Source organism: Serinus canaria, chromosome 9, assembly GCF_022539315.1.
Source record: "Serinus canaria isolate serCan28SL12 chromosome 9, serCan2020, whole genome shotgun sequence".
NCBI lineage: Eukaryota > Metazoa > Chordata > Aves > Passeriformes > Fringillidae > Serinus > Serinus canaria.
The window spans coordinates 10,303,659-10,557,323 of record NC_066323.1 but is presented as its reverse complement, the minus strand read 5'-3'; the positions used below and the strand labels follow the sequence as shown (position 1 = coordinate 10,557,323).

The 253,665-nt window shown below is 45.4% G+C and overlaps 2 protein-coding genes and 2 long non-coding RNA genes across 12 annotated transcripts; all 4 read right to left on the bottom strand.

Moving 5' to 3' along the window:
* Positions 1 to 13,511: 13,511 nt before the first annotated feature.
* On the bottom strand, positions 13,512 to 80,664 carry LOC103815382 (tumor protein 63). Of its 6 annotated transcripts, none has more exons than XM_018912945.2 (12): positions 80,464 to 80,663; positions 62,063 to 62,317; positions 34,715 to 34,901; positions 32,933 to 33,048; positions 32,528 to 32,637; positions 32,146 to 32,282; positions 31,042 to 31,124; positions 29,977 to 30,113; positions 19,699 to 19,856; positions 18,660 to 18,804; positions 17,782 to 17,875; positions 13,512 to 16,547 (listed from the first exon to the last, which is right to left on the bottom strand). In XM_018912945.2, the coding sequence occupies exons 1-12, from the start codon at positions 80,503 to 80,505 to the stop codon at positions 16,251 to 16,253; spliced, it is 1,761 nt and encodes a 586-aa protein (XP_018768490.1). In that variant the 5' UTR covers positions 80,506 to 80,663; the 3' UTR covers positions 13,512 to 16,250. The 6 variants fall into 6 exon arrangements, with proteins under 6 accessions (XP_018768490.1, XP_009087388.1, XP_018768492.1 ...); XM_009089140.3 differs by having other exon boundaries at positions 32,158 to 32,282; XM_018912946.2 differs by lacking the exon at positions 17,782 to 17,875 and having other exon boundaries at positions 16,408 to 16,547; positions 80,464 to 80,662.
* Positions 80,665 to 81,588: 924 nt separating this feature from the next.
* On the bottom strand, positions 81,589 to 114,015 carry LOC108961900 (tumor protein 63-like). Its single transcript, XM_018913325.3, has 4 exons — positions 113,919 to 114,015; positions 95,504 to 95,632; positions 94,512 to 94,644; positions 81,589 to 81,717 (listed from the first exon to the last, which is right to left on the bottom strand). Exons 1-4 carry the CDS (start codon positions 113,978 to 113,980, stop codon positions 81,589 to 81,591), a joined length of 453 nt encoding a protein of 150 aa, XP_018768870.3. The 5' UTR covers positions 113,981 to 114,015.
* Positions 114,016 to 116,245: 2,230 nt separating this feature from the next.
* On the bottom strand, positions 116,246 to 181,033 carry LOC127059935 (uncharacterized). 2 transcript variants are annotated; one of them, XR_007778291.1, is made up of 3 exons: positions 177,080 to 181,033; positions 173,287 to 173,517; positions 116,246 to 116,368 (listed from the first exon to the last, which is right to left on the bottom strand). It is a non-coding gene; the product is annotated as an uncharacterized LOC127059935 (long non-coding RNA). The 2 variants fall into 2 exon arrangements; XR_007778290.1 differs by lacking the exon at positions 116,246 to 116,368 and adding an exon at positions 166,885 to 167,608.
* Positions 181,034 to 181,201: 168 nt separating this feature from the next.
* Positions 181,202 to 253,369, bottom strand: LOC108961911 (uncharacterized). 3 transcript variants are annotated; one of them, XR_007778292.1, is made up of 11 exons: positions 238,575 to 238,757; positions 238,327 to 238,485; positions 233,683 to 233,900; positions 222,953 to 223,127; positions 222,735 to 222,790; positions 212,197 to 212,295; positions 205,623 to 205,816; positions 205,389 to 205,511; positions 203,511 to 203,658; positions 187,088 to 187,174; positions 181,202 to 181,252 (listed from the first exon to the last, which is right to left on the bottom strand). It is a non-coding gene; the product is annotated as an uncharacterized LOC108961911 (long non-coding RNA). The 3 variants fall into 3 exon arrangements; XR_001990323.3 differs by lacking the exons at positions 238,327 to 238,485; positions 238,575 to 238,757 and adding an exon at positions 253,241 to 253,369; XR_007778293.1 differs by lacking the exon at positions 187,088 to 187,174 and having other exon boundaries at positions 181,233 to 181,252.
* Between the last annotated feature and the right edge of the window lie 296 nt (positions 253,370 to 253,665).

Below are 253,665 nucleotides of genomic sequence, written 5' to 3'. Positions count from 1 at the left end.
GCTGGGCGTTCAGGGCCACGGCCACCTCGGTGAAACAGCTCTGCTGCAGGGCCAGGGAGCAGCCCCGGGGGGATGCAGCATTGCAGGACTCACTGCAAACATGCCCCAGGAAGGGAGAAGACTCTGGGCTGCCTGGGCCATGCCTTTCACCACACTGCTCTGCCAGTGAGACCTGCTGGCAGCCTGGGCCATGCTGAAGCCAGGAAACGGGAATGCAGTGAGTCAAAGGCACTTCTCCTGTTGGTTTGTTTTTCCAGCTCTCTGCTCTGGCAAAGTCTAGCTCAGAAGTGGATTTGTATTTCTGCTGCAACAGCAGAGGTGGGTGCCAAGTTCATTGGCACTCTGCAGCCTCATAGGAGCAAGTTGAAAGCTCTTTAGGATATTTACCAAAATACAGGGTAAGTTTTTGCATCTGTGGTATCCAAGTGGGATGGGTTGCCACCAAGATGGCTTGGACTGAGAAGTGATTTTAACTTTTGGATTTGAGGTAGGGGCCTGGCATCTGCCAGAGCTGTCAGGGTCACATCCAGAGTGCCTGCATCCCTGCTAAAAGAAAGCTGACAACAATACTGAATGTATACACTCATCCTTGGTCAAATATGCCCCAGGGACATATTTGTTTCCTCCTACTTGGGTTCATGCTGTTACTCCTCTCCTGACCTGCCAGTCTGGTAATTGCTGCTTCCTAGAGCCCCATCATGAAGCAGCTCCCTAGGGAGGCAGTGCCTGCAGTCACAGCACTGAGCTCAAAGCTGATGTGCATTTCAGAGAACACCTCATGGCTCTCAGGCCAGCTCCAAGGCTTGCCCACCAAAGGGAAGCACAACCCATTTAGGTGTTGGCCATGTGTTGTATATTCCCCAGTTCTACCACCAGCAACAGGAGCCTTTGGGAGATGGAGGTGGTTGAACCATGCCTTAGGTCCTTGTTCACTCAGCTATGCCCATAATAATAATAATAATAATAATAACAATAATAATAATAATAATAACAATAATAATAAATTAATAATAATAATAATAATAATAATAATAATAATAATAATAATAATAATAATAATAATAATAATAATAATAATAATAAATGTAGAGTGGGATTAGCAGGGTTGATTTATGACAGTCATTGAGATAAAAAACAACCTACCCATAAAGGAAACATAATGGAATTTAAAAGTATTTAAAACAACAACTGAGGTGGTTCTCTGTGTGTGTGTGTGTGTGTTTGGGTGTGGATGTGGTTTTGAAAGTGAAGCCTGCATGCTGGTAATCCATGCCAGGGGACCTTTACTCCCAAGGAGATTTGTTTTGCTTTCATGCCCAAGTGGGCCCAAGCAAAGTTCACTCAGCCCTTGCACAAAGCTGCTGCAGGTTGTGGGGGCACTGGGGGAGCCTGCTCTGTGCCACAGGCACGTCCCAGCAAAGGGAAGTCCGTCATATTTCAGGACAAGACAGATGGAATGATGCCTTCATTAGGGAGCAATGGCTAACAGGAGTCATGACAGCTCAGCCAGGCACCTGATGGCTCATGCAGAGGGTAGGAGCATGGCAAACACCTTGTGTAAGTAAAGAACCTCCAAGAAAGGCCTGCAGAAAGCCTAAGGCTGAGCCCCCTTGGGCTGTAAATGCCTTATTCCAAGTGGCTGCTGAAAGCTCTCCGGCCAAAAGCTCACCCCTGAAACCTCACCTGGAAATAAAACTTGTGGCTACTTAGAAATTTCTGAATCTATAATCAAGGCTGAAATACCTAAAGCTCTTTATGTCTAGTGGCTACAGTCTTAAAGGAACCTGGACATTCCTTAGGCATTAGCCTGAGACACTTTCTGAGGCATTAATTTAAAGCAGCTGAAGCTTGCCAGTGTTCTTGTGGAGGCTTAGAGACGTGTGGACAGTCAGTCTCCAACAACTCCACTAGATGATGAGTAATCCCCATTATTTCCAAGCTAGGCTATGGTAAACTTATAAAACATGGTGTATTCAGTCTTTTTGTATGAACTCTTTATTTCCCAGGCTCTAGACTGATACCCCCACAATACATCAGCTCTGATCACCCTGTGAGCCCCTCTGACAAGCTCTGCTAGCAGCCAGCCTGGCTGAAAACCTCTGCTGCTGCCACTCCATCCCACCCCAGCGCTGCATCCCTCCTGCTGTGTCCCCACCCTGCTGCTGGCTCTCTCAGCTGGTGATGGACAATTTGGGGGGCACCATCCCCACCGTGGGGTTGGCAGTGCCTCTGCAAGGGTGTCCCCACCTCAGAGGTGCTGTGGCCGTGGGTGGGAGCAGAGCCTGCCCTGGTTTGTCAGCTTTGCATTGCAGCTCCTGAGTGCCTGAGAGCTGCAGCAGCTCAGCCACAGAAAAGAGTGGGCAAAGCAAGGAGATGGAGTTTAAATGCACTGAGCCCTGCTCATCCTTCCTGCTTACACCTGGGCAGAGCCTGGGCACTCACAGGCAGCTGAACATCTTCCCATGAAAAACTGTCATTAAAAAAAAAAAAAAAAGGTTGTTTCCTCCTGTCCACGCCCTTGCCCAGCCTGGGGGAAAAAAGAACAAAACAGCTGGCAGTGAGATAAAAATGGGCTAGTCCTGCTTTGGGAAGAATTATATGAAAAGAGGAAAGAAGTATGTATGTCTTTTGTTTCCACAACTGCTCCTTATGTCTACGCCCCTCTGTAAGAGCCACTTTTTCCTGGGAGAGGTGTTCCTGCTTGTCTGTGCATTGGGGATGACCCAGGCCAGGCTCCAAGACACTGTGCTCTTCCCCACGTGTGGATGGCCCCACATATGTGTGCTTCCCCTCCCACCATTCCATTTCCAAACCAGCACCCAGATGGATGAGATGCCTTGGTGTCATTGAGAGGACCAGAACCAACGGAGTGCAGCCTTGCACAGTGAGATCCTGCTCTGGTGTTTGCCCCAAGCACAGCCCTGCCTTCCCTTGGGGCCTGGGGCTCCACGTGGGCAGGTCCTACAGATGTCACTGAGAGCAACAGAGCTCCCCAGTACCCTCTGGGAGCCCAGCATGTGTGGGCCACCTGACCATGCCCCAGTGGAAACTGCTGCCTCCACAGCTCTAGAGGATACCATGGCCAGCCCAGAGTTGCTTTTATCTTGTTTTAAACACATGGTGAAAGCTGGGACTGAGTTTGTGTTTCCTTCTCATTTAGCAAAACTTTTGTTATACAGAAAAAGAAAAATCATAAATGTCAGCACATCCCAACCACCTGGCCAGCATCCAACCCCACCAAAAATAACTGCAGCACACTAGAGGAACTTGAGAAAGCTAAACAGGTGACTCAGAGAGCTGCCTGGCCACCCTCACTTTGTTTCTGGTTGAAAGCACCCCTGAATTTCAGGGGACAGGGTCCAGCTGAGGTCTGGCCGGGCACCGTGCGGGGCTGTGGTGGCACAGTCAAGTGGAGGAGCCTGCAGTGTGTGCCCTGGTGGGAGCCACACTGGGAGCAGGCACTCTGGGGGCCCTGTGGGCAAACAGAGCAGCCTGGTGAGCAGGCACACTTGGCAAAGGGACAAGTCAGCTAATGATTGTTTCCAGGGATGGTTTGGATAATGAGAATGGCAATTCTAGTAGCTATTTCCTGAAGCTGAGCAGGGCAGGGCAGGGGGAATTTATATGGGCTCAATTTAGCTTCTACTCCTCCTTTATTTGTAATGAGATTAGCAGCAGAGATGGCAGGGCACCCTTGCCTGCTGCCCTGATGGGGTGAGCTGATAAGTACCTCCTGCCTGGCCTTGCATGCCAGCCCAGCAGCTGAGCCATGGGGGAAAAACACCAGGGAAAAGCACCCTTCCATCACACAGGGCCTTTTTGCAACCGTCCTAAACTCAGGAGTAAAATTCTGCATGGGACTGTCCAGCCTGATCCTGACAGTGCCAGGAGTGGTGCTGGTATCCCAGGGCAGGATATCCCAGTGTCACATCCCCTCCTTGCAGTGCCTCTGCACCCAATGTCAGCTGGCGGCATCAGGTTAAACACTTGTCCCACCTTCCTGCAGAGATATGAAGCCACCACCTGGCCACCGCTATGCCTTGGCAGCCCCAGTGCAAGAAATGAGTGTTTGGTTTGACTGCATTGTGGCAAAGCTGTGAAGAAGTGTGACTGCCCTGCAGAGCATCTCCCAGCTGCTCACAGTGCTGTAACTGGACTGTGGCAAAGGTGGAGAAGAAGCTGTCTTATCATTCCCACCCCCAGAGAGGAGAATGTGGATCCCTGACCAATTTTGAAAATATCCTCATAGTGACCATGACAAGGTCTGTTCATGGCAAACCCAGAGCCACCTCTGAGTGTACATAGCCCTAAACAGGCGAATTTTGTCTTCAAAACCACTGAAACCCCCCCACCTGTCTCATATTAGTTACAGTAACCAAACACACGTGGGCCAAGTGTATCCATCCAGGGCAGAAGTTCCAGCTCCTGTGGGGCACCTTGGCACCCAGCTTACCCTTGCAGGGCTCCCTGCCACCACTGGGCAGATCTGAGGTGATGGCTGAGCCTGATGCCCCCTTCACCATGGCACTGGCTGCATTGTCCCAAGCCAGGACGTCCACAGAAGCCATCTGTGGTGACACGAATTTCTCACTCAGCCCTTTTCATTGAGCCAAATCAACGTGTGCCCACAGCCCAGGGGTGACCAAGTTGCTACAGGGGGCAGTTTCCCAGTCATGTGGCGATTGTGGGGAGCTGCTCCCACCACCACACAGGAAAAAACAACCCACCAGCATCTTAAAACCAGTTTGCAGCCCCCAGGCATTTGGGGGTTGTTTGTTCATCTCCTTTCATTTCAACACCTCATGTGAGAGGCTGGGAGCTGGCATTCACTGCTCCTGTGGTGCCAACTTTGAGATTGTTTTATTTGATTTGCCAACCAAAATGGGTGGAAGGGTGGAGACAGTATTTTCCCCTTTATTTTTGTTTTCAAAAAACCCTTCTGGCCCTGGGTGAGGCAGAAGAAGCTGAGTAGTTTCACGTCTATCCACTCTGTGACAGTTACCTGCCTACAGCACAGCCTGGCTCCTCCAAGCAGAAGAACTGGGTGTGGGTGGATGGCCTCCCTGTCTAGGTGGGGAGAGCTCTCAGCCACCTCCCACAGCATTTTTCTCCCCACCAAGCATACTGGAAAAGGCTGTCCTGTGAGCCCCTCCTTCCTTCCTCTGGCCAGCCGATCAAAGGAAAAATGAAGTCAGTCCATGGCCCTGGGAGAGGATGGGGCAGGCTGTGAACTCCTCAGCAGCAGTGGGGTGATCAGTGCTCTCATTTTGCACAGCTGCAGGGAAGGGGTTTGTCACTCAAGTGCCCAGGGAAAGCCCTGGGCCATGTGTGGTTGACACCCTGAGGTGCTGTGAGCAAACACAGAACACCCACTCCCACACCACACTGTGTCCCAGACAGTGACTCTCAGGGATGGGATGAAGTGCATCTGGACTTTCTCTGGAGCCTGGCTGCACCCTGGGCTTCCCCAAGTGACTCACAGAGCCTTCACAGCATCTCTGCAAGCAGAGCAACCCAGGAGGGTTTTTCCATCTCGCTCATGGCTATGAAGACACAGATCTTCATGTGCATCTTCCAAAAGTTCAGCCACGAGCAAATGATGTGCTGTGCTCTTCTGTGCCCAGCAACCTGCCAGGTCCACCCTGCCAGACACAAGCCCACAAGATGCTGCCACAAGGCTTTCCACAAGGCATCTCGGGCTTGCCCACCCTTCTGGAGCCTCCTGAGAGGCTGCGGGGAAAGTAAACGTTCCTGCGCCAAAGCCAGGCGCTGCAGGGAGTGAGAAATCCTGGCTGATGAGCACACACCCTGCCCTGCTCAGCTGGCACCGTGCACGTCCCTCCCTGTTTGCCGCGGTGCTGCCCCTGGAGCCACGACCTGCACCCTGCTAATGAGTCTTTAGTTCCCCTAGAGGTGGGAGATGCCGCATCCTTTCTCCCTTTTCACACTAATTACACTGAAACAAAAGGGGAGATGCACCACACCGGGAATGGTACCGAGCCCGTGAGTCCCCCACCCAGCGGGATGAGGTGGGAGCTCTGATGGCACGGATACAGAACCAGCAGCCAGCCTCCCACTCCTCTTGCTCAACTGCTGGCGCCACCAGGCAAAAGATAACAAACACCTCTCCTGCTCTTGTGATGGGCCCAGCAGCAAGAGGAAATTTCCAGGTCAGAAGCTCCTGCTGGGTAGCCCATGCTCCAGACTATGGGGAAGAGCTGCAATCCCATTTTGCTCCCACTGTAAGCGCTGCATAGGACTGGGGAGATCCAATGCTGCACAGCCCAGGCACTGCCTTGGGTTCTCCTCTGCTGCCTTCAAACTTCATCTCACTTCCAGCACTTCCACCCTTCCCAAGAAATGACATGGCTGCTGCTAATTCCTTCTAAATACCTGCAGCTTCTGGAGAAAACCCAACAGGACTTTTTGTTTTCTCCTCCTTCAGTAGCTCCACAAGCCAATAGTCACTGTGTACCAGGCCATGGAAGTCTGAAGGCAGTTCTACCTTGCAGGCACACTTGGTATGAACAGGGATAAATGCAGAGGGACCATCCTGTTCTACCCTAGAAGGGGGAAAAGGGCAGAGTGCAGCCTGGGAACACAGGCCAGCTCTGGGAGCATCACCTTGACCTTTTCTCTCCCTGTCATGCCTGGCCCCCCCAGCCAGTATTGCTCTTCTCTCACTTGCCATGGAGATGCTCACAGCCAGCTACAGCAGCATGAATGGGAAGAAAATCAGGCTCAGAAAATTTGCCTGTGTTAGTACAGATGTCTGTCTTGGGCATCCTTTTCTGCAGCCTCACTGGTTTGATTTGCCTGTTTCAACTGTCAAAGCCATTCCAGATGCCCTGGCCTACCCAGGCATGTAAGGATTAATCTGTGTGCTCCTTGGGCCCAGCACCACCTCACTTCACATGGAGATGTGAGACTCAAGAGATACAGTTTCTTTCCAGCTAGATTCTCTGGATGGGCTTCATCTCCTGTGAAACACCTTAGCATCTCTGTTCTGCTTCCTGGCCATGGGGGCACTACTGCAAAAACGACAGCAAACAAACAAACAAACAAACAAACAAACAAACAAACAAACAAACAAACAAACTCCAATTTCATTCAGCTCTCTGCTTCCTGGGGCCTCTTCAGACAGCAGCTGGTCACTGCCTGTGTAGGATCCAGGGTGCCTTCACCTCCTCACCTGCCCATCTTCATGTGGCTGCTGGCACCCCTGGCAGGGCTTTCAGCCATGTCCAATTTCCTCACCTCCGAGGCAAGGCTGAAACCATCTGAGACAGCTGCTGCCCATGGCCTGGCTAACGTACTTGGCTTAATGGTTCCTCGCTCATATTTTACCCCTGGGTGAAATGATAAGGTTCTGGGCCAGGTGGAACACGTTCAGACATCTCTTCTTTGGGGCAAGCTGAGTCTCTGCTGTTAGAGTTGTGCATAATGAAGTTTGTGTGTGGTTCTGGTGCATGTCTTTTTACTGTGAGCCCTAAACCTTCGATGCACAGCACAATCCTGCCCACTGATAGCTCCTAAATAACTGACTTCCTCCTGTTCAATCACTAATTAAGCAGCAGGAAAACTAGAATATAAACCAAAATAGAGGCAACTGTATTGCTACCCAGTCACTTAAAGCTGGAATAAAACTTTTCTCTAAGGAGAGCAAATCACCCTCAGCAGCAGGCAGAAACCACCACAGGCTGCTCCTCCAGCTAAGGGAAGCCCTGATCAGGATTTTCAAAGGATGTTGTGGGTTTGAGGCTCCCCAGAGAGGGAAGACTGGTCTCCATCAGTGATTTGCTCAGCATCAGCCTTGAGAGGGCAAATACTGCCCTCAGGGAGGGCACTGGGCTCTGCTCAGGGGCCAGGCTCCTTACACACTGGCAGTGCCGCACTTTCTAGGCACAGCATGGTGGAGGGGATCCCTTACCTCCTGCTTCTGTGGAAAACATCTCCATGGAAATACTCTTGTTCACCTTCAGGCCAGCAGCTCTCTGCAGGCTTGGCAAGGGCTGCTTGACCGTGTCCTTGGGATAAGAAATCAATGCCTCCGTCTCACATTCTGCCACGGCGCGTGGATAATTTGATGCAATTGTGTAGCCACCCACGCCTTTAATTAATCGAAGAGTTTTTCATGCAGCACTGTGCAATATTGTATTTCCTAACACCCCTGCTCCGGTGTACTAGGGTCTGTTGTAACATTTCTTACCCAATTCCAGCACTGAGGGCTATGCAGCCAAGAGGAAGATGGATCACACGTGTGGAAATCTTCAGTGTTGTCTCCAGAGGCGACTGCCAAGGAACCAGAAGCTGAATTAATCAGAGGTTCACAAAGAGATTTGGGAAAACAAAACAAAAACAAAAAAGAACCAGCCAACAAATGAAAACAACCTCAGGAAGAAAACAGGAAGAAGTCAGCAGATTTCCTGGGGTTTCACTTAGGAAGCTCTGGAAAAACTGGAGGACATCAGAGAATCTCCTAAAAAACTGGGAAACACCTTGCTAGAGTCCATTGCTCTAGAACAGAGCTGAAAATCCCTTCCAAGGGGCCACCATAACATCTTCCCCTTGAAACCTTCTTCTGCTCAGCTTCATGTTAGTGCTGCTGGTGGGGAAAAGGGAAGTGCAGGTAAAGCCTGGAGATAGCTGGGCCAAATGCTGAACATCTGAACAGAAGTGCCTAAAAAATGCCTGTCCACACCTGAGAGCTGAGTGGCCTTCCCACACCTTGAGTGCAAATTGGTACATCTTTCCAGGCTCTCTGAACATTGTGGCAACCCCAGCCAGGAAAACTGGGACCTGGAGACCACGGCAGGGGTGAGCAGTGGGTGGGAGTGCCTTGCTGCCGAGCAGAGATGTGGCTCACAGAAGCACTGCCCATGACTGCCAGCACAGCACCGTTCTCCACCTGCCAGCCAAGGTGGGTGCCATCCTCTCCAGCTACCCAGCTTCTCCCTGGGAGCAGCACACAATCTCCACAGCACAGTCCCGAGCTGCAGCAGGTGCCTGCCCAGCGCTGGGGGCTCTTCTCAAATTTGGCCTCCCCAGAGCAAGACCCACATACATGTGCCACGGCGACCTTTGAAAGACGCACCATCCAACGGCGGCGCAGCCAGCTCGCAGCCCCCGGGCCAGCAGCCCCCGGGCGAGCCGCCGGCAGCAGCAGCGCGGAGCCGCACAGGTGCGCCTGGGGTGCGGGGAGCCGGGCCGGGCCGGGCCGGGCCTGGCGGGGTGCCGGGCTCCCCACCCAGCCCGGCTGTGCCGTGGGAGCTGCAGCCAGGTGCTGCTGTGGGAGTTCCTGGCTGCGGCGTGTGCTCTCGGCAATTGCCCGCTGGTGTTTTCTCAGCTGGAAGAAGCGATGTGTATCGCTCTGGCAGGAGCGCTCCTGAAGCCGAGGCTGTGTGTGTGTGCGCGAAGGGAAGGGGGAGCCCCCCTGCTGCCCCGGGCACGGCACGCACGGTGCTGCGGGCCCAGGGCACCCGTGCAAGGCTGCTGCCTCCCATGTACCTCGTGAGGTCGGTGGGCTCTGGCTCTGAAGGCATCTCTGGGCAGAGGCTCACCAGCTAAGGGCACAGCTTCAGGCTTCTTGCACCTAAGGGCTGCCTGGGGTGAGAGGAGTCATCTCTCCTGCTTTGGCAGGTGATGGGTTTTGGTCTCCATCTTCTGAATTTCCCATTTGTGCTGGGGTGGGTTGGGATGGGCACAAGACTGGGGGATCCCCTGTGTGCACGGCAAAGGGCAGGAGAGCAGCAGCTTTCCCAAGAGGGGGCCGCAGGAAGATTTGCTTTGCAACACCAACAAGTCACCTGCTTATTCCGCCCATGTAGAATAAACAAACAAGAGTTGCTGTTGCTGCCCTTGCACGTGGGGTGCAGGGGGTGAGAAGAGGAGGGTTTATAAACTCGTGCCCACGCTGTGAGTGCCGGAGGTGGCCGGGGGCGACGCGCGGCTCCCGCGGGGCTGGAGCGGAGCCCGCCCCCCGGGCTGAGGCTGCGGGGCCGCGCGGGGCCGCCAGGGGGCAGTGCCTGCCCGGCAGCGCTCTGGGCTCTGCCCTCTTTTTCCTGATTTTTGTGATTTTTTTTGCCCCGCAAATCCCCTCGACAGGGAACTAACGCGGCGGGAGACAATGGACACGGGAGAGTCCTGGCTTCTGTGCAGCCGGCTCTCACTTTGTCTCAATTCAATTTTTTTTTCTTTTTTTTTTAATACAAGTTTGGATCTTCTCTTCTCTCTTGATTTCTCTCTCTCTTTTTTTTTTTTTTTTTTTTTTTTTTGTTTGTTTTTTTTTTTTTTTTTTTTTTTTTTGTTTTTTTTTTTTTTGTTTTAGCCTGCTTCAAGACGCTCATTTTGAGACTGCTGGCAGCTGAATAGAAGAGGAAAAGCACCATCTCTTCCCCAGGCCTGCTGATTTGTTTCATTGTTCCCCTTAGCCCTACACTAGTTTCTTTGCTGCACATGGCTGTGCCATGACGGTGTTTCTCGAGGTTTTGGAACTCAGCAAAGCTGATTGTATGGACAGAGCCACCCTGCTAAATATTAACTAACAAGCTTAGTCTTCCCTTGGCCTTGATGCAGGCAATAATGAGACTGCATCTCCCAGGGCATGATTCAGAGTGGGAATCTAATATGCCCTGAATGGCTCTCCTGGGACTTTCTTGCCACTGCTGATGCAGAGAGCCTAATCTCCTACCCTAGGCTGTTGGGAGAGACAATGCAAGCATCTCCCTTGCATGCTGTAATGGTTGGTATCAGCCCAGCTGCTGGTGAGTAATTGCTGAGCATGCCAGCAGGCACACATCTCCTGTTGCAGCACGTATCCCCATCAGCCGGGGAAGTGGCACAGCCAAAAAGCCACTGGCTGTTGTGCCCACATTACCACAAAGGCAAAGGGCAGGGCACTGCAACACTGGTGAGACAATCAGCTGAAAGGTCCATGGAGACCCTCCTCAAACAATCTTACAGCACTCAAATTGAAATCCAGTGGTCCGTGAGCCTCTTACGGATATTACTGTGGGAGCAGGGTGGGGCACGGCACTGCTGTGACTGCAGTCACCATGGCAGAAGCACACTGGGCACAATCAATGTCCTCGGGTGTAGCAAGGACCCTTCAAGCCTTGGCTTCAATGCTACAGGTACACAGCCACTGTGTACCACCCTCAGTGATACCTCTCAGTGCTCAATCATGCCCTGGACCTGTAGCTGCAGATGCCTTGTCCTGCCCAAATCCTGCATCTCCTGCCCCCTAATCCCACAAAGTCTTTGCTTCACTCACCAGGTGGCCCCAGGCACCTGGCTTATTTCATGGAGGGAGAGCTGATGTTCCTAAGAATAAAACACGTGACACTAGGAGCGTTTGCAAAGAAGTCAAAACATTTTAACAAAACCAGTTAATCCTCCAAACCCTCTCCCAAAAAACAACTTTGACCAGTTTGAGCCAAGGAAGTCCATAGCAACGCTCACCCAGCAGCAGGGCAAAACTATCACATACCTCTGAAAAAAATTTTGGCTCCTTCATCTTAGGGAAGCAAGCTGGGAGAAAGCCACAGCCAGTCCTCGCCAACAGAGCATAAAGATTAGCTTCCTTCCTGTTTATTTGACCTTCATGGCCAGTGTATCCAAATATCAATAATAAGGCTCCAAAATTCCAGCCTCCACCTTCTGCTATGTGCTCAGGTAGACAATTCTGCCATGGGTCACAGAGAGGCAAAACAACTCAGGACCCAGAAACCACCAGCTGGAGCCTGGCAGGCAGAGAGAGCTGTTTGCCAAACCTCTGTGGCACAGGCTCAGCACAGGCACAGCCCACAGGGGCCAGGCAGGGCAGCCCTGCAGGGCCTGCCACGGCTCCCCACCAACCCCCACCCAGCAAATGACACGAGGTACACATTCCATAGCTCAGTAAATCAGAAGGGCAAACAGCCCAAGCTCTGACTCGGTGCAGGGCTGGGCTGCCCACATGGCTTTCCCATGCAGAAACAACTTGGGAAGAGGCAGAGTGGGAGGCCAGGTCCTGCAAGGACCTTTCCCCACGGCACAGGCAGCTGCTGTGCCATCAGGAAGGGGGTTTGCTAAGGCACACAGGACAGGAAGAACATGATGAGCAAGACACCCTCCACAGGCTCCACTCAGACACTTGCCAAGTTTTGTTGTGTCCGGGTAAGCTTCATTCCAAGGGACTGCTATCTTCAGCACACTTAGGACTAACAGCAGAGTAGGGCATGCACGTCTTCAGAGGTCCACCCAAGCTTGCAAAACACAGCTGGAAGCTGTAGATCCCTGCCCTGAAAACTTTGTGCTTGCCTGTGAAGCATCCCAATATCCAAAGACAAAATTCCAGCAGGTATGGGTGGAGGGCAAAAGGGAGAGCAGCAGCTTGGGATTCCTCAGCACTGAAAGCCTTGCTATAACCTAAGCAATGTAGAAGTTCCCCACTTCAGCAGTGGATCACAGCAGTCAGAAGTGACAACCATATTTGAACCTGTTCAGTGGAAACAAATCTTGTTTTACACGATCCAATTCACTCATCTAGAGGCAGAATCCATCAGCTGAAACAGCAAATTCTCACAGCTGTTCTAGTAGCACTTCTCTCTTTTGAGACCAACATACTAATTTTTAATACCACATTCTTTCATTCTGCCAGAGTACAACATGGGTGCTGTTACCTCTGGATATTGATATCTGGAGTCAACTACTTCTCTAATAATTCAGGAAACACAACAGCAATCAGAAGCAAAGAAATCAGGCAGGCATTCCCTACCCCAATTAAATCAGCTCCCAAGGGAGGTCAGGGCATCCTCTTCTTTTAAGACCTTTGAGGGGTTTTCTTTTCATTCTCCCCATTCCTAAGCATCATCCCCCAACCGTAACCCATAAAAACTGTAAGACAGCCGTGGGGTCCCTGTCAGAAACCACTGATAAAGCTGAGACGTTAATGTGGTCCATGGACAGAATGAAGCCCCCAGCTGATGGAGGGAACTCCACTCCCATCCCCTTCAGGACAACCACCCCACCAGCTCTGACCTGTTTCTACAAATCCTTGGAAGAAAAACTGAGATGCAAAGGAGAAGAAGGGCTTTGCTAGGATGCATAGGGTGATGCACAAAGCCTTTGGTGTAAGGCTATTTCCCATCAAAGGTCAGCACTGACCCTGCCTGTTCCAAGCACACACTCCCTCCCTCCAGCAGGACATGGAATGTGGAGCACTAACTGGTGCCCTGCTGAGAAAAAAAATACATAAATATGATGAAAGGCCAAAAAAGAGCCATGGCAAAGGCTGAAGACCTCACAGTTCAGCAAGAGCCTTACGGAGCTGACCTGCAGCATCTGTCAGAAAGGCAGCAGATGAATCTGTGATGGCACTTTGGACCACACACAGTCTTGGTTCAAGACACAGATTCTGAGGAGACAGAAAACTGCATCCACAGGCAAAGGCGACACTAAGTCCCAGCTGCTCAGAGGACATTTCCAAGAAGGCAAACAGGAAGGAAAAGAAGTTGCTTGGGAATTCAGTGTCATTTTCAGTTCTGGCTTTTATTTTCATTCACTTCAACAACAAGGTGTTCAAAAACACAGAGGCGCCTTGGTGCAGGTGACATGGTCATTGCTACAAGCATTGTCAGATTCTCAGCTCCATTAAGCCATAACACTTTGGTGCATCAAAACAAAACAAAATCACAGCTCTACAGGGGATGGCAAAAGCTACAGCAGTTCAAACTCACTTAAAGATTCCAGTTATACAGGAGTTGCCTCCATGGTGGCATACAGTAGAACGGTTTTCACAGCATATATTTTAATCATTAGTGATACAGCAGAAAAGCTCCATCTTGCTGCTGAGGTGAAAAGCAGATACTGATGTTCTTGTACCAATTCTGGGCACAGCATTAATTGCATTAACCTTTATAGTCAGAAGCTCCCTAGATCCTAAAATGACAGTGTCTTTTGCATCAATGTATGTACAATACTGAAGCAGCTCAGAAGGACTACACAACGGAGATGCAAAACCTTGGAGGTGAGAAGAGCACAGCCTAATTCACCTCCAGGGATTTGTAAAGTATCTGCTCTAACTCTTCCCCCACACTAACGCTGCCCTGCTAAATTAATCATTGCATCAGTCAAGAGCAGAACAACTCTCATGTTTTGTACCATATAGAAAAAAATAAGGAGCTATAGTAAGTTCTCACACTGAGCATGTTAAATACTTTGAAATCTAGGACACTGCTCTTTGAAGTGTTACAAAATAAAATGATACCACAACAGGCTTTCAGTAGGTGCTTGCTCCCCCCTCAACTGCAAAGTAACACAGTAATCTCAGTATGAAAAATACAAATATATTCACGCAGTGACTGGCTGTTTGTTACATGATTTGTAACTGTACCCCTTCCGCATAAAAATAATAATTAAAAAACAGAAAAACAAACAACATTTAATTGTGGTTCCATCAGACCCAGTCGCCCAAGAAGAAATAAAACTGATCAGGAGGCACTGTAGGAAAACAAAAAATTACACATACAAAAAATATTTATATACAAACTTGACAGTGTAACCATCTGGCATTACCATTTATAGCTAACTGAAACGGGCTTGCAGAGCCACCAAAAGGCAGTCTTTGAATGCAACACAGATCTGGGACAACAGACAGATGGAGGACACTAACCATATTGAACTCAAATGAAATATGTGGCACAGAGCAGGGCCCACAAACAGCCACTGCATTGAAACAGGAATATTCAGCAGTAGTAAGGTAGGATAACAAGTCATTTAAGCTGCTTTTTTCATCTTTCCCCAGCAAAAAAAAGTCAGGCTTACTGTGAAAAAGAACAAGCCAACTTGAAAGCAGCTGTGCAGAGCTTTGCTCCTCAGCTTAGGTTGTGTACCTTTGAGTATCAGTACTTTGGCTAATAAAAATGTGAAAAGACATTATTCAGTTACTCATTCACAGGACCACTGGCAGTCAGAGGAAATGCCTCAGAACACAACTGTGGTAGAACCAGTAAAGAAAAAAACAGAGAAAAATCAATTTCTCAAGTAAACATGGCTTATTGCAATCACAACAATCATATTTCCCAGAAATTATGTTTGTTTTAAGACATCTTATGGCTATTCTTCTAGCTGCTTGTCACTTAACCTATAGCAACAAACACAATCCATCCCATTTACAGATATATCTAAAGACAAGTACTTACTTCCTCCCAAGTAATCTAGCATGGTCCAAACAAAAGGTAGTCTTAGTTTAGGGTAGCTGAAGTCCTACAAACTGGTGTGCAGCTCTCACTCCTCCATTTAACTGGAGGCTAGGTGGGCAAATCCTTATGCTAAACTAGGCAGGCTGCATATGTGGCAAAGCCTAATTCTATAGCTTAAATGTCACTAGTATCACGGCATATGGTTATATGTACAGGATTACAGTATATGGTTAAAGGTCAGGTGGGGACAATTCAAGAGTGACCAGCAGTTTTATTTACACTTCCAAGCCTGAAAGAGGCAAACCAGGACATACATGTGAATGCATACCCAAAAATGAGGAGACACAGCCAGCTTGGTTTTTCCAGAGAAGTTGAGGGACAAGGCAAAAGTAGGATGCAGGTGCTGTCAGTGCTGGCCTGCCCAGCAAAGTGCATGTGCTGTCTCCGCTGGAGAATATTACACATGAACAGAGCACTCAGCTCCACGGGAAGAGGCTGTTTAAGTGCAGTGTTCAGCAGACTGATTCCCATTTATTTTTCAGATGACCTGTCAGTTCAGAGTTGGGTTGCTTTGGGTTTTTTGCATTTGGTTTCATTGCTGCAGTGCGCTTGGGTTTTTTTTTTTTTCCAGGGTTTTGGGGTGTTTTTTTGGGATTTTTAGAATTTTATTTCAACCTTCCTGCTTTACAAAGTGGGATAACTGGGTGAGAGAAACATATTTCAGATCAGGCCACCCACAAGGTTTGTGTGAGGATTCAAAAGTCAAGAAAAGAAGCCCTCTCCCCAAAGGAAAACACAAAACACGTTGGCCTTCTCAAGAAGGTCAATGGTAGTCAAGGAAATAACACCCACCTTCCCCCTTTGTTCAGCTCTTCCCCTTGCAAGAGCTGGGGTGGAGGTTGGAGTCCAGGAGCACGACCTAGACAGCACCCAGGGCATGACCTAGCAGGAGTGAGCAAGAAGGTTCCCTCTGCCCTCCGTCCGAGGGTGCAGTACCAAGCAGAAGGAAAACAAATGCAGGGCTGAGCAGTTCGTGGCCGGGGCGGGGTGGAGGGGGGCCCGCGGGTCTCACTCCCCCTCCTCTTTGATGCGTTGCTGTTTGTTGCGCCGGGCGTCCATGTCGAAGTTGAAGTCGTTCCACTCGTCGCGGGGCGGGAAGGAGATGGTCTGGCGCAGCGTGAAGCGCACGGCGTCGATGACACGCTCCCCGCGCGTCTCGCTCGAGCCCACGCTCACCGTGGAGGCGCCGCTGGGGGTGCGCAGCAGGTGGGGAGGGGAGGAGAAGTCATGGAGCTGCCGGTGGTCCAGGATGCCCTTCCAGATGGCATGGCGGAACTGCTCCGGGATCTTGAGGCTCACCAGATCCTGCAAGGCAAAGTGCAGGGCTTAGCAGTGGAGTCCCAGGGCAAGCTGGGCTCCAGGAGCAAACACAGCCTCTGGGCCACCAAGAGCTACCACAGCTGCTAAAACCCAGGTGGGCACAATGCGCAGCAGAAGACAAACCACTGCTCCTGGAAGTGGTGGTTCACTCTGGAACAGGCACGTGTGGCAACGAGGCAGCAATGGCCTGTTTTGAAGGCACAAAGTCTATTTTTAAGTTGCACAAAACACTTGTTCATGCATAAGACACGGTGACCTACAGCTAGAAGCTTAACTGGACTGCAAGGCCTCCAAGACAACCTCAGGTAGATCTGCTGGCTGTCAGTGGTGGGGGATGCTGGGCTGCTGAAGGTCAATGGCCTTAAAAATGTCCATGTTAATTACAACGCCTGCCAAAGGGTTTTAGAATCCAAGCCTGAGCTCCAGTATCCAGAGCTCTGGGTGTGACTCTATAGGAACTGTCTTAATTACCTTAACATAACCAAATTTAGTAACAGACACATAGCCTTAGAAAACCTGTACTTTGAGGCCCCATAATTTCTGGTGCAAAACATGAGGGTTGCATTACCTAAATTCTGGGATACACAGTATTAGCTTCTGAAAAAACTAGCCACCAACTTCAGTTAATTTGGGTCAGCTTTTCTAATTAAGCAGCAGCAAGGAAGGCAGCCCATGCTAGGGAGCAAAAGCACCACCACAGTCTTGGGTTAAAAAATGGGACAGCCAGCTCAGAAGAGAGCAATGGCCTTGGAGAGGAAGCAGCAACCCTGCAGCAAAAGCCATGCAAGAGTAAAAAAGTGAAAACAACAAACAGGGATGAGATGCCAGTGGCAAGGGAAGATGATTAAGGTAAGGCCAGAAAACAGAAGCAGGGAGGGAAAATTGCAGACCACTTCTCGAGAACCTACTTGTCTGCAGGCGAGTGAGGTGTAAACTGAAACCAAGCCTTGCAGAATTAACAGGCGCGTGGGCTGGGGCCACTTCAGGGGCTCAGACAGACAGAGCTGGGGAAGGGGAGACACTCTTTCTCTGTGCCAGGCAAGGCAGTTACAGTGCTGGCCCCAAGTCCAGTCTCTCTTCACCTCACAACATCTCTATGTGCAACAGCCTTAACTTAAACTAATCATGTAAAAATAAAAGTATACTCAGTCTGGATTTCTGACCTGTTCTAAAGCAGGGCCAAGAGCGCAAACAAAGGAAACAGTGAGGAGTTACTTACATCCATGGAGTAATGCTCAATCTGATAGATGGTGGTCAGCCCCTGGGTCGTGAAATAATCCACACAGGATGAGCAGCCCAACCTCGCTAAGAAGCTGCAGAGGAGGAAGGAAGGAAGGAGAGAGAAAATAGGATCACCCTGGCTGCAACAGCCCAAACCACAGAAAAACCAAACACTCAGCCAATCTGCAGCAACAGGAAACAAAGCTTTCACCCTTGGCTTGACCTCCTCCAAGACATCCCCGGCTAGCAAGCCACATCGCTGCCACATCAAACAAATGAGGGAGTCCTTCAGCTCAGCACCCAGCAGACAGCCCTCATGGCAGCATCTTGCCTAAGTCAAGAGCTGGTGCTGCACAGCCTGGGTCCTGAGGCAGGAGGGCTCACACAGACCCAAAGGTGGCTGAGCCCACCACAGCAGCCTGTGTATGCATAGAGGGCTTCAGCAAGGCACGGGGTCTAGGGCTCAGACACATCATGCACTGCCAATCAGCACATTCTTCCCTAACATAAAGGATTCCTCATTTACGGGCAGCATCTTTCAACTGGTTTGACCTCACAAAGGGCAGAGGGGCTTCTGACCCCAGCCACGGCTTGTCAAGGGGCCAGAGGGGGAAAAAAGAAAAACAAGAGATGTTTGCAAGACAGCCTGGCACCCTCAAACTCCACCAGTCCAACAGATGCTGCATCCCTCAGCTTTCTCGCAGTCCTAACATCCCTGTTTCTCTCAGCTGCTCAGAGGTGGGGATTTGAGGCTCGGTGCCCAGAGGGTGCCAAGAGCCCAGAGGGATCCAGTGCTTCAGGATCATTCAGGCTCCAGACCCAAGGGCTCTGCTCCCTTGGTGTGGGCAGTGTGCCGGGCAGCCTGCTCCCGCTCACCTGACGATGCTGCAGTCTGAGGGGTATGGAGGAGGGGGGGTGCAGTGGGACGTTGAAGGCATGGAGAGGGGAGGTGGCAGCGCCTGCGTGGGGCTGAGGCCATTCATGTCACCGGTCATGGCCATGTGGGTGCCCATCATGGGAACTGGAGGAGACAAGAAGGAGGAGCACATTGTTACCCAGGCATGCCCAGACCCTGGCTTTGCCCCCAGCACAGCACCCAAGGACAGAACCCACAGCTGAAGCAGCCTGAAATTCCCTGTAAAACCCTGCACAGGGCAAGCTCAAAAGAAGTTTCAGGCAGGGCCAAGGGCCAGATGACAGACAGTCCTTCTGAAGCTCTCCCCTCACAGGAGAAAGTGCCACTGTCCCATCACCTTCCCTCCCAGACAGGCTGAATAGAAACCCTGGCTTGGCCTGCCACAGGAGAGGAGCAGGACAGAGCCAGCAGAGTAACCTAATACAGCAGCCAAACAGCTTTGTTTTCAGAGACAGCAAGAGCACCAGAAGGGGCTCAGCAACAGGTGTGGGCAAGAGTCCAGCTGTTTTGAAATAAATTAAAAAACAAAACACCAACCAAAAAAGCCCCAACAAAACTCAGCCCTAGAACCATGTCCGTCATCCTGGATTTACAGGGCTGCTGAGCACACAGCAGCAGCCAGGAGAAACAGAACTGCGAGATGTTTCCTTTAAAATTAAGAACTGTCTTAACTGAACCGAGGGAAAAAATGCTGCCAACATTTGCATCTCCTCTGCTGGGAAAGGAAGAAGAAACAAGTCTCAAAAGTCAGAGGACACTGCAGCCAGCTAAATCTGCAGCAAGAAGCAGCTCTGATCACCCTGTGAGGCTCTGAGCAGGAAGCTGAAGCCTTGCCCTGTGGCACACCAGCGAGCAATATTTATTTGGCTCTGCAGGTTTACAGCAAATGACTCCAGGCTCTCCAGCTTAACACTAGCCATGTGCAGATGCCAAGTATCCTTGTCCAGACTAGCAGGGAGCACACAGGCAACAGGAGAAGAAGGAATAAGAGTTTCTTACTGTTGGTTCCCATGCTGTCGGGGATGGTGGTTGGGGTCAGGGCGTTGCGCTGCTGGGGGTTGATGAGCTGGCTGACCGAGGGCAGCTTGTTCATGCTGTTCATTTTGCTGAGAGGTGGAGAGTTGGAGCCATAGGAGGACTGCGACTGCATGGAGGTCCTGCAAACCAAGCAGATGTTAGGACAGGGATCACAGCAGCTGGTTGTTGAGAGTGTGCGCCTGGCTACATGGCCAGGGAAATCACTGATACCATATCATCATCACAAAGATCCTTGGAGAATAAGTCAACAGGAAATAAGAGGTTTCCCAGATATTCTCAGCACTTTAAAAAAGTGAAATACCAAAAAAAAGGACAGCTTAATTTTTGGTTGAAACCTTTTATTTAAGGAGAAGTGTCTATGCAAGTTTTTCAGTTGAAAAGAATATATGGAATGCCAGCAAACGTGAGCCAAGATTTGAAGAGTGTTTTTAAGTTAAACTCTCCTTGTAGTAAAAAACTTTTTCATAGGAACAAGAACTGAGGAAACCATCTCAAACCATCCTAAATGCCTCAGAAACCTGACTGCAGAAACAGTTTTCAGATTGGGTTATGCTTATCACCTTGTTTTTCCCAAGATTCCTAGTTATAACAGCCAGAGGCTCCTTGCTGAAGGCAGATTCCATGCACTTCAGGGACCACTACTGAGATGGTCAGAGCTGCCTGGGATGCCAACAGACAGCTTTTGCTGGTGTTAATGCAAACCTGGTATCCAAACCCTGCAGGCTGCTTGCAAAGAGGATTGAGTTCCTTCTACCACCTGACAACAGCACTAGCCTCCCTCAAGTCCACCCAGCAGACTGATGGAATGGGCCAGAGAGGCTTGCCAGACTCTCTGCTGCCCAGCCTGAGGGTCCCAGCTGCAGTCCTGCCATGTAAGTGACCCAGACTGCCAAGACTGGGCTGCTTCTGAACGGCAGCCCAGCTCCCAGCTCAAGTTACAGCTGTGGCATCCCATCTGGAGTGGGGTCCTATGTGGGACATGCAGAAAATTATCATTAAAGCTGCTCCAACAGCACCATTGGCATAGCACTGCCATGCCACAAGGGAGCAGGTTTTTCTCTCTCTGACACCTGGGGCATTTGTAGGACTGGGCAAAGGTTTGGGAAATGTGCCTGCTCCCCAGGCACATTTCCTGAAGCTGTGGTCACCCTGCAGAGCAGAAGCCACCCAGCTCGCCACAGAGCCCACCACTCCTATCACACTGACCCCATGGTGAGCGTCCAAAGGCACATTCCCATCTCATTTCCCATTAGGAAACTTGTTCCCATCTAGGTATAACTGGTTACACCAATTTCTGGGAACTGGCTTTTCTTCTATGCAAATAAAATAATTATTACTCCAAATAAGCAAAGTGTAAAAGGAAAGAAAAGGCTTATTCCTAGACAATTTATTAAAACCTTCAGCATTCAAGGTCAAGTTCCACACAATTACATAGTCTCCAGCTTCCTGCACTTTCAAGACTTGCAGTGTTGGGTGGAGAAAACATCTATCCTAACAGGCTAGAGTATCTAAGGCCCTGAAGAAATGTTACCTAATTACACAATTACAGGAGGTACAGAAGGGTGTGAACTGTCCTTTGGCAGTGAAGATGCAGGACAAGATCCAGCAAACTTCACAGACTCAAGGAAGTGGAAAGCACAAGAAGCTTCACAAATTAATATTAACAATGGCAGCAGCTCCCAAGGGGAAGTGAAACTGAGCCATGAAGTTCAGACCTGACTTTTCAGAGTGAAGGGAAAGATTCAGATCTGACATTTCGATTCCCCAATTATGAAAGTTGAGGCCAGCCATGAAATTCAAGTCAAGTTGACACCGCCCTTAGCCTAAAAGTCTTCTGGAATTAGGACCAATGAGTATTTCTACTTCATGGGTTCAGGCACTTATCTTAAGCTTCAGCTGAAATTAACACACACCTGAAGAGTCTCTTAAGGCAAAATCTGCATGATCTACAAGTGAGGAGGTCAACGAACACAGCAAAATTCCAAATTAAATCAACAAAGGCTTCCCAAAGGACCCTGAGTTGTACTGTTTGAGGTCAGCAGTAGGCCTATGTTTGCCCTCTCCACCACCACCAGTGATCTCAGCAGAGCTAATTAGGAGACTACAAAACACTTGAAGGTAAAAGAAAAACCAAAAGCAATCAAACACAAGCCAGCCCAAAACTTTAGAAAACACTTTAGAAAACAAAGGCATACTTTAACATATAGCTTAGGGACTCCATGCTTATCTCATTCATACTCATAGAGTCAAGATTAACATCATCAAGTTCAAGGGAGTAAAACAGAAAACAAAAGCACTTTTCTTTGTACCCACACTAGTTTCAACTAAGCTATTCCATCACATGAGCAGATGTTTACAAGGCCATCTACCCAAAGAGAAATTGCAAGATAAACCAAGACGCAGAATTTTATTGAAAATTCATGTCACACATCAATATAGCAAGAGCCTTAGAAACACAAGAAAATGTTTTTGGTATTAAGCACAAGGACTACACGGTGTTTGAGGACCCATTTAAAATATATTGCTTTTTTTCCTGCATTTTTAAAAACAGATATAAGAATGTCATGCACAGTGATTTTCATTAAAATTTTACTTACTAGGTCTCAAGAAAGATTAGAAGTCAGAGCATTAACATTTCTTTGATATCAATGCCAATGAAATGCATTTTAATATCAAGGTATAAGGGCTTCAATTAAGAGACTATTATACTTCTTGGAACAGTCTGATACAAAAGGCACTGAGTCACATTCTGCAACTGAGTTTTCTCTCTTCAAGAGGCTATGTAATTATTTAGCAAATAACATCTGTAGTTATGCAAGCTCATATGAGGGCAATCAGTCTCTCATGCTTCAAGGCATATACTGATCATCTCAAGAGGTCAGGAAGGAACTTTCTTGTCCCATATATTAACAAAGTTCAGTTCACAGCCTCGTATAACTCTACATTTTCCCAGCTCACTGGATACCAGCCCTTCAGCAGAGGCAGCAAACTGCTGGCACACACCAACTACTGAGCAGACCAGAGTCTGAACAGCCTTACATGACATCAAAGCTTCATTAAATGCAATTGGGCAGATCAGGCTCAGAGTTTACTATTTCACCCAAGCCCCTGTGCCTGCAGTTTGCTGTTCCTGCAGACCCAGAGCCAGTCAGTGCAGAGACACACAAGCAGAATCAGAGCTGTCCAGTTCTGTGTCTGCCCTCTCTTTCAGCAGCCACACCAAGGATCACATCCCAGGTTCACACAAGGCCACAGTGCTCATGGACAATGGTTTTTAAAGCAAGGCTTCCCACAGGGCTGTGTAACACTGGGGTGTCACTGATGTAGTCTAATAAGGGCACACAAGCGACACAGATGCTTCTCAGTTCCATTCATCTGTTTCAAAGGCCCATGAAGCAGCAGGACACTGAGAAGCAGAGAGATGCCCTTACTCCCCCCATTCCAAAATGTTTCTATTCCAAAGAAAATAACAGTGCATCTTTTCAATCACTCCAGTGGTTTGAAGGCTTGGTACCTCACTGGGAGCAGGGAAAGGAGGAGCTCCAGCAGTTACTGGGCAGACAGGAACCACAGCACAGGGCCAGAGTGGCAGTAATGACTCCCCTTAGATTTCAGGTGTGGGAATTTCTCAAGGCAGGCCATGGATGCAATCTGCTCTCCAGGGAATGGCTGTAATACAGGGAGTGGATATATATCAAGTAGTTGACACAGACTGATATAACCTTGAGTACCTGATAAGGCCCAATTAGTCCTCTTGGTTATTCCTTGAAAGGAAAAGGCTCATTTTCCTGAAGACACAGAGATGGCAAAGAAGCAATGAAAAGACAGCTGGGATAAAGTTTTCATTTTATCTGCAGAGGACAGACTACAGAGCAACTCAAATTGCTTTCAGCTCCAGGTATTTGATAAAAGAAAAAAAAGAATAGCACCTCCTAATACAACCACCTGGTAGTTGGAAAGCAAATCAAGTCACCACTAAGATCAACATCACAATCATCATCTATTTACAGCCAAGTGGGACAAATCAGAAAGGCTTTCCAGAAAACAATAGGATCCAAATAATTTACATTCTTGTTCAGTGGAAGTCTGGGATGTTGTAATGCTCATTACAGTACAAAGCATTTCCTAGAGGCCACATCAAATGATGAACTGGAATCTTCCAGTGCAGGCTGTGGATGCCTCCTCAAACTTGCTGGTGAACACGTCCAGGAGCTGTGCTCTAAATACAGATCAGTATTTCCCTGTCACAGTACTTCCATATTGCCATCCAGAAGCAGAAAATGCAAAAATCCAGGAATAAACCCTCACTGGAAGAACAGAAAACAGTGCCAAACATAATCCTATGTCTGGGCTGCATTTACAGTTCAGGTTCCCACCTCTCACAGGGAAAGGAATCACAGTGCCTTTCTTTTCCCAAATAAAAAGGCAGAGAACAATGGTGACCTGCTTTGTGATCTCAAAGAACTTCCTGGAATTTCCAGGCAAGGTAACAACGCGCTTGATTTTAATTAGCTTTACACAAGGAGCAATAGTAGAGCTGCAACTATATGAAATAGGCACTGCTAGTCCTTAATTAGTTGTTATTTATAGACTTAACCCCAGTTTTGGGGGCTCTTTTCCATCAGCCCTCTTCCACACTGCTATGGAAGAGCAAGTCTTGCTAAGACATTAGAGATAGCCATTAGATGGCTCCCAAAGGAGAGGTTGGTACGAGTCATCACCTGCTCGGATCCCTGCTCTGCTGCCTGGAAGCACATGTGATGGTCAGAGATAAGAATCTTCTCCAATTGTATCAGGCTTTTTTTCCAGAGATAGTTTGATAAAAGCAGTGTGAGAATTTACAAGTCCTTGCTGAGAAAAAGTCTTTTGTGCAGGAACTGCTAAACCCAGAAGCACTTCAGACACAATTAGCAAGACCCTCTGGTCGCAGGAATAATGGGCACAGTGGACATGGCCTGAGGCCACTTGGCTGAGTCAAGTGCAACATGTGATGACACAGCTTTCCTTTGAACTATGAGGCTTGGTGAGATGGGGCAAAAGATACGAGGGTTGATGAAAATGTTAAGGCAACATCTAAACTTCTGAACATCAGTAAGGAGAGGAGCTAGCTCCAACCCCTTTTCACAGCTGGGGCACTAGGGAGTTTTGGACACTCTACCCTTTACACCCTGGGCTGCAAAGGGATGCTGGGCACACATGGATATCAGTACAACTCTACCACACATTTAACTTGTGCAGTTCAGCCCACCACTTGGATAGAGCCCACAGAGTCAGGAGGAACTCCAAAGTTCAATAAATCTGGATCAAAGTCAGCAGAGCTGCTGCAAAGTCAAAGTCACATGGCCTTCCTTACAATTCTGATGTACTTTTACATCAGACCCTTTAGGTTGGAAATAAGTGGAAACAGCTCATGATGCCAAAGTCGAGGGCTTTGCTGCAGAAAAAAAAAGAGATTTCTTAGCAGTGCCAATTCATATAATAATTACCTCACCCTGTCCAGCAGTACAAAATACATCAGCTACTTATACTAGTGCATGACCAGCACTGAAACAGGCCAAATTGACTATCACAGACCATTTAAACACATATCCTCTGCTTCCATCTCCCCAATCCATGGACACATTTTTTAACTTAAACAAGACAAAAGGCATTTTAAAATTGAGACCTGCTCAGAGAAACCCTGCAGAGTTTCACAAATACAGAAGTAAGAAGGAAGAGTATTAACACGTTACAAAAATGTTACACCAAGGGGAGAAAAGTTACACCAAGACAGACGACATCGTGGTTCCCGGCCTTGCAAGGCTATGGCTAAGAGGTCTGTACAAGTGTCTGCTGTTTTTGCAAGGTTTGAGTCCCTTCAGAAGTTTACTCTCACTATTCACTCTGCTGCTATCAGGCTGTGTATTTGCCCCACTGTTCCTAGTCCTGCCAGCTGGGCAAACTGACCCTGCCAGCTTGGTTTATGGATATACAGATGGGTTTGGGGGGCTGGAATGTTTTAGGATGGCATCGGTCTGTTTGGGAGGGTCTCTCCTTGAGTCCATGAGTTCACTCCTGAAGCAGGCCGAAAGGAGACTGTAAAGAAGGAACCAGAGAAAAGAAAAAGATGAATGTACAGGACCCTTTGCCAGCCACTAAGCGAGAAACAGTTACTTTCCACCTTCATGATCACAGTATGGGCTTTCAAAGAGGGAAAAAGCAGATGTCTTAGCACCTACAGTGAGGGTATGTAACAGGGAGATATAGGAAGCTGGAAAGCCCCAGGCACAAGCAAGTGCTTGGCAAGGAAAGGAAAACAACCAGCTGATAGAGAAACCTGATGCTATCCTAGTCTCATGGGTACAAATAAGGCCCTGATAATGTTTCCAGTGACAAACCTAGGAGGAATAAAAGCACTCAACAAAGAGGAAAAGGAGTAGCAGCTTCCACTGAGTCCATTTCTAACTACAATCACTTCAAAACCAGAAACCGGTGCTAGAGAAGGAGAACAGTGCCTATAAGACATAGTGATTACAGCTCAACTACTCTCCTTTGAAAAGCTGAGGAGTCCCTGGGGCCACCAGGTGATGCAGAGGACACTGTATCCTCAGAGCCCATAAAGCACTTCTACCTGGCTCCTCTCATCTTGGCCATTCTGTAGTGAGAACACTATCCAGGTGCCTGGAGTTCACATGCAAGCACAGCACTACAAAACCAAACCAAATCATGCAAAATCCATTGTTAGCTTTCACACCAAAAGTGAGATTAATGTGGTGAAGGTACAAAGAATGCCTTCCCCAGCAGTCAGCCCCCCTCCCACAACAGCAAACACCAGGAGGATCCTTGCAGCTCAGCTGGAGCACTCCAGGCATTGGATAGCTCAGTTCTGTCACAGCTCACTAATGAGGTTGATTCCTTCTTATCTAGATAATGAGTTGTGCTGCTAACTAGACTGAAAGGCAACCAGTGGGCTCCTAGCTGCAGCCCTGCTGATAGGAAAGAAATCTTTGCTGGGGTACAAGATCCCACTCGGATGTAAGAGCCTCCTTCTTGGTAGCCATTGGAAGACTTTGTGAAAATCCTTCAATCAGAGGAGTTGGGCTGGGTGTTCCTTATGAACTTTACGGGTCTCTTCCAACTTGAAATATTCTGTGATTCTCTGCTGTAGGAAACTGAAATAAAGATAGTTTTGAAAAGAGTGCTCAGCAGAGTGAAACCCACTACATGAAAAAGTGTTTTCTAATGAAACCCTTAAAGACTGTGCAGGTTGCTCTGTGGGAATATTGATGGTAAACACATTTCACAGCAAGGCAATAAGGAAACATCCCCTTCTCAAAGCATGAGCCACCTCTGATCTTTCTTGCAGCAGTAATCATCTGGCAAATCTATGTTTTACACAAATGGTAGCAGACTCTGAACTCTTCTAAATAAATGTGTGTGCTGCAGTTCAAGTAAGGGCCCCAGGATTTGACAGTGAAAAACAAAGAATAGAAACTGAAAGGAAAAAATCCAAAAACTTCCCACCTATGATCATGAAGGTATTTGGCATAACAGTAAATAGGAGAAAACCATGCACAAAGGAGCAAGCAGAGAGAGGAGATGAGACAGAGAAATACTGTGGTCTGGCACAATGTGGAGCATTGCAGTATTTTGGTAATCTAGGGGGACACAAGAATGCTGATTGACACCAGATTTGTCCTTCCCATTCCAGAACAGTCAGACAGCTGCATCTGCTGGCCTGTCAAATGCAATGCTGGTCTGTATGTGCACGAGAGCCATTATACAGTTGCTTTCCAAAATGACAGATTTTTAAAACTATCTTTCACCACGATCACCTCAACCTTACTTTACTACTCTTCAAAAGAAGCTTTCCATGTTGCAGGAGTGACAGGGAAAACTCCTTCCACACACCTAGATAGCTTCTCTATGTTAACCACTGCTCCAAAAAGTAAACTGAAAAATCCAGCAGTTCCTCCTGCAAGGTGGGACTTGGATGCTGCTCCACTTGAGAAGGAAGAACCAAAGGCAACTTTCAAAGATTCCATTCCCACCAAGCCCTGCTAGGACCCACAGCTTCCAGCACATTCCACCTTGGTCACAGCACACACACCTTTCCAGCTCCCACTTTTTACATGTGCATTAAACTAAAGGTGCTCTGGGACCAAAACTTGAAAGTGCATCCCTGCATACAAAGTGAAAGGCCAGACTTGAAAAGGAGTTCCTGTGCTCCTGAGTTTGGCCACTCTGACAAGGAAGCAGTGGCAAGACATCTTCCAGCAACCTGCTCTCATGCAAGGCTGCTCTTTTCCAAACCATTCCCTACAAAGCAGCTGCTCTCCCCAGTCTGACATTGAGACCTGAAGCTCCTCCTTTAGGGTGCAATTGCATCTTAGAGTCTTTCCAGCCTAAACAACCCTTTGCCCTGAACACATTCCTTCAGATATTGTCATACCATGGACTATTGAGGAAAAAGCACCAAAACCCAAAGCGCACCCAAGAAACTGTTGCCTGAATATTCATTTCAGCACAGAGCACACTGCTCGATGGCAGCAGTTCTGCAGCAGCTCTGGACAAATACTAAAAGTTATTTTTCTCCATGCTCCTGACACCCTTTAAAGCTCTTAATCTTTCTCCCCTGCATGAGCACCCTCAGCAACTGAGAAAAATGAGTATATAACTGGAAAAGTGCCAGGAGACATGCCAAAAGAAGTTTCATTAAATTAAATGGCTGAACTTCTTCAGGCTGGTCTTAAAGGTAACACAAATACAAACCTCATTTGCCAGGAACCTATTCTACTGATACAGAAAGAATGAAAAAAGTAATTATGGCAAAGCCAACTGTCAGCACCAAGGGAAAGCTGTCATCTGCTGCTGTCCATTTCTGCTTACAAAACCATTTCTCAGATGAAATGGCTGTGGTTCAGGTGAAGCTTTGAAGACAAGCAGTAGAGCACACAAATGCCACAATGCCCAGGAGCTAGTAAATACAAGCTATAGTATACACAAACAGTGCAGATGACTGATAAAAGTAAATAACAATAATGAGATTTTTAAGTGCCCCAAAAAAAGAGTCCAGAGCCCCTGGATGCTCCAGACGTTTTGGCAGGAGCCTTTTCTCACACCTCCACAAGACTCCAGCTGACACTAAAAACACACAGGCCGAAATGCGAACACATGCAGAGATCTGGCAGAAAGCTGTGGTATTGCAGAAGTCCTGAGACAAGGCCAAGGCACTGAAATAAATCCCTACAGGCTCAAGTGGGACTTATGTGGTGCCTTGGCCCCACGCTAACCTCTGCAGAGGAATGAGTTATACCCACAGCCTCCTGACACGAGATCCCGAGCACTGCCGCTGGCAGCCACCTACAGCCCGAGGCCACTTGCTGTCACCTGAGACAGCAGGTGAAGCAATGCCCATCAATGACACTGCTTACTGCAGTCTGGGATGTCATTCTCTGCCCAAGCCTCTGACTGCAAAGCTTTGGGAACCCAGACACCTATCTGGCCTTTCTTTTCCCCATCCTCCTCACACTCACAGCACCCAGAGCAATCCCTGCCAGCTGAGTTCAGAAAGGATGGAAAATTTCTTATGAGCAATGTGAAGAGTCATCTGGCAAAGTGCAGTTTGTGACAACACTTCAGAAGCATGTATAGAATCTTCTTCTTAAGTGTCCACTAGCTGCAAAGGAAATCTTTTGTGTTTCAGCTTTGCTCTCGACTTTCAGCTGCCTGTTTTACAGCTGAACAACCTGAAGTGTCATTGTACCACTGAAACACCAGCCCTCCAATGCACTGCAGTGGGGTACAAGCACTCAGTTGAGCTCGTGCTCACAGTCCCAGCTCTAGTCACCCTTAGCAAGGTTGTCAGATGGATGCCCTGGAGATGGTTCATGTTTGCTGCCATTCCCACAGAGCAATGGGACAGGAGTGCACCCACTCCCAGCTGGGATGGGCACACGCAGCAGGTTTCTGACCACAGGCTGTCAATGGCTCTGCCTTGGGCTCTGGCTGGAAGCCAAATGAGGCATTGAGCCCATCCTCATTCACCCTCCAAGGCCAGAAGTTGAAATATGTGGGATGAAAGACTAGAGAGGGACCTTGCCAGCAGTCAGGACGTGCACTGGGGGAAGCAGGACTGCTTTGTCCCATTGCTCAGCCCTCAACTGAGCACCATGTCCCTGTGAACACTAGTGCAGAAGCCTTCTGTGTCTCTCTCCTCTCTCCCCACTGCACTGACACTGCAAGCACACTGGTACTCACTGCTTCTGGAGCAAGTGCTGGTGCTGCTGCTGCTGCTGCTGCCTGTAGGTCTCAATCGTGTGCTGGGGAAGGAACTGCATCAGCTCCAGGGACTCTTTGATCTTCAGCAGCATTTCGTATGTCTCCCGTCCCCTCACCTGGGTCACAGGAAAAGGACAAGGATTGGGGGGAAAGAAAAGCTTTAAAGGACTGCATTTACAGACCTTATTGACAGTCACCTTAGAAAGCCTTCAAAATGTCAAGTAAACAACCAAATCAGGATGCAAATAATCTGTTTATACAGCATGCTCACACAATAAAAATGCTAGCTTTGTTCTAGAGGTGCAACAAAAAATGCTGAAGAGTGATAATCTCACACTGCAGGCTGATGAACATCTTGGGGTTGTCATATGGCTCAGTGTGAATCTATGCCAGCCAAAAGAAACATTCTGATCCAACCTATTTAGACAGAAAATGTCTTTACTTGCCTCAGATGCAAGCAGATCTGGTGCTGAATCCTATATGCTCTCAGAAAAGACAGCACATAAATTTGGGAGCTGGGTTTGGCTTTCCCTTCTTCTCCAATCACACCACGACTTGTGATTTAAGCAACTAAACATGGCTCATGGGAAGGAGCTAAATGGCCAATTAGAGATATTTCTTGCCCTTTCCAAGTCTGCACTTAATACAGCATATTTCACTTCTGTCACTGCATTACAATTGCAATACACATAAAAAGCCACAGAAGCATCCACCTATCAGTTTTCTAGAGAAAGGCCATGTGCCACAGACCCAGAAATGACAGAGGAGGAAACCTAACTATATTTTGAAGACAGTGCTTCCACCAGGACAGAGAGATCCCTTGGGATAGTCTCATATGCCTTGCATAAGCCATTCTTAGCACCTAGTGGGATTTTAAATATTTTTTGAATATGTATTTAAAATTAGAAGTTCGTGGAATTAAAGAAAATAAAAATTATTCCTTCACACCCCAAACCCATTCTCAGTTCTTTCTGAAGTCTAGGTAACCTCAAGTCACCGTTAAAGATGCTAAACACAGGGTAAATAAAAAGAGAGAGAACTCACTGGCAAGTACAAAAGCTCATCATCTGGGGAACGTCTTTTTTTGATAGATGTCATCTGTATGCCATGAGTTCCTTGTCGAAAAGCTGGAAGAGAAACCCCAAAGGCATCCCATTAAAAAAAAAAGAAAGGGGGAGAAAGGAAGGGGAGGAACATACAAAGAAGAAAAAGGCAAAAAGAGATACAAGAGATATGAAGTGCATGACTAGCTCAGATCTGTAGTGCTCTGAAGGGATCTCTGCCTGAGCCATTCCAGAACTGTCCTTGCAGCTCCTGGCTCTTTAAAGCAGACACAATTGCAGATGCTGGCTGGCCATGTCACTTGGGGAAACACATCAGCCAAGGAGTGTTGGATATATGACAAAACCCTGGCAAGCTACACTTTGAACAAGCACTGGCTCTTTACAGGAAAATTACAGAAAGTTTTGGTATTACAAGACTCACAAGCTGTTGGTGAATCAGTGATCCATAAAGGTGAGACCATTGGCAGGGAGCAGAACTCACTGAGAAAACAAAGCTCCTCTCTAGTCTGCCTCCAGTCATAACCTGTGCCTGCTGTTCAGCCTGCTGCCTTCACCGAGTACAGGGGGAACCAAAGGTGGAATTCCACATCCTGCATGTCCAGTGAGGACTTTGCTCCCTTCAGAGCACAGAGAGGCTGCTTGCCAGGGGATCTGCACTGCACAGCAGGGTTTGTGTGTGGCCTCAGTCTAGATCCCTGTGGCTGGAAGCATTCTGTGCCCTGCCGCAGCACAGAACACTGGCTAGATAAAGCATAGAATAACAGCACGACCCCAGGCAAGCAGTAAAGGTTCAAAAGGTTAGAGTTCCAGACATACAGTTGGAAGGTGGCAAATCAACACCCCCTCCACTCACCACTGGCAGGGCTCATCTAACACCGGCAATGCTGCAAGGGAGCCCACACACCCAGATTGTCAAACACTGCTTTGTGAACGCCAGCTCAGTTTTTAGGCCGATTCACCCTGGGAGAACAGACGCCTAATGCCCTCCTGCCTGCAAGCCCATGCACAGCACCACTCCGTCCCTGTGGCACAAGCACCCAGAGACAGCCCCCTCTGCCATCTGCCCAGCTGTGCAGCTACTTACGGCGCTTCGTACCATCACCATTCTTTGTGCTGTCAGACACTTGCTGCTTGCGGATGCTGTCCTCGTCTGCCTTGCGGTCTCGGCCTGGGCAAGCACAGATACGGGCTTCGAAACACCGGCGGCCCAAGACCTGCCCACTGGGAACAGAGGTGAGGAGAAACATCAGCTGGCACCTCAGACACAGGCCAGCAGCTCTCAGCTTCACACCACACTCTGCACCTTCCATTTCCCAGTCTAGATTTCCCAGGTGCTGGGCAACTCCCAACTGCAAAGATCTAAAAAATATCCTATAGCCCCATGAATTAAGCTGTTCCTAAGGATATGGAATGCTGTCCTAAGTGGAAGAGGAGCCAGAAGGGTTACACTCATGATGCAAACTCACTCTCTGGTTTCCAGGGTCACAATGATAAGGATTGGGCGTCGGTTCATCCCTCCAACGCAGCTGCTGTTGCACATGAAGTTGTACAAGACTGTGGTGAACTCAGTACCGACCTGGTGAGACAAAGGTGCAGAGGAAGAGATGGTGGATGGAAAGCTCTGCTTTTTCCAAGCCCTCCTCTTGCATTTCCCAAGCTGGACTGCAAGTCGACCAGCATGAGATACGCCCCCAATACAAAGCTTCCTTAAAAGGGTTAAGGAGGGTGTTTCACAGCTTCTTTCTGACAGAAAGGAAGAAGGGATTCATTGTGATGAGGACAGGGAAACCCAGGATCCCAACTCCTTTGACCAGGGTTACAACCCCAACCCTTGCATGCTAGGATGGCAGCAGCTCAAGCTCACAACATACCTGGGGCGGCTCATAGGGGACCAGCACACTCTGCCTCCCAGTGATGGGGTCTTCTACATACTGGGCATGGCTGTTCCCTTCCACTCTGATCAGGTGGCTGGGAGGTGCAATCTGCCCTGCAAAGAGGAAAAAAACAAGAGACTGTTCAGTGAGGTCATGCACAGAGTGGCAAGATCTGCCATCAAGGGAGATGCATGTACCCCCAGAGGTGCATCAGAGCACACACAGGTGCCTCTCAGCCCTTGAAGCATCCCTTCCCAAGATCCCTGCTGCCAGATGCAGGCTTTTCTCAAGCTCACTCTGAACATCTGTGGCTAAACTTGAACAAGGGCTTCCCAAGATCCCAGAAGTGATCCAAAATGTGAACTGAGTGGCAGCTCACAGCAGTTCTTCCAGCAGATAACTCCTACTGGATTTTTACACCAGCTGAAAGCCTTTATTTTCCTCCCTCTAATGCATATACAAAGCAAATTCCTTCAAGTCTCAATTCCTACTCTTTTTCCTATAAATTGCTAGCCCTCTTCTGCTCCCTTCCATCAGTCTTGATCCTTAAAAAAAAAAACCAAGAAGCAAAAGAAATATGCATTTAATTAATGGTCAGCTTGAAAAATCATGCTTGCTTACAGCAGCAGCAGAAAGGAACATGATCTTCTTGGTTCCTAGGCCACTACCCAATAATTAAAAGCTTCCTTCCTACAAATTGTTTAGTGTTTCTACAACATACAACTAAATTCTGAGGAGAGGAGCCTGCTATAGGTTCATCTCAAGAATATGTTTTGGGTATTAACAGTTCATTTCCTACTCAAAATACAGTCTATTTCTACAGAAATAATTGTTTCAGAATAAGAATTTATAGTGGTTTTTTCCCTTCTTAAAACTTCATTATTGAAACCTCAATAAATCCAGTCCTGTCAGAAAAACACTTTTTAATATAAAAAACTGTTTTGAAGAAATGTCTCGCTCCACTCTGATTTTACACTTCCAAGTCCTTGCTTATTTCTGTGGCTTGTCTAGCTGGGTGCACTGTAACCAGCAATGGGATCCAGACTCCTAAGACATCCTGCTAACTGACACCAACCGGGTTTTTTTACAGTAGGAGATAAATAATGTATGTAGAATAAAACAGATGCTCATCTGAACTTACATGAACTTAAATGACCTAGGCAAAATGGAAACCAGCTTGTGAGCTTGCAGAAAACCAAAAGGCATTTTAAAAACAGCTGCTACTTCACCAACATGAGAAGCAAGCAAAGATTAAAACATTTATACTGAACTGGGAGTGTTACATGTAGAAGAACATTGCCTACAGTTGATGCTGGCACTTAGCATTACCCTGCCAGAGATAAACAACCCCTGTCTCTGAGGTGTGGATTAAGGACTGGAGATGATATTGCATCCTGTTACTAGATCCCTGTCCCAGCCACATGGAAGCTCATTCCTCAGCACAAGAACAGCTGCTTCTCATTGCAGGAGCAAAATCAGAGCAGAGAAGGGCTGCCAGAGGGGCAGTGCCTGCCATGGTGACAGACATCCATCTGACCTGGGCAGGCACGAGATTTATTTCAGTGCTTTCCTCCCAAGGACGAGCGCGCACAGAGACAACTAAAGCATTGATTGCATGATCCTTCCTGCCAAGCACAGGAAATAAAAACTGCACAAGGTGTCACAGGGAGGTCTGTTTCCAGAAGGTTTGCTCTGAAGCTGCTGTCACATCCCTCAAGGGCCGCTCATCAGCCAAGCAGCTCTGCAGAGGGACTGCCAGCACAGCATTGCCCTCCTTACCCTCGTTGAACTCCCGGCTCAGCTCGTGGTTTGGGCAGCGTTTGACCACTTCAGTGACGTGTTCAGCTTTCTTGTAGACCGGCATAGCCCTGATGACAGCTCCCTGAGGCGGTGGGGTCATCACTTTGATCTGGATGGGACACGTCTTGGCGATCTGGCAGTACAGCTTTTTCAGTTCGGTGGAATACTGAATGGGAAACAGAGCAAAAGAGTGTCAGAAATGCAGCTAGGGATAAAGGCACACCAGGAACATGGAGATCACATTGTACATGTAACTGAAAGCACCAGCCACTGGTGCTCAGGCACTGCATTTGTTTGTACAACAACCATGCTTCCAGAGAAGTGACAAAACCCCTAGACCTTTACCTGCTGTAAAACAGCAGAGCATAAATCTACATCCTAGCTTCCCCAAAGGCAGAAATCTTCAGATAAAGAGCACTTCATTTACTCGAACAAATAAAGCCTTTATTTCTCTTGGGCACACACTCCCTCTTGCAAAGGACACCCAACACCCACCTAACAAAACAGATGCTATTCTTTTCACAGCATCCTGTAATCCTGGAAGCACTCAAAACCACAGACATAAAAGTGTTTCATCCTGTTTTCTAAGAAGCCCTCCAACTCTTGCAGAGGGATTAAATAAACACATCAACCTTGGAACTGAACAGTACTTGAAAACAAGACCCTGATCAATTTGAGAGTTATACCAAATCTGACATTTCAGCCATCTTTCAAAATCATCTCCTATACCTACTGAACATATCTGTAGTAATCCCCTCACTTCTGAACTCAAATCATTACATCCAAAAATTAGGTAAATAAAATCCATTATTTTGTTTTTCAAAGGCCAGAAGAGTTCAACAGCCCAAAGACCAGCCCACGGTGACCATAACCTAGAGCATAACCAGCAGCTGGCTCCAAAAGGGAGGCTGTGACCATGCAATGAGCACTTGGAACAGAACAAGATGCTCTTATTCACTGGGCTAATTTGGAGCATATTAGATTTCTCTTAAGATGTTCCCCAAAACAACAGTGAACTCATGCAGCATTTTCGTGGAGTGTGGAAACATCTGGAAACCTTAGCTCAGCAAAACATCAAGGCTGAAGTAGGTGTTTTTTTTCTGAAATCCCTCAACGAAATAAAGGCATCTGCTCAGCATGGAGCAAGGAAAGTCCCAAGTGGTTCAGTACTGTAAAACCTAAGCCCATTTTCCTGGGTATCTCCTATGAAGGAGACTGTCCAGTCTCCCCTCCTGTATAAGGCTGTTCCAAAACATGGCAGGTTTTTCAGAACCCTGCTCCAGAGGCATTCCGTTTTCTCCTGGTATTCAGATATTTATGAGTGCAGAGCTCTCCCTGTAACAACCTAACCCATAGGAATTGCTGGCATTTCCCCACCTCCATGTCCTCAGTTCTTGCAGACAAAGAAAAGTGAAAGCCCTAAGGTGGTTGTTTCCTCCCAGGAAAAGGTCTGTAGCAGCCCTGGGCCAATAGAGCCCCGTTTCCAGCTGTTCAAACACTGCAGTGACAGGTTCATACTGGTCAGGAGCACCCTGTGGCCATGGACCCCACTGGGACAGGGAGAGTCAGCGTGTGCAAGGGTGGGTGGCAGATGATGCAGCAGGAAAAGGATTAGCTAGTGATAGTCAGGGATTATTTGCATTTCACAGTGTACACACTGCTAACATCGGAAAAACCAAACTTGCAAGAGACACTGGGTAGGAGAGAGGGATTAAACATAAGCCAAGCCAGTCCCTTCCCTCCTCACTCAACACCATCGTGCCATGTGGCAGAAAAGATGCTACAGGTATTTAAGATACAAAAAAAGATTTCTTTAAAATGCAAAGGCCAAATTGTGCAATGCATTTTATGTGCCTGCAGGCTAGAGATTAAGCCCACAAAGGATTTACCCAGCCTGCGGAAACAGGGAACATGCCAAACAATTACAGAAAAAAAAAAAGCGTTGCGAAACACATCTAGATGGTGATTTGTATCATACATCTTTTAAACCTGAAATTCCTTATTGTTTTTTAATTAAAAAGCAATTCCTTACTGAAGGTAAGAGTGAGCTCACCATGTTGTCTTTCCATCTCAAGAAGTAGAAAAATAATCACTTACACTTAAAAAGGAAGAAAACCTGTAAAGCACTGTTTCCTTTAACACATCAGTTTGCTCATAGCACTGTGAAGGTTTCAAGGACAGAAAGCCTCAAATAATCTCAAATAGCCAACTAATCACTTGGATGCCTTAACATCACTGAAGCATAAAGAATTGGGCACCCAAAGGTGATGGGCTGAAATGCAAGCATAAATATTGAAGAGCAGGGGTGCACAGAGGGCATGGCATATGCCAGAAGGCAACGTGTCCAGTGCCTGCAGGCATCCAGAGAATTGAACAAATGGAAAGAGATACACACCCTCAGTCACTGATCAGGACACCTGGTGCTGAATGTAATTTTCCATATAGTATCTTCAAAGACAAAGCTGGGGTTGCAAGAAAGAAGAGAACCAAAAATCACTGCTTTCAGAAGGACTGAGATGTACCCAAAACCAGCACGAATACTGAGGCTCATGATCAAACAGCACAGCCCCTCTGTGAGAAGAGAAAGGGATCTGCTCTTCATCCACCTTTTGGCACCCCAACTGTTGGACCCCTTTGGCTACAAGAAGCAAGGAAGGCATTGGACCTACACCCTAAATTCACAGAAAGCAAACAGCCAAGAGCTAATGAGTTATGATGAACAAGCCTGTCCAACAAAGAAACACCAGGCAGGCTCAAGAGCTGCAGGTTCCGGCCAACAACTTGAACTGGGCATATCAGGAGAGGAGGGTAACCAGGAGCCCACCTCTGCCTCAGAGCACAGTCAGGACATGGGAAGATTTAGTGGTAGTGCCCAGCAGAGTCAAAAGAGGCAACGGGGGCTGAGCTGCCTTTTTGTCGCCTGACTGCAAGAGGAGTTCAAGCCTCACAGGCACTGCACAGGGCCTGGGGACATGGCACAGAGCCATGATTTCACATCTACCCCAGGCACAGCCGCCTGTGAGCTGTAATCACTGAAGGGACAGTCATTTAACACCAGTGTAAATCTGTCCACGGGGTACCTGCTGTCAGACAGAGACAGGCTTGAGTTTCCCACCCCACCAACTTTGCTGCAACCAGGAGTAACCTGATGCACAGCCATTTACTGGCATAAATAGATGCCAACAACTAGATCATAGTGACTTCGTCCTGGATCAGTGATAATCGCTATATCCACAGAGGAAGAGAGGATATTGTATATAGATTTCAAAGCGAAGGCACTTCAGAAAGAAAACCCGAGGCAGAAGCTGTCTGTGCACTCAGATAGTGCCTGAAAGTGAGGATCACCCTCTTAGCACAGTGCTGCTCCTCAGTGGTCCCATACCACCCCACCCTACAGGAGGTGACAGTCCCCCTGCTCACCATTTTGCTATGTACTGACACTTGCTGTATGAGGGGTAAGATCGTGAGCAATTCCCAGAAATCCAAAGCATAACTATTAATCAACACGCTCGAGAAGGAAAAAAATATTAATTAGGAGTACCAATATAAATGAGTTTGACCAAACAAACAAGTCTATCAGTTAACAAGATGACAACAACCATTATCTAGCAGTAGGAACAAAGCTGTGAGGAGCCTGAGGAGTGCAACACCACTTCCACCAGTGAACAGACCTGAAAGCCATTTAAAACAAAAGAGCTGAGCCTGAAAATGTGTTATCTACTCAAGAAGGAGAGGAAAGAGCTTTGGCTTGGACTTTTCCTTGGAGTTTGACTGCTGCCTGTCAGGAATTTAGCTTTTTGCTTAATAATACATTTTAAAATGAAAGATTCAAACATTCCAGTGCCTGCAGCTCTGCTCTCCCCACCTGCCTGTGCAGACATACTAGAGTATTACCCACTCTTGGCACCCTGGCTGGTAATTCAGTATCACAATACACACGCCATCTACCATCAGGCAACACCTGTCTGATTTCTTAGTAAGCCCCTTCTACTGAAGGTGTGTCAACAAAGAGTTGAAAGGCAAAAACAAAACACTTCTTGACTCTCAAATGGAGAATTTTTGCTAGAAAGGACTGTAGTTTCCTGAAAGGAAGTGCTCAATGTAATACAAGCCACAATGGCTTTTTACTGAGTACTCAGTTCCTCTGCAACACTCTGATGCAGTGAAATCCCCCAAACACTACTTTCAAAATCTACCTCTAATATCTGGTTTACCATCTGATCCAGCAGAGGGATTATGGCTCCTAAATCTTTAAAAGGAGTGGGGTTCAGTCAGCTCTACAAATGCTGACGGATGTCAGCCTGAGGATGATCCCAGAGGTTGGCTTAAGGCATTACAGCTCCCTGAGCCCCTCCTGCTCACATCAACAGGTCTTTCAAATCTTTTGCAAGCTTCTTTCAAGCAGTCATGTTTTAGTTCAACTCAGTTAACTAGATTCATTTAACTTGATGTTTTCAAAGCTGTCAATCAGCTATGCTTTCTCCCCTACCAAATTAACTCCCTAAGAAGGGGAAAAAAAAGAACAGGTTGGAGTAGGAATAGAATAGCTACCTGCAACAAAATATTCACAGGTGAAGACAACGAGAGTCACAAAGAAACAAAATAATTCGAACATGTTTTAATTATTTAGGAGAACAAAAGGCAGTGGGAAGAGAGGAAGCTACCAACTAAGAACAAAAAGTGAAATTCACACAACCACTTTAAACATTTTTGCTATGCTTGACCATGACTTAACTTTTCATTCACAAAAAACTGCTGGGAGCATGTGGGGGGCACATCAAACACACATGTGCATATGCACACACACTCTTAGGAACCAACTTGTACCCAGAGGACACTCAGTGAAGAGGAGCTGTACTAGGAGTGCTGCACACATGGATATCTCCTGCCAGATTTAACCTTCAGCATAACCTTAACCACATGGCCTGTGAGCTGACTTGTTGCAGCTTCAGTCTGAAGTCCTCTGTCCCACCAGGCTCCAGAGAAAAGTGGACAGCTTGCTGCTAGTGGGCATAACTGGCATTCAAACCATGGATGGGCACGGCCAACAGGTCCAGTGATACAGATCCACCAGGTGTGGCAACAACTCCCAGCCCCGGGCACCAGGGAGATAGGCACACCTGCAAGCATCCCCCATCTGCAAGGGAAGCCATCGTGCTGTGCCCCGGAGCACGGGAGCAGGAGTGGATGCTGATGCAGCCCCACCAGTGCTTTGCAGGCATTTACCAAATTTCTCCACCCCGGGGCAGAGGAAAAACCATGTCACACTCTTTTCCCTCTTGAGGAAGGGCAGTGAATCACCCAAGGGCGTTCGCCTTTGCAATGACTTAAACTTCATTTTCCCCTGGGGCTCTTCTGCCCCCTCCCCGTCCCCACCGCCTCGCCAGGCGCTCACGAACGGCGCTGATGAGTTATTAAAATCCTTCCTCTGAGCGCTTTTCCCCAGGAGCCGCAGCCAAAGGCCGCCTGTTGCCACCTGTCAGTCGCGGGGATTAATTACCTGCGCCGGGCGGGGAGCGGCACATTCCTGCTGGCCTCACCCGCCGGGATGTTGACATCAGGCAGGTGGGCCCCGCATCCCCCCGCGCCCAGGGGGGAGCGAGCACGGGTGTGCGGGGCCCGGAGCGCCGCGCACAGCGCAGGGCAGCGGGCACGGGCAGCGCGGGGCGCCCGGGGCGGGCGGCGCTCCCAGCGCCGGCAGCGGCTGCGCCTCGCAAACCTTAGTGAAAAAATAAATACATGGGCGCGCGCGTGTGTGTGTGTGTGCTGACCTGCTTAGGCAAACGGGCAAGGGGAGCGGTGGCAGGGAGGAGAGCGCAGAAATGTAGCCCGCGGACAGGGATTCAGGGGCCGGCCCCGCCGCGGAGCCGCTCCCCGGCCGCGGGCACCGCGGGCCGCTCCCCGCGCTGAGCCACCGCAGGGCAGCGAGGGGGAACAGCAGCTCTGCCCCTCCGGCAGAGGCACAGCCGCCTCTCGCCTTGGCACACTGACAGCTCCGCGCTCCCCTGCCCGCAGGAGCTCCTGTGAGCAGCACTCCCCGGCCCCACCGCCTGCCAACACACCCCGACTCGGAAGGAAGGATGAAAAAGGGATATGCACACCTGGATATAGTGTAGAACACCCCTGAAATTCCCAAAAATACCGAATCGAGAGCATCTGCTAGATTTTCACATCTTTAGGATAATAAAGATAATTCCCTCATATGACAATATTCAGCATCTCACTTGAGGCTCCGCAGGGGTTTTAATTCAAAACTACCTCCATCAGTATGTATCACCTCTACCTAACACTGTCAGCAAAGCCACTATAGTAACAGAAGTAGCACTGATAATTTCCCATACTGCTTTTGCACTATGAAACTATTGTAACTCTGAAAACTTTACATATGTGGGCTCTAACATTTCAGTTTCATATCTACATATCAGTCTTACTTCATCAACAAATGAAAACCTCTTGAGGTTCAGCTTGAAAACCATTTTAAAAACAAACAACAACAACGAATCAACTGAAAAGTATCCTGTATCAAGAGGAAAAAACCTCAAATGAAAAACTTAGGAGGCAAGCTTTACACATTTTTTGATACAAAGTGATAGGTGTAAAGGAAGGCTTTACTCTCTGGTTTTGTGAGTTCTCTTCCTTTGCTAGTCTATTATTTAAAGATATTTGAAATTAATTTATTTAAAAGCCAAAATCATAAGACTCCTGCAGAAAAATGGCCTCAGCTTGTGCAGCCAGCTCACACACTGCTTGTGCATTGTGTCCAGTTTCTAAATTAAAACTTTAGCAGTAGCAAACAAGTTTCAGATGCTATCAATGCCTAGTAATTTACATTTCCAATAGACTGCTTTGCAGAAGAAATTTTGTGAGGTAAAAGTATGAAACGAGTGCAAATCTGGTGAAAGGCAAGTTGATCTGATGCTGAACATCATCCTCAATATCTACATCTGCCAGCAACTTCTCCACTATGAATGCACAGCAAATAAGCAACCTATTGCCTACCACAGAAAATAAAACATTATGAAACATACACTACAGGAGGTTCATTCTCATTCTACCCAAACTCACCTACAGGCTATGATGTGTTAAATTCCAGCACAATACTGAGGGGTGAATAAAGTTAGTCTAAAGAATTACTTAATATTGGATCTGGAAAACATCCACTTCAACTATTAAGCATTAATTAGTAAGCCAACAAAATTCAACAGCAAATTTTTTAATCAATAAAGTGATTGCCAAAGCAGTTTTGTGGATAACTCCATTGCATTTCTTCCTTCTACAGGCCAGCTACTCTGAAAGACACGTGGCTACTTCACATCCTCCTACCAAGAGGTTAACTCACTGCTAACAAAGCACTACACTGGAGTTACAAATATTTGCATCTCTATAAAATACACACACATGCTTACAGGCAATGCAAGTGAGTGGACAGTGCACAAATGACCACACGTTTGCCTACATGAAACTAAGTTGATTGTATGCCCTCAAGTGTCAGAGCAGCTGAACACTGCAACAGTGACATAACCAGCAATAGCCCTTCCAGGCAATTCTACTCATTACTCCAGAATGCATACTCCAGTGCTGCAGGGAAAAACCTCAAGGACTTGATTTAGTAAAAAACATCTTCAGCATACACTTAACTTTGGTAGCACTGTTAACCACTGCCTGCTCAAGCCAGTGTGCCTCTGTGTAAGGGAATTTGTGAGCTCAAAGCTGAATTTAAGATCTGATTCAACCTGTATTTTAATGAAAATCTGACTTCTGTTATAAAGGACTCCAGAAATGAACTGAAAAGAACACATGCAGGCTCCCAACAGCAAAACCTCCACACCACATACTGCTCCTGACTCATGTGCCTTGGCCTCTGATTCTGAGCACCAGAACATGTTCTGCTCATGGACTACTTTATTTAAAGTCCAGGTTGGCCATTTCAAACCTCCTCTAGCTTGGTGTGGGGGCTTCAACTTTCTTACAGTCATGTGTTCCAGGCTCAGCCAAAGAGGAAAGCTGCTGTGTGTTTCCTATTCGCCTCCCAGATGTCATTTGTTTCAAGTTTGCATGTTGCAGCATGCTCCATCCTACCAGCCAAACTCCAGAACTCTAGTCAGCTAGAGGAAACATCATCTGGAGTAACCAGACACCAATTTTTAGTGCATCTCCCTGTCACTTTTGTCCCCTGCTGAAAGTCAAAGGGTGATGAACTCAACCATGAGGGAAGAAGCACAGCAATACATAAAGGTTGCTCTATTAAGACAAAGTAAACAGCAAAGCAAAGCAAAAAATCCCAAAGTGCTCCAAAATTAATCTGCTCCTACCAATTCTAACCTGGTTTCAAAAACATGAGTCAGCAGTAGAAGTCCCAGACAAGCAGGTCAGATCTTGCAGCCCCATAGAGAGTATATAGAGGCTTTGGGTCCTCTGCAATTTGTGACACAGCCACAGATTCAGGTAGCCCCACCCCAGCTAAAGATCAGGGGAAGAAGCAGGATACAAGCAAATGCCCAAGATAAGACGTTAGTACAAAATTCCTTTTAGTTCCTCCATCTGCAAATAAGGAGATTTCATTAATAACTCAGAGGAAAGTGAATGAGTCACTCGTACAGTATCTGTTACACCAGAGGGAAGCCAAGCTGGACAAGAGAACACATTTAAAAAAACAAAAAAAACAAAACAACAACAACAAAAAAGTTGGTCTGGCAATATAGTCTTTTCAATCAGCAACATCCTAAGCCTGCACATTAGTGTCAGAGTCAGTCTCAGAACTATGAGGCACTCTGCCATAGACTGCCCCAGCCATTCAACACCTTGGGAAGCAGGACACTTTACTAGATGGTGACAGATTTCCACCCAAATTCTGGCTCATGCTAAAGGACAGGCCTACTTGTAAAATACCACATGGTCAGCACGTTGTGAGGGTAAGAGTATTTACGTCAAATACTGGCCCAGCTTCCTAGCTGGGGCACGGACAGGGTCACAGGAGATGCAAACCAGTCTCTGCACATTCATTCTGATACAGGAAAGAAAATTCAAGCAATTCCAAGCTAAAAACAGTTTAGTGTCTTGTGACCTCTCATACTAAACACCTTTGCCCAGATACATTCTCTATCCTATTTGCTCTCTCTTGACTTAAGTTTCAGATTCAATGTACTTTACAAAAAGGGCAAATAATCCCTGAAGAACTTCACATACAAATCGTTTGTATTTTTTTTCCTTGCCTTCCTACAGTGCTAAGGCTGTTGTACTGTGACCGACTGCAGGACTGCTCCCTGACTGTTTCTGGAGTGGGGAACTGGCCAATGCACCCCATGGAGCAGGGCTGGTAGCTAACTGGGAGGCCAGGGGGCGCACCTGTGAACTGGAATAAATCAAGGGGCCACCAACCAAGTCAGTAAATGAGCGCTCTTCTGGATGTGCACGCTCAACGAAGACCAAATGGCTCAGATGGACAAAGGTGATCCCCTTTCTCCTACTCACTTTGCTTCCCCTCCTGTTTATTTCACCTGAGGGAAGGTGTGGATACCTCTCCACTTCTTCCTTCTAATAGACTATTAATCACACCGATGGGAGGCGATGGAAGGGAAGACAGAAAGTATTAAATCTGACAGGCTCTCAGAGTGGCAATGCCAGTGAAATGCATCATTAAGGTGAGTAATTTTCCTGTTTACTTCATAGGCTCTGAGCTCCCCCGCTCCTTCCTCCCTGCCTAGATGTGGGCAGGACCCATCAAGGCAAAGCTTTGGAAGCAAGCAGCAGCGTCCCCAATTTCTACATAAATGCTGCAGGCCAAAGAGCAAAGGCAAGTTCCAACTGAGTCCTTGACAGTAATCAAGCATTGCGGCGCCTCTGGTCTTGTCTTGTGCATACCTTGCAAGTAGCATCATGTCTTCCCAGGGAGATTTCACTGGCACAGCACGCAAGCGCCTTGTTCCTTGGCTTCTATCTCCGAAAAAGAAAGTCCTGAAAACACACACACGCCCCTGCTTTTCTGCTCCAAGGGAGACCATTTCCCTCTAAATCGTCAGTGCACTGTTAGAAGCCCTTTCAGAACAAATGCAGGAATTTGCCAGAAATCTCTTTTGTTCCTGTGCAGAAAGGATAGTGCCAGACCCTTGCCAAAATGGCATTGAGTCTTCTCTGTTAACGTCCAGGAAACTATCCTGAGTCAGATCTTATTACATTTTAAACTAAGTGCAAGTACTAGCAAGTCTCTTCCATGATAACAGCCAGGGCCTGTCCCATTTCCTGATCACATTACGCTCAACTTCCAGAATTACATCTATGCAAATATTCTTCTCCTGCTTGTCGAGCATTTCATTGATAATTAAAGTGAAAAGCCAGCAAAGTTTTTCTGTCCAGGATGGTGAGCAAGGCAACGAACTCACACAGAGACATCAAGCAGGAACAAATGTTCTTCCCATGCATGAACACCAGCAGAAAAGGGCCCTCTCTTTCTCCTAGGCAATAGAGAGTCCAGACTGAACCAAACCATTTCTGCAAACATCCCTCTGTTTTCTGGAATTACTGACCCAACGAGGCCACACTCTAGATCTGAGTCACAGTGAAAACATAAGGATTAGGAAAGACAAAAATTAAACCTAACTGAGCAAGTCATAAAGATGCAGTAACTCAGATCTTAGGTCAATAAAGCATGACAGCAGCTCCAGAATATTTAGGATGAATGGTGACTAAGTCAAACCTTTAAACCTTTTATTCATACAATTAAGCTCTGGGGATGAACGGGAAGAAAGTCAGCTATTACCAGCATTTGCAGAATTCTGGGATTGGTATTTTACCCAGATCTTCCTCCTCAGCCTTCTCCTTCCATCCTCAATGACCTGGCTAAGCACAGTCCTTGAGTCAACTCATGTGGTTTCTCCTCAGCCTACTTTCAAAGTCAAGACATGATTCAGCAAGGTGTTTAAGCAGATGCCTACCTTTAAGGTTGGGAGCAGCCTTGCTGACTCCAACAGAACCCAAGAGATTTCACAGGGAATATTCACGTGCTAGAGGTTATGCACTCTCTCAAGTGCCTTACTGAACTGAGACCTTGATTTTCCTACATACCGTGGGAAACAATTCATCAAGTTCCAGGCTGAGGAACACAGCAGAGCTGCTGCAGCAGCTATCAGGACATTCCCTGCTCAAAAACACAGCACCTCACCTCCAGCCAGCCAATGAGGTCAATGCTGTGGCATCTTCTCTGCTAGGAAGATCAACAAGCCCATGCCAGGTTTGGGGTACTCTCCTTCATTTTGTCTCATACTCCCTGGAGCTGTACAACTGCAGAAAAGGGAAACTGTTCCACAGAGCAGCATTTAGAAAGGGAGGAGGGCTTGCAATGAGGTCAGAAAATGTTAGCAGCAGTCCTTCCTACCCCTCAGAGAAATAACTCATCTTCAGTTTTGCACCTCCTGCCCCCTAAGAGTAGAATGTAAAACCACATCCCAGTGGACAAGCAAGCTAAAGGGAACTGTGCAGTAACATGCCACTGAAGAAATGGAAGGCTTGAACACAGCATAGTTCAGATCTCTGATTTTTAGGCTGCTTTGAAATTTCAGCAAGAAAGCACAAGTGCATAAAACAAGCTTGCATGGAGCTGGATGCACTTCACAGGCAGAGCTACAAAAGCCGGCTAGGTAAACTCCAAAGGAATGACTACCCAAATACTCCATGACATAGTAACAGATCTATAAATTATTGGAAATAGATTACATCAAGTCTCTCAATACCTAGCAATTGATTTATTTCACTTGGTAGCAAAGATAATAATGCCATCTGCATGATCTAACTGGAAAAATAAAAGGAATTAATGTGGATTTTAGATGCAAATCCTTGCAACCACAACCTGAAGACAGCTTTCCAAAGAAAACACCAAACAGCCCTTTGTCCCTGCAGACCTCACTACTCTGCACTGCTTCATTTGCAAACTGCAAGCTCTGAAGACCCCAAGCAACAGATGCTTTGTGAGAAGACCTAGCCCATTCAAAGCAAGACTGCTTTCCCAACCAAAAAGCAGTCTTTGTTACTGGATAACAATGAGAACAGGAATAGTTCCCTGGGAAATATAATTTTAAAGTCAGATTTCCCAACTAACCACACCCAATTAGTAAGTAATGCCATGTTTTTAAGTGATTATGGAATCCCAGCAGATTTTTTACCATTTTCAATTCTGTGATTTTTTCTATTGCCACAACAACAACAAAAAAAGGACACAAAACCCCTACATGATCTTATATAGGTGGCAGGTAACAAAAGCCAAGCCCCTTCCTCACTGAAAAGGAGTAAAACAAAATGGAACAAAACAAGACAGAGTTGCAACATCAGAAGTTATTCACTCACACTGTCTGGCACTCCCATTTTCCTTACAGCTCATATGTGGTGCATCAGAGAAAGGTGCAAAGTCTGCACGGGTAGAACAGGCTGCTGCCCTGCACCATGCTGCACAGATGAATTCCTGCCCTAGCAGAAAGCAAGCTTTGCTCTGAGATAGCTACCATCAACCTCATAAGCCTGCACCAGGCAAGTGCTATCAAGGGTAACACTTGAAAGCATCCCCTTAGCAGCTCTGAAAGTAATGCTATCCAAAGGAAAAGACAGGAGTAGGGCTGGGACTAACATTAGCAAGCCATCTGCAAGTGCAGCCCATTGAAGACAAGCAACTAGATTCAAAGAAGTCAAGGACTTGGAACCTGCACAAGATCACTGCCTCTCTAGAATTTTACCAGCCACTATGTAGAGGAAGACACCATTAAACCATCAACTCCTTCCATCCAGCAGCTTCTCAACTGAACGACACAAAAAAGTTCACGGAGGAGTAAACGTTTAGCTCTCCAGCAGCAGACAGCAAAGAACCAGGATGCAGGAAAACCCTAAATAGGATAAGAGATTCTACAAAACACACAACAAGCATGTGACCATGCTACTGCTGTGAGAGACAGCAGCTCATTATTGTGTAAGGAAGAATGCAAGGCTCCTTTGCACTAAGCACTGGGTTAGAAGGAAAAAAACCCCAAAGTGTGGAGGCAACAGATTCAAACACTCCAGAGGGAAGCACGTGGGAAGAAGGAAACTGGTGAGGGAGGAGAAGTCCTAGCCACAGCACACCATCTACCTGACCCTGAAGGACACCAAGGAATAGAGAGGCCCAGACAGACTGTAACTGTTGCCATGTATATCTTATTTAAATGCAATTTGTTTAATCTCAAGTTGGATTCAACCATCAAAGGCTCTCTCCTGTAGCACACCGACAGTTCGCTCTAAATCTCTGCACCTTTAATCCTTTAATTAGCCAAGAAAAATGTGATCTCAACTCTTCTACCAACCTAAGCTAATTTTCTGCATGAAGCTTCCAAGTCCTGTAGGTTACAGGTTTTAGCTGCTTGTGTAGCCAAGGGGAAAAACACTAAACAAAACATACACCCCCGACACCCCATTCCCACACAGGCTGATGTGTGCTTCTCCAAGGAGCAAGCTCCTTGAAAATTCCAACAAGAGGAACCCATTTTCCCATTGCAATAGTGGGCTGGGAGGCATAATTACATCACCCAATTCAGATAAGGAGCCAAAAGAGATTTCTGGGAACAGGGCAATGTTTGCACACAACAGGGATAAAACTGGAGTGTTAAGCCAATGCTTGGCAAAGAGAGTGCCATTAGTGGCTTCAGCCATCTTTCTCAGTGATTTTGGGATGGGAGCTCCTAAGCAAGCAAACAGAACCCCAGATGGTCAATCATTTTGGAAACTCCCTCCAAAAGAAGATTTCTCCAGAGATGAGCCCTGCTATTTCTCAAAAGTGTCACAGCAACCCAGCTCTGAAAGAAGGAATGGAAGATTGCATAAGCCACCAGAGCATCAGGACAGAGACCCATTTGGGCAGCTTGAAATACATATCAGCAAGAGCAAACTCAAGGAAGGACAAGAGGGCTACCTAAATTCTTGTCTGAAGCCCTGAGCACACTGGAGTGAGGTATAATCTGCATCTGAACACAACCCTGACTGTCTCTCCCAGTCAGGATGACTCCTGCAGGGCAAAGCAAAAGCAAACAGTGCTCCTGTTCAAGGCATGGTCATGGTGCAGCTACAGGGACTGCTGGCTGTGTGACACGCAGGAGAACAAGCTCAAGCACAGCAAGCCATCCCTGCACAGCCCCTAAACCATCACATTCCAGCTGCAATGTGCCAGAGCCAATGACTCTGCCCACTGCTGCAGCCCTACACAGACACAGCATTCTGCATGTCCACACAACACTGCACAGAGCCCAAGGCCATGCCTCCCGTGGGTGTTTATCTGCCAAGCATGGACCAGCTGCAGGAGGCCTTCCTGGTAGCTGGCCACACGTGGACAGCAGCGCCAAGAGTCATCAGGGATTTGACAAAGGCATGGAGACTTGGGATTCAGAATAACCTCCCCGTGAAGAGCCAATGCCAAGTGGAAGAGCCCAGTCGACATCAAAGGCAGAGGACAGGCACATGTGCATCTTGCTGTTCTTTAATTTGCTTCTGTGTTGAGGTCTTGACAAAGATCAGTACATGACCAGGGCTGCCCCACTTACACAAGCACTTTTGGTGAAGTCACAGCAGGATTTGGTTTGACAAAAGGGTAGAAAAAACCTCAACAGCCTGCTGGTTTTAAGCACTAGCAAAATACTACCCAGGTAGTACTACAACCCCAACTCTTCCTAGAATAGACTTGAAACACATGCCCCTTTCCTCTGAAAGGATTTTAGAGACATTGTGTTCACACTGTCCACCTGAATCAGCCCAACTCAGTTCTCTCATCTCCTCAGCAAGGAATTCAGCCTATTAGACAAGCAAAAAGATCTGACTAACAGTTGCTACATTCCACTAACGACAAATCCCAGTTGTACACAGTGCGCACATTCAACACCCACACTAGCTACACGTGCAAACCAGAAATACAGCTGCATGTACAACTCTGGGGTTGTCTTACAAAATAAAAAAAAAAAAAAAAACCAAAACAATGCAGAGCTCAACATGATGATGAGAACCATCAGTGCAACGATAAGAGAACCTCAGCCTGAGAGCCTCTATTGCCAGCCTCACCACTCCAGCCACTCCTGAGTCATCTAACTGTTCTCTGCTGCCACAGGCCTTCAGAGGCATTTCAAATGCACAGTTAGAGGCAGGCAAATGAGCTCTGCAAGCTGCAAAACGTTCATGCTACATGCAGTTCCGACAGGACAAAGGGGATGGGAGATGGGCAAGGAGCTTTGGATGGGAAGCTGCATTCCGGGGCCCAGGCAGGCAGCCTGGCAACTGAACCTCTGCACTGCCTTTGATCAAATGTATTACAGAACATCCTTCCACCAACAGTCCTCAGGGTGAGTATAGAAAAGCAGCAAACAGTTAGCGGATTTGCTCCAGGTCACAAAGCAAGCTCATCTCACAGCACCAAGATGAGGAGAGGTTTTTTCTCTTTTAAGAAAAAAAGAAAAAAAGAAAGGAAAAACTGTTCCGTGCTCTGAAAGCAGGTAATCAGATTATTAAAGTGCTTAAAAGTTTAATGAAGAAATCAAGGCTATTAAGCAAACATTCAGCTTGATGTCTCTTTTCCTTCTTACCCACCCTTCCTCAATGCATTCAAAATCTCTTTTTGCTATGGTATAACATGTTTGAACAGGTACTGAGATACAAACAAGTCTTGGCCCCATCTCATACAGAATGGATTGGTTGCAGATGTTCTCCTGCAAGCTACATCTTGCCTCCTGCAAGAGCATTCATCTCCAAAACACATCATTTCACCTACTTTGCCTGAAGCCAAAACTCAAAGGTTATTTAATTTTTAATATTTTTTTTATTAACTCTAACATACCTACAGCTGTGCAAGCAAAACCCCATCTTGTTTTTCAAGGCACAAAAAGGCAAGCAAGTAAGTTTAGATAAAAGTAATGAAGTTGGGGCAGTCATCTTTCTGCTCACCTCTGCAGGAGCCAACAGCAATGTCAGGGGCGCAATAAAACAAAAAACCTGCAATATTTCAGAGAAGCCTGACATATTTCACTATCTTCCTAGGACAAGTCAGACATGAGCTCATACAGTGGCAGGTGAGTCAGTGACGAGTCAGACCAGCTCCTTAATTAAGCTTTAGGGGCAGATGATCCCTCGAAGGTGTAATCAGATTGGTATGGCCAGTGGAAAAAGGTGCTGGGGGGTTGCGGGGGGCGGGGGGGGGGGGGAAGAAAAACATTTTAAGAGGCTGAGTGAACATCTACACCCTTGCTGAGCCATGCTGGGAAGGCTGAAGACAGCAAGCTGCCCTGAGACCCCAGCATGCAGGAATACCTGGCCATCCTGCATTACCCCCTAGCAACCAGCACCTGCCTGTGTGCTCAGTTCTGCCCCTCCAGGGAGCAGAGAAATGCTGACTTCCCCAGCAAGCAGGTCACACTGGGGTCACACTGTGGACACAATGCCATCCCGGGGGTCCAGTGTAAGGGGCACCCCAGGAGCTCCCCGCTCAGAGACAAGAGTTGCCAACAGCTCTGACCTATGTGGTGGAGAGAGAAGAGGTCACAAGGCAGTAATTCCCAATCACTATCAGAATCAATCTTGGCCAGGTGATTTATCAACGTTTAACATGCTAACAAAGCCATGTTTCTTAAGAGAAAGGCCCCCATGAATTCTGTGTTTCAGCAGCTTCTCTGAAATATGCCGCAAAACACGCATCAGAAGATCAGTGCACTGAAACAAAATAGCGCCATTAACCAGATTGAGATCAGCAGGGTGACTAACAGCATCAGAGCATTTTTGTTTCTTGACACCAGACATGCAGCATGGAAATGGTTTTCTTCCAGCACGTGTCCTTGCAAATTCACCCTGGAACTCATCTCGCCCATGCAGCTGCTCCTCCTGTGCTGCAGCGCTCCCTCTGAACACCAGCAGCATCAGCACAACCCAGCTCTCCCCATCTTTATCTTGCACAGATCAGTCTGCTGAAAAACAAGCCCAGAAAGACTCCAACCTCAAAAGGCATGGCAAAGGAAATGGGCAAAAATGACTCATCAGAGAAGTCAGCACACAAAGGGAATGCCAAATAAAGGTCAAATTTATGAATTCACTGTAAAAACTGATTGCAAAGCAATCAGTCCACATGCTTTGTCTTCATAAAACCTTACAGAACTAATGATAGCACTTCTGAAGATTTTCCCAGGGCCTCATCACTGACTGAGTATCAATACCACAAGAGGTTTTAGTAGGATATCTAGAAGGGCACAGACTGCTTTTTGTTGAAATCGTGTTTGCTCATATGCCTACAAGAACTCACCAAGAATGGGTCTAAAACAATGACTAAGAATGAGTTGTATGAGAGGTTTGCAGGAGAAGAGATGGGAGACAAGGAACTCATTGCAAAACCAGCCACCACCCTGCTGATGAACGAAGAAGGATCATTCAGTGCTCAGACACCGGACAAACATCTCACGGGAAGACTCTCTCTCCCACCCATGGCAATGCTGATGCTCAAATGCAGACAGAGCGGATGCACTGCCTGCCCTGCTGCTGGCTCTGCAAACACCCTTCAGGCTGGGCACCAAGCCCAGTGGCACTGCTCACATCCCCTCCCCATGGGAATCCCTTCCCCCTTTTAAGGGGGGTTCCAAGGAGCTCTGGGGGAAGGTCAGATAGAAAACCTGAGCTCACTTTTCTCCCACTGTAAGGTCAGGAGAGAGGCAGCTCCCAACCACAGCTCACGCAGTTGAGCTAATGAGCCCTGACAAATGGCAGGGTGAGTTTGTTAAGGCTCAGCACCACAGCTAACACAGCACTGGTACAGCCCTGTGCTTTGCCTAGAGAACAGGAACAGGCTATCCTTCTATCCACAGTCCCCAAATGGCCTGTGTGTCAGGAATTCTCACACCTGGCAGGCCCAGTGCTGGTAAAGCTCAGCATCTCAAGCAGGGGAAGCAATAACCCAAGCAGCAAGTTTTAGCCTGAAGACACATATCAGTTGCCTCAAAAGCTAGTCTGTAGAAAGACTCTGATGTCCTGTAAACAAAGCAAAACAAGAAAGCTAAAGCTAGTGATAGGGCACACACAGCAAGCAGCAGTGTCCAGTTGTCCCCCTGGGGGAACTTAGATCAGGGGTCTAAGTGTTTTACAGCAGAGGAGCACAGTTCTGTATTTGAGGGTGGGTATGTGGAAAAGGGGAAGAAGGGGAGCAGAGGCAGAAGGAATGACTTGCACAATGTTACCCAGATCACATCTAAATCCCAGGGCAGGAGGAGCTCTGAGGCTGGGCTGGGAGCCAAATGAAGGCAGTGCTGCTCCTGAGCAGGGCATCTCCCCTCCAGGGCATCTCCTCTCCCCAGGAGGAGTGCGTGGTGCACCCCAGGGCACAAAACATGCAGGGAGGAGAGCCCAAATGCAGTGTGGCCATCATGGCTGATGGGGAAAACAACAGGGTCCAGGGTCACAAAATGTAGACCCAAGTCCTGTCTCATTTGTTTAGGAAAGCCAGGTCAGCCTTCAGGTACTGTTTTCCTGTTTCTTCTAGCACATCTTTCACCTTTCCACAAAGCTGAATTTAGATGGACTTCAGCAGCTAACATGTATTGGCAGACCATAAAACACTGTTTCTTGTCAGACATGTAGTATTTTGCTCTGTTAAAAAAACTTTCACAGAACATATTTTAAAAGAACTAAAACAATACAAATGAGGGTGAAGCAGAACTCTCCTCCTAGGGCTCCACCAAGCTTTGTTGCAAGGTTTGAGTGTTATCTTGAACAACTGGAAATGGTAACGTTTGTATCAATACTCAGCTCTATTTGCAAGAGGATCTAAGCTCTTACTCGGGCAGCTATCCTGCTGTGTTTACAATAACAAATCTGACACACCTGCACATAGCAAAACCTCATGAAAAGACTTCCATTGCATAATAAAGTTCATGCTCTTTCTATATAGAAGCCATCCCTACTCAGGACACTTCTCTTTAAAACAAAGTAGGAATTTCTTCACAGTATATGGCCTGCCAAGCACGGCAGCTAAACCCTCAGCACACAGAGCATGACCAACGCAATACACACAGAATTATTCTCGCTTCAGCACACCTCCAAACTGCTGTGCGCTCTGTATAGAGTTGGCAGGGACATAATGCCTATGACAAAGGCAATATTTCAGCTGACCTAAAGAAAGGAATGATCATCTCCAAGGGCAGTCTTTGTCTACACGGTGAGCAATACCTCTTGCACCAGCCTCCCTGAAAAAATTTACCCAAAAGCAACTTATTCAACAGCCACTCAAATAGGTTTTGCGCCTTTTTTTTTTTTTTTTTTTTTGGTAAGGCTGAAATATCTTCTAACAGTGCTCAGTTGATGCAGTTTAAGTTCCAGAGATCAATGGTGTGGGGGAGACTGGCAGCTGTTAGGAAACCCTTCTTGCCCTGGAGATGCTGCCTCCCTTCTGGGCCAGCAGCCGTGACCTTTGGAAAGGTAAGGAGGCAACTGTGCTGATGCCTCTCTCAGCTCTGCCAGGCTGCTTTGCATGCCTAGCACTTGTGAAATCCAGGAGAGCTCAGCACCTTTTACATGCCAGCCCAGAGGCAGTCTCAGCATTGAATGCTACAAAAACAAAAAAAAAAAAAAAAAAACCACACCAAAAACCAACCAAACCAAATAAAAAAAAAAAAATCACCGAAAAACCAAAGCAAAAAAAGGAAAAAATAAAATTCCACTCCAAAAACTGCTGGTTCAGAAACTCTGGCACTTCTGGCACCTCTGTTTCCCCTCTCTAAAATGGCGACTCCACTCCTGATTTGCCTACCAAGCAAAGGTGTTTGCTGATTAGGGAAGTAATGTCTGTGCAGCACTTTGAAGATTTAAAGTACTACATTAATCCTACATGTTGTTCTTAGTAGAAGCCAATTTTTAACTTAGAGGAGGAAAAAAAAAAAAAAGAAAAGCAGATTTAAATAGTGACCCTCCCCTACTTCAAGATGTTCACTCATCTCCAACATCAGCTATTCTTATCTGTAAATGTTTTTTTAACCCTTCCTTCTCACAGTTCTCAGAAACCACAAGTCTCATTCAGCTTTTATTTGAAAAATGGCTTCTTTCCAGGCTGTGGCTGTTTCTTGTAAAGTTAATTCCTTTGGTAATATTGCTGGAGGCACATTGGTATGTTTGGTGTGTGTATGTACACATATATATTTTCCCCCTTTTCACACGGTGCTGTTTTTATATATGTGTAGTGAAAGATACCTAATCCAGGATTATGATTCTCTTTATTCCTTTCTCATGAAAGTAGGTGGGGCTTTTTTTTGTGCAAGTTGCACTGATGAAAATTATGTTTAATTATGCTTTTTCCTCTCCACATAGACAAAAAAAAGTCTCCTTAAAAACCAAAAAAAGTTTCTTGCACCTAATTTTTCCCCTCAGTTTTCCTTCAAAAATAGCTAAAACATTAAAACTTAAATTATGAAGAAGAAAAAATTTATGATGCCAGCAAAACTAGAAATTCCTTGTACAAAACAGCAGAGGCATCTTCTGCCCCAGTGGGGGACACAACCCCTCCCCATCCTCGGTTCTAATGCCTCATGGTTTTTCACTTGCAGATCCCAGGAGTAGTGTAGGATCCCTGCAGTGAGCTCTAACTCATCTCCAGTTACAGGGGGAGGGAATCAGCCACAAACATTGCAACCAAGAAGCTAAATCCTAGTGGGGAGAGGAGGTCATTCACACCATCTGATGCTTTCTCCCAGCAGGACAGGCAGGCTGGGTGTCCCACACTGACTGTGCTGTTTGAAGATCAGGGTACACACTCAAAGCAGGAAAGCCAAATTTTCAGGTCCCAGTGCTGACAAGTACCAGTTCATACAGTAAGTAAATAACTTCCCTTCTCACTGCCCGGGGTACAGACTGTCCCTTACAGCATGGTCCTGCACCACAGTTCAGCTCTGTCACCATGGAGGGCACTGGTCAAACAGCATAGAGCAAAACTCCTGCTCACACAGAGAGGCTATACTGCCTTAGGAGGATTTACAAAACAATCTAGGACATAAAAACGCAGAAAAAAAAAAAGCAAGACAGTTAACATCACAAGGCATTTTCTAGAAACTGCTCCGCAGGTCTGTACAGCTGCTTGTAAGGAGTAACAGAAGATGATAGCTGGTAATAACAACAAAATATACATGACAAAGATATTACGGGAAAAAACACAATTACATTCTAATGGGAACCTAATGCACTGAGATCTCATTTTACTCAAGCATAAAAACCCAAACAGAAGCCAGCAGTCCCCTCCTGACTGGTTCTCACAGGTGAACTGGTTCTTCCCAGCTTTGTGAGCTTGAAAACACCTCCCTGCCGTGAGAAAGGCACCTCCTTCAAAGACAATAAGCCTGGCTCCTTCTTTCCAGGTAGATGACCTAGGACTAGTTACTTATGCCTGAACAGCCTTGGTGTTAGGCCCTGTAATGTCACACAGAGGGAAACACACCTCAGAAGCTCCTCAAGCAAGAAAACACTAAAGTCACCTCTCCCTGCACGAGAGCGATGGTGGCAACCATCAGCGATGGTGACACTCGCCCTGCCTCCCCACCTGCCCTGTGCCAAGAGCCCACATTGCTGTGCTGCAAGCAGCCTCCTGAGGCAGGCACAGCTGTCAAGGACTTAAGGAAGCCAAATCTGAGCCACTTTTCACCTGAGACAAGCACACAAGTAGAGCAGCACTGCTGATCCACCACGAAGGCCTCAGCTTGCAGCACTGCACCAGCCTGCAGCGCCTGCATCCCAAACCGCAGCCCCATCCTCTCCTCCGCTGCCTTCTCCCCATTTGGATTGCACCATCCTTTCCCTTCCTCTCTGCCATAACAAGTGGGGGCTATCAGCAGTGAAATGAACGATGCTGGGGAACTTGCTGGGCTGCAGATATTTACTCCCAGAGCAGCCCAGAGGTGCCCAGTCTGTCTGCTGGGGGAGGGCTGCAAACCCCCTGGACTAAAGAGTCTCACAAGGACCCTTCTCAAGGGCTCTGTGCAAAGAGGCACAGCCTACATCCCTGCTGAATATGCGCCTCTGAGGAGAGGAAAACCCAAAATCTTCCAACAAGGCCACATTCAAGCCCTCTCTCCTGACAGCTTTAAATACAACATTAAAGGGTGAAACTGGAAAGCTCAAATCACACTGACCAACACCACCAAGCAACCACAAAGCTAAGATTCCATAGGAACACTCAGCACAGCCTTCAGGTATATCCACTGAGAGAGTCACCAGCCTTTAAAAAAAGTTTTCACTTATGATTCTGAGAGATAATCAGCAGTCAGGACATACTGGACACAACCGGAGTTACTGAAATGATGCACTATTGGAACAGATTATTTAAGAGAACGCTGAACACATAATTAGGAACTGTTGAGTCAAGGTAATGTACAGATCTAATTGCCCTTGCACTGCTTCACTATGCTTATGCACAGTCCTCTAATTCATTTTATAGAGACTAGGAAAAAATCTCAAATTTACTATGTGGATCTGAACACAGAATGTATTTAAAATAAAAATGAAATGAGTCAATCTGAAATAGGAATACTGAGATAGCCCAGCCAAGGAATCTGTTCTCTCAACCACAAAAACCTGTTATTGCTTGTGTGGACTAATTTAAGTGCATTCTTTTCAGCTTCCTTAAAATGCAGCTTTTCCAAATTCACTAACCCCAGCCAGCACAATCCACTTAGTTGCTTTCATGCATGTCACATACACTATTATCCAGCTTTTCTAGCAAAGAGAGTCTGAAATCTGAGCATTTTCTGATGGTTGAAGGTACAGCTGAGTTTACGGAGAACAGGAAAACCAGTGAGCCTGCCTGGAACACAGTTTGCAGCTTTGGAGAGCTCCATGTTTCATAACAAACCCTGAAAGGGCCAACCCAGCTCAGCTCCAACCTACTGCAGGGCATGAGAATAAACCACTCAACTCAGGTATTGCCAGCACCTGAAATTATGCAAGTCTCACAGGGCTCGGTGTCTTTCTCCAGCAGAATCAAAAATTTGCAAATAAATTTCAGTTTTCATTTAAAAATTTAGAGCAATTTCTGCCTTCTTGTGATTATCAAGAAAAGTTTTTAAGTATTTAGCAGATGCACCCTAAAGGCTCAAAAACCTGGGAAAGAATAAGAAGAACCTGTTTGTCTTTTAAAAGAGTCTCATGACTTATAAGGTGGTATCTTGCTTTTGGGGATGGGTGGACCAGATTCATTTTTTGATAGCTTGCATTTGGCAGTAATGTTAACTTTTACTTACCTTGACATACAGCTCTAATTTTTACTTTCCTACTGCAATCATGCTTTCCCCATTAACAGGTTCTGCTAGTGGCAGGTGATTGCCAAATATTTTTTAGGGGGAAAAGGGAGTGCAGCTGTTTATTTATTTGAGCTCCAGGTGGGAAAGATCAGCATGCAACTTCCACAAAGCAAAAAAAATCTGAGGTGGCACACTTTTGAAATGCCTTGTTTTCTTCTGCTGCAGAAACATTAGGAGATACTGCAATGCCCAGGCATATGGGAATTCTCCCACAATAAATGAGACACTATTCTGCTGAAGTTCTTACTTCACCAAGTTCAGAGGGCTTCTCCCTCAACCTCAACAACCTACTCTGTCTCATCATTACAAACAATAACTGCTTGTTCCTTTGCAGCATGGTTTTCAAGAAGGTTTTGTTGTATGAGGGTGCATGCGAGAAACTTTGTTCAATTTAGACTATAAAGGTTTTTGTTTTCAAACACTTCAATAGAGGTTCAATTGTTAAAGATTTTCCTTCTGAAAAGGCTGATTAACCTGCCTATATCCTTACTCACGTTCTGAGGTCATTAATTAAAAAAATAATCAAGGATGCTTATAAAGTCCTCTGCAATCCAATCTCAATTTGTCATCATTAATTAGATCAACATTGCATACAAATGAGACCTAACCTGATTAGACAGCATGTTTTACTGGAAATCCTACTGACAGTCATGAAAGACTTCAGAGAGAAAATCTGCAATATTTTCAAAGTGAACTGCTCATACATATGGAATCACACTGTCACCTAGCATCAGCTAGTGTTTCTCTTTGTAATTTTGGCCCTTTTTCTTCTCCCCTTCCCCCCCCCCCAATTAGGAACCCATCACAACCTTGAGCAGAGAAGCTGTCACAGTCATCTCCCTCCCAGCCTATACTACACAAATACTGCTGGATTTTGCAAAGGGTGTCCACTGTCCTAGGACAATAAACCACCCTTTCTGCAGAATTTGGAGGAGAAAAAAACAATACCAAAAAGTTTTAAGAAAAAGATGATTCCACATCTCTTTTCAGAAACATAGCATTTAGGTAACCAGCAAGTACACTCTCTACTTTCCTCCACCTCCAACGGAAGTAACCTTGGGATCTAAATGCACACAGTGGCTTGGAAACCTGAAGCACCTTCACAGGTCTCATGAGAGCAGCTCTTTGCTTTTTGGAGAAATAATCCATTCCTCTTACCTAGCTCACTGCCTTCACTCCCATGACCTAATCTGACATGACTCAGCCCAGAAGATCAGAGGAGCTCTGGTGAAGCACATTGTCAGCCAGGACAGCACATCCTCTGCCAGGCACCACCAACCCCTTCCCAGAAGGACACGGTGGGTCAGACTGGCTCATCCCCTTCATAAAGGGGAAAACGCAACACAATGGATTTCCTTACTTAATATTGTTATCCAGGGAACTGCAAGAAGGAAAATGGGGAAAAAAATAGAAAACTAAACCAAACAAACTAAGAAACAAGGCTTTCAAGTTTTGGACTCTTAATAAGGGTGGGGCCATCAAGTAATTACACTTTTAATAGGTCACTGCAGTGGAAGAAACTCTTCCAGTTGGGTAAGTTCCTAATCCATCATTAAAAAAGACGACAGGCATTAATCAAAGTGTATGAAGTCACATGGTGGGGGGGGAGCAACTCCAAGAACTTGCTCTTGCTGAGAGGATGGGGCAATCACTCCTGCTTTCATCAACATTTCATGCATGTTTCCACACTTCTCAGGACGACAGTGGGAAGCAGAGCCTTCACGTCCCTCCCCACCCACCCCACTGATAAAGCTGTCGAACGCAGATTACCAACTGCTCAAGAGCTCATGTGAAATGAGTTGGTGGATTAATTAGCAGAAGGGCAGAGCTCTGAAGATGGATAGATGCTCCACTTCACAAGGTGTATTGATTGAAGGTCCCCAGCCAGCACCACAGGACTGTCATCATCCACTGCAAATGTACAGCTCACTGCCAGCTCCTGCACAAGCAGCTAAATCTGGGTCACTTGGCTCAGTGCAGGGACACCTGGACCACACTCCCTCCTCCCTAATCAGACAGCTGTTTAAGAGCCCGTTCCTTTAGTAAAATACATGGACTTAGACCTGAACAGACTTGCAACATGCATGGGGAATACACTTCATCTGCTGGTCCACATCAGGGCAATGAAAAAGTAGGGAAGGCTAAATGAGCCTTTCCCCAGGCTGCACACATCTGATGACTGCAGTCATCAAGCAGTAATTTAATTTCTTTTTCAAAGTCAGCATGTAATCTGAGCTTTGACCACTACCTAGATCCACATTGAAATTCAGCCCTCACTTCTACCCCAAAAAGCCACTATCACTGAGGTGAAACATCTCATTTAAGCTTGCTAGTAGCTCTCTTGCCTTCATCTCTGCTGGAGCAACCTACTACATACGTTCAAGCCTCGTTTCAAAAGACTGCTTTTCGTAGTTGAAAGGACAGCATCAAACACTCTGGCTCCTTGCAGCTGCGTTAGATAATTCTTTGTACCACATGTATCAAAAGAGAACGTCTTTTCATATCTCCTTCAAAGGACCCTCTCCAGAACAGTTAGCAAAAATCCAAGCCAGCATTTTCTTGCTCTGAGAAAGGCAAAGGAGAACTGACCAAGAGTTTCCTTACCTAAAGGGAATTGAAAACAAATATTGTGTGTAGTGTAATAGGAGAAACAAGGACATAAAAACAAGTGTGAAGTACAGCAGAGTATCATTCCCCAGGCTGATGAGTAAAAAATGCAATTTCAACCTCACTTAGAAATACCTCACCCTTTTATGCATAAACAAAGGAAAATCTGGTTGTGACTGGACCTATCACATTTTAAGTTCACTTAACACAATCTTCTGAACAAAGTTATTAATGTCAGTTCTAGACAAATTTTAGCAGAAAAGGCTTTTAAAATATAAGGGACATAACCTTATAGTGATCTGTGGTTGTATGGCATATTTTTCCACATGAGAGCACGAGGGCTCTGCTTCTTTACTGGCAGCAGTAGCTGGGAGGTTTTTTTTTAGTGGCATTTGCAGCTAGATTGTATCTGAGATCAAAGCAGTTCCTCAAATTAAAAAGAAAAATAAAAAAAACCCCACACTATTTTAATGCTCTTAGCTTTTGGTAAAAAGTCTCTTTTTTGCTTAAAAAAAAATAAATTAAATCCTTGCTTTTATTTGGGTAGTGTGGAACAGGACATTATTCACTGCACCTTCTCCAAGTGTAGGCAGGAGAGGAAGGCAAATATTGAACATCTTTAGAACAGCAATATTCTCCATTGTAAACATCTCTACTCTAGAGCCCTGAACCACAACAGCTGGACTTACAGCTCCAGCAGTGCTGTGTCCTGAGCTATGAAGTCTCTAGAGATTGAACAACCAAGCCAGCGTCACCAAGGATCTACAGCTGGGCTTCAGGCTTCTGCCTTTTTTTTTTGTTAAGAAAAGAAGTGTTAAATAAAAAACCCAAAACACCAAACTAACAACAAAACTCCACAAGAAAACAATCCCACTCCCTTCAACAAAACCCCAAACAACACACAGGGCTGACCCGAGCTGGTGACACACTGGGGTTCCCACACCAGCTGCAAGAGGAGAAGGACACAGAAAATGACATCGTCACACTCCATGGGTCTGAGCAAGGAGCACCACCTCCACCCTGCTGGCACGGCCCTGCGTGCCAAACCTCATACAAACCCACGGATGTTGGAGAAAGCCAAGGGAAGCACTGAGGCAATGCTAATGCCCACCTCAGGTTTTACTCCAGTGCTAGGCCCAAAAAAGAAAGCCACTCATTTGTCGTGCGTGATCTCTACGTGACTGGTTTTTTGCAAGGCATTTTAGTCTCCTGGGATTTAGTGGTATTACTGAGGGTTAAATTCCCACCACACCCTCTCAGAGCAACCAAGATAAATGTCTCCCTTCTGTGTGACACATCACGCCCTGCAGAGGACTCGGGTCACTTTGCTCTTGCACAAGCCTGGGTATGTATTACATGATAAAGTCACTACGGGCAGGGGGACCAAAGGCAGCAAGGGATGCTGTGTCCTTACCGTCCATGTTGCTGACTTTGCTGTGCTGGACTGTTGAAATGATACATCGAAGCTGTGAGGTCCTGGGTAGTCTGTGTTGGAAGGGATGGCTGGGGAGGGAGAGAGGGCGTCAAAAGTCGAGCTGGGCTGGGCGTAGGGTGAGGGGGCCGTGACACTGTTCTGCGCGTGCTCCGTGTTGTACGGGCTGGTGGAGGAAGAGCCATTCTGGATCTGCTGGTCCATGCTGTTCAGGAGCCCCAGGTTCGTGTACTGTGGCTGCAGGCAAAGAGAGGCACAGGAGTGTTAGAGGAGCTGCATCAGCACGGGCTGGCCAGACATGGCACAGCCTCCACCACAGAGGATGCACAGCATCATCTCAGCACCACTGCTTGTGTCACACCAGGAGGGAGATTTGCAAAGGATATCTCCCACTTTACATTGGTGACTGAAACAGAAAGGAGCACAGCTCCTCCATACACTGGACCAACAGCAGAGCTGGGAAAACAGCCTGTGCATAACCGGGAGGTGATTTTCAGGGCAGAAAGCCATCACAGAGAGACAGGGTTGCCATGTCTAGCAACACAGTCAGACCTTTTCAAAGGTACTGCTGAAACCTGATAAAAGCCAGCAGGTCACCTACAGTGCAACTGGCTCTAACTTGTACAAGGCTACATCATCTTCAGCAGTCTGATGCTCTACACAAAGGCTATGGATCTGATCCCACTAGATAGGATGACAACAGGACCTCAAACTCAGGTGGTAACTGTGCTGAAATGTGACTCAGTGGAAAAACAGTTAGGTGCCACTATCTGCACCTTACATTCAACTCCCAGTGACCAGTCACAGATGGTGGTGGAGAATTAAAGTTCTCATCAAATAGAATGGAAACAGCATGGAAGGCTTCTTTTAAGAAGTATCAGTTGTACAGTTAAGTAGTAGTTAAGTGCTACTTAGCACTTTAAAAGCTTTCAAGTACAAACAATATAGAAGACAACAACTGGAAGACATCAAAACTACAAACCTCTAAGAACAGAGTTCAGAAAGGGCAAAGGTTAGATTAAGGAGAAGTTAACAGAAAAAAATACATCTAACACCCTAAATTCAATGTGTAGCCATGGTTCCCCATATCAAAGAGAGGGGAACACAGTTTAGAGGAAGGTGAGAAGAATAAGAAAATCCTTTTAATGCCATCCTGTAATGTGACAATAGATAATAACTTTTCAGCCTTGACAAAAGGCTATGAGAAGAAAGGTGGAACATGGCATGATACAAGGTGATAAATTCCTAGGCGACACGGAAAAAAAGCAAATACAAAATTAATTTTCATGTTCTCTTAAAAGAGGAGTTGGGGAATAAGCAAACATCTTGAGCAGAATTTTGGCTTAAACACACAGTTATTCGTCACAAAAGACGTATGCTTCACAAAACCCACAAATAAACACGGATTTTTTTTTTTTTTTGCCACAAAATGTCACAATACTAAAAGCCTAAGTTCGAAAAGGCAGGAAACAAGCCCTGCTTGAGAAAAATCCATCAAAACAAGTGTATCTGATTTAAAAATTCTGAACTACCAACGCTTGGAGCTGGGAAACTATTCTGGAGAAAGTTACACAACTGCCACACATTTTTAATCCTCCGAAGGGCATGGCACTGGCCAGAGTGACAGGGCAGCAGACAAGTGGGATTCAGTCAGATACACTGGGTTCACAGCCTCATCCCTGTGTGTGTCCCAAGGGCACTAACTGAGCCCTTCTCAGGGCAAGCAGCATCACAAAGGTTTGTGATGCCCATTCCCAGCAGCTCTGGGCTCAGCCAAGAATATAAAGGCACTTGGTTCTGCTGTTAGCTGCTGGCACAGCAGAAGGGACTCAGGCTCTTTCTCTGATCCAAGGCTCCAAGCAGCTCATGTCCCTTAACATCCTATAGCTCCAGTCCAACCCAGAGTGATTGAGCTCACCTATCTGTCAGTATTTCAGCTACTCTGCTCACAACTTCCCTCATCTTGCCAACAGTTGTTCCTCTTCTTATCAGCCACGAAGCAAAAGCTCTCTGAGTCAGAGCACCAACCACAAGATCTGTAACAAAAAGCTTTCTCAACACTGGGAATCCCAGTAGCCCTACTGAAGCTTTGAGTAGCACAACACTCCTCCAAAGACCTGAAAGGGAAGGGCACAACCTATCTGCTGAGCTCTCCTGGGAACTTTGGAAATGCCATTTAACATCCTGCTTTACCAGTCACTTCAGCCTTTCACAGAGGAAAATAGATGATTCCTTTGCAAAGATGAAGTGTCTTCTACGTGCCTAAAGACTTCACGCTCTCAGGCTGTACTTTCAGAATGAAATACAGAAATTTAAACCACCCACTGTAGCTCTTCCTTAGGTTTTTGTTTCACTAGAAGAAGCTAATATTTTCTGGGGGTTTTATTAAGCACTCAAGATGAAGCTGGCGCTCTGGGTCTTCAGTGAGGCACATGGGACCTTCCAGAGATGGATCAGCTCACAGGAGCTGTGCTGTGAAAGTCTGGGGGGAACAGCCGAGAAAACTTCATTTTGGAAGCTGGGATAGGCTGCAGAGAGAAGGGAGAGCTCATTCCCTCCCTCGCTCAGTCAGCGACTTGCTGTGTCCTTGGGCAAGGCACCTCTCCTCCCCCTCCACCCTCACCCTACTGCAGGCAGCAAGGTCTGCAGGGCAGGGATTGCTCCTCACCCTGTAAAAAGCCCTGCACTTAATGGGCCTCCTTTGTCTCAGGCCTGCAGGCAGCAGAGTAATAAAAGCAATTACATACTGAGTCCTAATCCTGGGTGAACCAGTGACTCAGGTTAGTCTTTTGCCCTCCTTGCCTCAGTTTCCCCCTCTGGAGCAGTGTGGATGTTATTAGTGCCCAGTATCCCTGTTAGATGGGAGAGCTTGTATTTAACTGGACTCAAAGCTAAGTAGTTGATGGGGGAGAGAGCAATCCAGACTGGTTCTTCTTCTCCAAAAGGAGATTACAGCTTTGGCAACACAGATGACAGTTATGTCTCATCTCCTGCAGGCTATTCACTCAACCAAGACCTATTTAACGGACTTTTGGTACACATCTTCCCTCGAGGCTAATTCCATATAGGAAGAGCCAGAATTCTGATGTGCTGTACTAGGAAGAGTCTTTTACCTGATCAATAATTTTGCATTTAAGCAAAAAACAACCCTCTTACCCCAGAATACTCTAGTGAGACCTGAAGACTTACAAAAATGTAGAAGTATCATTCAATTGTTTCATTCTTCACGGAGATTATAATCAGACACACTCCCTAACCAGCAAATGATGAGAAGACAGCTGTGATGAAAACAGTCTCCTACACCAGCTCAGACACACAGACAGCAGAACAATAGTGTTTCAGCTTTCACTTAAAAACTATTTCTCTAATCCCAGGCCACTTAAGCTACTGGGGAAAGATGGCCAAACAAGCGGTCAATGTTAACAAGACAGCACAGCCTGAAAATGCTGAAGGTGCTGCCTAGGATCCAATTAAACAAAAATAATAAAATAAGTGCCCCATTAAAATGTAAGATATCCTTCAGATATTCCAAGATCCTTTTCATTCCTTTCAGTCCAGGGACCATCTGTCTAAATGTTATCGGCGGAGCAGCCATTCCAGTGCATTTATACACTCACATGCCACAGCCGAATGCTGTGTCCCCATTTGCTCTTTAAATAACTATTAATCTCCTTGCACTTATCCTCATGCTGACACAAGCAGCTGTTGGACTCCCCTTCTGCTGCTTCGAGTCCCGCCAGCCTTTCACCTTCCCTGGCCCCTGGGTCCCTCCCCAGGCAGGTGCTCCATCCCTGTGACAAAGCCACCAGGTTTGCACACCCCAGCACTAAGCCCGGTCTCCCGGCTGTGCCCCAAGGCAGGCGCTGAGTTGTTTGCGCTCAAGGGGTCAACACCTGAACTGCCTGCAAGGTTTGGGAGGAATCTGATAAGGCTTGGGGAGGCACACGCCTTCTGACAACAGGACAATTAGAGGGGCAGCAGGCCCGGGGAAGGCACACGCAGGAATTCACACCGCCCCCCCCCCCCCGGCCCCTTGGGTGGGGAGAACAAAGAGAAGAGAGGCTGCAGACTGTCTGCAAGGTATTGCCCCTCAGGAGGGGGCTGCAGGGCATGTGTTTGCACACCCTGCTTCCTTTCACCATTCACAGAAAGGAACACAACAGCATTTCATCCAGAAATTAATTCTTGGCAGGCTGGGAGCACAGAATTTAACACATGCTCATATTTTGCTGTGGGGTTGTTTCAAATGACTGAAATTTAGCCCGAACCCTGATTCCTAATATAAAGACAAAGCTATTTGGTGGAAAGAAATGAATTGCGTATAAAGCTGAAAGAACAGATCATCTAATTTTCAGAGCCTTTGTTTGCTCTTTTGTTCCTTCCACCGAGTTTCTGAAACTATTAATACCACTGAACCATTATAAAAACCTTCAGGCAAGTCTAACAGCAAATAATTAGAGCGCTACAATTAGATCTTAGACCATGTATTTCGGAACATCTTTTCAACAATGCATCTTGAACTAACAGTTTCGCTTCCTACATCCCATCAGCTTCACTTTCGGGTTCTCATGCTAACTCATGCTTGTGGGTTAGGGGAAGCAAGCTCCTGCTGGTGGGGTTGCTGAATTAAAACCAGACTGGAAACCGGCGATGGTTTAAGCACGGTTCTGCAGGCGGGAGGGTGGATGTCCCCCGGGAGCACGGGGGTACAGCCGGGGACAGCAGAGCCGGTGGCCAGAGGCTCCGGGGCACTTGCCACCAGAGGGCAATGCGAATGCTCCGGCACGGCAGAGCCAGAGCCAGGGAAGATGCCCCGGCCCACCCAAACCCTTCTCACCTTGCCCTGCAGCAAGAACCCACCCCTGGCTCTCCAGCCTAAAGCCCATTGTGTAAATTAATAGGGTTATGAGAAAGATCTGCAAAAAGACCCTCCGTTGGAAAGGAAGTAACTAATGTAAGTCATGAAAAGCTCTGAAGGGGACTTCCACGCCAAGAAATCCCCTAAAATACACAGCTCCAGATATTAACTACCCATTAGCAGTATTTCAGAGAGTTTTGAGGGTTTCTCCACTTGAGAAAATAGATGAAAAATTGCCATCTTCAGGTGTAGAACACCCAGACGCCTCCACCCCTATCAAAACCCTTCTCCCTAATACCAAAAGAACAAGCATTACCATACACACCTACTGACTGCATTTTAATTCTCACCACTGGGTCTGTGCAGCTCAAGAGCAGTGTCCAACTACCCAAAAGCCTTGCAAAACACCTGGTGCTTATTCTCCAAAGATAGGAGATGATGAAACTAATAAACTACCACAGTTATTAGCAACAAGAAGATTTGCACAGCACTTTGGAAATCCTGTGCTTTGTCCTTAACCACACCACAATGATGCACTAGGGCCAACTCTTGTAGGACTAGTAAGCAACTTAGAGCAATATTTCAGTGCTGGCCCAGGGAAACAATCAGATTCCTGTTGGAGAACAGCTATCTTAAAAGCAGAAGGAGAAATGTTTCCTATCTAAATCAGATGACAGACACCTCAAATATATCCAGAAATATGGAAATCCACCTAAGTTTTCAAACCTTCCTAGCAAAGGATTTCAGTAGGTAGAAATAAGTCCCTTAAGCTCAACAGAAGGGCTTCTATCACAATTATTAACGAAGATATTGCTGACTGCCAGTTGCTCTGATGGCAGCTGATACAATACCCCAAGTCAGCAGTCTGCTTCTGCCATGGCAGAGCAGTGCCAAGAAATAAAGGGCTCCACCCATTGCCCTCAGCTAAGATCAGGGCTGAAGCAGAGATGGCTCACTCATCGCAATGAAAGCTGTGATTTGCTTTGCCTCTCTAGGCTGTTTTCTCATATAAAAAAAATAAAAAAAAAAAAAAAAACCCAACAAAAAAACCAAATTAAAAAAAAAAATAAGAGGGAGAGAAAGACTGAACAATTTCCAGCTCAGTTTGGACACTGCTCTGGTCCCCTTCAAGCTATGAGGGGAAGAAGTGCACAGCTCATTTCAACACCAGCTTGGCCACACTCCCTCCAAGCTCCAGTTCTAAAATGGAAACAAATCCTGTGGGTCTATTTTGCAGAGGCTTTTCCACAGAGCTACTGTGCAGCTGAGCACACCAAGCACCTGGAAGCCCTCAGATAAAATGATAATGTGCACCATATACCCAATGTGAAAAGCAAGGGAACATGTAACTTCGGTTGAACCAAAGATTACCAACAGTTATCAAGATTGATTTGTTCCAGTATAGTGCCTGGAAACCTATCTGATTTGAGTAATCCCACTCTTGGGTCATTGCTTTTTCCAGGAAGAGAGGAGGCTACTTCCCATCCCAGTGGTATCACATCTTTCCCAGGGCAATGGAGGGCATTGAATTAAAAGAAGCCCTGGAGTCAATCACTCCTGGTCTGGATATCAGACCTGCTGCAGCACAACCAAACAGCCTCTCCTCAGCTCAATCCCACCTGTCAGCAGGGAGCATAAATATTTCTGCATATTTCCTCCTATACTATTAAGAAGGGAATCTATTTGAGATCTACAGGGCTGTGGAATATGTACAACCGCTGTAATTTTAAGAAACTAAATTCAATACTAATATTTTTTTTTTTTTTTCTAAGAAGAACAAAAACCAAAACCCCATGAGTGACACACACAATCCTCCTGCACAGATATTTAATGTTAAGTAGTTAGATAAACCTAGGAGTTGCCTGGACAGCTTCCAGCACCACCTAAACACATAAGGAAAGCCTAAGGAAGACACTCCATTTCAATCAGCTGGGGAGGAGAAAAAACCAAACCCACCCCCCACAACTCTCTCTTCCCCTCAAAAAACTCACCATTAAATGACCAACTCCAATCATACCACTACGTTTCAAGCTTAAAAACTTGGCTACTCCGCCCACTTTACCAGAGCATCCCTCCTGTCCCAGCCATTCCAAACATCCCTATGGCCCATTTGGTGAACAGTACCCAAGAGAAGCTGAACAGGAGGAATCAGTGCACATCAGCAATCTGCAAACACACACAGAATCACACGTGAAAAACAGTCTGGCTTGTACACTGGAGGAGGCAGAAGAGTCTGTGCCATTTTCAATGGGATGAGCTATTCCAGCAGGCACACAGTGCCACATCTACACCCCTTAGGTTCACAGAAGCAGCACAATTTAAGAGCCATACCCTGTACGGCTGCAGGTCACATTTCACTGAGCCACAATACACAGCAGAACTTCATGTTCAAGTTAGAGTCCACATATGCAAGCATTTGTGGGCTCAGAGAATGAGACAAATGAACAAAAAACAACGTGAGGGTGAGTTCCTGTCTACCCACAAGGGCTGTAAGCTTTGGAGTTGTCTTGTTCCCCCCAGCTGTAATAGTTTTCTGTTTTAGCTAAACTTTGAGTTTTGCCCCTTGGTTAATTCACTTAACTCAATAAGAAGTGTTTTTCAGCCAGGAGCAGGGTGTCTTTTAAAACAAGTACAGCCCAAAGCAGGAATGCCTGTAATTCCTGACTCGTACCACCTGCCACAGATCATGTAAAAGACCCTGTCTAATTCAAGGATTATCAGAATGACAGTGCATCCCACTTCACAGAAATATTAAGGCTGGACACCCTACACCGGGTAAGTACTTCTAAATATTTTCCAGCGTATATAAAAATAAAACCCCTGATTTCCCTAGAGCAGCATTTTAGGCTCTTAAAAAAAAAAAATTCTAAATTGGGTTCTTGAAAAAAGTTCTACTTGCATAGAAAGCAATGGTGTTTCTGAAAGACAGATAATTTTAGGGTTTTTAGACTATAAAGCTTTCATAAAACAAAAAATTCCTTTCATAAACATAAACCACTTTCATTATAGTATCTCGGCTATGCTCAGTTATTTTGACAATTCAGACAGTTTAAAACAGGAAAGTCCAAGACCCACCCCCACTGCACACAGTCATTTCTTGACTCTGAGCTTGTGCTCAGCAATTTATTTGACATGTAATTTGAAAACATACAAACTAAAAAGAGAAGGCAGTAAAAAACAGTAAAAATCATATAATATCATCTCTATGAAATGCATGAAATCACAAGACATTCCAACTCCATGATCTTAAAAGAAATTGATTAATAACCCAAACACTCAGCTTCCTAAAACTAAAAGAGAAGCCAAGAGCTTCCTACGTTCTCCTATTACCAGCTGGACAACACAATGTCAACAAAGATATGAAGAGCCATAAAGCACAGACAAATAGGAAAAGCACCCCCTCACGCTCCCAGGAGATGTAAACATAACTGAAGACAAAGACCTGCATCAGAAAAACCAGAAAAAGATGCCAAGATCTCGGCGAGGCTTTTTTTGCCTGATTTCAGTAGCTGAGAACAACTGTGAGATCCCAGCTCAGACAGCTGCCCAGAAATCCTGTGTTCTGAGTTGGCACAATAATGCTGAAAAGTTGGATAAAAAAAATAAAAATAGAACTTTAAACATTAAGAGGAACCAGTTAAAATACAAATGGGATGGTGGGGAGGAGAAGCAGGGGCTGGAGAGGAAAACTCCAGTAGTTGATTAAAGCTGCCTTGTTTCTTAAACTCTTTACTGGACAGTAACCACTGATGTTATCAGTCATCTCAGACATGCAGCATTTTATTGTGTTGAGAGGGCAGCTTAGGCTGGACAGGATATCTGTGTGTCATCCACAGTGAAAGGCTGCAGGCTCAGTAACCACCAAAGTATGGCCAAAGGGCACAAGGACAGTGAATAACCAGGGTCAGAATAGAACCAGGAATTGAAGTTAGCTACCAAATTCCTCATTATGCTCAATAAAATCCAAATGCATCATCTTTTAGACATGAAAGTAAAATACTCCAGCTAGGTAGCGTTTTAGTCAGAACATGAAATTCAGATCATCTGCAAGTTAAATAAGTCAAGCAGTTAAACACACAGGAAAAAAAAAAAGAGAAAAAGAAAAAAGAAAAAAAAAAGCCACACACATAAACCCCCCACACCCACTCTTTGAAGCATGGTGCAACTATGGAATATAAGAATTCATAAGAAGAGTTATAGGAGGGCAAAGGGCAGATTAAAACAAGTTAGAGCAAGCAGAGGAAAAGGGTTACACGGCAGCATCAGAGTCCTTATAGATTAAAAGGAAGATCTGCTGGATTTTCTAATGTATTTGGCCATTTCTTCTGTCCAAATCAAGCAAGAAAACTCCTGGATGGTGTTTCCAAAAGCTTGGACACCAAACAGCAGACTGAAAAGCCTTCAAGGTTGAGGGGGGAGTAAAGAGGACTGGATGCCAAATTCTGATTAGATCCCAACTACAGAGAACAAAAGGAGGCAGGGCTTTGCCTTCAAACATTATTTTCTGTAAGAAAGCAGCTCCTGGGCTGTACCAAGCTGGCACTGTCTGAGCCCAAGGATCTGTTGGGGTTCAGTACAGCAGGAGACACACAGCCAGGAGACCCACCCTGCCTCCGTAGTTCACATCAGCTTCACACCTCTACTGCAGCTTACTCAGAGGTGAGCAGGAACTTTATGTGGTGTTTTCCAAAGATGCCAGGCTGTGCATACACAAAACACAAAAGCTGGTCTTTGAGAGAGGGGAGTGTGAGTGCACACAGACACAACATCCATGCAAAGGCACTGCCTCTTCCGCAGTGACTTCACTCCATCAGCTTTACAAACATCAAGAATATTTTCCCCAACTATTCAAAATTCCTTTGCCACATATGCTGCACATGCACAATGGGCTCTTGCATGGGGCTTCCAATGTCTAACAGCAAAACTAAACTCAGTTTTCAGAACTTCCCTTCCTGTTCAATATTCCTGACTGCAGCAAATACCAGGACACACAATGCCATGGTCACTTATGCAAGGCACAGCTTCAGAGATTTACATTTGAGGAATTCTCCTGCACAGACCTTCCCCTGTGCAGACAGAAAGCTGTTCCAGATTTTTGAGTAACAATATACCTACTAATTTCCAACTGACACCACATTAAACTCCCTACCCCTCCAACTTGAACATTCAGTTCCTTTCAGATACAGTGGACTGACCAAGGCTCATCTCAAAAACTTTCCCACTCTAGTATCAAGCAGTAGTTTCCTGTTTCCAAAGTCCTGGTGACACCTAGCCAGGGCACATTCTGGTTTCCTTTAAAAGAACTTCTTGCATACTTTCCTGCTGCTGAAAGAAGGTGGAGGGAGACTTACTCATCTATTCAGTTCTAGTTAATCACCACCAGCTCCTGAGGGAGCCAATCCTTTGAAGAAATCACAGAAAAGGCTTGCAGAGCCTACTGAGAATCTCAGAGACACAAACCTGCAGAATCCAAATTTTACAGAGCACTTATTCAGAATTTTTTTTTGAGCCATCACTCTCCAAATAAGACTTTTGTGATTCCCAAAGACGCCATGACACTACCTAAAAAAGCTAAAACAAACAAGCAAAATGATTATATACACTTTTCAGTCATTTCCCATTCAGCAGAGATCCAGTTGCTGATTCAACACTTCTGTTGGCATCCACCTATTCCTATTGTTCTGTTGCCCTTGGCTCCCGAGGCACCACGCTCCAGCCCTGTGCATCATCCCCTGACACAGCTGGACCACAGCTCTGCAGCACAGGGATTTCTGCCTCAGCAGCACAGCCAAGAAGCCCAGCACCTCCTCCCCTCTCCCCAAAGTTGGCAAGATTCTGTGTATTTACTTCCTAGATGTGGATTAAAACTGAAAGATTCATATCTGCTGAGACACAATCCATCCCTTTCATTCCCAGACACTACCCCACCATAAAATATTTCCCCTTCCCTCCCTAAACTGGGCGTCTCCTCCCACTTTCTTGCCCTTGGTAAAAACATTCATCTTCTTGCCATCTTGAGGAAGTTGGACTCATCTCAAATTTCACCAGTCCCCTTGTACACCACTTCCCAAAGTCCTTAGGGGGAAGTTTAATCCGGATCCAAACTCTGGAATCGATCCCAAGAGGCTGCTGGGCTCCAATCAATGCATTAATTTTCAAGCATGCTCAGCCTTGCCACTTGGGTCCACTTCCAGAGTGAGCTGACGACTGCGCACAAGCCCAGAAATACATCACACCTCAAGCCATCCACTCAAGATACGAACACACAGGTCCTGGTTAAAACACTGCTCCTTTAGCTCTTCCACCAAGACCCCAGGTGAAACAGCAGTGGCAAGGGATTTGCAAAAATACAAGATATCATTGAGCACTCTTGGGTCAACTCCCAGGTGACTCAATTCTAGTACAAATCAAAAAAAAAAAAAACCAACAAAAAACCCACCAGGCGCCAAAAAAAAAAAAAAAAAGAATAAAAGTGCAACCACCAAAAAAGCTGCCCTGCACATCTCCCATGTTTTTGCTCCTTGCTTGTGCATGAAGCTGGTAACAATGGCCAGTAATTTCAAATAAAATCACCAAATTTAAATTCAAGTTTCCAAAGAGGATCCAAGTTTACTTTGCCAACACCAAGGACCTAAACCTTTCCTGCGTCTTATCTGAGATTTCCTGAACAGTTGTTTCTTATTGGGTTTGCTCCTTATATTAGTAGCCTTTACAAAAGTAAAATCACCTTAAATGTCATCCTGCTCTTTGCTCCTTGCCCCAGCAGCTAAGCTAACCCTGGACAGCCTCTCATAGGCCCTTCTTTAGAAGAGAGCCAAGATTCTCACCCAGGACCCAAAATAGGTTCACCCCTGTTTCTCTGCACTTTCTTGTCAGTAGCTCACAGCCAAATCATCACTTGCAAAGCCTTGTATGTTCTGGGCTGCTATAAAAAAAGCTTTATGCCATGGTCTGCTCCTACTGAACAGCAGCTCTTTAATCCATCTGACAATTACAGCCTCTTCTACCAGCACAGCAAAGTTCTGATAGGAAGCTCTGGGAGACTGAAAACTGGAAGATTTCTCAGAAATAATTTAGTACTGTAACTGAAGAAGAGAAGACAAAACAAAACAGGGAGATTTTTAAGAACAGCAAGTTTATTCACTGGAGAGACGCACCCGCATGCCTGACCATGGCTGAGCTCATGTGTCACTCTAAAGATCATGGCCTTGGAGAGCTGACAGGGGACTGCAAGGATCATGGCACTGAGATTGCAGAGAATCCAGAAAACACGTGCAAGGGGGGAAAAAAGCCGAATCTTAACACCCCTGGAGAGTAATTATTTTCCTCTTAATTCCACTTGATACCAAAAGTGACTTAATACTAATCCAAGCCAAGTGGCACAAAGAGCTTTCAGCTCACTTCTCTGCTGGAGAGGATGGGGTGAGTGCTGCTGTTAGAGTACAAGAAGCTCCTCTCCTTTCTGATGATTTATGCAACCTAGCTTTAAAAGAGTTGCATTCATTTTATTGCCTACTCTGCACATTCTCAAGAGGCGTTGGAGGCAGTGCCAGAAAAATAACAGGGTTTAACAATGTCTAGCACAAATCCATCGGTGCAAGAGCTCCTTTCTGAAGCGTTTCCAGATTTTTTTTTTTCAGTGGGAACATTTTGTAAATAGAATTTAAAATTTGCCTTGAGCCAGGCAACACCCGCTTTTATTCAGCCCTCCACGATAATGAAATAAGTAGTTTCTCCACTAGTTATAACTAATGCCTTCCAGAGGAAAAAGTGCAAAGCAAATGGTTTACACCCTTTCACATCCCACATCCACAACTTTCCTGTTGCAAATGCCATGTCTTCATAGATCTACTGAAGCTTCTGTCTCACTGTAAACAGAGCTGCAACTGGAAATAAATCCCTCCACAGAGTTTATGCCTTCCACAAGGCATAACTTGACAAATGCAAACAAAAAGATTGCCACCAGATGGGCTGAAACACAAGGTAGAAAAAATTCCTTTCTGGTGTTTCTCTATGCCCAAAAAAAAAAAAAAAAAAAGCTATTTCACTCAAAGCCATTGGATCATTATTTAAAACAAAGCAGGTAAAAAGAAAGAAAAATAACTCCTGAGGGAGCTAGGCAATAGCATAACTGGGCTCATGCTGGAAGAAATCAGAGAAATCGGGTATTGGTGACACTGCTGAAGATTCAAATCAGACCAATAAAAATAACTAGTCAAAAGAGCAATTCTAGTCCCCAAGGAAAAAACATTACCAGACTATGGAGATATATATACACACACACATATATATGGATAATTTCATCCTGTCTCAACCAAGGTCAACTTACAGCAAACAAAATAGATCATCTGTTGCAACCACTTCAAGATATAAAACATCCTGACCACACTGCAATGGCAGCTCTTTTTCACCTCTCACACTGAAAAACTGTACTTTCCTATTAGAAAATATTTAGGTTTTTTTTTTTTTTGCCAAATGAAACAAGAAACTGAGAAGATCATCTGTCCCTGATTTCACAGTGCTTACTAATTTTTCTTTAGACCATGGAAAATCGTAAAATGGAGCTGCCATTTCCAATCTACGTCAAGTGTAATTACATGAGTGCACAAACCCCAGAGCATGTACGTAACTGAGCAGTACCAACACTTCACACACAGCCAGACTGTGATGATTTCTGCACAAGTACTGCACAGTTAAAGCAGAGCAGATAGCCAAATGTCAGCAGGTTTTATTTTTGTGTCATAAAGCACACATTTTATTTTTTCTATCCACATGCAGGTTACAATCCGCTGAGGTCTCATCCCTCCACCTAAACAAGGAGAGGATTTCTCCAGGCAAAATCCCCAACTCACTGCTCAGCATGGGAGTCATATTACCTGTACTACCACAGGAAATTTTTGGTACCCTACGACAGAACAAGAGGCCATCCATGGCATGACAAACCTGCTGCAGGGAGCGGGTGGATCTTTACTGGAAGCATACTCAACTCTTGCCCTTCCCTGTGTTTTTCCTGCAGCACAATAGCCTTGTTACAGCCAGGAGGGAGGTGGGCACATGGCAAGAGGCAGGTCTCACCTTCCTACTACCCATCTCTCTGGCCTACTTAACCCTCTTCTCAGGCAAACCCAAACAGGGCACTAGCATCCATTTAGTCTCTCCAAACAAAACATCAGCTCATTTCCAACCTTAGGCTTTTCTACCTCAGATTAAACCTTTGCAACTGGAATGCAGTTTGAAAACCTCTTGGGAAAAGAAAAAGAACCTGACTGTATAGGGCCTCTACAATCTTGCAGAAGACCTCTGCAGCTCAAGGATAAGACATATGCCTCTCAAGCCTGCACAGATGTCACCACATCACAAAAACTTTAATCCCGTATGTGCAATTACAGCAAAATTGAAGGATGAATGCTCAAGAAGCGTAGCCTGGAATTGCAGGGATACTATCATGAAACACAACCTCCAATGCATCTCCCTATTTCTTGCTCCTAATGACAGATTGTGCCCAAATATGTGGGGTGCTTATACCATTTAAATAAAGAGAGGCCACTGGAAGGCATGGAACTCGCATCTGAATCCTGCACAGCTCAGGAAGAGATCTCCTTCCCCAGGGACTGGGAATTTTTTGCCTGCTCAGAGCCAGGAAAACTCCAAGACAGCATCACAAATAGCAAAGCAGGAGAGAGGGTCAGGTTAGCTAAAGTCTTCTGCCTTGAGAAAAAAAAAAAAAATAGGCTTTATATAGGATCTACCCAAGTGTTTTCATCTAGGGGTAGGACAAGATGTGGGGTTCAGAGGGTAATGCACAGATGATCCTTTCCTACTGGTACCCCGGGAAAGAAGCAGGTGAGCTGCTCGTCTGGGCAGCAACCAGGCAGCATCTCTTACAGACTGCTTCCTTTACCCCAGGTTTGGCTGAGGGCCACAGAGAAGGGGCAGCAAGAGGGAAAGAGCCTTTGTCAAATCACAACTATGCCATGTAGCAAAATCAGCCAAGGAAAGCCACCGCTTTGTCCTCTGGTAGTTCTCAGCCAAATCCAAGCTGACAACAAGCATGATAAACCCTCGACACGCTTTTACTGCACACAAATGAAGGTGATGCTCAAAATATCAGTTCTATCTCAACACCAGAGTCTTCAACCTTAAACTAAGGTTTGCTGAACCAATATCCCAGATAGGTGCAAGAAATGTTTCTCTCACTGAGGAGGTCCAGATCCCTCAGGACATCCTTCCAGGCCTGCCCAGAGCCCCACATGCCTTCTCCTACAAAGAAAGGACTCACACCCAGGTGAGCACACAGCACAAACACACACATGTGAATTATTATTTAAAAGCTCAGAGGCAAAAGAAAAACAAAAACAAAATGTGCCCTTCTGAAGAGGCTATCCTAACCCTCAAAGATACTTGCAGTCATATGTACATAGCTCTTCTTAATTTTCAGCATGAAGGAATGCTGCCAAAACCCCATAAAGCAGTGCACAAGTTCTTTTAGTATAAAACTAGCTTCCATCCCCCCCCCCCCCCACCAAAACGATGATAAAAATCTTAATGGAAAGAGATTCTTTAATTTGTCTCCCACAAAGAGCAGGAAGACCTTTGGGAAGGATGACGGATATAATCAAAAGTCATGGCACATATTTCTTATCAGTGTTTGAACAAGATGTGTTTATTCTTTTGGCAATGATTTAATTTGATTTTAGCAAGCGCTCCAAACTCTGCACCATCACTCAGCCAAATTGCAGAGGAACTCAGAGTCCCTAAAGGGAAACTCTATTGCTCTCATCTCCCCTCACAAGGAAACAGGAAACTTGGACAAGACCAGACAAACTTGCAGGTTCCCTCCTTCACACCAAATTTTGTGCATGTTTCCTCACAAACATCTGTACACAACACAAAATTCCACATGTGGAGATGAGGCAGGAAGACAAAATGACATTCAAAGGGCTCCTATTCATCAGTACCTCATCATCCTATTAATAACCACCCAAAGTCTCTCTCCTTTTCACATCTCCTACTCATAAGCACACAAGAACAGATCTCCAGGGTCATCAAGTCCAGTGCTCTACCAACAAAAAGCTTAATTGTTCTTACAGCTGACCCAGATCAAATGCTGGGATAGATTAAGCTGGAAAAGTGGTTCAAACAGGTTCCACCTCCAGCCTCTCCAGGCTGTGATTCACTTTAGCACCCTTCTCCCCTCTCTCAGCTTTTCCCAAGCAGATTTGACCCATTTGGAAGGAACCCATCTGACCGTGGCGTTGGGCACCCCGCTGGCAGACACGGGCGGCCCAGGGCCGTGGGCGATGGTGCGAGCTCTCCGCCCTGACCACACAGCCTGCACTGGGGCTTGTGCAAGGGTGCAAGGGCCCGTTCCCAGGCTGGGAACGCATCCCCAGGGCCAAAGGCACTGCAGAGCTCGGCATCTGCCAGCACACAGCCAACGTCCTGGGGTAGCTGGGCATAGCACCCCAAGAAACGGGCTTGGGATGAGAGAGGAATCACTGCTCTTCGTCTTAAAACCTGATTTTAATACAGGGGGAATTATTTCCTTCCCTTAAATAAGGCCCATTTCTAAACCAGAAGCTAGTCAATACTAAGTTTTTCATGAGTTGGTATGTCTGTCTTGTGACCAACCCAGCAACTAAGCTCTAAAATCTGAACTGCAATTACCAGTGACAACAAAGTACTACTTCTATTTGCACATTGAGAGCTTTTTCTTTTTTTCTTCTTTTCTAAGGAATTCATGCCAAAGTCTACTTCTTGTTTGCAAGCTTAAGATGGGTGAGGTTCATCACCACCAATATATTTTAATTGAGCATTAACAAGTCTCCCTCTCCTTTGAGACAAGTCATTGGCAAGGCTGCTCTTCCTCAGAAATGAAGCCAAGTCAACGCTAATCGGGTTTTCCTTCCCCAGCGTACAATGCTTCGCTGGATGAACAAAGCCAGTGCACCTTGTTCAAATCCAAGGAGGTAAGAGGAAAAGTGAGTGGAGGGGGAAAAATAAATAAAAAAAAATCAGAGGTAAAACCTTTTAAAAACCTCCCCTGACAGCAACAGTGACGAGTGGCATTTAAGCAGAGCGAGAACGCTCCTGAGCGCATCGCTCCTGACAGATGAGCCCAGCCAGTCAACCACAGGGACTCCACAGCCCCTCTGCTGCTAATAAGTGAAAGTTGATCAGATAGCAGCAGACAAATAACACCAAGCAAACACTCCAAGAAGTGTTCTCTCCACATTTAAGAGTTTATAATTAACCTAGGGAAAAAACAAAAGTCACCCATTTGGGTCCCCTGCATGGAGGCAGCAGAAGAAGCAGGCACAGGCGGGGGTTTGGGCTCCCTGCAGACAAGGACGGGGAGAGCACACTGGTTTCAGTTTACCTCTCGCTCTCCCCGAGTCACAGACACGCCATCCCGGGCGTGCAAGCCTTGAGTAAACCTTCGACAGACTTCTCCTCGCCACCTGCCTCATCTCCTAGCTATGCTCCCGGCCTTTCAATTTTATTTTGTTTTCTCTCCCAAGTGGCTGAGGTTCTGTCTGCTTTGGGGCTCGTACCCTGTGCCCTCCACTTGAAGCCTTTTCTTCAGGAATATACACACGCGCGCGCACACACACACACACAGAGCTTTGGCTGCTTTGCCACTCTGGCAAGTGTCAACACAGCTGCTGTCTCCGCTGGAATGTAAACCAATATTGTCGTTAGATCTCCCTCAACCCCTGGTAACTTCCTCCAAGATTTGCACAGCGTGTGGCAATCCTTTCCACTGCCAACTTACAAAGCATCGACCCAAGCTGGTTAAAAGCAATTCAATAAATAATTTTAAAAAATGAAATCAAAGCTGCACCTTAAGTTTGCATCCCACTCATGCCCATGAAGTGCAAAGAGCTGTAGAAAGTAAAATGCATCCATTGTACATTTATCCTCATATGCTTCTACAAACACCCTGTGTAAAATACCTTGCTGCTTCAAGTTATGAGGCAAGGTATTAACAGCACTGAGTTAAAGAGGTGTTGGTGTGGACGCTAACACAGCATTAGCAGCGGAGGACCTTTGTTTGCACATTATTTTGCTTTAAAAAGTAACCTAAGAAGGGATTTTTAACACAATTTTAGTTATTTCCTAGATACCATCCACTTGAAACCACAAGCAGTAATTCTGGCAATAAAAGACTCGTAAAAGAGTTTTAATGCAGACAACACAGCCAGTATTCAGACTGTTACAGGAATGCAATCTGTGTGCATTGCCCACCATAAAAACTGCCTTGCCTTGCTTCTCCAATAAAAGAAAATGATGTTGGCTGATCAGACTTCCCAAAACAAATTCGCTGTCCTAAATGTAAAGATTTGAAGTTCACTCTCATTCAGATATTTAGCCCAACAAACTCTGCTTCCCATTGTAAAATGCAAAAGTCTCACAAAAACAAGTGTATATTCCGGACCTAACTTCAGGGGTGAAGAAATTGCATGTATTCACTTAAAATTAAAAATACATTAGCGATATCACAGCTGAAACCTAGAGTCCTTACCTCGCTATACTGGGACTGGGCATTGTTTTCCAGGTACAACATGTTAGCAGTCAAATTGATCAACGCTGCTGTTCTTTCTTCTGGCTCCAGGATTTTGACAAACACCTCCCACCCCCTAGAAGACCCTAAAAATATGGGATGCTACTGTGGAGATAACAGGACTCAGAGTGTGCCTCTCTGCATAATTGAAGTTTCCCTTATATACCTAACTATAGGCAAGGAGGAGGAGGTGGGGCTCTCCTGCCTTACCTGTCCAATCTGTCAAAGTGCCACCTGGAGTCCTCCACTCCAATGGAGAGAGGCCTCTCCCAGCTCATTAAGTAGTTAGAATTCCTTATCACCAATCTCTAAAAAGCAAAGGGAAGGGAAGGGGGGGGGGGAATGGCCAAAAAAAAGAGAAAAGAAAAAAAGAAAGACAGGCAGGGAAAAGAAAGGAAACAATAACTTTCTCCTGTCTCTTTTCTACAAGTTTAGGAACTCAAAAGAGAGCCATGGAATTGCTCTAAAGGAGCTGCTCCAAGAAACTTCCCTTATTTATTTTCTACAAAGATTCCAGGGCTGTTTTTTTACAGGCACAGGCTTTGCTGCTACCAAGAACCTAAATATTCACAAAGGGATCGAGACGCAAGGCTCAACACCAGTGGTACAGAAACGCAGCCGAGCATTTGGCTGCTGCTGTGTGCAGATTTGGGACAAAAGCCCCAAGGAGCTTTCTGAAATCAATCACTGGTTCCATGCACCAAAATCCAGCTACCTTCTCTGTCACCTGTGTGCTCACATCCACACTCACAGCCAACAGGTCCTGTGTTTGCAGGGCATCACTCCAGCAACATTTTTTCCCCTCCTCTGCAGTTGCTTCGAACTTGCACTAAGATTTAAAAACAAGTAAAAAACCCCAACTCGTCCAAAGGGATTCACAGTGTTAAATTAATATATGGGAGAAGTTTTTGGGTGCTGCTCAATAAAAACCACCTGGACAGGATGCCCACGGCAAACTTTTCAAAAGATAGGAAGAGCACTTAGACGAGATCTGCAGGAGAGATCCCCACTGTGATTTTACTCTGGACAAGCAGACAAGCCCCCCGTCCTGCCCTGGTGTCCCCCGGAGCGTGCGGGGCTGCGAGCTCAGCGCTGGGCTGGCGGCACCCCGAGCCCCGCGAGGATCCGCCGGGCGAGCGGGATGCACGGCAGAACAAAGGCAGCTGCTCCCGAAGCGCCACCGAGCCAGGCGAAACAGAACACCTTTCCAAAGGGCTGGGGAGGGGGGAGAGAGGAAACACAACATCCAGATCAGAGTGCGGCCCAGCCTAATGACAGCACTCCGAACTTTATCTGAGGAGCGGTGCTCACGCAGGGCTCTGCCGAAATGCCAGCGCTGCCAGGGAGCACCGAACCTCCCGCTGCGGGCTGCGAGCGAGCGACCACAGGGGCTTTGCAGGGAGGGACAAGGGTCTCAGGCAGGGCTGCCACCCACGCACAGCCTCAGCACCTCCCCGCTTTGCCGCGGAGCGGCTGCTGCTCCTGCCACGCCTGGCCTCGGGCATCATTTAACCCCAGCTTCTCCGGGTAGGCAGGGAGGGACTGGAGCTCACGGGGAGATGGAAGCGGGCAGGCTGTGCTGCTCACGGGGCTGCCTTGCCGGCACACGGCAGCTCTGCAAATTAAAGGACACTGCAAGCTCACCAGCCTATTCCAGGCTGGAGCGGCCAGCACATTCTTAAAGCTACCACTAATAAAACGGGGCAAAACCAACTTCAGGCAGGAAGCGAAACAAGAACACAGAGCAGAGGATTACAGTGTCCCCCTCCCCTGCAGCAGCCGCTTGCCACAAGAACCAGGGGTCTCATATAGCTCTCACACTTCAAGCACAGCTCACCGGAGCTGCTGAGTGCAAGCAAAAGGTTGGAAGCATTTCCAGTGCACCCTCCCAACTCCTCCTCACCGAGCATAGTGCATAGGAGGCGCTTCCGAGAGCAGGCTGCAGAGAGGAGCACTGAACCATCCCGACCTACCACGGCCAGCAATATCCCAGCTCGAGTCGGGGCCACCCGGGCTTCACACACACCTTCAGTGCTCCTGAGCTAGCAGCAAGAGCTGCCGAGCACACAGCCAGTTTCCCACAGCACAGGAACAACTCAACAGACACTGCCAGGGCCCCTTGCCCTCTTCTCCATCTCCTCCAGCACCATCTTGGACCAGGGACTGTGCCCAATGTGCTTATCTGATCTCACCCGGGATGGGCACAAGCCAAAAAGCCACACCAGTGCTAATCTGGAGATGCAGGTAAAGTTTGCAGGGAGCAGCCACAGCACCGTTAGCCAAACGGGGCACTGTGCAGCACCACTGCAAAGCTTACACAGAGCTGGACATTCATGTCACACATGGATCTTCTGTTGTCTAACAGTGAGTAAAAGTTATGCCATGCTCAGATGACCATTTTGATCCCTAAATAATGTCCAGTTTTTCATAGTGGCCCATGAGTTCAAAAACTATGGAGGGGAAGGAGACAGCAGAAGGTACATAAATACATCTCCCAACCTCAGCAGGTCGTTGTAAAATTCTCTTTCATAGCTATGCTCTGGAACTCAGAAGATCCTCCTTTTCCAGGTCATTAATGCAGCATTGTTGTGTGAGGTATCTGCCATCTTCTGCCCCACAGGTGGCTGGAGGTGGCTGTGGGTGAAGCAACACCCAGATACAGAGAGATACGTGGAAGTTTATCCAAAGAGATCTGCATGTCAAACACGAGGAGAGGTGTATATAGCATGAATAAATTGACATGTCAGCACAAATCCCTGCCCTCTGTACACACAGCCCCAACCTGGCTCAGTGTTTCAGATGCATTACCCTGTGCGGACACCTTGAATCAGATGCTGGACAAGTGGCTTTTTGCAAATCCATCATCCACAAGGGACACAAAAGAGGACACCACCACGCCAGCAGGGGTGGCAGGAGGTAACAGCAGGCACCAGAGCAGGCACCAGGCACTGGGACACACTGTGCCCAGCAACGCTGCTGCAGTCCAGGCACAGGTGTGTCCCTCTCATCACCCCAGGGACCCAAGCTTTCTTTCACTGGCTTCAGATCTAAATGCACTCTCCTCCTAAGATGCCCTCCTGGTTGGTGCCATGCCCTGGATATTCACACTGGCACCAGTGGCACAAGTGAAAAGTAAAGGCTTGAACCTTTTTCTACCTTATAATGAGGAAGAAAAGTTCCCAGACCCTCATCTGATTCTCTCCATTTGCAGGTACAAAATTTTCACATAGAAGAGCCTACAACAACCTAATGGCAGCCAGGCAGTATCTCTTTGGGGTTCTCAGAGGAAAACTTAATTTCATGAAATATCATATGCTTAAATGGCTGAGTCATAAAAACAGAAGTACACCCCCACCCTCCTCACACTGCACACTCACTTTTCAGCTGTGGGACAGTGATAGTCATAATTTGTCTGAGCCTTCTGGACAGGTCTGCAAGGGAATCATCAACTGCAATGGTTTGAAGTCATGGCAAGACAATCTTTGTAAACAGAGATTAAGCCTTATCATACCAATTAGCCTAATCAGAATAAGCAAACAGATTCAGGCAAAGGCCCTCCTTTCACACATTAATAAGAATGACTGCACACTGAGGGCAGATGAACAAGGTTTAACACTGCTTTTAGGGTCCAACAAGCCCTCTTGCACCCAAAACAAAAAAAGAATAAAGTAGAAAACAAAGAAAACAAAGTGTCAAGAGAAAAGCCTGGCACTTATGCTCTGGATGCTTAGTTGGATTAAAATTAAAAAAGCAGCTCAGCCTCAGGAAAGGAAGTTGTCTTAGAGTAATTTACCTCCAATACTGTAGGAAACTGAAAATAACAATTGCTAGTTAGATTTGAAAGTTTCAGCTGCAACCCTCCCAGGTCTGACTCAGATATTCTAAAAAGCTTCTGGCAGTGCTTTGTGGCTCCTGCTGGTACGCCAAAGAACAAAATAAAATGCAAACAAGACCCCTAAGTTTCTAAAATGAGCTGTGGGCCAAGTCAAACTGCTGATTCAGAGTCTTTGTTTGAATGCTTTTCCCCTTGCTCTTACATGGCTCATCCCAGCTCCTCTCACCAGTACCATAGGCAAGTTCTCAATAACCCTCTCCAGTCGCAAGGTAAGTGCGCAAAATTGTGACGATTAAAAATGTCATTACCACAAGTGCAGTGTTAATTGGAGATTGTGTAATTTCTTGTAGAAGGGGGGTGTGTTCATGCACACCTGCCTGCATGTTACGCAGTTCATGCAGAATTTCCTGCAGATCAAATTAAAAAAAAAATCTGCTCAGACTTCTCCACTTGTATAAAAATAGCATCTGGATCGACTGCGTCACCACAGACTGTGACATTCACTTAACTCAGAAATGTTTACAAATTAGGACTGAGATAACAGGAGGAGGAGGGAAAAAATAGAACATAGTTTTTGGAGGATTTTTTTTTTCTGTTACCTCTGAATAACTGCTGAATGCTTGAAAAATGAGCCTCTGCCAATTGGCTTTGACAGTCTTTCCAGGGCAGATCTTACAGGGACAGATGAGTACTCTGCGATAGCAGGAAGCGAGGTTAAAGAGCCAAAAGAAAATACTTAAAAAAAAAAAAAAAAAGGGCAAAAATCAACCTGCCTTCTTGAAAAGTCATGCAGAGCTGATCTTCATTGCTCAAACCACAAGGAAGAGAGGGAAAAACTATGAGGTCCCTGAAACAGGGACTTTCCTCTTTTTTGTTTTTAATCTAACCATTTATGGCAAGACAGAACAAATGAAAAAGAGATGAGGTATAAAAGGCAGCATCTTACTTGCTGCTGACTGGCTACAGCCTTGTGTGCATCCCAGCACCGCACAGAAATGCAGCTGATCCATTGCAAGAGAGGGACCAGCCACCCCCAGCTCTCAGAGAAACCTCTCTGCTGCACCTGAAGCACAAATTCGAACTTCCTGGTTCCTCACCACTGACCCAGAGACAGGTCTGAAGTCCAGAAACTTCTTTGAAATGCACTCAAATGTATAAATCTTCACAATAGAAACACGCCCCATGTGCAAGCGTTTAGTACTGAGTATCAATCCCTTCTTCCAAGGACTCCTAAGTGCATTTTTTGCCACATTTTAAAAGGGTAGGGTAAAAGGCAGGAGGAAAGCCCAGCACCTAGCTTTGCCCGTGGTGTAGGTCGGCTTCTCCTTCCCAAGGAACATGCCCTCCCCAAGGCAATCCCTGTCACAACAGCCCTGCCCTCCGACCCTGGGTAAACATCTGCGCACGCTGCTTATTTGAGCTCCTACAGTCTCGTTATCTCCTCCAGAACACCCCTAGGGCTAATTAGAGAGTTAATGGCATCATGTCAAGAGATAACGCTACGTGGTGGGGGAGCAAGGAGAGGGAAGGTGGAAAGGAATTGTGAAACAAAACCAGTTCCCTTCACAACCGCTGTGCAATATTGGTTTAGGAAGGGCGCACGCAGCCCCCGGGCCTCTGCCCTCCGGCTGCCGAGCTCCATTTAATGAGAGAGAGCGAGACACTCCTCCAGAGAGATTCAGCTCTCCAGCCAAGGTGATGCAAGGTACCCACACCTTCCCCACTGTCTGCACAACCAAAAATCCTGTAACCCCACCAAGGGTCATTCCCACCAAAGCGCCAGCAGTGACCGACCTCCCAAAGTTGGTGCATGACACAGGAGGCAGACAAAGCATACAGATCATTTATCAAAAAGCGTTTCTGCTTATTCCTGGTGCACCTTTCATCTAATTTTCCCACTTTTACTGTGATTCTTTTTAAAAGAATTTGTATTCACTATGAAAGCTTAGAGGTAAAACCATATGGACACATATCTTGGCAAGACAGCACATTAGCTTACAAAACTAACAGCCAGCAGATAATTTCACACTGATGAATGCAAGCTCATGGGTCAGTAGACACTCATGCATGTGTCCAGGGGATTCTGGGGGCTCAAGCCAGGGCAGCTCTTTGGTTGGAGTAACAACCCTCAACACTCAAACTGCATTTTTGCCTCAGAAGGCTCAGCACAGCATGACTGACCACCCCCAACCCTCCATATTTATAAAATATTTTTCAAAAGTTAAGAGGGAGGAAGTTGCACAAGAAAATTCATTAAAATTGCTCCTAATTGGCATAAACAGTCCCATCCCTCCAGCTGGAGGCAGGACAGGGTCATGGCACAAACCTACATCCCCAGAGACCAAGCACTTCAGCCAGGGAAAGGGAGAAGGAGATAGCAACAGATTACAGAGCTTTTGTTTTCACTTAGAGAGAGGAGCAACTGTTGACAGACCAGAGCTGTTCTTGCACAAGCAGATGAGGGGAAAGTCCCTTATCTTATATAAACTACAGACGGGTCTCCTGAAATGCACAACTATTTCTAAATGCACAACCACAGCAGCTCTTTCTAACCAGCCTCTGCTCTGCTGCCAACTCCCTCCCACCCAAGCCCTTTTACAATAATCCAGTATTTAAAAGAAAGTTACCACTTTGCAATAATCCAAGAAGAAACGTCTGAATGCCTGGTTACACCCTGACCCTGCAACCCATGGCCATTCACAGTTCTCCTATTAAAACATCACTGTTATCCGATATCGCCCAGGTGCTTTGGAGTGCAACACGCTTCCCAAGGCAGGAGGCCTGGAAGCCTGTTTATGCCTTTTTTCCTATGAAGAAATGCTGCACTTTGCAGTGCTGTTCTTCCCCAAAAGACTGATCACTTTTGCTTCAGACTAGTTTAATTTTAATCCAGTCTGGACATCACCATGACATTCACTATACCTATCCATGCTCTCAAGGAGGAATAAAAGTGCTTCAGAGTACCTTTTCCTTCTATTTAAACAGGCTGGAGATAGAAGTCCACACTTTTAGAGTGACAGTTATATTTGTTACTGAAAGCTTCTTTGATCTCTCATTAATCTCTGTAAATTCAGCTGCTGATTAGAGAAGAGTTCAGTCAGCAGTGAGCAAATGAACTCAGGCCACAAACCACTCCTTAAATCTACGTTTCACAGAGACAGATTTAATTTTTTGTGACTGCCTGACAATTCATTCCCTCATTAATTTCAGTGCTATCAAATCAGTGACAGTGAAGTGGAAAGCAGATGGTAGAAATTCATTCAGTAGAAAACACTACCTAGTCCAGAAGTCTCCTTGTGAAATATTGGAGGGAAAAAATAATAGTCATTAAGAGGACTGTGGGCAGGATCTGCAGAACCACAAAGCAACATATATAGTGAAACTTTGGATGCCTGAGACTCTCTTCAAAGCAAGAATCCCAATTAATGCGAGAGAGAACTTTTAAAACAAAAGCTACACCCCACAGCTGGCTGCAGCACAGACACTTTGCTGTGCTGGACAAGGAAGGGGAGCAGGACACTCCCAGGGCTGTGCTCCAGGCTTGTCGACTTCTTTTGGAAGGAGAAAACCCTCCCTGGCATGGTCAGCTCTGCAGCTTGAAACAGCACTGTGAGTTGCTTCCTATCCTTTACTCACCTCCCCCCACAAAGAGGGGTACCATAAAGCTCCACAGTTTTCATTTGGCTGCATATGGACAACTCAGTTATCACCCTTCCAGCTAACATGAGAAAAGGACCTTATTTTCCTTCTTCACACAATTTGGTTTATAATTAAAAAAAAACCAACCCAATGAAAAATAACACAAACAAAACATCCAGAGGAAGGTGAATTTTGAGGGAAAAAAGAGCATCCTATCAACTAGATAGAAACAATAGTGAAGTTCCCATCAAGATAGCATAGGCCTTAAACTTTCTCCAAAGGAAAAAGCACCTATAATCTATTGTTTCAAGATCAAGATGCCTTTTAATTAGGTGTTTGTGCAGACCTTTTAGAGATGTAAAATAAGCACTAACACTTTATTGCTCCATACTTGCTCAAGGAGCATGCGTAGCACCATGGAAACCTTTGGAGGCAGGCCTACCTGCTTGAGGAAGATGTTTTCTGAAGTGACTGCTTCTTTTGTTTGGAGGCATTTGCATATAGGCAGACGACTCCAGTTACCACACTCTTCCACATCAGGTGCTCACAGCACTAGAGTTGGGGAGTTAAAGCCACACCTCCTGAAACACCCCATTTCACTGTGACTCTCTCCCTGTAGGTTCGTGCTTTTCAGCTTAAAATTAGTTTATTCCTTCCCAAGATGAATGGACAGCAAGATGCTGAAAGGGAAGAAATATTTAAAGGAATTTTAAATATGCTTCTAAAATGATCACACAGCACACAGATCACCCTTTAGTTTTCTTCAGTACCATTGAGAATCCTGGGAAGTGACATTGGTTAAAGGATACTGCTCATCAACTGGCTACATTCCAACAAGAAGAAATGTACCCATGCCTGTACTGCAGCCAGAACTAGGGCCAAATAGCAAAGGAAAAGGAAATAGGGAAAAATTATTTTAAAGAAACATAAATATGTCTTTAGAGCCCGGCTACACACAAGACAAAGGAAGTCTTCAGACTCTGATTAAACTGAGCATACAGATACATTCTTTACATTCATTGTTATCTGAAAGAACTGACCATTTCTAGATCTGGATCTAAATGTGATGATTAGATCATTTGGAGGGACCTATGCAGCAGGCTTACAAAGCCAAGCCTAAATTAGGAGAGCTTCTGAGTTCAATGCAAACAGGAGAGGTGCTGGAGGGAAGCTTCCAATAGAATAATGCCTTTGCTCATTATGGAAATGTCTTTGCATAATCTCAACTTTCTTTGCACAGCTATGGAACGAATAAATAACCACAAAGAAGAGAAACTTGGCAAGCCTCAAACTCTCTCAAACAAAAACCAGACAGTAGTAAAAGCTTTGATCACATCCCTGTGCTGTACAAAGTCCTTCCTTCCTTCTCTGCTATGGTCAGTCCTGGAATACTTAGGCATGGAAACGGATGGCCACACAAGCCACTTTGCTGCATCTCCTTATCAAATCAGCCTCATCCTCCAGGTGCAAAACCATTTCCCAACAAAATGCAGGGCTGTGGCAGCTGCCAGAGCCCGTGGCAGCACACATCACGTGTTAGCCAGTCCCTGCACAGTCCTGCACTGCTCACCACATCAGCTCCCCGCCCTGCTGTGGGCACACAGGGACATCCTTCCATCCCACAGTTCCACCCCCCCACAACCAACTTTCATTTGCTTCTTCAGCTATTACCTTGCAACAAGTGGTTCTCCTGACCCAGAAAAACACTTTCAAGAAGCAATTAAAATTATCAGAGTTCAGAGCCTGCACTTCATTGCTGAAGCATTGGCTAGAACACAGCAAGGAGGGGAAGCTCCCCCACAGGAGGAGGAATTGGCTAGAACACAGCATTGGCTAGAACACAGCAAGGAGGGGGAAGCTTTTTGTGTCTGTCCATCAGGTGGACAGCTGGTCCTCACCACAGCTCCCACATGATGGGGACCAGGAATTCTGTGCATGGCCATCAAATATGAATCACTGATTTACATGGTGCTAAGGCTGAGAGCATGCACAGGAGAGCCAGCAGCCACCTTGGGCCAGAACTGCTTCTCTACAGCTTGCTGGTCTGCAGCCTGGGAGGTCAAGGTGGTTTGGTGGCACTTTCATGAGCCTACAGCAAATTAACTATGGGAAAGGTTGCTTGTTTCCATTGGGAAGTATCAGATACCAACTCTGAGGTGGGTCATTGGTAAAGGACTGAGGCTGAGAGCCTCAACACCTCCATTTCCTACACAAGATGCATTCAGTCTATCTACCCTACAGCCTACTGTTACCTCACCTCTGTGCATAAAGGAGAACAGCAGAGCCACAGAGCTGAAGCTCTTAGTTTTAAAACTATGAAACACACACTATGCATTTCCAAAATTTCCGTAGCTACCAGGCTTGGGACACCCACAGCCCACGAAGCTGTACACCCAAACCCAAACACAGCCCTACACACACCACCATCCCCGGGGTAGAAACCCACCCCACAGGCTGTTCAGCACTGCCTGATCAAGCCACACACAGCAAATCCCCACGATTATTTGCAGAAGATGAGGGAGAACAAATAAATTTAAAAAAAAAAAAAAAAAGGAGAAAAAAGGCAAGGAATTTTCTCTGCCTTTTATGGGGAGGGATGGATCCAGGTTAAGAAAACTCTGACCAGGCACTGTCTGGGGAGCAGGCATTCCACTGAACTGGTTAGGCAAGGGGCTGCAAGAGGGAGGACGGCTCGCTCAGGGGCATGACAGGAAGGTATGTACAGGGGGAGGGGGTGAGCTGCTCCATCCCTGGGGACAGCACTCCAGCTCCTGCCAACAGGGTCCCTGGGGCCCTGGCCACACTGCTGGGGTGGTGGTGGCAGAAGACTCACAGACTCTGCAAACGCTTTTACCAGAATGCTCTTGCTGAAATCCACAGCCCAAAGCAGCTTTGGGTCCAGACCAGCAACTCTTAGCATCAATGAGCTTACAGGACTTCTGAGACATGGTAAGAGAAAGCAATTTTGTACCTGGAAGAGAGCGAGCTGACAGCACTAAGAAGGCGCCAGGACAATGCAGGGGTTATTGCATTGCCACAGATCCACTCCTAGAGAGGGATCTCCAGACCTCTCCTCCCTGGTGCCCCAGGGCATTTAACCAGTCAGACACAAACATAAAATTGCTGTAACCTTACCTGATTTCTAGCACTGCAGGATACATGCTTTGCAATCAGTGTTCATCCTGAATGCAGGGAACTAGACATCACCCCACCACACCCCACAGCTGCTGGCTACATCCTTGGCCAGACGACAGGCTGGGGACCACCTTCTTTGGTGCACTTAATGAATGGCAGGAGGCCCACAAGGACACACATGCAACTTACCTTCCTGGCCATCTGCAGCTCCTTCCCACACCAGGGCCATGGCACAAAATAAGTGCTCTCCACACCCACAGGGACCACCAGCCCTTCACTCCAGTTATGCAAAAGAGGCAGATCTTTGCTGGGGTTTCCCAGTCTGCCTGTGGTTCACACCAGGGGAAAGGAACAGCCACAGCTGACAGCCAGGATGGGCCACCCAGGACATTGTGAAAGAGCCGGTCACACGGCTGGGCACGGCTGCTGACTATCTAATGTTATACCCGAGCCAGAAACCTCTTCCTGCCCCCTTCAGACCTCTTCATCCCAAGCTAGAGCAGATCACCAGTTTCTCTTACCCCCTTCTTACTCAGGCCCAGAAGACTATTTCTTCCTCAAAACAAGTGCATGAGAACTGCAAGGTCTCAGCAAGAGACAGGGCTACAGCTCAGACAAGAGGGGTTTCTGTATCACCCAGCCTTCTCCCCTAGGGGCTTCTCCCCAAAGAGCTGCATTTTCAAGGCAATGAACACAACTGATGAGGTTCAACAGGGCAAAACTCGTGCTCATTTTCCAGCCTACTTGTGGGACAGTTTCTTCAGGCCCTGAAGATCCTTCCCCACTATTAGTTCTGTTGTGAATAAGCACTTGTACTCCCAAAAGTCAAATAATAAAAAAGAATTAAAAAATCTCAGGTTCCACCAACACAACTCTTAGGCTCAAGGATGGACATATTTTAAGACGTTTCATTTGCAAGTTTCATTTCTCAGCCATAAATTGCAAGAAGGTGCAAATCTTATTTTAAAAGCTGATTGGAATTGCTTTAAAGTCCACACAAGGACAATTGCTTTAAATAAACCACTCTTAATTGCTTTGCACCCATTTAAATCTCACATGGTGATGCGTTTTGGAGAAAAACCGGCCTTGCTCTTTTCCTAAGACAAATGTAATACTATAAAGCACTCTGCCTTGATCTCAGTGCTCATCTCCCTGGGCCCCTCTGTTTCTGCTGCATTCCTTTGTGTTTATCTGCCCTCTTCAACCCTTTGCTGCAATCAGCTGCGTGCAGCACCTCGTGTCTAGGAGTGACATGGCTGAGGTTACAGGAGAGACAGGTGCAAGAGAAGCTCGTGCCCCGAAGCCATCCAAAGGAAAAGAGAAGCTGGAGGGGAAGAGAGTTGTAAGGTATTTCAGATTAAAGCAAACACCTTGCCCCAGGCTACACATTCTCTGCCAATGAAAGCTGCAGCCGCTGCGAGCCCCAGAAACAGCAAAGCAAACACAGACTTCTCTGCAAGGGGAGTTGTCACCTGTCAGGGATGTTTGCAAATTTATAGGGAGGTGGTGGTGGTGGTAAGGGGAGTAAAAAGAGCTTTCCTCATTTTAAAAGATGGGCTGTTTGCACAGGTTTGCAGTGCATATTTTGCTTTGTGAAGGCTTTTGTCCAGCATTCAACTGAGAGAAGGTGCTGTCTTCCACTGAAGACAAACTGGAACATTTATTAATGTACATACATTAATGTACTCCGAGCTGCTGCCTTTACAGTAAGGGTGAGGATGGGATGGAATTTCCCCGCTCCCCCTTCAGCTTGTCACATCAGTAAAAAACACTTTTAAAAAAGAAGTCACCCTGCAGCCTGGCCTCTCCAGAAATGCCTCCTGCAAGGCTGGGCTCAAACTCATCATCAGCAAGAAGTAATTGCATAGAAAAAGCTGCTTGTCCCCTTCCCAGGCAGCAGTGCTCAGAGAGAACAAGGGGAAGGGACTTTCCATTCATGTTTCACTGCTCCACTGAGGGAAGGGGAGACTGAACAGGCCTTCAGTGAGCCCAACAGCCACCACAGGGCTCTGCAGACAGCCTGGAGTGACAGGAGATGGGGAGGTGAGCTCGTGCTCAATGCCGCAAATGCAGATTTGAGTATGGAAGGAGAAAAGTTACTGCTAATGACCTTTAAACTGTTAGGAATCGGTTTTTAGGTGGACATAGTTCAAACAGACCCTTAGTCCACTTTGAAAAGCCAAATCCCCTGTAAACATCGAGAATCTTTTGGACTAATAAGGATACACCATTTCACTGGAGCTGTGCTATAATGGTGGAAAAAACTAAGATCTAGAGGCTGATGGAAGGCTTGCACCCCACCCCTTGTGCCCCACCAAATGCTGAATCAGAAGATAACCAGCCCTGATGTAGGTCACCTCTCCTTGTGCACTTGGATTCACCACATTATCCAGGCACATACCCGACCTCAAAGCAGCTTTTTAACCCTGTGCAACCTTCATGGAAAGGGAAGAGCACTGCAGCCTCCCCAGCAGTCACAGCAGTGCAGCACTGACAGGTCAAACCTCCCGTCACCAGGGTCTGCAACCAGAGTGACCCAGGAGCTCCTTCCTTGCAGACACAATTCTCCAGGTCACAAACGCTACCAGGATACAGACTGCCAACACATCATCACTGGGCACATCAAAAATTGTGGCTGATTAGCCAGGGAATTAAACAACAACAGTTTCTCAAGATGGAAACATCCAGAGAAACAAGAAAATTTACAAGAACATAAATTTCAACATAAATTTCAAACTACACGTTATTTTTACCCTGAAGTATACAAAACCCAAGAAGTACAAAAACAGGACACAAACAACTCAAACTCCTGAAACACCTCCTGCTCTAGCCTGCAAGAAAAGCACCTGGCTTCTTCAGAAGAGGTATTGCTAAAAAAGAGCCGGTCTGTTAGTGCCAAAGGCAATGAGCCAGCAAGCACCAGTGCCTCATCTGCGTTCCAGTCTTGAGCCATATCCCTGAGACACCCATGGCCAAGACTCATTACAAACACTCTCCAGTCTGAAGAAACTGGAGGGGAAAGGAACCCAACCACAGTCTGAAAACAAGTTTGCATTCATATATGACCCTCAAGAGAAGAAAAACCAGTGAAGAACCTCTGGCCTTGGTCAGCAAAATTGCAACAGTGCCCAGAACCCAAATTATTTCGTCCCTGAGGTCAAACTAGCTCTAAGCAAGGAGAGTGCAGGGATGGTTGAGTAGCCTGTGCAAGAGGCTCCTCAGCTCTCCTGCCAGTTCAGCTGTCTCATCCCTCTCTCCTGCCACTGCTGCTTCAGGAGAAGAAGAGCAGGTGAGGAACCAGCCAAGGTGGGAAGATGGCCCTGGGGCAATTCAGCTGGAATAGCTCCTGCAAAAACTCCCCTTCTGCCCCAAAAGGTTGAGGAAGTTTCTCGTTACTCACCCACATGGGGTCATTCAACTCGGTGTCCTGCACCCGGACACAATCCATGCTGATCTCAATTTTGTTTGTGGAGCCATCTTCAGATGGGCCGTCAATGAAGTTTAAATCAATTGGCTGAACCGAGCATATTGGCCTGGAAAGAACACAGTAATGGAGTTAGAATTGGCCAAGGTCTGTTCTCCACCACCCCACCTTCCTCCCTGTGCCCAGGACTTGGCATTACCACGAGCCAGTCTCATGGCAAAGTCAGGGATTACTGAGGAGCAGCCCCCTCCTCACCACTGTACTGCAGCAGCCCTGACCAGGACAGGGCCCTGAGGGACATTTCACTCGCTCTGAGGCAAGAGCAGAGCAGTCAAATCACTCAAAGACAGAACTCAGGGAGGATTTAGGGCAGTGATTGTTTCAGCGTCAGTCACGGCAAGTCAGGAATGGGAACAGAGTCAGCTTTCTTTCAGCCAGTGGACCTGACAGGGCAAACTCTGCTCCATCTTCACCTCCTCTCCCTCCCTGGCATCAGCAAGGGGCAAACATGCAGCCTGGACACAGAGTGATGAGCCCACTTCCTGAGGGGAAATGCCTTAGGAAGCAGCCAGCTCAGCCACCAGAGGCCAGGCAGAGAATCAGTGTCACTGCTGACCAGCTCAGCCACCAGAGGCCAGGCAGAGAATCAGTGTCACTGCTGACCAGCTCAGCCACCAGAGGCCAGGCAGAGAATCAGTGTCACTGCTGACCAGCTCAGCCACCAGAGGCCAGGCAGAGAATCAGTGTCACAGCTGACCCCACTTGGTCCCCACAGCCTGGGTGCAGGGCCTCTGGGGAGCTCCAGAGCTGTCAGTCACCACTGACTGACACATCCAATCATCACAGCCATATCTAATCAACAAGTACAGGAGATTCCAAACTCCCCAGCATCAATCCCCGAGCAGCCTAATTATAGAGGCATCCTGCCCTAAAACACCTTCCTTATGTTCCACATAAGGCTTACTTACTGTTCCAGGAAGTCCCAGATGTGCTGGATTACCTCTGGGCTGAGGAATTCCCTGGGCTGAGAGCTTTGGGACATGGCTGATCGGTAGTAACTCTCCTTCCAGGAGAAGGGGCTCGGGGATTCTACAAACCTTAAAAAACAAAAGAAAAAAAGAAAAGAAAAAGAAAAAAAAAAAAAACAAAAGAAAAAGAAAAACACACACAAAGACATTGAATAATTGAATTCATGAGTCCAGCTTGATGAAAACCCTTAAGTAGTAGCTATTGTGTGAAAAAGGAGACACTCTGAATGCCCCGAGACATTCACAGCTGTACAACACACATTCCAGACTGCTGCAGATGCTGCATTTAGATGGGAGAGAATTTGGCCACACTTTCCAGTAAATTAAATACCTATCAGAGTCCACTGGGATGCTGTGTCATAAGAATCCGAGAGTGGGTAAAAAAAACCAAAAAACCCAAACAAACCATTTTCCCTTTTCCCCCAAATAATCAACTTCCCATATGAAACAGGTAGTCTTTGCAGTGGGTGAAGCAGCTAAGCAGTGTGGGATTCCACTGTGGGATTCCCAGGCTGTGTGCCTGTTTAAATGGCATGTCCTTGAATGATTTAGGTAATTTCTACACCCCCGCCACTGCAGCTGAGGTCATGAACTAAGTATTGGATTGTGGTTTTGCTTGGTTTGGGGGGTTTTTGGTTGTTTTTCTCTTTTTATTTTGAATATTAATATTTTTGTTTTCTTTTTTTCTTTTCTATGGATATAAGTTAATTCACATCAGATTTTATCTGCTTGTTCTACTGCCTTCTCACCTCCACCAGTTTCTGAGCCAGACCAACTGATTTCTACCAGATCTGCTAATTACCTTGGCCATTTTTATCCCCTTAAGCTCCCACAAGCCTCACAGAAATAGGTGGGCCCAAGAGGAGCAGTGGCAGAGCTGGAGCACTCATGCCTTCCACAGCTGCACATTCTCATCCCACTGGCCAATTTCTAAATTCAAACACAGCAGCTTTTAGACCCATGTCAAAATACTTGACGGCTGTAGGGATGTAAAGGGGGTGGGAAGAATTTCTCCACTATATTTGCAGTTAAAACAAAAACTCTCAGATCAACTTCAGAGTATGAGGCAGGTGACCCCCTTTCCTGCTATAGGGTTGGGGGTGTCCTGCAAAATTTCCATATGAGAGTTATTTCAGCACAATGCAAGTGAACGGCCACATTCCCTGCCAGGGGAATGGCCACGGCAGGAGCCAAGGTTACAACTGGATTCCAAAGAGACTTGAACTAATATTTGGTTTGGCACATATTGGTCCTCATTAATACAATGGTCTAAACAAATTGTATGGAAGACCCTAATTTATTAAGCTGCCAAAATTAAGAAAGAGTGTTTCAGAGGGAGGATCACACTATAGTGCTTTTACTCCACTTTTCCTGAAGTATTTACTTCTGGCTGCTGTCGTAGAGGTATCTAGCTCTTTTTACTGAATTTTTATAGCCCCTTACATTTTGAGGATGACTCTGGTCTGCAAAAAGCTCGGCTTTTCTCACCTCTGCTGTCCACAGAACTCCATGCTCTTAGAAAAGAGCAGATTGTTATTCTAAGCTAAGGGAAATAAAAATGGCTTAAAAGCCCCCTGGAGCCAGTGCTGGGCATGCCTGAAAACAGGTGAAAGCATCACTTCAGTTCCTCATCCTTTTTGTGATTAGGGGAAAAACCTCCAGCATAATTTAAAAGTTCACCAGCAGCCAGAAACAAAAATGAAATGCAGAAGTGCAGGGGTAATAGCTCTGCCTCACAGATGCGAGCACATGCCCACACTACATGTGAAAAAATAATCACAAATCCTCTGAGAACAGCAGTTTTCCCACAAAGTACCCAAAATTACTCCTTTCAGGCTTTCAGTCAGGTGAGACACTTTCAAGAATGCCATATTGAAACCCAGAAGAACAGATCTGGCCTTAAGCCTGTCATATAAACTGCAGATCAATGCCACCACGAGCCTTGGAGCTGCACAGTGGGAAGCTCTGCAACCTCCTCTGCTGCTGAACCCAGACAGACCACAGGCATTGCTCAATACCCTGCACCCAGTCCTGACCACCAGGAATGGGCAGAGAAACCCTACAATGGGTTCTCTCAAACCATCAAAGTGCTCATTTCTAACAATTATTTGCCACTTATAACAACTGCTTTTGACTTGTACACTAAAAATCACATTTCATTACTACACAGACAGGAACTGACTTCAAGGGAAAAATACCAAACTAGACCTCTCTCAGAGACCGTCCCTTCTAAAAGTCTCAGTGCAACAAGGTTCCTGCATGCCACAGCACGCCCCAGCTTTGGTTCACTGCTGGACAAAGTTCTGTCTCAAAAAGGCAAAGTGTCCCAGCTCCCCCTGCCTGCTCTGGCCCTGGTGGTCCTGTTCAGATGCAATTCCACAAACCTGCCCCAAACAAGCAGTGCAGGAGATACCAGCTGCACAAACTAATACAGCCAGGTTTGTTCCTCTACACCTTGGCAGCTAACAGAGCTGCTGGAAAGCACTGCACCAGCTAAGGACACAGCTGGTGCATCCCTCTACTAAACACAACTCTGAATTTCTCCAGAGAGGGACACTTCCCAGCTGCATCATCTTTACCCCTGTAGCCAGACAAGCTCTTAGCTTACTGATTCTAGGAAAAGCATTGCAAGATTTTACCTGATGACCAAAAAGACACATTTCCCTACAGCAAGCACAAGGAGTCTCCTGGTTAATGTTTTCACAGAGACTCCTTCAACACTCTCTGCAACACCTTTACTATCTGTACAGCTCTATTTCCAAAGGAGGCAGCAGGATTAGGCAGTCAGCCTTGGCAAGGCAGCTGTGACAAGGCCACAGCATTACAGAGGAGGCCCCAGCATTAGAGGAAACTCAGTTTGGTGCACCCTGTTCTCAAAAGGGCTGTCAAAAGGCAAGAAAACCAACCTCAGCTCAGCACAAAGCTGTATGCCAGATAAACTGTCTCCTTCCCTGGGCTATCAACAGAATCTAAACCTAGGGCTATTTTCCTGAACTAACAGCCTTTAACATAGAGGAGAAGCTCCTGTCTACCAAACCCAAACACATACTTAAGTGTCTGAATTTCCACTGGAAAAAAACAGCTAAAGCCTATGTAAAATCTGTGCATAAATTTCACTACTTTAGTTAATTGTCTTTTCCCACACCAACAAATGCTCTACTTTCAGTAAAATAATTGTTGAGTGCCTAAAGTTAATCACAAGACTGCATTGCTTAAATTGCTTCTGTGAACCAGATGCTTTTTTTATTAACAACCATTTAAACAACATCCCTTTTACCTACATCTGATCATCCCAAAGGCCATGACAGGAAATGGCACTACTGAACACAACCTCTTATACCAAAATACTGACTAGAACAGAACAAGGCACAGCAGTAAGCCTTGTCTAGGTTATCTCTGCTCAAAGTCTGCAAGGTCCCTGCACCAGCTGCTGAACTATCTGGCAGGATGCTTTTCACAAACAGAAAGCACTAACTGCAGCAGGAACTGCAGGGGGATTTACAGCCCCCATCAAACTGCAAGCTGAATAGGACATTACATCCACAAGCCCCTCCTTTAAAAACCACCAGGGGATTATTAACAGCAAGTTAAGTCTTCTCCCAGAAGCAGCACCTCACCAAGAGCAGGGTTCCTTTGGGCAGCACTGGCACACTGCTCCTGAGCCGGGAGATCCCTGGACAGGCTTCAGGCAACCACGCCCTCCCACTGAGCTCCTATTTATCTGCTGAAACAAGAGCAGCGCAGAGTCCAGGTGAAAGCACTTCTCCAAATTCACTAGGTGGGCTGGGGCCCCAGGCACACTGACTGTTGTGCTGCCTCCTGAGCACTCCCCCAGCAGAGCTGTGTTACAGCCCCTGAGTGGGGATGTGCCCCAGGTGATGCCCCTTGTCACCACCCCACTGATGAGTGACATCTCTGAAAACACAGCAATGACAGCAACACGCACCTGTAGCTGTGCCCACACAGCACTCCATTTCAGAGTTTACAGAAAAAAAACCCAAACCAAAACCAACTCACTCTTCCAAAAAAGGAAAAGCACAGCATTTGTCTCTCATAAGCTGTGGCCACTGCTGTCATCTTTCCCTGGAGCTGAGTGTCCCACCACGGGACAAAATGAAGCCCTGGCTGCTTGGCCGAGCATGACATAAAAGTGGTGGTGAAGTGGAGAGAAAACAAGACCATTTCTGCTCCCACTGCTCAGTCTAAGCAAATCCTTCCATTCTTCACCACATTATTCTTTCCTACCTTCCTATTAAAGAGATGAAAGATTAAGCAAACAAGCCACTCACCACCCCAGGAAACAATGACAGAAAACCATTAAACTCAACTATTGCAACACAGGAACACTTCTCACCCCAAATACCACCTTCCACTGCAACCAACCTTTCTTAGAAAGGGCTTAAACCAAAACACCCGGGTTTGACTTACCACTGGGGAAAAGCCACAAGCTCCCGAGGAAGGCAAGACCCAGGCTGGAGACTGAGCATGCACAGCCCAGCCCCTCCTCTGTAGCTTTGAACCTTAAAGGCAGATGCCATCTGCCTGCCCTGATAGGGGTCAGATCTGACACAGGGTGCACCCGAGCACCGCTGGCGCAAGTGTGAGTCCAGCAACCTCCTTCCAAAAATAAAGGCTGTTGCAACCAAGAGCTAGCTGGTTTCCTTTGTGTTTTCATCCAAAACGGGCTTGGTGCTTCAACACCCTCAACTACTCCAGGGTAATAACATGGTTTGTGAGGAAGCCAGAAATGAATAATGTATCTCAGTGAAGCTGCTGTATTGGGTTTCAAGAGGTCCAAGCACCTCCATTTCTCCATAACTTCCCTCAAAAACTGGAGGTTTGGTTTGCTTTGTGTTTCTCCAGCAGTATGCAAGTTCTTAGAAGTTATCAGCATGGTTTATGGGTGAAGAACTTTGTGGTTTGATGTTGGTGTAAAGCCACAGTGTAAAATTTTATAAAATAAAATCTTTCGCAGCAGGGATGAGCAAAATGATTCGGAGCTTTCTTTCTGCTTGTTCCCAAACTACAGAGTGAGTGTTGCTTTCTGCTTCTCCCTATGAAATGTCTATCAGTGGTGTACAATTTTCTATCACTGGGCCTGTAGTTCTCAGTCCGTGGACATGCAGATGGGGTGAGCGAAGTCTTTGTAAGCTATAAATTTTGATCTTTTTTCACAAGCTACAGTCCCCTAAAGAATATGCTAGTAGAGTACTCAGGAAACTTTGATGCAGAGAGAAGAACATATGTTCTTATGAAGACAGCACTTCCACATTATACAAATGTACCCAACATATGTTTATTAATGATTAATAAGGTCTAAATAATGTTATTGAATGTGCCTCATTTTATTCATAGTTCTCAAAGAGCTCTACAAAGGAAGATAGTGTGATTACTCCCATATTACCTGTAAGAAAACGAAGACACCAGGAGGTTATAGAATTACTCACCATTAGTCAGCAAGCCATAAATACAACCTTGGTCACCCAAGTTGCAATGTGATGCTTGCTCTAAAAGGACCTAGTGATTTTGGGTGTTCACTAGAGAAATTTAGAAAGGTCTTAATTTCTTCTGATAGAGTATACACTGTACCTCCTGCACTAAGAAACTCCCAAACTCCATTTATTTTCAGACAACAAAATGCTGATGCCCAGGAATGAAAATCAAGGGGCTGCGAAATGTGTGTGTCTTAAAGCTGTGACCAGCTTTAAGACACACACAGAGTTCAGGGTGGAAGGAGAATTCCAATCCAGACTGAAACCTAATCTTTTTTCCTGAATTTATACAGCATTTAACCCCTTAAAATCCCTTAATTGATATTAATATATTAATATCATATTGATATATTAGCCCTCAGCCACCACAGGGTGTAAGCTGTATAGAGATTTAAGTCACAGAGGAGTCGGCAGCTTCAGCTCCAGCAATCCCAATCCACATGCTCATCCCTGCCTTCTCCAGTTACACCTTGAAGCACACCAAAACCAGTGGTAAACGATTTAAAGTTCATGAGCATTATGTTGAAATGCCTGAATCTTGGAGTCAGTTGTATTTTTAGTTTTTGTGTGGGGAGAGGGCTCCTTTTCAGATCACACCGTTAAAACTGTAGGAACTTGGCAGCCCTCGTCCTGCTGGAATTCCCCCTGCTCTGCATTGTAACACTGCAGTGATTTGTAGACATCGGTACCTAATGAAGCTCACAGCTGTGCAAGAGGAGAAGGATGCTGGGTCTGGCAGCACGGGACAGGCGTGCGCCTGGCAGGCGATGTCATCTGGAATTCCCCGGCTTGCGAGCGCTCTTGTCCCCCTGCCTGGAGCAGCCACCCTCAGCCAGCAGAGCACACCCTGGAAGCACCCCCTTGTAACCCTTTCCCAAAGGTTAGAGACCTTTGGAAATCAAACAGGTTCATTGCTACCCCCTAAACAGGGGGGCAGAATGAAATCCAAATGGGAGACAGGCAGAATCTTCCCCTCGGAGAAGACTGCAGTTGAGTTTCATCTACCTCTACTGCCCCTCTTTCTATGTCTACTTCATCAACAAGCAGCCTCTCTCTGCAGCATTAATTGCACTGTAGAATGCATTTTCCTGCTTCTTTCTTCGCCTGATGCCGTATTCCAAGGTCTTAACTCACAGGAGCCCAAAAGAGACTGGCTCCCATCCTGGCAGAGGCAGGCTGTGCTGAACTGAGCTCACGAGCCGTTATTCTTCTTTCGATTTTAAGCTGAGCTTTCAGGTTTAGCATTTTAAAATTTAGACTTCCAGCAAGCTCTTTAAACCCTTCAGATTGTCTTTGCACATAATGCTGCTCCTATGTGTCAGTCCTAAAATATAACTCTAAGAGAATGCTGATAGATGGATGAGTTAGAAAGGACAAATGTAAGGAATAACAAACACCAACAGAGGATTCTTTTGAGACAGAATAGAACTTCCACCTATGCTGCAGTTTTTTTCCTGGTTCCCACATCAGATGTTTCACTGATTTGGTCTCTCACAAAAAAATGTGGACAGCAGCACAGGTTATGGGAAGGGGCAGCAGTGAGAGAGTGGTCGAGTCGCACAGGGATATGCATTAGAAAATGAAAGAAGATTACTGCCAGAAGGGTGAACCCTGATCTCAGAAGTGGCCAACAGCCAAGGAGATGTAGAGAACACATGAAGGAACAGGGAGTGGCAGCAGCAAAGAGCTCTGTGACACTGCTGGTGTCCTATGGCATCTGTCAAGGACAGACCAGGGAGGACAGCTAGCTTCTCCTGTTCTCTAGGCAAGGGGTGCTTGCCCTGTACACACCCTGTTGCAGCTGTGAGCTCTATGGTATTTGGGGGAAATAAAGTAGTTCTGTCTCACAGGAATGCTGAGTGTTCTGTTAGGGTCTACTCTAACAGTGCCTCCTGATCTCCCTGTGACTTAGATTTGTCTTTTGGAAGCATTTGTGAGATGAATGGAAAGCAGTAGGAAGGGATGCTTCAGCTTCCTGGTTGCTCTTTACTCAAGTCTTCAGTGCACAGGCAACACTGACCTAATCAAAGAAAGTGAAACTGGCTGTACAGAGTAATCCTCCTAATTCACCATGCTGCAAAACACAAGGGGGATTTTTCTACTTTCATCATCTCCTTTCATCTTGAGTAAGACTGCCTGCAGTGAAGGCAACATTTGCAGCTTTGTGGCAGCCCCTCAAAGGAGCCCTGCACCCCACACCATTGCCCTGCTCCAGTGCTGGTTGCAGAGCTCCTCTGGGAGGAACAGACTCCCTCTGCATTCCCACTGGGGTTCCCAGAATGAGCACTGCATGGCATACTCCCTGCAAACTACTGGGAGTGGCTTCTTGAAGCTGAGCAATTTCAGTACCTCCACAGCCCAGGAACCCACTGCATTTCCTATCAACAGCTCATCTAATCAGCTATCTACATAGCATCATTGTCAGCCCAACAACAGGGACCACTTTTGCATAACAGAGATTTCATCCTCAGGGCTTCAGGCAGCTCAGCACTCCACCCCAACCTGAGCCTCTCTCTCCTATTTATTTTTTGTTCCTTCAGGTTTTCCTTCAGCATCTTGTGAACTTTCCCAGACATCTCTTATCTCCCACTCAACTTTTGACAACCTCTTCTTATCCATCCTCAGAAGCTCAGCCATGGACGTCCCCTCCTTTCTGCTCAGCCCTGGCCAAGGTGAAGCACTGCCACAGCAATTCCCCCACCTACCCACTGCAATTGGTGCTTTCTAGTCTGGGGTACAAACTCTTCATAACCCACAGGAGACCACCTGTGTGGAGAAGCCCAGAGTTAGAATGCAAACCTGGAGCTCAGGACACCACAGCTCAAGCCCCAGCCCCTGGGTGACCTGTCCAGCTTTGTTCTTCTATTCCTAAGGTATAATCCCCAAATTGGTAAAGCACATAGAGACTCAGTGCATCTCCAGGGAAACAAGACTTTCCAAATTTAGATAATAAAAGAAAATGTAAATAATCAATTTTAAGAAAGCCTTGAACCCAAAACCAATTAAAAACATTTGCATTATTTTGTAACTCACTTTTCCAGTCAATCCCTTTCCCAAACCTATTGTAGTGGTGGTGAGAAGCAGTGCCCATCTGGAGAAGGAAGAGTCAGAGCTGCTGGACAGAGATGAGATATTTTACTGCAGTAAGTGAGAAAGTCTTCTCAAAGGCAGCACAAGTGGGAAATCCAGGCCCAGCCCTCAAAATTCTGAGGTATTTTGTGTCCAAGTCCAAAAATACGTTCTGTAAGAAAAGCTTCACAGGCAAACTGTCCAGAAGCCACAAAACATTTGCAAGTCCCTTTCAAAAAAAAAAAAAATCTCTTTGGTCTAAGTACTAGATATTATCTCCTCTATTTCAAATACCCAGCTGAGAACATGTATTTGGGTCTAACTTTGGAAGTTGATACAGGAGTTCAGTAGCTGGACAGCCCTGGTAGTTTCACAGCAGGATGAATGGAGTGATGCATCCTCCTCTCAGGGAAGGAGAGGACAAGCACATCTCCTGATGGGTCAGTGCTGCCTCCAGCCCTGCTGCAACATGCCAACCTCTGCTGTCCAACTGCAGTTACAGCTGAAGAAAGTAGAGACCATTTTTTGTCTCTCTGGGGTCTGTGCCTGACCCAAAATCACTCCACAACCCACTCATCCACCATCTGTGATCTGCAGCAGGTGCCTGGGGGTACATGGGGCAGTCAGAACTCAGACACCTCTGCTGTTGCATTCTGCTGCACAGAAGGATGGGGAGACCCCTCATCTTTCCTGGAGGAGCAGTGTTAAGTGTCCAAAGCAGCCTAAACCAGTTAACCATATCATTTCAGATACTCAGATCTCTGCAGTGCCAGGGATTATTAAAATAAATAAAGCAACAGACCCAGAAATAAAAAAGGGCAAGGTCATTTTCAGGAGGTGCCAGTCATGAGAAAAATAGAGCTATGACAGGTCTTCGGCACTGCACTTCTCTAGTGATTTTAGATATTTAATAAGGAAAATTGCAAAGTTCTTGAGAGGCAAGAGCCAGAAGTCTCATCTTCCTGAGGCTTGCAAAATCAAATTCCCCTCTTTGAGATTTGGTCATTAGTATTTTTCCTGCTATCACAGACTGAAATCTACCTGATTTCATTGCTTTTTTACAAGGAGCTTTCAGCATTTCCCACAGAAATGGGGCTGTCTGAATTATTGTCTGCCAAACTTTTGCAGTGTTGAGTGCAACCAGCATCACTAAGTTTTCACTGGTCTACCTCCATCATACCAATACAGAGACCACAACACAGAATGAAAAATTGCTTTATTTATTTATTTATTTGTTTATTTGCCTGAGAGAAATGCCCAGATGAAGGGTTCATCACAAGTATGGCTGGGCCCCCAAGCCAGGGGCCCTGCAAGGGAGATCTCTGTGAGTTCCTGGCTGCCCTGGTTGGTAACTCCAGTGGAGACTGGTGCAAAGAGCAAAAGGCTGTGGCCCCAATGGCTCATGATGGGGTTGTAGCCCTGCAACATGCTCTGAGCTCTGTTCAAAGTCTGGCATGTTGCCTGCAGCCTCTTCCCTGCTTGCACCATATCGCTATCAGCAGTATCAAGGGCACATGGTCCTAAGGACAGTAACACACTCTGCCGAGAGTGGAGCTTCTTTTAAACTTGCTGAGATTTGAACTTTTTTGACATGTCAAGGAGTCAGATTGTGCCTCTGCCAGGGTTGCCCCAACAGCTCCTGGAGTTTTTTTGCCAAGTGCTTGATGTGCTGTAGCTGTAACCTCCAGGAAAGCATTGGGCACTCCTGCATGCTGAGCAGCAGGTGCTGAGCTGCTGCTGTCCCAGCACAAACAGGACAGGCATTTCCCAAATTTGGCCACTGTGAGGAGGCAGCAGGGAGAGGACAGCCCACATGGGCTATGTCAGCGTGGTCCCCCCACCAAGAGGAAGCAAAGCAGGAGGAATCATGCAGCCCATGCTGATTTTCAGCCCTGGGAAACTATGCATTGCAGGGCATTTAGTCATATAAATATAGTGAGAGAAGAGAGGGAATGACAGGGAGCATGAATTACATGCTTCTTTTTTAGAACAGGAGGCTTCTCAGACTGACTACTGCAAAAGGCTTGTGACATTTTGTGTTGAGCCAGGTAAAACACTTGGCTCCCTAAGGTACCTACTCTTACAAAAACTGCTTCTATCTTTAGTTACACAAACTCCTTATGAACTGCTCAGGGGACTTATAAAGTCCTTCTCACAAGCTTTTTCTCACAGGTTGAATTTTTAAAAAAATATCAAATAAATCAGCATGATAATACAGAAAGTCCCCAGAACTCTTCAGAAGAAGGAAACTGTAAACAGCAACATCCTGAGTTTCAGTAAATAATTAAAATGCAAAACAGAAACACCAGCAAAGCAGATGTTAGGTGCAGATTCCTGTAATACGAATTTCGTTGAAGCTCCCCAAACTTGTTACCTCCCCGGCCAGTCTGTGAAATCTGGTGTGTTTTGGATACTAAGCATTAACTGCCACTCCTCACCCTTGCCACCCGTGGTACTCCTACAGGAAAAGGAGCTCTTCTGCTAAATACCATGTGGGCTGCATTTTTCAGAGTGTAGCAACTCTGTGGCAGGCAGCTATTCCTAAGCCCAAGGGCAGAGAATCCTTCTCTCAGAAATAACAGCACTTACAAAAACCTTCCTGCATGTCACAAAATAGCTCCAAGACAGGGCAGATGAAGGACAAAGAATTAAGAGCAGATTATAGTCCTGGAAGACAGGAACAAATGAACTTATTGTCAGGAACCCTGGTGGTGTGTAAGGGAATGCTACCTGGAGCGCTCACAGGATCTCTGCTTCTGTAACTATGTCGGGTGCTAAGAAATTACAGGGTTGGCTCCCTATAATTTTATCAATACATTGCCACACCTAATGTGATTTATGATTTTTGCTTGTGATAATCTTAAAGCTGTAGCTGCTGCAGTGCTATGAATACATATAGCATCACCTTTTTAATCCAAAACAGGAATGATGCTTCCAGCCTGTATATTTTAAGATGAAAGTTCACAAATATGAACAACCAAACTTGCAAAACTGTGTAAAGGAATTTTGTTGTTTTACCTGGAGAGTTTTAACCCTGCAATATTTGACGACCTAATGCCCATGTTAACTCTCAACGCCAGCTGAACTACAGTTTCACACTTGTTACCACCATCTCATATACCCCACTGACAGCAATTCCAGCCATCCCACTGATATTTCTCCCCAGCTCCTGCTCCCCAGACACTGCTGGCAATACAAGCTGAGCTACTGATGTTTGCAACATCCAGCTCACCAAGCTTCTTTCTATGCATCTGTTCAGCCTTCAGTGACTTTTGTGCCTATCAACATTACTAAACCACACAGACACTGAACCTCCCAGGGCAAGGTTTTGTAAGCAGGCTTATTTTTATGTTGCAAAGAACCTGCTGAAGCCCTGATCACTTACTGCAGGGTTTCCCCCTTCTCACTTGGGGAGGTGGCTGTTCTCTTTATAGCTCCATGCACTAACTGAATTCCCCTTGCTTGTGTGTACTGGTATTTATCACATCAGACCACCTGTGGCATTTAAACACCTGATTGGAAATGACTCAGTAGCAAAATCCTGTGGGGAGGTGATCTGCTACACAGGAGTGATTATAAACAGGCACCAAAAACTCCCAAGTAAGGCCTAAGAACAGATACAGAAGTTTTCATGAAGCTGTCTGAGCTGATGTTATCTACTATAAGCAGAGCTAGTCGAACCTCAGAAATCTATTACAGGAAAACATTTTCCTTCTGATTATTTTAGTGTTGATCATGGGCTACTAAATTTTAAGGTAACAAGAAGCCAAAATTTGTATGGCAGAATAACCACTGGCTCCCACCACCATGTCCATGTTTCCAGGGAGGTTTTCACATAAGTGCCAAACTAGCTTAGAGCCAGGCACCAAACTGAAAGCCAAATTTTCTTGATTTCTTCCTCATCCAAGCCTCTCCTTCCTCCCCCATACCTTATTACTGCTCTTGAAATATTTTTATGCAGAAGGCTTCAATACTCTTTTGGACACGTGTTGAAAGGCAGAGGGTTTTATTTTTCCCCAAATCGAAGCTGAGCCCTTTTGCTTTGTATCAGACCAGAAATCCTGGTGTTTGTCAAGAGGAACTTTTGCAAATTAGCTTGTAGCAGAAGGTACAGTGTAAATCAGCATGGAATTATAACATGCACCATGAACATTCTAAACACCACTGAATAGATGAACTATTAAGAACTTTCTTCTTTAATTTCTTCAGGATTTTTGGAAGTTGGACAAGGCACTATAAATCAGGTATTATCTCCTCACAGTACAAAGGACCCCGTGAAAGCTTTGACATACATATTCTCCTTGCAGTCCTTTGGGATCTGAGAAAAAAAAATGGTTGGTTTGGTTCCACTTTAATCCTTTAAGCAGCACTCAAAGGACCTCCAAGCAGACAAGTATTTTCTTGAGAAGGCTATACTGTTTTGAAGAGGAAAAAGTGATGTCCTTGTCAGTGACTGTGGAGTAAAAAGGGTGCAGCAGGGATAAGCAGACTTCAGGGGCTCTGCCGGGAAGAGAGAACTGAAGAGGGTTTGATGTGCAACTCCTGAGTGCTGTTTCACAAAGATTCTATATTTTAAACCCATCTTCTGATGAGAGTGCAGTACAAGAACAGGACAGTGACCAAAGAACGGACCTCAAAGATGAGATAAATACCCTCCCCTCCTCACCAAGAGCAGCACACACGCTTGATGAGGTGCTGGAGGCAGCTGAGAGGTTCCATGCTGGCATCTCCTGTAGAGCTGCTCTGCAAAGCCCTCCTGCCAAGGAGGCCACTCTGCAAGAGTTGTTTTGGCACATGGAATGCTGTGCTCTCATGTACATCTGCCTCCAGCTGTGGTCCTTCCCCCATGGAATTTTTACCAGTGGTGGCAGCATAGCTGTGGATGTGACCACAGGAGAGCTCACAAAGTCCAGAAACAAAAGCACCTTCTCCTTCCTGCATCCAGTCAATTCTGCTCCTTCAGGAGTCACCAGCTGCCCTGAGCACACCACAAACTGCTCAGAACAATTTTTGGGCCCTCTCTGAGTCTCTGGAAAGTACCTGCACTATCACTGGCTGTTTCTGCAAACAGATCTATACCAAGTCCTGTGTCTTTACTTGACTTCAGGTCTTTCTGCCAACACAGCAAATTTGGGCTCCCATTGCATAGGTGAAGGCAACTGAAACTTGTTCATTCTGTCATAGCAGGAGTTCAGCTATTCCTCAGCAAAGCATAGCATGAGGAAAGGGAAAAATGTGCAGTTGCCCAAATGCAGGATTCTGCAGAGCCTGCACGTGGGGTGAGATGCTCCTGTGGGACACGACCCTGTGACAACTTTTAGCAAACCTGTCACAATGTCACCCAGCTGATACCTGAGTGAAAATATTACTCCAGCATTGATTCACAACCATGAGGGGCACAGCACTCTGCTGTCTGCAGCCAGCTCTGTGGGTTTTGCCTGGGTCTGTCCCCTCCCTACCCAAGGGACAGAAGCCAGCAGTGTCACTAGTGCCTGTTGGCAGTGATGAGCACGGGGTGCAGTGAGTTTCCACCTTTGTGCTGTGTTTCAGCATTGACCTTGGCCAGACTCCTGTCTGATCACTGCAGTCTGTTCACCAGCCCTGTTTGATACATGTGGGAACCACTGAGGAAAGGTGAAGTGACACATGCAGTGCTGCTGGTGAAAGATCTCTTTGAACCCTGGAGCTCTGGCTGCCTGGAACTATGCTCTGCTCACCAAAATCCATCCAGATACAGCACCCAATAGATGATGTTTCCATGGCCCAAACACTCCCCTGCATTCCAACTAATTTCTAATACCCCCTCTGAAATAATTTCTTACTGTTTTCTTCATTGTTTTCTAAAAATAGATTTCTTTTTCCTACATACCTGGCTGTTTGATTTTTTGATTTTAGCAACCTCCTCAAAACCCAGGACCCTGAGAAATCCTGAGAAATCAGGTTTCCAGCACAGATGCTGCAGAGAGCAGTGGTTTTCAGGGCTGTTCCTCTGTTATTAACAAGAATTGGGAGGCTGGACTGTATCACATTGTGCTGAGAATACAAAGTGAGAAATGAAAGGAGAAAGAGCAGCTTGTGTGAGAGCCCTTTCATTCAAAAGGGAAGAGTGAACCACGGTGAACACCTTCAACACAGCCATGATGTGAAATCCTGAGGCCACCAATTAGCCTGGGCATGGGGGGAGGGAGGAGCAGAGCAGGCAGGACTACAGTCCAGTGCACCAGCAGGTGCATTCCCAACAGCCCCCAAAGAAGAGGGCTCCTGGGTAAAACACAGCCTAATGACCATTATTTCCAAGAACACTAGTAACTTATCTGTAAACATCACTCCCCCAACCAGGCATTAGCTGAAAAAAAAGAAGCTTTGGGGAGAGATAGTAATTACATAGCTCTCAACAGCTGGACTTTGATCATAATTACAGTGCCTTTTTCATCTTACATTAGTGGCTTTCAGCTGCAGCTAGGTGGGCACTTCTTGGAAGGTGGAAATCCCGCCTGTTTCAGATAATCAGCTCTTTTTATGACTCAGAGCTGACCTGGGTTTTCTGCAGCACAGGATGAGCTCCCACAGTACCATCCAAGGCAGTAATTCATGGGGGTCAGTGACCTGGCATTTCAGTGCAGGTGCTTCTGTCATTACAGCAGCACTTCCCAAGTCCCAGAGCCAGAGCACTGAGTGTGCGTATTCCTGATTTCAAGTATTTCCCTTTACAAGGGAAGTAGAAGGAGAAAGACTTTGAGGTCTGCTGAATTTTAGCATCTCTCAGCTCTTTCTGTTTAAGAAGAAGAAAGATGGGCAGACTCAGGATACACCTGTCCAAACAACCTCACTTCAGTCACAACCTACATTTGCATCCTTCACTTCTGCAAAAGGATGCACATCCCCTTCTCAGCACCCTCTGTTCCTTTGCCCCTCCGTCAGCTGGGCTGCAGCTCCAGCACTGAACTCCAGCACGCAGCAATGAGTGGGGTTGTGAAGGAGGAGGCTGCTGCCCTGTGACCCAGCTGAGTTCCCTGTGATTTTTTGTGATGCTTTGCTTTGATACCCACATTTACAAATAATTTAATAGCCTAAATGTGAGAGCTGGGCTATTGAGACAGAGACTGAAGTGGGCTAAACAATCACACACAGCTGTTTTTCCTCATCTGTGGCACTGTATTTCTGTGTTCTATGGATATATCCTTTCACAGTGTCATGTGAAATGACAGGCATAAAGCACATGAGCATCATAAAGGCACATTAGCTAATGCTCCTCAGTGTGCTCTACATTCACCTCCTGACAGAGGAAATGTTTGAGCTGGCTCCCACGTGTCCTCCTGCTGGACACCCCCAAACTGAAGAGATAAGTAGATGAAGCAACAGCAGAGGGTAAATCAAAGCCACGAATCATAGAGTTAACTAGTGTTTATAACTTCTTCTCCCTCCACACCAAACTACAGGGAAATCTGTGTGGCATGCATCCCTCCCAGCAGTTTAACAGGGTTTAAAACACTTTTCACTATTGGTTTTTTGCCAGCATACCTCAACGTTATCAGTTTGCTGGTTAGATAATTACTAGATGTAATTTTAAAATTGCAAAGAAGCACACTGGTATTAACTAAATAAAGTATTTTGGCCACATCAAAGCAGAAGTGTTTCAAACTGTGTAAAATAATTGCAATTCTGAAACTGTTGAATTTTGTTAAAGCAGTCAGAGAAATGTCACATAACACATTATGAATATGCAACTAATGGAGCTTAAAGATGAAGACCATCTATGTCTCAGACTGAGAAAAGTATCTTTGGGATCAGCTTTGAGCTGATTTTGACCTGTGGCAGAGCACAGTCCCTAACAATTGAACAAATGCCACTCTTGGCTCATGTAAACAGACATGCATAACAGCTGAGACATGAGACACTCTAAGCTATATCTCAAACAGGTTTTATGACTGAGGGGTGTCACAAATTCTGTCTGTCCTGAGGCTTTCCACACTGCAATGGTCACTTAAAAACTCATCATGCTGCTCAGGCATGTGGTGAGAAGCAGCGTTTCTGCTCTAAGGCCTGACTTGCTGGATTAGGCAGATTTGTAGGGGTTGAAAGGCTAATTTTAAAAGTTCTACCAAATACAGCCAATGGATTCTTTTTCATTCATGCTCCAGGTGAATTTTTTGCCTGAGCCACAGTGCCAATTTTCAGAACCTGTTATTTGGCATGAGGTGGGATACAAACTGGCAGGAGCTGACAGGCTGGGAAGCTGTCCCAGAGCTCAGGTACACTTCCCAGTGCATCTTCTCACTTTCTAATGTCAGGGTGTTTTCCCTTTTTTCCTTTTTCTTCATTTTTAGTTTTGGAATTTGCCTGGCTGGGGCTTCTAGCCATGGAAACATTAATGTGCTAAAAACTCCACAGCTGCCAGCCCAAACCCACCTTGCTGGGCAGGCACTGCTCTGGTGCTGCTTTCTTGTGAATCTCACACTTTCTGTTGGCCACAGGCACATCCCTGCTGGGGTCAGCAGGGCTGGGTGGATTTGCAGGAGGTCAGAGCGTGGCTGCATGTGCCTGGCCAGCCCTGGGCTGGTGTTGTGGAAGGTCTCCCTGGGGAATCCAATACCCCGGCTTCATTCCATCTTCCCGTGCCCCGGCAGCGCTGCCAAGGACCGTGCGCTATTTCCCAGCCTCTCTCCTTTCCCTCTGCTGGCCCCAAACGCGGCCCCTCCTCACTGCCAGGTCTCCACTCTCCTCCCCAGGACCTTCACACAGCAGTGGCACCAAACACCCGGATTGGGGGGCGATAAAAGCCCCCACAACGCTTGTAACACAGCACAACAGTGGGGAAAAAGCCCAGAGATCACCCAGCTGCCTGCAATGCCACGGGCTGGGTGATGGTGGCCAAACCCTTTCTCCAACACAGAGCTATGCAGCAGGGTAGCCTTCCCCAGCATGCTGTGGAGGATGCAGAGTTAATAGTTAACTCTTCCAGGGATTAATGCCTCAGTGAGACACCAGCCAGGGCTTTTACAAAACACAGACAGAAACCAGTCTTATAAAGGAGCTCAACAAGTGACTGTGCCCAGAGGATTTCACCTCTCCGAACTTTACGACTGGAAAAATACCATCTACATGTCATTTGCATGCTTAAATATAGTATCTTCTATTGGGAGAAACAAACAAACCGACAATGTGATACTGTGACACCTCGTGTGGACATGCTCTTTTATCTGCTGGAAAGTTATAAAACTCGGCGTAACAACAAAGCTAAAATAAGAGTGGTTGTCAGGCTCTGACGCTGGCTGTTAGACAGAAGGAAAAAATATTCCTGGAAAATTGCTCTCTCTTAGAAGGCCACTTTTTCTTCTCTGAATCTTTTAAATTAATTATTTATCCTTTAAATTCCAAAATCTCAGGGCTCAATAGTTCAGCTCGTGGTTATTCCCAGAAGTTTTTTCACTTAAAGAAACAAACAAACACACACCAGAAACCTAAATCCATTCCTGTACTACCCAAAGCACAGTGTAACCTTCTGCTCCAAAGCACCGGCGAAAGATACTATCAGCCTTTGTGTTATTTATCATATATTTTTTTCCCCTCTAATGCCAAAGAGGAAAAGGGGATATCTTAAACGGATGCCTATAATTAAACAGTAACCTGTTAGAAAGCCAAAAATAATAATAAGCTCCACTGAGCATGAAGAGAGCGGCACATTTTTTCCGCGTGCAGCCCAGCTGCCGGCGGCCGATAGCAGGAAAGTTAACGATTATCAGGAGGCTGAGATCAAAGCTGCGATAGCGGGGTTACGTCACGCTCGCACTCACCGCGGGATGCAGGGATCAGGGTAGTACGGCAAGGTGCTGAAAGGTGCTGCTTCAAAATTCATTTCCTTCCAGCCCCTCCTTGGGGACAAACTGGAATAAAATAAATAAATAGATATAAAGCCAGCAGGCTAAAAGCAATAAGGTCAAGTGGTACACGAGGTACAACTTTAGAGATTTATTTTACACTTGCTGATGGGTGGGATCTGCCAGGGGCTTGGCCAATGGGATTCATCCAGTTACCCGAGCATCACCACCACTCCCTCCTCGCCAGCTGGGCATCTTCTGCACAGATATTTTCCCCTCCTCTCAACATCCTTAATAAACTTTGGTGTACGCTGGCCACACTTGTTGTTGGGAGCTCATCTGGGGCTTCTCTGAACTTCTGATCTCGCCGGTCATTGGTTGCCTTCCCGCCTGACTTCACAGTTTAATTTTGGCAGCTCTTGCAATTTTACAAACTGCTGTGGCCGCTGGTCATCCTCGTCTCCAGATGGCCGGAGTTTCCTCTGCTGGGTGCAGCGCCTGTGCTGAATTTCATCCTCCTTTAAAAGCTTCCCTTGTCAGCTCTGGGGTTAGTACCTGCTTATAGCTGCCTGGGGAAATTTTCAGTCTCCCTCCCACCATACACAGTTCACACAGTCTGTTGTGGTCACAGTTTCAAAACGGAATGACAAAATACGGGGAAATTCCTCAATTAAAAATAACTTTTTTTTAAACTTTTGCCTCTCTGCCTCCCCTTCCTGCCCTCCTCCCTGCAAGAAAGCTATCAGATATATTTGTTAATATTTCCCTTTATAGCTTTTCATTTTTACCAAAAAAAGTGAGATGCTACAGAAATCTTGCATTGTTCTGGTGTCCTCTAAATAACATATACATTTTCCACATTAAAAAACCCCAATATTTTCAATGATTTTGAGGAGAAAGTAAAAGTAAGAAAACAGAAATCACATCTTTGTCAGACATTAAAGCTTAGAGAAACAAGAGTGAAATCCACCAAAACAAACTACCAAAGATGAAAAGCAGATCTGATTTTCCTGAAGAAGCAAGAAAGGATGGCTTTAATTCTCTCCCCACCACCTCTTTTTCTTTTTTTCTACTCTCTTTTGAGTCACACAGAAAGTAATTCAGGAAAGCAACCTGTTTTGTCCCCCTGTTTTTTCCCCCTCCATGATTTATCCAAATAGTACAGGCTGTAAACCTATCCTGGTTTTGTGGGTTTGGAGAATGAATGAAATATGAATCAGGAGCTAAATTAAAATGGATTCCAGCAGGAAAAAAATAGCACCCGCATATCTGTGCACCAGAGGGATTGCATCTTCAAGCAGACCTATATGTTTGTGTGGACGAGGAGAAGTATAAGGGACTGCCCTTTGGCTCACCTATAGTGCATATTTTGTGCCAGTGTCAGCACTAATTCCAGCCATCCCTGGAGCAAAAGCCAGGAACCCTCTGAGATGGCAGCAATTGCCTCTTATTTTCCCCCTCTGTGTTTTCCTTGTAGGAAATGTTGGTTCAAAGAATGTCACGTGGAAACATTTTCTTTGCTGCCTGTGCCAGGGTGGCAGGAGAGTTATTTCAGACTTGACATTCTCCACCCACACTCAGCCTGATAGCTTCTAACATCTGTGAATTGTGAATCCTGTAAACTCGCAGGGCTGATCCCCAGCCAAGTCCAAGCAGCTTTAACTAAGTGGCACTCACCAAGGAAGAGAGGCTGGAAGTGAAGGATATGTTTATTAACTGGAGTTAAGGGCTCCCTACTGCTGGACACTGCTTCCCCTGCCTGGCCCAGGGAAGAACAGTAATTTCAAACACATATTCTCTCATAGGCTGAACCCTGGAATAAACATCAAACCTTTTAGCTTGTGTTATTGGGGAAGAGGTATGGGAAGTTCCAAATCTGCTGGGGAGGAGAGAGAATGATTCACAGCAGGGTTTGCACACACACAAAGCAGCCCAGAGAAAGCTTCAGAGTGGCTGCATCCTCTTCTGCTGCTGAAATTAGGGCTGTGGGCGAATACCTCCAGGAAATGGGCAAGGGGGGCCACACCAACTCATGGTCCACACACTGCCAGCCTGGCTCTGGTCTAGGCCTTGAGCATCCACCCTTAACCACAGACATAGCAAGGAAGAGCTCTCCCTGCCCAGACCATTTGAGCAAGAGCTTTGGTTCGTGCTCTCTTACTCCAGGACGTGGTTTCAATCTGCACCCATGCATCTGGGTATGGATAACCAACCATGCATGCAGGCAGCAGGCTGGGCTCTGGACCCACTGCTGAGACCTCGTGCTTGCTCCTGGAGAAACACCAGAAGCTGCTTGGATTTTGTCTACCATGCCCATGGTGGGATCAGCTGTTACCTCCTCAAGCCTGACTTCATGGAAGAGTGGTCATGCATTGTGTGCTCTCCAAACAGCCTGGAAAATTTTGTCTCTTCTCATAGATTTCAACCTAAAAGGCAAAAGAAATGTCATGAGAAAAGTGCTGTTCTTGTGAAATCCTGTTCTACTTCTTCATGGGAGCTGGAGAACAGTCTCTCCCCAAATGTCCTGGGTGCAATGGCCAATGCTTTGGGAGCAGGGAATAACTCCCACCTGGAGACAGACCCTCTTCTGATTTTGGCCAGTCTCCTCACCCAGCACGTGCCCAGATCACACATCCCAAGGGCTTTGTGAAGTAAAACTGGCAGCTCCTGACATTGCTGCTGCTGGGCTAGCCCCTGTCTCCGAGGGTGGAGCTGCCCTCTGGTTTTACAGCTCTGCACAGCCTTGGTACCCCAGGCACAGTAAATACAAGTCTGTTACAGCCCAAACCCAGAATCCTGTGGTTCCTGTTTGCAGTGCTGCACAAGTCTTGCAGTGCTGCAGTTAAGAAGTGGTAGTCTCCAGCTAGCAATTCACAGCAAAAAAATAACTTCTCCTGAAAAAAAAAAAGTTAAAAGAGCAGCACCACATAAATCTGATGAGGAATAGTGGCTTGTAGCAGGGCTCTCTTCTCACTCACAAGTCACTGATGAGAAATATTTCTAGCAAGGACATGTCCACAAAAACTTCAAAAGGGGTCACCAACTGCCTAAGACCTGTACCACCCCTTGTGCCAGAGGTTGGGTAAATGCAAATTGCTCATGGTTTGGTTTTCTTTGGCAGTGCACACACCAGCTTTTCCCAGAGATTTGGACATTTTCAGCTTCCCACAGAGATCTGGACATGTTCTGAGGTAGCTCAGAATGCCTATCTTTTGCTTTACTCAGCTGGAAAACAGAGCCATGAAAATCCAGTGGCAGTAGTGTACAAAGGCCCCCTGCAAAAGCAGAGAGTGTCCTGATTTCTCTCCTGCAACCCAAACAGCCTTCCCCCCTGCTGCTCACAGCCAACAACACATAGCTATGGGTTGATCGACCAGGAATTTGGGCAGGGATATTCACCAGTGCAGTGAGGTTGCATGCAGCTCCTCTCAGCTGCATGGCACGTTGCATAGCACAGTCAGCAGTGGAAACACAAGCACAGGGTGTGTGCCTGTGTGAATTGCCAGTGCCCCTTGCATAGCTGGGAGGCTCTCGGGGCTCCGTGGTATTTGGCCAAGTTCATTTGCACTGCCTTAAAGGAAACCTACTGGGAGATGGAGCCCGAGACATTTGAGAGTTGGGGATTTCAGAGGGGGGTCTGAGCAAGTACACGAGGACTAGTACACTTAATTTAGGAAGAAATGATCTAGGGAGAAATTATTTACCTTAGGAAGAAATTCTTTGCTGTGTGGGTGATGAGGCAGTGGAACAGGTTGCCCAGAGAAGCTGTGGACAGCCCATCCCTGCAAGTGCTCAAGGCCAGACAGGTTGCTCTGAGCAACCTGTTCTAGTGCAAGGTGTCCCTTCCCCACACAAGGGGCTCGGATGACCACTCAAGGTCCTTTCCAACCCAATCCAGTCCACGGCTCTGTGACCCTGGGAGCACAGGCAAGGGGGAGCTCCTTTCAGTGGCAGACCTCAAGAGGAAAAGGGGCCGGTGACACCCTCGGTGCCTGCTGCCGGCCAGGAGCGTGCGGCCGATGGATGTGCGGGCTGCAGGCACGCGTCCCGCAGGAAGCCGGGCTGCCGGGGATCTGTCTGGACAGCGGATTTACAGCCAGCCCGCGGTGCTCCGGCGGGCAGGCAGCGCACCAAGCATGTGTGTAGGTGGGCAGGAATGCAGTGCTTCGCTCCGCTCCGCCGCTTCCACGTCTGCGACAGACGAAGAGCCAGGAAACAGCTGTGGAACACTCTCCCGTTACCCCTCCGTGCACCCGCTCCCGCCTTAAGCTGTCGCTGAAATGACCGGGAGATTATCTTTTAGCAGAGGCAAACATTTATATCCCCGGCAGGAGACTGCGGGGGATTTACGATGGTCCCCGCACCGCCACCCAAGGTCAGGATGCCTGTGAGCAGCCCCGCTCCTGAAAAGGGCACAAGAGAGAGGCAGTTCCCTGACATCTCTGCGCCTCCAGTCCTGTTCCGTGGCTCCGGGGACCTCGGAACCACTTGGAGCTGAAGAAGACAGGAAGATGCTTTGCTCTGAGCCACCTTTGAAACTGCTGGCTTCAGGATTTGCCTGAAATCAGACCCACCCTTTATGCCAGGGGATGAAACGATTCATTCACAGCTTGGGGTTTCCAGGGGAGTGGTTGTGGTCCTTTGTTGGTTTGTTTAGAATTTTTTTTTTTTTTTTTTTTTTGTTAGTTTAAAATTAATTTCTTTTAAGAGCGAGTCTGTGGGATATTTGGGGATTTTTTTTTTTTGTTAGAAAAAATTGAAGAGAAGGAAATAATTCCCTCCTACCATCAAAAAAATATTTTTAGCTTGGCTATCCAAGGGAACAGAAAGCCACATCAGCATGCCTTTTGAGCACATTTTTCAATTTTAACTAAATATTAGGGATGTTTAAAGGTTTCAAAGGAATTAAGGTTTTAGGAGTTTTATGAACAGAAGTAAAAAAAGACAACTATTCAGTAACTCCAGTAAAGGGAAAAAGGAAACAGGAGTATGACCCTCACAGGATCTGGAGGATCTACCGGAATGCTGTGGTGGTGGGAAAAGCTTCCTTAAGAATTCAGATTTTGCCTCAAGCTAATTTCTGATCCCAGTGCTTCAGAAGTGTCAATTTTCTGGCTTTTTTTCAAGCCTTCCCCCCTTCACCTTCCATATTGAGAGACAAGGGATGGAAGGAGAGCAAACTTAAAAAATAAATTAATAAATAAAACCACCACAATTCCTCACAGGATCCTGCCCGTTCCCCCCAGCACCTTTGTCCCTGGTGCAAACACAAAGCAGTAAAGAAGGGCACTCATACCCCAGGCCCCCATTCTGGCACTGCCCTACCTGGGGAGCACAGACCTGCTGGTGGGGCCTGAGGGACTGAGCCCAGGCAGCAGCTCCCCACACCTGTGCAACATCTGGGCAGGTCATGCTTGGTCACCGATGGCCAAGTGTGGCCCAGGACTGATGACAGTCCAGTGAGCCAGAAGTCCAGCATAGCCCCACAGGCACATCTAGAGAGAAGATGGTAAAAGTACCACTCCCCACATCCTTCTCCTGGACATCTCAGTGCCAACAACTGTGGGCTTTAAAATACACACCAGCTTCAAGTGCTATCTCCATGTGAATACCACACACCTGGAGCTCTGCACAATCCTCATGCTGGCCATCAACTGCTTAGGCAGAGTTAGGAGGAAACAAAGGACAGTGCACTGTTCCAGCCCTGCTCAACAGGTCAATGGGAACTGCTTTCAGAGCTGTCTGGTTGCCTTTGCTGTCTCCTGTGTCACAGCTGCAGTGTCAGAGCATCATCCACTCACAGCAAAGGTCAGTATAGTTTGCAGGGATAACAGATATTTTCATGAGGCACAAATCACTTCTTGAGTGTTTGTCCCCAGGATCTTGTCTCAGCAGAAGCTCAGATGACAGGGGCTGGAAGACTGACTGTCTCAGAGAGAAAAAGCTCAAGTCTTCCATGTTCTCATACCTCACCATCACCTACTTTGCAGCTTTTTCAGGGCATGCCCTAGTTCTCTGCTTGAGCAATCCTGAAACTATTAATACTTTTAAGTAACCCAGAACAACTACAACAGGAGTTTCCCACTGCCTCCCTTTCTACTCCAACCCCACAGCTTCTAGCAAAGCTCTTTTTACTCTTTTCCAGTTCTCCCACATGCTTATGGAGACTTCCAGCTCCCACGGGACACTGAGTGGCATCCTTTGCTTGCTCTAGGCTTTCCCATCTTCTAAGTCCCAGGGCAGAGACTGGTTCTAGGAGAAAGCCCAGAGCACCCATCTCAGCAGGTTAATTCAGCTGTGCTCTGGGCTTCCTGCAAGCGCCAACTCCTTGTGTTTCCACGGGATTGGGCCAAGCCAAAAAGTTTGCCTGAGGCTGGCTTCACTTCTAATCCATCAGTCTCTTTATCTCGCTGACCCCCCCATCAAGGTCCTCAGAGGTGTAGTTTCCTATGTCACAGTCTGTTGGTTAAACCTCAGTACAGCCATGGATGTCCCCTCTCCCGGAGACATTCCCACCACTGAGGGCCACACTGTGTCTTCTTTCTCCAAAACTGGGGGCAGCAGAAAGTCTTGACCCTTGTTTTCAATCTGGAAGGAGATGGCATAGGAGCAGACTTGAAGCTGAACATGTGTTTTGGAAGCTGCAGTCTCCGTTTTTTCCCCTTTGAAGAGACATCAAACAAAACTAACTATAAGGGTAATAGCATCAGTGAAGAGCAGATATGAGCACTGGAGAGGTTTTTTTCCACTGGTATTAAACCGGGCACTTCTCCCTATGAAGAGGGAGCAGAGGGAAGCAGGTCTAAGAGACCAAATTTGGAATATTGCTCCATCTCCCTCACCAAGGCTTATGGTTATTCAGGCACACGTGGAAGAAGGCAAAACACAGAGCAGCGACTACAGTGATAAATCAGAAGCAAGGCCAAAAGGAGGCTCTCTCAGCTCTGGCCCCAGAAGAGTCTGTCCTCGAGAGCTGTCAGGCCACTGTGCAACTCCCACGGGAAACTCCTGCCACCCGAGGCAGGAGGGAGGGAATTTCCCTGCCTGACGTCAGCGCAGCTGCGCCACATCTCCAGGCTGTGTTCAGAGACACTGCGGGGCCACAGCCCGGCCCAAAGTGGGTCTGGAGGCCAGAGCACCCCAGGACAGGTGGCAGCACCCTGCCATGGGTTCAGGATTGCATATCAAAGGGGTGGCAGGGGCTGTGTAGGTGGAAGGCTTGGTCTCCCCATTCAGCTGCCACACGACATGTCTGGCATTCTGGCAAGAGCTGTGCCACAAATACACACAGCGTCATCACACTCTGTAGGGTCAAGCCCAGGTTGGGGACAGGAACCTCAGTGACCACATCCCTGGTGGGTGAAGGTCTGCCCCAGCCCTGCTGTGTGGGGGAGGGGGTAGGGAAGGAGGGCGGGACTGGGAGCTCCTTGCAATTTCCCATCAGTTTTCTAGCCCAGGCTCACGCTCATCCTCTCACCACAGACCCATCCCAAAGTTTTCTCACGCTCTGCTCATATCTTCCAGGTGTTCACATCAGAAGCCTCAGAGGCTGGTTCATGGAATTCCAGGGTATCAGCTTCTGAAGTGCTGGTGACAGGCAGCAGCACCAGCCCAGCAGCAAATGAAAGAAGAAGCTTCCTCTACGTGAAGCAAAGCAAAAGATTTGCTGAATCAAGTTGTCTGTGTGGAGAGATTGACTCAGAGAGAAAGTTTCTAACAAGGAGAGCATTTACTGTCAGCCTCGATGGAAGACACAGAAATGCAGTAAACCAAGTTTATTGCTGCATCACTCATCTTTCACAGCCTCTGACTCTTCCTCGTGAGTCAGAGCTGAGCTGGACTGTAGCAACGTCATGTTGCTATCAACCCTGCTGTTCCTGCACCTTCCCATCTCCTGCCTGTTCTACAAAAGTAGAAACCTCTCTGCCCTTTTGGCGGCTGCAGAAAATAAATCCTCAATGCAAAAGCATTGGTCTCAAAAGAATTTCTCATTTCCAAACAGGATACAACAAAAACTCACTGCTTGGCTGGCAGAGCCCTAGTTCCCAGCATTAAGGCTATACCTCTCCTGCAATCCAAGGTGCAAGCACAGCTCCTGCAGGCATACCTGAACTAATGGGATTAAAGCCAGTTCAAGAACAGTAGCAATTAAAACAAAAATCCCTAAAGCATTAACCACTAGCGATGGAAGCCCTGGTTGCAAACATGCACATCCTCTGCTAAAGCCTGCACTTCCACAGCTCCCCACCAGCAGTACCCAGCTCACCATTAAGGTGGGTGTGTTCACATAGGTAGCAATTTCCCTCCTGTCTGTGCTGGAGATAGAGCCCAAGAATGCCTGCAGTTAGGACACAGGTCCTTTTCCAGGCTTACAGTTTGAACAACACTAGGGGTGAGATGTGCTTAACTCTGCTCGTTAACTCTCCATCCTCCTCAGGATGGAGCACAAAATCCACTTAATCAGTGACAGTGCAGTACATGGGCATAAAATAAGAGTTTGGTGTCCCTTAAGTTAATAAAACCTTCTTTCCTGTCTCAGAGCAAAGCTGAGGAAAGCTGAAGAGCCAGTGTTTCATGCCTTTGTGGAGAAGATAACAACTAAAAGAGAATCTCTTGCGTTACCCCCATCCGTGTGCTTTGATGTTAATAACCATACATGCATCCCTGAAAAACACAAAGCCTCACATGTGATATGATCAAATCTTTGCACCTCACTTTTTCCAAAGTGAAACAATTTCTGCAGTGACTCAGTCTAAGCACGTCATACATTGCACTCTTGTAGTAGGCAAAAGATAACTCCCTGTCCCAAACTCCCAGCTCAGCCTTCAGCTTTTCAAAGCAGGGTAATTTTCCCACGGCCACGGGATGGCAGAAGCCAGTATTGCTCATCCTTGGGAGGTGAAGCTGCCAGAAGTGACACCATCGGTAACACAGCTAAAACCAGAGGTACCCACACACAGGTAATCCTACATTTGAGGAGCCCAGTCCCTCCTTCTAAAGGGATCAAATCTCCCCCAGGCAGCAACGCTGTGGGCAGACTGAGAACCAATAGTTGGTTTTTCAACAATCAGAACAATCAGCCTCTCAAAAACTTCGGCAGTGCTGCCTGATCCGAGGCAGAGCCCTGCAGGAAAGGGAGTGCGCGTAACAGTGCCATCTGTTGATCCCTGTCACCGGGGATCCCTGTCACCGGTGATCCCTGCCCACCTGCCCATGGCATTATTGACAGCTGGGCAGTGGCACCCAAAACTCCTGGTACCAGTGGGACTGGCTCCAATGTGCTCCACAGACCCTTTACTGCCAAGTCTCATTGCTGTTGTCTTGTGGGGTAACAGGTCATAAACACTCCTGAGCAGGGATGAGGGTGAAGGAGGATGCTTTTTGTTCTCCCTGCATATTGGCTTTCCTAGGAAGTCCTGCAGACGTGAGTTTTAGAGAAACTGAGCTAGGTCCTTCTGTTCCCCATCCTATTGCCATTCATCAAAAGGCTGCATGAGCCAAATCCTGCCTTTTGTAGTGGCCATTAACTTTCCTACCTCTTTCCAGGAGGCTGCTCCAGATTCACTTAGAGACCATGGTCTGTGTGGGTGTGAAAGCAGAGGTCAGCTCTGTCTTGCAGGAGCGCACTAGCCCTGAAGAGCAAGGGTATTTTAGCCCTAGGTCCACATTTTATTCCTGCCTTTTTTTTTTTTTTTTTTTTTTTTTTTTTTTTTTTTTTTTTTTTTTTTTTTTTTTTTTTGTGGTGGTTTTGTTTGATTTTTTTCCCAGGTCACCCCTCCTAAGAGTAGAGCTCCAAAGCATGGCACAGGTTGGTCAAACAGCATCAGTTCAGAAACCTTAACACCACCCGCCTCCTGCTCAAGGATTCCCAGCAATAACTCCACTAAACCTAGCATCTCTTACAAGTCCTGTGGAGCCCAGACAGAATACACACAACTCCTGCACCAAAATCTGCTGTAGCTCAAAACAGCACTGAGGGACAACCAAAATGCAAGGGATGCTGATTAGCCACCAAGCATGTATGGGCTGTCTGCATGCCTACAATCCACAATAAATATCAAATAATTGGCATTCCCTGTTCCCTTCATGCTCACTATCAAAGAGATGCCACCCAGGTCCTCCAGGGACAGATTCTGAAAGAGCAGTGGCCACTCAAGGCTGATGACAGCTTTGAGAAAAACCTGTCACTTCACACTGCGCTTTCCAGCCTGCTGCTAATGGAGGAGGGGACACCTGTCAAACCTCTCAGGCAGCTGTAGCCCCAGCAAGTGCATCATTAATGGACCAATGGATGTCCCCATATCCCAAGGAGATACAGTTGAATCTTTCCAGTAAGTTTTCTCAGAAGATGAGGAAGGAGAATGCTCACGGGGTCTTTTCTCTGATATTTTCTCCAGTGTCAAGAACGGTCCAGAACTGTTCATGTTCTTCTTCTGGGAGACCTGGCTTCACATACCTCTAGCAGGATGTATTATAGACCTCCCTCTGCTCCAATAAGAGTAGGGTGCAAAAAAACAACCCCAAACATATAAACAATTTCCAGAGTCTACAAAGCTCACAGTAACACCACTCCATGTTTCTTTGCCTGATGCTAACTCTTAATCTGGTCTCCTGCCTCTCAGGACATGAGAAGCTTATTCAATTGCTTCCAGTTCTCACATCATGAGGTCTCTGTTAGAAAGTGGTGTTAAAAGTGATTTAAATGATGTTTCTGAAAGCTCCTTTAAAAACAGATTTATAAATAAAATATGTTCCTGTGTAAGAGCACCTAATTAATGCCTCTTTCCAAATACCTTAACCTGAAGCATGGGCAATTGATGACTAGGCAGACAGGTTTTAAGAAAGTCTCTTCTAAAGCAAATTGCAACACGCAGATTCTGTGTTGTTAAAATAATTCACATGCCTTTTTCACACATGATTTCAAGTTACTAAGGTAGGCAAGACCACACAATATAACTTAATACATAGCAATCAAAAATTTCCACACCATCCTTTAATATGAAGCCATGTCCCTATGGAATAAGTGATGCAACAGACTTTCGCTGAAGTCCCAGTCCCTACAATTGAAGCTTAAGCCCAGCAAAGAAAGAATTAAAATTCTTTGGTTGCTGCTGAATCACCAACTGCATTGGGTTATTTTCCTGTGCATTAGACTTTAATTATAACTAAGCTTTAGCCATCTGTTCTACTCCCTAATTACAGATGCAACAAATATTTCACAATTCTAACCGTTAAAGAGATCTAAGAAAGCTCCATCTATGGTGTGCAAGGTTGGCTTCACTGGGGCCCTTTGCACTCCTTTTTAAGCACTGGGGAAGAGGAGAGGATCCTCTGCACATGAAGCAGATCCTGTTATTAATTGAGGCCTTTGCTATGTCACACCTCTTGGAAGGACAGTAACTTTCCCTGTGCCAGGGCACAGAGGGCCACGGCAGTGCTGTGTGCTGGTGGCCTCTAACCCAGATGTTCCTGTCCCACAAGGACTTGCAAGAAAGATGAGCAATTCAGAACAGCTGATGCATCAGCAGTTACAGCATTGGTAAAGGACTGAATTCTGGGTTTTCTTTGGTGTGGATGCTAAAGGTGCTTCAACCCCAGCTCCTGGCTCCTCTTGCTGTCGCTGTTCTCACACCACACACATCCTACTAGGGTAAGTCCCTGCAAGTGCTTCAGCTTTATGACTTCATGGGCCAGTTTCTCATCCACATGAAGAAAGGTGGAACTTCAGACATCATACTGTGTTCAGCAGCATCTGAAGGCAAAGCCCCCACTGTGTTCTATGCCTGCTGCAACAATAATTATCTCAGCAGAGAAGAGGGTTGGATGAAGACATGATAGCACCCCAACCATCCAGAGCAGCATATCTGGCCTAGCTGGGAGCATGGTTACCCACTCTCCCTGCACAGCTGGGGTAGGCTGTTGGATAGCCCAGGAGGAGAAGCTTGCTGCAGGCTCTGGAGCCTCTCAGCCACCTTCCCCACAGCTCTGCTCACTGTCACAAGACACTGCTGCAGTTGTCTGAGTTGCCACCACCACACTGCCCTGTCCTGAACCCTGCCCTGTCCAGAGCCTCAAGCACACTCGTAGCTGTAGGGTTGTGCTTGTGCCTCCACCAACCACCTGGACAACTGCCCAGTGTTTTGTAATTGCACACGCCGCCACTGACCTCAGCAATCCCTTCACCAGTCATAGTCAGATGCCTGCTGAGCTCCAGAGCTGTTATTCATCACAAAAAGATTTGGTTTCACAGCAGCTGCCTGCAACTGTGTCCATGCCCAGTTGTGGAAAGGAGAGCACGTCCTCCCCAGGTACATGCCATGGGCTACTTTTTGTTTGTGTGCATGTCTGGGGAAAGCACAGACAAAGAGGATAGGAGAAGAAAAGGTTGAATTCACAGAGCTGACGTGTGAATGTTTATATTTGTTAGTGTACCAGAAAGAACATAGCTTTTTAGACAAAAGAGAAAGCTAAGAAAGGGTAGAGTAACCCAGGAGCTCATACAGTTTCCATGGTGGGATTTCACACAGTTATATTTAAATTATCTCATCTCCTACATCCACAGTAAGTATATTTCAAATTATATCCAGTGGTTTCTCACCACAATTATATGTAAGACCCTCTTTACATTTCTAACATTTAGGTATACACCCAGACTTTCATTCTGAATGTAATGTTAAATTGAATTTTTAAAAAGTAATCAACCAACACTCCTCTGCTGTGCTTTGACAAGGACCCAAAACCACCACGTTTCTTGTGGTTTTCTTCTAAAATCATTATGACAGGGCTGAGTGGAATCACGAGGCAGGTTTGCTGAGTGGTTTGGTTCTGAGAATATAATAGAGTCCAGAGTCAAAGTATTTATCTCTGACATCAGGGCAAGGGATCACAGTGTTTCTGTGGGTATTCATTACCATGTGCTTGCATGTCCTAGCCTCTGGGTGATTATATATCACACAAGGTGATAACATGCACACTGAGAATAACCCTGCAGGAGACACTATGCATGAAAAGAAGACACTCTCCATGATGACTTCCTTGAAGTTGGTCCTAGAGCCAGAAAATCCTGCTCTGTCATTCCAGTTCAACTTTAGGCCATAAGGAAAGCAACAGCAGAATAATATCAGTTGCTTCAGCCTCAAGGAAGAAGCAGAACAAAGTCTAGCATTCTCCAAAGACCTCCTAAAGCTTTCCAGAGCCATATGTGGAGTTATGCCCTTGGGCAAAGCGAAGTCTTATTTATCTCTGCAAAGATCCTGGAAGCTGGTGTCTTCCCTTTCTGCCACAGAGGTCTGTTTGGTTTGAACTTTGGTGTTGCATTCAGGAACTATTTGAGAAATTACCAGAGCCAAAAGAAGCCCATGGATAAGAGTGCAACTTGAAGATCAAAACCTAAATATAAGCATCAGAGGTTTAAATGATCCAAAACCAATATAAACAGGACACATGGATCCAGGTTTAGGCTGAAATTGTCCTTATTCTAGTCACAAAAGAATTCTCAAGTAAGGTTTTTGCCACTGGGATATTGTTTTGAGTTTAATTAACAGGCTCCAGCTGTATCTTTTCTTTTTTTTTTGTATTTTTCCACTTTTCATGCCCTGGGGAGTGTTCAGCAAGCAAGCAGCCTGGGGAGCAGGTATGCAGAAATCCCTCTTAGCACAGGAGTCAGAGCTGTGAGCAACTTTCCCTTTGCTGAGCCTGACATGGACTGTGAGGAAATGCCTGCAAGGAAGCCAGATGAGGGGATCTGCTTAAGGAGATTAAATAATTCACTGTGGCATTTTTCAAGAGCTAAGTTAAAAGGGAATCAATCTCTTCATTTATCCCCCCTCCCCCTTGCTTACAAGGATAAAAACCTGCATTTCTTCCCACACATCATCAATTTTATTCAATATGATTTCTGTTCCTGATCTCCCTTTACTGCACCCCTGAGCCAGCCAGGTCTGTACTGCAAAGCCCAAGAGAGGAGGGAGCAGCACAGGGGAAGACAGGAGCCCAAAGAGGAGCTGCGTGCTTTGAGTCAGATGTGTGTTCTTACTCACAGATATAGCACAAATTCTGATCAAACCCCTGGATTTTCCCCACCCACCACCCCATGTTCACTGAACATCCCAAGCAATAAATTCAACACGTCCCTCTGGGAGATGAAGTTATGCTCCCTGCATAGCAAGGACAGCTGCACTGCACTGAGCATACACTCACAATGTAGAATTATATTGATTTTGGCTGATCTCAACACTGTTGACCTCAAGATGTGTGATACCAGATGAAGATTAATGGTGAGGAATCTGGATGGATCAGCTACTAGATCCTGTAGACAAATTTGCCATGTCTGTGAGACATGTATGTTGAGTTGTCCTGCTGGTCTCTGAGCAAACCCACGGCAAGCTCACCCCAGCCAGGTAAGATTAGCTCAGGACCCAAAGCTGTGCAGTTATTTCAGTCTGGCTGAGACCCCAGACCAATGTACCCAGCACCAACATGGCCATGCCTCAGTCTAGTGCTGGCTTTGGTCCAGGCCAAAGAAGGGCTCACATCTGTCTGCAAACACTGCATTGCTATCCTCCCCATCCAGCCGGGTCTGATCCTGCAGGGCTCTGTGCCCCATCATCTCAGTTCAGAACAGCCATAGGCTGTAGGAGAAACTCCTGCACTTCACAATGGTCAAGAACTGTGCAAGCCAGGCTGCTGAAACCACTCAGCAGATTCAGGCTGTCCTTAGGTAATGCAGCTGACCAAAAGCAAGTTATTTGCAGGTAAACAAGTCATTCTGCTTGCAGCAGCAGAAAGCATCACAAATATGCAAGTTACAGTAACTTTCCAGAAAAGGAGAGGGAGGAATAGGTGGAGACCTGCTCAGAGGTGATTAAGTGGATAGAGTCATATGCCCTAACCACAGTGCACCTGCTCCCAGGCTCTCCTGCTCCAGCCCTCGGCACCCTCACCTCACCCTCCCGCACTGCCACATCAGTGTAAGCCCAGTGCACCTCTCTGTGCCTGAGGCAGCTCAGGAATTCCCAGCAGTGTAGGAACAGGAGGAGGGAGAGAGGCAGGGCTGGGATAGGGAGCTGGAAAGGGTAAGAGAAAGGCCAAAGAGCCCTGCGGTCACTGCTTGTTTGCCACGTGGAAAGGATCAAAGGAACAGCCCCTTTCTGCAAACATCCCCTGCCCTGCAAGAGCCATATGGGCCAAGGTTTCCTGCAGCAGGCACACAGCTGGTGTGGCCACCAGCATGGCTTTCTTGGGCTCCAGTCTCAATGAAAAGGAGAGCAACTTTGCCAGGACTGCCTTGCATTTTGGCAGCCACCTAACGCAGGCGACTGGCTGTGGTTAAAGAGTGCCCTACAGGCAAGAGCACCAGATGCCTCTTGTGGGGAATTTCTGAAGAAAATCCAAGAGGTTTGGACCATCTAAAAGTGTAGAAAGAATTTCATAAGCTTAGGAAAAAATTAATGACTCTGTCAGGAGAAGCAGCCCTTAAGCAATGAAAGATAAAAAAGCATGATTGTAGCAAACTGTATTCAGCACAGACAGACCCCAGCAAAGAGGATAGGCTGGAGTCCCAAAGTTTAAGGCTGTAGGGATTCTCTGATGATGTGTTTGAGTACAGGTTTCCTCCAAAGTTGAATATGTAGCTGTAGAAACTAGGGCTGGCAGAAATGGTTTGACCTGTTTGCACTACAAGTCTGAAATATGTGCCATTCTGCAGCAGCCCTCTGGAAGAGGTTTTGCTACAATCTTGAAAAAACATTGGAACATGAGAATGGATCTCCAAAGATATGGATGGGAGGAAAAAATAAAAAATCAGTCTAGAGATGTGGCAGGGTGGTATCCTGGCAGGGATACACTCTCATTGCCCTAGTGTCTATGTATTGTCAATATGAACTATTCCTTTTCTTTCTGATAAAGTCAGGTCACCAAGAAGTTACAATTTTCTTTTTTTTTTTTTTTTTTTTTTTTTTGATTAATGGGTTGAGCTGAGGTCAGAAGTTTTAGTACATACACTATGTCAATGGCTTGAACTGATCATACAGCCATGATCTGGTACCAACCCACAGCCTTCAAAGACTGAGCTTTTGCAACAAAGAACATGTGCACATGGAAGAAAACTCTTCTGAATATCACCTGGTTTCCTTGCAGACTCATACAGATGTACAACCCAGGTATAGATGATGTGCATAAATGTGCAGTGAGGTGAAAAAGAGAGCCCACAAAATAGTCAGGATGAGGATGGTCCTCAGAAAAATTAAAGTTGTTCTCATCTAAGTGCTAACTCAGCTGCCAGTGACCATGAACCTTTGTCTTGAGCATCACAAATGAAAAAAGATTCATCAAGGGCATGCTGAGAAATGCTGGGCTCAAACACCAAGTTTGCTTTCTAATGGAAATGACCTGCTAGATATTGAACATTGTGGGTTATTTGCTGGTGCCAATGGGGAACAAGTCACACAAGATTAATTCATAAACATCAGAACTCAAAATATTAATTCTTGGCTTGCAAATGAATGTCACTTCAATTAAGGAGATGCTGCCTTGTGCTTGCAAACATTGGAGCCCCTGAGGCTTTTATGGGCATGAGGATCAAAACAGCCAAGCTGTTCTGATCCAGTGCAGTGGTACACACAGCACCACTACAAATGAAAGAAAATGGGCAAAAAAAAAATCTCCTTGTTCAAGAACCAGGCAGCTGAATATTGTGGTGTGACCATGCTGCTCTGGTAGAACCAGGTGAGGATAAACCACATGAAAGACAACTTGTCCACACTGGAAAGCCAGCTGGAGCTGGTGTTGAGAAATGCTGTCACCTGCCACTCTGCAGAGGATCCCAGTTGGCCACTTTGTTCCTGAGCAAAAGTAGCTTTAGCTCTGGGAAGTTCAAAGATATCTCATCATCCTGGGCAGCTTGTCTTCTGCTCTCTACCCATGATCCATGACTTGGACAAAGTCTATCGTTCTAAAGCAAGATAATTATACCCAACATCATTAGCAACAAAACAATTAATTCCTAATTCCATAGTGCTTATACAAAGAAGATGAAAATAAGAAGGAGAACAAACCCTTTGCAAATGCAGCAGGGCATTGACTGTCTGCATATGCCTCACTTAATTACCTATTCCAAAGGAACAAAGCGTCTTTCATACTGTGACTCCAAAAATTAATTAGTCTCAGATCTCATTAAATAAAGATCCAGTTCGACTCTAATTAAATTAGGCTGCCTTTGACAATCAGCTGCAGTCTAGCTATTGAAGGCAGCAAGCTCCTTTTCCTCACATCTCTCCCAGGTGTCAGCAGAGGCAGGGATGCTGGCAGCATCTGCAGCGCCGGCTCTGCCACCAAGCATGGGGCAGAACCAGGGTGCCCCTGGGCCTTGGGGGTAAGCTGGCACACAGGAAACCTCTCAGACTTCAGGTCCTCTGTTTCAAGAACTAATGTCTCAGGGAGAACCAGCTTCTCTGCAGCCAGACAACATTCAGCATTGTATTTCAGCACGTTCTGGTTTTTGTCATGGCTGTGTTCAGCCCCAGATGTTCCACATAACCCTGCAAACTCCCTCTGACTGCTGGAGCAGACTCAGCCTGGGCTCAATATTTGTTCTCTTCATGATTTCCCAAGGACAAACACAAGGCAAAGATTAATGTTCTGGGCTTCAGCTAGAGGATGAAGGACAAGAAGAAGATACAGTTTCTTCAAAACAAAAAAAGAGGGAGGTTGAAGTATATTATATCACCCTCTCCCCACTGATGCTGACAGAAAATTTGCTCTCTGAGGGCTGAACCCAGCTTTCAACGCAGGCTTCCTTCAGCACCACTTGGGAATGGTGGGATCTCAACCACAGCATAATCTTTCCTGCTGAGCTGGTGCCTTGCAAATCTCATTATCCTGCAGCTGATACAGGACAATTCACCTCCCACATTTTCTGCTATTCTGTCAGACCCTGAAGAGAAGCTTAAGGGAGAGGGACCAGGCTCATCCTTGGGTTAAAGTCGTGGGTTACAGCACACCAGCCTCACCAGGACCCTACCTGCAGCACTTTATCATTCTTTAATGTTTTCCAACTTTCAGAAGCCAAAATAGTCAGAGTCAAGTCAGAGATTTAATGTTGCATTGAATAACCCAGTCATATATCTTTCATTAAGTCCCTAATTTTAAACTGGAAGGAGCTTTTTGTACTCACAGCTTCCTCTAGTTACAAGTTACACCATGTAATGGCTTAGAGTGACAAGAGCAACTCTGATAGGAGGAAAGAAATGCACAGCTGCAATTGCAAGCTCTCTCCTTTGCATTGTTCTGCACTTCACAGCCACCAATCTACTTTTATGCTCCAGCTTCTGAGAGAAAGTGAGCAGGAAGCATCTGGATAACCTTCTCCGTGTCACTCACTAGTTAGTGGACTCCTCTTCCCCTTTCCCTCACTTTTTTGAGGCTGGAATTATCACTTCCTTAGTGTCTCTTTTATCAGAACTGCTTCATGTCTTTACTCATCAATCGATTCTTTTGAATCTTGACTAAATTACCAGAAACCTAAATGTTTCCCAAAAATTCACTGGGAAATATAATGAGCAAGAAACTCAGGGTAACTGCTCCACCTAAATAGCTTTTACTCCTATAACAATTTACATCTCCCAAGAGGAGGAAAATTTATGGAGGCAAGGAGATTATAACTGTGAATAGATCAACAGTGACAAACCACAGATAAGCATTTCTGAGAATTTGCATAATAATCTGTGTGTCAATGAGCTGTCAATAAAACCTGACTGAATGGTAACCTTGTAAAACAAAGTCCAACTCTTCAGCAAATACCTACATGAACTTTTCCAGGCAGCATCATTATCCACTTTAATCTGAAATATCACCTCTGCAAAAGACCACATGGAGCTCTCCTTGTGCCTTCATCCCTGCAAGGTGGCTATTAGGTGACAGCCAGTGTCCTTACTCATGCAGTAAATGCCTGCTCCAGCAGAAAGGCAAATGGACCTGCTGATTCCTCTCCTCATTTCCCAGGCAAGCATTGCAGCTCCCAACCCCACCAAACATCCATGCTCAGATCTGTGGAAACTTGTAGTGTTCCAACAAGTTCAAGTTACCCTGAACTCCCTGCAATCCGAGAGCTCCCCAAGTGCCCCCACATTAAGGAGATTACACAAAAATGTGAAATGCTCCAGTCATTTGAAATTGCCATGTGATCAGCACAGAGTAAAGGGACATTACTGGACTGCTTTGGATGGTTCTGTAAAGCCTTGTAGCTTGGGATTCAAGCAGCACTGGGAGATGCACACACATCCCTTAAGAGGTATCAGGCAGAGATGGAAAGGGGCAAAGAAGAGCTGTAGTGGGGCCTTGGCTCAGATAAGATCTGTATGCCAACCACATCCAGATGCTCTTCTTACCTGGTAAGCTCTTCTTACTTGGTAAGGCCTTCTAGGAATCAGTGAATGAAAACCATTCTGTGTAGGGGAGATATGTGGTGGTGCTGGGGAACAGGACAGGAAATGCAAGCCACTAGAGAGGGGCAGACCTGCAAGAACTGAGCCATTTTCTCAAGCACAAGAAAAAGAAGCATGTGTTCTAGTTTGCATCCCTACAGCACAGAAACCTCCAGAGAAGAGTTAAGGTGTCTTTCTTCAGGGTCTGGTGCACTGTGGCAGTGTCTGAATGCTTGGTTCCCATTTCTCCTCACAAAGGTTTCAGCAGAAGGTGGTACTGTCTTTGCAAGAAAGCTTTAAAGAAGATTGTAATAACATGCTTTTCCTCCCTCTGCCTTTACAACTTCCCTACTTTCCTTTTGGAACTGGTTAGTTCCCACTGCTGCTGACGGATGCTCAGGAAAATTCCCAGTTCTTACAAATTTTATGCCGCCTGGTGATTAGGTAGGTAGAAAACATGAGTGCCCTATGTTCTTTAAAAGAAAAAATGCAAGAAATGGTTCAGCCTTCATCAGGTTTAAATTAATCTTAATGAGAATATCTACAAAACTAGGATGTAGAAGAAGCAGCCACGGGGGAGACTATTTTATTGAACAGCAGAGGATCCCTTTGTCCTTCAGGGGATCTCTCTGCTCTGCATATATAATGCTTATTATTACATTGCAGCCTCAATATAATGCAGTAGGGGAAAGAAAGTTTTGGGAAAAAACCCAAACAAAGCCACCCCTTCATTATCCACCAGACAAAGCCCTAGGAAATCTGACTTCATTGTCTGCCGATCACCGAACCCAGCTGCCCGTTGTTAAAACAGAAAAATGTCATGGTCTGTCTCAGCATGGAGAAAGAGAGCCTGGAAAAGCACTCATTTTACAAACTTTGCTTTCCCACTGGCATGAGAGGGAGTTGGGGGTGGATTTGCTGCAGAAGGAAGCAGCTCTGGGTTCCTGTCCCTGCTGCAGGGACAGGGGTGGCCTGGGGACTCATGAAGCAGATGTGCACATGCAAGGGAAGCCTTGCAAGACACAAGTGACACCAGGTGGGTTTTGTGATTGCAGCTCTGACTGCAACCACTTGAGCATCACTGCAGTGGAACTGCCTACCTGAGCTGGGCTTTGGGAGGGACTCACTGGGGAACAGGAGCCAAACATTGCTCCAGGGAATGTGAAGATGTGTCTCTGGACCTCAGGGACACACACCCTGCCACTGGAAAAAGTCGTGAGTAGGCATAGGATTAGTTGCTTTGGAGATGTAAATTTGGACAAGCTCCAGTGTGGGTGTGTTATTTTGGATGCCAATTACCTTTCTAAGGTACTTAGCATCACTTTTAGTGTTGCATTATGGGATGAGGAAGCAGGGGAGGGGGAGACCAAGTTCCCTAGCTGAAGCAGAAATGGAGCTTCTCCAGATGAAAAATGACAGAATGTGCAAGCAGATCCCTAATTCAGAGCAGGCTGTGGGGAGCATTGCTCCACACTGACTGCTCCTATTGGAGTGGGGTGGGACATGCACAGTGTCTCTATCTTGGACCACAAGTGAAAGACTGTGTTGCCAAGTAAACAAGCAGACAGCAGAAACCTTTTTCTCTAAGAGCAGCTCTTGGATTCAAAGCCTTTTCAAAGCCAGTGAAAGAGGTACCAAGAGCTCAAATTTACACGGTGATGACAAGTTGCAAGAGAAGGATTCCACTTCTTACATTGTACATATTAGAATTTCAAGGGCTTTTGACTTTGTCTAATCAAAATCCATTTTCACTACAACACTCAAAGACCTTGAATGAAATCAAGATAACTCCCTTGCCAAATTTTCTCTGAGTAAACTATTTCTCCTCACGTGCCAAGTTGAATAAAAAGAAAGAGTAACAAGTTTTAACATTTTTCTCTGCTATTAGTCAGAGAGGAGAGTTAAACCACTGAGCCTTGAGTTTCCACAAAAAAAAAAATCACTCTCACAAAACAGAAAAAAAAAAAAAAAAGATCGTACATTTAACCAAGATCCCTGAAAAAAGAACAGGGGATAGAAAAGCTAAGACATCTGAAGCCAAATCACATTCTTCTATATCTACAGTAAGTTCTGTGTCCATGACTGAGGTGTGGATTTTGCAGAAGTTCAGGCTGAGCTGCAGACTCTGCACATTTCCCATAAAACAGAAACAAAAGCAAGGATCTCTCATGCTGCTTGTACACATTTCTGCAAGGCAGTGCCTCACCCAGTTCTTAACAGGAAGCTTCCCATTAACAATAAGAGATGGATGACAAATGAATGCTTGCATACTCTCCAAAACCATTCATTTCTAATGGTTGTACGATATAAACTATGCTAGTCACACAAGTTTTTCAGGGAACTTCTATTCTGTATGTTCAAAATGAACCAAAGTGGTTCTGTGGCACACCTTGCCCCTGCACTGTAGTGCAGGCTGCACAAACTTATTTGCAGGAGGATGCTCTGGCTGGCTATTGCAGATAGCCCACACATGCTCTGGAGAACTCAGGGATGAGTCTGCATCCCATAACCCCCCTTTTCACATAGCTTGTGTCAAGTATTGATAGAAAGGGCAGCAGGGAAGTAATCAGTCTTCTGCTTTGGAGAAATGAATGCTAAATTACATCTGATACTCTGAGAACAGCCCCCAAGAGCAACCCTACACTGAAGAGATTATAGGAATTTCCCACTGACCACCTGCTCTTAAAACTGTAGGGGGAAATCCCACATGCTCTGGGATGAAGGGAGTTCAGTTAAAAACAGCCCTTAACACTTACAGCTGCAGGTTATTTTTAATTGAATTCAGATGATGAATGTGAAATAGATGATTTTGAATGAGATAAACAGGGAAATACTTGTTCATGTCAAGAAGGTAAGAAGCAAGCAGTTTTCCCAGCCAACCTGGATAGGAACTTTTTAATCACTGAAAGAGATGTAATGGATCCAAACTATCAAGATTTATTTTAATCCAAATTAGGGATTTGATTTAAAGTGGCTCAAAATCCAGCTCTATTGGATTATTTTGAAACTGTAACTGAGTCTGTAAATTGAAGGTCTTCAGTGCTCAAAATAGCCCAGAGTGAGTCACCAGGAGGTGCAGGTTTGTGTCTTTGCACAGACCTAGAGGACCTTGAGAAGCTTCTTCGTTCATGGGCTGACCACAGAGTTGGTGCACAGCTCCCTCTGTGATATAAACACCCTGACTGTCCCAGCAGTGTAGAAAGAAGAAGGGTGATGTTCTCACACTCTTCTGCAGTTCAGAGCTCCCTACAGGCTCCACACACGGCATCAGATGTATTGATGGAATTGTCTGGGCAATAGTTTCCCTCCAGAGAAACAGGGACAATATTTCCTATCTCCCACTCTTTGTCTTCTCAACCTGTGTGAGAAGTCCTTCCACATGTAAAAAGGGGTGTGAAACAGCAAGGCCCCCAGAATTTGTGGCAATCAGCAGTACCTGTAGCTAAACTGTGGCTCTGGTCCTGCACAACTGCCAGCTGCTTTTCATGTGTCACGGGGCATTCGGGTGGGTAATTGAATGCTGAAATGAAAGCTTTGTAGGCACAATGGATGCCCCTCAGCATTGACAGAAAATAAGAATAGGTTTGATAGGTTTGGGGTATTTTCCACAGAAGCTGACAAAAACATTCATCAAAGCTAGGGACACCAGACCAACTATTAACAGAGCACTGTGGGCATGTGCCCAAACTGCCAAGATGGGCATTTCCCACCACCACAACATCTTTTACTTAGATTTTGGGCTTGTTTTGCTCATACACATGGCAGAACTGTAAAAAAGACAAAAAACCCTTTTCTCCAGGCTATTGTTACATGAAAATACTCCAGTGGAACTTGATCAATGCTCATTTCCAGTGTAAGGGAAAGAGCTAACACACAGCTCCTCCCCTTCTCTCAACCCAGACCTTTGCAGGACATTATTTCCATTAGAAAACATTAACTGTAAGTGCATACGTGAAAAAGAAAAGGATGAGCAGAGCTGGGAAAAACCGAAACAAAACACGCCTAAAAGCATACACAGTGTTTTACAAGATAATTGCAGAACAAATAGAAAGCAGAGCCAGATAAATACAGTCAGCCTGTGCCACGTTCTCATGGCCATCTCAACAGCCTTTTAAGACAAAGAGAAATGGAACAGGAGATTTCTAGTGAGATATTTTCTGGTATCTCAAAGATTACTAAAAGTAAAAATTAGAGTGGAAGCAGTACTGAGCAGGCACAGGTGTTGCACAGGCTGTGCACTTTCAGATTCAATGCCTGTATGCTTGGAGGAAGACAGCTCAGCACAACATGGAACCACCCTATTTCTTTAGAGCACTCCACAGCTGCCACATGGCAAAAAAACCTCCCTACGACCCAGCCAGGTGGGACTGGGACTGGCAATCTCCCTGCAAACATTTTTACAAACCTTAACTACAGCCTGCTCTTCCATTCTCTCTCTGAAGAGATTGAAGCAAGATTGACAAGTTTTATAAAATCGTGCTAAGAGAACAAAAGGAAATCCAGCATTTACTTGCCACAATTTAAATGCAGAGTGACTGGAAACTACTATCCAAACAACTGGAAGAAGAAATAATGCATCCAATGGAGCACCATTCCCGCTCCTGCCCCACCCAGGTTATCTCTTGGCCAGGTGAGCCACCTCCCAAAGGGAGCATCGTTGTGCTCCACCCTGGCTTAGCCCTGGGCTCCAAGCAACTGATCACTGTTGGCTTCCCAGGGCTCTTTCAGAAGTGGCAGGCACTTACCTTCTCCCTGGAGTGTAGGCTGATTTGTTAACTAGCTATTGGAATTAGTAATCCTCAGTTGAGTCAACAGTTAAGCAGTTGCTTATATCACCTTACAAGGAAAAAAATATTGACACTCTTATACTGTCAACAGATCAGAAGTAGGCAAATATAGACAGAGATAGAGTATTCAGATAACCTGCCAACCCCTGCCAACTGCAAGCAAAAATATAAACAGAAGGCTCTCTGCTCTATGAAGATTTGCAGTAGAGCAAGAGCTGCATAAGGAGCCCAAGAAACATTTTCTGAGCTGAGTTTCAGGCCCGAGGAGCATTATTTTGCCAACTCAAGGACTTTGATTTCTGCTTAGAAGAGCTGCTGATGTTATAGGCTTGAGCAGCTGTTAAGAGTGCCGCCATCCCTTTGGCAGAGGCATCAGGAATTTACAGATTCAGCTGCAGCTGCAAAATAAGACAACAGACTGGAGCAGTCTGGATTTTAAGCCATTTTAAACCAAAAAATCTTAATTTGATTTAAAACAAATCTTGGGGTTGTCCTGCTCATTGTGGCTTGCTGACAAAATGTAGACAGACATTCTCAGTCCAGAGCCCATCCCAGATTTCAGGGATACAGTACATAGCCCTGCTCTTCATCACTCACCATTTTCTCCTGTGGCTGGTAAATGTCAGAAGATGCTGAGCCAGCAAATGCTTCTGATTACCCTGTCAGAAGCTGTTCCCTTTTCTGTGCTTTCTCCCATTGCTCTGTGTCCTGTGGCCCTTCTTTCCATCTGTACACTTCATGTCTTCTTGCAGCCACATCCCTGCAGGCTCCTTTCCCTGGGCATCTCTTTATCACTGGGCCATCCTGTGCTTCCCATTCTACATGACCTGGGAGGGACCAGTGCTTTAACAGGTTACTTCTGTGGAAGGTATAGGCAGATCATCTTTCCCTACACCAAGTGTCCTTTTACAAAATCTGGCTAATTGTTCTTCCTCCAAGATCAGCTGGGGCAAAGGCTGGGTGGGCAGCTTGTAACCCTTTCAGCAATGAGCTAGGGCTTGTACAAGTGAAAAACAACTTTGTTGTGCTAAGACCAATTCTTTGTGGAGGTGTAATGACAGGATTGCCCTAAGGGCAAAAATAAACCTCTCCATGAAGCCCCTCACTCTGTTTATTCTAAGTCAGCTCAGAGGAAGACTATTCAATCCCTTTCCTCACAAAAACCACACAGACTCTCCAACAATGACAAGAGGCTGCTTGGGCTAACCACACGCATCCCCACAGCTCCTACTTTCTAACACCCTCCTGGCAGAGCCAGAGGGACACATCAGTTTGTGGTCCTGTGGGGAGTAAATCTCTACTGGAGGTCTGAAGCCCACACCAGTCTGGGATGCATGTGCATGGAATAAATTCTGGCTGATGTTCAAACAATCAGCCTCAAGGTAGGGCAGAGGGGCAGACATGCAGGAGAAAGACTTTAGATACCACCATACATTTCTCAATATCTGTGGAGGTTGAGCTCTGAGGACAGACATATTCCAGGTTTAGATTTCTGAGATGGAAGATGACAAAATTTAGGCTCAGCCCATAAGAAATGGGCAAAGGTTCAGTCTGAGCTGCAGTTTCTTCTACCTGAACCAGTTTGCCCAACCCTGGAGATGCTACTCGAGATATTAGCTTTGCTGAGGTTCCCACCTGACATCTTTCAAGGAGGGCAGAAGGGCTCAGAGAACTCCAACTCCACCTTGGCTTATAAACTTGCTTAACATGTTTCTTGGCAAGGTAGCAGAGTCATTTCCCCAAAGGCATGGTGGTTTTGCTTTGTCTTTTACCAGGTTCTAGCCCTGTGGTGCTAGCAGTTGTCATTGGGAGACAATCATAAACCAAGAAAGCAAAGAAGAAAAAAAGTAAATAAATAAAAAAATAAAAAAAAACCAAGAAAACATTAAGACCACAATGACACACAAAAAGGACATGTTGTTGAGCAGACAAAAGCCAAGACAGATGAAAAAAAGAAATGACTCATTTCTTTTCATAAGTTTTTTGCTTGCTCCAAAGTAAAACCAAATGGTGGAATAAGTAATTTCCATTGTGTTTAGCTGCTCTCTGTGGTTTTCACCAGTAGCCACAATTGTCTGCGTTGACTTAAGTATTATTTATAAGGTACAAGGAATGAGTTGTGGAAAAGTCAACCAGGGATTTGACAAACTGCAAGAAAGAGCTTGGAAGTTTTCCTAGTCCTCACTGTGCCTGACACTCACCAGCCCTGGCCTCTTTCTGTCTCTTTCCCTTTTCTGTCCTTGATAAGAGACCTTTGTAATTTCATCTGTTCTGTACTACAGGCTGAGAACTCCTCAACATTGCTGTGCACTCTTCTAGTAATAAAAAGAGGAAGATGCTGGGACCTCATTGTGACAGCATTGGAAATGAAAAGGGAAGAAGATTGGTTGATTCTCCAGGAGACCTGTAACCATCCAGGCTGCAGTGAGAGTGTCACTCCTCCCAAAACACAGCAGACACGGATGTGTCAGTGCAGGAGGCGCAGAGATGCCCAAGCAGCTCAGCACGTGGCAGCCTTGGGTTGACAGGATCTGTGAAGGCAGTGCATGCACATCATCCTGTGCTGATGGCACAGACAGCCACCTCTGGAGGTGGCCTGGTCATAGTTCCAGGCATTGCTGTGCAAACCCAGTCACTTTATTTCTGCACAGGGTTAACACACTGAAATGGCACTTCTCCAGCCTGCACATACTGTCTCATGTGTCCAGTTGACCATTTTATGTTCTACAATGGAAAAACCACCCAGTTCTTCCCATGGCAAAAACCTCCAGACCTCACTCTTCCTCTTGCCTGTCTTAGCTCAAGTGTAATTTGAATTGGAATTTCTAAGCAAACCAAAACTTTTCATTTTAAACCAACTTTTGAGAACTGCTTCAGAATTCTTAATACTTGCAGATCCAATAGAGGTTTTATTTTAATCAAATATATTACAAAAGTTTTATAGACTATATCCAGACCAACACACTGTACTTAGTTGTAAAAAATCCCCTCATTATTTCCTGAATGTCTTGACACTGTCTCTCCCTCTTAGGATAAATGCAAACACATCTTAGAGTTTCCAAAGGAACAGAAATACATTATCAGATCCTCTGAACCTGCCTATTGGAACATTCCAGGCTTGCACAGTTTGCAGGAACTTTTTTTGGTTTTGATCAGTACAAGACAGCCCAGCTGCTTGTCTTGACTCACCTTCTAACATGGTGATTTTAGTCTCAAACTGGGGCATAAGTCAAATTACAGGCAGAATGATTCATGTGCCTCTCACTTCAATCTACCCTCTTCTTCTCGGAAAATGAATTACCATTTGCTTTGAAGTAATATTTCTCTCAAGTTAACTTTTATAGGATTTGCAACCTGCTTGCTGACTTGGTTTGGCAGAAATTGTTGTATTGCTGTGGTGATCTCACTGCTGAATGCAGCAGGGGGCGTGTGCATTCCTCAGATTTGTTCTGGACGCACCACAGCAGCTCTACTGGCACAGAATCAGGTCACAATTAGGTTGGAAAGGACCTCTGAGATCACTGAGTCCAACCTCTGACCAAACACCATCATGTCAACTAGACCATGGCTTTGAGTGCCACATCCAGTCTTTGCTTAGATGCCTCCAGCAACAGTGACTCCACTGCCTCCCTGGGCAGCCCATTCCAATGTTAATTACCCTTCCTGTGAGGAATTCCTTACTAATGTCCAATCCAAACCTGCCTTGGCTCTGCTTGAGACTGTGTCCTCTGATCCTGGTGCTGGTTGTCTGGGAGAAGGGGCTGACCCCCACCTGACTACACCCTCCTTTCAGGGAGTTGAAGAGGGGGATGAGGTCCCTCCTGAGACTCCTCTTTTCCAGGCTGAATGCCCTCAGATCCCTCAGCCATGCCTCATAGGACTTGTGCTCCAAACCCTTCACCAGCTTCATTGCCCTTCTCTGGACTTGCTCCAGCACCTCAGCAGCACTCCTGAATTGAGGGAGCCAGAACCAGAATAGGGCCCCAAAATGTGGCAAGATTTTTGCTGAAGAGAGATTGACTCTGCAGCAAAGACAAGACTAAGGGCTCTGCAAACTTGAATAACCTCTTAGTGATTCTTGTCCTGTATAAGAACTGTAGTTAATCTTGTCTATTGTAAATTAAAACAAATAAGAGTAAAGAGGTCCAACTCCAAATCCAAGGACATCTGGATTAATTAAACAAGCATCTTCCTTTTCTTTGAATATTGCTGTTTCCATACAGATCTTCTCCACAGCTGTCTTGACAAGACAACTCAAAGCCCAGTTTTAAGTATATCCTTCACCATTCTCTTTCTAAAGAAAGATATCCTGCCCCAGGCTACCAGCCCCTTTGATTTGCACTGGTCCCTCATCAGAATCTAGAGAACTGTCATCAAATTCCCTGGCTCTCTCAAGTCAGCCCTTGGTAACATGTATCTTGGACATTTTGAAATTGCATACATAATCTTCATTGGCTCAGCCATTCTTAAGCCATGATTAATAATCAAAATAATAAAATGTAAAAAAAAAAAAAAAAAGGTAATTACACCCATGCTGGTAACTAAAGTGAATAGATCTCTTGCACACAAAACAAATCCCTGTACATTGACTTCCTCTGAGTCACGCCCCAATACACCCACGCCTCGCCTCACTGAGGTATTTCTCATGTCATCGTAGCCTAAAGCAAACACCTACACTCTCCCCAGCCTGCAGGAGAGAGAACCCAACCTTGCAGCACTGGGATCAAAGGTGCAGACGCCACCATCTTCCCCAGGATGTCCTGCAATTAGCAGGGGATAACCTGGAGATGGTGGCATGGCCTGAGGTCATTTTTCTCAAGGGAGAAGGTGTGTGACGGCTTCTGGTGTAGCAATAAGCTCCAGGCACTGGGCCAAGTGCAACAGAGGAACCTCCAGCTCCTGGCCCCAGTCAGTTTGACCCCTCTGAGGACCACAATTTGGATGGAGTGAAATGAGGCTCTTACATGGTGTGACTGGTTTCAGACTGGGGTTTGCAGAGATGCTTGGACAAACAGGCATAACCTGGCATCCAAAATGACGAGAAAGAGATGGAGAAATAGAAGAGAGGAACAGTGGGGGGTGGGAGGGAAGGGAGGGAACAGAAAACCCATGAAGACTGAAGTGTTGGAAATGCTTTCAAGAAAACACAGACTCTTTCTCCTCTTTGGTTGCTTTTGTTGGGTTTGCATTTTTGAATACAGCCCTGTCTGACAGCTCCAGTTTCTGCTGCAAAGTGACCCTGGGCTAACAAATTTGCAAGGTCCCACTGCATGGGTAGGGTGTTTTACAGATGAATGTTCTTTTTGCTTTCCACAAAGTATTCTTGCATCAGCTCTAGCTGCTGTGGAATGGTGCTCCCCACCAGACACAGAAAATGTAATAAGTGTTCATGCTCTTGGGTTAGAAAGAAAGGCAGGTCACGTTACAGTCATGCAGTGCCCTCAGCTTGCTCTGAGCACTGGCTTGAAAGCCTCAGTGAATCCCAGCTGCCACAGAGTGACCTCAGGTGCCTCTGGGCTGCAAGTTCTTCTCCTCACTGCTGTGTCATACGGTCTCAGCTTCCTGCAGAGCCTCCTGCCTGCCCTGCTTGTCCTCCTGCCAACGCTGCAGCTTGGCTGGACATCAGTTCCTGAAGCTGGCAGCAGCAGCCTTGTTCTCCCTACCACCACTGCCCTGCTGTCCCCCAGCACACCCTGGGCTTGCCCAGGCTGGCTGCAGCTTCACCAAGAAGGTCTGGACATCCCTACAGCAGGGCCCCACTCTGCTCATATCTTCCAAATACCTGCTGAAGCAGAGCAGAGCAGCACACTAGGACTGTGCTCTCCCTGAGGAAACCAGGCTTGTTGAGCAGGGATTAACTGGACCAAGCACCCAGCACCACCTTTGAGCAGCTGCAAACCCCTCAGCTGAGGCTGGAGCTGACCCTCAATTTTGACTTATACATCAGCTGTGGGTTGGGTGGTCTTTTCCTGGGCCATTTTGGGCAGCTCAATCATTATTTATGCATGGAAATACTCTTGTAACATCCAAGCTTGCTCAAGCAATACCTTTCACACCAGCAGGGTTAGCAGTATAACAGCTCCAAACCCAGCAATAGCTACAGAAAATGCACCAAGTTATCAGTCTTCATGGCCAGTGCATTATCAGTGAGGCTTTCCAGCCTCAGGAGGTAGAAGCAGAAGTTAAAACTGAGGTCAACAAAGTGGTTTAAGCAGCATTTTCTTGTCCTGCAGTGTCTCCTCACAGCTGTGACCATCAAAGCAAAGGCTGGGGCCACTGAACTGGATTTTCAGCAACTGTGCCCTTGAGACAGAAGAGGAATTTGGAGGACCCTTACCTCCTTCCCTGCTAACATGGACATCCTACCACGTCCCTGAATTTACAAATGCTGAAAATCCCAGGAGACTGAGAGAGGTAACAGGGGGAGCAATCACCCTGTCAGTAACAGTGGGATGAAGTGCTTCCCCTGCCAGCCATGTCCCTACCTTTCCTAACTGTACAGAAGAGGAACATAACCAGCAGCAAACAGCACGCTGATGTGTTTCAAAATCTTTGCTGGAATACCAACACCCAGGCAAACAAACAGAGCTGAGCATGCTGCAACTAATATCTGCCCCATCTACAAATAAGAGCTCTCCCAATTTCAGTAACCTGCAGTGAGGAATTCAGCCCTTGGGTCTGCCAGCTCTGTGCCAGGCAAACACAGAGCAGGGCTCCTCTGCAGCACCCAGGCAGACAGAGACCCACGGAAAGGTGATAGCGATGGCACAGTTGGATAGTCCCGAAACCAGTTTCCCCATAAATAGGCAAATCAATTAAAGGTTACGAAATGCAGTAATTTTCTCTGGGTGTAGCTACATGCTTCTGAGTTTAATGAGCAAGTAAATGAAGTCGGGAGAGAGAAAGCAAAAACACACTTTGGGCTTCTACTGTTTTGTTCCTCAAACCCTACAAAACTCCACAAGCCTTAGATCACACCTGGTGACCCTTTCAGGGCTTTCCAGTTCACACCAGCCTGCAAACAGTCACTCCTGCTCATCATCCCCTTAGGCCTGATGACTCCTGGGAGGAGGGAAAAGTAGAATTGCCTGTCAGGCACAGAAAGTCAGGGACAGAGATGGGATATTGTCCAACTAATTTTAGAGATGATGTGGGGAAAGGAAAAAGGCTAGGAAAAATGTTAAAAAGCAGAAATTGCAGAGGGAATTAGGACCGGGAGTGGACTAAGTTAAATGTTGCCCCATTTTCTGTCCTTTAAGAAAAGTTTTTGCATCTTTTCTTTTCCAAAGCCAGATAAGGACCTCAGGCATCCAAAGAGGTTTTGTTCTCCTGCAGGAGACTGTATCCCTACAAAGGACAGCCACCTGTGTATGATCCTCTCTCTCAAGATTGCTTAAAAGAGTATAAAAGTTCAAACACCACAGTGTAAACTAAAGAGAGAAGAAAATTGTTAGATGAAAAGTTCTTTTAACCAACACCACCAACTTTAGATTCCCTTTGTTAGATCTACTGTAAGCTTATTCACATTACTGGATTACAAATAAACAAAATAATTCAGTAGGATCAAAAATCACAAACCAAAGGACCTATAATTTTCCATTAAAAAACAAGGACAAACATTTTACTTGACTTCACAACCATTTTAAAAAAATCTGAATTCCAGCACTACAATATTTGAGCAGCGTGTCTAACCAACAGATGCTTCAGCAGGATCAATAGGACAGTATTCATGTCCTGGAATAATTTCAGCTTCACATCAGGTACAGAAGGGAGGTTGTGAGTGTCCTTGTGAACACAAGACCTGCCCTTGCTGATACTGTGCTCTCCCAAACCGGATCTCAGCTTTACACTTTGGACTCTTCCTGAGGTCCATTTACTGCTGCACAACCATTCCATTCTCTGTGTAAAGGGACAAGAGGAATTCATGTTACTTCTAATAAAGAACCACTCCACAGCCCTTATTTTAAATTTGCATTACACAGACACCTTTAAAAAGAAGGTGTCGTTAGGCCAGAGGAGCTGGCTCTGCAACATGCTTCTTTGGTAATAATATCTTCCACATTCTGTAACTTCTGAAATATAGGTATGACATAAACCCTATGGGGGCTCATATCACGGGGATCCCGAGCCCTGCAGCCCTTCCCATTGGGTGCACAGGCAGCCACTGCAGCCAACCACCCTCCCAGGGTAAGCAAAGATGCTTGGATACTGTGCTCTGCAGCCGTGCCCTGCCTTCAGTGGTAACCTTAGAAAGACTAGCTTTTCAGTTTGGTCATTAGATAATTTACAAAAATATCCCATGCTGTGATCCCAGCACCAAGGGCACACGAGAGCACAGGTGGAGGGAGATCTGCCTTGCCTCAGGAAGATGCTGAGTGGAAACCAAAGTGAAAGCTGATGATGCCAAGGACCCTTCAACAGTTTTTCTGAATTTGTCCTGCTCCTTGGAGAACGTTTATTGCCAGTCTGGGAGATCTGAGCTCAGCTGCCTGCCTGGAGACACGCTTCTTTTCAACCAGGGTGTGTACACTGGTTTTGGGCTGGAGTGAAATTTTGAGTAAAAATACCTTCAAGATAGATTTGCAGCTACTGTGATGACACAAGCACACAAGGATGTCAGGAAATTGGATGGTCTACTTCCCGTCCTCCTCCCACATTGGTCAGGATGTGAGGATCTGAGGATCTGTGATGAAGTTGCTATTGCCTAATGAGCTATTGCACATCTCCTGACATGGTGCAAGAGATTATGTCCTGGTCTTTGCCTGCAGCAAATGAAGCTTGGCTCTCTTTCTTCATGTTAAATGCAATTCACTGCAAAGTAGGTGTCTGTGTGTGTGTGCACTGTTATCATATGGAAATGGATATTGTTGGGCTGCTGTAAAGGGAACAGTGCCTGTGTCCTTTCCTAGGGAGCTGCATTTGACACAACAGGCAGGAACTCAACCTCTCTAATGAAAACTCTGTAAAATGGCATGGCTTTTAAAACAGGATGAATTTGGGAAAAAAAAGTTAGGAAAGGAAAGATCCTGAAAATCTGAACACCAATCAGAGAGACATCTCCTGTCAACTGCTTCTATATTGACAGTCTTTTTGAATAAGGCACCTCTGTCTCTCTGCAACTCCATCAGGGAGTTGTGTGCCTAAAACTCAGCAATGGAAGTTCACGGGTCCTTCTTAATCCCAGATGAGCCAATCCTTCATGATTTTGGTCAAAGAAATGCAATCCTGCAAAGCATTGGTAAGGAAACAAGATGCATAGAGCAAGACAGAGGTTGAGCTGCAATTCCCCAGAGGCATGAAACTCCCAAATTCTTAGCTTTCTTTTTGTAAGAAACTTTACCTACAGAGAAAAATATGGACTAAGCACTGTCTTGGAATTGGGCTGTCTTCCAGACTCTCTCTCACCTCTCCTGAGAGTGAAAAAAACCTGGCATGGCAGAACAAGGGATGTTTGAAAGTTGGTGCCTCTGGGTGCTTCTATGAAGCCACAGGTGCTTAAATACCTGCATCTGTGATATTGAATAAGTACTAGATTTCATGGAACAATTTTGTTCCAAGTGCATTCACTTCATGTACAATGGAGAGCATTTTTCCTTAAAAAAGAAAAAGGAGGGTCCTTTCCTTTGTCAAGGACCCTTGGAGAAAGACAAGGAAGGTTCACAAACACTCTTCACTGAGGCACATTCACCCTGAAAGTGCTTGTGTGGGCACCATGAAAATATTGTGGGCTTCAGCTCACTGAGGAGTGAGAGCTGTGCTTGTGAAGTGGGTGACTGATGAGACACCCCAGGGAGCAGCTGCTGACTGGTGCACAGTCAGAGCAATCCCTGCACTGGAGAACATCTGAATAACCAGCAGGGTGGATACACAGCCAGCAGACTTGGGGTGAATAATTCCACACAAACAAATTCATAAATCTGCCTGTTTGCACAACATGAGCTCAGACTTCAGGAGAAAATTGGTAATAAAATTAAATTCTGAGTCTTGAGGTGAGAGATGATGGTTACACTGGATTTTGGAGACAAAAGGAGACATTTTCTATTTGAGGGCCCCCTTTTCCTCTGCCAGGTCCTGACCTAACAGACCTCAACCTCAGCAATGCTCTGACAGCTGTCAGGATGGGAAAGGCCATGGTCTGCCAAGGAGGAGCCATATTCCAGGATCACATCCAGGAGACAGAACATTAAGAAAAAAACAAGCAAGATTCTGCCACCCAAAGGCAGTGAGATGTGCAGCATTGGGCACTGCGGCCCGGGGTCATCAGCTCAAGGAAAGGGCAGGTCACTAAAAGATTAAACGAGTGGAAGAGGTGACCAAACACATTCATGGAATTTGCAGCTATTAAGTATCATGAAAGTATCAGGATGGTCTGGGAAAGCACCTGGTTGCAAGCACCGGGACGTGTCCTGTTTTCAGGCTTATTCCGAGCCATAAATGGGCACAGCCAGAGGCAGCGCTTGGGTTACTCCAGTCCTTGGCCTTCAGCAGATCTCTGGGCTCCTGCAGTTCTCCTCTTGGAACTAATTCCCTTCCATATAAATGCTTAGATGTCCATTATATTACAGTACACACACTGGCCAGTGCTGGCAGATGGTACGGAAAGCTTAAACTCAAGTTCCCTGATTCTCCTTTGGCTTTCAGCATGAGGAAGCTCCAGCTGTCATTGCAGTGAGAGACAAAATGACAGCATCTTGAGACTCCCTAAAATCTGACTCCCCTTTCAGCAGCTACAATCCTAAGAAATGCTGAATTAGCAAAAGGTGCTACAATATTATGAGCTAATGAAATCACCCAAGACACTGGCAAATGGCTCAAAGGTCCCAAGCCCTATTTGCTGGTAACCATGGCACTGCAAATTCTGTTTGCTAAATACTGGCCCTGAAGGGAAGGCAAAGGTGAGAGGCTTGCAGGAGGCAGGGTACAGTGCATGTTGCTAAGCCACTGAGCAATAACATGTTATGTGTTTCATGGGTGTGATGGCATCAGTCAGAGCAGGCATGTGACTCAGCCCCACCAACACTGAATAGACCCTTGTAAAGCACATGGCTAAATTCTCTTCTTTTCTCCGGGGGATACCAGAGGAAGAAAATAAAAACCTGCCAAGAAAAAACCTTCAATTTGCTTAACATTCATAGAAGTATCAAAAGATTAAACTGCTAAGCAGGGTAATTTTTCAAATGCTTGATACTTCCTTGATGTAGGATAACCAGGCCTTTTTGAGTTCATCCATCAATACTCTGTCAGTAGGAGCAAAGTTAAGTTCCCAGTCACCAGGAATAACCACTTTCAGCCATCCCAAGCTTTCAAGATGAGACTGGTTTTGGACAGGAGAGCAAGTAGTAAGCTGATCCCTGAACCCTTGGGGCCTTAGGAGCCCAGCTTCCATTAATGTCCCACTGACAAGCAAAGAGCTTTGATGCTATGTAATAAAACAGCACAGAGATCTTGGCATTCATGAAATAACCAGTAGGAATTGGCCTGGCCAGGCTCTGGCAGTGCTGCAACCAGAGCCCAACACCATGGTAATGAGTTCAGCCTCCCTAAAACTCTGCAGTGCTTCATGAGCAATGACCTTTGGCCAAAACCCCCATACATCCCCATTGGGACAATGGGACTTTGAAAATACTACCTTGCCTGTCCTACAGCCTAAATGTCAGCCAGAAAAAGAGAAGGAAGGAAAGCAAAGAGCCACCAAGTGTTGCAGGGTATGTGCTCTCAGCTGCCTCTCTGCTGAGCCATTCCTGCTCTCTCCAGCACTCCTGGGTTTTTGGGCTGGATAAGGTTCTTTCCACTCATCTTTCCTGGTCACGCCATGTAGGTGTTTCTTGCAAGTATGAGTGCTGAAGAGCCTCAAATGCTTCTACAGACACTAAACTGCATGTGGTTAGTCAAAATCATAATTTACTGATACAGCTGACTCCTGGGATGAGCAGAAACATGCTGGGGTCAAGCTGTGCAAATTAACCCTATTAAATTGTTCTTCAGTGGCTGCCTGTGCTCGTGATTGCAGTGTGCACGTAACTCATGAAAGGAGCTGTGGTGAGAGCAGGTGAAGGAGAGGATGAAGCTCCTGCTCCCCGTGACTGCAGTGTGGTAGGGCTGGAGGCACCACTGCAAGACCTTTGTGGAGGAGCAGCTCCCTCACTGATGCTCAGAGTGCCACAGCACTCACAGCAGGAGTTTCACTTCTGTCTTACAGCCACTCAATGGTCACACGAGGACAATGATCAGTGGGTAGATCCCCTGATGGAATAAAAGCAAATTGTTTTGATCCCTTCTCTCAGTTTCTTGCAGCACATGAAACTGTCCTTTGAAAAAGTCTAAACTCACACTCTCTAAATATCTCTTGATTCCTATATGCATCAACTCTGTCATTCTCCAACCTTGTAGCATAACCTCCAGAGACCTAGCTGTGTTTTTGGTTTTGCGTTGCTCTGGGTTTTAGGCTTTTTTCAGAAACTCTACCCTCACAGCATTCTCAACTCAATTTAGGGCACCAACACAACTGGCTCCTTATCTTGCACCCAAAACTATTAGCCAACAAACTTTCTACCCCACCTTTGTGACAGCTTCTGGGACAGGTCAGCGCCAAACCTCTCATTTGGAAATTGGCCTGTTTTCGTAACTTACAGCTCAGACTCAAATGCCTGCATATGGGATCGAAGTGAAGTTTGGCCCCATGATGTCAGTGGCAGTATTCTCATGTTTTGTAAAGGCTCCCTGAGACCTGAACCCTCAAATGCACATGTACCACCCACAGCAGAAGACCTGTCCCAAAGCTCTATACCCTGCTACACACCCAGTGTCCAAGGTGCACTCACTGCATCTTCCATTAGGAAATGCTAGTTATGTACTAGCATTTCCAATGCATGTAGTGCTGCTCATATGGGTGCTACCCACAGCTTCCTAACTCCACTTCTTCATTTCTGTCCCAGGAAAGGTCTTTAGCATCAATGAGTGATGCCCACAGATCTCTGTACCTTATAGGTAATGCAGGTACTAAGCACTGTCTGGATGCCTTAAAGTAATGATGAACTAGAAATGCTTCCTTAGAAGATGCTGTACCAAGGTTTAGATAGAGCAAGAGCATGCTATGGACATTAAAAAGATGACAGGTAATTCTTCAAAATGCCTGAGAGAGAGAGACCCTTGGATGTTTCACTTTGTCACCACACCAGCAGCATTTTCTGTGACCACTGCTTGGTCACAAAAATCTTGTGACCTTCTTGCAAAGATCCACCTGGTGAATTGGGTGTTTACAGAGGTAAAGGTTGTGCAAAAGGAAAGTCCATACTCTTCCCTCCTCATTTTTTTTTCAGGATCCAGTTCAACCAGTTCATGCATATATACTTAGGATTTTAGGGAGAGAATTGTACTTGGCACAAATTCAGCACATTTTTCAGTCTTCAGATCTTCTCCACTCTTCATCAGATTGCACCCAGCATCTGGATCTGTGCACTCTTTGGAGCAGGGACTCATTGCTCACATACAGATGGCAACTAGCAGACACCATCTCTGTAGTATTGTACTATCAGTAACAAAATCTAGCAATGATTTTAAAAGAAGACCCATTACAAACCTGCTTAGTTTTCCTGTGAGGTTTTCACCAGATTAGGACTGCATGAACCAGTGTATCTTTCATTAACCACATGAAGCTCTTTAAAAGACCAGTTTCTATGTGACAAAAAGCCCTAAGTGAGCACGCAGCAGTCGAGGCGAGCTCGTTGTGTTACCTTGCAGGCACACTCAGTTAATCCTTGTGGAAAGTCCCCTCAGTCCCCTGAAGTCATTGTAACATACACGCGAGTGTGCGTGCATGGGTATAAATAAAAAAATGCATCATGGACCTCAGTCCCCAAATCTGGCCTTATTTGTAAGTGCTCCCTTGGCCACAGCCTTTTCTAGCCTTGACAGGATGGGGAGGAGGAAGGTGTCACCTGTTGGCGTCCTTGACAGATCTAAGTGTGGGCATGCAAGGGGAGACGTTTTAGAAAGAGGGAAGGAGGGAAAACCACTCTCAGCAGCAGCCAAGGGTCCAGCAGAGCCCCTGATGAGCAGTTCAGCCCTGAACAGAAACTAAAGGCACTCAGAGTGAAGGGGAAGGAGAGACTGGAGAAAACACAGAGCAGTGCATCTTTGCTCTGAGAGCAATGTGTGCTAAGGGCAAAGCATGTTCACACTAAAGCCCACCTCCACATAACCTGCTCTGGTCAGAGTTTGTTAGAAAGTTTCTAAGAAATATGGGTTTTGGACCACATTCATCACATAGTCTCCTCTGTGATTGTGGGATCAATTACATGTATATTTTATGTAAGTGGCAAGGTATGAGCTATCCTCTGGGGAAATTTTAAGATTTTATGGCAGTTTTGTACTTTGTTTGTAATTGTTTGTGCTTTCCAAAAACAAACAAACAAACAAACAAACCCCCAAACAACAACAAAACCACAAAAAACAAAATGCCAATGGTTTGAATGTCACATTTTCCCTGAAAATTTGAAAACAGAAGAGATTTTTTCATGCTATACTTCTTTACATGAAATTATTGAGGAGAACCTTTTCAAATCATTTCAGATTCTGGTCTCATCCTTCACCCATTTAATCATCTTATGTTCTCAGGCTTACATGCATGTGTGAACTTCACTGTGCGCAGGGGTGAGCATGGTCAGAGCATCCAGGGCTCTGGATACCTCTGTAATGCAGCCACTGACAGGACTAGGCACAGTTCAGCATCTGGTGTTATGACACTAGAGCAAATGAGTGGTTCCATGAGTTAATTCCATGAGTTAATTCCAAGATGTTAGTTGCTTATCTTTGGCTTTGGCTGCTTTAACCAGGAGTAATTGTATCCTGGAAGCAAGGTAAGAGCACATTGATTTAAAGAGTGCCTTTTTGCAGTCACACGAGTGCCTGTGTACAGAGCCTTAAACAGAGCAGCACTGAGGGTGCACACAAAACCCACTCTCCTGTGTGTTAGCAGTGCCAGAAAGCCACAGGGAATGAAAAGCATCCCCTCCTTAGCTGAGCACTGGGAACCTGTATTTCAAGTCATTTCTGTTTGCAGAACTAATCTGAACTCCTCTGAAGCCCTGGTGGGAGGCAGAGCAGCCCTGGCTCCTGGCAGGAGCATGAGCTGCAGAGCTCCTGGAGACCCAGGCCCAAAAGGAAAACCTCCACAGCAGACAAGGGCAGAGCAAGTGGCACTTCCCCAAAGACCTGACCCTCAAAACATCAGAGACAGCAGCTCTGCTAATCCTCCATGAGCTGAAGGTCAGAGAAACAGGAGTTTGGGAAGCTGCCTCCGAGGTTCTGGGGAGCAGGGGTGGGTCCTTCATCCTCTAATGCCCAGAGGGCAAAAAGTGCCAAATACCTTGTTATTTGAGCAGCATTTGGGCATCCCAGGGTGTCCCAGCATGGAGCAGGTTTTGACACAAGATTGCAAGTGCTCCCAATATGAGGGATGCCCCATTTTCTACACAAGCACACAGCTGCCATTCCAGAACTGGGCAGAACTGGAAAATTATACCATGTATTCATGTGGCATGTGAGAGGGTTACGGTTTACCTTTTGTTCTTATTTAATGAGAGAGTGGGAGAGGAGGGGGTTAAGGGAGGGGTGAGATTATGATAGATGAAGAGAACTGGCTTGGCTAACTCTCCATAGCCTGTAGCTACTGCAATATTTATGAAAGGGAAGGTGCACCTTGGCAAGCGAACCTGTCTGAAATTGGAAGGTTTCAGATGAAAGGGAAACCCTGTAAAGTAAAACTGAGTGGTGCTTGAGAGGAGCATGATGGCAGGGAAAGAAAATCTATCTCCTCACCAGAGTTTCCATTTCTGAATGCTTTGCTTTGCCCAAAAAAAAAAAAAGAAAACCAAACCCACCCAAAAAAAAAAAAACCCCACAAAGGAAAGCAACTTGGCCAGGCCTGCCCGCTCCCAGAGCACAGGAACCAAAGTGCCAACAAACATCAAACTCCCTTTTCACAACTGGCAGAAGTCCCCTGGTATGTGCTAACGCTGCACATTGCCCTGCCTGCAAGGCTGGAAGGGTCCCATCCCCAGAGTGGCTGATTTCTACTGCATTTTCCTGAGTTTTGAGGTTATTTGCACAGACAGGGCAGGGCCCTTGGGTGTCCATTACAGGTCTGCTTTTTCAAGAGGAAAAGCTTGAAGATGCTATCATGAATGGCATTTCCTGCTTCTCCTACAGTTCTTATTGACATAGAAAAAACGAAGAATTTTCTGTCAATGTTACCAAGACCTCTTATTTACCAAACTCTGTATCAGCACAGGGCTTGGACTGTTTTAGAACAAAAAAAGGATGTCAACGTTATAAGTATGAATGTCAGGATCCTGCAAAATATTCCCTTGGTTACTTTTTAGCACAAGACATGGAAACGACTTTGAAAAATTTCAGGAAAATATTTGATATAACACAGATAATTTTTAATTAAGATCTTGCCTGTGGGCAGACCCACAGCCCTGGCATCTCTTATCTGCTAGTGCAAGGCACTCCCAGTATCCTGTACTCCTATGGAAGGAGCAAGCTCTGTGCATGCAGGGATAGGTTTCTTTTAGTTGCTTAACTGTTTCCTCCGCAAAGAAAATATAGATCTCATTCTCCCCTCCCACCAAAAAGAAAGGTTTCAACCAGACTGGATGAGTGGCTGTGCTTTCTATTGCTTTCATTTTTTAAATTATAATTTCCCTAATTTTGATCTCAATCTATCACTAAATACAAAAGAGCGGTCTGAAAGCTTCAAAAGAGACTGGTGTGATTTTTCCAGCAGTTTTCCTTATTGTCCCTGCCTTCCCACGCCAGCCCTGGCGCACAGGGGCAGGGGAGGAGAGTGCTTGGCACTCTGGAGGTTCTCACACCCCTCTCCTGTCTAGACCAGGGCTATGTCTGATTTTCTATCACCCCAAGGCTACAATTTCCAGTGAAGAAAGTATTAAATTCAAAACCATCTGCCCATCTCGGCTCCTTCCGAAAAGTCAAAACCCATCAGAGGCCAAATTCCCACGTCTGGCATCAGAAAGGCTCCTCTCCCATTTGCAGCTCTAACATCATCATTGCCCAACCCATGACGTTAAAGGCTCTCACAGCATGTTTGGGGCAGGGACAGGCACTCATGGAAAGCCAGGATTTCACAGGGGCACAGAGAAAAGGGTGGGTACAGCACAGAGCAAAGGTGCTGGGAGCTGGGCCGGATTTAACCCATTAAAATTTACTCCTTGTCAGACTCGTTCTGTTGTCCTCTGACTTTTCCCTGCAGAGACCTTTGGCTCAAGTTTGCCTGCTGCTGACTGGGGCAGAATCTCATTTGCAGCATTAATCACGGGCAGCTCTCCCCGGGGCTCGGTGGCAAGCTGGGGTCAGCGCTGGGCTGCTGGGAGGGGAGGAGGAACAAGGCGAGTCACTCAATCTGCTGCCTGGTGTCACAAGTGATTTATGGCCCGCTTCAAACACAGCCATTGATCTGCTCTGCTTTCCCCAGCACGCTTGTCAGTGTGTAATAAAGCCAATGGGAATTCCTGGGTGTTGAGTCAAAGTTAAGTATGCTCAGGTTTACTTATTTAAAAAAACACACCTGAAGTCTCCCCATTTGGGAAACAGCTCAAGATTTACAATCCTGGAGAAATTTGCAAGGGTAAGAACAAGAAATACAACCCCAACCAGCCCTTCGGGCAGCTGGCCAATTAATCTTCCCTTTGCTGTCTGCTGCTTGTTCTCCTTTCTGCCTTCAGCAGTTTTGGAAGATCTAAGCCAGGCAGCAGCAGTGACTTCCTCCCGCCTGGCCCGCAGTGAACCCCCGGGATCCGTCCCGGAGGTGAACCCAGCCATCCCTGGGCTGCATCTCCCAGAAAGGCTGCTCTGGAAATCACCTGCTGCTCTCAGTGCAGGTGAGCCCTGAGGCCAGGCCAAGCACTGTGTGGGCCCAGCAAGGCAAGGGCTCTGTAGCCACATGAGCTCACCAGCAAATGTCTGCTCAGCTCTGCGCTGGCTCGAGCTCAGAGGAGCACTGACCTCAGCGGCTCTGGGTCTTGGGGACCTTTCCAAGAATGGTTCTCTCCTCACCTGGGGTTGCTGCAAGGAGGGCGGAGGTGCAGGGGCAAGCCAGGTCAGGCAAAAGGTGACTGTGCCATTGGCACTGCAGGATGGTGCATGGTGAGGGATGGCACAGGGCACTGAGTTCTGCCCCCGCTGCTCCCCGGACACCTGAGCCACAGCCCACGTGTGGGTTTGCATCCAGGCCATGCAGGGTGAAGGAGAGCATGGACTGAATGACAAGAGAGGCACCTTGCCCAGAAGGCAGCCCAGATGTCACCAGGCAGTTCATACTGCTCCGCCCTTGCAGGATGTGTCCTTGATTATAACATCTCTGGTTTCTCACTTCTATGAAGAAGGAAACATTGCTTTATGGCATAACATGGGCTATACATTTAAAATACTAAAGAGTAACACTTTTGACCAGTAAAATGATGTGAGGCATCTTATTCTCTTGCTTTGCTCTTGGTTAGAAAGCAAATAATTAAAAATCCCCAATAAAACAAAAGGTTGCATGAGAAAATGTGGATTTAAAACAAAAAATTTGCATCTTGCATAGGAAATATGTCAGCAAGCTCTCAAAATTCTATTTCTCAGGAGTAGTTTCCCTAAAAGTAACATTTCCAATGCATTTTTCTTTTTCTAATCAGAAAACATTGACTGAGGAACCTAATAAGAAAGTAGTTGATAAGCTCCAGCAGTTTTTATCCTTACAATATATTCATTTTTTGGGCAAAGAGAATTCTCATTAACAATTACTAGGCAGCAGAATAATGAGATTGCAGGAGCTGCTCCACAGATCTCATTAAAACTGCCAACCTAGGAGCATGTCATGCTCTATTTCAGAGCACTCACAAATGCTCAGCTCCTCTGGAAAGGCAGGGGAGAACCATGGTATCTAAAGGTATCTAAAGGTATCTAAACCACAAGTATCTAAAAAAAAAATATCACAGAATTCCCAATCAGTGGCCATTGAGAAGATGTTGGCTCCAGTTCAATGGATTTTCAATTTCAGCTACTGTACATGTCATAACAATCAAACTGTGTGAAATAGAGAGCAGCAGGTTCCTAAGAAGTATTAACGCCAAGTTTGATTGAGTAATGAAGGAAAATGCATACCTATGGGACTTTCCACATTTCTTATCTGTTCTCAAAATCCCCAAGGGACACACATCTTCCAGTCTCTTTCTTTTTCTGGGATGAACTTCCCAGCACTCTGGGGAGGAGGGAGAGAAGGTGGAGGAATAAAAAAAATCCCTTTTGAATGAAACATTGAATTAAATGCCAATGAAATGTTGATATTTAAAACTCCCACTCATATGTGGACAGTCTGGGAAAGTCAGCCCACAGGGGTGCTGGATTCCCAGCCTAGTGCATAGAACAGCTTCAGATTTTCCCTATCTGAGCACTGTTTTCAAGAAACTCAGTCCTTGTTACTGTATCTTCTCATTTGAAGATTGTCTGTGACATACGAAGGGACAGGGACGATTGGGAAGAGGTGATCTCCTAGGAAAGGAGGACATTTTGTGGCCAATACCAAAACTGCTAGGACAGAAAGAGGGAGTTCTTGCTTTCTGTACTTCAGTTTTTATTTGCCCTCCCAAGCGACAGCAAAGCTGTCCCTACAAGTGCAGCAGAGACATCAAAAGCCCCTGCACTGGGAGTGCCAGCATCTTCTGTATAGATTGACACCCCTACCTCCTTTGCCTTTCTGAGGCAGATTTGGTGACTTTTCTTGTCCAGAAGGCAAGTCCCAGGGTGATAGAAGAAGCCAGCTTGTCCTGCTAGCAACACAGACACTGCCTCACCTCTGTAGCAGAGGGAAGCTTTTTCCCAACAGACCCTGCCTGGATAAATCCAACTGTAGCAACCAGCTGGAGTCTGCATGTAAACAGCACACACATCCAAAAGCAGCTGGGCAGCTTGAGTAAATGCTGGCATTCACAGTCCTTGGATCCCTGCTCAGGCACAAAAACTGGCTGCAGTACAACCCTTGCAGTATGGAGCTCTCAGCTTTGTGACTGAGCCCAGGAGTGGTTCCCCTGAAGAATCCCAGGTTAAACTCATGGCCAAGAAAATATTCTGCTGGTACACATTAACTCCTGACTTCAGTGTCAGCATTCTCCCAGCTGAGCAGAATTAGGTCTAGAAGTGTATGGCATCCCCTCAGCAGGAAAAGGAGTTGTGGGGATCTGAGGACATTGTTTTATACTGGCTGAGAATCAGGCCCTAAATATTTTACAAAAATTGGTAGAGAACTGCACAGACTGCTGTCAAGAGGGATGCTCATTTTGGGGGTTTAGAGGAAAGATAGAGGCAGATTTGAACCTGTAACTTCCCCAGAATCACACAGTGGAGACCCAGCAAGAGAAGTGCTGCATTCGAAATAGGCTCACACAGTGCCAAACACTCCCTCACTCTCTCAGATAAAGTGAGAGTTGTTCTTCCACCTCACAGATCAAGCCTTGAACAAGGCAATTAATTTGAAAAGGGCAATTTGATTAGAGTCAATTTTGCCTGGAGTAAAAAAACATCCATTAAATAACACCAGCAAGTGAAAAGGTGCTCAGTTTCCCCTGGGCTTTCTGGCTGTGTCATTTGGGAGTGTACACAGTAATGAATTCATCAGAGCTAAAGGTGACAAGCTGGGGTTTACCACAAGGTGCTGCAAACCTGGTATTTTGTATTTTTCAAACTTCACATAGGAAAAAACCCCAAGATGCTCAGGTCTTGACAAGACTGACAGCAAGAAGGGGTACATGGAGAAGTGACAGACACTTGCCTGTGTTCCTGCCACCCTGAATACTGTCCCAGTGCAGGAGCTGCCACACCAACAAAACCAGTGTTAAATTCATCTCCAACAAACCAGGAGAAAGCCATTGGTGTAAGCTGGGAGATACTGTCCTTGTGGGAGATACTCCCATGATCAGGCTACAACCAGATTGTCTCACTGGTTCAAATATCTAGAAATCTCACATCTCTACACTCAGGAACGACCTTACAGCCACAACTTCCTTTCACCAGTTTAAATGTGGTTTGTTAGATTTATCTGAGAAGCAGATGAGAGCCCTTCCTGGAGGACCACAGAGGCAGAGCTACAGACACAGGGGGTGAAATGCAAAGCCATCCCTGCTCTGTGCTGTGTGTTCTCTCCATCCAGAGGGCTGGAAAGTGCTCTCTACCTTCTAGGTCAGTGGCTATGCATATTCACCCACCCACACAGGCTCATTCACTGCTCTGCAGTATTTTCTAGGCACAGTCTGGTGACGAACAGCCCACATTGACACAGCGTGAGGTACACTGCCACCAGGCACATGCTTGCACATTTAATCTGGCAGCAGAAGCAGCAGTGCCTCTTGGGACACCCAATTCAGACCACGAAGGGGAAAACCAGTACCCCAATCACATGGATGCCTTTGAGAGCATCTGTCAGTGTTGCCATAACGTGGTGTCTGCTGGACTCATTTAGCACTAAAGGGGTAACATTTTGACTAACTCTAGCTGTTTGAGCCAAGGTTGTAGAGCACACCATTAACCATGGTACACAGCACCACTGCATGCCCCTACTGGGCTCTAGTTCATGGCAATCCCCTTGGAAAAACTTGGAATATCTGCTTATTGTGCAAATTGTAACAATAGCCTTTGTGCCCTGACTGTATGGTAATGGAGCGTGTTTAAGACACTGACAATGCTGAGTTCCTTGAAGTTGCTAATGGGTTAAAGCTGGGACATCTGGTGAAACACTAGCCTCAGCTGTTCCTCAAGTGACATCTTCTTGGGTCAAATTTATCTCTTCTTGCCAGTCCATCTGCTCACAGCCTGTCAGTGATAAACACTTGAGAGCCACAGAGCAAGTGAGGCAGCAGACAGCGGTGAAGGACAGCATCTTGGAGTCTAACTAGATAGTGATATGGGAGCAAAAATAGCCCCAGTGCTCTCCCCCTCCCAGTCATCTTCCTCCCGTTGCTCTCCAGGGTCAGGGTCAGGCCAGGGAAGCAGTGTGTGCCATGCTGAACACAGAGCCCAGACCAGGCCACCCAAGGGCTTAGGAGAGATCTGTTTGTTGCCTAAGGTAACAAGGAAAAAGCCAACACACACAACTCAACACACTACTGTACTTGCTCGTCCTTCCAATGTCCCAGGGGAAAAGTTCACACCTCTGCTTCCAGCTGGTGAATGTTCATTTCCTTCTGCAGGGCACTCCAGAGCTTCCCAGTCTTTGCTGGCCAGCCCTGCCCACATACCAGCCCAGAGCAATGCAGCAAGAGGCATAGGGGGGCTGGAGGCTACCAGGGAAGGCACAGGGGAAATGTGCTGCTCAGTTTCTAAGGAGCTGGTACATCTAAGGTCCATTTTCACCTTGCCCTTGTTTCTAGGAAAGAGACCTTTCTTCCAGAAGGCAATGACCCTCACTGTAGACATGACTGTAACACACACACACACAGAGTGCTCTCCAAAGCACAAACTCAAGAGCCCCAGGTCACCCTGCAGCCTGTAAAACAACAAGCTGGGGGTTGCACATGACTTCCCTCACTGCTCCAAGGGAATTATGCATCTGAGATCAGAATGGTATAAAACCCATCCAAAAGGGGAAATACTGCAAGAATTCTTGGAGGTTAACTGGTGTGTGTGCGTGTGAGTGGGCAAGGATTCACTTCACATTCAGGGTACTCTGGGAAAAACAGATTAAATTTTCCTTGGTGTCAGCTGACCAGCAATGGCCTCTGAAGATGCATTAACCTGATGGGTCTCAGTCTAAACATTGAGACCCATCAGGTTAATGTGAATAAACATTTTGGTTTAAAATGGGCAGACACAGCACAAAGACCACAGTTTTGCCCCATGAGTTACAAGGGTATATTCACAATTAAAAAAGCACTCTGTGCTCTTATGTCTTGCTGCTACAGTGGTGATGTCCTGCAGCTAGTGAGGATCAGTTTCAAATTGGCCCTTTTCTATGCAATGAGAAACTCCTACCTTGAGTCACTGGGATTCTTTCACAGCAGTGTCATAACACTGCACTGTGCTATTGCAATGCACCTGCTCGTGGCCCAGTGCTGCCCCTAACACTGAGAGGAAACATCATCATGCCCCCCATGAAGCAACAAGGCTTCTTGGCATGCTACAAATACCCTAGAAGAGAAAAAGCTCTTTCACACTGCCAGTGCTATGCAATTGCTCTAATGAGCCACACGAGTATAAGGAAAGCATTTGCCTTCTCCATCCCCCCAATTAGCTACATTACCATCCCCACTACCCCTCTGTGCCTGTGCTGGCAGCTGGCAGAGCCCATGGTTCAAGACGTGCCTGATGCATTGCTGCACAGCAGATCAGGGCACAGACATTTCAGAGTGCGTCAGACACCACATTTCTCCATCCTTGAAACTGATCCTGCCAGAGTGTGCTCTCTGTAGAGCCAGGACTTTAACCCGAGAGCGCAGCTGCATTTTTAAGTATCATGTTAATACAATGTTGTGGTGGGGATTTTGTTCAAGGGAGGATGGCTCCACTCTGACCTTTGGATCCAGAAGCACACTGTAAAATTAAAACCTTTCTTCTTCTGTGACCCACCACCAATTTATCTCCATTCATACAAGAGTGGAATGCTAAAAAGTGTTTGTGTTCTTATCTGGTAGTGTGCATGGCACTTTGTACATGCCAGCAAAGGCCAAGAGAAGAACAATACGTACCCTTTATTTTTAACCCAAGAAATCTTATATAGATGTGTTAACCCACATAAGGGAGAAAGACCTTGGTATTGGCCATCTGGCACGGTGGTATCCCAGCTCTAATCTTGGAGTCAGAGCCACAGACCAAGAAATTACACTAAACCAACAGTAGAGCCAAACCAAAAGGCTTCTTTGGGAGCCTGGACTCTGGTGAAGAGGGAGCAGTGAGGATGGTGGCCAGGAAGAGGAGCAGCAGCACTGGGAGCCCTGCTCTGCTTCTGCTGCCACGTGCTCCTGATCCATTGTGGAAAGTCCTCTCCTCGCCATGAGTTTGCTTCTGGTCCTGCACTGCCCCACCCACGGGCAGCCTGGGGGCACTGTGTGCCCACGGGGCGTGCAGAGGTCTCACCATCCCTGCTGTGCATCCTCGGCACAGCCGGATCCACTCCTAGAAATGAGACTTCCTTATGCTTTTAATTGTGCTACCCTCTAGTGGCCAATGCCCTCCCCTTGGAGCTCGGATCTCCACTCCTGGCAGAGGAGAGGCCTTGGGCTGCAAACCTTCAAGACCAGATGTGAGCTTGGAGCTGTGCAGAAATGACTTACACATTTGAAAGGAGACAGAGACCTGGCAAGGTCAAATGCCATCCCAGGCTCCACCACCCCAGTTCTGCTTTGGTCTTAGGAAGGGCAAGCTCTCTCCCTGCCCAGGCTGAGAGGTCTTGGCTAGAGCAGGGTAAAGCCAGCTCAATATCAGGTGCTTGCAACACGAAAAGCATCACCAAATTATCACTCTTGGCAGGCTCTCCCAGAGAACATGCTTCTTTCCTTCTCTGCTGTCTCACACCAGGTGCTCCAGCAGCTTGGATGGCAGCAGAAACACTCAACACTCAATAAAAACGGGTTAGAATTCAAGGAACATCCTTGCAATTACCAAGATAATTGCTACATTTCAGAACCAAACATTACTTAATGGTGCTCAATTATCTTGTGGCAGGGCCTGCAATGGCAGCAACTAATTGCTTCACTAAAGACTTTCTTCTTTCTACCCTGTGTCAACACTCATGCATGCAATTAGGCCATTGGTGCAGGGAGGAGAGGAGATACCTGTCATGAAAAGAGGGGTTAAGTGGCAGCCACAGCCATGTTCCAAAGTTTGCAGGACAAGTGTTTTGCCTCAGACTTTATAAGGATGTGAAGTAGAACCTCAAAAGTCCGGGAGGGAACAAGGATACAGGCTTTTTCTTTCTGTCTCTAAACAAAAACCTCAAATGACTACACAATGTGACTACTAGCCCTCTTACAGGCCTATAGGCCCCTGAGGCTCAGATGTATGTCAGTAGCCTTTTCATAGTTTATCAGTCTGCAGAGTTCATAGATACTAACAAAAAGAAAAAAACAATCAATTGCCTAAAAGTTAACAGATGACTTTGCTTTGGTTACTTTCAAGCTGTTGAAAACCTGCTTGTTGATAACCTCTTCACTGAGCATCTCTCTCATTTGAAAGAGAAGCAATGGGAAAATAGGGGCATTTTCTTCATTATTTGCCATTTCATCACTTCTTCACAATTCTCTACTACCTCAAGAACTCTCTTAAGCAGAGCCTTTCACTTTGCTTTGACACAGAACTACTCCTTGTCCCTCAAGTTCCTGTTCCTTCTGCCTGGCTTTTTCAGCCTCTCCTCTACTTGAGGTGGAAACAAAAGAGCCTGGATCAAGCCATGACCCTTGAAAACATCAGGTCCTGGTTTCTACTCCTCACTGGTGATGTTTGGTTTGTTCCTCTGACCAGACAGGGTTCACCAAGTGGCAGCCCCAGGCTGTGTCCTGAACATTGGCTACCCTGCATCCAAGGGCTGTCCTGTTCAGCTTTGCTCATCCTTTCCAGACTCACATTTCTCAGACAGGAATTCCCAAGGCTATTTTGTTGGTCAGTTACCAGCTCAACTCCCTCCCTTTGAAGCCCCCCCTTGCTACTCTTAAGGACAGTTTTTTTCCACCATTCATCATAGTTTCCACAGAAGCAGTAACCAAGCTAGGGTTGACTGTCCTGCTCAGAGCCCCTCCTCAGGAGCCTTCAGTTTGATGTAAAACTGTTCTCACCCTGGTTTTGTATGTTTCTCTGTTTAACTTATAGTTACAGTTTACTCTCATCCTTTAAGTTAGTGAACAGTCCTGTGAAGATTTGAGACAAAGGCTTCAGGGCCCCAGATTTTAATCTTTCAAATTTCCATTTTCCTCTTTGCTACATTAAGAGCTTTCACAAGCTAAAGGACATGGTTTCCTCTCCAGAACACCACACCAGTGTGTTCTCATTTTCCCCCATAGTTTATGTCCTGTGCATGCTCTTTGCACTCGTATTCCAGTTACGAGCTGAGAAAGGGGACAGGAGCCAGTGGGATACTCAGACGTCATGGACTCAAACTGGTCACTTGAAAGAACCATAACCCAGCAAGGGAATAGTTAACACTCCCCAAAACTGAGGCAGTTTCACAGCACACAGTTCAGTTTGCTAGCAACGCACCCTCTCCATTTTCACACGCACGCACGCGGGCTAATTGTTTCACAGGAATAACCTCACCTGCAATTAGACACTGTTTTAAGCCTTTGATCTCTATAACTCTCCGGAGGACAGCAAAATTCCCACATGAAAGTGTTTTATTATTTTATTCCACATTTGGGAGTGACCCTATGCTCTTGAATTTATTACAAAAAAAAGTCCTTAATTGATCTCAGCAATTCCCATTGAGCAAGGCTGGGGCGAGTGGAAAAGCTCCCTTTGGGGGATGGTTCTCCCAGGTGCTAAGGATAAGTGAGTACAGCCCCCACCTGATGGCCTTCACCTGCTCTCTGAGCAGAGTGCTGCTCTGCCAGCATCAAACCAATCCCGGAGATGGACTTCTTGGGGACATGTCTTGTCTTGCTGATTCACTTCCTAGGGTAAATTTATTTCTTTGAGCTATTGTCCAATTCACAGTTAAGGATCAGCACATGTTGTTCCTTTCCAGGGAGCTTACCTTAGCCACAGGATAGGAGACATCTGTATCTGATCCTGTAGCACCAGCTCAGGCCAGAGGGTGCACACAGCTCCTGAAGAGCAGGTTGCCAGATTTTGCCTGGCTGTTTTTCTAAGGAAAGGGATGGGGCAGAGCAGGTAGCTCAGAGGCCCAAGCCATAAGTCTGGTCCCAAAGAAAACAAAACGTCAGGGCCTCAAGGCTCTTAATTAACTCTATTAGAGTGATAATCATGGCCTGCCCAACCCCAGGGGAATGGAAAAAACCCAGTGTGAAATGCATATAAAGGTATTGGACTGAAACGTGAATATTTTCACCCACTGTCAGCGGTTAGAAAGCAGTGGGGGGGGGTGGGAGGATGGTGAAAAGATCCTCAGCTGAAGGAGTTTCTGGTTTAGCACCAACACGTAGGAAACAACCTAGAAGTCAAAGAGATTTCTGTGAAGTATTTGTTTTTTGCAGGGCTGCTTTCGAAACATCTGAAAATTTTAGACTATATCCTTTACAGTTCATTAGTGCATATGCCCCTAACCACTTCCTTTTTTCTTTTTTTTTTAGTTAGATGTGACTTAAAAATGAATCTTCACATTTCCTTGCAAAAGAACAGAGAGGACAGTGCTTTAAGAGAGCCAGCACTGTGTGCAAGAGCTGGGCTCCAGTGATGAGGCTCTTGTCATTTCACAGGGATGTGCTTCCAGAAGCTGGTTCAAGGGAGCAGGAGAGGTGCCTGGTTCCCACAGCTACCAGAGTCCATTCAGTGGCTGGTACTGCAGCTTCATAGAATCATTGAGTATCCTGACATGAAAGGGCTCAGGAGGACCATGAACTAGCCCTGCCATCCTGTGCAGGGCTAGTTTTTGGCCCTGCACAGGATGGCCCCAAGTTGTGTCACTTGGAAGCTTCCTTCTCCCTCTTTGGATATAAAGAGATGTTACAGGAGTCAGGGCAAAGCCATCCCTCCAGAGTACCACTCCAGGGCTGGTGTGAAAGGACACAACATCTGGCAGGGAGCAAGAGGCTGGAGCTACTCTTGTCACTCAGACCATGTGGGTTTGGAATTTCAGAAGTAGCGCCTGGAAGATGCATAATTAGAGCACCCCAGAAGCTGCTTTCAATTATGAAATCAGCTTAATTTGCCTGCTGCCTTTGGAAAGAAAACTTCACACCAGCTTTTTTCATCTGAGTCTGCAGGCTGGAGATTCTGGCCCCAGCCAGTCAGCGGGATCAGCACAGCTTTTCCCCCTGCCTTTTGCAGTTGTGGACCCCCAGCACATGCTGATAAAGGAGGCTTTAGAAGACAGCCCAAAAATGCAGTACTGTCAGAGTGGAGACCTAGCGGGCTCCCCAGCTCTGCCTTTGGTAGCAGCTTCTCCTGCCAGCTGCCCAACAGTGCAGTATTCTTGTGTTTGAGCACATGGCACATGAGTAGCACCAAATTCAAAAATCCTTCCCTCACTAGGCACCAGCTCAACCCACGGTCTCAGCTGTGAAATGTCTCTTTCATCTTCTTTGGTTGTCAAAACTACAGTGTCAGCTCATCACTTATAAAAGCCTCATATCACAAAGTCTCTCTGAAGTGTGGCTTGCCCCAGTCATTAAAAACCCCCCACAATCACAAATAATGTGTATTCAAAACGATCACTTAAAGGTTGGCTTTGCTTTCTGGCTTCTTCACTTTCAGGCAATACACATTTCACCCTTTCAAACTTTTCTTTGCTAATCTGGGAACTGAAATTTCACTTTGATGTTAGTGAGTATTGAGATGAGGGCAGAGAAGTGCAAGTGGCTGACTGGCCCTGGCCTAATGCACAACCATTCCCCAGCTGAACCACAGGCTCATCACCCTGCCACCCTGACCCGACAGCTCAGCTCAGCTGATGCTGCAGCCACTCTGCACCAGGAGAAGCATGTCACTGTCACAGCCTGGACCCTCTGTTACAGTTCCAGAGCTGGCATGTTAAAGGAAAAAGAAAGGAAAGCATAAGTAACATTAATTTCCCAATTAAAAATCACTGAGTTGTGACACTCAAATTCAGACTTTATTTTCATCTTTACGTCCAAGAAGCCTCTGGAATATGATCCCTTCTGCATTGGTGTTACTGCATCTCACTGAGGGCAGGCCTTGTCAGCTGTTTCATCATCTCCTTTAGTCTCACAGGTCCCTGACCTTCCCACGTGACTGGAAGAAGTCAGAGAATCACGGGCTGTGCTGCCCTGGTACCTGCGGGTAGCATTCAATAACAGGTGCTGCAAGCACAGGGCTGCTCCTGCTCTGACCCTCCTGCCAGAAGACTGTCAGGCTCTGTCTAAACTGTACCCTGCTTAACAGAGGACAGTGCTTGTCTTTTTTTTTTTCCCCTCCTCCACTTGAAGCTCTTATTTCTCACCTCCCACTGCAACACTTATCCGAGTGAGTGTATATCCTTCACCTCCAGCTCAACGACCCTTTCCTCAGACTGCAAAGTCACTGATGATGGGGGTGGAGGTGGCAGCTTGTTCTCAGCTCATTAATCTATCACAAACCTCTGCAGCAGGCTAGCTGCCTCCAGCCCTGATTCATTTTCAAGCACAAAGGATGTTTGTGTTTGATTGGGTATGCTGGATAAATTATTCCAAGCTGTGAATTTCATTTCATCACTGATCACAGACATGGGTTGAAATCCTGTGCATGAAGTTGACAAGTGAACTTCCATTGACCTCCAAGGCAAGGTGGGACACTGGTCACCCTGAAATAAATAATAATGTAAATTAGATCAGAGGGGCCCACAGGAAGGGGATGTGCAGGAAGAGATCATTCACATCATCCTTATCTTTACTCCTGATCTGTGGATTCACATATGAAGGGGATACTTGCTTTCCTCTATCTCTAGTAGCTGTGAAACAGAAACACATCATTAAGGTTCCTCACAGTCCCAGCTCAGATAAACCCCAGAGGTTTCTAACCCAGCCCCAAGATGCTCTCATAATATCAGTCAGACCTTTCAGCTTTGCTGGTAGCTCTGATAGCCCTATGGATAAGGGATGCTTCTCCTCTGGGCACAGAGAAATCTCTGCCTATCTCCAGCAGAAAGCTTTCCCATGGGCCTCTCACCATCCCTGGAAGTGTCACTACAGGGCTGGAGGCATAGCTTCAGCACTGCTCATTTTCTAGCAGAGGAGATGACTCAGACTCCCTTTCCAAGGACATTTACCTCTAAAACTGGTAACTCCAATGTGGAGCTCCTCCCAGAAATCAGGAGAAGCAAAAAACCCATTTAATTTCTTATTCTTTTTTTCTTAAATGCCAGTGATTGTTCAGTAGGGTCTAGATGTGCATGCCCGGCTCTTTTTTCACAAAGACCCCAAACCCCAAAGTCAGAGCAGGGAAATCAGTTACAAATTTCAGAAAGTTTCTCTCAGCACCTCTACTGTGCCAAGGAAGACTGGAGTGAGAGTTGTTCAGTCCTGCATGAAATCAGCTGTCAGTTCTCAGCCCTGCACTGTAGTGCAGCATCCTCTTTGAACAAAGCCCCTGTATCACATATATCATCACACAGGAGAGACAGGGGAGAAAGAAAAGGGGGCTAAACAGGTGACAGGAGGAGTAGAGAAGAGAGCAGGACACACAGTCATGACCTGTGCTTGTTACTAGTGCAGCAACGCACGTCTGCACTTCACAGCTTGTGGTCTGTGCTCTGGAGCTGCTGAAGGTCTAATGGCTTCTTCCACTGCTGTGCCATGTCCTTGTCTGGGCATTCCAGGTCCCGGAGGAAACTTTAGGGAAAAGCTGCTCAGCGTTAACTGTGCTCAGCAGGGCAGTGTGGGCACCGCCTCCCTGGCTGAATGATGGATGGCCTCAGCACTGCAACCTCCACAAAAATGCACTTGTCTGAATCTCTCCACGGCACCTCGCTGGCCTCCAGAGCCTAATTCCTGAAATTAGGTACTAGGGCAGAGGTTTTTGGTTTCCAAACCAGACAATGTGCTGGAGAGTGGCCAGAGGCTGTGGGTACACTGAGCAAGGGTGGGGTAATTTGGGGGGAAGCTTTCTGCCTACAGGGAGAGCAGGATGCGTGAGAGCAGGTCTACAGCTCTCAGCTGGAGCAAAAATTACCGGTAGATTATCATCTTGATAGCAAGATTTAGTGCAAAGAGGGCCAGGCCAGGTGAGTCACCCTGCTGCTGCTGCCAGTCCTTGGGGCTGCTGATGGCTGTGATAACCCAATGAGCACCCAATGGGGACCAGCAGGGAGATTGCCAGGTTAGTTATGGAGCTGGGCACTCTGGAATGTCAGCAGCTGCTGCCTGTGCCCCTTTGCAACACCACATACTGGAGAGGACAGAGCCCAGAGCCCGAGACACGGCAGCTTTTGCCACTTGTTCCTTGGGTGGACTGCACCCTGAGCACAGTGCAGCCAATCCTATCCAGGAATTGGGTGTGGAAGCAGATTTTGCTCCACTGCAAGCTCCTCTTCTGGAGTGCACATGAGGAGCTGAACAGCTCCCAAGCCCAACATGACAACAGCTGAACCTGGCTCACTGAGCTGTGGTCGAGCACCAGGCACTAAAACCTGTGGCAAGCCCAGACCAAAGATCTTAAAAAACTAAAGCAGAGGGAATGAATCCCCACAACAAGAAACAGCCTCTCTGGTTTTTCATGAACACCAGGCCCTGGTGAGACAGGAAGGTCTGGGCTCTGCCATCCTCAGTTCAGTCCCGCAGTGGATGAATGAGCTCAGACACTTGTGCTTTGCTTCAGATTTTGCATACCCAGCACCTCACCCATCCAGATAAGTGTCACATCAGGTAGAGTTTTGACACTGGTCTCTTACCCTCACTGTGGGTCTAAATAGAACTGGGATGGGCTCCCAAACAGTCCTGCTCAGTCTGTGAGCCAGGGATCACATCGCACCAGAGGGTGTGGAGAGGCCCTTGACACCAAAATGTTTTGACAATCAAACATCTCCAAACAACTCTAGGCATTGAGCACAGCTGATGCACGGGTGGCCAAAGCAGCTTTGAGCTGTCCAGAGCTACACAGACACATAACAGAGAGCTCAGCAAATCCTTCCTGAGAAGTGGTGTGAACTCTTGGGTTACTGCTGCACACAGAGCCAGCTGTCCTCTCTGCACACCCAGTGCCACCTACGCTGGTGAGGCTAATGAGAGCCCCAGGCTGTGCAAGCTGAGATTCTGGTGCACACTGGTGCTGCTGACTGCTTGGTTTTCAGGAGCCACATAGACCCTACAGAGCACAGGAAAGCCATCACCCTCCTCAAGCCCCTCCCCATGGCCAGCACTGGAGCCACCAGCCCATCCCACAGCAGAAAGAAACAGAGATTGCAGATGCTGCTGAACAGTCCCTGCAGGCATGAGGCTTCACAGACTCACCATGTAACCAGCAAAGGATGGAGAGCTCACACTCCCTCGCTGACACTATTGCAACTCCTGCTAAAGAGCAGAGATAGTGTCTGGCTCTGATTTGCATTGGGGAGTCTCTCTCCCATGGATGGACTCTAAGCCCAAACACATCATCCTCTTGCTGGGGCTCCCATCTTCCCTTTGCTCCAGGTGGAAGCAGTGACTGGATGTGATGAGGTGCTACTTGGCTTGAAAAATCTTTAGGTGTTGCAATTTGTTGCTCAGGGGCTGCAGCTGGACTAGATTAGATTACACTGGGCTAACCAGAGATACTTTTCTCTGGGTTTCTCCAGCTAGAAACTAACCACAAATCATGAAGCAGCAAGAAGACCTAAAAAATGTTCACATCTGAAATGCTTTCTCACAGAGCAAGTCCAATTAACAAAAGGTCAAAAGAGAAATTAAAAGTAATCACTGGGGTCAGAGGTTGTACAGTGCGCTGAGTATTGAAGTTACTCACCCTGCTGCAGTCCAGCTACAAGATTTCCTGTTTGCTTTGCCCTAATTTTTGGGTGTTTTACAGTGATTGGAATGATAAATTAAACTCCTACACTAGAAAATAGGTGGTGGCAATGGAGGTGGGGTAATTTCATGAGTTAACTGTGACAGAACAATGTGAGAGGCATTATGGTCTTATTTTGGCTTCAATTTGGAGGAAAAAGCACACCTCAGTCCTTATTTTATTGAAATGGCTTATTCAGCTCAAGAACATATTTTGCATCCCTATTTCCCCTTCTGCACAGTGGAATATGATGCCGTGCACTCTGCTTGTCATAGCTCAGATCCTGTCTTGCATTTCTGTAATGCCTTGCATGCTGGAGAGTCTTGGCATGCTTGACAAACTGCTGTGTACATGGCCAGAATCAGACATGCAGCCACTTCTGGGTGGAAGGCAGCAGGAGCTGCGTGTGCTGCACTGGGGGGAAGAAGATTCTGTCCTGGAAGAGATGCTTTTGCATAGCAGGTCATTAACATCAATCTCTGAACAGCCAGCAGGCTCCTGGCTACTAGTTTAGCTGCATCTCAAGGACTAGAAATTTTACTGCTGGGATGTGCCTGTAGTTCCAGGCAATCTATTTCTGCCTAACCTGCTAGGCTGTCTGTAGCTGTTTTCATCACTTACATACACTTCAGAACAATAATAGATAAATATCAACGTAGATCTCAGCCTCCTTCACCTTTTGGAAGGGGTTAGGTCTTCTCAAAGGATGATTTTGAGAAAGGAACCAACACCAGGTGGAAAAGGAGTGAATTTGTCAGAAAAAAATCATCTCTCTCCCATCTCTCATCATCTGCATGTGTCTCTTTTCACTGGCCCACAATGGGAAAAGGAGGCAGAGCCTGGTGGTTGGGAGGGCAAAGGTGGGAAAGGAGGAAGGCTATGGCTTGGGCTGTGGGTCTCAATGAGCTGCATTAGCTGCAGAGATTGAAGCATGCATGGCAGTAAAGTTGTGACACAGGTTCTGTTCTCCCAGTGCCTTCTGCAGCCCTCAGGGTCCTGCACACCCCTCCCTGGCTGAAGAGAGAGCAGTGTGACAACACAATTGACTGTCACAGTGAGGGTTTGATGCCTGGAGCTGGCGTATCCCCACTGAACACACCCCTTAATTCAAGCTCCCAATCCCACTCCCATATTCCCAGATTCCAGACATCCTGAAGCTTCTGTGACACCAACCTGGAATCATTTGCCACAGCCCACCTGCTCATCTCTGTCCCCTTTCCCAAAAACCTGGATGCTAAAAGCATGTCCTGGTGGCCAGAGAGAGGTTCCAGCATGGTTCTTGTTGAAGTACCTGCTCATTGCCTTGCAGAACTTGGGAAGGTACCAGTGAAAAGGCAGGTGATGCTTAGCAGATTGAAAGTTGACCATGGGCACCTGTGACCTGGCCACAGTGCTGCTACCAGCTTCTTCCTCAACTGGGCATTAGTTTACTTGTTTTGATTTTAAACAGGCCTAAAACCCAGCTATTCTTAGGGAAGGAGAAAAACGAAGATAATCCTTTTTCCATGCCAGCCGTTTTTAACATCATCCTGGTGCTACATGAGGAGAATGATGCCTCTTTCTTCCTGCAGACTGAGAAGGTACAGAGGAAAGTGCAGGGCCTGTGACCCTGAGCACTGCCTGAGGCACTGGCTGACAGCAGAAGAAGACCTGGTTTGCAGCCACACACCCAAGTGCTGTGGTGTGTGTCCTACCTCAGCCTGAATCACAACTGCCAATGGGAGAGAACACCTGGGTTTGCAGGGAATGCTGCCTTTGGCTGCACCCAGCTCCTCATGCTCAGGAAACCACAGCCCTGGGTATGGTGTAGCTGAAACTCAGGTCAGCATCTTTAAGCAGTGGGCAGACTACAGCTATTCTTTAGAAGGCTTTTCCATTTTGGTGGGGTAGAGGTTGCAGAGTGGTTTGCTATAAAATGGTATCATACTGAAAAAATCAATTGCTGCTGACCTGAGCCAGCTGAGCCATCCCTGGTTCCAAGTGGCCATGAGGACCCAACAGCCTTCCAAAGCAACCAACTGAATATTCTGCATACAGAGCCACAGGGTGTTGGGTACCCTGCTAGCTGGAGTTTGCTGGAATGTTAACTTACTTTCCTAAACACTGATGTAGGAGTGAGAGGCCACTGGTGAGCCCATGTACCATCCTGTCTTTATAAGGTGCTGAACAGGGCTGAGGCTTCACCTCCAAAGCCATTGTTTGGCTAATGAGCTTGAAATCAGCAAACAGAAGAAAATCAAACTCATTCCAGGCTCTGCCTTTCCTTGCCACCATGCACCATCCCAGATGCTTCCTGTTCCTCAACAGCATCTTCCACCTTGAGACATTTGAGAGAGTTTCCCTTCATCTCAAAAAGCAGCATGAGAGGGGGAGAAAGAAAACAGAGCACTGATATCTCAGAGCCACATCTCTGCCTTGTGTATTTCTGTACAGTGCCAAAAACCATTGGGGTGGGCAGCCCTGGGATAGCTGCTATCTCCAGCCCTGAGTCTTCTCCCTTACCACAGGCAAATGCAGCTCTGGTTTGGGCCAGGACCTCGTACCAGCCTCCAACGTCATTTGTTCCGTCACCTGGACCTGTTATTTTCAAATGTGCAGGGGGCCATGGGATACATTTGTTGATAGTATGTATGTTGGTTACTACCAGGATTGCAGTTTTAAGGATTTTCCACATATCGTGTGTCCTGTGTCCGTCCACGTTGCAGTGCAGTCATCCAGACACAACACTGACAGCTGCAGGGTAAATAAATAAAAACAGAGTATTTTGATCTTGGAAGGGGAGGTGGTTTGGAGGGGAAGGGGGGGCAGGGTGTCAGCAGCCAGAACAGGGTGGCCACAGCTGTGATGGGAACAGATGCGGCACAGGGAGCGGGAGCAGAGAATAAAGTTCTGCCAATGCAAGCAATGCTGGAGAGTCTTGGAGAATGGCATGCATATTTGGGACAGGTGGGAAGTGTTTACATTGAAATAAGAAGGATGATGGCCTGACAGAATGCTGGTCATGTTACCTGTGACCCAAACTGACCAGCCACAGCTCTCATGGGCCCAGAACATCTGAGACCAGCATTTCTGTGTCACAGCAGGAGCCACTGAATTAATGTGGGGTCCTGTGCAGTGGTAGGGCTGCTGCTGCTTGGAAGTGTTTTGTCCCTCACAAGCTAGCTGATGTTGCCTCTAAGCCAGCCTTTATTCCAGTCTAGCTTGTAGTGGGTCTCTGTAGGATCCCTGTGCAAGCCTTGAACCAGGCAGCATCGAGACCTGAGCCAGAAAACCTGCCAGTGTGGTCTCCAGCACAGCTGGAGCACGGCTGGCAGTGCCCAAGGACACTGACTCACCCCAAACAGCAGCTCTAAGCTGGTTACATTGGTTTATTGGCTTTGGTGCTTGGTTTTTGTTTTGGTTGTTTTGTTTGTGGTTTTGTTTTGGTTGGTTGTTTTTTCGTAACTCTAGCAGAAGTTGTTTCTCAACTGATGTTTAAATGATGAAACAACTAGAGTCGTACATCTTTCAGATTCTCAGAAGCAGCCCAGCTGCCAGGAGGAGCTCAGTGAGGCTCTTGCAAAGCAGGTAAGCTGCTGCTGTCTGCTGCCTGACCAAAGTGGCATTTGGGTACAAAGCAGTTGTGCTGTGTGCTCTCTGCTGATGATCATTACGGACTGGAGGTTGTGGGCCTTGTTGCAGAGGATCTTTGCAATTCTTCACTGAATTTCCTCCATCCAAAGGACTTGTCACATCTAATGTGAACAAAATCCTCCTTCTGGCCCTTTATATCCTTTTCATAAAACATTTAGGGCTGAGTTTTTCAAGAACCCTAGAGGCACCTGTGTCCCCGTTTAAAATTATTGGAGGGCTGGGAACCCATCTCCCTGAGGTGCTTTGAAACCCCAGCTAAAAGGTTTAGCTGAGCCCAGCAAAGGCAGACAGCATGGCTCTGTCACACCTGCATTACCCAAGGGTGGCAAGGAGACATGTCCAAGGTCATTTTATGTGGGGCACTGAAGACCAGAGACCAGAGGATCCATGTCCTAAGCCTCTAGTCTGCCTCCAACCTTCCCATTTGCTCCTGGCTGCTTGCTGTCTTGTGTGACCCATGGCAGAAGAAATCCTTCTGACTGCAGCTATGTCACAGGAGGATGCTTAAAGGCAGCTTATAAGAAAGTCTGAGCATTTCTAATCAAGTTGGAGAAAGGTTCACAAACACAAAGTCCTAATCAAGTTGGAGAAAGGTTCACAAACACAAAGTCATGTTGAGAGACATTCCCTGCATTTATTCACACCCTAGCCCCTAGATTAAAATGGCTTTGTATGTTAAGTTTAGGACCACAGAAAGCCCAGTGGATAGCAAGGGATTATCACAAAAGGGCAGCAAGGCAGTCAAAAAGAGCCTGAGGGACATTTTGTACGAATTCCATGAAGAGAATAATTAATTCAAACTGTACACAGACAGCTCTGGGAGTGTCCACTCTGGAGATGTTCAAAGAGTCCTTTCCTGCCTTGGGCTCACTTTAAATCGAGTGTCCTAAAAACCCACTTCAGCTATGCACTTCTTTTCAGTTATACAGTATGCTTGAATGCCAAGGGATCAGGGAAAACTTTGTTATTAAAGAACTGCAAGACTTTAACAAGGTACATAGTCATTAGAAAGTTGTTGAGTCATGAAAATACTCTCAATAATTTGAAATTAATGTTTAGTGTGTGCTGTACCATAAAAATGCTTAGATGTCGTGGCCATGGATACTAAAGCAAAGCCTTAAGGCCATGACTACACGAGCAAGTTACCGCAAGGTGAGTGAGGGTGGAATTTTAGAGCACACTTAGAATAAGGTAACTTCCCTTTTTCCAGCTGGGACCAGGGAAGGAGGTTAAGTCCTTGCTGAACATGGCACAGGCTGCCTTTTGAAGGCTGCTGGATGAGGGCATGCATGTGGCTGGGTACAGCAGAACAGATAAAGTGCAGTAAATCTGTGCAATAACTGATCTTATCTGTTAGTAACTTTGCTCTCCAGCACAGATGCAAGGATGGATGGACTATGTGCAACAGCCAGTGCCATAGAAATGGACACAATCAGATAATTAAGAGGGTGAATAGAAAGGGCTGGATCTTAATGTGAAGATTTTGTGTCGTAAGAACAAATATATATATATATTAATAAATGCTTGCGAATTACAAACAGGGGTCTAGTTTCCCTATACCAGAGGCTCTATTGACAAGGCAGTGCTTCACTTCACAATGACAAACTAACAAGTGTTTCCTTCTCTCCTTTCTTTTCCAGAAAAACACAATTATCTGAATTTATACTGCTTCTGGTAATCTGTCCTGTCTTTTTCATCTTTGGGCTGTGCCAGGCAAAGCTCGTCGAGTTTCATTCATGATTTGTGAAACTTATTTATGGAGTTTGTTCCTGATAAAACAGGCTTCTATTCCAAATGAAGGATTCATCCTAGAGCCTGGCCTGAGCCTGTCCAATGCCAGGTGAAGAAACACTGTCTTTCTAACCCAAGTCCAGGATATCCTGGAGATTTTTATTTTCAACACAGTGATGATCATTGTGCTTCTTTTCCTTTTCCTCCACTAGTTATTTTAAAGAAAGGAGAGCTGTAAGTGCACTTTCTATCCAGATTTTGGAAACTGCTTTTACCTCCTCTTGTAAAAACAGGAATGGAGCTTCACCAAGAGAGTCCTGCTACTGCTCAGGAGAGCAGGAGGAAGATCAATCCTCCAGGGCAGGTGAGTAATCCTGATATTCAGACCATCCCTACAGTCTCTCTTTCCATCCAGATTGATGTTATCAACATTTGGGGGGTGAAAGAGACTCCAAAGGAAGCCACGAGCCTGATGAGTACAGCAATCAGCTTTCATTGCCTCTCACAAGGTAAAGACTTCATTAGACAAGAGTGAAGCTTCCTTAGGAAGGGTGTGTTATACTCAGCAATAACACCCCTGCACAGACCGCCTCTTGCAGGTTAAGAACTCACAATCCCATATTCCAGCTTGCCTCCTTCCTTTGTGGGCTGGCCTGTTGGTCAGGGCTGTAGGATCACACTGGTACATGGCACCTTACCCAAAGCAAAGTTTTAAACATAAGATGATATCCCTAAATCCCTGTTTATATCCCCCAAACCAAGTAAAGTACCTTTTCAAGGCCCGGCCAATGCTGTGTAAGCTTTGCAGGCATTGCACAACACTTTGTGTTTTCTGGGTGTGAAAAGGGGGAGATGGTGATGGGAAGAGTGGGAGGACTGTGAATGCCCTTTCTGACCAAGGGCAGAGGGGTGTATTTTGGGGCTGTCATACCTTGTGTTGAAGAAAACCAAGCTGTGGTGGTGCTGCTAGGTGTTCCTCATACTCCTTGTGAAAGCAGGAACAGAATGCAGATCCCAGCCAGCACAGTGCCTGAAATTACACAGAAACTGGGCAGAAATGATGGTCCCCCTGCTAGGAAAGTGTAACTCACATTTCTTCTCTTGCCCAGCTCTACACTTAGAAATATTGCTCTGATGGTGGGTGTCTGTAGGCATCTGTTTTCTTCAGGTGCTCATTATATCACTGTCTCAAGAGTTAACCTACCTGGAAGAAGGGGATTTTAGTAGAAGATCCGGAGTGGGGAACATTATCAGCAGTGTTCATCTGTCACATCTTTCCTGGACTGTACATACCACACTCCACCACTCTGGCATGCCATGGCCTGCCTGGTTACAAGATGTGCTGGAGCTGTAGCCAGCCACAGTTTGGCATCTCAGTGAACCTTCTGATCCAAGAAAATACGGGAAGGAGAAAATAATAGTGCAATTTTCAAAAAGAAAAAACCCTACACAGACCAACCCACCTTATAAAAATCAACCAAAACTAACTCCTAGACTTCTAAGCAAGCGCTAAAATAGAATTTTTATGAAATATAACTTTAGAACAATTTGTTTGAATTAAAGGTGAGCTAGACCCTTGACTGCACATCACCAAGGGATGCCAGATGACTCAAAATCTAGAGTTTTTCTCTGTCATTTTCCTTTCATATCCAGACACATACAAACTAAAAAAAAAAAAAAAGAAGTATTTGTTTTCCTGGTTCCCACTTCCCACTTCTGGCAAGAACCCAGGCAGCAGCCAGGCTGGCCTAGAAACATTCCATGTTATCTGAGCTGGAAATGCAGCAGACTCAAGCTGGAGCAGTCCTTGGAGTTGACTTGGAGAGCCCACACCCCAGTGCAGACACTGGACTGCAGACACCAGAGGAGAGGGAAGGCCCTTGGCCCTATTGTTGTTGTTGAGCTCCTGGAAAGGTGCTAGTGAGAGGAAAAATATCCTGGATAGGTTAAAAAAAACTCTCACAGGAATGGATGATCTCACTTGTCCTCACACACACACCCAGATGCACAAATATATATAATTAACTGGAAAATACTGTGTGGTACAAAGGTTTCTTCAGCTTGGGATCATCACAGTTGGGCTAGTTAAGGTTGGTACAGCCATAACAAAGATTACTTCCCACACATCTCCTGCTAAGAGCCCTTCTACCACATCACAGCCTTTTAGTAGGCATTTATATCTGCTGATAGGTACCTCTATGCTTTTCACACAGAGAAAACTAGGCATGTGATACAATTATTAAATGCACATGTAATAGCCCATCTAGTCATCAGTACAGCAGATGGGTTCTATGTACACACATGCTTTAATATGGACAGTCTGTGGACCCCTTTAAATGGTCACAAGGGTGTATAAGTGACAGGAGACAAAAAGACTGTGCTGTTTGAATACCATAAAGAATAAAAACAAAAAGAAGGATAAAACCAAAAGCCACTGAAGGCAGATCCATCTGGTTTTGCCTCTGTGCAGGACATCTGTGGTGGGACAAAGGGAGGACCACTGAGGGTACTGTGGGATTTTGGAGTTTCTTAAGCAGCCCCATGACAATCTGGACGCAGTTCCAAAAAGCAGCTCAACTTACAGATTCAAGTTATCAGTTTCAAAGGTGTAAAAAACATCTTCTGCACCTCTTTCCCCATTTCCTAGACAATGCTTGCTAAGGGACTCAGCAGAGTGCTCCTCAGAGCATGGCTGAGAATTGACCAGCTCACCAAAGCAGCAAAGTCATTACCAGGCACTGTTGGGCTGCCATATCACATGACAAACAAGTCCTTGCTCTATGCTGGTTCCAAAATTTTATATAGATACAAATACATACATATATATATTTAAATCTGGGGTGTTTTTTTTAATGAAATACATATGTCTTTATTTGTTTTGTTGTTTGGTTGGGGTATTTTTTTGCTGGGTTGTTGCTTGGGTTTTTTTTTTTTTTTGGAAGAGGGCAATTTGTTTAGGTTATTGTTTTGTTCTAGGAAAAGCTATTAAGCATTCCTACATACTTTCCACTCATGCAAAAAATGAAGTCGTGTCCTTGAATAGAGCTAGTGGTACCCATTGTTTCCACCTCAGAGGTGCACATGGGCATCCAACATTTTTCTCGCAAAAGGCCCATACCATATCTCTTAGAATTTTGCAAGAACCAAAACTTTCTTAATAAAACCAAGGAGAGCAAGAAAGGAGGTGTGTTACCTCTGCTTTGATAGCTCCAGGAGCCACTCCATGCTCGTAGCATTAACTGGAAACAGTTTACTGCTTCCACTGTCCTGCTAGAGCAGGAGCAGTTCTGTTGTTTGTCTTGCACTGGAGAAGTAGGACAGTGTTTCTCAACAGGAAGGCTTGTCTGGATCCCAGACAAAGAGGGCTCAGGAACACCAGCCCTCAAATAACCCAGCCACTCACTCATCCCGACCCTGTACACACTGAAGAAAACTCACCACCACAGCTGCAGATTTCCATCCAGCTTCCCCACAAAACAGTTAACGTAATCCCTAAGCAGAGATATTAATGTGAGAAGCCAAGAATGGTTATTTTTTAGGTAACAAGAATGCCCCAAATTTTACTGGTGTTACATAACTTTTAGATTCTTGTTCCAAGCCTCAAGCTACTGAAAAGCTTCTCTGTTTTTTAGGACTACAGGTCATTGCTTTCTCTGTGTCCAAGCTGCTCTTCCAATATATTTTTAGACTGTATGCTTGTTTCCAGAGAGTGGACTCCAAGTGTCAGGAAAAACTCTGTAAGAGAGATTGTCTTCTTGCCTATAAATCTTCCTTTGAAAGGAGACAGTATTTTTGGAATTCAAGAGCCAGGGTTTTTTTCTTTTTCTCCACAATATTTTTCTTCTGCCACTTACAGAAACATTTTATCAGTAGAAGGAAGTTGCTTGATCACCTCTAAACTGAAGCAGGAGGCACAAGGCAAAAGTCTCCTTTCTAACCCACATTTTTTGGATGGAGGAGGTATTTTCTTTTAGACTGTTCCAGACTTTGTTCATTTGTCTACATCCAGGTGGGCAGGATTTCTGTTAGGGAATGCTACGTCCCCCTAAATACAAGAGAGCACAAATTTTTGGTTGCTTGGTCTCACTCTAAAATGCCCTAGGATGTCAGTGCTTCACCTAATTCTAAATCAGGAGGAATGGCTCTCATGATGCAGACAACTCAGAGATGCTTTGAGGTGCACTGACCCATTTTAAGAGTCTTGACCAAAAGATTATTTATTACTGGTTACTCAACAACAACAACAACAACAAATATAAACTTGTAAGAATGAGTTGGGAGTGTCAAAGGCAGAAAAGTTCTACCCCAAAGGCTCGTTCTTTATGCAAACTTGATGGAAAGAAAGAACACAACACAATGATGTGAAGCTCAGAAAATGGCTTAACATCTCAGACAGTGGACAGGTTTCAGATGGTTGCAAACATACTCCTAAAGCCAGCTCCTCACCCTTGATGACTCCTTGCATCCATCTCCTGATTTATACACTGCTGCTCTGATGTATTGGCTGCTAGAGCTCCTGCTGAATGCTGTGCCTATCACCGGGATCTGGAAGCAGCCCAGAACTGGAGAACAGCTAGCAGAGCCCCAGCCACACACTTGAAAGTCATTTAGAATCTCACCTCTTTTTTGAAGCCTGGTGCTGTGGGCTTTTCTTCACTAACCCCCACACAACAGGTAATGATCTCATGCTAGGGCAAAGGAGACACCAAGAATTTAGGGAGTTTGTGTGTAACTGATGGCAGCTCTCAATAGGGTCTGACTTCCTAGAGAAAGGAGATACAATCTTTGCTCAGCATTGTGCCCAGCTGGTTGCACTGACCAAACTGAGGCACACCTGTAGGTGTACAGTTCATTAGAGGATAAAGAGGGATATACAAAAATTCAAGATGGGGCACTGACTTGATAGCTGGATGTTCCTATTGCAATCCCAGAAACAGCAGAAGACCTGGAAGACAAAGAGACCAGCACAGAGCAAAATCAGCTTTCTCATCTGTTGATGCATTACATGGCCACAGCCAACACAGAACCAGGGAGAAGGATTCAGCTTGCCTTACAATGCAGGATCTCCATCCAACCTGGGCACCCTGGGCTCCTGTTGCAGCTGCTGGAAAAAAACAGGCATCTTTTTAGGGCAGATTAGCCAGGCTTGTTTGGGCTGTCAAATTAAAATGACTCAGCCCCTAGCCACACCTCTTGCTTTTTGCTTGTTAGAAGGGGTGTCTAGACAGCTCAGGTGTAGGCGTTGCCATGTCCACATCCAGTGGGATTAATCCCTGTTGGAGGATGACATGCTGTGCCAAGGCAGCCCTCTGACACCACCCTGGTAAGCAGGGCAGAGGGCTGCAAACAGGAAGAGGCTCAAACCCCCATGAGGATTTAGTGGCCTCACTCCTAGATGACTTGCACAGCCACACGTGGCTGCAAGCAAAAAAAATAGTGCTCAAAGCCCAGCTCTCCTCTTCTACTGGGGTATTTTGGTAACTGTGTTGTTCCCCTCCAGGAGCTCTGCATGGGCAGCAAGAAGCCACATGACAAGGAGGGCCAGTGCTGATGAAGCCCCCAGTTAACCTCCCTGATGGATGAACTTCTCCAAGCAGCTCCCAGCATCTGGATGAAAACAGGAACACTGCCCTTGCTGCCACATGGTCTCCAGGGCAACATCCTCCATGTGTACACAACAGGACCATCAGGTAGCTGTTTCTGTGTCACTGATCATCACAGCCTCTTATTCCTGGCACAGGATGCAGAGAGATGAATGAGGCTGATATGAGAAATGGCACCACCCTGCTGTAATGGAGATAATTCTTCAGTGTCATTCTCCAAAGCTGACTATGTGTCTACGTACACACAAACACACCTCACTGCCCCCTGTCTCAGTATCTCTCAGTTGCACCAGCACTTACCATAAAAGGTACCTTTTACTTTTTTAAAATTCATTTTCACTACTTGTGGTCCAATATTAGTGATGTCCACTTGCAGCAAAGGGCATTAGTCATCATGTTTAGGTTTAGGAGTAGACTCAAATGGTTTGACTGGATAGTAGTAAGTGAACAATTTTCATAAACATGTCTAAATGCAAACAAAATTTGGAGTTCAGCCCTGCTTCCATTTGCAATCAATTCCTTCAACAGCCATATCCCAAGAGTAATTCAAGATACTTCCAGAGAGAGAATAAGCAAGGAATGGAAGATCCTGTAGACATGTTGCATGTCCTAAATGCAAAAAGGACTCCAAAGAGAGGATTCAACAAAGAGACTTAGTGCTTTACACAGCCAGCATTCTGTGAAGCATTTTACACTCTATGAACCAGGTACAGGGTTTTCAGTGAGCACCCTAGTGCTCTTGCCTGATGCCCAGCAGGTTTCCAGTTGTCCAAACCTTGGGAAGCACTGTTAAACAGCTTAAGTCTTGCCATATATTTCAAAGTTCAAATAGATGGACCTCTGTTGGTATCCAAGCCTATGATGATCACCATGAACTTAATCAACCAAAGGACTTTTCAACCACTTCCCAGAATGAAGAAAGCAGCCCTGGGAGCCAAGGAACAAGGAATGCACTGACAAGTAGGTATAGAGGGACTTGTGCAGAAATATCTGCATGTGCATGTGTGAGGGGAAAAGACAAGATGAACTAATCCCTTTCCTCGGGGCTATGTCTTTACTCTTTGAGACTGGCACGTGTCTCCTTTGTTTTTGATAATGAGAGGTAATTATATCTGAAATGTTAAACTGTAAATCCATCACATAATTAATGGAATTCAAACTGCACAGAACTATGGGAACATTTAAGGATGGATTAGGGACAGGGACTCTGATAATCACACTCTGTGTTTTCCTTTCCTTGACTCTAAGACTCAGGCAGTTTACTGCTTTCCCCAGGGACTGTCTATCTCCCCACCACAAGATAAGGGAACCACATGCTGATTCCAGGGAGAATCACTAGTGTACTGTGGTGGAACCAAACACCCTTCAGTGAGGGGTTTATGGCTTGTGTTTCCTTTAATTTTTTTGACCCTTCTTATCACTAAACAAAAGCTTGTGGTCTTCCCTAGATAATCACATTTAAGCTCTAATAAAACCACACGCCTGGATAAAGCAAGTCTTATGCAACTCAAATGAAGCTGTTTTTCCCCAGTGTAATTATTATTGAAGAAATCTATCATATTTTACAGCAAAGCTCAAAATGCAAAGTGCTTAATTAAAAATACAGATGAAGCAATGCATTTCCAAATCCTCCCACCCCACTTGTATTTGCAAACACAAGAAAGAAGAAAGGAGGAGCACTAAAAAAAGGAGAGATTCTTTCCTCATAGGATCACCAGTGACACTCACCCCCCATGGGCAGTTAAGGAGGGAGCACCTGGGCTTATCCCACAGTGCTGTGTGGAAGCCTCTCCAGGACAATGCTGGAGTGATGGCACTGGTGAAAGCAGGGATTCAAGCCATGGAGGCTTTAAATGCATGGTCTGATGTCCTTCACATCTCTCCCTATTGGTTGCTGCTGGCCAAGCTCAGGCCCAAAGCATTAATCCTTGCTTAGAGTAAGCTTGGCCTTGCTGCTGCTGGGAAGGTGCACATCTGTGCACAGCTTGCCTGGGCTGCCATGCCCAAAGAGAGGAAGGCACCATGTACTTCATCATAGAAAAGGGAGGAGAGGGTGGTTTGAGCACAGCCTCAGATATGAGCTTCACTACAAAAACAGGGTCAGACATCAGGAACTAGAGATTGCTTGGGTCCTGCTGGGTCTGTCTTGTTCTTGGTGTCCAGGTGATCTGTATCTGACATTCTGAGCAGAGGCAAGAGTCATTTGCACCTTTCTCCCCATCAGTTCTTTCCAAACATGAACAGAGAGTGATTTTTGGAGGCTGATCTTTGGGCAAGGAATGCCATTACTTACACCACAGTCACTTGGGATAATATTTATTACCGATAGGCTTTCGTGGGCAAGCTCAGGCAAGGGAGATCAAATCACTGCTTCAGGGCAGCCCTTGACTTATAACTGCAGAAATGCCAACACCACAAAAAGTTAAATGCAAAATGGAATATGAGTGTACAGGGCTTGACTCAGAAACTGTAAGATTTGGTGAGGTATTTTTATTTTACTTTAGGGTGTACATGGGTATATTCTACATAATTGTAAGGGCTAGAAACACATTATGGGTTGGTTGGGGGGTTGTTTGGTTGGTTGTTTTTTATGAGAACTCAACTTCTTAGATATTAATAATTTAAAAAAATTAAATAATATCACAGTGCAAAACTCAGAATAAAATAATGAGGACTGGCTACATAGTAACTACTGCTCCCAGTTTTGCATCCAGCATTGCAAAAATGTTGATTAAAAGCTAGACAACTTTCTTCCACTCACCACACTTGGATCATTAAACAACCCAAATAGCTTCATATATTAAGTATCATCCAATATTAGTTGAAACTTTTTGACTGGCCTGGATTTGTTTCTTTGCTGGAAGAAGAGGGACAAGTACTCCACCCTTTATTTTAAATAGACTTCAGATGTATCATTGAAGTTACTTGGAACAGGGTTGAGGGACAATCAGGAAAGAATTAACTGTAACAAAATCTTTGTGAGGTTAAAAACTGGGCAAGCTGGTCATTTAAACTCTGTGATGGGTCGTTTGCCAGTAGCAAACCAACCTTTCCAAAAACCGGCCTAATTAGGTGTGTCTACCCTGAAGGTGTTGCCTGAGGGTTTCTGTTACTGGAAATGCCCCACTGGAAATGCCTCCATAAAGCTTTTAAGGAGCCACCAGCTCGGACAGAGTGGACGGGTGGACTGCAGACTGGGATTTATTTAGTGAGAGGCGTGAAAATCCAGCAATCCAGCCCAGCATTCCCTGGATTTTGTCTCTGGCACAGGAAGGGTTTGCATGTTTCCCGCTTGTGGCTTCTATTTTAGCCCGTGTTCATTGCTGAGATGCTTGGACACAGCTGTGCTGGTTCATTAACTGCCCAGCATGTCACTCAGCCCAAGCAAATGGCTTTGGGGTAGTGTTTTCCAATGACTCAAGGGGAGGGTAGGCCTTTCTGTGAGGAAAGGAAGGTGTTGGTCTAGGAGGTATTTGATAATCTCCTGAGATACATTCGAAATAAGGAAAAAAGAAAAATACTCAAGAAGGCTGGGACTCAATTGGACATTTCAGGAATAATCCTCAGCCTCTGAGAAACCCTAATGAGACATGACCCAAAACAACAAGGTGATCAATGAACCAATATCTCCCTTTATGTTACAGCCAATAGCTGTAATAGAGAGCTCACTGCTCCTGTGGTTTTCCCTGTAGGCTCACAAGTTTGTTTTAGGGTCCTAACTGGAAACCAAGAATGAGGGAAATGGATCTACAATATCCCCACCCTTTTCTGGTCATTACATCCTGCTCTCGGGTGAGAGCCATTCACAAAATTAGAGCGTGCTCGAGCCTTGCCCGTGAATGCTTCAGTTTGGAAGGTGCCCTGCCCTGTTCCAGAAGCTGTGTCAGGGACGTGCTGAGCTGTGCAGCTGCTTCCAAAGAAACAGGGTCCACATCCTGCTGCAAGTGACTCATGCTGAGATCATCCCACTCAGGAAGACACAGAAGGAGCTGCCCCTCTTCCTCCAGGGAGGACTTGTGGCATGGAGGAGCAAAGCAGGTGCTGCAAGTGGGGAGGTTTGGGGCTTTTTTGTGCAGAAGAAAAGAGACAGCCCCTAAGGAAGATGTTGTCTGCCAGCCCACGCCATGGCATCCATCACAGTGACAGCCCTTGGCCAGGGGCAGTCTGGGAGAAGCATCCCTGGCACGCTGGCACGCCTCTGCTCCTTTCCTGAGCCTGGCTGTAACCCCTGCACTGCCCTGCCACAGTGCAGCCTCTCTGCTCGGGTAGAGTTAGGGGCTGTGGACACTTGGCTTTAAAGGGAGGAAATCCACATGACCCCATGACAAACACAAGGTCCCCATCACTATTGCTGTGCTGGTACCAGCCCTATCCTAATAACCAAATGTGGAAGCCACCCATCCTAAATATTTCCCAAGGCATCTAAAATTAGTTCTAGTTTAAAAATCAGATTCAGGCTTAGACAGGTCAGCAAGAAGTGAGCCCAGCAGCCCTAAAGCTGTTAGTCCAGCCCCTGCTGTGGAACAGCATTGCTCAGCAGAAACCATTGAAAGGTCTATCATTTATACACTCACATCTACATCTCTAGAAACACATATGCTTAAGCAAATAAGGACCCTGTAAGGTTATTTCCCAAACCATCCTGATCTGCTTGTCACTGGGTTGTTCCAGCCTTTGCCCTGCACCGTTACAGTTCTTCCCAAATGGGATCCTCTGTAGTCACTTCCAGGCACAGGCACTCACACATGCCTGCACCACACAGGTTGCTGACTCCTGCTCCTCCAGGCAGTCAGTACTTTCCAAATGCCCACTGGAAACCCAGCTTGGCCCCAAAACTAAAGAGACTGACAAAAATACATTTCACTGCTCTTCCTGCAAAACTCTTGAACTCGTGAAAGTTGAACACATGAAAGCAATCTGAGGTTAGCGTGTAATACAAAAACCACATGAAAGAGATAATTTAGCATTAGACACATGTTACTAGGAGCAGGTTGAAACTAATACAGGCTTTGCATTCAGGTCATAAAATACAGCCCTTACATTGCCTTGTGAGGTGTCCCTACTTAGCGTGCCTTGATGGGAGAACAGGCACAAGTGCTTCAATGCTGATACGAGTTGAACACACAAAACACCCTGTTCCTTCACTCTTTTCACCCACTCTGTGAAAGAGATATACCTGCAGGACAGACTCTGAATGGTAACAGACAATCCAGGAGGAGTATGAGTTGAAAGCATTTTCTGTTCCCATTCCAGACCTTCTGAAAGGCCAGACCAACAAGCTGAATCCAAGCACTCCAGCAATCTTAAAACTGTTGTTTATCTTTGCCATAACATACCTTAAAAACCTGGTGCCAGTGATCCTGTTGGAGCTCCAGAAGGGAGAGTAGGTTGCCCCCAGCACTGCCTGCCCACTGCCTGTGGCTCTGGAAAGGAGGGATGAGGGCAGGGATCAGCCTCCAAGCAGCATTGAGGAGCCCTTGTGGGATCTCTGTTCTGATCCCGGAGGAAATCACACACAACCCAATGTTACAAATGTCTGTCCATGGTTGACTCCTGCAGGATTCAACCATTATTTTTATGCCAACCCAAAAAGAACCTGAAGCACTCACTCTCACTTTAGGCCAGAAAAAAACCCAACAAATTCAACAAATTTCAAAAAAGATGTAGTTCTGAAAATAGAGCTGTGTTACCCCTTTAAAAAGTGTGTTGGCAGAGGAACTGAATTTACTTTGAAAGTTAGTTTGGTATGAAAGAACTACACAGCAAAATTTTAATCCCTTTAGAGAACAGAATGAAATAAAAGCAGATATTTCATCTCTTAACACCTTGTCAGCAAAATTTTCCTTCTTGGGGAAGACTTTTTTCTTTTGCAAAATTATTGTGCTTGTTTGCCAATGAAGCTTTTCTAAGAACAACATAGCTGCTTTCTCACCCTGCCTCTCCCAACACATCACCACTCCCTTCTGTAGGCCAAACAGAAAATTCTTTCCCCTGGGGCCTGCATTGAAGCTCATACAAGTTTTTGGGAGAAAATGCTGCACTGGTGTAGAACCCACATCCCTCTTTCGTCTCTCCCCTCCCTTTTAAGTTCCTGACCCTGGCTTTCCACTACTGTTCTAGCTGGAGTCCCAGAAATGGAGTTGATTTCTTTCTACTGATGAGCTTTAAACAAAAATAACCCTATCAAGAGGCACTAAAAATATTAAGATCAATCAATTCAGAGTTATCCTGAAAAAAGTGTGACTGATGGCCTGACTTGCCAGTGATGTACTGGCAAACACAATTTAATTGATCTTGTGGTCTGCATTCAACTTAGGCTTTTAAAGAAAAATCTGCATGGAAATGTGAATATTAATCAAAACACTCTATCAGTGAGAAAGGTTCTGTAAACATGCTGGGCTAGCAGTAAAGACCACAGAAGAGGACAGCATGTGTCCTATTTTTAACTCTTTATTCACCAGCTGAGAATAGCTGGAAGAATAGCAGAGGTATCACATACTGACCTTAATTAAGACAGTGATTCACTCTTTCTCTCTGCACACAAATGGAACAGCTTGGAGCTGGAAGACTGATGTGCAATTAGAGGTTTTGGGGTGAAGAGGTTATATTTACCATGCAGAGCATATTTTAAGGGAGAATATAGGGTTCCTGATAGATACAATGCCCCAGAGAACACACACAGTCATTCATCTGTTTTTCTGGAAACTTGGAGAAATATAAATGTGAAAGGTATTGATTTTTGAAAAACTAGAAATCACAAGTTAATTTATCACTTTATTCTGATCACAATAATTTATCACTTTATCCTTATGCAAACAGGGCTTTCATCAATCTAATAACACAATATATTTATTTAACAAAAAACCCAAAACTTGATACACCCAAAAAATTATTTTTTTCTTCTTCCTCACCTGATTTTATTGTTACAGGTCCTTTCAGAACAGCTCCAGAAAGAATGTTTGTCTCGTAAGAATCAACACAATCTATTTCAATGTTATTTTTGCTTTGACTGGATCTCCACAAAGTTAATTTCAACACCAATCTTTTCTTGACTAAGGAGACCTAAAGTTGATAGTATATTGAAAAAAGGAAAATTTCTTTCCAGTTGTATTATTAGGTTGTTCAGAGGTTTCCAACTAATCCAAACCAAACTCACTTTTTATAAAACAGAATATATTTTAAAAAGTATTTTTCATGATATCTCTACCATTGCTCCACAAAGGTATCAAATGTAATCATCCCACAGCCTATCTTGAATGCCTATCAACTGCTGATAACTAAAATATTTATCTCACTTTAGTCATCATACCAAATACCTTCAGATGAAACAGGGAACTACATCTCTATCAACCACATTCATAAAGAGCTTTAAAGAGGAAAAAATGAACAAGAAGCATCCCTTAGAGCTCCTGGGGGATGGGATTTCAAAAGCCCAGCTCTACACAAGCAATTGAATAACCACACCTGTTCTGATGCCCAAGGGAAGCCAAGGGCCCTGGGTAGGTGTCAGCATGGAGAGCCTGGTGCAGAACCACAACCAACTGCGGCTCCTTGTGCTGGGCTCTCTTCCACAGTTTGGATAGGGATAGAAAAAGGGAAGTTTCTCCAATAAAAATGGCGAAAACTAGGAGTACTTCTTGATTGAAGAATCAACTTCAATCATAGCAGAGTCTGGGTCTTACAAAAGCTCTCCTGGAGGAAGCTATATATAGACATGAAAGTAAGCAAAAAAACTTCAGTTGAAATAAAACATTTCAGATCAAGGCTTCAGCAAAAATTTATTGCTTCACATCATCCTGGTGACAATACTTTTCTGTAGGAGGGAGGAAAGTGGCCTCTATTTGTTAAACTCAGAGCTCAGAAATCAAAGCAGCCCAGTAGGGAAGTGGAAAAAACCACAGATACGGTTTTATTTGAAGAGTTTTTAGTGGTCCTAGTGAAGCAGACCAGAAAGTAGTATTTCTAAAATGTCAATAACCCAAATTCAAGGCTCAGACTTCCTCCAAACTTGAGGTTTGATCAAAGAATATTAGAATTCAATCCCAATTCAACAAACACTGAGATGTGCCATGCCCATTTCTTTTTAAGGGCTGGGAAAGATTTCAGGCAGACTTCTTTCTCACAGGTGGGCAACAGAAAAGCAGAATTTCTCACTGTGCCATAGCCAATGTGCTTTTTTTTGCTGCCCAAGAGGAATTCTCTCCTCAGAGAGGAAGGCAGGGTAACAACCAGGGCCACAGACTGACTGGTAGTCAAAACTGCACCACACAGACTGACTGGTAATCCAAACTGCAAGGTCAGGCTCTGCTACAGGGAACATCAGGAGTAGGACCTGGCACCAGAGATGGTTCTTTTCTTCCCTGCTCTCCTGTGTCCATTTCACATATGTTTTTGCCAGACCACGACTTCAAGCCTTTGAGGAAAAGGAGCCTGACTCTGACTGTTCATTCAAAACCTCCTGCCCTGCCCCCTGCCAAAGGCTATGTGCTGATATAGGAATTGTAAACTTGGAAAAATGGTTTTAAAATTAACATTAGTCCCAAAGCTTTTCATACGGTCAAACAAAATCTCACGTACAAATTCTTCCACAAATTCTTGCTTTTACTATCCAATCCTACAGTAAAACTGAAGAATGGGGTTTAGCATCAAACAGCAGAATTAGTGTGTTGAAGGATTTTGTGTCTCTAGATCACAGTTTGGAGTGAGAAATCTGATCTGTAAGTTAACAGAGCCAGAGGGCAGCTATGGTCACGTAGGTCTGACTTCCAAAAGGATGCCAGTAACAGACTGCTCTGAATGAATATCCTGCATGAACCTGAGTGAAGCTGATGGGAAAAGCATCCAATCTCTACTGCAAAGGATGGGAAAAAATCATAGCCCTGACTTTTGCTCCAAGAATAGTCTCCTCTGTTAAATGTTGAAGACTTTTACGCAGTATGAACTTGTCCAACTTCTTACTACTAATTCTTATTACACTATTGTCCAAAAGAACTTCTGTTTCTGAATTTCTCTTCCTTATATAGCATACTTGAGAACCAGACTTCTCTTGACTTCTCATTTGGTAAGCTAAGGGGATGGACTGCTCTGAAAAGTGTTTGCCAATCATTCTTGTGGCTCCTCTCTGAAAGATCGCCAGGTTTTCAACATCCTTCTTTAATTGTGGGTACCACAGCTGGATGGAGTGCTCCCAAAGCAGCTGCACCAATGCCAAACACAGCAGTAAAGCAATCCTTGAGTAGAGAGACAGGGAATATCAAGCAGGCATTAGAAAGGCTCCAAGGATTGCTTTAGACCCTTTGGCCACGGCACTGAAGTGAGAGATGACACTCAGCCAATTATGCACTCAAATCCTCAGTCGTTTTCCAGATTGCTGTTTCTCAGCCCAGTCTATTCCATCTGCTACAGAGATCTTGTATTTTTCATTTCCTTTACCTGTAGGATCCTGAAAAGAGGAATTATTTGCTATTTCCATTCTACCAAAGGATCCAAACCATTCTAAACTGCTCCTCCTGTCATCTGCTAACACCAGCAGAGTGGAGTTCACCCCTTCTTGCAGTCACTGCCACACTACTAAGCAACACTTATTGCAATAAATGGGTCCCACTAGGAACACAACTATTTGATGTATACTTTAAATCTCCTTATAAATCCTGCTTTGAAATTTATAACTGAAACAGTTGGAATCCATCTGCTGTTTCTTATTTGGTATTATTCCATTTGAGTTTATGAAAGAAAATGTATAGGAACAAGTTTAAGGCATACAGGAAGTTCTTCCATCAACATTAGTGTAATAATAAACCAGATAGATTTCTTTTTTAAAATCCAACTGAAGCTGACCTTAGTTAATTTCCAAAAAACAGTACTAGATGTCTCTTTATGTGATACATTGCTTCAGTATGTTATTCCTTATGTATTCCTTGCATATCCTTGAATATCCTTGAATTAATATTAATGTTGATTATTAATGATCATAGCAATTTATTTAAAATATTGATCTAAATTTAGATTTCTTTAGCCTCTAGAACTTCCCCAGTGTTTCTTATCAGAAATCAAAATAAAGACCTAGGGAGCTCTTTGGCTTTGTACCTCTAGGATTTGGAGTTAGAAAAACCCAGTAAGATTTGCATATGTAACTTTAAAACCTGATTAATATACTCCCAAGTACCAATGAAGTGAAAATTATTCCATTATCCAGAGAAAACATTCATCTTCTGTTTATTCATAAGATACAAAGAAGGTTCTTTTTGTGCCACTGTTATCAATTTTATCACAACCAGTCAGCCAATTGAACTATGGATTATTTAGTTTAAACTCTATTATCTTTTTTATTTATCTGATTCTCCCAGTAAGAATGACCTAATCAGACTTTCCTTGAGGCACCAGCATTGAAGTCTAATTGGGTACTGGTGTGCAAAGTAGCCGAAGCAGTTTTCACACTTATGGAAACAAGGAATCCAAGCATCCTAAAAAGATCTGGTGCACAGCATTTTTTCAGGCCACAAATCTACTGTGATAGATACTTACTCTTGAAAAAGCTCTAGGTTGCCTTCTGCCTCCCTGGTGGCAGCCCTGCTCTGCACTGGTTTGGCTGCTGCCTCCCTGAAAACAGGGAGTGCAGATTCCCAGCAGTCAGCTGCCGAGGGAGATGCTGATCCAGAGTTAAGTTTGTGATTCTGCTGAAGGTCATTTTCTCCCCTGTGCAGGCGAGCACAGCCCGACTGGTGCATTAGAATAAACAGATGCTATCAGCACCAGCAACAAATTATCTTCCTGGGCTTGGTAATTTCTGGAGAGTAGCAGGTTGCAGCAAGTCAATTTACATTGAGGATGGAGGGAGGGAAGCAGAGGTTATATTGGCATTAGTAAGGAATTCAGTGCAAAGGAAAAGGAGCAGTAAATTGGAGCTGGACATTGTGAAGGAAGCCATCATCTGTGCACCCATATTGCATCTGATGAGGTACACAGCAAACCAGAGGTGAGGATGTGGAGGTTTCACACCTGAAGGGGATTTGTGTTTTTTGCTCAAGTGGAAGAGACACAGAGAGAGCACGTGCATATACAGGTAGATGTTTAGGGAGATGTAACTGCCCACATGAAAAGCAGCTCCTTGCACCAGGACTTGGGGATATACTGCAGCAGGAGGGGACAAGTCACTCTTTGTTTGCTGTTTCCAGGGGAAGATTTTTCTATGGCTGAGATTCCAGTCCCAGAACCAGAGTGGTGACATAACTGCACTCAGGAATCCGTTCACTGCTTCTCTGCAAGAGTGGGAGAGCACATCTCCCTATATATTTTTAGATGCACAAATATTTTAGCCTACAGTACTATGCATAACTACCTGCCCATAAATTGGCAGAACTGGCAGGAAGACATGGAAAAACTTTATAACAAAATGAGCAATGTACCTCCATATTCCTAAAACCCAATGTGGTGTCCCAGAGAACAAGACTTGCTCTATCTTTGTGACCTAGACTGGTCTCTGCTATGTTCAGACAGTGTACACACACCTATTTGTGCACAGAACTGCAAGATAAGCCCAGAAGTTTATGTAATTTCTCCAGATAAGGTACCCATTAGAGGCAGGTCTTACACCTCTGCTTTTACCCATGGTATCTCTACACACATTTCGCACTGGCACACATAGCCTGCACTGCTTTTTCATAGTATTTTCCTCAGTGTTTTAAGCAGAATTCATATGTCTGATTGGGACTGGGGAGCAATGAAACCATCTGCTTCAATCTTATTTGCAAAAGACAGCAGACACTCATTTCAAAACTAGTCTGGCTTTATCATCACAGTGAAAGACACTATTTCAGCATTCCTCTGCTGGGATGGAAAGAAAAAGCTGCCACACATCTCCATGCAGGTGATTCTTTCTACCTCTAGACTCAAGGGAATTGTACTTCCTATATGTGTGAGCAAAAATTATTTATACCCTATTTATTTATTTATTTATTACTTAGTGCCCTGTGGCTCCAGCCCTGCAGTTTTCTACTGCTGTCAAGAAAATATCTGCAGATATTGATGAGTTTTGGTGATTCATTCATGTCAATCCACAGCTGCCTACACAATCTGGTATTAAGTTTGTATTTGCCCAGCTAAAAAAGGAGACTAATCTTACCAGTCCTGAAAGCCTTCAGTACAAATGTGAGGAGGTAAGCTGCTCAAAAACCTCAGAGACATAGAAATTCCTTTTGCTTTTCTATAAGAACAAATTTATATTTTTAGTCTAGAAGAACACATAAAATTTAGTCATCAGTAACCATTGTGGGCTATATTAAAGACAAAAAATTTTTAAAACCCCCAACCACTCACAAAGCATTACAAATTTTACTCTGTGTTCCCTTCATCATCCTTTAGGTACTTATGGGTTTCCACCTGTTGTCCTGACCCCTTATTTCCCTTAACTGACAGAGTGCAATGAAAATTCTACTACCATTGTTCATCTGATGTTCACTAAAGGTTTCCTAGGGGACATCTCTAGGCCAAGGGTTTCAGTGGAGTGGGACCAATTTCAAGTTAGTAGCATTGTAAATTCTAGGGCAGCTATTTCACACATAGCTGAAACAATTGGTATAAATCTAGATTATTTTATGAAGAGTCTGATGTCTCCATTTTAAACTGCAGGGTAACTGTAATACAAACAAAATCAGGCTGCTGATTCTCTGATTTAGAAGCTTGCAACGTTAGAAATTAAAGAATCCAGTCTCCTGACTCATTTCCATGCCTTTGGACTGCTATCAAACCTGGGTGGGTGCAGCATCTCATCCTCCTAGCATAATATTTACAATATTCTGCTATTCCTCTCTCAAGCACTGCTGAGGTTTCTTTTTCAATTCAGTTCAAAATAGGAGCAGTACTTTTTCTCTCCTAATATCTGCTCATATTTTAGACAAATCCAGTTGAAATGACTTGTGATTACCTTTCAAGGGCCAGATTGTTGTGTTATGTTATGCTATGGACAAATCCCTACATCGCTCAACATTTTAAATGATACTGAAAAAGAAATCTTAGCAGAGGGAAAAGTCCAAATATTCTCCCAAGAAAATTTGGCTAGCAGATTTAAAGTACAAAAGTTTCCATAGCCAAAACATTCACATCTGGATGCTTTTAACTCAGTCAGCTCAGCCAGACACCCACTTGTATCTGGATGTTGTGCAATTCCAGCATGAAACTCAAACTCATACTATGAATCCAGAAGCAGCAGCTTAACACTCTGCCCTCACACCCCTTCTTTTAAATCTTTGGTCCTAGAGAACTTCTTCCAGCTCTAGGGTTTGGAATAACTTGTTTTCAGACCAAAGCTGTCTTCTCCAAACCAAGTCCTGTATCCTGGCTGAGTTAGCTGGAGATAAATCAGCATAAAACTAAAATAGCACAATGGAAAGTCAGGCTTACTGTTAAATCATGCTTCTATTTTTACCTGGCAAAGCACTTAAGCATGTGGCTGAGATGCACAGAACTTAAGCATATGCTTAAAGTTAGTCCTCTGTTTACATGTAATTTTAACTCGGGGCTTATAAATCAACTGGTGTTGTGAATCTGGCTGAAATATTGTGATTTTTAAAAGAAAACACACAGTGCTGATCTCTGAATATAAAAAGGGATCTATAGGGTCAGGATGCAAAAACTTGTACATCAAGGAGGAAAAGCTGAGTTTTGGCAGCTGGGCCAAAAGCTCACACAAACCTACAGAAAGGAAAAGGAATATTTCCAAGTGAACTGTGAGACAACACAAAGCAGGAAACAAATTTTAGAGTTGAGCATGTTCAACCTTAGTAGAATAGGGATACAAGCATGGTGGTGCAGGTAAAGCCAAGCCTTATCTGGCCCAGCAGTTTACCTGCAGCTCTGTCCAAAAACAGACACATGACGCAGGCTGTGCACAGAATGGTCACAGTCCTCCAGCTTTTGCCATTGGCAATTTAGGGACTTGAAGCCATCTCCAAGTCCACAGAGGCCCTTGTGCTTAGTAGTCCCTGGTGAATGGAGCCTACAGAATTTTGAGTTATCCTCTCTTAAATTTATTTCATTTTGCAATTTCCAGTATCTGTCACCACTTCCACAATAAAATAATGAAAAAGTACTCCTTTTATTCAATGCCACTCTCCATCCAGTTTCTTTAGTAGCCTTAGTTCTTATGTTGCAGGGAGAAAGGAAAGGTCAGTTCCCATTCACCTCCTCCATATCATTCACAATTATATGAGCCTCTGTCAAATGCTTCTCCAGTTTTTAAGGCTGAGAAGCATTGCTTTATTTAGACTTCTCAATTAAAAAAAAGGCATGTTTCATATTTCTAGCTACTCTTACTGCTATTTTCTATACTTTCTACTTCTAATACATCTTTTTTGAAATTGAGTGAACAGTCCTTCATGCAGCCTCCAAGATGCAGGAACACTATGAGAAGATCCCCATCTTTGTCTCTCTCCTCTAGGTACTGCAGTGCCATATGGTTTTTATTTTGCTGTTAATTATTGAAAAAAACTCCAAAAAACATTTAAAGGACTTCTAGTACTTGTCTGACATTTCAGGAAAGTGAGCAGCTACGACTTTATTAATCATTTTCCTGAGTATAAAAACCACAGAAAACATAGCAACCTAGATGCAAGAATGGTCAGGATTATTTTCTCCTGTGTTATGTATGTATACTAACATTGACTTTTGTCTACCACAGTATTGCTCAGACTCTCAGGATTCTTGAGAAAAGGACCATAAATGTTTAGTTATCACTGTGACAATGAATTTTTTTTTTTTTGCCTGAATGATTTTCCTGCTCTCCCTACTGATTCTTTTTTCAGGTACAGCTGTTGAAAGACATGGTTTCCCCTGCTCCAGAAACTCTACAAGGACTGCCCTCCCCTCCTTGCCCCCAAAGGATCACTAAAAAGAACATGAACATTTTCTAGTGTGAAAATTGGCTAGTTACAGCTTTTTCTTCATACCTTGCTGAGACTTTTTCAAAATCCATTTAAAACCCCAAACACACTATATTAAGTGTCACATGCTTTTCCAGATGCTTATTGATTCCTTTGAAGCCCTCCAGGGTTTGCAATGCATGCCTTTAATTTCCATAGGTCATGTTAGCACACCCACAATATATTGTATTTAGCTATGCTGCCACTAAAGCTGTTTTAATTTCCTTTCAATTTTCGTGGTAGACAAGCCAGACTGGAGACACCTGCAGGTTTTTTCATCCCTGCTGGAACACTTTTTAGGATTGGTGTCCCATTAGTTACCTCTGCTGGGTAAGGTAACTGAGGCTGACCCAACCCAAGAGTTTCACACCAGAGCAATTAGAACATTTGAGTGAATATCATTTGTCCTGGTGATTTGCTACTTAATTTCATTCATGCCTGTTTAAAAAGCTTTTTCTGGTAACAATTCAATTCAGGACCATCCCTTGGGCTCAACCTTTGGAGGACTTTCCTGTCAGCTGTGCAGGCAGTGCCTCTGCTCTCGGTGGGTTTGCTAAGCTGCACTGCTCCTTTCACACTTGGACCCCCCAGATTGTCAGTTCCTGTTATATTTGATGGAAATGTTCTACCATTTACTATGGGTTTTATGAGTCACCCCTCCAATCATTTTAGTTGTGTTGCAGTGGGTTTACATTTAACTTGTAAGAAATTATATTAGTCTCTGATTTCTTTGTTTAGGCATGATTTCCAATTTTTAGAGGACATCTTTGTGTATTGTCCCCTTCCTGCACTGTTTTACTGCACTAAATTTTTGGGGGGTTAGGTGAATTTTGGGAACTGGTATGTTTTCTCCACTATACAGTCATGGTACTTACATTCTACATTAAGTACTCATTAGTGCTATTAAAATGAAATTTCTTAATATTAAAATGCTTTTGAAATAAAAACAGTCTTGGTTTTTGGTTTTTCTTTATGTCATTATTCCTACTAAAGTAATGAAACTGACCATGAATGGTCACTATTGCCAAGCCATTCTTTCAGTGCAACAGCTATAATTTAGACACGGTCTTAGTCAAAAATTACTTTTCTCTTTTATTGGTCTGTTTAGAAATGTAAATTAAATTTGCCCTTTATGTCCTAAGTAAGATAAATATTCTCGTTTATTTTCTTGCATACTCTCCATTGCCTCTGATCTTTTTAAAGTATTTCATAGATATTTTCACTGCCATGGTCAGCTGTTTAAAAGGATAGCTTTATTATAATGCTTTTCTTGATTTGGTGTGGCAACATCCAACTCATAGAGTGTGGGTGGCAAATGATGATACAGATAATTGATTTATCTTATTGGATTCTGGTTTCCAACCAACTGTGAGTCACTTCTCCAATGGCAAAATCTAATCCTGTTATTTCCACATCATGAGTATCCTGGTAGTGCAGTGCTGGTACTGATCTGCTTCATTCAGCATGATTTCTTTGAGGCCAGTACAGTGAAATTCACCCATCCTCACCTGATATGGATTTAGTATTTCTAGGAAAGCACAGACACTTTTGGTCTTGGTCTGCATGTGCCTGGTTTAACCAGGCATTTTCTTAGACTCCTGGATTATTTGAACATTATTGGTGGCTATTCTGTCCTGCCATGAAGGCACAGAAGGAAATTTGCCATCAGGATGACTGTGTTCTTCACCAGGACCTCATCTCAAATAATTTGGAAGACAGTGTTTGTTTTCATCCGCAGTGTCACCAACCTGGCTGGCCCCATTTCAGAAGATATCATCCATTCTTGAGCATTTCTCCTGTTTCTAAGATGTCTCTCCTCTTTCTTCCCACACCACTTCCTTAGACACACAATGGGTCTATCATTGCCTGGAACATTTCTTAATGCTGTAACAGAGCTCCTGTTTTTACCATCCTCTCCTATAACAATGTTTTGCTTTGCTTTCTTTCTGGACCTCTCCCTTGAATTTCTTGGTGCTCACACAACCAGGACCAGACATGATACACAAGGGTCACCAGCTCCTCTCCAGCACCGTCTCAAAGGCTGCTCAGACACCGCAAGATACAAAGGCCCCAGAGCTCAGGCAAACCACTATGTGTGTTCCCTCCTGCCCTTGTATTCCCAGTTATCCATCCCACACTGCACCACAGCCTGCCTGCTCCTCCTCAGCAGGGCTGTGGCTCTTCCAGTGTGTGTCTGACTTAAGTGGATCCACAAAGCTGCCTTCTGGCAAGAGAGAGGGGTCACATGGACAGTATCTTTTGCACACATGTTTACTCATTCAGCCTGAAACATGATTTTACTGTTTGCCTCATTGTCTCCTAATTCAAGCACAAAGCAAGTCAAGCCAATTCTCCCAACCAAATCTCTTCTACATGTTCATCGTACATTCAGCACCCAGAAAACAAAGCTGCTTTCACCACACACCTAAAACTAGCACAAAAAACAGGTAAACATGAGTTTTCCAGAGAAAAATCTTGATGCTTATACTTCCTATCACCACAGCCCTCACTTTCCTGTGCTCAGGGAATTTTTCTTCTATTTAGAAGCCAACCTTCTGGAGAACACAATTTTTTTTTTGCAATATTTTTATTTTCTAAAGACTGACCCTGTGTTTAATTTGCAGAAAACACGTGGTACAGAACAGATCAGGGAGTTTGGCACAGAGGCAGGAGGTACTTTCAACCCTTGGTCAATTAAACAAGAAATGTAAAACCTGGCAAGTATTGCATTTAATCCTCTTTGCACCCCTTAGCCTCCTGCCAAGGATGAAAAGTACTTCTCTTCTTAAAAAGAATAAAAGATTTCAGAACACATCATCAACTCCTCCCTTCAGCCCTCAATACTGACAGTGTTATCTCCACACACAAAGCTTCCCCCCCTTCCTCCAGCTTGGCAACAAAACCCAAGCTCAATGAATATTTTATATGTGTGTGGTTAATGGAGCATTCTGGCTCCAGTCCATTAGGAACTTTACACAACGGTGTATTAACTGCTTCTCAATGTAACATTTTGAGTCTGTCCAAAGGGGACGTGTGTTTGCCAGTTGAGCCAACACACTATTATTGTCCTGTCAGCCTAGTTCCTGTCTTTGGTTGAAGAGCAGAGTCCCCCTGCCACAGCAATTTGCCACCATTGTGCTCCCAGCAGCAACCTGAGATCAGCTTGGCTCCAAGCTCTATTTTCCCCTCTGTATTTTAAGGTCTGTGTCTCATGTGGGGTGGGGAATGCCTGCAGTCTTTCCCCTTCAAAGATATACACAGGGATAAGCAATCACATCACAGGTTAGCATAAGGGTAAGTATAAAGCTGTAGAGATCTTTAATTTAATGGAAACCAGACACCCATATTTTTCATCAGCTCTGAAATCGGTAGCCTTAAAATCCACCTGATTGAAAAAAATTGATAGCAGAATGACAACATTTGACAAAGTAGTTATTACCTTATCACTTAAAAAACCTCCTCTGTTCCTCTGGGCCACCACAGACAGAGCACCATCTCCATCAAAACCAAAATCAGCACAAAGACATCTCAACAGTCAGATGGGCACAAGTCACTCCCCTTAAAACAAGTGACTGTAATTCTACCCTGCTCATAGACAATATCCATGGTAAATGGTAAAAAGAAGCAGGTGCTGGATTTCTCAGATGAAGAGCCCTGTGAGAGTTTGGGGTTCAGGTCTGAATGTTCCCTAAGCCTCCCAGAGAGTTTGTGGAGCACATGGGAGCTTCCAAAGTGTGAATCATTCCAACCTAAGGCAGATGTCTAGAGTGGGTAGGGTGAATGGCATGGGCTGTTTATCACTCCTCACTGAGCAAAGAGGGAGTCTAGATGACAATCTTAAACTTTATGTCTAAGTTTTGGATAAAATCAGGTGAGATGATTCTCAGCCCCAAGGTTTGCAGACTCATTACCAGGTGAGCCACAGACCCTGACAGACTCAGGGCAGAAAACAACAAGATAAAGAAAAGTGCTGATGTGGAAGGACTGATCTCATTCCTTCCTGCCTGAAAGCAAAAAGAGCTGATGTTTCAGAAGGCAAAGCCCATTCTTTGCTCTCACATCATTGCTGAAACACAGTGGAAGAAAGGGCACACCATTGCTGGACTTGCCAGGATGCTGCAGTGCCTTCTCTAACATCTGTATGAGGCACTCACCAGCCACAAGGGGCTTGGGAATTGCAGGCCAGGAAGGAAGGCTCAGAGGAGCCAGGGATGGACAGCTGGCCAAAATATAGATGAAGGGAAGGCTTTCAATGGGTAGGGATCACCTCTAGACAAAAGGTTCCTCCTCAGCCAGCAGTGCCTGCCCACCCATGACTTACCCAGAATGGGCACTGGTGGAAGGGTCTGGAGCTGAAAGATGTGGGGAAGGGTCACCAAGACACAGAGTTAAGGGAACCTTTGAAGGACTTTCCCATTGCTAGGATTTGGAAGAAAAAGCAAGGGTTTCCCCAAGCACACTGACAGGATCACCATGTCTCCTGTCACTCTTGAGAAAGGACAGGCACAGCACAAATACAATCAACAGCCATAAATCTCACTGAGCAGAAGCTCAGCTGCTCTGAACACAGCTCTGAAGTCAGGTTGTTTCTCTCTCCCAGAGGCACAGGCAGCAAATCAGTCATCCTACCAGTAGATAATCCAGTTACCAGCCCTCCCTCTTCTCCCTCCCAGATCCCTCAGCTCTCCCCCCACGCCCCTTAGCGCCATCATCAATGGAAAGTTTTAGAGAATTAGCTGAAAACAACTAAAGTGCCTAATTGACTGAAGAAGGGAAATGGCAACTTCCATCATCTCAAAAAGCTGCACCTTTCTCCTACTCATCTCAAAGCTGAATAAAGGAATTAAAAACACAGCCTGGGGCAGCAAGCAGAGATTTACAAGAAGCAGACATTAATTCTAACTCTAAAGGCTGGGCGTGTGCATGAGCCAGGAGGAGCAAACAGAGAAAGGGAGCAGAAATATACAGCCTTTGCATTTAAAGAGGAGGAAGGAGAAGGAAAAAAAAAGAAAAATGAAAAAAAAAAAATCAACAGCCTTTAAGCCCTTCCTAATAAAACAAAGATGATCCTGGCAACATGAAATGCTACCCTACTTTGTTTATTTATCGACACAAAGAAAGAAGCAAGTTGGCACCTCAGAGGGTATTAAATCCTGGTTTTTTGCTGACTGAATGACCTCAGCTGAAATATTTTCCATGACAAGAGCCCAGAAGACGCTGGCAGAGTGTCAGACAATAAGATTTTCAGAGTGTATTTACATTCTATCCATGGCCCCAGGCTGTTCCAAACCCATAGGCAGGTGCTGCCTTTATCTGTTCTTTGCTCACCTGGCTCCCTAGCAAAATGTTCTGAGACCTGTGGCTCAACTGCCTTAACTGTTTGTTGCCTGGTGCTCAGAAAGCTTCAGAGACATCTGGAATCCTGGCAAACAGAGATGGAGACACTGTTTGCCCCTCAAAGCTGACCACTGAGTGGTGTGTATGGCACTCTTGCCAAAAAGCAGAGGGAAAACAGCGGTGATGCAATGGTAAAAGACAGCTAAAAAACAGATTAATTCATCTGAGAAAAGTGATGCTTTTTAAAAAAGGAAGGGAGAAGGTGGTTCTTTGAAGAATGCATTGCATTTTCTATGACTTGGGATCTTTAAACTAAGTCTGGGTAGCTCTCTAGGAAGCAAAGGTCAAGATCCTGAAGAGGATCAGAGGTGGGGATCAGAATTTTACAATTTCTTGCCTTGAAGTCTGTGCAGGACAATATTCTGCTGTCAAGCAGAGGACAGCCAGCAACACACATCCGTAAAGCAGTGGACAAAAGGGAGAGAAGCAGGCTAAGCCACAAAGACGCACAGTGTTCTGCATTTCAACTCCGCGGCACAAACTCTCCACATTGCAGGCTTCCAGCTGCATTGTCCCCTAGACCAGCTCTTGATCTGGTCTTCAGCAAAACAATCTGTTCCATCCCTGCAGTGGCAACAGCCTCCACTTTGCTCAGTTTAATTTGGCTTCTCATGCACAGCTCCTCTCTCTTGAGTAATAAGCCTCCAGGAGATGCTGAGAGAGGCGACGCCCTTCATACCGCCCAACCAGGAAGAATGATAATTGCACTTCTAACAGCACCTTCTACAAGGCAGCCACCAAAGCAGAGGAAATATGAATTAAACAGGATAAAAAGGAGGGGCTTTACCCTTTACCTAATAAGGTATTATTCATGCTTTTGGAAAGCTTTCTTGAAGAGAGATGAAAACAGACATAATGGGTATTCATAAGCAAGTGCCTCTGGAAAAGGAAAGGCCTGCCTGCCATCTCACCCCATTGTCATGCTGGACTCACCTTCCACATTCCCAGCCTTCAGCTCCCTCTCCCTTTCCTACCTCTTTGCCATATGTCCTTGTTTAACCTGTTCTGTACCCAAGGCAGCTCCCCCTTGCCCTCATGCACGGCTCAGGTCTGACCCACTCACACACATCTTCACACCAGTTCCTCCAGGCTCATCACCCTCACCCAACCAAGGAAATTTCTTTTTCCCTTTCTCCTATTCCTGTCCTCCCTGCAAAGTTGTTCAGCTCAAATTCATTCGAGGCCTACTGTGTGTAAATCATTTCCCCTTTCACACCTTTCCTCCAGCCCACCAGGTCACTCATGCCACCCCACACCTGAAAGGATCCAGGCATCTGCAAACTGTGCTTGTAACTCTATTTCTGTATTTATCTGGCCTCACTTTTCACCCAGGAAACAAAAATGCGACCTTACCCTCCAAAATATTTATCACAATAAACTTCCACTCACGAGCCCAAAACAATGGTGAGTTTTAAACATCTTACAAAGTAAATTACCCACAGCTCACTTGCATAAGTTGTCACTGTCCTTTTCAACCCTGTCCAGCTGGTCACCACAGTGTGTGAGCACCTTGTAGCCTCGGCCATTTCTGAAGCTGTTCTGTGCAAGCTAGGCAGGACTTGCAATGGTGGGAAGTGCAGCTCCAGGCACAAAACCTGCAGAACAAAAAATGAACCCTGATCATACGTTGTAAGGATTTTGGGTGCATGGCAAATGGATTCCTAGAGGAATTTTCAAAGGATCCTAATAAAGTTAGACATATCACTCCCATCAAAGTCACAGCAATTTGGGTATCCAATGAGCTAAGGCCCTTTGAAAGCTCTGTAGGCATCTTCAGGCACTAAAATGCCTTTGGAAACTGCATGGAAGGCACAGAAACTGCAGCTGGGTGTTAAATGTTGAACCAGGTCTGTGGGCAGCCCTTTGGTGCCAGTCCTAGGGTAAGATCATACATACACATGCACTAAGACCACCACACAAGTAGATGTACAGAGAACTTTTCAAAGCTGTCCCTTTCCTGGCTCTACATTCCCAACCATCATTAAAAGCCATCATTTGTTAAAAAACAAACCACAACAATCAAACAAATGAACAAAAATCCTCCAACATCCAATCAATCAATCAACTGCAGAGCTCCTGGGATGAAATAAATAAGCTATGAAGAGCTCCTCTCAGCTGGAACAGCAAGGATAAAAATAGAGGAAAACAGAAGACTAACCAGGTACTGCACATGGTACCTGCCACCTTCCATTCTCAGCAGGAGCTCTGAGTAATGCCTGCACTCAGTGCTGCTGCCACTGTCCAGCCCAAGGACATCTTTTAAACAATGTCTCACTGATAATCCTGTAAGGATTTTCAGCTCTGTCCTGCGCAGCATTTTAATTACTCACACTGTTTCATGAGCTCAATCACTTACAGAGGGTATTTTCATCCCACTAATTGTAGGTTTCCCAGAGGACTCAGCACAGTATTTCATGTCCTCAGTACTATTAAATGCAGTAGGAAAGTATCCAGACTTCCAGAAGTCAAATTTTTTCATGCATACATATGTTTCAAGAGAGAAAGACAGAAAATCAGGTAAAGGAAAACTTCTAGGCATTAAACAAAAGAGAAGTTTCAGCTGACAACTTTCAAGGAAAAAATCCAATGGACAATATTTCAAATAATGCTACAATAGAGTCATTGAAGTCAGCAGCTGGTCTGGAACCTGAAATCTCTAATGCTAATGGCATGCAGGTGTCCCCCTGTGCTGGGAAAAGCAATTTCACTAGTTACTAGGTAAAGGTTATATCTGTATTTGTCACCCTGAACAGGCAAACCATGAGAGTCAGAGACCCACAGCTTCCAAATGCAGCAGCTAGAGACATGTGTTTTTAAGGAAGGAAAGTATGGAGGTTTCCAAGCATATCTGTAGAGCAAATCTGAAAGGTAATAATTGTATGCTCCTGCATTCCCTGGAGTGATGGTAGAGTCAGCCCTTACCCCCATGCCAAGGAAATTTAGACACAGCCCAAGGAGGAAACTGCGATTCTAGTGGAAAAAGGGCTGAGATCTGCCAAGTGCCTGGAGCTCACCACACTGGGAGGGGTATGGAGATACAGCAGGTGGGGGATCTATAGCCCGAAGGAGAATCCCTTTTCTAGCCCCTTCCTATTGGGTACAAAGTGCTCTAAAGGGAAGATAACATTCAGCCTTGTGTTCCATGATCCTGTAATGGTGGAATAGGCTCACAAGTGATGCCCCAGAGATGAAGGCACTTGTACATGAGCTGGGTAGTGACAACCCTCAGTGAAGATGCTCTTAGTTGTATGAAAGTCAGGTTTGGCACTCTGGCTCATAACAGGAGGTGTGAGTTGATCAGCAATAAATTATTGGACAGCTGTACCTTAACTGTGACCTTGAGTCTTCTCATCAAAAGAAATCTCCACAACGGTGATCTCTGGACTGTTGTGGTATGCAGATCCTGAGAGGCAAGTCTGGTTTACTCTGGCTCTTAGCAATCGAGAATCTGTGTCACAAAACACATTATCACAGTTGGTATTAACCAGTAAGCATCTTCCTAGCTATCTCTGCAAAAATACCTAGGTGAAATAGTCCCAACAAGCCAGAAGACCCCTACCTGCATAAGAAGTGTCCATGCTGATGAGAACTGGCTATTCATGACATGAGAACATGCATCAGTTCTTCCAGTGCTGAAGAAGAGACATCCTCCAGCAGCTCCTTTTGTTGCTCCTTATAAGTGTTTTTTGATGACAATTAAAGGTGCTGGATCTTAGCATTAGGTGGGAATAAAACTCAATGGCGTTCCACCAACTAGAAACAAAATTAAGAACGAGGCAATGCATTGGGAATTCCTTTTGACTTCAGGTGTGTTTCCACTCAAAAAGGTGACATGGATTGCAAGGAAGGACCTCCTAAACCAATTACCTCAATATTGACCTGTGGGTCCTGTCCTGACAGCAATTGTATCCTGTGAGAATTCACTTTCACTACGCACAATCCTGCACCTTGGAACTCTCACCTGGCACATCTGACTGGGGTGGACCTCAGAATATTCCAAAAATGGAGCTTTTACATCGCCCGCAGGGGTACAAAGCACAGTGAAAATGGTGTGACTCAGCTACTCTCTGGAACATGTAATCAGGATATTAAACTAGATTGTCGTTTTATAGGTTACCTTATTTTTAATTGGGAAAAAAAGAAAAAAAAGAAGAAAACGCAGAAGCCAACCAACCTACATATTTGGCCTTCGGATGATTTTTTTTGTTTTACGTGACAGCTTTTTCCTCTATTTAAAAATTTGCATAAATACTGTCAAGACGGGACATGCATGGTAAAGAATATGCAAAATCTTGAGCTAAGCCCAGCTACCTCTCCCACTGTGCTGTGCCAGGACAGAGCAGTGGGGCTAATACTGGGAGCACCCCTCCTTCTGCATGTCACTAGGTCAGGGACATGGTCCTGCTGGCACACAGCCCTCTAGAGAGTCGTCTTTTCTTGACAGACCTTACACAGAGAGCCTAGTTTGGGTTCACTCTGCCCTTTTCCTGGTGGTGAAGGGGGATTTGCTTATTTTCCTGTGGAAATTGAGCATGAGATGCTTCAATGTGACCTCCCCTGCCAAGAGGGGAGAGCAGGCAGGGAAAGCATGGCAGGGAAAGCCAAGGATGCTGGAAGGAACATGAGGTTGTGTTTACCCACACAAGGGCACCCCTGCATGATTTCATGCAGAATTAATTCAGCTCGTGCAAACTCCCGTGCAGACACTTACTTGTGGTTCAGGGAGATTTATCTCTGCTAACAGGATTAGGAAATGTTTAAGCTAAACCAAAAGAGAAGAATGCACACAAGCACATTCACAGCTTAGAAAACAAACAAATACTGAGCAAATCTGCCTTTAGACATGGCCAAAGCAACCAGAGCTCCCTTCCCAGCAGTCCTCGGCACACAGAGCATGTTATCTAATGCCATCCTCTTTGCTGCTTTTCCTGCTGCACCCCTAGCTTACCACCCACTCAGAACAGAAAATTGCAGCACTTTACACCTACATGGTGTTAAATAACTTACCTCACTTTAGAATTTGGCCCAAGTAGCCACATTGGAATATTAAGAGATGTGCAAAACAGCTAAGAATTTTTTTTTTTTGTCCCTCTGAGAGGGCAGTGGGCAGCAGAGTGTGCCTGTGCTGTGAGAGCCTGGCACTGTGCTGCAGTGGGAAGAGACAAAGGCAAAACAGAGGCACTAGCTGCTACATTCAGTACAAGAAGGCCATTACTCAGGTATCACCAACTATCAACAGGTATCTGCCCAAATCCCTACTGGTGGGAAAACACTTCAATTTAAACAGTGCCTTTACAGTGAGGACACTTGCACAGGTTAATTGAGAGGGCATTTGCTGCCTGCCCCAGAAGTACTGCAGCCATCTCTCCTGAGCTCTGCAGCAGTTCAGCTGGAGGTACCATGCAACCCAGCAGGGAAAGCAAAGTTTACTGAATCCTCCTGGAAGGGCATGGGTGGATCTCCATCTGCAGGGTGTGGTTCCTTTGAGATGGAATTTGGTTGGGACTTTGGGGTTAGAGCAGGAGTCCCATGATGTTCATTCTGGAAGGGTGAGGATGTTGGGTTTACATTTTTTCCAAAAGGTTAGGAGTTGTGGTGAGCCTAATAATTCTGGCATGTCAGCCTGAGCTACCTAGGGGGAAGAGCACCACCTTCTGAATTACCAAGTCAAATTGACTGTAGCAATCAACTTCTTCTAAGTCCCCATCCAAAAACAAACAGGCCCAACCCTGCTTAACTTATGAGATCATAGCCCAAGGCAGTGTAGCTCCCTGAGACATCACTGCCTCACCCATCATCTACAAACATCAGTTGTGCAGGGATGGTATGGGTCTCTCCCTGATTTTACATACACAGAGATCTCTGACCAATGACATAAGCCCACTAGAAATTGCCTGCAGCACCTCTCTGAGGTGGTAGGCAACCAGCAGAGCCATGGAATTAAGGACAGAGCAGTGGAATCATCAGGAACATGTCCTGTATGGATCTCTAACCTCTCCTGGCTGGCTCAAATTGGAAACCTCTTGCCCAAAATGGTGTTTGCCATTCAAAGCTGCCTTTTGTGAACCTTGCCACACCAATGCTTTGCTGCAGTTCAGTTCTGCTCTGGCTAATATATTCATGTCCTCATCATCACCTTAGAACCTATTTGCATTGTTAAACTGCTAGGAGAAATTGGTTTTCCCGTGATACTTCCAAATCAAAGCTGCTGGAGCTGGAGATCTTTCTTCTGTTAAGGCATGTTACTAACCCTTAATGGGTTTCTCAAATGCATAGTCCATACCTTTCACTCCATAAATCATATTCATGCCTGGCCCATCACTGAAGCAAAAAGTTCTTGTTGACATTTTCTTGAATCTGGCCTTTTCATAGCATTGGTTCTTTGCCATCAGTGCAGGAACCTCCACCACTGCTAACAGAACTAACCTTATTGATCCACACCTTACATGTGACAAAACAGAGGTGTGACAAGCTGCTGAGGGTTGTGACAGGTCAGGTTGGGACTCTACCTGTACATGATGCCAGAAGGTCTGAGCTGATGTCAGATGGTCTGAACTCTGGACCCAAGACAGCTCTTTAACTACTTGCTACCAGCTTTCCCCTCCCCACCCCACCATGACATGCTTTCGTGAAACAGAAAGAATAGGAGAAAAATAGCCATAAATCTCCTAAACAGAGCAAAAGTGTTGTAGCTGGTACACCTGATAAGCATTTCATAAGTCACATCATCTTGGGTGTTCTGCTTGACAGCCTTAAACCCAGAAATTAGCTCCATAAAGAAAATCACATTAATTAATTGACAATATATGTGCCACTTCTGCAGGCAAAAAAAAAAAAAAAAAAAAAGCTAAGATGAGCTAACTTTATACAGAAGAGCAGATCAAAAATCAAAATCATCTCGATAACTTGTGAAAATTGGGGGTGGGGAGGTTTAATTTAGTAAAAATCAGTGAAAGATGCTATGCTTGTAAAGGCATCATTCCTGCCTGCTCAGCACAGGTAAGCTTTCAACTGGTAGACTCCCTGTAGCATCACTCACCCTTCAAAAAAGATGTGGACAGATTACAGAGTCCAGGGAAAAGAAACCTGAGAAACACCATTTCCAGCAAACACATGAGCTGGGGTGTTTAGGAAAGGAGAGAGCTGCTCAAGGGGAGCAAGAGGAATTCTTCAACTGTGTGAAAGGCTTCCAATCAGTCCTCCTTCAGTGGCTACATGAAAAATTCACTTTTGATCCCTGGACCCATTTCGGTAATAATTTCATCCTTTGTGGTTAAGAAAGAAGTTTGAAATATAATTTAAGGGTAATCTGAAGGTTAAAAAAAACCAAAAAACCAAAAACAAAAAACAACCAAACTGAAAAAATGTGTCTTATGTAATGATTTGGCTCGTACTGGATGGGAAGATCCAGAATTTTTGATTACCATTTGGCAATGCTTACTTGCTTCCCTAAAGGGTTTTTAAATGGCACCAACATTTTATCAACCATGTTACCTCCTCCCATTGTCTGTATTTTCATTGACGTGGCCTTCTTGAGCTTTGAGCAGCTTTCCAAAGCACCCAGGCTGCAGAGGGGCATGGAACTCCTCTCCCTATTTTATTGCAACTCAGCATCAAATTCCTCCTTATCACCCTGCAGCACTTTCTAAAACTCAATCTGATTTGCTCTGCAGTGATCTATGAGGGTCTTGCAGCGCTCTTCACCTCCCAGATTGCACTCTCTGTGCCCCAAGCATCAGCATCCAGAGTAAATTTTCCCTCCAGCTAGGAGCTTGGCTTTCTCTCTGAGCAGTCTCATTTTCCTACCTTCATGCGCACTTGCATTTCCTTAATCAAGAGCATGAACTTCCATTAAACAGGAGAGTTTAAATGACAAGTGTTAAAGTAATTTTTTTAACCTTTTCTCATTCTGTAGGTGCCCTATTTCCCTGAAGACCAGGCACTGCCTCCAGCCTACTCACAAAGCTGTACCCTTTCTGACACCAGCATCTCATTTTTATCCTGATTTTCAGCTCCTTGTAGACAAAAAAAAAAAAAAAATAGCAACTTGTGTGGATCACATCTAAAACCACGTGCATAAGTTCAAAGATAATTAGCCTTTTAGTTGCTTAATGCTGTGCAAAGCACACATTTAACAGCTAAAACTGATTTTAATCTTTGCTTAATTCTTTTGCCAGAGAGTCCCATTCACAGTGAGGCAGCTGTCTAAATATCTCAGCCCCTTGGGGTGAGGAGACAGGGGAGCCTCTTGCAATGCTCGTGGGTGACCTCAGCTGGCTTCTCCTGCTGAGAGCTGCTTCCAACTCTTTTGGAGCAGAGGATGACAGTGGGGCTAGGCTCCCAAGGAAATGGTTTATCTGTGAAGGGCAAAACTGCTCTTTTTCCTTGCTTTGGGTAGACTGTAATAAAGTTGTAACAGAAATTTGGGTAGTGAGAGTGGCCAGATTAATGCAAAATGATGGCCATATTGGTAAGGAAGCACACGGATTTACAACCCATTGCCTTCACACTGGCCAGGCATGAAACCATCAGTCACTGCATCCTTCACCCTCTATGGCAGTAGAAAGAGTCTCCCCTTGAGTCAAAAAGTCTCTGAACAGCCAGAGGACAATGGCAAAACAGGCACATGACTATGCCCAAAATTCTGGGGTATCAAACCCAGAATTTTTTCTTTCATCTCTCCTTGTCTAAGCTTTGCCATGCTAGAAGCACCTGCTTGTAATTATACTCCCTAAAAATTAGTAAAGAGAACACTTTTTAAAATCATCTCAAATTGCCTTCTTTGGAATGTGATTAAACATCAGCATTTTCTACATCCAGGAGTGCACACACAAACACACAAAGGGATGACACCAGGACCCAACAACAAAAAATTAACAAATCTTCCCTCTGCAGCAGGCAGTACCCCACCCCAACGTTCATTTACCTCTTAATAAATCATAATATTCATAATATCATAATATTAGCATCTTAATATTCTCCAATATTTCGGGAGGCAAAGCATTGCTGTGTAATCAGAGGACACTCCTGCATATGGGATATATAAGGCACTAAGATGGGGAGGAACCAAATCCAAGAATATGCCTGTGTCTGTGGTGTGATGAGAAAAATGGGCTTTGCTCCTGCTCAAAAAAGCTGATGCACTCCTCAGCTCCAGACCAGGTAATTATCATTTAAGGATTAAAATGCTCATTATGTTTTGGGTTTTTTATTTTTGCTTGACCAATTTCTCTCTGACTGGGCCTTGGGTTCTAAAATATAGGAAGTGACATAAAAATTGCATTATTTTCAATAAGTTTCTGACACCTAATCAGGCAAGGGTTTCCATTACAATTGCTGGCTAGCTCTTTTCTCCCCCAGAGCCCAGGAAACCATGGTCTTATGTGAAGAAAGGAGATGAGAACCATGAAACAGAGCTGGGAAAAGACAGAAATTGCAAGAGATGTTTGGAAAGCAAACAGTCACAGCACAAGATTTGCCTTCCAAGCCTGTGTTCAGACAGTCTAAATTGTCAGTCAGTCCTTCTGCCAAATATTTCCTAATGGGTGTCTCTCCATGGCTCCCTGCTCAACACCACACTCAGAGACTTGCAAAAAATTCAAAAGCCATACTAATAGCAGGGAGTTTTATTTACCTCTCTGTGCAGTTAGCTGATAGACTGCACAGCACTTTGAAATGAGAAAGCTCTACAGAGAGGAGTATTAGAGTTAGTAATAAAAATTAACATGAAGAAAAGGCTTTTTAAATTTTCTGTCAGGTTCCCTATAAACACAGTATCTCCAGGTCTAAAAGAGTGTTAGCTCACACAGGAATTATAAAAGACCAATCTTGAATAAAAAGCTAACAGGACTCAGAAATCACACCTATGAAATGACATAAAGGCTTGTCTAGAAATATAGATATAAAAAATAACAACAAATCCATTTGGGACGCTTCAGGCTTGCCTGCAAGCCTTACTGTCACCTTCCTAAGAGCTCACACCCACAATTCAATTAGATAAGCCCTCTTCTCTTGCAAAATCAAACAAAACCCACAATCTATCACAAGACTGCATGAATGGTTTGTCCTCAACATTGTTAACTTTTTCCAATTTGATATACATTCTTCCAGTTTGCTTATTCAGGAAATCCTACCTTTTCCTTCTGGAGTAAAGCTGGTAATTCCTGAAGGCCTCCTACAGCTCACCAATGGTCTCAGCATTTCAGGATACAGTTTCAGATCAATGTTCTCAGCTGGAAGGATAAAAATACAAATAAATCAAACCACAACCAAACAAACCCACCAAGTCCTGGCACCGCAGAAGAAAGCTTATAGTCATTATATTCATCTGCAGGATGTGAACTTTCCATGTGCTTACTGATTTCTCTTATTAAGCAATCATGAAACACTGATAGGATTTTTTTTTTTTTTTAATGCAGGAAATGGAAGTACAATGTGTTCATTTAAAAAAAAACCAAAAAACAAACCCAACACCAATAAAGCAGGCAGCCAGTTTAAGCCACTTGACATTTCAAGAAATTAAGTTATACTGTGGTCCCAGCTTATAAATTCAGCAAGACCCATGAGAGAACTCCTTGGAGACCTGCTGTGCTTTCATTTCAACAGTGATGGCCACACAGGCTAATTGAGGGCAGGAGCCACGTGCTCGGTCACAGCTCTCCTGCTGCCCTTCCTCTCTCCCAGCAGCTCTAACACTGCTCACAGTCTGCATGCTCCAGCCAGCTTTCTCCTTTAGCTGCTGAGGATACTCTTCTGGGGGAGAGGAGAAAAAAAATAGGATTTGGAAGGTAAAAAAAAAAAAAAAATCCAGTGAAAACAATAATAAAGTTTCAGAGAAAACCTCAGATCTCTGTCAAACAGCTGAATGTATTTTGGGGGTGCAAAGTTCAAAGTCCAAAGCATCTCACCCCTAGATGGCAAACCACATTGGAGTTACAGGTATTACAAGTACAGACTGGAGATCCAGAGTCAGGCACTGAAGCTCACAATCTGAACAGATTTATAGGCTGTTTTTGTCCACATCATTGCCAAAAGAGCAGAAAGGAGGAGGTTGAGCAACAGTGGTACATGGGCCAGCTGTGTGGGAGATGAAGAGACACTCATCCTGGAATGGTGGGAGCAGCTACCAAGGCTGGTGTGGTTCAGCCTATTCCTGGTGGAATTTCTGCTGACAGAAAAGGAAAGACAGTGAGCCACTTCACAGGGAAACATCCTCTTTACCTGACACAAGGTTGAAGCTGGGTGCAGAAGCTGTGAGTGGCCACCTGTGGGCCTGTGTTCCAATACGCTCTCACCTGCTACTGTGGCAAGAGAAACACAGCTACAGCAGGGACAACGCATCTCTCCTTAGTGAGAGGGACAGAGAAAAGGGATGTCTGGGAGCTCCTGGGCACTGTGTGCAGGCAGCCTCTCTCTCAGGAGAGTGACACATACACTCTGATGGTTGAAATTTGCTTTAAGTGACCAAGGGCTGCAAAGGTACAAAGACAACCCAGGTTGCCAACACTCTTGGAGCTCTCCACATTTTCTCATCCAAAAGGCTCAGATGATCTTTGAAAGCTTGCAGGATTGCACCCCATTGCCACCATTCACAGTCAAAGGTACCTCTAAGGTGTCACATAAGGTACCACTTTCTCCTGTCCATTTGGTGTGTGCTGAGGGTGTCTTTCAGCCCCCTGAAGTGATCAGTACTTGCAGCATGTGGCTTTGGACTGATTTGGGAAGGGCAGCTCCCACACTACCACTACACTGTGTAAACAGCTTGCCTAAGGGCAACTTCCATACCAACTCAGCCTTCAATCTGTTTGTGACCTCAGGCATGCAAAAAAACAGAGTCCTGAGGAGAAAAGGACCTGTTTGAGATCACCCAGCTGGTCAAGAGAGGATCAGGAAGCCATCAGTGCCTCTCTGTCCCCATCATTCTAGCAGAGCCCTGTTCCTGAAAGAGGAACAGTCAGGGATGAGTCAAACCCAGCACATGCTGCCCAGTGAAGAATTACAAGACTATAAAAAAGCCAGCTACAGCCCAGCCTAACCAAGGAGTAGCCAAAACCTTTTGTGGAAGGGCCACTGAGAATCCCATCATATTCCATCCCTGGTAACATCTGCTCCATCGTTTGCAATGTGATCATACAGAAAAGTCATGCAAAGGTAAAATGCTTACAGAAAACACTAATGCTGCAAGCATTCACCTCCATGTAGGCGTGGAAACCTTCAAGTTTCCTTTTTATTATACAGATGGGATCCTTCTTTTCATTGGCACAATAGAAAATAGCCACAAAAATTCCACACACACAGCATCAGACCCCGCGACCAGCCTCGACACGCAGAGCGTCAGTAATAAAACACACCCCTACAGGGATTTAGCACTTTGGCTTGTGCTCAGCTGGGGGACTTGGGCAGGACTTTCACTTTTCAGACATAAAAAAATATTAATTATAATCAGCTCTGTCATTATTCCAACCCCCGCATCCCCCCTTCTCTGCTAGAAAAAGGAAGGGGAGCCATGTGCTGATGGGATCGTGGGTTTGCATGAACAAGACAGGGCTCTGTGTGTGTGTACTGCATTTGCCCTGGAAATCAAACAGCAACTGCAGCAAGGGCATCCTGGGAAGGGCCCTCAGGTGCCAAAAGAGAAATTCAGGGAAACGTTCCTTTATTAAAACAATTGCAACATCTGCTGCAGTACTTCCTCATGCACACATGCAGGCACCCTCCTTCCTGCCCATCACACACATCCCCTCTGCCTCAGACACTTGCACAAAGTTTTCAACTTCAATCTATGCAGGACCCACAGCCCTTCTCCTACCAACCTACCATCCCTGGTGCGTTTGTGCTCCTCACTGCTACCCTTCCCAATAAACATCCTGCCTTGTGCTGTCCTACCACAGCAGACCCCAATGTACACACCAGTGGCTTTGCAGTGGTACCACAACAGGCACTGTAGCCAAAAGGGCAGGCCACAGAGTGCACAAGGTCTGAAAAGGCCAGCCAAGGCAAGGACATCTCAGGTATTCCTGAAATTATCTCCTTTCCTATAGACTACCTTTTTGTCCCTAACTGTCTCTTCCCATGAACTGCAGTGCTGGTGTCCTGCAGCACTCACTAATCAGTGGTTAAGTGAGAGGTCATGCACCAGAGTATGAGAATTAGCTCTTTGCCAAACACCTCCCCATAAAGGTGTGCAAAGTTTCCACAGCACCTGGAAACTTTCTTCCCTAGGGTCTTGGTTAGACTAGATGCAAGGTGCAATTCCTGATTTTCCACTACACCCTTCCATTGCACTGTCACTTTCTCCCTCCAGCTCTACTCCACCCACGAGCTATCCTGCTTTGGCCTTTTATATGGTTTCTAGTCCTAAAGACAGGGATGGTCTCTTCCTTAGCTGTGTAGTGTCTACCAACACCGGCCTGTGAGCCACATCTTAAAGTTTCAAGAAGGAAACTGCAAACCCACCAAGGACCAACTATTTTGTCTTTCCTTGAAAAACCTGCAAAGAGACAAGAAAATGCAGACACACTGGTGTACCTCCCTTGTCTCACACCTACTCCCCTCCTTTGCAGTTTACCTGCATTGCAAATAGAGTTTGGGAAGAGAATGGGACTCCAGGCAGGACCACTGAACAGACCAGGCCATCCTTGGACATGCTGCATAGTGCCATACAGCAGCTTCCCACAGCTGGCTGCAGAGATTCTCAATCTGTAATTGATCCAGGAGGACAATTACAAGAAAGATTGGGCTCTAACACAGGATGGGGAAAGAACAAAGATACACAGGTCTGGAGCCCAGTAGAAAACCTTGTCAGCATCATTTACACCTTCAGTGCCGCTGCTGCTCACACCTTCACCTGGCCATGCACCCTGCAGTGGTCAACAGGTACCCAATGCTGCTCTTCAGGTCTGCTCTGCCTTTGCTTTGTGCAGGTGTTGGCAACCACACTTACACACAAAGCCAGGCAAAATGCAGCGTCTCTTGAAGGGCACTGCTCCAAGGTGATGTCTGGAGGCTACACTTCACCTTGCAGGCATACCCTGCAACAGGGCACTGAGATGCTACAGCACATACGGCAGGAGTCATCTTGCTCAAGGAAGACATTGACTTTTGTTATTCTCCATAGCTGGTTCATCCATGACAATGGTTTGTTCCGGCTCCAACAATCTCTTTGTTCATTTCGGGCACAGTAGGAGAAGCAAGATTGCATGCTCCTGGTAATTCCCGTTTAGGAAAGATGCCCTCTTTCCTCACATACATGCCAGCAGGCACTACTACCATAAACAGAAGGACATTCTTATCAAGAATCTGACTGATTAAGAAGAAATTTGAATTTCAAGCACATTTCTAGTTAGACTTGTTTGGGACAAACCACTGCAACTCATTATGCCTCAACATATGCCTCAACTTCTTCATATGGAAATTGAAGGGATATAAGACTTCTCAAGATTATAAAAATCTAAAAGGGATGAGGGTTAAATGGTTGCTAATGAAGTCCCCACTTGCATCTGTCCAAATGTAATCGATATCCATCTAGCCTTGGCAAAAAAGAGGTCAATAAGCAGACAGAAAACTCTTTGACCTACAAGACAGCCATCCTTCTCAGTGGAGGCTTGCAAAATACTCAAGCACCTTTAACCACCGCCCTTCAGCTCTGAGATTTGAAGAAGGGCAAAAGTACATGCACTGGGCTCATACTGGGAAGCACAGAGATCTCTCAGAAACATGACACCTAGATGGGCAAAGCGTTAACGTCTGAGAAATGTTTCTGTAGGGGCAGAAGATTGGATGAAGCTCTGAAAGATCCAGCTCAGCAGCTCAGTCCATTGCCCAAAATAACCAGGTGGTGGCATGTGGGCTCCTCCCCCACCAAGCCCACCAGCAAATGCCCCAGCAATCCCAGCGCACGCTCACCCCATCATCACGCTTTGCTGGCCATTGGTGGTGGACAGCACCCCGCCCTGAGAAAACATGGGGCATTCTTGGCACTCTGCACTGCAGGCAAGGTCATCAGACACGATGACAGATTCTTTGCCTGCCACATCCACGGAGGAATGCAGGGGAACATGATCCTGCCCTGAGCAAGTGCCAAGTTTGATTAGGGCTAATCACTGCAGGATCATTCCTGTGAGGATCTTGCAAAGAGGGAGTTGCTTGCTCCCCATAACAAACCCAAAGACAAGACACGAAGGTTTGAGAGGATTTTGGCCATGTCTCCCAAATATATAAAACAGACTGGCAGAGCTCACAAGAACAGGCAACCTTTCAGTTAGGAAGTACAGTGGAAAGTGACACCTCTCCCAGTGCCCTACAACCCAGCATGCATAATGCACCACAGATGGACATGGCAGAGCCTTACAAGCATCCCTTGCAACTTGGCACTGATTTGGCCATTGGAACAGGGAAACTCTGGCCTGTTCCAAAATGAACTGCCTGACACAAGGCTTAAATAGTTGGCTGAGCAGAGCTGGGATCCACCCTCATTCTCCTTCTGGCCACTGAGGACAACTGTCCTTTCTCACTTCAGCAGAGAGCTGCACCTAAATGCATTAACTGAAAGGACACCCCAGTGTCATGGGGATGGCCTCACCCCACCCCAGCCAGCTCTGGGGCACACATGTCATGAAGATTTCCCCCCTTTTGCTCTGCAGCAGCACAGCAATGCCTCAGAGGTCTGCTGAGGCTCATGGGGCTCCAGAGAGCAGAGACAAGTCAACATTCAAGGCCCCCATGGTGCTTCTGTACCTCCACCAGCCCTAGAAACTGTGAGTTCCACCTTGAGCAAAGATACCAAAAAAAGACAGCTCAAGTGCAAATTATATATATTTTTCCCTGTGTGCAGGCCTCTTCCCCCTGTCATGGAAACTCATCCTGCTTCAGCCAGAAAACAAAGAAAACTAGAGAGGCAGCAAACATTAACCAAATCCTGTCCTAAAGCCTCCCCACACATACATTTTCCCCTCCACCATCTGTTTTGCAAATGCAACAAACTAAACTAAACAAGCTCCCAGTAGCTAAATTCCTTGCATCTCTGAAAGCACATGGATCCCTGTGCCAAAGTAAACAATCTCATGGAGAGTTTACATAAAACAAGTGAACTAATTTCATCATAAACAGAGGAACTACAAATTGTTTCGAAGCCTGCCATAGTATGTTTTGTGGAAACATCCCCCAGCAAGGAAAGGAGTAAAATAACCCTTCTGGGACATTCAGTGTGTACAGAGCCCTCATCCTTACCTCAAACCAGGGTAGGAAGTACAAACCTACTCTTCCTACAGGTCTCATACAGAACAATGCCAACCATCTTCCTGCTATTTAGTAGCAGTGCAAGTAGCAGGTTTAGTAGCAGAGCAATGGAAAAGGTAACAATAGTGATCCATGCCAAAAATCAACAGAGGGAGAGGGGATGATGCAGCTGTGTCACCCTGGTGCATGAGAAAACCAGTTATGGGCTGGCTGAGAGATGCATCTGGCACAGGAAGCCCTTGCAGTACAATGTCCATGCACCCATTCATACCAACATGGTGATACAGTGATTGGGGGGAAGGGGGGGTGGGGGATGTGTAAAGAAGGGAAAGAACTGCATTTCCCTCCCATGGAGATTCCTTTTTCCTTGGGTTCATGTGCATGCACCAAATTCTGGGATATTTACAAGTGTCCAACAACCCAGCACAAAGCAAATCACCAGCCTTAGAGTAGAAAAGGCTGGGGAGAGAAAAAATGAGCTCCCACTTCCATACAGGACTGGAGCGGGCTTGGCCCTGACTCTAGGACTTTTCCCAAGGGAGAAAAATCAGAGTCACAGCTCCATCTGGAGTCTCAGATTTGGCTAAATGCAGGCTGAGGACACCCCCACAAAGAGTGGTCTAGAAATCCTACCTAGAGTTTGAATTTAGGGGCTCAGGATTGGAGATTCACTCTTTCGATACATCCGCCACCAAATTCAGTTCTTTATAAAGATACACTCTGATGTGTCCTAAATGAATTCAGAGGAAACCCCAAGCTTACACTGAAAGAAGAGCATCCAGATAGACTTTTCCATCACTTGGGAGACAGATTCTAATTATACCTGTGCAATTTTCCCAAAGAAGCAGCACTGTGCAGCTCAGACTCAACAGTTCCTGTAGAGCCCAAAGCTAGGAGATTCATCCAAGTCACCCATTAGCCTGCTCTATGATCAATTTTTTTCAAGTCATTCATGCTCATGGCATGTTTCCATTACCAGGACTGATAAAAAGATGTTTTTTGACCAGACTTTAAAGAGCTGGGCCCTAAATGCACATCCCAGAGCATTTATTCACCCATGTCACTGCCAGGAGTGCAAAAGTGCCTCCCTTGGAGCAAAGGAGCTGCGTGGTGGCACTTCTCCCATGGACCAGCATGGTGATTTTCAGAAGCTGCTACCAAGAAAACAAAAAGCAAATGAAAAATCCCTCCTTATAATCACTTCAAAGCAAATTGATTTGGAGTCAAAACACAGCAAACAGATTATTCTTACATGCTCCAGCTCCTGCAGAGACCCATGGAAACCCATGTGGCACTCCAAGCACAGAGACTTGAGAAAGAGTCTGAATCCCAGGGGCCTTGCTAAGTATTACAGACAATTCTTACCAGTCAGAGCAAGGAATCAGGGAAGATGACATATTAAAGAAGGGCAATAGAAAAAAGTGGGTTTTTTTCTTCTTATTCACACTTCCAGAGGTGACATACTGTGGACAGCCATTGAAACAATAAAATGTATTCCAATAGTCTATATTGTATTGATCATTTGATGCTCTCCTTTTAAATCAGTAGCTTTAAATGCTCTTATTAAAAAAAAAAAAGCTGAAATAGATAGAGGATGAGTTTGGATACAGTCTGTGCTGGCATAAATAAAAAACAAGTCCATGGATAAGAATGGAATTAGAGTGGATATGAGTATACAAAAATTACTTAAATCAGCTTACAGATTTAAAGCATTCTGCTGACAGTAGTGGTGGGGGAGGTTGTTTACTTAATCCGGAGAGTTTTTAGGCTTACTGAAAAACAGTAGGGAAGTAGGGAAGGCTAACCCACTGCTGCTACATCCCACTGCAATTTGAGGTTTGCCTCTCCATTTCCATGGCTTGGAACATTTGCTTCTGAATGCAAAATTCAAATGACTATTTCATTTCCCAGGTGGCACTGTACAGTTCCCCCTTTGCTAATGTTCATATTGGAGCAGACAACAAATGGGCAAAAGTGGTTTGGAGGGGAGGGATGGAAGCAGCACTTGGTTGCCTTGGAGTTATCCAGGTTTATCTACACATCACACTGTATGCTCCCTGGTTCTCGTAATTAGAGTGTCTAGACAGGAGATGATGCCAGCAAAGTAGCGAGTAAAAAAGGGTTTGCAGAATTTTTCAGAGGAGCCCATCTAATGCAGTGACTACAGAATAGTGACAGACATCAGAGTTGCAGAACCTAGCTACGATTAGAGCAAATTTTGACTTAAGTAAAGGCTTTTTCATAGCCATCCACATCGCAAAAGAGCTGCTAAATCAGAGCACCGATGGCACAAGCACTCAGGAGGGATCAGAGCTTTTGAACCAGCATCAGACTAGAGTTTTCTGCAAAAGTAATTCCAGCTGCCTCAGCTTCATCCAAATACTGGCATTTAGCAGCCTCAACTTGTGTAAACCAGCTTCACTCCACTGAAGTCAATAACAATTGACACCAGCTGAGAATCTGGCTCTCAATGTGGTTTAAATATAGTCTAAAGAAAGAACTTACAGAAGGATTGCCCAATCCCTCATGTCCATTTCCCCCTTGGGCTAGGACAGAATAAGATTGATTTTTTCTTTATAATTTAGCTCCAGTTATTTTTAACAACAACATTATGAGCTCATATTTATTACAGCACCTTCCATCCTGCAGCAACCAGGCTGCCTTTCAGGCTTCACCAAGGTTCACAGAGGGGGATGGACACAACACTAGTATGGAACAACAGGATGCAACATAGCAGATAGCCAGCATGCACAGAAGACTGGCCACAAACACTATAAATCAGCAAGGGTTTCAGCTTCAGCATTGCAAAAGTAAGCCTCAGCCATTTTCACAAAGAGGAAATTTAAGGAGTGGTTTCAAATTCTCCCTTGAACTGTCCATGAGATGGACAGGATGTTGTACAGCAATGCAGGATGTCATGGTCACACACTGTGGCCCTACACACACAACATGAGGGCAAATTACAAAGTGCTGGGGAAAGGCAAGTGTGAGTGACCTTTGAGACAGAAAAAGTAGATGGGTCACTCCTACGGTGACAAACCAGGGCTCTTTGGTATTGCCCCATCTCTTTGGCTCAAATGTCCCTGCAAAGCCAAAGGATGAGGGTCTGAAGACATGGCAATCCCCATGCACAGAACTGTGACCAGGCTGTGAGCCTCCAAAACTTTAGCCACCACACAGTGACACATGCACTGGTTCCCAACCAAGGCAGGCAGTTGCTTAGTTTTGGAAAGCTCAAGAGTCTAGCATCCCTCACCAGCCCTTTTTCAACATGAGAGAGAAAAGCTAAGAAAGTACAACAGGAAAAATAGGTTGTATTGTGGGCTTAAATATGTGCAGTTATGCTAGAGGTAGAATGACACCAGGTTTTGTCAACAGTGGTATAGTCCATTTTATCTGGGATCAGAGTAGGAAACCAGGGCTCACTCAGATCCTACCATATAGGAATGGCTTGGAAACAACATCTTCCAGATGGTCCCCCTCAAGCCACCACAGAGCAATGGAAATGCAGCAAATAAGAACTGTAGCCACCACCCAAATGCTCCATCAAAGACATGAACTCTGGCCTCTTAAAAAAAAAAAAAAAAAAGAGAAAAAAAGAGAAAAAGAAAACCAATATAAACAAAAAAAAAAAAAACCCCAGATCCATTAATGAAAACTAAAGCACAAGGCAAGGGGTGATGAAAACAAATAAAACTAAGGCTGTAAAATGCCTGGTATGTAAGATGTGTTGAAACTTGTTGCTGACAGCAGCTTGAGCAGACATTCACATGCAGCCATTCATAAGATGCACAATAATTACCTTCTCCGGGAGGCTGCATTATGATGATTTCTTTAAGCAGAGCACAATATCTCTAGAAACAGGACATAATTACAACAAAGGATATGCCTCTTAACCTCTTTCTACCCCCCCTAGCCAGTTCAGGGAGCCAGGGGCTCTGTGGCCAGGGTGAAAGTAGTTTACCCTGTGCTGCTGCACTCGTTACCTGGAGCCAAGTACGCTTCTGATGGGAGCTGGCAGTGGTGTTGCTCTCACAGGAACGTGATTGTCTCCCCCTTGCCTCTGGGTGAAACACTCCCAGTGCTGCAGGACTCTGACAGAGCTGGCAGCAGCCCCCAGGCCACCGAAGGAGTTCAGCACAGCCAGCCTGCTCTGGGCCGACACCTCGGTGGTAAACAAATACCAAAAGCAAACAGGCAAGGGAATGACTCAGGACTGGAACACACTGCAAGCACTGTGAGGCAGCAGGGCTTCCCACCTCCAGACTGGGACCTTCCTGGCCCCAAATACCCCACACTGCAGAATCCCTTTGGAGAGCTGATGGGCTCTGAAGAAAAGCCCCAGGCTCCCATGTAAGGACTGGTACCATGACTAGCACAGGCTGTGGTGTCCCCCAGGGGATGGATGCCACTTCCTGGTGATTTGCTGGCTCACCTGCAGCAGCCAAAATGCCAGAGTTGGTCCTGTTCTGCTCCATTTCCACAACCCTCCTGCAGAGAAGCACAGGAAATCTTACTGTTGCAGCTGCTGCATTGATTTATGTAGGATCCAGAAACAGAGAGAGATGCAGGCAAAGACAGAGCCCTAACAGCTGTGTGCTCAGCTGAGGGACTCAGTCTTTCACACCGCCTCCATCCATTCCCAGTACTCACTTCACTGTTCCAGAGGAATCCAGAGAGGTGTCCAACAGAGTCAGTGAGTGAGTGGTCAGTGGTCAGTGAGTTTTCCTGCATTGGGAAGCATCTCATTGTGAGGTCCCACTTGCAGACCAGCAGGTACATGCCTGTAGGCACCACAGATTGCTTTTATTTATTTCAGTCTTCAATACTGGAGGGAAAAATTAAAGAGTTAATCCTTGTCCCCAAACATCTTCACCCCAAACCAAAAATGCAGTGCTGCATCTGACCGTAGGCTCTGTTGTTAATAGCCCACACACTGATTATCTGAAAATCAACATCAGAGCTCAACCTTTTTTCCAAAACCAGGAAACCAAAACATGGGCTCTCCATGCCAGATACTGAAACCAGAGAATCTGGGAAGCTTTCAGAGTTCCTTTTTCAAGATCCAGACAGGTTTCCATTACAAGATAGAGATTTTTTTTTGTAGATGAGAGACTGGAAATCATATTTTTCTAATATGAAACAACTAAAATTAAAGAATAACCAACATTTTCCTCACTGGTCTGGAAATTGTGTTACGAGTGAGAATCAGCTTGGTCCAAGTTTGCAAGCTGTGATATCAGTAGGAGAATTTCCCTTCACATTTGCAAAAGGAAATGAATTTTGCATCCGCAGGATGGCAGTGTAGGGAGAGCAATCATATTAGTCATAGTATTATTGTTTTCCTTTTAAGCCTCTCAAAAGTGATTGCAGACACAGCAATTCATTGCTTATTAAGATCTCCCTGTATTACAGCCAGGGAAAAAAAATCTAGGTCTCATTAATAAACCATCTTCTAGGATCTCTATAAGAAGACAAGCTTTGATTAGCCAAAATCGTTCGATAAATGATTTGGCTTGTCTGACAAAGTGAAATGATTGATTGGAAAGAGTGTGCTTTAAATAGTTCCCTCTTTTTAATAAAAGCAAAGACTTCAGATAGAAATACAAATAGTCAAAAGGCAGTATTTCTGCTTCCAGAGAAGATCACTCCTTATACCAGGCTGGTGGATGCTGACAGCATACACAAAGTTCACTTCAGAATTCTGGCTCTGCATGGCTGAATAATTCTAAGCCTGAGACAAGAACATCTTCTGCAGTTTCCCTTGTAAAGCACATTGATGAGCAGGGAAGCCTGTTCTAATCCCAGACACAGCACCACATTAGTTTTCAATTGCAGAGACCAGATATTTGTTTCCTGCGTAGAATAAAACTGAATAGCAAAGCTATATGCTAAAATCCATGTAAACAATATTGCAACATCATACAACTAAGATAGCCCCAGAGCAATAAGACGTAGGAGAAAACAGCGCTTGGGAAGCCAAGCCACCGGCCATCCTATTTCCACTAGAGGGCAATAGCAAATAAGCGACAGAAACTTGAGGGCATAAGTCGATTGCGACGAACTGGTAAGAAATGGTCAAGTTTTGTTTCCCGGGGCAGGAGCCGCGGCTGCCCGGTGCGCCCCAGTCCCGGCGGTGCCGCAGCTACCCCGCAGCCCCAGCTCCCGGCAGGTACCGCCTGCCCTCGGCTCCGGGCTTTGCTTCCTAGGGTTAGGCAGTGGAAAATATTCACAGATGGTTTTGGTCTAGAAAACAGCCACAAGTAAAATAAGTACTTTCCGAGGGATGCATTTAAGCATCATCAAATAGGTGGTCAGATGCCACTGTGAACAGAGGATTGGTCCAACCTCACACATCATTCAATTCCAGATGTTACAGTGAGAGAGAAAAATGAGGCTGCTGAAGCCTTTCCATCTCCCTGTTTGGTTTACCAAAGGGAAGGTTTGGAGGTGATTTGATCTAACTCTAAACATTTCTCAGCAGGGGACTGTGACAGATGCTAAAGGACTTCAAAAATCTAATAAACAAAACTATAACCAGATCCAGAAGCTCAAAGTAAAAGCTAGAAAAAATCAAACCGGAAATAATACAAGCATTTAAAAATTAAAACTTGCAATAATGCCAGTAGTTAATCACTTGAACAAATGATGAGGGGAGAGTTTTATTCTCCACCCTTAGAGCTCTTAAAACAAAATTTTCTGTCATCCTAAAACATGTGCTGTACCTTACAACAGTGAATTATTAGCCTTGATGCAGACATTACAGGTACAGGTCTCGTCTGAATGAGGCAGAAGGTGAGATTAGATTAGTAGCATGGTCTCTTTGCATAATTACAGTCTACAAATATCAAGGTTCTTGTCACAAAGAATTGTCTTTCAACAGTAGGGACTGACTCCCACCTTGGCAAACTCACTTCATAGGCTGTGTGGACACCACAGTGACAGCAGTTCCAAGGACTATCACATGGCCTTCAGCTAACAGGCCAGCTTCTCTTGCCCAGTCATTACCTGTTTCTATAAAGAAAACGCCTTCAGCATAAAGAAATTCTTCTCCACACCAAGCTGTCCAGGATAAACAGACAGGCCATTCTGTGCCCTAGCTGAGGACTGGCTCCTGGGCTGTGGTACCAGCTGAGAAGAGACTTGGACAACAACTGATACATGAGACTGATGGAGAAGAGGTATGAGCCAATTTCAACATTTTGAAGCTTTCAGAGAGGCTTCCAAAAGCATCATAGCATTGAAGCATCACCAGCCTCAGCCCAGCCCTTGTGAGCTGCAGGGCAGACAACACCAACATAAACAAAAGCTCAGCCTTTCTCACCAGGGACATGGAACAGTGCTATTCCAACTGTGATCTGCTTCCAGCCTAACCAAATGCCAGTGCTTTACGAGACTGGACAGTTATGAAACAAGCCAAATGTGAAGACAGTGCATTGGCCTTTACAGTTACTCTGAGGCATGTCTCTGTGGAAACAGCATGGGAAGGTGCAGGACTGAGGCAGGCAGAGAGCAGAAGCTCACAGCACTCAGTGTTCATGCTCTTCTGTGGAAGAAAGGTTTGCAGATGCTTCTGAGTGTTTTGTCAAGGCTGAAAGGTGTTGCCAGTGGTCTGAGGGATCACTATGGGAGATGGCACAGACATGGCACACTGCACCAGCCAGGGAACAGTTGCCTTCTATGCTGGAATGGGAGTGCTGGCCCAGGGGACTACACCTGCCAGGCCCCCAAATGTCCTCTCCCAAGGGGACTGCACCTACCTTCAATAGCTCCACATGCTGGGCTGACAGCTTTTCCAGCTCTCTAAACTGGAAAAAAAAACCACCACCAAATTGAAGCAAAAGGATTTGAGGTTGTAAAGGAGTGTAATGAGTACATGTTTGGACATTGTACTATTTTGTAGGATGGGATATGCCCTAGTCCTATTTTCTCCAGGCACTGCTTCCATGACTCATCGGCAGCAAGTCTCTCCTCTCCTTCTTCCCACTAACCTCAGTCACCTGTAGGAATTCACAGATGTCACCCCCTGCTTTTTCAGGCTTCAGTTCTCACATATCTGCTCACATGTAGCTCTGTCTCATATCTGCAGCCTATCCTTCATAAGGAAACCCCATCTGAGGGGCACTACTGTTTACCCAAAGTGATCAGCAATTAAACCCCATCTCTTAGAATCAGCTTGGAACCAGTCCTACAAATCAACAGTTTGAACAGTTTTTCCAGGCAGGTCATCTGCAAAGCAGAAGGTCTGGAGTGGCTGTGGCTGTTCCCCTTCCCAGAGCCACAGGCATGTGAGATGTCCCTTTATCCACACTGACACACATAAAGCAAACACCACAATCCTGACAGTAAATGCTGGAACAAAGACCAGGCTCCTGCACTCTCCTACCCAATTTGCAGAAGAGAAGAGAGGAGGTTATGGGGCAGCAAATCTGATACAGGCAGGTGTCAGACTAACACAGTGCTGGTGGAGGCAGGAAAGTGAAAGCATCTAGGTGGGAGTGGAAAGCCAAATTACAGGTCAAAGGGTTAACAGAAGAGAGCTCATTATTCATCACTACTACTGTGTTCCAGGCATAAGAAACATTTGGAGATAATTAGTGAGAGAACAGAACAATGCACTAGAGAAAGCAACAATGCCCTGGTTCAACCCAGCAGATGAGCTCCGTGCTCAGAGCAAATTGGTCTAAAATAAGTATTGCTCCATCTCAAACCCAGAAAGGTGTGACCTACTTCTCTGACCCTAGCATCAGCTGGCAGAAAGGGAATTGATAGATGATTCTTCGTTCCCATCACTGGAGAACGAGCATATTCAGTTCCATTTCAGAAATAAAAGCCAGCAGCTTTTCCAGTTGATTTTGGATAACTAATAACACAAAACTGCACTCATTAACTAAGCTGGCTTGCATTGTAATAAGTTCCAAGGCAACAACTAAATGGACTCAATATTAACAGCTGTGATAGTGTCAATGTTACTTAGAAGCCTTAACATTTTCAAGTGTAAAGTACATTCAGTTTTTTAATTATTTCAAGGGCTTTAGCAAAATTTTGCCCTGAAATAGTGGCACTTTTCAAAGCTGCATGCTCTGTGCAAGACCTGGGAAGCACTTTGGTCCTTCTCAGATGAACATTCCCAGAGAACCATAGTTACACAACTGTAGTTCTGAAAGTTATTTTCCAAAGATATTTAGAAGTTGCAATGTCAAACCAGTTTGATTTTATTGCTAAATTATTATTTGGGTATTGTCTTTTAGTGAAGATACTCTTGGATGCTGAGCTTGCTGATCACAGGGTTCATGCTCTAAAGAAGAAATTAATATTTCAAGTTTCAATTTTTGGGGAAGGAGGGAATATTTTGAGGTCTCAAAATAAATTAATTTGTCAGTGAACTTGTGGGCTACAAGCACATATTTTTATGTATCCTGATTCCCCACTATTTGCCAACACAGAAAATCTCAAAAACTCCTGGGTTCCAAAGTGTCTCAGTCAAAGTTGCATAGGCACTACCTGTATTTCATAGGCACAAAAATTTTAGTCTTTGGGCAGAAATTGAGGCATCAATATCTAAGGAACAACATCTACCCTTTATAAGAATACATTTCCCAAACCTTACACAAATCACAACTTCAGCTTAACTGGCTTGAAAGCCACTCTGTTGCATGTTGTGAAGAGTGCAGGACAGCCTGGAAGGTGGCAGAAGCCTGTCCCAATGGGAAAATGGTCAGAGAAGTGAGCCTGACATCCTTAGCAACTTCACATAAGGAAGAGCAGGCCCCATTGCAGCTGCCCTGTGCCATCCTCCTTTGCTAGATGGGTTATTTGAAAATTAAAGCAAATATACATAAATACATGACTGCAAGGACAGACAAGTGCTGACATGGGTATTGCTGCTAAAAGGAGCTATTACCTCCAGTCCAGGAAGAATGAAGAGGAGGTGACAGCAAAGAAGGGCAAGAAATGAAAGCAGGAGGCAAAACTCAATGGTGGGAAACAAATTCCAAGCATGAGAGAAGAAAACTAGTCCTTGTCTTGGAGGACTCTACAGATGAGCATTCCTATTTTCTGCCAGAAACTCCCTGCATCTCAGGGCATACCTGGTACAACTTTATAGATCCTGGGGAGCTGATATTTGAAGAGATGACTGAACAGAGGAATCTGTGTTCCTAAAACACTGTGGAAGTGGAAGAAGCCTATTGACAGTGTATCTCTCTGTTGCCAAATGGTCAAATCAGTCATTGCAGAAACTTGGATATACTCCCTGTGCTGTCCACATCAACTGGATAATAGTAATATTTTTGAGAGCAGCTTCCTCTGTTCCCATACCAGCTAAAAACTGCCTTTGTGAAAAGAACTTCTTCATCCCCCTTTGCCTGATTGATCTAGTCACAGATTCTTTGGAGAAGGGACTGACTAATGTTCAGGGCTTGTGTGAACATCACCCAGCACTTGGGAATGCAGCATCAGTTTTGGCCTCTTGCAGCCAACACTACATAAAACGCGGACTTAGCACCTTCAGCCTGGGATTTAGCAACAAGGTGTTTCAGTGACATCTGGAAAGAAAGCTCACTGATCATGTAAGTAAGGCTGAGTTGAAAGATTTTAATGCTGTTTTAGCAAGACCAACCTCTCCAAGTGGGAAAGCCATTTACACAATCTCTTCTACTCTTTCCTGCCTTTACTTGCTCCAACAAGATCAGGTGATGCTTCTTATGTAAAGCATCCCTTCCTACAAAAGCAGAAAATGAGTTTTGGTTATGGACTTGGCCTGAGCAGCAAATCAGCTGCAAAATGGGTTGGTCCTGAGGCCAGACCCAATCTTAGAGAACAGTGGGAAGCATTCACTGCCTTAACTTTGTGATGGAAATGGATACCTTAAGTCAGAATTACTGCAAGGTATCTCCTCCTTTCAACAGTCTCCAGGCACCTTGAATAACCTGTGAGTATTTCAATGCAAGTTCTCCATCAGTGGTATTGGCTCCACCAGCAACTCTCCATTCTCTTACTGGTATAAATGGCCACCTTGCTCCCAGCCACATTAACCTTCACTAACTCAAGATTAGGCAGGGGACTTATTTTCATCTCCTCTTTAGGATGATAAATAGGAACATGACAGGTTTTTCAGAAAGTATCAAGAAGGGAAACAGCATGTAAGAAAAAAGAAAAATTTTAAAAGGCCTTTTCTCAATAGGTGACATTTGGCAGATGACACCTCAGGCTGACATTCAGCTATTTTGTACACAATGGGTTTCCAAAGAACCCAAATGTGATCCTCCACTACCTACTTCTACATTTTCAAATGGCTTTGTGGGATGTAAGAATTGTCAGGAATGGCAATAGATGTTATTCTTGTCTCTGCTAAATCGAGGGTGCCACCTGCAAAGATTCTTAAGTTCAGAACATTTACACTCCCAGACAGGAGTGCTGTGCCACCTATTAGACTGAAGAGTTGTCATTTGCCAAATGCTAGGATTCTCTTAACTAGAAATAGGCACTGCAGAGAAGCACCAAGTTGCAGCAAAAAGAAGATCTCTGGCATCAACTTTATTGTTTCCTTTAAAGAAATAGCAGAGAACTTTAAAGTGAAAGCAATAATTATTCAAGTTCCATCTCCCCTTGCCTGCTCTGAACAAATCAGATTCACTGATGTTGGATGTTATTACCTAAATTAAGAAAATGGTAATAGCTTCAAAAATACATCCAGAATTTGTAATCAATAAATGTCTGAGCACCTTTCAGAAAGGACAGTATAATTATCTCAGTTTTATGAGTGATCAACTGCATTTTAATAGTGGGATAACTAAGGCACACAAAGAGGAATTAACTTGCTCAGTTGGCCAATGAAATACAAAGAAACAGGGTGACATATCCTGAGTTCCCATCAAGTGTCCTCCAGATAACACTCTTGCTAATATAATCAATTAGAAACATTACATATCACCCATCTTCAAAGAATTTCAGAAATAGTGAACAGACATCATCAGTGTTAAGCTGCCCTGTGGATCTCAGTATCCCATGGCATCATCTGCTTTGATCATCTTTGCTCTGTGCCTGTAACTCAAGTAATTAATAGTTACCACTCTAAGAGGAGTGAGATAATTGACTTATCTAGCGATCACTTCAGAAAGTTTATTATTAGAAATAGGTCTGCATTCTAAATATACACGTGCCTCTAGATGAGCTAGGCCAAATACCAGCTACATGTGAAGCAAAGCTGGCACAGAGGCCAGCACAGTCCAGGTGTTTGAGCTCCTGTCCTGTGTGCACAAAGCTCATGTGCACCACTCTGCTGCACCTCTCCCAGCCTGGCCAAGGCTTCTTGCTGGCAACACATCACCCACACCATCACCACAGCCTGATCCCACAAGAACCTTCCTGATCTCTCAGTAAAATCCCAGGAGCTGGAGTAATTTTCTCTTGACAACATGGACTTTCCATGACTTGGTCAAACTCTCTTTGCTAAAGCCAGGGAATGTTGCAGAAGAATAGTAAAGTAAACCTGGCAATAAAAGAACACAGCTAAATTATAACAGCTTCAGCTTGATTTCCAGGTCATCAGTTCAATGACAAATGTGTAGGTGGTGCCTTCATAGAAAGTAATTAACAGTAGTTTCCTTCACATCCTGTACTCCATAGCAGCCAAAAAAATTACTCAGCTACCTTTCACCTATCTTCTATCTGGTTAAAATAAATAAAAACAAATGTTTTTTAAAAATTCTCTGTATCTCTACATGTCTCATGTAGATGGCAACAAGGCAGCCATGACATCCTCACTGACATTCTGTCACAGAATTCATGACAGGAAAAGATCAATTAGCTCTGAACAAGCAATATTACAGTCACCAAAACCAAAGCATTAAAAATTACCAAAGCAATCTCAAAGATCCTGAGTTATTACAAGAGAACCTGAGGTGGAAGCACAGAGGGCCTCACAGGTTATTACAGTCATCTGTTGGACCTTTCTACCTTACTTGGATTGCTTGTTGCATGTGTGTTATTTCAGTAGGTTTCCTGTAACTACATTTAATTTAGAACAATGTTAAATGGGGGGGTGGGAAATCAAAGGAAAAAAAAAATTCTAGCTGATTCTGCATGAAGTATTACTATTGACAGCTGATACAGAAGGCAAAGCTGGAGGGGGAAAAAAGCATGGAGGTACTGCTTGTCTCTCCTGAGATATAAAGGGTGTGTGAAGGCCTCAAACCTCACATGTTCCTCTATATAGAAATCAAACAAGCTTCAAGATTAGCGTCTCTTCATGTCAGTAGCAAAACACAAGAACGAGGGGCATTTTAGATTATTCCATCCTCCCTAACATTCCTCCTGCACAGCTCTAATTTGACTGTATTCATGTCTTCCTCAGAGGAGATAAAGTTGCCTTCCACAGAGAAATGCAAAGCAAAGGAACAAGACAGAAAAGACTATAATTAACAACGTCAGACATTTTTTCTACTCAGCAAGTAGAACTCAGTTCTGCAAGTTACTGTCTATACCTTTTTACCAAAGCACCTCTGATCTGCCTCCCACCGTTGGATTCACAGCCAGTAAATAATGACTTTCCCACATAATCATTACACTTGGGGTTTTAACCAACTGAATACTAATCTCTAAAATGAAAGCTCAGTTATGAGTGTGCATATATGTCTGATTTCATTACATTCCTGTTGTTTGACTCACATAGACAGAGAATTATGTGGCTGAAACCTCCAGACTAGTTTTTGGGAGTATGTGGCAAGCCTGAATTGGTAAGATCCAAACCTAGGCACAGGGAACTTGGCTATTAGAGTGTGTGCTCACAAAACAGTACAGGCTATGGCACATCAACAAAGAGACATTAATTAGGCAGCACTGACTCCAAGGGTTTAGCTCCATTCCTCTATACATCCCATGTTCTAAACTGTCACATTCAGGGATAATTATTTCCACCCCCCCTTTGTCTCATGGGTACAATAGCTCATGGATAGCCACCGATGGCAGCTTATGAATGTGGATGTGATAGCTTGGTTTGAGAGTGAGAAAACTAGAGAAGTTTTCCTAGAATTGGCTTGAGAGACTTGGGGGAGTTGAAGATAAACAATAATAGTTTATTATCATAAACAACCTGTAGGTAGTGTTTTCTTAGTTTTTTGGTTTTTTCAAAAATTGTTTATAAGAAGGGTGTCTTCTCAATTAACTAATTAGGTGAAATGTATTAACTAAATGACAAATTAAATCTATCCAGATTAGAACAGTTTATAAAAAAACAAAATTCCAAATATAAGCACACTATTATATCAATCAACCTTCTAATAAGTCTATATCATTTCTTACTCAATAATAACATATGAATATCTCTGCTGATGAGTATGGCCTTTGTGGTGTTTTGGAAGAGCAGTCTCCAAGACAGAACTAAAGATCACATTCACACCATGTCAAAGATTATTGGCTTTCAATGTAACACTTTTCCTTTCTGAAAGCCTCTCTGCCCATCCCTTAGCCTGGCACAGAAACTAAGGACACAGCCACACAAGGTGCTCAGCAGTTTCTGTCTCAGTGAAGGTAGAAAGAGCACTTAGCATGTTCTTAGAGCACTTAGAATTGAGTCCTTAAAATAATTGTTTGACAAAATAAACATAGTGATTGACCAAGCACATCCTAAAGCCATCCTTGTACATTCCCATATCACCACCACAAAAGAAGCTGCTTCAGTTGGTAATTGCAAGGTAATTTCACTCTCCTGTACTGTACTCTGCTTCCAAAACATTAGGGAATAAGCCACCACCAATATTACAAATTAGATGGCAGCATACTTTAGGAATTTGCTGTAACTCCAGCCCTCGGTGACTAGCACAGCTTCAAGTGTAAATAAACAAAAGCTGCAATTTGTGCCAAATGTTTACTCTGATTTTAAATCAGGGTTAGCTTTGCCAGTACAAATTACGCCTCCCTTTGTCTTCAAGAAAGCTGGCCATGGACTAGAGGAAGTTGGACAAATTTTTTTCTGTTAAATGAGCTGTCTGATTAGATAGATTTTTTTTACCAGCTTTTACTTCTCCATCTATAACCAAGGATTTATTATATCACCCATCTTCCAACATTACTCAAATACAGATTTAGTCTGTATGCTCACTAGAAGTTGGGAAGACAGAGATTGATCTGCTGGTGCAAATGACAGCGTGAATGCCAGTGAATGAGATCAAACTACTGGGCCTTTAGTCACCCTATTAATGTAAGTCATGAAACTCCAGTTCTAATTTGGGGTCATTAAAGCAGAGTGCTTATGATTTTCTTGGACATATAAATGCTGAGTATTCCAGATGAGATTGCAACTCCCAAACAATTCCCAGCATGGATGGACTAATGAACAGTGAAAAAAAGAACCAACCCAAACTGTTACTGGCTTTGCTTACCATAATAATGAAGAACTTCCTCATGGGATGCTGCTTGGCACAAGGGCTTGCACAGAGAGTGGGTTTGGAAGCCACAGGTGGGGACTCCCAAACCCAAGCATGGGAATCCCAGTCAAGTGTGACTCTGAAGCTTTCCCATTACCATCTTTATCGTGTTTGTCTTCCAGTTGCTCCATCTGGAGCTCTTTCTTGTTTTTGCCATCTGACATTTCAACAGCCTGAAAACAAGCAAAACAACTCCTCTAAACAACCAAAATGTTTGATCAGATCCTTTGTATAAATGAAATGCTAGTGTATGCCAGGCATCTGAACTTGGTAAAAATAAATGAGTGCTTCAAACCCACTATTGTTCTCAAGGTCCATGACCTTCAAAACATCATTCTATTCTATTTGTAAACAACACAGACATGACAGAACATGTGAATACCACTTCACCCTTTGGTAACAGTATCTATCCCCAGACCTCAAAGTGTTCTGCAAATATTAGCTAAGCCTCTCATGCCTCTAAAGAACTCCTACTCTTCAACAAATATTAGCTGAATCTCAACCTGTACCACTCAGCTCATAGGAGACCAGTGCTGTTCTCCAAGGTCAGAAAGGTTGAATACTCTGGCAAAGGTTATTCAAGAGTTTGTAAAAGACTCAGGCAACAGAAATACAAATTTATAAGTCTTCTAAGTATGCCTGAACATCTGGAAGTTTGTCCAGAGCATCATCCAAACCTGTATGCTTTTGGCAACTCTAATATTAAACTTCAGACCCAAATCTAGACTGATCCAAATTCCATTTAAACAAGAGAAAGCAATCAGGAAAACCAGAACTCTAATTTAACCATTCATCTTCCTACTACCTTTTCAGGTCTTAGTCATTAATGCTTTTGTGCATGCCTAGATAAACCAAGGCATAGGAGGCCTCAGCTTGCATTTAACAGGGCACCAGACAAGGCCTGGTGACCTGGAGGAGCACACACCACCCCGTTCAGCACCGCAGGGATGAACCCCAGCTGAACTCACCCAGGTTTCAGGCAAAGAGCAACTCAGAACAGCTCCACTGGTACAGCTGGACTGGTTCCTGACCACAGATGTAGGAACACAAAGATAAGGTCATAGTAGGTTCCATATGGTAAACAGCCCGAACTTCCTAGGAGGGCTCTCTGGAGGCAATTCATTTCCAAGGCACAGAAAACGTGCTTGGCTTTGACTCAAGTCTCTCTTTTGCATCTTTTGAAAAACTGGTTATGGACATTTATGTAATGCAAGTTTTCAACACATCTTGTTAAAGGGCATCACTCCAAGCTCTGGCCAAAACTGCAGCTTACACTGATTTTGATTCCCTCTGGACTATGCTTCCATCAGAGGGTAGGAACACCTCTCCACTGTGTTGTTTTGGATCATCCAGACTTCCCAAGCAGCTCATCTACTTCAGTATTAACAAAAGAAACAGGTGACAACAAAGCTAGAGGTTCAGACCCTGCACACTTCAAAGTTGAAATACATAAAAAAAACCTAACTATGCTTTTCTTGGTTATACATGACAATATTTTCCTCCAGAACTTTCTCTTCTATATTTTATGCTGTCTTCAATTGCATGTCAACCTAAGTTGAAAGATGATGACACAGGAGAAGGCAATGGCAATAGCAGTCAGTATGAGGTTAAAATTCTCCAGAGGTTACATTTGTTGGTCAGAGGGGGCCAGTCCACATGGGTGTTGGCTTTTGGCCTTTTTACAACATATTGTAGACTCTTGGAGTGCACTGTGACCATTACACAACACTAATAATGACTGCTCCCAGAGCCTTCTAAGCACTCCAGGAGCAAAAAAGAAGGCTGATGAACAGCTTCACGATAGCCAAAAAGTACTGCCTGGTTCCCTCAGTAAGGTAAAGTATTTTTACTACAGTGCACCTAAAGCTACAGGTAAAATGCAGAGCAAAAAGGGAGAGCTAGGAGCCTGAACCAGACAGACAAATTTGGAGGAAAACAAAACCTGCATCATTACCTTGGGGCTGGGTGGGAAGACTCAACACAAGTGAAGTGACAGATTGTTTCCCTGAATGTTTGCAGCCCAGGACTGGATACCTTTCTGCAGGTAGAACAGAGGTCCCCGCTTCTGGCAGGAGAGGAGCCATGCAGGTTTTGGTGGTGTGACTTACAGAGTTGATCAAACTAGAACAGCCCATTTCAGCCTTCAAAACGGTGAAGGAACAAAAACCCAAGAGAGGTCTGACATCCACTTTCTTATTCTGTGATTAAACTGCTAGAAGGAACTATCCTTATTCTGTGATTGAACTGCTAGAGTTCTTCAATCAATAGAAGTGATTTTTCAATCAGCAGAACTGGCACACAGGCCAAAAGGGTTGAGAAGCACTTCTGCTCTTTGTAAGAATCCTGTAGGATTCTCTCTTCCCAGAGGTCTGCTGGAGGTCCTGATCAGGCTGGTGGTGTGCTCACTTCCCAGGCACTGTTTCCTATTTTGGGCCCTTCCTTCCATCACTGCACCACCAATGTCTTGAATCTGGGTATGTGGTTAAACACTGCACCCTGAACATGGTGTCCAGTCTTCAGGGTCTCCAATGCTTGATATGCTTCTGAGGCAATTCAGTGGGGAAGAGCCTCACAATCCTGGAGAATTTACTCTTCTTCAAAAGTAGGTTAGGAAGTGAATCTACCTCCTGTCTGAATAGGCCCCTCCAACTTTTCCCTGGCTCAAGAGCTGCTCTCAAACTTCTTCTTAGCCAGTATAACAGCAAGTCTCCATCTACTTGTGCTGCCCGACTGCAGATGGTATAGCAGAGTGCCCAGCTGGAATTATGCTGGCAGAAGGCACAGGGAGAAGGACAGATAAGGTGGGTGCTCTATTGCCCCTCCTCACTGCATGGAGCCCCAGAGGCTCCTCTGTGTGACTCCCTGAGCTGAACTGGCTCTGCAGGCTCCAGACTTGCTGGGTGAGTCCCCCCACTCTCCCATGCCCAGAGGTTATAAGCAGCAGTGCCAAGTACCATGTGCCCCAGTACCATGGGCAGGTTCCCATTCTGCAGAATACTCCAAAAACATAAGCTAAGACACTCCCTGCCCTGAAACACCTTATGTTCAAGCAAAAAAGGAAAACAAAAGATAACAAAAAAGGGGTGGCCTTAACAAGGGCATACAGTTAATCCAAAAAACCTGGTCTTTCACTGCAGAGCAATGCACATCTTACCACCAATGCTGCCAGTGGTGTTTGTGAAGGACAGTGGAGTCACGACACACCTGATGTGTCTGGTGCTTCCTACAGGCCATGTGTGCATTCTGAGAGAGCTTGGAGCTAGGAAACCTCATCTTTGATATTGGGTATCAGGATGAACAGAGGATCTGCTTTCTAAAGGATGTCTTCATACCTATCCACTTATGTCACACCACAGACTGCTCTTGAAGCAAGAGCAATTGCATAACATTCTCATTTTCATTTTCCTGCTGTCCAGCCAGCCAGGAGGAGGTCACATCCCTTCTAACAACTTCTTTGCTTTGCAGCTCACTCCTGCAAATTTCAAAGGAGCTGCCAGCATTTCATTCTTTTCATAGAACCCCAGGGAAGTTCTAACCTCAAAATTAAGCAAAACAAAGTCCTTTGAATATTTTCCAATTAACCTAAGATTGACACTAACACTTTTCTCTTCATGTTTCCACTATTTGAACAACTGGATTTCTCCTGCATGCCCCAGTTGTCAGGCCTTTTGGACCATCAAAGATCTGTTACTCCTTTCCCAAAGATTACACTGGTTTTAAAACTCAGAGACCCTTTTCTGCTAGGTTGTGTCATTTAGTGGAAGAGATCAGAGAAGCCTCTCAGCAGCACAAATCCAGGGAAGGTATCAAAGAAGAGACAGTGTGGCAGGTTTCTCATACACTAGCAATGAGGGCAAGTTAACACTGCTGAAAGCCTTCAGGGTTGCATTCTGCTCCCAGTCTTACAGCATAAATATCCAGAGAAACAGATATGACAGAGAGTGAGTTCTGAGTGCCTAGAGCCAGCAGAGAGCATAATAGCAATGCCATAAAAAATGTCAGCATTCAGTCAAGAGGCTGGAGGTAGCAGGCACAGTCCCATTCTGGGGCTTGCAGAAGCATGTTGTCCTTCAGAGGCCTGCAGGCACCATGGCTCATTAGCCCAACTTCCTCTGAGTTAATGGTGATGCTGAAACATAGGAACCCTCTCATTTGGCTAAAAAAGCAGTTCTGCCAGCAGAATTGCAGGCAGTTACTGTGCAGCCTGGAACAGAGGGAGGAGAAGGCTCCCAACACAAGAGCAGCACTGCCCATAGACACACAGCATGCAAGGAGTAGCCAGCACTTTAGAGACAAAATGTTCATGCCCATTGTCACTCGTTGATTAGGTAAGGCACATCTAAAAGCTGTTGGGCAGATTGCCAAGGTGTCCCAACTGCCCAGGTGGGGAGTTCCTGAGCACTTTCTGTCCATTAGCTTGCAAATGTCCCTCTGAAGAAGGTAAAATATTGTCACCCACAATTTGTAGATAGGAATAGCAAGACACAGAGGGCCAGTTATCTCAGTTCTCCCTCCCTGCTTTCTAAACCATAAACAGTAATACTTCCCTCAGTTGCTGGAAATGACAGGCTCCTTCAGAACCAGGGAAGCTGCTCTTACCTGGAACCAAGGAGCCAAAAGCAGTTGGAGGTAGCAGCCTGCAGCCTATGCTGGGCCTGACACGGTTTTAAGCCTGGAAACATTCCCTCCAGCACATCTCTGGGGTCTTTTTCTGTACTCACAAAAACCTTCTGTGCTCTGTATGCTCAAGGAGTTCACCTTCAATAAATAATCCGAACAAAGAGAGTTAGTGCTGGCACAGTTGCATGGGTTGCTTTATGGACAGTTTGCAGCAATGTCAAACTCACCTTTGCTGGTGGCTGCTACCACTTGCTGGGAAGGAATCCAGCCCCCAAAGGGAACACTCTGTGATATCAAGAGCCAAGAGTAATTTCGTCCCCATTAGTTAATATCAAATATAAAGGACACATTCCAGTACACAGCAAGTAGTCTTTGCCTTCTTGAATGACAGTTGTGGAAGATCTGGGGTTTAAGATCCTTAGATGACAAAACAGAAATACATGAAAAGAACGTTTTTTTTCAGACTAATTGCAAGATAGCATCGCTCAGACAGCATCAGTAGCTCTCAGATTACTACCTGGAAAAATCCTGGGTCAGAGGCATGTTACTGACCCAATCCAGAGAGCAAGCAGAGAGCCTCATGGAAAGTACTGATGAGGATGTTGAGCAAAGTGGCCAGCAGCCTCCTTTCTGGTTTTAATAAAATGAAATGACGTTCATTCTTCCTGTGTGGAAAACCAGAGAAAACAGCAGGTCATTTTGAAGGAAAAGCAGACTTCTTCATGTTGGTTCAATGGACCAGCCTGAAGCTGTGCAGAGACTGCTGTTTAGTCTGCAGGTGTACTACCATAGGCTTCAGCAGCAAAGGTTCTCCTTCCCAACACTGCAGTTTAGAGAATGAAGGAAAAGCTGCATTCACCTCACAGCCCTTGAGAAATTATTGCATCCCTATGGAGATGTGGCAAAAGGAATATGAAACCCAAGAAACCAAAGGAGATGTGGCAAAAGGAATATGAAACTTAGTAAGGGTCATGAAACTCTGCGAGAACAGTAATCAGCTTGTCTACAAGTGCAAGTTTCCAGTTGAGCTAGCCCAAAGCTGATGACAAAGGCCAGGCTTATCCATCAACTCTGCAGGTTCAGCAGCACACAGCTGTGCTACACCCCTGCAACCAGCCCTGAGACAGCACAGAGCCTGCCTTGACTTGGGCCAGGTCAGAAAAGAGAGGGTACATTTAAATATGATGGATGTTCGCAGAGTAGTGGTAAGGGTAAGGGATCCAGAAAATTCCTGTCTAACTTTGGCTCTCCCATAGAAGCTCTGCCTGGCCTTTTGACAAACATCCCCCTCACCTTCCTTCTCCTTCTTCTTCTCTGCAAAGTCCTTTGTTTCTCCATGTGGGAAAAAATTCAGGAATAAAATAACTTTCCCCTCTACCATGAGCCAAATACAGCAGTGATAGCAAAGTGTATAATGGAAGCTATACTGCCTAGAAGAGGCAGTAGTTCTCCCTTAAGATGCCCACAACCACCATGTTCCTGCAACAGTGTCTAGTTCCTGGCAAAACCTGAACCAGGAAAAAACAACTTCACTGCTGAATAAGTGCTAGTAGAAATAAGTAAACAGCCTTGCACTCTGTCGTATTCCCTGAAAGACTGAGCATGCCAGCAAAGGCAGCACAGACTCTCAGAGCAGTAAACAACCAAGCAGGCAGAGCAAACAAATATTTAAAACCCCATATGTCAGAAAACCTCTCTTTGGAATAAAGAGGTGAAAACAATTTCATCAGAAAGGAGGAAGTTTTCTCCTCTTCCTTTCTCCCCACTTCCCCAGCCCTTCCTTCCCTTGTTTACTTTGTTTCCCTGTTTCAAACCAAGTCAGAGAACCATTGGTATTTGTGGAACTGGGCTCCTTCTGTTAACTCCAGCTGTGCCCACAGCCCACATACTGGTTTGGTAAAACTTGCCCAGTCTGACAAAGTGGTTTCTCAAGCTTGAAATAAAACCATAGTGATTTTTACACTACTAAAATGAATGGTCCTTGACAGGACTAGCAATTATCTATGAATTCCAAAGCAAAGGCTTGTTGCATGGCACAGCAACGTGCTCCACACAGCACTGTGGCAGGAGGATGCAGGGGCTTTCTGGGCTTTTGCTCTAGCATTTCAGCCTCTTTTGAAATATGACATCACTGAGAGCTCCAAGGTAAAAAACAAAACAAAAAACCCGAAGAAGGTACCCCCAAGACCCCAAAGACCTCACAGGAAAACAGCTTGGAGGATTTTTACCTGTCACAGACATGGGGTTGGAAGGAGCTCTTTGCCAGACTCTGGTCAAGGAAGAAGCAGCATCCAAATTCAGAGGAAAAGCCCTTGCCATGAACACCAGCCATGAGGCTCCTTGTGGGAAAGGGGATCTTGTGGTGGCCCCCACCACAGGGTACCTGTACCTCTTTCTTTTTGAGGAATACCTGCATATGTAGACCCAGAGATGAAGGAGACAATTTGTTTCCATATGTTTGATTTAGGAGTGGCTGCTTGGGATCTAACACCCTGCTGTTATCAGAGAGGGTCTGTGACCTGCAACTGTTTTATCTGGTATCAGAGAGCCCCCTTGGGCAGGGACTGTGGGAACAGATGCTGACCTCAGCCAAGCAGCAGGAAAATAAACCTCAGCATAAAAGGGCAGGATGCCACGAAATAAGACTCCTTGAGAAAGGAAACAGGGAGAAACCAAAGCTGAAATCTTGATGCTTCTAGGAGCCATGGAGAGGGATAACTGAACAGGATGAGACCTGGCCAGCACAGGGTTGCACAAGGACAGGCTGAGGGTCTGAGCAGCGCCAGCAGGCTGGGCCAGCTGGGGAAGGAGAAGCAACACCTCTGCTGCAAGCAAGGGCTGCTTCCAGGGCGGCAAGCAAAACCTGTGAGTGCCAGCCACACCACTGCTTTCTGTTTGTCTGCTCACTGAGGTCTGGCAGACAAACTCTCCCTTCCCTGTGTGCCTGGTCAGTGCCCAGCACAGCACCAAGAGCCTTTCAAGTCCTGCTAGAAGGGAGAGAACAAACTTTGCCTGGGATGAGACTGACACAGGGAAGGTAGGTGGCCAGCCCGTCCTGCTTACATGTCTTTTCAGACTGAACATTTTGGAAGGAAAGTTTGCCTCTGTCTGGGATTAATTCAGCTCAAATTTGTAGTCACTGCAGGCAGTGGGGAAGCTGCAATAGCTATTAGAGAATAAGCCAAAGAAGTAAAAGCAAGCAGGGACAAAGATTAGTCCTTGCCCTCCCCTCAAAACAGAGAGTAGGCACAAGGATCCAAATTAAAAAGCAACTACTAGTGGCCAGTGCTAGCGAGTCACTGTGGGTTGGCCAGCAGCAGGACAGCTGCCTGGCCAGGGCCTGGCTGCCAGCAAGTAGCTCTGGCACAGGAGCGTGGCACACCCTGCTCTGGTGTCTAGCACAGCCAAGCAGTCCAGAGCTGACTGGGAAGGCCAGTGGAGCTGGGAGCTGCTGTGAACTGCAACAAAGGGGAAAGGGAGTCCTCCCCACTGCTGCTCTGCCAGAGGAAAGCAGCCAGCTCATCTCCTCATATTGCTGCTGGTCAGGTGCCTCCAAGCTGTTGGTATTTGTCATTTTTTGGTTGGGAATCTGAGTGGCCAAGATACCCAGAAAGATCAAACTACGGAAATAAATGAGGCCATTGCATGGTGGAGACAGGAAAAAATGCAGTGAGACAGGTCAGCAGCCAGCAGTGGCACCCAGGACGGCTGAGATCCTGGCTGCCCTCGCAGGCATGGCAGCACAACCAGAACCTCAAGGAGACGGCAATCCCATGCCTGAAGGCTGGAGGTGGTTTCCCATCTGCTCCCCCAGGCACCGCACAGCAGCGCCGGGCGCCCGCGGTCCCTCCCAGCACGGCATCGCCCTTCGGACGGGAGGTGGCAGCAGATGGCCACCGACAGCCCCGGCCCCGACCGCCAGCATCTCCGGGGACTGCAGCGCCGGCACCCGCGGGACGAGCCCTCTCGTCTCCCAGGGACTGGGCAGGGCCGGCAGGAGGTGCTCCCCGAGAGCATCCGTCCTCCCGGGATACGCCATCTCCCATCCTGCCCGCTGGCTCCCAGCCCCCATCCATTCCACACACGCCACACCCTGGAAGTGCTTTGCCACAAGTTGAATTGTTTTAAAAACAGCCTTTATCGAGAAAACAGATGGCAGCAACTAAGAAGCTCTGATTGTTATTGATTAATGCAGGATTGCAGTTGGCAATAGGAGATGCTGGGAGCAGCAGAAATGAATGTGGATATTAACCAGTGGAAGGGGGGGAAATCATGGAGTAAAAGGAATCGTAGAAACATTCAGGTTGGAAAGGACCTTTGAGATCACCAAGTCCAACCTTGGACCTAACACTGCTAAGTCCACCACTAAACCATGGCCCTAAGCACCACATCTACAGTTTTCTTAAGAACAGTTCCAGGGAAAGAGGAAGACATGCTATCCAAGTCTCAACAGGCTCTCAACAGTCAAGAATCATGCTCAGATAACACAAGGATCCACAAATGTTTGGCCCCTGCATCATTCATCAACCTTCACCAGAGTAAAACTCTGAGGTCACCAAAAAAAAAAAAAAAAAAAAAAATTAGCAACTGGAATTATTTTGCAGCAATCTGTAATTTCCATTTTCATCTTCCACTTTGAGAAATATGAATGAGAAATAAGATCAACCCAGCAGAAACTTGTCCCCTTTGAATCCCTATATATATATATATATATACACACACATATACATATATAGACATATATACACATTTATATATATATATATATACACACACATATATATATATGTATACCTCCCTCAGACCAATAAAACCTGAAAACCAGCTGGATTTTAGAGATCCTATAAGTCATGTCTCCAGATCCACACAGGAAATTTGAGGATTTGGTCACAGCGCACAGAAACAAAGACACAAAAGAGTACAGATACCAGCACAAGGAATGGATTGGGACACCCTGTAGAGCAAGCCCTACCTTTCATCCCTTTTCCAGAGCCCGGTGCCTGGGTCTCTCCAGTCTCTGTCCCCATTCAAATGCCAGTGCCACACAGCCAACCTCCAGGCAGTGCATCACTGATTTAACTGGCTCCTCTACCCCAAGTGAAAGTTGAACTTGAATGCAGTGATGTTTGAACCCATTCCTTCAACCATTCTTTTTTATTTTTGTGCATCAGACCTCACTTCTGTCACCTGGTATCTGCCCTTCCAACAGGAGAGGTTCACACACAGGTGTCTGCCTGAAGCAGCAACAGACAAAAACCAGCAGGCAGCTTTCATTTCCTCTGCCCAGAAAAACACATACCTGCTTCCTAGGAGAGGCCCTAAGAAAGGTAATGGATCGTAGAGTGCAGTACTGAATGGGAACTCAAAAGGTCACTGATACTATAGGCCCAGCATCTCCAGGCATGGCTATCTCCACTTAGAGAATTGCTGGTGTGGTTTTTGGAGAGTTGGCTTTTCAGTTGTTTAGCAGGTGATGTGTGTGTATTTGTTTCATTTATTCTTTTCTAGATCTCAAGCAAGGAAAATCATATAGCCTTGCCAGAAATCCATTAACTCCTCTTACCCTCTGAAAATACCATTGCCTAGCTAGGCTTGATCACATTTTCTGTCTCAAGGTAAGCTTAAGACTTTTAGCCCTATCCAGTCAGTAGAAATGTTTTCTCTTCACAGTATGTTTACACATTTAAAGGCTATTCACAATGCCCTGTCTCTCCACCTGTAGAAGAACCCTTCACGTAGAGACCCCTTGATGGAACAGAAACTCACATCTCTTAAAATTTATTGGCTTTCACAGATCAGTTTAAATGCAACAAAGAGGGAGAAGCAGAGGGACAGATCTTGAACCCAGAAGCTATTCAGGTACTAATGGAAGTCACATAATCCAAAAGTGTGGCTTATTCTGTTTGCTTTTTTAAAAAACCAGATGTAAAATCTGTTTACTGAAGACTGAATTGAAGTAAAAGAAGAAGACTTGCCTGTTTTACAGGTTACTATGGAGACATTTTTCCCTTCATTACTCTGTAAACAGACCATGCTGCACAGAAGTGAGAAGTTCTTATTTTTGGCCATTCAAAAATTGCCTGTGATTAGAGCATTTCACGTGCTATGAACAAATAAATATCTCTGGGTAATTCGTTTTCTTAATCCCAAGTTTGGCCAAGGGAAACTGAACTGACCAAGTGATGAATGTCAAAGATAAATATTTTACAGTATTACAATTCTACTTTTGAAGTCCCATCAGAGAATCAACAGCTTAACTTGCTACTAAGTTCCCAAAACCTTTGATATTTGTCCCCAGAATAACAAAGGCAAATCCCATCAAGCATAAATAATCACAACACTTTTTCCTCAAGCATGTTACTAAGAAATTATTGTGAATTACTATGCACAGCATCAGGGCATGAGAATGAAGGATATAAAAAATTTGCTCTCAATTCCCAATGGACCTCAGATCACAAGTACTTTATTTTCTTTTAACTTTTTTAAAATTTTAAATCATTACAGGTAAACTAACAGCTAAACTAAGGTGTTCCTTAATCAACACCACGGCAACATTGTTGTCTATGGTCCCCGGATGTCCAAAAATATGCCTTAAACTTCACCCTTTTTATTTCACTGGCACTCTCAAAAAGCCCAAGATGCAGCACCTGTCCATACTGGCCTTTCATATAGCTTCCTCTGTACCTACTTCTTGACTCTTCACTACAGTTTGCACAAACTGTAAAGAATTTTTATCAATTTCTACTGCTGAAACTGTAGTTTTCTTCTTCCTGTAAAGCTTCCCCAGAAATCAGAACTAGAAATAGGACAGACAAAGCTGCAGCAATGGGTGAGGATTGAAACCAAATGAGAAAAGATAGCAAAAGATGAACAATGTAGAAGCAGACAACCACTGTGAAGGTGGGTCTGGTGGGAAACTTACTGAGCCTATCAAACCTGAGTCACAAGTCACATACGGCTACACACACATCATTCCTGTTGCACACGTGGACAAAAGGAGAACTCCCTTTGGAGAGACAGCCACAAACAGTGCTCCCACATAACCTGAGGACACTCATGGCATAGGAACACAAAGCCCAGGCACTCTTGGTCATCAGAAGTTCTCAGATTACCAAGCAGGGTCAGGACAGAGAAGGTCTCTGTCACACTCCGTGAGGACATTACACATACAAACCAGACCTCTTGCTTTTCAAGACAGGGATAGCATCTGGGCAGACCTAAATCATCTGAAATGAATCCTGCCAGGCTAAATCCACAAGCATTTGAGGTCTGAGAACTGCAGGTACTTCCCCAGCAGACAGTAGCATCAATGCCAACAGAGCCTTGTGCAGAACCTCATAGATCTTGTCTGCCCTTGTCATGGGGCACCAAAGCACAGGAGCAGAGAGGAGTGTAGCACAGCTTAGGGTCTGTGCTGAGGGAACTAGAGGATATAAGTTAAACCCAAAGAAAAGAAACTTCCCTAAAAAGAATCCTCCCTTCTTTTCCTTTCCAGATGCATAGAGTGTCTGGTCAGTTATTTACTTTGCAAAACCAAAGTTATTCCAATGCCAATTTTTTTTTTTTTTTAAGATGGAAATATGGATGATTACCAGAAAAACAAATCATTGGGATGCAGCCTAGTTGGATATCATTAAGGCAACTAAGTGTGTGTGCCATGTGGAGGAGGAGCGGAGAGAGTTACACAGTTAGGGATTGTCTGTTGTCACATTTAGGATAAACATGACAAGCAAGAGCTGCTTGTCCTCCTGCTAGTGAGGACAAACTAACCACTCACAGTCAGGAAAAAATTGATATCCAGGTTTTCTCAGAAAGAGGTTTAGGAATCTGAAATAGGAAGTTACTTGGAAATACTCCCTTTTCTACCAATAATCACATAAGCACAGAAACACACAAGTTTATTTTTTAATTCCATCACGTTTCTCAGATTTTAAACTTATGCTAAGATACTTCCTTAAGATGCATTTTTATCTTCCTGGATTAAGTTTGGATTAGTCACCTCCTAGGGGAGATGAGATGTCTTATGGTCTATCCAGCTCTCACGATGGAGATTACCCTCGTTTTCACTAGCCACACAAAGCAAAAACTGCCGTAGCCTAAAGCTCAAAAATGAGACCCTGCCAGGTCAATCCTTACATTTTTAATTGAAGTAAAGATAACAGAAAGATGAGGCTGGGTCAAGGCTGGGACAAGCACATCTATTTTTTATCTCCACATAAAGTACAGGGTTTCTATGTGTGAGAACATATGAAGTATTCTGGCCATCTGGAACTGAGAAAGGTCAAAGTGTACTTCATCTGCTCTCTGGTCCAGGTCTTTCTCCTGTCTAAAAGTATTCTCTAAGAAAAAAAAAAAAACAACTTAGCCAACGGCCTGTTTTTATTTTTCTCACAAATTTGCCCATATCTGTCCCCATCTCGATCGTCACAGCATTATGGGTGAGAACAGTGAAGCATTCACAAAAAAATATTGCAGATGTGAGAACCAATGAAACATGAGAGTCCAAGCCAGGTAATACAGTGTCCTACACCTTAGCTCTACCAAGAGAAGTGTAATAAAAAAAGAAGCAGTAATATTCAACATGCACATTAATCTTATCTAAACATAATACTGTTGGGAAGCACTTTGGGATGCTGCAATCATTTATAGAGTCAGGCATCCAGGGTTGAAGATTCCAGGATGGAAGAGTAGCCTTTGATCTACTGCCATTTTTCCCTCCTACATCTCAGGATTCAAGGCTTTTGTAATCCTACTTCTGGAGCTACTGATACTATTTTTGTCTCCAGTTCTCAACAGCCAAATACAGGTCTACATCGAAAAAACTTCCACTCCTAAGAAATTTTCACAGAAGTGTCTAAGAAAAACAGGTGTTAAGATCAAATGCACTCACTCAATAAATTTTACTACTGGCCACAGCCCACAGCTGAGATTCTTCACACATCAGAGGTTCAGGGCACCAAACAAATTGGCGGTTTTGCAAGTAACAAATATCATGGGTGTACATAGTAGAACAGATGCTTGTGGTCTTCAGGGTGGGACTGACCAAAGAGAGCGATGAATAAGCAGCACTGTGAGCTCATGACTCAAATGCCATGTCCCTGCTGGCCCACAGCAACAGATTACTCGCCTTGAACCCAATTCTCTTCAGATGCAGCTTGTCTATTTTTCACTAAGGGCAGCACCCTGAGCACCTCAGGGAAGAAGAGACGAGGACATGCAGAGCCGACAGTGAGAAAACACTCTGAATTATTCATATCACTCAAATAGCAAAATTAAAATTAAACTACCCTTCATGACAATGGAGGATATGATAACACTGAAGAAATTCCACAGCTACTTTTATGTGCTACACAGTGAACTAAAGCTGGAATGAAGCTTTTAATGGTTAAAAGGCTCACCTGTTTGTTCCTTCTGTGGATAGATATATTTCTTGTTTTGCCTACATTTTTATCAAGTCTTTACATAACTGCTGGCTTCATACCTGAGGCTATCTTCCTGAATCAAAGTCTCTCCCATACTGGTAGCAGAAGAATAGACTGCTCCTAGCTTTTTAACTTGTTAATAATGAATTTACTCTTGTCTGATTCTCCTTGTCCCCTTCTCCCTGTGTGATACCTACCTTGGTAAGTACATGGATTTTGCATCAGTGTTCAAGTCAGTTTTCTGTACTTGCTTGGACGGCTGTCAGGGCCAGTTTTTGAGGTATGGTCTCCTTTTGACAGCTCCTAACAAGCTGTGCTAGAGGAGAGCTGGTTCTAGAAATACATTTCTCTCACACTTGTTTTTCAGGGTTCTCCACTCAACTGTGTGGTGACGAGAGGCACTCCAGACTGGGTTTAATGCTACCATATGCTAGACAGCATGAGAATCCATACTGCAGGAGAGCAGCCGGTACATTTCCATGTTAACAGAAGCCTGATTGCAAATTGCACTTAGTCTCAACAGCTCAGTTCACTGCACACAGATGCCATGGGGGACTGTAAAGTTAGCAAGATGTGGGGGAGTATGGCTAAATTTTTCAAAGAGAGCCTTGGCTGATCTGATGCCACAGATATTTGGAGCTGATGCCACGGAAGAGAGTTGCTGCTGCTGCATTTCTTCTGCCATAAATGAATAAGAATAATAATGCCATGAGCTGTTAGTCAAATTATACTCTTTCAAGCTGGTGATTGTCTGCTGATACAAACAGCAGCTTCGGCACTGTCAAATGCTGCTCTTATAATTTGACAGCTAGCACGTAAATGAAGTCAGAGAAGAGGAATTTACTCTTTCAAAATAGGCCAGCATGAGAGGAAATGGGTTTCCAGTCAGAGTGTGCAGTGTCTCCCTGGGCTGGCTGCAAAGGGTTCCCCAGGTCTTACAGCAGACTTCACATAATTGAAGGTACAACAAGACTAAATTAATGAACTGAGAGGAAAGACTTGCCCCATTGGATCCTCTCAGAATGGGTACAGGAGAAGAACTCTCCTCCACTTGTATATGACCAAAAAAAATCAACTTGATAGCTGCTGTCCAAGGCCTTTGCCACAGAACACCCAGCTCAGCTCATCCTAATGAGCCTTCTAACAAGCAGACCAAGCAGAGAGACCAAAGATTTCTCACTGCCTGGCCTGAGCCACAGGGCACAAACTCAGGACAAGGAAATGACACCTGGCAATGTTTGTAGGGATGGTACAGAGGGGTGGTTTCACGATGCAAAGCTCCTAGGTCAGTACAATACTTTTAAACATGACTTAGAACCACATACACCAGTGCACAAGCACCATGTGTAAACACAGCCCTTAAGCCATGGGATAAATGCTTTGCTTCACATGAATCAGGTGAGGTCTTCTACTCCCTCCTCTTTCTCTCACCAGAAATCATCACACATTTCAGCTGCTTAGATCAGTGTTGGTAAATGAAGTAGACAGTCTCTCAAGATCTCTTTTCCAGTCTAGCATATCTACAAAGCATTCCCATATTCTTCAAGAAAAAGGAAAAGCTTTGCCCACCTCTACTGTATAGCCAGTCCATAAAATTCATTGTTAGTGAAGGTCACCAAGTCAAATACTGCAGCTGGGTCATTTTATAGACATTAAAAATTCCTGTAGCAATGAGATAAAGATAAAGTGATCTAAATCCTGCTCTTTAGGACATGAGCCAAATGTACACCATGGTCAGGAAGGAATTGCTCCCACACATGCATTACATAAGGGATTGCACAGCCTATCAGGTTCATACTGGGGTTAATTTCTTCCCTGCTTCTCCCACCATGTGTTACCAGAAGCCACAGGAGCAGACAGGAGAGTGCTGTATACCCACACCTCTGTGGTTTCACAGGGGAGTGACCACCAGCCTGAAGATGCAGGGCTCTGGGTTGCTCAGGCATGAAAGCAATTGCATGATCCCCCAAAGCTCTGTATCAGTGAGGTGGCAGCAGCTTCCATGCTCTGTGAGCTGCCTCATGCAGTTTCAGGAATTGAGTGCTATAGCTCAGTGGAATTGGCTTTACATTTCCGGGCAACAACACCTCTGCCAGGCAAAAGGCATTTCTCTCTCCCTCTAAATGCATTCCCAGGAGTCAAGCTTCCAAATGGAGAGAGAGAAAGAGAAGAACCATTTCTCCAGGAGGTCTCCTAATAAACCTGAAACAACAACAAAAAAATGTCATAGAGGAACTTAGGATTTGAGAGAGCAAGAATAAAAAAGGTTGTCTCCAGGTCTGCTCACACCACAGGAAAGGGAGTACAAATCTTCTGGCAGGGGGCTCCACGCCTAGGGAGCCAGGAGGTTTTCATGAGAACTGAGGATGATCCAAATATACCAAATATCAATCTTCCACAAAGAAGACTTCTTCCTACCCCCAAAGCACCTAGGGTGCATTAGTCACTTGCCTAGGCATGCTCAAGAGACCAGGATAAATCTTTCAATCCTAGACCAACAGGAATTGCTGGGAGAAGATAGCTAAGTGCCCCAAGTTGCTGGAACCATCAGCAAGAAACTTTGTATGAGAAGCAATCCTACTCAAGCAGGCCAGCTGCTGAGCTGGCTGGGAGTAAGCCACGGAGCTGCCTGCTTCTTGGGTGTCCCATGAAGCATAACAAATCCATTTAAGACCTGTAAAGTAGACATGAAAGCAGGGACCAGTTGGAATCAGCTGGAGCTGATTTCTCCCATGAAACTTGTTCCTTGTTTCCAGGAACCATGCTTCATAACATGAAGGTAGAAAATCCCCATCCTTTTATGCAGTTCTTGGCTTTCATTTTTCACTTCTTTTGTTATATGAATGGGTGGTTTAGTGTTTCTTTTCACTGCTTGGACTACTTTGTGAGGTCACAGACTCCTTTTTGCCCTCCAGCATGGATGGTCATGTTGTGTGCTGAACAAACCAAGGCCTACAGTGATCCAAATGCTGAGGGTGAGCAATACTGAGCTTAGTGGCCAATTCTCATAGTCAGCCCTTTCAGTGAGTCACACCTCATTACTCAGTCTTAATCACAGCTATCAGAGCTCTAACAAGGCACCCAGAAATATCAGTCATAGAATGGTTAGGTTAAAGCATAGTTAATGACCATCTCATTCCAGCCTTTCTGTTGTAGGCAGGCAACCTCCCAGCAGATCAGGCTGCTCAGAGCCCCACCCAGCCTGGTCTTGAACATATCTAGGGATGGCAAGTCCACAGTCTTCCTGGGCCAGTGCCTCACCACCCATTTAGCAAAGAGCTTCTTCCTAATATCCAAACCTAATTTAACCAACCCTCCATCTCACAGCCATTCCCCGTTGTCCTATCACTACATGCCCCAGAGTCCATGCTCTCCAGGGATTTCCACCCTAAGGAATAACAGCATTTCCAGAAACAGCCCCTATCCTGAATTCCAGAGTTATGAGGGGAAATCAAGTGGATTCCTGAAGCTCACCAAAGCATTATGGGTCCAAGCAAAGTTATGAAGCTGCAATAAACTCTCATAGTGCGTAAGACATTGTTTTCTTACAACCATGAGCAGTAGGAGATCAGTCTCCATTAGTGCTGTCTGTAGTATGGAGACCTGCTTTAAGTTTAGGCATTTTCAGTGAATAAAAAACCTAAGAAATCTAGTCCTAGCCTCCACTGTGGAGATTCTCCTAGTTATGGGATCCATTGTTATTTCCTGCCCTGAGCCATGCTTCCTCTCCTTTCTCCCATTCACCTTTCTCAGCTGTGTTTTTATCAGTCTCCCTCAGGCTCCCACACAAGACTTTCCCTGAGACCTTCAATTGTTGCTGTAGGTTTTACAAGTTTGGTCTGAGCACCTAAACCAGGGAGAGGAATCAATGACCCTGGAGACTTCCCTTCATACCAACCATAACTCTTGTTTCTGCCAGAACACAAGCCTACAGAAGAGCTTTCCTTAGACTTAGGGAAGATGTATTTAACATGATCTAAAGGGGTGGATTTTTGGAAACACATACAAGAAAAGAGAGAACTGTATGGCCCATATTATTTTTTTTTTTTGAAGCAAGATGTTAAGATAAGTATTTTCCACACTTTGGAAAAAGGCACTGAAATCCAGTATTGTGGTTAAGAATATCTGCCAGGCCCTGGGTCATGTCCATCTGATTGATATTTCCATTTCATAGAGCCTGGACCCACAGTAACCACCTTCATCTGAGAGCAACAGCACCAAAGACAAACCTGTTCAGCCTCACTCATTCCAATCCCAGCAGAGGAAATATCAGGAGGATTAGCTGGCAGACAATGAACAATGAAACTGCTTTTCCTTTTTTTTTGTTTAAAGAAGACATGTATAACCTGGCAACCCACAGCCTCCCATAGACATGTCATGCAAAGAACCTCCTTAACACCACTGGGATCCCATGAATTTTGTCCTCTAAAGCCCAAGATCCCACTCTAAAATATGGAACTTGAGGGAGACAATTAAGCTTATTTTTGTTATTAACAAACAATTTCCAGTCTTCTTCTCCAAAACAGCTGAATCATTCTAACTGGAACTTTCCAAAACACAAAGAAAGGAAAAACAAAACCAAGACCAAAATGAGAGAGAAGAATGACCTTTTGCACAGTAGGCATAAGCTGAGGCAGTTACTGGGAGCTCTTGCAAACCCTGGCTTCTCATGGAAAAGCCTCAACCTTGTTTGTGATCCTGATATCTCTACCTGTAATGCTACGCTGTAAAGACTGACAATCTGCTGAATGGTCTGTACCACAGAGGAGAATTACATACTCCTGCTGCAGAAAGGAACCATTCCAGGCCTGAGTTCAGCTGTTGACTTAACTGCAGATGCAAGGCTTGACTCAAATGAAAGCAATTCTGCCCTGGACAAGGTATTGCAGCTTGTCTACTGCACCATCACATCACCTCATTGCACACTGCACAGAGAAAGTCACTCTAAAGATTAGAGTAGGACTAATCTGGGTGCCAGCCAAGCTTCCTCAGCAGGAGACAACTTTTGTCAGAATTAAACAAATAAACAAACAAAAAACCCAAATTAACCAACCAAATAAGCAAAAAAAAACCTCACCAAAAAAAGTGTGCCTGCCACTCTAGAATTTATGTCCTTTTAGCTCATATACTGACCAGGCATCAATGTTAAGAGCCATAACTCAATTAGTACTTCAAAGCTTTTACTTGGCCTCTACACCTAGTCTTTAAAACTTCCTTGAATTTCTTGCATATCCAAAGTTTCCCTCTGAATTGTACTCATACTCCAAAGAGAAATAAAACCAAAAATTGAAAAAATAACAAACACTACACACCACCTACAAAAGCTCTTATACTTCCCAGCAAATAAAGGTTGTCTGCTTTGGGCTCTTGCTGTTTGGTACCTACAGACAGCAGCTGTTTTTCCCTTTGCCTCCTTCTGTCCACACCCAGACAGCTACAAAATACAGAATGCTAAAAAAGACAAGTCGTACCTGGATATCCAGCAGAGAGCAACTCAAAATCCATCTTTTCTGTGGCTTAAGGGTGATGCACCTGCCATGCTTCAACAGAACAACCCCTTGACGTCCATTCTGGGAGCTTTTTCAATACCAGGAATGCTGGAGGAGGAAAACAGAAAACCCACAATGCAGAGCTCATTTCATACTGTCCTGATTTAGGAACTGAACAGCTCTGTCCATGAGACATTTTACTTCAGGTTTCATCTACACCACTAGTTCAATTCCCCTTGGTGAGTTCTCTGGCTTGGGACTTCACTCCTAGCTTTCAGCTGCCTGAAAGCAGCTGAAAGCTAAGAGAGACCAGACACTACTTCCTCTGTTAAACTGCTCTTACTTCACCTCATCAGGGTTACATTGTTTTTTCTTCTATTCTCCTCTCCACCAGGGCCAGGGGAGAG

Coding starts and splice junctions, on each gene's coding strand:
- LOC103815382 (XM_018912945.2), bottom strand. CDS start 80,505: ATGTTGTACCTGGAAAACAATGCCCAGTCCCAGTATAGCGAG. Junction 62,318..80,463: donor CCCAGTCCCAGTATAGCGAG/GTAAGGACTCTA, acceptor CTTTGCCTGCAG/CCACAGTACACGAACCTGGG. Junction 32,638..32,932: donor TCCCCTATGAGCCGCCCCAG/GTATGTTGTGAG, acceptor TTGTCTCACCAG/GTCGGTACTGAGTTCACCAC.
- LOC108961900 (XM_018913325.3), bottom strand. CDS start 113,980: ATGAATTTTGAAGCAGCACCTTTCAGCACCTTGCCGTACTACCCTGAT. Junction 95,633..113,918: donor CCTGATCCCTGCATCCCGCG/GTGAGTGCGAGC, acceptor TTGTTTTTTAAG/GTTTGTAGAATCCCCGAGCC. Junction 94,645..95,503: donor ATCTGGGACTTCCTGGAACA/GTAAGTAAGCCT, acceptor TGTTCTTTCCAG/GCCAATATGCTCGGTTCAGC.